This window comes from Rhyacophila brunnea, unplaced genomic scaffold (assembly GCF_057557595.1).
Source record: "Rhyacophila brunnea isolate RB1 unplaced genomic scaffold, BYU_Rbru_1.0 scaffold_1, whole genome shotgun sequence".
In the NCBI taxonomy this organism is placed as follows: domain Eukaryota; kingdom Metazoa; phylum Arthropoda; class Insecta; order Trichoptera; family Rhyacophilidae; genus Rhyacophila; species Rhyacophila brunnea.
In genome coordinates, this window is record NW_028232751.1 from 1,703,297 (window position 1) to 1,991,445 (window position 288,149).

The following is a 288,149-nucleotide window of genomic DNA, read 5'->3' on the forward strand; positions in this document are numbered from 1 at the left end:
AAAATTTTAATAAACCCTAGGAACTGAGTCAAAGTTATCCGTGTTCACTGTACTTATAAATAATTTATTTTTACATAATATTTATGTAGTAATATGTATGTAAGTGTGTACTGCCTTCATTCTTATATTTTCAGCACTTTCGTAAAAGTCAACATACACGAAATTACAAAACATACTTAGGTAGATATAATATAATATATTTCAATGTGAGATTTAGTTTGTGTAATTGAATTTAAAATGTATTTTTAATCATCATCATCAGCCGGGGTCAATCCATTGCTGGATGAATGTATCCATAGCTCTCTCCACTCTTCTCTGTGCCTAGTTCTTTGCTGCGACATACTATTACATCCACCGAACTTCATGAGCTCGTCTATCCAGCGGATTTCAGGACGTCCCTGTGTGTGTTTAGTGCCCATTCGATAATAATGTATGTCGGCATTTTTGTCCAGGGATTTTCCACTCGCCGAGCGATATGTCCACCCCATTGCCATTTCATCTGCTTAGCGACCTCTATCACATCGCGTATTCTTGTCTGCTTCCTTATCCATTGGTTTATTTTATGATTTTTACGGGCTGTGCTTAACGTGCAACTTTTATTACCATGTTGCGCTAGTCGTAATTTTAGTTAATAATACTGGTAATAATAGTTATTAAAAATATATTTTAAGATATTTGACAGGCTACTGAATCCTGTGTATCCACTAAACCCTCCTTGAGGCGAATTTGCATATTGATCATAATGGGAGAAAGTTAAATTTCTTAAGAAAATTATATGCACCTACTAGAATTTTTTTTACAACACTTCCAAGGTTAATATTGCCATCTAGTATTTTTTTATTATCACGCGTGTTTTATGGTTCGTATTTGCCAATAACACGACGCGTATCGCCAACATATATTGTGAAATTTTATGCGTAAAATAATAATAATATTGCTGTGTTTAGTTTGTATACACATAAAAAAGCATATATTATGTAGTAAAATATTTTTTAAATAATTACAAGATAAAAAGAACTTTTTATATACCACGTTTTAAAATTTTCTATTGAATCATGAGTTGACAATTCTATGTATTAATAATTTAGAACAAATAAGGCAATTGTCAACAAATCATGTTTTTGCTATTTTGCAACAAACAAACAAATATAGAATACTGAAATGTCATTTTGATTCCCATAGTAACGCACGTAGACCTATATTAATAATTTAGTTGCTAGGACCATCCCCTTAGCAATCAATAATAGTGGATTGGATTACGGATTTCTTCCGAAATAACTTTTCATACAAATCAGAATTAGTTGAAAATGAATTCAATTCTACTTAAAGATGGCTAAAAGTATTAAAAGAATGCATTGGCATCGTGTTCTGATATGTTCTAAAAGTTTCAAATGTCTAGCTAGTCGGGAATTTAGTTAAAAATCGATTGCAAGATTTGTACTGGATAAACAACCACCGGACAAACAAGAATACGAGCTAAGAAAAACGTGGTAAAAAATACAATTTTAGCGCCTGCTGTGAAGTTTGGCAGAATTTCCCCTCTAATGCCGTCGGTTTTTTCTATTTTTCGATAGCTTGTAAAAAACGCAACTAGCTTGTGGCGTTTTTACTGGCATTTTTTGATAGCTCCCAGCAGCTTAATATACTGAAGATACGCTAGATAATCAGTTTATATAAATCCAGGCATATCAATGTTCTGGCCATCAGATAGGTACCTATTTAATGAATGTAGGTCGGTACTTGAGAAATAAAACAACATAATATACATAGTAGATGTAAATTTAATTAAAATTCGTATATATTTTTATAGTACGGTATCTATTGAATGTATAGGTACAGATAATAAGATAGAATGGGATTTTTTTAAAATTATTAGATAAGTTTCTGGGTAAATATGGTGTGAATTTTTCTCGTAGATAGCCAATTATTTTTCACTTTTCTCGATAAGCGAAAAAAGATATTGATTTCGTTTTTGGTAGAAAAAAGATTTTCCTCCCAAATAGCTTGTTTTCGTACCCCGTCTGGCATGTATTTGTCAATGACTGTGTGTAAAACTGATCGGTATTGTACTTTAATATCCACTTCCATTTCGTCACAATGGCATGTGGCAGCAGGGATAGCAACACCAGCGACAGACAGAACATATAAGAGTAGAAAACCATAGCAACCAAAAATCAATAACCATATACAAGACCGATCGCAACAAACACGAAACGAAGTATCTCCTATATATTATTATCTCCTATATATTATTATCTTAAGAGATTTTGGAAAATACACCAACAGCTCATTTAAGCGACATTTTATTGTTATTTTTACATCTTCACTTCGAAATGTGCGCTACCGATTCATCTACCGATTGAATTGAACACATTTCAGAAATTTTCCATGATTTTACATGTACGTGACGTTTATATCCGATATTTTCTTACACACCGTATGCAATCGCCATATTTACTGTTTACACCTCGCAGAATGACGTCTACGTCGCTTAAGACCTTCTAATCCTTTATTTGACAAACAGATTCGATTATTTTTATTCAAATATCGTAATGTAGGCATTGGCGCACTTTTTTCCGGTGAAAAAACCATAATTTTGGTACAATTTACTACGTAAATAAAAATCTAACAGGCACGTCCGCCACTGGTGTTCCAAATTTGATTCTTTTTAAATAATATTTTACGGCTGTCACGTTTACAGGTTTGCAACAATGTAGTACTAATATACTTTTGAGTGCGATATTTATATTAAAATGCATTTTGACAGACAATTCCTAATCGGTCGAGTGATACACATACTTTATTTAATTTAATCATGTTTCCGAGAGATATTAAATGCGAATTATTTCACAATATCGACTCAAAAATTAACCTCTTGCGTCCTGAGGTACACGTATGTGGACGTTATTTAAATATTTTTTAGTAATGATTTGAATGGATACTTGAACCGCATTTGACTACAGTGGTATAAATAGTATATTTTTCTACCACTAGAGCAAAACACTAGCCTATGTAGTTTTAAAATAAATTGTTATTTTGACTTTGAAGTTATGGATATTTGCACAAGACAAAAATGGCGGCTAAAAAGTCAACTCTGACAAGTAAGTGCTTTTAATTAAATATTAATATTTATTTATATTAAAAACCAATGCTGTATTTAGTTTCACAATGAATCATAGTAATATTCCGTATACTTTAAATTATCTTTACACTTTTGTAAAATATTATAATCATAGTTTCAAAATTCGGTACACACATGAGTAACTCAGGTCTAGAGTGATATATTTTGACATTAGTATATCTGATTTATTGAGGTTATGTTTTTTGTTTACATTTAGACGAATCCTTGAATAGCCAGCATATTGGTGATATTTTGAATGATAATGATGTCGAAGTTGGTGGAGGATATAACCCTGACGACAGTAATGATGTTCACATTCATCTCCTGGGCCCAGATGATGACTTTATTCTGGAGAACCAGTGAACTTTATTCACTGCTAGAGGCTGAGATACATCCTTCAAAATCACAATCCAGGATCCTATCCTGGCTTATGAAACCATAAGGTATCAATGCTCATATTATATTACTTTATCATTTAGTCATAAATATCAAACTTATCATTTAATTAGGCAAGTGCATGCACTGCTAAAAAATCAATTAAGTACCAATTAAATTGATACAGTTTGTGATGAAAGGGCTTTGTGATCTCCATATTGAGGATTCGATGGACAGAATAATTAATATACTTAATATACCTAGTGATTAATACTATTGGCCATTAGTATTTATATTCCTGGTGTTGAATACTTAATAAATAGGAATAAATGTATCGATTAATTCATAGTAGGTATTGTATTTTCTATTGTTTCAGTACGCTGAGCCTAATAAGACGAATGATGCTGAGCTGAAGAGTTCAGTTCATGGCCATATATGGTTTATTGGGTGCTGGACTCCAATTGCTCTATAAATTATTCTCCATGTGGGGAAGTGAATCCTACCTATCTGATGAAGATACGATACAATCTCAATGCAACGCTGTGATGTTACTTTGGCTTCACAACAACTGCCCTTGTACGTCTACACATATGACTTTTTTACCAGCTTCAACCTCACCGATTCGTTATTTCAGGCCAATACGTGTTATGATTCAAAGAAGACGAAGAACGATATGCATCACTCAGTCAGCTGTTGTAAAATACTGATTACAAGTCGATGAGCCGCATTAATCTTCACAGTGGTGTGTTTGCCTTCACAGGACATCAAGCATGTAAACTGTGAGGATCTTTGACCACTGTGGACATGGACTTGTTGGACATGGACATGAAATTGTTTGCTCATTGTACATGCAAACTTATAGGAAAGAAAATATTCACTGTGATTGGAATACTTCATAGTCATGGAAAATCAGACTTGCAAACCCTACGATTTGGTATGAAAGTCACTTAGCCATCAGTATCATCATCGATACAAGGTCATCCAAGAAACTCTTCACCATTAGCTTCAATAACACACTGAGTAAACACAGATCTACTTCTACAGCAAAGAATGGTTGTCCCTAAACCTATTCCCTGAAGTGCGCTAATTAATGTGTAGAATTTTAGGGTTTTGACCGTTAATGTACTATATTTTTAATTTAAATAAATATAATTTTCCAATCACCATTATATTATTATGATTATTGTATTATTTTTCTAATAAAATTGTATCATTATATGGATATCACATTGTTTTTGTTTCATTTCATTGTTTGTACTGTATCCAATATTGTACTCTATTGTGACCTGAGATGCACTCACGTGCACGTAGTGGATTTTAGTTAATATATAGTAAAAAAATATTTTAATTTTTTTTTTGTGATCTTAATAATATTTATTGAACAGTAAAATGCACAAATATTTTTTCTCATGACTGGTTCTATCTCGGGTCTCAAGAGGTTAAATAAGTACCCATAACCTCAAAATAAATGTAACGTCATCATAATGTATACACACAATATAGTGTTCTTTTTTTGTTTTTTAGAGTATGGCTATAAATAATATTTTTTTGAACCAATGAAAATTATTTAAAGCCTGGATATAAATATAATTTAAAATTAAAATTCATTTTTGACAAACATCGGATCGACTGATACACATACTTTATTTGATTTAATCATGTTCCCGAGAGATATTAAATGCGAATTAATTCATAACATCGTCTCAAAAATTAAATAGGTACCCATAACCTCAAAATAAATGTAACGTCATCATAAAAATGTATACACACATAGTGTTCTTTTTTTTTAAGTATGGCTATAAATACTATTTTTTTTGAACCAATATACATAAATTCATATCGTCATCATCATCATCATCATCAACCAGGATCAATCCACTGCTGGATGAAGGGTTCCGCAACCTCTATTCTACTACTATCGGTTTAACGAATTTGTGATATTATACCTATTTCTATCGTCTTTATCATTATCGACCTGAACCAATCCACTGCTGGATAAAGGGCTCCCTAGCCTAAGAGGCCATCCATGGACTGAAACCGAATGCGGTTTAGATCCGTGTGCCATACTAAACTTATGATTTTTGTTCATGAAAATATATTTTCACTAAATTTGTAAGTGTAAGTGTATGGTATAAACGGATATGATCAGATGCTTATAATATAATTTGTGGAAATAAATTTCCAAGACCAGAAAAGATAAGCTTAGTATGGCAGACGGTTTGAAACCGCATTCGGCTTCAGTCCATGGATGGCCTATAATTCTACTCCTTTCCGTCATATGAATTGCTGTATTAATCAAAATCGCTGATATTATATTTATATACATATTCATATCGTCATCATCATCATCATCATCATCATCAACCAGGATCAATCCACTGTTGGATGAAGGGTTCCGCAACCTCTATTCTACTACTATCGGTTTAACGAATTTGTGATATTATACCTATGTCTACCGTCTTTATCATCATCGACCTGAACCAATCCACTGCTGGGTAAAGGCCTCCCTTGCCTAATTCTACTCCTTTCTGTCATTTGAATTGCTATATTTATCAAAATCGGTTATATTATATTTATCTACATATTCATATCGTCATCATCATCATCATCAACCAGGATCAATCCACTGCTGGATGAAGGGTTCCGCAACCTGATTCTACTACTATCGGTTTAACGAATTTCTGATATTATACCTATTTCTATCGTCCTTATCATCATCGACCTGAACCCATCCACTGCTGGATAAAGGCATCTTTAGCCTGATTCTACTCCTTTCTGTCATTTGAATGGCTGTATTTATCAAAATCGGTGATTTTATATTATATATATTTATAATGCCATTATCATCATGAGCCTGAATCAATCCACTGGTGGATGAAGGCCTCTCTAAGTTATTTGTATTTTTGTCGGTCATATGAATTGCTATATTTATCAAAATTGCTGATATTATATTTACCCATTCATAATATCGTCATTATCATCATCATCTGGATTAATCCACTGCTGGATGAAGGCCTCTAAGCTTATTCCATACCTTTGGGTCTTATAAATTACTATTCTAATCAGAATTGATTTATTCCTTTCAGATGTATACATTGCTTCATTATTTATCAACATTTCTTTCGATATGAATGTCCCGCACCAACATTTAAACAAAATAATGTTAAAATTAATTTTTTACATTGCTTATGTACCTTCTTTTATTCTAAATGGGCCCCGCGGGAGATTAATATTCACGTTATATTGGATCGCTATTTTCATGATAATCACATATTGCTTTGTATTCGAGCGGTTCAGATGTATAATTTATCATATTTAAATGCACGTGATTTAACGAAACATTCATATTACCTATACACATATTATATCAAAATGTCAGTGGTAGCAATCGGTGATTGCCAGCTGTTTTGCTAGACCTAGCAGCCTGAGGTGGTATCAGGCAACATTCTGAAGGACAGACTCCGGACTAAACAACGCGGATGACCTCAAATTTGTATTGGCAGTGACAATGGAAAACTATGGCGTCGTCTATGCATTCTTCACAATAATTGTATTCAAATCCAACACCATGTCATTAGGATGCCAAGCTGTCTGCAAGACCTAGCGAGACAGACTGGCGAGAGCCAGCTGGCTCAGCTAGTCTCCTATATATTATTACCCTAAGAGATTTTGGAAAATACGTCAACTTTTTTATTTAAATACCACTTTGTTGATTATTAAAGGAATTCACTTCAATTTTTAGAGTCCCGAATCTACTTCCATTTGAATCGGACACAATCTGATAAAACTCGACACAATCACAGATAAAATCATTTTTAAATCGCGTTTTATATCCGTCACCATACATTTTCGCATCTTGCCTTTCGTCTACCGCAAATCGATTATAATGTCGCTTAATTCTTTCTATATAATCAATATTGCAAAATATCTAAATTAATATTCCATAAAACTATTCAAATCTATAAGCGGCGCATTGGCGTACGAACAAGAAATAAATACATATTTCCTCACTAATTACTACGAAAATATAATCTAAAACCATGTCACTGCTATTTATCTGTCAAACTGAAATAATAGATGATTGATTTTCAATTGTTTTCTTTTGTAATATAAACAAGTTCATTTGACGTATCAGAATTCAAATTTAGAATTTGCAGAAATAATCGAAAAAATGTGACATTTCTATTAGCATATTAAATAATCAATTTCAATCAAGACATTTTTATTGTAAGATGAGTTTTCTATTAATTAATAATCATAGAGAATTTTATTGATTATATGGTATGATGATATGCAATTATTCCATAGATAACGTTATTGTATTCCAAATTTGTTTTTTTTTTAATACTTCTTTGTGGCTGTTTATGCACTCTTTTAAATTGAATAATTACGTAGGCTACTAATTTCCATAGATTGTAATATAGGCATATTAAGTAGCCATTGCAAACAATGAAATAAATTAATACGAATTGTTATAGTTAACAAAATTTGTGATATTGTATAATATCTACCTATTTTTATCATCCTTAGCATCATCAATCTGGACCTATCCATGGCTGGATGAAGGCCTCCTTAGCCTTATTCTACTCCTTACTTACACATGTATTATTATATTTATCAAAACCAGTAATATTATATTATCTACCTATCTATATTATTATAATGCCATTATTATCTCGAGCCTCGATAAATCCACTGCTGGATAATGGCTTCTCTACGTTGATTGTATTCTTGACAGTCTTGAATTTCATCATCATCATCAATCCACTGCTGGATGAAAGGTTCCGTAACGTGATTCTACTACTATCGGTTTAACGAATTTGTGATATTATACCTATTTCTATCATCCTTATCATCATCGACTTGAACCAATCCACTGCTGGATAAAGGCCTCCCATAGCCTGATTATACTCCTTTCTGTCATATGAATTGCTGTATTTATCAAAATCGGTGATATTATATTTATCGACATATTCATATCGTCACCATCATCAACCACAATCAATCCACTGCTGGATGAAGGGTTCCGCTACCTGATTCTACTACTATAGGTTTAACGAATTTGTGATATTATACATATTTCTATCGTCCTTATCATCATCGACCTGAACCAATCCACTGCTGGATAAAGGCCTCCCTAGCCTGATTCTACTCCTTTATGTCATTTGAATTGCCGTATGTATCAAAATTGGTGATATTATATATATTAATATTGCAATTAGCATCATGAGCCTGAATCAATCCACTGATGGATGAAGGCCTAGAACTAATTTGTTTGTATTTCTGTCGATCATATGAATTGCTATATTTATCAAAATTGCTGATATTATATTTACCCATTCATAATATCGTCATTATCATCATCAACCAAGATCAATCCACTGCTGGATGAAGGTTATCCCAACCTAATTCTACTCTTCTTAGTCACATAAACTGCCATATTTTTTTTAAATTTGTGATTTTACGAGTATATACCTACCTATTTATATCGTCATCAACCTGTATCAATCCACTGCTGAATGAAGGCCTCTTTAAGCTGATTCCACATTTTTAGGTTTTATAAATTCCTGTTTTTATCAGAATTGGTCTATTCCTCTCAGATATAATATGTATTGCTTTATTATTTATTAACATTTGTCTCAATATGAATGTCCCGCACCGGGAAACTATATTGGCTAAGGTTAATTTTGAATTCAAAATTTGATTTGTAAATATTATTCTATTTTTTATAGACAATGAAACAAAACAAAAATTTGTTTTTTATGCTGCTAATCTTTTTCTATTATGTAAATAGGACCCGAAAGAGATTAATATTTTGATATAATGTGTCGCTTTTTATGATAATCACATAATATTGCTGTATATTGGAATGAATGAGATGTATAATTATTTATCATATTTAAATGCACATACCTACACATATATTGTATTAAAATTAATATGTCATTGGTAGAAATCGGCGATTGTTAGCTGTTCTGCTAGGCCTAGCAGCCTGAAGTGGTGTCAGGTGATATTGTGAAGGCCTGACTCCAGAATAGACTACGCATATGACTCCAAATTTGTATTGGCAGTGACGAGATGCAAATCGTAAAACTGACAAATCAGCGAAATGTCAAAATATCTGACGTAAATGAAAATCCATCCCGAAGGGAAAACTATGGCGCCGTTTATGCATACTTCACAATTATATTAATATACAATACCGCCAAGCCGTCTGCAAGACCTAGCGAGACAGACTGGCGAGAGCCAGCTGGCTCAGCTAGTTTCTATTATTACTATTATTATAATATACAAACATTGAGCATTATAACGATTATTCTAAAGCAGTCTTTCTCAAAGTGGGCGATAACACCCCCATGTGGGCGCTGGAGGCTTTCAGGGGGGCAGTAGAAGGCTCAAAGAAAATTAGGAGGCATCTAGAGGGGCGACGGCAGACAAATTCTATCTATAAAGATCCGACGGAATCTAGACACGACACCGCTTGAGATGCGACTTACTACTCGAATGCTTAGCGTCCCGTATAGACAGTTAAATTAGAATCGCTTACGCATGTAATAATGTGGATGCAGCTTTATATTTCATGTACGTAGCCCATGGTTAAGTTAACTAAATACCACTAAATATGTACAATTTTGTAAATACTAAAATTTAACTAAATTGACTGTGATTTCCGATATTATTTTTTCATGAATCTGGCATCTCCGAAAGTTGACCAAAATGGCGTATTGGTTAAAGTTAACATTAAGGTTTTAGTTAAAAATTAGAAGATAAAAAGAACTTTTTATATACCTACAACGTTTTTAAATTCTGTTGGACCATATAAACTTGAGTTGACTAGCTTAAACGATCAAAAAATTTGTACTTGACATGTCATATTGATTTCCATAGTAACGCACGTAATGTATATTATTAATAATTTAGTTGCTAGGACCCCAGACCCAATAGCAACCAATAATAGTGTTTTACTTTTTACGAATTTTTTCCGAAATAGCTTTCCATACAAAACAGAATTAACTGAAAATGAATTCAATTCTACTTAAATATATCTAAAAGTATTAAAAAAATGCATTGGCATCGAGTTCTGATATGTTCTAAAAGTTTAAATGTCTAGCTAGTCGGGAAATTAGTTAAAAATTGATTGCAAGATTTGTTCCGGACAAATAAGAATACGAGCTAAGAAAAACGTTGTAAAATATGGGGGGCACTAGACTTTTTTTAAGTGGACGATGGTCGAAATAAGTTTAAGAACCTATGTTCTAAAGGCACAAGTCAATAAAATATTGGCATCCTTTGATGCGTGTTGAAATACCGACACTATGTCGACAGATGGAGCATTTTCTGGTAAACGCGAATATTGCCCTTCAAAATTCGACATTACACTTGCATCGTTATGTGGATCCAGGATTAGATGTGGAGCTCAAAATCTATATATAAGTATTTCCTTTTAATAATCCTTGATAATGTTGAAAAATTAACTAAGGTAGGTACATAATATACGGAGAATATATCAATATATTAATAATATGCCAAAATTACATGTGTTGGATAAAGTGCCAGCTAGTCGCTCATGCTTTACGACAAGTTTACCTGCGTAAACCGGTTTGTATCTGGAAGCCCGTGTGTATGGACGGGAAAACTGAAGCTCGCGCAAGCTGTAAAGCGCTGTAAAAGTCTATACCGCGCAGGCAAGTCGTTACCGTCTAGCTGGCGCATAAGAGTAGATAGAGCCTAAATGGTTTCTTTATTAAAATCAGTAATAGCTGTTTGATTACTAATTCTTACCCACTTTTCTCACGGTCTTCCATTTCAATACCATGGTTTGTTTGAATTCATCCATGGTGACCTAAATTCGGTACCACTTTTAAACTTATTTATTCAAAAATAATCGGTCATCAGTGTAGAGTCCCCGCGACCTTCATCCAACTCTGATTTGATCTCCGAGACCTTTAAGTTCTTTAAATAAATAATTACAAGATAAAAAGAACTTTTTATATACAACGTTTTTAAATTTTCTGTTGAATCATATAAACTTGACTTGACTAGCTTAAACGATCAAAAAAAATTGTACTTGACATGTCATATTGATTTCCATAGTAACGCACGTATATATTAATAATTTAGTTGCTAGGACCCCAGACCCCTAGCAACCAATAATAGTGTTTTACTTTTTACGGATTTCTTCCGAAATAACTTTTCATACAAAACAGAATTATCTGAAAATGAATGAGAATGAATAAATTCTTTTTAAAGATGGCTGAAAGTATTAAAAGAATGCATTGGTATCGTGTTCTGATATATTATAAAAGTTGCAAATGTCTAGCTAGTCAGGAAGTTAGTTAAAAATCGATTGCAAGATTTGTACTGGATAAACAACCAGCGGACAAACAAGAATACGAGCTAAGATAAACGTGGTAAAATATACAAGGGCACGGCACGAAAGAAAATGCGAAAGTGTACGATTCAGATGGCTGTCAAACTATGTATACGTCGGTTCCCGCTGAAATTTTGACAGAAGTCATTTGATTAATGAAACTTGTCAGCAGTAATTTTACTTCATGAATTGAAGCACCATATCATACAAATAACTATGTACGAGTATCTCAGTGGCAGAGGGTGGAGGTAGGCTGTTAAGATCAGCCATAAATAGTGCACACTAAACTTTGTCAGTCATATATATTTGTTTTCATTGAAATAAGACGTCAATTTACAGATGGTGTTGGTTAGTTTATAAATGCAATTAAACCCTGCGAAAACCAAGACATAATAGGTAATGGTCAAAAAATACTCATCCATCTATAAAATATCTAAAATTATGCAATTGAATCATACATAACTTTGGATATTTTATAGATAGAATAATATGTTTTATCTATTATAGTTTGGTTTAGGCAGGGCTTATGGATTTTTATGGAAAAATGAACCAATAATACGTGTAATATGTATTATTAATCCAACGAAAACAAATAATTATGAATGAAAAAGTATGCACAATTTTGTCGTATTGCCCGAAGTATACTAAAATTGTTATGGTTTGGTTTAGGCAGGTTTTAATTGAAATTTAAAAACTAACCAACAGCATCTGTAAATTGTAGTCTTAGTTCAATAAAAACATATACGCATGACTAACAAAGTTTAATGTGCACTATTTATTGCGGATCTTAACAGCCTACCTCCATCCTTCGCTACTGTCTGTATCTACATACTATTTAAAGAAGAAGAATAATTATATAGAAGGCATAATGTATTATAATATCATCATCATCAGCCGGGGTCAATCTACTGCTGGATGAAGGCCTCCCCAAGCTTATTCCAACTCTCTCGGTCTTATGTCGTTCGCTGCCACATATTTCCGTCAATCCAGCGGCTTTTAGGGTGACCCTGTGGCCGTTTCGTGCCTCTTGGGTACCATTGGATGACGGCATTTGCCCAGCGGCCGTCCTTTCGCAATGTACCCCGCCCATCTCCATTTCAGCTGTTTGGCAACGTTTATTTATTGTAATATAATCCACGGTATTCAATACGTGAGTCATGTAGGCATGTGGTGCATGGTTTGTGTACATAAATATAATATAGGTACTTACCGAAACTGACTTGCATAGGTATGACGACTATCTATGTCTCTTTGCTAATTCAATACTATTTTGAGTGATTCCTTTTGCAAAGAATGCGTACCAATGCGTTTAATATTTTTACAAGATATACGAAGCTACTACATATACGATTGTATCAGCTGTTGATAAGTTATTACTGTTATCAGTGACGTCCCTAGACAAAATGCCGCCCCTAGGCAGCGCCAAAATGACGCCCCATTTTTATACAGTATTTTTTATCATCATTTCATCATCATCATCAGCCGGGGTCAATCCACTGCTGGATGAAGGCCTCCCCAAGCTTTATTTAATGACTCCAATATCTAAAAAATGTGTTATATGGATACATTACTAACAATATATTATATAATATACCACTGAAAACAATAATCATGGACGAGAAGCGGTAGATGGGACGCTCTGCAAGAGGGAGGTGCATATTCAGTTTCGACAGGCAACGCAATTTCCGTGCGTACTGGTTAATAAATCAGACTGCAATTGTTCGTAAATCTGCACGTGTCGTTGCTGTTTACCAAGGACGTTGAAGGGCAACGGATGTAAACTAGACATCGCGAACACGACAAAATTAATACATTTTGTTTCCAACCAGTGATTTTTTTTAAATTAAAAGATATTTTAGTTATTACTAAATTTAGGTAGGTAAGTACCTATGTCTAAATATATCACATGATTCTCCTCGATTTGCCGCCCTTCGAGTATCTGCCGCCCCCAAGCGACGCTCAATCTGCCTACCCCCACGGGACGTCACTGACTGTTATTAGCCAATTCGACGATACTTCCGTTTATGAAATGGGTGCATGTACAGAGCGACCTTGACATGTCAGTTTATTGCACATTATACAGTGGCGTACAAAATCCGAAAACTAATAATAAATTAATTCACTACATATCGATTTTAATCAATCAAACAAAACCTTGATACTCGGAATTATATTCTACAATATGTTCTAGAGTTCGCCATCTCGAGTCTTGAAAATACTGGAATCCTGGGATTTAATGCTTTTTTTATGACATATTTTCATTAACCAAAGAAATATAACAAACAAACAGTGACAGTTTCTAAGTAAAAATACCATTAAAATCTACTAAAATTGTGATTTCAGTCCTATCCACTAGCGGAGGACGACTACCACCAGGATGATCTTCGCTAAAAATCACTAAAAATACACGGAATACCCTTTATTTTACTTAATTCCGCGAAATACTATTTGAGGAACACTACTGTAGAACATTATACTGCCCTTAATCTTAGTGATAGATTGAGGGGCCTTCCAAACATCGTGGTCTGGTGGCCCACTTCTGGATATGGGGGGCATGACAAGAAGTTATAACTATGGTGACGATGTTATCGTCGGTGTTTTGTAAAAAGGGGGAATTAACCAAAATTTTATTTTATAGGAGGAGGATTATTTACTTTTTTCATTTATTTATAAATGGCTTGTGGATGATTATAAATGTCTAACAAGTTTATAATAAAGCTTAGAAAGAATACTGACTTTATAATGGGTTTTATAATATAATATTTTAAAAGGCCAAATAATAATATTTCACATTCGCTTTTTATCCGTAACGCAGCGTCTTACGTGGGCGAAGTCAATGCGAATGCGACGCGACGTGGCGCGGCATGAAAATATCAAACAGTCAACGCCACCTGTAGTGGCCTACGTGCAGATAATACCCGGCGAGCGGTGCGAAGCGGTGCGGGGCTTCAGCGACGCGATCAAACGGTTTGATATTTTTGCGCGAAGTGAACGTCACCATGGTAACAATTATTTTATAATGAACATAGGAGGTAATTATTTACATACATCTAAATATTTCTAGGCGTTACCATGGTAATAAACAAATTGTACAAATGTGCGATGGTGACAGCTGGTGACTCAGCTACACACAGCTACACGTAGGACAACAGGACAACGATGTCGCTTCGCATCGTTTTGGATCGTATCGCTTCAAACGGCATCGCGACCGCGTTCGCATCGACTTCGCCGACGTAAGACGCCCAGTAATTTTACTTTGGAGATAAAAATTCGGCGTTTTTTACACAACAAAGCTATTGAGGAGGTACATATTGTTTTTTTCATTAAAATGCCATTTCGCCAAAATGGTTGATTCGCCCCTTTTTCAGCACACCGACATTATTCTCTCGTCAAAAATATATACTTGGTACGCCGCTGTACGTAATAGCGAATTACATGTTAACATTATTGATCCGTCAGTACCTATCATATTAATAATTATGGTTCTAAGCCCTTATTAGACTTTCATACATCATCATCATAACATTCACTCATTCTCTTCTATGTTGTATTTAAGGTCACCCACTAACACGACACCAAACTATGTCGGCTACTTCAATAGGTGTTATGAAAATTGTAGACTTAAAGATCCTACAGAAATTTGCGCAAGCATTTAAATAATTAATTAGAATTAGAAAATAATTATGCATTTGGCATTGGATCATTAATATTAAAATAAAAAATATTTTGAATAGAATAAGAAAATAATCTCTTTATAATCCTAGCCAATAATAAATAACACCTAACACAAACGGATCTATAATATGTTATATTTTCAGTTAATTATATTAACAATGATGCCCACGGTTGCCGCGTGGCTTAAGCGTTGGACTATAACGCCGTGGGTCCCAGGTTCGAATCCTGGGTCTGGAAAGTACACATATTGTTTTTCAATTTGTGTGTGTCAGGGTATGGACCTAATGGGTTGACCAAGTGGCTGACATCCATTTCTCGTAAAAAAACAAAATCTGTCAATACAAACCTCTACTCTGTGGAGGCCCATATGATCCTATTAGGATCGGACATGGTCGAAAGAATATTAACATTAATTCATACCCAATGATGTTTCAAGTTCTGAGTTTCGCCTGCTATGAAAATCTATTTGGATTCACATAATTTGGAATAACCCCAACATTCTCCCCACAAGGGGAGGCTGACAGGACTCTCTAGCCTGGGGGCCCAGCATGGCGGGTTGCCCCGATAAGTGAAATAAACACACATCACACATTTTCACCAATATTTTTTTTAAAAGTCGCCTGCGACGGTATTTCACTTTGAGAATATCAATATTTTATCGTAGGTGATTGTGCGATGCAATTTAATAATATATCAATATATTCATAATAAGTATATAAATATATCATAATTCAAACACATGTAGATATTCAAAAATACACTGAATACCTACCCTTAACATTACCTCGAACACCATTTTTGGAAAACGCTATTGTACAGCGTCTAGGTAAGGGGGTCCGCTTCAGGATGTGGGAGCCATAAACCTCAGACATATAATATGTACTATAGCAGGGGGGGGGGGCAAACTTTTTGGATGGAGGGCCAAATTCGAGAATTTAAAATGAGCGGCGGGCCGCAAGTAAAATACCATTTTTAGATATACACTATTTATAGCATACACATATAACATTACAAAAAAACTAATGAGAAGAATGAAACATTGTAGATTTTTTAACATTTTTTTTAAATTCAGGTGTTAATTTTCTAGTTGATATTCTCAAAATTGCTTATAAATGGGCATCGGAGATATTTGATCGTAAAGAATTTTTATTGAGGTTCATGATCGAAAATGTTTGTTCACATATATAGGTTGATCCAAAAATAACGAACATTTTTCTTGCATAATCTTTAAGTTGGTCGAATTTGTCTGAATTAAGGGCATTGTAAAATTTGGAGATTTCGTCACGACGATGCAATTCTCTTAAATCAGTGTCACACTGCAGATCAATAATCTAAAGTTGTAGCTCTGTCGGTACACTATCAATATCTATTGAAAATGGATCGCGTACTATTGCTAAACAAATTTTAATCTATTGTCAATATTTTTTTTAAAAATTATAAAAAAGTTATTCGTAATCAGTACAATTAATGATGGCGGGTCGCAGTTTGCCCCCCCTGTACTATAGGGTAGGTAATCAGAGAAAAAGTATACTAAATGGGAGTTGAACCCACATCCATCCCAATCCGAATGGTGAAGATCACTGATTAAGCTACCATTTTAATTGCTAAGCACTTAAAAAGTATATATACACACATTATTTTTATTAAACAAAGTATAACTACCTATATTATAAATATTTTTTTAACTAAAAAGATAAATTTACAATTTAAATGCTATAAGATGAGCGTTTTCTGGAAAAATTCAGTTTATTATTGCTAATTTTTATCATTTAAATCTAGTTTGACAAATTTTCTAGAAGTTGTAGAATGTAAAGAATAATTTTGAATATTAATTAATGTGTTTTTTATTTTATTTTAAAACATCAATTTTCCCTAAAAAATCATTGTTATTTTATGAGCTTCGGTGTTGTCACAATATCGAATTTTTAATGTGTGAATTTAAAATATATATTTAGATTAATTGAAACCCTTTTAGAGGCATAGCCAACTATTTATATATATATGCATTTATCATAATTTCATCGCAAGCACCATAGTCATAACAGGCACTTGATTAAGAACAATCATTCTTATTGGTGCTTATTTTACAGAATATTATACATTTTAGTGATGATTCATTCAGACCAATTAATATTGTTTGGAATGGAGAAACACCCTTTCGCTAAGAGTGTAACTACCTAGTTTGTAGAAAGAGAATATATCCTAAAATTCAGTTAAGGGTTAAGGTGAATACTCCGCCTGCCAGAGACATTTAGGGTTAAGTAAGTGAGAACATTAAAAATAAAAATGTTTTAATTTTAAAATCAAACATCAACTATCAATTAAAAAATGTAGCGCAATGGATTTTTGTGTTTTTAGCGCGTGTTCTTTATCCTTCTTCCCTCGACGTTTCGGCCTCGCTGCAGAGGCCATTCTCAAGAGATTTGAATTCGTTAAAGGATCCCATGTTATTATTACATAATATTTTATGGTCAAGTTTATTATTCAAATTTAGCTTATTAACGTTCCCTAATTTATTGAAAATAGTTTTGGCTAATTAATAGTTTTAATATTTTTATATTTTATTTAAAAAAATCGTATTTTGAAGCGCTAGCTTTATGTCTGTAGTATGACGTCATCATTTATGAATTATATTTTGACATAATAAAAAACGGTTACTCCATCAGTGGCATCAAACCTGTGGTATGTATACCCTTAAGGCCACGATATTTTTTTGTGAAAACATGTCCTTTATTTGATATATAATTACAGCGGGGTACCGCGCGAAAGTTAGCGTTTTGTGACAAATACGTTCAAAAAGATGACATTCAAATGTCGATTTCTATAAAAATTTACATATATGCCTTTTTTGGAATCCACCCGTCAATTTTGACAATACGTCATTTTTATGGGGTGATTGATGTAATAGAATATTTCTTTCAAAAACGCAATATTATCCCATGATTGGAATTTCTTACTATCGGTAATATCACACAAGTAATAAAATGCAAGCAGCACCCTGTTCCACCTAACATTGTTCTTAAAGTCAATAATAAGATGTCAGCTATCAATTGTCATTATTCATCGAATCCAAAGTTGTCCTGAATTGGAAAAAAATATTTCCCGCAAACAGTTAGTTGGCACCTGATGGCGCATACATGACGGGTACATTCATTTATTTATGACATATTAATTATCATATTAAATTTTCAATTAAAAAGTATTTGACCTTGAACTGAAATAATTTCGCATGCGGCGCTTTTTTATAGGTTCGTTTTGTTGTACAACGGTGAGATGAGTGAGATTTTTTTTTATTTTATAATTATTTATTCTTCACGTTATTTAAAACGTTTTCTATGCAAATATGAGGCGTTATGAGTTACATAATCGTAGTTATCATAAAGGGGATCGCGACGGATAAAACGTTGGATACCATTCTAGTCTAAGGGTACTAGCATTTTGTACATTTGGGAAACAATATTAGTATTTCATTAAATAATACAGTCACCTTTTTAAATCGTCAACAATTCACCTACTAATACAAAAAATAATTACAAGATAAAAAGAACTTTTTATATACTTACAACGTTTTTAAATTTTCTCTTGAATTATTATTCTCAATATGCTCAAACTTGTACTTGATATGAAGTAAATAAAAAAACAAAAAAATAAACAAAAATATAGTATACTGAAATGTCATTTTGACATTTCATTTTGATTTCCACAGTAACGCACACGTATTTATTAATAATTTAGTTGCTAGGACAATCCCCTTAGCAACCAATAATAGTATTTTACTTTTTACGGATTTTTCTGAAATAACTTTCCATACAAAACAGAATTAACTGAAAATGAATTCAATTCTGCTTAAAGATTGCTAAAAGTATTAAAATAATGCATTGGCATCGTGTTCTGATACATTCTAAAAGTTTAAAATGTCTAGCTAGTCGGGAAGTTAGTTAAAAATCGATTGCAAGATTTGTACCGGACAAAGAACCACCGGAAAAATAAGAATACGAGCTAAGAAAAACGTTGTAAAATACAATGAAATCTATTGTTAGCTAACTTTTTTGGTTTAAATCGTAATTTTTAAAATAAGATTTTTTACGACGATTTTTTATTTTAAATACGACCTAAGAAAAACGTTGTAAAATTGTACCCCGACTTACGGGAATTCGGCTAAAGCGATTTTCGCCGGACCTACATATCGCGTACAACCGCCGGACAAACAAGAATACGAGCTAATAAAAACGTTGTAATGAAAAAAATATTTAAAAATAAACAAGGTTTTACTACTTATACTTATTGTATTAATTTTTAAATTAATTTGTTTTTCATGCGACGAATGTGCTTGTTTATTAGCACAATCAATTTCAATAGAAGTCAATCCAAATTCATCATCATTCATTGACAAATGGATTCTATCATGGGCCCCACATCCTGATGCGAGCCCCGATGAGAAATATCTTTAAACTAGATATTTAAAATATTTATTATCCCAGAAACTAAGCAGCGACTTTTTTTTACTATTATTAAAATAATGTGAAAAGTGCATTAGCAACTTAACCACGAACTCAGTAAATAGATTTTTGATTGCTTTAATTAGGTATCTGGCGTAGAAATCATTTAAAAGTGGAGACAGGGCGAACATATTTTTTTTGTAATTTTGGTTTCCAAAGCTCCAATTTTTTATGAATGCCTTCACTTTGTCTTTTTATATCAGTGAATGCATTAGTGGTCCTTTCATTGATTTATCCACTCAGTTTTTTTTAATTTCAACCAAATAGACAAGTTTAACAACAAAATTATCATTCCTAAACAAATTTGTCTCAAATTTCAACATTATGATTATTGACCCTTTTATTTCATTTTTTCACGAGATAGCCAGCGTGCTCCGCAATAGTATAGAAGTGAGGTATTATAAAATTAGTTTCCATATTTTCAGACAAGTTTGCAAACAAACTTTTATAGGACTGTTTTTTGTGTAGTTTATAACCAGCGGCCGTTTTATAAACTATGCATTTGCAAACTGCAAACCTGTGGCAATATTAGTTGTGTTGAACTTTTCGCGCCTCCCTTTGCAACACTCCGCGCCCTCCAGTTTGGAAATCGCTGGTCTAGACCATAGTTTTTTAACCGGTGGTCCGCGAAGATTTTTGGGTGAGCCGAATAAAAATTCTGCAGTTCAAAAATAGTTAGTATCCAAGCTTATATTAAATTTCAAGTAATATAAATTTTCCAGAACTCGTGCACCTACAAGGCTTCACAATGAATTAACAAGTCATTTCCGGAATGAATGACACTATTGGGCGTGGTTTAGCTAGAAACCCAACATTTGAAGTGGGATTATATTATATTTCGACAATTGTTTCAAAAATAGTGTAAATATAAATATTTATTATTTTATTCCTATGTTGATGGTCCGCAAAACATTTTTTTTGATTTTTTGTGGTCCGCGGATGTAAAAAGGTTGAGAAACATTGGTCTAGACAATAGTATATATTTTTGTTTGCAAATTACAATGGATAACGTAATACTATGTACGAGGGTGGGTCAATAATTCCTTAGAAAAAAGCATTAAAACAGTTTTTATTTTTGTATTTTTTTTTTATTTCTCAACATAATCTCCTTGGAGCTCAATACACTTGGTTAGACGTTTCTCAATTTTTTTTAAACCGTCAGAAAAATAAGTTTTCGGAAGGTCCTCAAAATAAGCATATATATATATATAAGCACATATAATAGCAATAAACAGCTCTAAACTCAATTTTCTCCATTTTCCATTTTTCCATTTTCCACAAGCAAATTTTTTTTAAATGTACGAGAAACACACAACAACCCGACCAATCTGATTGAAACTTCGCAGCATACTGAATCGGTAGTGCCGCTGCATGAAAACAAACCGCTTACAGTACTAGTCGCGCCACCTGTCGGCTTTTCTAAGGACTTATTGACCCACCCTCGTATATAAGAATAACAAACAACACAATGATGTGCCCAATACCGTGAATCCTATCAAAAGATAATGTACTTGTAGATCTCAGGTTAGAATGGATTACTCAATATATTATGTGATACAGTTTGTTTCTGGGTTATATGAAATAATAGTTGCTATAAGTCTTAAATCACCATCATCAACAGGTAATGGAGGTATTTAATTAGTTATGTGATACTTAATTTTCGCATAATTTGTCTACAAGCTACTTCATACTTCCTCTGATTCGTTCGTTTCCTACGTGGAGTATCTTATGATTACTGCGCGCATTTCGGAAAATTTACCTGTGAAAATGTTCGCTTCGTAAACATAATAACTTAAAATTTATATAGTATTTTGCAGCTTTCTAGGACAACACAAACATAGGCCCACCAAACCAATTCGCTCCGCACCACACTCTTAATCAAGCGTATCACGAGGTCATACGTTTGGTTGTGGAGAATCTGCAGTTATTTACGCTTGATATTCTCTCAGCAGCAGTTACCCAAGACGGATGCCATCACGCACTCGAGTTACATTGACTTTAAAAAAAAGTCTCTTGGGAGAGAAAAAGAATAGAAACAAAATTAAAAATTGTACTCAGTAAAGGAGTAAGGAGAAAGGCATCGATGCAAGAGTCATTCAACTGATAGCTAACTATATTGGAATCAAACAGCAAATATGAAGATCGAAAACGAAATCAGTGGAGAGGTAAAAATTCGTCGCGGTGTAAGACAGGGGTGTATATTTGTCACATCTGTTATTTAATATGTACTCAGAAGCTATTTTCAAGGAAGCCTTACAAGATGAATCGGTGGGTATTTTGGTTAATGGGAAACATATCACCAAGATACGATATGCCGATGATACTGTGCTGATTGCTGATAGTTTAAAGAGTTTACACCGACTGGTAGAAAAGGTAAATAAGGCCAGTAAATCTTATTTTTTAAAAATGAATTGATATAAATTGATATAAATAAAGAGGATTTCAAGTTATACACATTTATATTTTTTATAAAAATCGATGCTTTTTAAAATAGTTATTAAAAATATTAAAACTATGAATTAGTCAAAAATCTAAACGGTGAAAATTTGAAAAGTTAATAAACTAAATTGTAATAATAAATATAACTATAAAATCGCTGCTAATGAAACAGAACTCACAGAGCTGCTACATCGGGTAGAAGAAGAGAGTCGCAAATACGGCCTCCTTATTAATAGAAATAAGACAAAGTTAATGGTTGTTGATCGGGCCAACCTTCTACCAACTCCATGTACACTCCAAAACCTCGAAACAGTCGACAAGTTTGTATATCTGGGATCGACCATCAGTGAAAAGGGCGGATGCGAAGCGGAAATAAGAAGGCGCACACATATTGCAAAAAATGCGATGACACGCCTTACCACTATATGGAAGGATCGGGGAATTTCGATTGCCACAAAAATGATGCTTGTGCAAACATAAGTGTTCTCGATATTTCTATACGGAGTCGAGTCGTGGACCCTGAAGGCAAGAGATCGGAAGGCAATTGATGCCTTTGAGATGTGGGGTTGGCGCCGAATGCTTCGAATTTCTTGGACGGACCACAGGACGGACCACTCAATCATCCAGAGACTGAAGATAAAGGAACGACTCTCGACGATATGTCTGAGAAGAATTCTGCAGTTTTTTGGACATATTGTCAGGCGCGGACCGGACAACCTGGAGAGACTGATAGTTTTGGGTAGCCTCCAGGGAAGGCGAAGCAGAGGAAAACCGTCTGCGCGATGGAGCGAGCACCATCCATTCTGCCCTGAGAGAAGCGGAAGGTCGAGAAGGATGGAAAGTCTTGGTCGCTCAAAGGATGGCGAAATTTAAATGTGGTCACGATCGTCAGCCATGAGTGCACAACCAAGAAGAAGAAGTACCATAAAAATAATGTAATAATAACGTAACCTATGTAACAAATATGTGACAAATTCACATTTTTTTTTACAATATTTGTAAGTTTATCTTTGACTTAAAAAAAAAATTTATGTTTTGAGATACATATTTATTGAAATGGTAAATTATCAAAAAAAGATCTCAAATTGCAAGCTTCGTATTTTTCCGCTAGGTTCTCTGTTGGCATATAGGATTCCCCTTGAGAGTTTTGTTCAACATCTTTTGTTCCAACGGGTTCTCAAAAATGAATATTGATTTAAAATGAATAGCTACGTTGTTGATATAATATATTAAACAAGAAATTAAATACTAGGATGGAAATTGTCTTTTATATGAATGTCGATTTACGATTACTACTGACGTAAAGCATTTAGCATTCGTCTCCATTCGCCTACAATAAATTTTTCACTTATAACGATTTATGTAAACACTTTGTTTTCCTTATGATTTTTCGACTGTCAGTAATTATTAGTCAAATGTAAATATATTGGAAAAAATGTGTTTTAATCGAGCATTATGGAATGTAGGACAACACACTATATACATACATTTAACTAAGTCCCTACCATCAAGGTTCTACATAATATTGTAATAAACTTCGTATAAATATAAATATATCATTACATTACCAGACCCGCTAGTATGCAAAAAAACAGTTAATATTATATTTTCTTATATGATTAAGTATTTAAATTATTAAAAGGTAGTGCTATATTATTGCGGATTCACTGGATCCATCAATGACAATATAATATGAGAGATTCCATTTTTCCGACTTACATTTAAAAATATTTTAATTAATAATTATTAATACCTACATATTGTCTAAAATATTAAAAACGAAAATAATATTTTTTTTAATTTAAAGATTAACTCACAACAATTTTGATTGTATCATAATATTATACTTATAGATATTTGTATCATTAAAATTTAGTTTAATATTTTTTTCTAGTTCATATGACATACGGACCCATGAATGATGGTGGGGAGTGGAGAATTAGGTACAACACGGGACTATACCGCTTATACCAAGATTCAAAACTATCCACCTTCATAAAACTCCAGAGGCTAAACTGGGCAAGCCATGTCCAGCGCACGCCTGAGTCACGGATACCGAAGAAGATCCTCGAAGGAAACTCAGGGGGGAAAGGCCAGTGGGAAAGTCACACACACGATGGGGTGATAACATTACAAAAGATGCCAACCAGCTGCTAAAAATCAGGGACTGGAAAAGACGTGCGGAGGACCGTTCCGGCTGGAGGACGGCGGTGGAGGAGGCCAGGGCTCGACTTGAGCTGTAGCGCCATCGAAGAAGAAGAAGTTCATATGAAAACTTTCATAGTTTTAATATATTTTATATTTAATTTAATAAACATTGATTTTTCTGAATATACATAATTTCGAAGTAATATAAGTAATAGAGAAAATCTTTTTTAAAAAAAATATGACACCCAGCAGGAATCGAACCTGACTCTCTCGGAATTTGCGCCTATGCCATCAGCTAAAATTTGTCGCCAATTTAATCCCGATAGACGCTGGGTGTCGTAAATTTTCAAAAAAAATCCATTAAGTTATAATAGTTACTCAGTGTTTTTCTCGTATGTTCAATAAAAAGAATATTACATTCTTAAATATTGAGAATTATTCGTTGAATAAAAATATAGTTAATCGATTTTTCTAATAGATAAAAATGTATGTAACCCTAAATCTTTTTTACTAATTTCGAATCGATTTTCGGTATTGTAACGGGCGATTCGATATAAATAAAAAAGATATCAAGTTGATTAAAAACTATCAATTAAGTACTCAAAATTTTTATATGAACTTAGAAAGAGTTAACGGAAATAAACTAAATAACAAAATACGAAGTGCTTATAGAAAACGGATTTTCAAGAAACGCACATTTTGTAAGGTTATTTAGTATCTTTTAATCCAAAATTATTTAATATGTTTTTACTGTTCTTATAATATATGTATTGATTATCTAAAGTAACTAGTAAATTATCAGAAAAATGTATTACATTTGACTATGGTTATAAAATTATTGACAATGATAGTAGTAATTTAATTCGCAGTGGAGGTGGGGTAGAACTAGGGATTGCAATACCGAATGAAAATGTCAATACCGGTTATTCGGTATTTCTTATTGAATACCGGTATTTCTCAAACATTAAAAAAACAGAAGTAGTTGCTTGTCAATAAATATAGCTATTCAAATCTTTTTAAAATATTATTTCATAGCAAAAACACACATACCCACATTTATTATGTTGACATTTAAAAATATGTATTGATCATAAATGTAGAACTAGTGATTTTTTTTAAATAATTTGCATATATTGATAATTTTAACTAAAACCCTCAAAAGTTCATCAATTGCAAATAAGTCCAGCTGCAGGAAAAGCTTCTTAAATTCAACGCTTGTACAGTCATCAATAATTATAGAATAATTGAACATTTTTGTCACGGGTGTTTTCTATTCCGAAATAATATTATGACAATTCATCGCGACAATTACTTATATATTATGTAAATAATATATTTGATGAAATTTGTTATATTATTTTTTCACCTCTATTGGATTCACTCAATATATTTGCATTTTAGCAGCACATAACTTATAATTCATTTTCAAAAACGTAAATGAGTGTGCTTTATTAATGCCGAAAATTCCGGTATTTTGGATTTTTATAACCGGTATTTCGAAATTGATAAATACTGAAATACTGAGTTTGAAATACCGGTATTGCAATCCTTAGGTGGAACGATTCCTTTAATGTCGTAGGTTGCGGATTTGAATCACGCGATCTGATTATAAATCCACACGTCGTTTTTTTCAATTTTTCAATAGGTCGAGATTGTGAAATTATGAAATGTGTTGATCGATTGGCCTACTTCGTGTGGAGACCTGCCATATTTCCTCCCAGAACTTTTGGATTTGGATGGTATTTGAGTGTAAAGGTCTTGAACTTTCTGGAGGGCGAGACTTGGTGTTCCTGTCAAATACAGGTCTGGGCAAACTTTTTGGATGCAGGGCCGCATTAGGAATATAAAATGAATGGCGGGTCGCAAGTAGACATACATTATTTTTTGTATCATGAAAAAGGAATTTCAACATAAAAACTAAATGATTCTTTAATAGCCAACAGTTTAATGAGAAGAATGAAACTGTTTTTAAATTTTCAACATCTTTTTATATCCAGGTGTTCATTTTGTAGTTGAGATTCTTAAAATTAGGTAGGGGAAGGGTGTACAAAATGGCATGGTATTTAGTTTATTGAGAAAAGGAATATCAAAACATGTAATTTATTATAAAAGTGGAGCATGACTGTAAAGCAACACTATTTTTTAATATATTGACATATTTTTAATAACAAAATATTACATAAGTGATAGTGTAGCTAAAAACCATTTTACCCTACCGGCTGTACAAAATGGCATACCACATAAATATTTAACAATAATAGAAAAAAAGTATAATTTCAAATAAAAATTGCATGTTTTATGAAGAACAAACTTCGCATAAAAATATTTTTGCTTTCTTATCTAAACCAGCACAATCAACATGAGCCCATTATCCACATTTCATGCATTTTAGCCAAATTTATCCAGGTTTAGATCTTGTGTAGGTACTTATATCTCAGTGCCCATCCACAATAAGTAAGATATTCTCATTCGGTAAGCCATTATCATATTTTTGAAAATTCTCCAGCCATTTGACGAATACTGGCCCGGTCATCTATACCCAGTACAATGACACACTATGCCGTTTTACCCTCCATAGTGTATGCCATTTTACCCCAATTAGTAGATTTTGGAAATTCATTTTTTAAAAAATGCCGTTTATACTTCGGTAAATGTAATAAATTTACATCGAACATGAACACTAATAACATCTTTTAATAATATAAAATATGTGTAATATTACCTTAGGGGGGAAAAGGCTAGTGGGAAAGCCACGCACACGATGGGGTGATAACATTACAAAAGATGCCAACCAGCTGCTAAAAATTATGAACTGGAAAATACGTGCGGAGGACCGTTCCGGCTGGAGGACGGCGGTGAAGGAGGTCAGGGCTCGACTTGAGCTGTAGCGCCATCGAAGAAGAAGTAATATTACCTTTTGACGACAAGCTGCAAAAATATTCGTATGGTTCAAAAATCTTTCCACTGCGTGACCTTGTACAGCTGTTTTGGGTGAACTAAATATAGCTGAATATTTAAAGGATGTGTCATGGATTGTTTCTGTTTAAATTGCATCATGTTCAACCGCACCATTTCGGCAGTAGATAAAAAGTTCGTTTTGCCCCACTATGTCATTTTGTACACCTTTCCCCTATTTGTAAAAGTTAATCGGTGATGCTTGATCGTAATTGATATTCATAATTTAAAATGTTTGTTCAGATATGTTGCTTGATCTAAAAACAACCAATTTTTTTCCAGCAGAATCTTTAAATTGTTTGAATTTGTCCGAATTAAGAAGTATTGTAAAATTTACAGATTTCATCTCGACGGTGCAATTCATGTATATTCAAATTTTATTTTAAAAGAAAAATAGCGTTAAAATGTAGAAAAAAAGTAAACTTCTTTAGAAATACGATTAGAGCTCGCAACCCCCACAGAAATACTTCGCGGACCACAGTTTGCCCAGGCCTGGTTTAATGTATAATATAATGTGATACGTTGATAACTGACGTTGCCTATATGACGTCATAACATGAAGGTAAAAATATGGTGCCACATTTTTTTTTCTTTTATTTTGCTAACTGTCAATTCATGGTGGAACTGTATTGTTGTTTTTATTTAATAAACCGCAATTTTTTGTTGTACTTATTCCACTTTTAATCAATAGATTAGGACTGGTTTCGTCCGCCTCAGAGGGCTATTTTCAACTGAATTTCAATGTCAGTTAAAAATGTCCCTCTGAAGCGGACGAAACCGGTCCTAATCTATTGATTAAAAGTGGAATAAGTACTACAAAAAAATGCGTTTTATTAAATAAAAACAACAATGTTGCCACAAGACCAGCATGTTTGTGAGAATATTAAATAAGTATATATTATTTAATGATTTTTTGGGTCTAAAGATTGTGTAATAACGGGGAGTGGGGTAGGTAGTCAAAAATACTTAAAATTGTGTGACGTCATTTATTTCCAACCCCTTAGTTGTTATAAGTTATAATGTATAAACAATAAGAAGGCATTAGTAATTTCATTATCCTTTACGTACGTAAATAAGCACCCACCTATGTATTCTAAACTTGTATACCTATACAATATAAAATTTGGCCCTAATATCTAGATGTGACTCTGTTAATTATGTTTATTGAGATTATTTAGAGTTAAATAAAAGGACTGTTTGATGATCTCAATGTCGCGTAAAGACAACATATTGTGGAGTATCAAAATTTGCATCGCGTGTTATGTATGAAAATGCATTATTCATGAGCAAGCTTTTTATTATGAGTAGGTATCGGACAACTGATGACTCCTTAGGGTCGAGACTAGGGAATCCAATCCCGAGCCAAAATTGTGATCCCGGGATTACAATTTGACGATCCCGGGATTGGCATTTTGTTCGATAGTTAATATTATTTTTTTATATATACAAATAACATTGATAAAATCGGTCAAAAGTAAGTCTAGTATAATTTATGCCAATGTTTTGCGGACCATCAACATTGGAATAAAATAATAGATATTTATGAAATTGATTTTTTATTCAAAACAATTAATTTTGCAACGCAGTTTGCTGATATTATAATATTATAATATTTATTATAAATAATATATATATATATATATATATATATATATATATATATAAGTACTAATATTAAAACAGACAGTAACAAAAAATATAATTTAAAAATTCTTATCTTGATCTTCCAGAATTTTAAAAAGCAATCTCTGGAATAATTTTTTTCGTTTTTTTTTTCTCGTAAAAAACAAAATCTGTTAATACAAACCTCTACTCTGTGGAGGCCCATATGGTCCTATTAGGATCGGACATAAATAAAACAGTTTTATTTATTTATGAAAAGATAATATACTTAATAAGATTATTTCTAATGTAATGTAATGGTCACCCATAAAAATATTAGTTCTTATATCATTAACGAATGGCTTGTGAACAATAATTATTATTGTTAAGACAATAAAATTGAAAAAAAAAAAACACATTCAAAAAGTTACGTTATGATGAGTGTTATGACGTTATGAGCGATTAATGTGGACTATATCGAATGACGCGGAAAGATATTTATTACTTGAAATTTAATATAGGCTTTTAAAAATCGTGGTTAATGGCGTTTCTGCTTTAAAAATCTAATTAATTAGTCAGCCAAATATTAAACTGTCGTAAAACGTATGAGATCTCAGATCATGGTGGAATCACTTTGTCAAAATTGCGAAGCATTGTTTTTTTCCAATCTTTCTCATTTTTAATAATTTAAGTGAAAAAATAAAATGAATTGGCAATAGGTACATGGATAATAAATCAAACTATTTACATTCAAACTCAGTTTATTTCTAATGTAAGTAGTTATAATATGTTATTAAAAGTATTTTGTTGTTATATCCCGGGATTGGAATCCCTAGTCGAGACAAACCAGCCGCAGAACTACGTCGATGCCGACCAGAAAAACACTACCACTGTTCACATACTAACTGTCATTGTCATACAATAATTATTCTCTCTTTACTAACATGAGGTCGTGCATTTGCTGGTCGGTATCGACCTCAGAGTAATGAATAATGATATTATATAGAGAGCTCCTATTTTTCGGCAAAATAAAGCCGTGTTTCTTGCGTATAACGCACAGTAGAACCTCGTTTTTATTATTATCAACTTAACTATGAAACATTATACCATCGTGCTGCTTCTCAGTACGGTTACCAAATTTAAACACAACATAGTTAACCATATTTTCTACTAAAATAATTAAAAATAATTACCACTAATGTTATTTAACACAAAAACAATAAATTTTTAGCAACACGTGCTCGCAGTTTTTAAATGAATGTAATCGGTCTAATCCATTATTACCGGCGACGTTTTAAAAAAATATTTAGTTCAGCCGTAGAAAGTCTATCTTACTCTAACGCATAGTGCGGAGATACAGGGGTACCAAATGCTTACTCACTCGCACTTAAGGTTCGTTTTTGTTCAGGCCTTGGTATCGACTGTATTTTATCCCGTGTGCCGCTGGCCTTGACCTAACTTTATGGTTGATTGATGCATTAATATATTTTTTGATAATCGTTACTAATTAGACGAAATATTTGCCAAATTTTCTTCCCTCACACGTTAGGTACAATTTAAACTTATAATATACATTATCATCATCATCAGCCTGAATCTATCCACTGCTGGATGAAGGCCTCTTCAAGCTGCTTCGCGTGCATTCCGTTGCCACGTACTTCCGCAGAACTTTATCATTTCATCGATCCAGCGGCCTCTAGGTCTACCTTGCGGACGTTTCGTACTTCTTGGATACCACTGGATGACTAGATTTGTCCAACGATTGTCTCTTCTTCGAGCTATGTGTCCACTTAAGGCTTTTAATAAACTCTATTACATCGCAAACCCTTGTATGTTTCCTTATCCATGCATTCCTCTTTTTGTCCTTTCGCGTTATGCCCAGCATGTACCTCTCTCCACGTTGTGCTACTCTAAGTTTCTGGATCTCTCTTTTACTTAGGGTCCATGTTTCACACGCATATGTGATCACGGGAAGCACACACTGGTTGAACACAGTGGCGCACCCAGGGGGGGGCCAAGGGGCCTTGCCCCCCCCCAAAAACATTGAAATTGAAAGCCTATAGATTAGACAAATAAAAACACGGCAAAAAAATGATTTGAAATTCTCCAGCACCCTCTAGAAAAATTTCTTAGATTTTAATTTCTAACACAAAAATTTCGAAACACTAATGTCGGGTTTTTTTAGAAACTCAATCTCTAATGGAAATGTCAAAAAATTCTCGGTGTCCACCCGAATTCCGGAGTGGTGTACACCGAGTGCAATAGACAAAAGTCCGATAAACGAGAAATTAGGCTGTGTTCTGTTGGGTAGGTTTGTGTACCTATAAGTTAATGCAATAATACTTTTTTTTCCATTTTCAATTAATATTTTGGAACTTCACTATTAAAAAACCCAAAATCGACGATAAAAATTCGGCGAAAAAAACGACTGCACCCACCACCATGGGCTGACAGGGCTACAGCCTGGGGGCCCGGGCTTAAGAGGGCCCGGCGTGGCGGCTCGTCTAATTGTGAGATAAACACACACCAGAAATTTGTTATATTATAAAAAAAAATCGCATGTGGTGCTATACTACTTGAAGTATGATGAAAATATGATATACGTAACTACATGATAATGACACCTGACACCCCCCAAACATGAAAATTATCAGAATGATTTTAACCATTGAAATTGAAAGCCAATAAACCTTTGGGCTTAGACAAATAAAAACACTGGCAAAAAAATGATTTGTAAATTCTCCAGCACCCTTTTTAGAACAATTTCTTAGATTTTAATTTCTAACAAAAAAATTTCGAAACACTAATGTCAGGTTATTTTAGAAACCCAATCCCTAATGGAACTGTCAAAAAATTCTCGGTGTCCACCCGAATTCCGGAGTGGTGTAGGTCATGGCTGGGGAGGGCTGATAGGGCTCTAGCCTGGGGGCCCGGGCTGTGGGAGGGCCGGCGTGTCGGGTTGACCAGATAAGTGAGATAAACACACATCATAAATTAGCTTTAATAGTAAAAAAGTCGCCTGCGGCGCTATTATGCTTCATGGCCATAAACATTTTCAATTATCTAATTGTGCAATATATTTTTTGATTATTATGTGTCGATACTCGACAGCTCCATTATTAAAGTGGATGTAGAAAATCGCCAATAATTCTTATGTATAAGTACCCTTAATTTGAACTAAAACACAATTTGAAAAACGTTAATGTAGTGTTTCACACTGCCTTTAATCTTAGCGGTAGGTAGGGGGGCCGCCAAATATCCTAGCATGAGGGCCCGTTTCAGGATGTGGGGACCATGGTGTAGATACACCGAGTGCAATAGACAACGAGAAATTAGGCTGTGAAGAAGAAAAAGAGCCTATGGGACTAATTTACGTTCTCCTCCTTGGGCCCCCCCCCCAATATCAAATCCTGGGTGTGCCACTGGTTGAACACTTTGCGCTTTAGGCACAGTGGAAGGTCACTTTTGAAGATATTATTCAGGCGGCCAAAAGCACTCCAGCCTAGCTTTACTCTGCGAACAATTTCATCAAATATACATCCATGTATAGACAGGCGTAAAATTTAAATATTTTCCAAAGTATCTATATGCATGCTTTTGAGATTGTGAGGTCTTCCATGTTATGTAATGTTCCAGGGAACACAGAATTATGTTCAATAACAATTAAAATGCTACATTCCTAAATCTTGTGTTTTATTAATTAATAAATAAAAAAAATAGTTAAAACAATATTGATTCTAGTTTGTGATAATAAAAATCGTCAATGCTCATTGGTCATTATTTTATGATGGTCTTATCGGTTTTTATCAACAAACTGGATTCGATTTATAATTTTATAAACGTTATAAATAAGGATTATTGGATTATTACGATGCAGAGGTCACATTAAATGTAAAATTCGTTCATATCCTATATATGGTAATGAATTGACTATGAGATTATCTGTGAATTATTTCATAACAATGTTGAATTTGGATACTCACTTGACATTAATCGTCCACTCGATGAAATATTGCGTGCTATCCACAGAACAGATAATAAATAGAATTCCGATAGGCTATATACCGATACAGTAATTTTTGACACAAGGTTTTGAATGTGTGAGTGTTCTACGAAAATGAACCACGCATTATTATACACGTGCAATAGTGTGTGTAATACACCAATATTAAATGAGCGTCGGTGCATAAACACTTACATACCATTTGTAAAAAAGGCGCTAAAGATGTTGGGCTTTGTCTTGCGTACTTCCCGGGTCTTTTCGGATGTTACGGTACTAAAAATTCTCTATAACTCCTTAGTTAGAAGCGGACTTGAGAGTGGGTCTATCTTTTGGGCCCCGCATCAGTTGAAGCACGGTCTTATGGTGGATAGAGTCCAAAAGAAAATTTTGAGAATCCTTTACTTTCGGCTGTATGGATATTATGCATGGCTCTATCCGACTGACTTTCTCTTAGGTATGCTTACATACTGTAGCTTAAAATTTAGAAGGGATCTTTATTTAGCTACATAATTGTTCAGACTTATACGCGGCGTAAATGTGAACTCTGTTCACCATTCTTGGTGGTGATATTGATTTCCATAGTAATGCATGTATATATTAATAATTTAGTTAGTCATATTATGAAATAAGTCTTTACACGTGTGGCGTGCAATATTAGAATACGCAAATGTTGTCAGCGCGGAAGGTGAAAAACAGGATTTACGACATGTTAGAAATGTACCACGAACTAACAAGTTTCATATTAAACTTTTAAAAATGTATAAAATAAGTGAATTTATAATAATTCATTATCCAAAACGCAATATGTGATTTTCCACCATACCGAGCGATAGTATTGGGGATCTCATGAACCGGAGCTGCGTTCCGGCGTGCTCCGATTCATTTTGAGCCCTGATTAATGTTAGTACTTGGCATGGCCCCCACATCTTGAAGCGGGCCCCCAGGACAGGCTGTTTGACGTGACGAGGTTAAGAGCAGTATGATGTTCTACAACATTAGTGTTTCCCAAATGGGAAAATTAAGGGTTTCCGTGTATTTTTAACGATTTTCATATTTTTAGATAAAATCACTTGAATTATTGAGTTGTGGGCACTCAGAATCATATTTTGAAGCACTGACCGCAACCCTTTTGTGGTAACAAAGCAACATGCGACTTTTCGATATATATTGGATCAATAGCCATTTTTATTTTTCGGGAAACACACTAAAATAATTAAGTATGAAATATTTTTTTACCCGTGAATTATCAGGTGTCAAGTCATCACTCCAAAAGTCAAATAGCGCAGGTGACTTTTTTTACTATTATAGTAAATTTGTAGTGTGTATTAATCCCACTTACCTGGTTCATCCACCACGCCGGACCCCCAGGCCATGGTACTTGGTGGTACTATTGCAATTATTATTGCGTACTTTTCAATTCACTGTAATACCAGCAATATGGTATTTTCGGACGCAGATACTGAAAGAAATAGTCGATATAATATATTTTCAAACAAATAAATTTGTCATCACATTTAATTATTGGATTATTGTTAATTTTGAAAAGGATTCCCAACATATTTCACCATGCGGCCTTTTGCCGGATGAGGCTGTTGCTACGGATATTTCCTAGTGGGGTGGGCAGACGAATCTCGCGTCGGTGCAGTGAATTCAATGGAAGCGACGCTAGACAAATGTATCATATGGGGGGGATACCAGACAAAATACTGAAGTGACTTGGTCAGGGGTATCCGGACACTATATAAAGCACACGGTATCGATGGACCAATATAACACTTTGAGTTTACTTCGCAAAGAAATATATAGTTTCGAAGCATCATCTAAGTGACTTTTTAATTCTTTTAAATCTCTTCGAAATCAAGTAAAATGATTGGAAAAGTTTTCGTAAGTTTTCTATTTTCTGAAATCACTCAGCATTTATTAGTGTATTTCGTCTAAGAATTTTCAAAACCTCCGATGTAAAAATATTGAAATTAAAAAAAAAAAAATTTCAATTTCAATTCTCTGGATAGCCTGCTTTATATAAAAATAACTATTAGTGGAAGGCCCCACCATTGTCGAGTTGTTGTAATATATCTGATGTATATATGAGGTATTATGATAATATCAAAATGTGATACATACATAGAAGATGTCTATGGTTAATTATATTTAAATTTTGGAGCCTAATAAAAACGAATAGGAAACATAAAAAAAAATAACAATATTGTCACACCAGAGGTTTTTGCTAAAAAATATCAATTATTGTATCACAATTTATTTAATGACAATAACTTTCCTGTATTGGCTGACAATCATTCCTCTGAAAATCTTATTTTTTTTTTAATAATAGAAAGATTTTTTTAATATATTAGTAAACAATTTATATTACCTAACAAAGCATTACAAAAATTTATCAATTGAACCTACATTTTGATTGTCTTCTACTTCGATATAAACACCATTATTTCAATCTCCAATCTAATAATCAATAGTATTCATAAATGTTATGGTAAACGTGTTTCATCAATAAATTATTTTGAAAGAATAAGTTGTCAATAAATAATTAATTAATAAATTAATCTACAATAGTGTTGTTATACATAAAAAAAAACTATCAATCGTGTTAAGAAACCGTGAATATGTTAACTTATTATTGTATTTTTTGTGCTAAAATGAATGGCGTGTCGTTGATATTCAATCCACAATTTATTATTATTCTTACCAAGATTCACTTTCTACTGGTAACGTTTAGTGTTTCATTAATTAAATATCCACGTGAGTACCTATATTGTTTACATTTTTTGATAAAAGTGTTTTAATTTTGTATGTTTTTAAAGATATCGTTCAAATTAATATTTACATAAAACAAGCATATGCACATTATTTTAAACCGTTCGCATAATGAAAACGTCTGGTAATTTGTATGATTTTGTATATTGGGCAAAGGCTTTTTCATTGTCATCAAAACTTTACCATTGTGATTCCATATTGACTTGATAAAAAAACAATAATTATATCAATGCCTTACAAACAATAACAGACTCTTGGTAACAGTGGTGGTTGTAAGTACGAACACGCTCGATACGTTGACAGGTTTGGAGACCCCGTTGCGAACATTTTGCATACGCTGTAAATCGCCATTAAGTGTTACAAATGCTTACAACTAATTATATCAGATTTTTTAAACTTTATAACGAAACAAGTGCCTTAACGGCATCATTAGAGTGTGTGAATAAATTAAATATATGAATTTTCTAAGCAGTAACCAGCGTTGCCAATTTAGCATTTGTCTTGCCAGATCTAACCTTTTTCGATATGCGTCTAGCTTGCAAAAAACGCTTCTGGCGTGTGGCGTTTTTACTAGCGTTTTTATACTTCCAACAGCTTTAAATGTGTCGATTGTTTATTTCGATAAGCGAAAGCAAAGGTATTGTCTTCGATCTTGGTAGAATAAGTAAATTTTAAGCAAATTTCACAAAATCGAGCGTTTTTTCCTGCCAAATAGCTTGTTTTCATACCCCTTGTCAACGACAGCAGTTGACAATACTGACAGTCATGGAGCCCAAATCCTAAAGCGGGCCCCCCTACCTATCGATAAATGGCATGTATGACGCTCAACAGAAGCGTTTTTTTAAATTGTGTTAGGTATAGGTAAAAGTAAGGGCTTCAGTGTATTTTTAGCGATTTTTTTTATATTTTTGATATTCTACTTGAATTATGGAGATGTCGAATATCAACGCAACAGTCAAAAATTGCACCGCACAACCTCATGTCGTGTAATAGGCGACTTTTTTATTAGAGAAAATTCGTGATGTGTGTTTATCTCACCTATTTGATCTACCTCCTACGACGGGTCCCCCTGAGCCCGGGACCCTAGGCTAGAGCCCTGACAACCCCCCCTTGTGGGGCCATGCTGGCAGTAACCCGTGTTTGTTTTACCGACCAATAAATAATGGTGTTGAAATCACAAAGAAATTGATTTAAAAAAATGTAACGCAATAATAATAATAATAAAAGTTTTCTGCGTTTGCTGTTTTAAAATTTCGTCAACTCTCTTATCTATTAAAGCATCGAAACTAGACCTCGGTCGGCTGCTTTGTAAAGCTTTTCTTCGGCTGGGGCAACCCAACACGTGACCTGCATGTAATGGATGTATTTTCATTGCGTACTATTATTTGATTTTTATAACACTCATACAACACTTACAACATCTCAACATGACTAATTTTGGAAATTATATAGTGTTTATATTATTGTATAATAACAACAATTTTATTATAACGCATGCCGTGCCGAATTTAATAAATATTACCATCCAAAATACATAAATTATTTGTCAGTGAAATATCTTTTTCAATGTCACTATTAACTGTTTTCAAATATATATTAATAATATTTTGAAACAGCAATATATTATTTAAATGCTTCCAATTTATTCGACATATATTGCAATTTATTTATATATTAAATATCAATAGGTGTTAATAACGTCGATAATTAATATTTAAAAAATAAATACTAACAAATGACATTTTTAAAAACTGAAAAATTTTAATAAATGTGTTTTTAACAGAAAACATTTTGATTCAAATTTAGACCAAATTATTAATGTTTACTAAATTGTATCATGTTTCGACATTTGGATGAATTTTCATTCATAATTTGCACCAGAGCTTTTGTCAGTCGTTGGCCTCCTGCAAAAGCTTGTTCCATCCTAAAGTCCTATACGATTCACCGCAGACGCTTTTCAGTCGCTTTGGCTGATCATCCATCCATAAGTTCCCCGTGGAGAGATCTAGCCCAATGACATTAATATGGACGAAGCATCTGGAAAAAAAAATACACTCACTTTTCTGTCTGTCAATCTTTTCAATCTGTTCTAACGCCATTACAATAAAGGTGATATTGCTATAAATTCCCGATGCGTGATATCGCATAATGGAAATTGCGAAATTTTGTCACGTGACGTCTACCTGTACATGTGCGAATGTCGCTGTACGCGAATTTACTTGCTAGCTACTGCACTGAGTGCGTTGTCCATTAATAATGTCATTGATCTAGCCATTCTCAGTCAGCATTGTCTTACCCTCATGGTATGCGTATATAACTTGCAATTCTATGCACGTGCACAATTTTCATATTCGACGTGATATTTTCGCCACCATAATGTATGTTGGTACAGCATAGCATTTAGATAATTGAACAAATTAATGTACGGTGCAAAATTTAAGTATATTAAATTTACTAAAAAAAATGTTTAATTATATTATTATCATTAATATTTTTTTCAATGAAATTTTTTATTTGAATAAAAGTAGTTGCGTGGCAGAATGGCAATCTAATGCTGTGATACGAATGACAATTAGATTTCAGTGAATCGAATAATAAATAATATTAATTAAAATTAAGTTACTACATCAGTCGACATGTCACGCGTATTGTAAATACCTACAAGTAATAATAAGAAGCCGACATTTAAATGTTAGAAAAATGTCACCTGCCATGTTTGGCGATCTTAATCACTTTTTTTTTGACATACAAGCAATCAATTATTATGTAGTTATTCCAAGCACGATGAACATAGACAGTTACCTAAGACAATAAAAATATAATGTTGATACCTATGGTGTCATAAGAAAGTTTTCTTTTGATGAAGTTTTAATTTTTTTTTGTTAACCCAATCGCCGGAAGCAGATAGCGATCGAGAGGATTTTAGTATGTACCCCAAGCATAACACAAATTGCATAATATTGAATACTTACCTCCTGAAACAGCTTCGGCTTTTTCAGCTTGTCATCCCAAAAAAATATCCGTCCATTTCAAAGTTGAGAGCTTTTTTACCACGTTTTTCTTAGCTCGTATTCTTGTTTGTCCGGTGGTTGTTTATCCAGTACAAATCTTGCAATCAATTTTTAACTAACTTCCCTACTAGTTAGACATTTGAAAATTTTAGAATATATCAGAACACGATGCAAATGCTTTCTTTTAATACGTTTAGCCACCTTTAAGTAGAATTGAATTCATTTTCAGTTAATTCTGTTTTGTATGGAAAGTTATTTCAGAAAAATCCGTAAAAAGTAAAATACTATTATTGGTTGCTAAGGGGGTTGTCCTAGCAACTAAATTATTAATAAATACGTGTGCGTTACTATGGAAATCAAAATGAAATGTCAAAATGACATTTCAGTATTCTATATTTGTTTGTTTTTTTGTTTTTTTTTATTTACTTCATATTTACTTCATATCAAGAGAAAATTTAAAAACGTTGTAAGGATATAAAAAGTTCTTTTTATCTTGTAATTATTTTTGTATTAGTAGGTAAATTGTTGACTATTTAAAAAGGTGACTGTATTATTTAATGAAATACTAATATTGTTTCCCAAATGTACAAAATGCTAGTACCCTTAGACTAGAATGGTATCCAACGTTTTATATATAAAAGGTTCTTTTTTATATATTAACGTAATTATTTAGCTTTCATTCCCAGAAAAAAAGTGGATTTTCTTACAAAAAGGAAATTTTCGTGCAAATTTACATGAGTGTTTTTTTAAGCATTTCTTCCGAACACTGTTTTTTGTACGGCGGCTTTTTAGTGCTTTTATAAAATTTTCGAAATCTACTTAGGTAGGTACTTACCCACTTTTACCAGGTGCTACGTAATTTCTGAGTTCCCTGGTTTCAAGTTACTCATTTAAAAAATCGAAACGGTGACCCATTAAATTCAAAATTCTAATGGCAATGATCATCCAAACAAAACGTTTGCCAGTCGACCAGTGCAAATAAACAGAAACATAGTTTGAGCTAACACCATTTAAAAAAAAATATCTATAATATTTTTTATTGATTTTTCTGTAGCCAGACTTCCACATCTGCCTACTACTTATAATTTTTCATTGCTTCAACCGCGGAATACCGCACTTTTTCCACATTCATAGCCCATACCCAGGCACTCCGCATAAGAGATAATCAACTGGCATGCCGGTATAACTAAGGGTATTCACCTACGAGTTATTGCGATCTGACGCATCCACAAGTGGTTATCGAATGCGCGTGGCATAATTATGAGTGTTCGTTTGTGTCATCCGCGCTCTCTTGTCTTTTAGACATGCCGCATAGGAATATTTAAGCAAACATTGGTTGCCCCAGAAACAGAGAAACAGAGAAACAGGATTTTCAGTGGCCACAAATATTGCGTGTCGTAGAATGCCGAGACGATTGGGACCAGCCCGTTCATAGGCTGTTCGTATCTTATTGTATAGTATAATTTTACACTTTCCAAAAAATGCAGCCTGAAATGCGCACTGGTAATCTGCGAAGATCCATTTTTAAAAACATTATTTTAAAGTCGTTGACAGGTGAACAAAACAATGGCGTTGCTGCCATTAAATAATGTACTAAAAATGGTTAAATACCTATTAATTAAATTATACCTACGCACATACTATATATTAATGGTGAATATTTTTCCATCTATGTAAAAGGTAATGGGAAGGTTTTAGAAGACATTCAGGTCATTTAGCTTCATTGATTATTAATTATGAAAATAATACTTTTACATCCATTCCTTGGCATTGATACAACTTTATAGGGGGACATGAGGCTATTTTTTATGTTCCATGTTTCGGGTTCCTAAATCATAAATGCTAGAATTAAGTTCATAATAATTAATAACAAAAATTTTCATACATCCTTAAATGAACTTTCTACATAAAAAAAATCGGTGTGTGTACTTATGTACGCGCGTTAGAAGTTAGGTATACTTCTTTGGCGTAACAAAACAAAAACAAAACTGGTGATAAACTAAATTCTTTGACTATCTCTTAATTATCATGTTAAATTACACACTCAAGAAAAAACACCGCTTATTGGAACGCCGTTGGTTTATTTCTATACACTTTAACTTATATTACTAAATTATATAATGGTTTCTCGTTGTTTTTATTTTTAAAATACCAATTGTCACTCTGACGTTTAATCGTTTGTTTACGTAAGGAATTGCAAATGGCCGACAATAACAAATTCGCTGCCTAGGCAACAGAACAATTCTAAACTGTAATATTATACTGTATAATCGTCACGATTGCAGTATCATACTGTGGCGTAAAGGTAGTGCGTTCGGCTGATAACCGAACATTCGGTGATTCGAATCCAATCGAGTGCGTTTTTTTTCGTGTGAAAAAATAAATTATGTGTTACATGTCAGACACCAAAAATACACTTTGATCTGATTTCCCAAACGCGCCAAAAGAAATAAAACTTCAAAAATAGTAATAATATAAAGATGACATACAGACACACCTTCTCTACGTGTGCGTCAGTCAGTTATATAATGCGTACATTGTGGTCATCCATATGTCTGGAGTGAATATGGTGGAAGAATTAATAATATGATGTTTGTTTTATCACTTCCAGTTTTTCCTGGCGGCGTTGATTGCTCTATCATCATCAGTCCCTGCACCTAAACCACACTTTGGACACAAACAGTGAGTACTTGCACAATATAATATTAATACAAATCACTGATGTTGAATTTTTCTATGGTATCACTATAAATATCACAGACAAGTTACAATTTGACGTGAGTCCCATTTTTGTATGGAAGAAAATACCAACAAGCTGTATAATTCTGAATATATGAGGCGTCTAATTCCAAAAAGTGATAATCTCACATTTGGTCAAAATCGAGAAAAAAATACATACGTATTCTTTGTATAATTTTACATAATGTTTATTCAATTCTATACTATCCTAATCGCCAATTTTTCGAAATACGTTTTTTTACATAAATCGATTCTCTATGAAATTTCCAACATTTCTGTATAAACCTAAATGCATAAGATTATATTGAATTTAAGAAACAATTATTTTCATGTCACTTCTTAAGTATCCTAAGTGACATTATTTGCCAATGTATTGAATTTTTCATAAATTTGAAATTGGAAAAAATTCCCAAAAATTTATTGTAATATGAAACAAAAAAAAATGATTTTTTAATATTTCGATATTGCAGAACTAAATCGAATTAAGTATAGGTTCATAATTTCTAAATTTCGCTTTCCTGCACATTTTATGATTTGGCGCTTAGGATAGTTTAGAATTGAATAGAAGATAATTTTATTTTGCCTATATTTATTACATTTAAGAGTTTATCGGCTGAAACAAATTGCCATTTGGTTCTAATTTCGACATAGAATAGGTACAACGGAAAAAATAATCTTACGTTAAAGCAAATAATTGAAGATTGAAACATAAAAACATCGTTTTCCGCAAATATCGAATTGTGGACCGGTCGCTTTTTGTAATTAGACGCCTCATATTATAAAAATTAGACGTCCCAGAGGATTCTATTTTGTCTCACTTGTAGACGTTTAGGCCAATCTCTGTCCAACACAGTTTTTTATCAACATCTATGATAAAATTAATATTTATTTTATCCATTTCAAATTTTATAAATTAAATTTGATATCATGGTTATACATGATCCACTTTCAAAGATGATCTAGGTATATGTCTACATTTAAAAAAAAAAACACCTGTCTGGCTACTGCATGTTTTTATGGCATGGAATGCATAGTGAGTGACATCTAGCAACTGGATTACAAACATACAATTAAATACAATTTAATGAAAAATTAATTTATGCGTTTATTAATTAATAAATTTACATGTACGTACATTACAGTAGAAATATATTTTTTAATTTAAAGATAAACTTTCAATCAACAACCTCTTTTTACTTTAGTTATAATACGCAAACTTTACAGCATTATACCTTCCATCATAGAAATGTTACTTCATTCATTGACATAGGTGTATTTTTGTGGCAATACTGATAACTCATTGATACTATGAATGTAAATTATCTTTTCAGACATTACGTGATCGGTGTCCCATACCATGTACACAATGTCCATCATCATCATGTGCAACACGTTCCGGTAGTTAGGCATGTTCCAGTGCCGGTAGTAAGACATGTGGGTGTTCCCGTGCCTGTGCCTGCACCAGTACCTGTACCCGTGCATGTGCCCGTACATGTCCCCGTACACGTTCCCGTACATGTCCCCGTACATGTCCCTGTACCCGCACCGGTGCCTGTCCCCGTACACGTGCCCGTACATGTCCCCGTGTACCCTATTATAGGATATAAGCATAAGGCATGGGGTGGATGGTAAAGAAAAAGTAAGTTATCAACTATGATTATAAACCAAAAAGAGGGCACATGTTGACATTATATCATTTGATAACAGTGGTGGACTGTCTGTTGCAGCAAGGTAAACAATTTGTATATGTGAAGAAAATTACACGTCAACAGTCAAGTTACACTCATTTGTTATAACTGCTAAAATAAAATTAATATGTTGCTATTGATGATTGATTGGTTAACTACATGCTACATAATATTATGACAAATGAAAATATTTATACCTATATGAAAGACAATAATATATACTTAAATAAATAAATATTTGTGACATAAACTCGAAATCATAATATGAAAAAAGCCCACATAACTAAGCCCACTGTGTGAGCGCCTACAACCTTTTTCTCTTATATCATAATATCATTATTATTTCAAAAATATTCACAATGATTATGACTCTTTAATTATTAAGTCGTGATAAATATTTAAAAATATATTAATCTATTCAATATTCTTAATTTTGTTTTGTGTAATATCTTCAAATTTTATTGGTTATTTTGCAATAATTGTAAGCCCATAAAATACCAAGATGGTGGCCAAAATCACATTGTTTTTTTTTCTGATTTAATTATTTTTTATACAATTATATCAAGTGCGTAAAAAGATTTTACACCTTATAAAACTTTTTACCAAAAAAAATCATTGTTTTAAATAAATTAGGAGCAGCATTTTTGGCTTGACTGCTTACCCTAAAAAAAATGTCTGACCATAATTGAAGTCAATAACAATAAAATTTAATTTCTTTAAACTGCGATCGTGGAGACGATTCAGTTTGGGCTCATCTCATTAGCTGACAAACGCTCCATACTAATAACCCAATACCTTATTGGCTGCATACTACCCAATACCAATAGACCATCCATTATACTGTCCTGATTGCTTTACGAACTGTCAAAATTTGTGTACACTTCAAACATAAGCGAATTTAGCTAAAATCTTTATGGTAAATCAATGGTCGATATAGTTTCAGCTATCCTCACCTTTCTTGTAGCTCTTCTAGCATTATTATTAAGCTATTCATTTACCAGATGTATTTCTGTAATACGGATTTCAAGTACATTGTATATAATACCTTTAATGCCATCAATTATTCCCATATTTAATGTACCATTTCATTTCATGTTCTTATTATTGCTTGCATTAAAGCGAATTTAAGTTTGTCATATTTTCAATATTTGCGCTAACATTGTTTTTTCTATTATTTTCAGGTTATCATAAAAAAAAAAAAACACCACATGACGATATCAACGCGTCAAAACTCAAAATGATGTTAATTTGAAAGCTAGGAATCTACCTAGATATGATTATTTTTAAAACGTTCTAGTTTTACTGTTATTAATTGCTTAATGAACTGTAAAAGAAATTGCTTGGGATATCATTGGTGAAAAAGTGTTTTGTTCATTGTATTGGGAAAGAATTTTGCCATTAAACTTTTTTTATTTATACCATGATTGTTTTATTTTTATAACTGTTTGCAAAAAAAAATTGCTGGTGATATGCGATCGAGGGTAATAAATAGCTTATAAAAACTGCAATTGATACAATAACTATGTTGAATTTATATATACTGCTGTATGTGAAATGCTATAAAAATATTGACCTAAAACGCCTTCCGGGATAATTAAATAAAACCGTTTACATGAACATTGCTTTTTAATTACTTTGTGAAGAGAGAACAAATATTTTCAGATTGGTTTAACTAATAAATTTTAATAAACAAACTTATCAATCCAGCACATACCACAAAATGGTTCTACAAATTTTTATATTGAAATAAATTATTTGGATTTGCAAATAAATATAAAACAATATAATAAAAGCAAACATCTAATATCCTAACACTTAATATGACTACTCTTATCTTTTTGGTTGTTGCCTCATGGCTGACAATCGTGACCACCATGAAATTTAGTCATCTTTATGAGCTACCAAGACTCTTCACCAAACTCCGCCCTCTGCTTCTCTCAGGGCAGAGTGAAGGCTGCAGTTTGAGTAATTCTTCACAATATTTAATAGTGAAAATCAGTTTAACCAAATTACCTGCTTATAAATTAAATTTAATGTAATCCGAGTTAAAATAACTAAAATCAAACACAATATTATGTAGTACTTATTCCACATAATATACTAATCATCAGGACCGGTTTCGTCACTTCGTCAGGACGTTCAGTGGGACATTGTCTACTACATTATACAAAATATACAAACTCACACTAATTTGAAGCTATTATAAGCAAAAGTACAAAAGTCTCATAGTACTACAATAGGACTTTGTTTCCAATAGTCTCAATAATAATAATTATTAAAAACGAAATTTTGATAACTTTGCTACTTAATCAATGGAAAAATATATTGCATTTCCAAAAAATTTATAAACTATTTAGAAGTTAATTAATTATACGATTATTGTAAAATAAGAACAATAATAATATAACTTTCTTAATGTGTAAGTCGGCTCTCACACCTAAACTCGTCTGGTCTGCAACGTGTCGAATACGTTGATGCGACATCATCGTTATTCACAAAACACATTTTGCCAAATGGAACTCCACACATTGGTGGAATGCGACTTTTGAGTTTGAAAAAAACATCTTTTGCTGCTAGCAACAAATCGCATGCGTCTCGGGCTGCGAGTCAAAGCCGCACGTACACATACTGCACACGCACACACTACGAATTGGTCATTCCTATACCGACTCGCGGGTCACCGCATCCCATACATACCCACGTTACGAGAGGTTACGCGCAACTGTCACTAGATGCCTATGTGCACGGTCTTCATATGCAACATCTGAGCGACTTTCCTAGAAAGTTTGATTTATGGCTGTGCGGCAGATAAAGCGAGTTTAGATATGAGAGCCAGCTAATATTGGTTATAAATTCGCATTCAACAATTCATTTGAGTAAAAAAAATTAATAGTATGTAGGTAATAAATAAACAAATTCTTCAAAAACATCACTTTTTATTTTTTTTTTAAATACAATGGCACTTTATAAATATGTAGGTAAATATAATATAATATATATAATATAAATATGAGTAGGTAAATATAATAGTTTTTTTCTTCTATAAACTAGCGATACTGGCAATCATAGATTATTCTAAATATATATTGGAATGTAACAAATAATAATGTTTAAATCACAATATCCAGAATAATTAGTTTTGAAAACCTTACACCTGACTAAAATGTAATTTTGGGTAGACATAATAATATATAATATCGTCACCGTTCAGGCAAAAGTCACCAACCCTAAAAACATAGTTTTGAGATATCGCAATTTGAAAGTTTGAAAATGCAGGAAAAATCAGATTTTAATGTTTTTAAGGTTTTATCTACATTAAATTATTTTCTCATGTCTTCTTAATAATTTCTTTAAGGTACTTTTACTTTTTGATGCTAATTAAAACATCTGGAAGGTTTTAAAGGAGGCAAGGTAGCTCAAATTATGGTTTGGTGACTTTTGCTTGTTAATAATCTGAACAATGTTAGCCAAAAGAAGCATCAGTAAAACTCACCATCCATAGTATAGTGACTTTTGCTTGTATATTTATAACGAAGGATTTTTTTTTTAAAGAGTCAATAATGTCTATTCACCTATAATGACTTTTGCTTGTTAAGATTTTATCGAAAGTCATTTAGTGAAAAACAAATAATTCGGATTTAAGCAAAATTTTACTAACTAATGTACCGAGGTGAGTTTTGCATCTTAAAGAACATAATTTTACGCTTCGGGTGACATACTCAACTCAAAACTGCCATTTTCAGGGTTGGTGACTTTTGCCTGAACGGTGACGATATGATAAATGCCGATACAGTGTCAATGAAAGGTTTCATTATTTTTTTATTATATTTTAATATTAATAAAATAAATCGAGTTTGCAAGTAATGAATACAAACCGATCAATTAATTACACAGCAATTACTTTAAATCTCTGCCCATCTGTTTTGCAAATTAAAAATAAAGATATCTAATGATGCCAATCGAACTATATCATGTATCAAATCATCAAGTAACATTTCCAAAAAATTTATGAAAAAACTAGTAAAACTTTCAACTCAAATAAGGGAAATATAAGTCGCCAAAAATATTGATACGTTATCCATTAAATACTCTTCCACTGATTGCATACCAGTAGCGCATGGTAGCTTTTGCTTGTAGGGATGCTGTTACCTAATATTAACCAGTTCTATGGCTTCAGTGAGTTATCTCCAATGACATTAATATGGACGAATCATCTGGGAATAAAAATGACACTCACTTTTTTGTCGGGTCTGCCGAATGGCATAATCTGTTCTAACGCCACTGCAATAAAGGTGATACTTCTATAAACTCCCGATGCTTTAAGTCGGGTCTGCCGAACGGTTCGGTTCGAACGAGTTCGCTCGAATGCACATTGGCACTAGAAACACTATTCTAACGCCACTACAATAAAGGTGATATTGCTATAAATTCCCGATGCGTGATATCACTGATATCGCATAATGGAAATTGCGTGACGTCTACCTATACATGCGAATGCGCAAATTTACTTGCTAGCTACTGTATTGAGTGCGTCGTCCATTAAAAATGTCATTGGTTATCTCACTCTATGAGGCCGTGATCGACGGCCGCATGTACAAATTTCACGAGTTATCTCGTCTGATTTTAACCTCAAATTACTAGTCACTGTCATTTGATTTGCATAATCTAAAAAATTAAACACACAGTATCTGTCTGAATAATTATGAAATACTAAGTCACAAATTATCGGTATTACAGCAATTGTAGTAAGAGCTTCGCTCTACATTCAACGTCTGTCGTTAAAAATCTGCGGCCTGTGAGATACTGCCATAGTAATATTGTGAGGCATAGAAAAGGTTAATAATATAGAATCTTTAGAAGAAATAAAATTAAGTAGAATTATTTACCATTCGATTGTCATTAGATAATACTTTATCGATTATTTCTGGGGATGCTCCGCATCTACAGCATCTATGGACCGCACACTACTATTACATACATATTTAAAAAAAAAAAAAAAGGCTGCACTTTAAAGAGAAGTATCTTTATTTAGCAAAAAAATTGCTTGTTCTATAAATGCATAATACTGTCCTTTTTTTCTTCCGATATATTTTATATGTAATATTATAATAGCTCTTTGGTTTAACAAATTAATTATGAAAAAATATTTAAATTACCCGGTTGAATTGATAGCGCCATAGAATTTCAATTATCTATTGAATTCCAAGGGACCAAAAAATATAAATATAGTCTTTAGGAAAATATAATTTTACATACTACAGCCTGTTCTCTCAGCTAAAATTAAGCTTATTTATAATATAAGTCCATTTTATTGGTGGTATCATGATTACATACGTAATTTAAGTTAATTACATTATGGCTGTACATTTCTTTAAATGATATGTCTTCGGTAGTTATTGTTCAAATACACGACTTGTCTTAAAGTATTGAAATGCTCAAATTCAAATAATATTCGTTTAATGACCATTACAAATAATATATAAATATATGACTTAATAATAAATAATTGTTGTAAAACACTATCATTTTGAAAATTTGTTTGCAAAAAAACTTGAGTTACCGCCTTTTGGCAAAAATATTAGAAACAGATAATATTATGTAAATAGTGACTATACAATAATATGTAAAAATACAATTTTTTTAAATGTACATAAATAATATTAATAATACCAAAAATTCTCATGTACAAAATGATCAAAATAAAATGTAAAGAAAACCTAACAATATTAACAATAATAAATTATTACTTTTATATTGTTGTAATGTTAATAGATGTTGTATACAACAAACAATATTTAATTTAAAAGGTATTACACACCTGCAGGTCTATTCTTAATGGTTATCACTTTAGCATGTTTCCGTTATTTTCATTCTTCCAAATTAGCACGGAAGGTACTCTTTACACTAAACGGTTAGCGGTGGCCATCTCTAATTCATAATACGGCGAAAATTTAAGTTGGAAGACATGTTGGTCAAATTCGGGTATGTTCGTGCTGCCGAACCCAAGAAGATAAGACCGAACACAAGCGGATAAAGCCGAACCAGCGGCATCTAGTCGGTGATTAGCCAAACACAAGAATTTGTATTGACACATCAGACATATCAACATAACCTACAATTTTATTAGTCATGTCATTGTGATTGCAGCAAAACAGTCGTATCTTGCGTCTGAATTCTCAATATGTAAAATTGACATTCTGTCTCGTTCTCAAAGTTAACATGGCGAAAAGAGGGGCTGTTAAAAGATATCACTTTTTGACAGTTCAGACGGTTAACTTTTTTACTTAATAATAATAATAATACGTAAAGTGATATATTTATCACAATTGGCTCATGTTTGATGATAAGTGATATGTTAGAATAGGCCTACTGCGGTAATATTAGTATACCTATATTTTAGTTAGAGAGGATACAACTCTTATTGACCACTTATTAAATAATAAAAAAAACTATGATAAATATGATAAAAATATTTATTGTAAAATAAATATCAAATTATATAAAAAAATCATATTGCTTTAAAAATAATATATTTCTCTATACACATTTTAATTGGCAAGAATAATGAAGAAATGCATAAAATATCATATACTTAAATAATTCTTGTAATTACATATTAATAATATATTGTATATTCAATGGCTTTTTCATTCTCAACTTCTGTACATTCTATCAATACATTTAATTTATTGCTCGTCATCTAAGCCCTAGATGCATAGAATGCCAAGTTACGTGAAATTTAAATAGTGTCAATATAACATGCATAGACCAAAATACAATGACAGTAATGTTGCCAAACTCCTAATTGGTGATTTCGATTTTCATTATTGTAGTAATTTTTAAAATTTTGAATTACTGATAATTTTAAAATTGTCAATAATGACAAAAATATGCAAAAGTCATAATATCAAGTTGCTCATATTTAAACTTTAAAAAATTAAATGTTTGCACTATCAGTGGCTAGTAAGATAGTTTTACTGGATCAATATTTTTTTATTAATATTACAATATAATTGTCGAGTGCAGCTCCACTGGACTGTTTCAGGTAGCAGATGATAAGGCTAAGATCGCCCTGATTGTGGCCGACCTCCGCTAGGGGATGGCACGATAAATAATTTTCGCATTGTACATTTTCAAAATGGCTTCAATGTTTATGTTTTAGATGTCAGTAATAATAATATGAGATATTTTTAATACCTACTGCTAGTGTGCCGTATTTGCAAATTGAATCGATATGTACTCAATATAATTTTCTTTTTTCGGAAACTATTGTCATTCAAAACTGTTTATTTAATATCTGGTTAAAAAATGACAGATGTCAGATTTTTCAGTTTGTCAGATGGATGCAAATGTTTCTAATCTAATGCGCAATTAATAATTTGTTGACTATATTTTTCCCATTTATTAAGTAACCACTCCATGTATCGGGCTTTAAAATGATAAATACTGTCTCTTTACTTTGTGTACATACCGATTTAAATATCTATATCTGTGTAAGTATATAAATGTAAACATGCAATACTAAATATAACAAAAGTTAATTTAAAAACAAATATTGTGTGTAAATGGGTGTTTCTAGCTATTAAAATAGTGGATTTTTTTTATATATGAGATCTACTTTTTACAATGGATTGGCAATTACACGGAAACATCTTATAACTCATATTAAATGCAGAAACAAATGTCTGTCATTTTTTACAGAGAGAAGTTACATACATTTTTAATCAATTATATGTGGTTTCAGATTTACTATTCATTATAACTTGGATAGTACCTACTACATAAACATAGTTGAAATCTAGTTGAGCTAGAAGATTGACAATTCCATTTATGAAATACGGTACCATGGGTTCGGATTTAGTTTGATGGAAAAGTCATGGACTCTCAACATGTAAATTATTTTATACCTTTTGTCAATTAACTGACTTTTTCAGCACTTAACTTTTACTATAGGAATTACGCAAGTTAAGTTAAATTGCCAAATTGGATTAAAATCTAGATAACTCGGAATTAACATTATGTGAAATGGTGTCCACTTATCCAATAGGCAATTTATGTTTTTAAGCTATTCTTGTTTTACTTGTGCGTGAAACGTAAACGGCGGCTCCTTTGCTAGGCACTGCTGTGAATATGGGACTTATTGGCTTGCCATCTGCAGAGGTATATGAAGGCCTCTTTGAATAGTAGCATTGTGTTAGCATGTCTTTTAACTCCTCGACTTTCGCATGAGGACATAAAGCCACAACACAACCACCCCATCTGTAATAATTAAATTAAAATAAATAAATAAACAGTTAGATTCTTCCTCTTTTGATGCCGTCTAGTATTGAAGGTTGACAACCAAACTGTAAAGAGACTGCATAGCTAAGAGAATTGTGTATGCCTGTGCTGCCGTATAATTTTCCCTGCATCATGACAACACAACAGATTAATAAATAAAATTCTGATAGGCTATATCCCAATAAACTACATTTTGATGCAGAGTTTTGAATGTATGAGTGTCCTACGAAAATGAACCACACATTATAGACGTTGAATAGTGTGTGTTGCAACCTTCAAATACACCAATATTGAATGAGCGTCATTGCATAAACTGAGAGCAGTTTTCAGAATGAAGGACAAGCTTAGAATTACGTATTCTTGGCACATGTTTAAGTTTATCCCATATTCTTCCACACCCATTAGGTATTTCAGTTCCCATTATTTCTGAGTTCTCTGTATGACACAGACATTAATATTGAAACTAATATTATTTAACATGTGTTTCAGTTTATCCTATATTTCTCTATACTTAAGAAAAATATTATTATAGCCACATCCAAAAGGAAGCCCACTTCCCTTATTTTTGGGACAATGTAATGGTAGTTGTTTATATTTGCTCATGGAATAATATTAGAAATATGTTTTACAAAGATGAAATTAAACGAAAGAAGTAATCAGTTATAAACTTACCCTGCTCCAGTGACTCTGGCACCGGCTCCGAACAGCTGGCACAGCTTCACAAGAATGTCCACTTCAGCATGTGAGCAATTATAGTCAGTCTTCAAACTCTCGTGACTGTTGTTCATCAGAGTGCTCAAGGCGACAAATTTATCAGCATCATTGGTATTTTTATCTTCACATATCCTGATGAATTCTTCTAATCTAATAGCCTCTATAATACAAATATAAATAATATTTGTAACAGTTACATAAATGAGAAACATTTAAGGCCATTTAATTTACGCATGAAAAGGCTTATAAACTGGTCGAGATTGACAGGAATGCATGGATGTGAGAGACAATAGATGGCTGAAATTTGGCAGAAATGTAACCCTCCATCTACTTTTTGACCTAAAGGCCTTCTATGCGGCGGTTCATTATTTTAGAATATATTAGATGTTCAATAAATCTGGTCTGGCTTGACTTATAATCAATGTTCCCTGTAAGGTGTACACGTGTGTGTACGCACACCTACCAAAATGTCTCCACACACATGTTTTCATCCCCCGCACAGTCCTCACACAAAAATTTAAGTTTAAATAAAAGAAAGTTTCCTTTACCAAATTTTAGTTTTGCTCGAATGCACAATTATTCTTAGACTCATTTCTCGGAAGGCGGAGGTCAAGTGCGACTAACGCGAGCACGCAAGTGAAATTTTACGTCGAGCGGGATCACTATATCCATCCCATTCTTTCGCGTGCCAAAGTATATGAGAAGAAGATACGCGTGTTTATAAATGACCACCTATGTGCCAGGTCCTCTACATTTCTTAGTCTTTGATATGTTTCAACTTGTCATCACAGTTCTTACAATATTTCTTTAACGGTAAAAGTGTTCATACCAAAAAGCTTGCAAAAAATTGTATGTGTGTTTGCGGGGGGGGGGGTGTAAATTTACCGCACCGGGTGACGGCCCATCACCGGACGGCACACCATTTCATGACATGCTCATATTTTTGAACTATTGAGAATAAACTTTACAATATATAGTTATAGCTCAATTACTAAGCAATATAGTGAAATAATTTGTAGCCATGATACGTATACAGTCGAACTTGGTTGTTACGAGTAGGATGGGACCGACTGAATTTGCTCGTTATAAGCGTTACTCGTTATTTCAGAGAATATGTATTTTTAAGTGATCGGTCACATAACACAAAAAGTCGAAAATAAAAAATCTGAAAACCATCGTAAAAATCCCCGAAATAAGCATGGAATTCATAAACTACAAAATAAGTTGTTTATTGTAATGAACGCTGGTAGGTACCTACCAGTGGCGAAGACTCCATACTAGGCGATTATTTAAAGCCTACCTTCTTAACCCATAGCTTACGGGCCGCACAAAATTGTGTTTTTGCTAATTACTTTTCAAATGCAAATTAACACGTTAATTACAAAATTAATTAAAAGGGCCCATAAGCATTGTGTTAAGAAAAATATTTTTTATTTTCATGTTGACGTATTTATATAATCACAAATAATAATATATTCAATATGCCCAAAGACATCTAACGTATAATTGTCATAATTTTACGATCTTTTCCCATATTTCAATAAGCACCATCTATAGCATCTCTCGAAATAGAACACACCGCGTTTCGCTTCACATATAGTATAGGATTCTTTTCGCGTGAATCGACGGATTTTTCAATATGAATTTTTTTTCTCATTATTTCAAAATGTCTGGCGTCCCGCATACAAATGTACAAGCTGTTTCGTTGGCGCTTACGTCGCGAGAAAACATTTATTCAAAATAATTAATAAGAAGATAATTTCTATGGGATTCAATCACATAAATATGTATTGATTGTTAAAAATATAAAATAATTTATCTCGTGATTTTTATTTATCAGTTAGAGTTAGTTCATTCATAGACTAAGATAATTTATTCAGACAATGTACCTAGGTACCTAAGTCTCTGTTTTAAATATAGAAGTATTTTAAAATGTCTAGTTTTACGGGTTAAATTATAAATTGTTATGGAACATAATATATATACAACAACGGATATTTTCATAGATGATAGGTAATATATTTTGAGCGTATGTTACGTTTATAAATGTTTAGGAAAATACATAAGTAATTCAAACTAATTGCTTATTTTTATGAACTAATTATAACAAACCAATTAGACTTTTGAAATTTCTTCGTTTTAGCGCACCTATTCATCAGTAGTAATATTGGGTTATCTTCTTATTTCCCGCAAATATATCTGACAAGCATGGTTACTCCCACAGCCTACCTCTTTCAAAAAGTCACCCTTCGCCACTGGTACCTACTGACTTCACAAACCTTGGATTTTTTACTTATTTCAACCATATGCGTGGATACTTTTTCAATATTGTCTTCAGTATAGGACACTTAACTAGTGTTATAAACGTAATGCGATCCCGGCAGCATCCTGTCCGGTCGGATTTTATTGCTTAGGGTCCAAATGTTTTTAAACCATCGACACATTAACAGTTTTATGAAAAAATTTTACGATATTTTAGCTCGGTATATCCGATAAGGAGCTTGTTATAAAAGTGAATAAATGTATGGAGAAAATCATAGTCTAAAATGTCTACGAATGTTTCCTCATTACATCTGAGATCTCGCTATATCCGTGATCGTAATAACCGAGTTCGACTGTATATATATCAGTGGCGAAGGGTGGAGGTAGGCTGTTAAGATCCCCCATAAATAGTGCACATTAAACTTTTTCAGACATATATATTTGTTTTCATTGAAATAAGATTACAATTTACAGAAAGTGTTGGTTAGTTTTTAAAATTCAATTAAACCCTGAGAAACTAAGCCATAATAGATAATAAGTCAAAAAATACATGTATATCTATAAAATATCCAAAATTATGCAGTTAAATCATACATAACTTTGAATATTTTATAGATAGAATATTATTTTTTATTTAATATAGTTTGGTTTAGGCAGGGCTTAATGAAATAAAAAAATTAACCAATAATATGTGTAATATGTATTCTTAATCCAACGAAAACAAATAACTATAAATGAAAAAGTGTGCACAATTTTGTCGTATCGCCCAAATTAGACCAAAACTATTATGGTTTCGTTTAGGCAGGGTTTAATTGATTTTTAAAAACTAACTAACACCATCTGTATATTGTAGTTTTAGTTCAATAAAAACAAATACATATGACTAACAAAGTTTAGTGTGCACTATTTATAGCGAATCTTAACAGCCTACCTCCACCCTTCGCCACTGATATATATATATATATAATGATATTAATTACCAGAATAGACATGTGTTGCCCTCTTTCTCGGTCCATCAGAATTTTTGTACAAGGGTAATTTTTTTACTTTCTCCAACATTTGTTGCAGATCGCATTTCAACATCTTTGCAACTGATGCGAGAGTAAGCCCTTGAATTTGCGTCTTCATTGTCAATTTTCCATGATCATGAAGTAACATCTATAAAAACATATGGAAATTTAGTTAGTTGTGCATTGATAAGAGAATTATTATTTTATCATGATTTCATTTTACAGAAAATTTTTCATGCAACGCCATTAATTATTATTAATATGAGGGGAGTTCCATAAGTTTGCGGCGATGGTGACGAATGGTGGTAAAAGTAGCAAGTATAGGTGTTCAAATTATTTTTTTATTGTTAGGTAATCCTTTTTAGGTATAATTGTGCAATTTCAAGTTGATTGTTCCATTAAATCGCTTCCAATATTCAAAAGAACAAATGAAAGTCTATGATAATTTAAAAAATGTCAAATATTTAGCTCCATCATTGCAGACTCAAGTAGAAAGCCGATACATTCACAACGACCATGTTTATTTAAACAAGGTAGAGTGCCATTAGAAGATGATGACCGTTATGGAAGGCAAAGTGATATCACTGTATATGAAATGGTACTAAAAATCGAAGATGCCTCTATGGAAAACAGTTGGCTAAAACTAATCAAAATCGCAGAAAGGTTCAATCTATCCAAAATAATAATTTCCAGAATTATACATGAAAATCTTGGGATGTCAAAAGTAATCGCAAGATGGATGCCACGAATGCTTATGCCACATCAAAAAAGTTACTGTGTGGAATGTTCGAAGCAGTTTTTAAAGCTGTCAAGCAATCAAGAGGAAATTATCAATAAAATTCTTACGGGAGATGAAATGTGGGTACATCATTATGACCCTGAGTCAAAACCGGAGTGGCATAAAAAGGGTGGTTCAGCCCCCAAGAAGTTTAAGGCCGTACCATCGGCTGGGAAGGTGATGGCAACAGTGTTTTGGGATTCACAAGGGATCTTGTTAATACATTCTAAATCAAAAGGCACCGACATCACAGGACAGTACAATGTTAATATTTTAAGCAGTAGCGGCTCGTGGATAAGATATTTGGGGGTGCTGCGGTTGATCAAAAATAAAAATAAATGTTTATTTGGATTATATTTTACTATTAACATCAAAATTCAATACAAATAATTAATCATATTAATAATGAAAATAAAGAACTTTGCATAAATTGCTTGCAGAAATAAATTTTAACAATGTTAATAAATCATTATCTATATTTCTTTCCTTGCTGTAACGCGATGCAGAAACGGAGAAATACTGAAATCGGACTGTCTGACCCGCAGTACCGATTAGGCTTCCATTTGCGAGCACCGCTGCCAGCGCCCTCCTCCGCCCACTCGAGAATATTCTATTGAAATCGGTACTGTGCAAAACCTACCGTAGTATATGATAATATTGTTGGACATTGGATGTATCGATACGCAGGCGAGCTGATGACACGCTTAATAATATTGATATTTTCATATAATATACGTAAATTGAAGTATATTATAATATTACATTTGTCTCAATTTGCTTGGGGGTGCTGCAGTACCGCAGTGCATATGGACGAGCCACCACTGATTTTAAGTCATTTAAAAAAAATCTACTAACGGCCCACATGCCCAACGTAAGTAAAAATGGAGATTTTATGGTATTTTCAAAGCATTAGCCTGAACATTCCTTAAACATTGTAGATAATCTATTTATATAATTTTGAAGCCTTATTATCCTTTATATTTATTTTAAACATTTGATGACTCCATAAAGTATTTTTATTACATAAAATAGTATTCTTTTAAACCTCTCGCTCTAATGTTTTAGAATACATTCATATTTCAGTACATCCACCTGCAGTGGTGTTAAGATTTTTTAGGTTTATTAATTTTTAAAAGTATTTATAAAACCATTAGTAAAATTTATGTTGACATTATTATAGTGAAATATTTACGATAAAAAATTATATTTATAATCTCTGTGTTCCCTAATTTGACAAGAATTAGGCATTTTATTATTCAAAAATGGGCATGATTAACACAGTTGAAGATAATTCCACAGATACTGATTATAAACTATGTCTTTGACCATTAAAATGTGATAAACATCTTACGAATAATGATTGTTTTATAATAATTATTGACCTAAGATTAAGGTAGAATTTTTTTGAAATACGCCATTTCTATTGGCATTTCCCAGTGGTTAAGCTACAACATACGGCCGTAGCCATAAATTGAGAAACGATAAATGAAGTAGGGAGTAAGATCATGTTAACGCGCGTGTTTGGACATGTACTGTTTAAAAAAAAAAATTCGGTTAGGTGTTCTTCACGTTATTAAAAATGCCTTTTATTGCAAATGTGACGTGGTTTCCAATGTTACTTGGCTATTGTAAAAAGTGATTGTCACTCGAATTACCTTAGAAACCTGTGATCTAGAATAGTGATTCCCAACCAGAATTTAATAAAACCCTAGATAGAGTTCTGCAACCTCATGTCCAGGGTTCAACAAGGATTTACAAAACTTTATGAAAAGGAACAATTTACCGCCTTGTTTATTAAGAAAATTTTATATGGTATTCAAGTGATACAATGTAGCATTTTGTAAATTTAGCTTGGTTAGATACGCGTGATGATTATTATTGGACCATTTTATTAAAAAAACCACTTAAATTAACGCAAAAGCAATAGATAATAATATATACACAATGTTTGCTGGCAACAGTGACGATCAAGAAAACCTTCTCTCTTTAGACGGAGTCTAAATCCGTGTGTGTCGTGAATATGTTGATAAGTCTAAAAACATCAATTTTCAAGGCAGCTATTTGTATGTTTGGCCTTCTGTGGTAAATCAGCAATGTTTTAAAATCCTAGTTTGTTGAGAATTTACAAACATTTTACTAAAATTTAAAAACATTCATAAACATACAACCTGGTTTACTACAGAAAGCCAAGCGTACAAACAGCTGCCCTGAGAATTTATATTTTTCGACTTATCAACATATTCACGCCATACACGGAAATATAGGAAAGTGAAGCTGAAAAGAAAGTTAGTAAAACTAATTTATCTATTAATCATTTCGCATTGCAGATTCATTTATAGCAAACTTAACACAGTTATCGCCCCCCGCATTCGTCAAACTATGGAAACATTTTAACACTTTCAGTTAATTCCATTAATTTACATAGGTATTTGCAAGTATCGCCAAAATAAACTAGAAATCGTATTGTAAAACAATATTACTCAGATGCAAATCGCAAAAAAATATTTTTTTATTTAGAATATTTAGATGTAAAATCAAAAATTCGCATGCATATAATACTAACATGTTTAAACATCTGTCAAAAATCATGGCTATGAATAATACTGTCAATGTGCCAATATATATAATATTAATTTATCTGTGACTACCAATTATTCAACCCCACTAAAATGTTGCAGGATTTCCATTGTGTTGTAATACTAAAAAGTTTATAATACTCCATCTTGTTATAGACTAACCTAAGAAATTTAACCAAAATAAAGGGTTTGGTTTTTCCCATAACAGATTAAAAGGCATTAAAAGTTGTATAATTACATTACATTACAAACTTCAAATTAAGAAAGTTTGAGACAGACAGAAGCAGGATCACGTCACTTGTTTTGCAATAATATTAGATACAATCATTAATTACCATTGCTGCCGTGCGACACTCTTGGACCCGCATATTAAAATCATTAGTGTTGGCCTTCTCTGCTTGCACCAGAGAATGACAAATCACAAATACTCCAACGTTGTCTGGGAAACGGACACTTCGAACTCCTACTGGATTGAAGGTTATGTGTGACAGAAATCCTGAAATTTTTTAAAATCACATTGAACGATGATTGAATTACCTTACTCCAGTCTTTCTCAAAATCTGGTACGCATACTCTGAGAGACTTATAAAGCTACGCTTTAAAATTTTGGATGGGAGACCAAAAAACCAAAGAGAAAATATTCTCAGAGCATAAACAAATGAAGTATAATTATTTGTCATCAAAAGTATGGTATGCTGGTAACAACTACATCTCTAAAGTGGTAGTGACATGTCGTAAATTTGTAAAATACAGTCATACTCTATTGATGTCAAATATCCATAAACAAAATGCGAGTAGGTTAAGAGCATACTGCAATCATTGTTGCCAATTTATGAAAATATCGACTGTTTAATCTGCAAACCAGCCAACTGCACTTTTGACCAAAAATGGGATTTTGATGGCAATTTGTTATAAAGCATGATTTCTATGGTCACGCAAAATTTCAAACTCCTAAACCTATGAATATTTGCGTTCACACAAAACAGCCAACTGCAGGTGCCAAATTTCAAATATTGTAAATGGAACAACTCCACTCTTTATATAAATTTTCTTTATATATATAAGGGAAGCTAAAATAGTATATTAAATCACGGCACAGCTTATTTGTAAAAAAAATAATTTTCCAAGTGTATTTTTGGAATTGTTAAATTCCGCTTGATAGTTAAATTACTGTTTTTTCTCCTTCCTGAACAATTTGCCCAAATGGAGTTAACCGATTTGCAGATTAAGTAGTCGATATGCATGATTAATTAGAAATATGCAAGATTTTCGCAAGATAAAAAATTTACGACCAATCAGCATTTTAAAACAATACGCAAGTCATAATTATTTTCACAAGACAGAAGATTGTAAAAAAATATTGTGTCAGCGCTACCAAAAATAATTACAAGATAAAAAGAACTTTTTATATACCACGTTTTTAAATTTTCTGTTGAATCATATAAACGTGACAATTCTATGTATTAATAATTTAGGACAAATAAGCCAATTGTCAACAAATCATTTTTTTGCTATTTCGCAACAAACAAACAAAGAATACTGAAATGTCATTATGATTTCCATAGTAACGCACGTATATATTAATAATTTAGTTGCTAGGACCACCCCCTTAGCAACCAATAATAGTGGATTGGATTACGGATTTCTTCCGAAATAACTTTTCATACAAAACAGAATTAACGGAAAATGAATTCAATTCTACTTAAAGATGGCATCGTGTTCTGATATATTCTAAAAGTGTCAAATGTCTAGCTAGTTGGGAAGTTAGTTAAAAATCGATTGCAAGATTTGTACTAGATAAATAACCACCGGACAAACAAGAATACGAGCTAAGAAAAACGTGGTAAAATCACATATGAATTTTGATCATCACTTAAACATTGTATGTTACATTTTATTTATTGGTAAGATATTATGTATGTACAAAAAGCCAGCATGTTGATTTTCAAGAATACTCTAGGTTTTTCTAGAAATTTGAAGCTGTATACTGTAACTGTAAACACAAGATTCAATGCAATATGCGTATTTTTCAAGTTAGACGCATGCTCAAAAATGCTAGATCTGGCAAGAAAAACGCTATTAGCAATGCTGATTACAATGCGTAGTACTTTTAAATAGCCATTATATAAAAAAAAAAATAGAATGTTTCTGTATTATGTACCTTCTTGGGCAGTAAAGGCAATGGCCTGATCCATCCCGCCACCAGCAGTACCAATGAGTCTCTCACTTTTTGCGCACAATTCGGCCATTTCTAATTTAGTTGGACGAACCTATAAAATAAACAAATGAAACTGATTAAGATCATAAAAGGGTTTCATTTTCTTCATTTCTATAAAACAATGTGAATTTATATAAGGGAATCACCTTCAGAATCATAAAATATATATGAGTAGGTATAGTAAATTTTATAGGATTAACACTATTTATATTTAAGGCAAATACCACACAATATGTGTCTGCATTTTTGTTACGTATGCGTAGGCTTAGGATTCTTAGGTATTTAATTTTTTTTTATGAGCGGCCCCACAACCAAATATCAAAAATATCTATCTGTTTCAGACAATTTTGAAACATTTAAGCCCGGTTTTAAGCCATTTTTTCGGCCATTTAAGGTGTTAGCACCTATTTTTAAATATTTTTGGATAATTACATATTTTTACATAAACACAAAATTTCAATGTTCCTGGACCAATTAAATAGTGTTTTAAATAAAAAATACTGGACTTCAAACGCTGCAGAATATGAAAGCTGTTTTGGAAAATCCATCAGATTCCTCAGATGTTTCAATTTTTTCTACTTCAGAAATAGATTCATTTACATACGCAATAATAGCATCATTCTGTAGAAGTGGAAAGAAGATTTTCCGTGTATAAAAATTTGCTAAGATCAAATCGTCATAGATTCACTTTCGAAAATTTGAAGCAAGTATTGTAATAAAGCGTTTTCTGTTTGTGAATAAATAATAAATTAAATTTGAAATATATATGATTTTTGTAATAGGTACTTATTTAAATTTTTAGCACCTATTTTTGTTTTTTTAGCACATATTTATGAAATTTTAATAACATATTTTCCAATTACATCTACATATTTTCTTCTTTCGACCATGTCCGATCCTAATAGGACAATCTGTGAAAATGGAATATGGATATTACCAGTTTAATCTAAAATTGTGTAATGTATATGATTAACTGTATACTGTGAAGCTTCTTTCGACTATGTCCGATCCTAAAAGGATCATATGGGCCTCCACAGAGTAGAGGTTTGTATTAACAGATTTTGTTTTTACGAGAAATGGATGTCAGCCACTTGCTCAACCTATTAGGTCCATACCCTGACAGACACAAATTAAAAAACAATATGTATACTTGCCAGACCCATGATTCGAACCTGGGACCCACGGCGTGATAGTCCAACGCTTAAGCCGCGCGGCCACCGTGGGTATTTATTTTAGGTACCTAATATTCATTTTTTAGCACCTAAAAATCCTAAGCCTACGTATGCGTATACACGCAATCAATTGTTAAATCTAAAAAAAATCTTAACAATAATTCTGTAAATTGCTTCATTTAATAGAGATTCGATGAAGCCTATTAAAAACACATACCTACTTAAAAAGATTACAAAATATATTACTTAGGATTTATGTCAACTGCTCTTGTTAAATATACTTAACTAGATAAGATAATACAGTAAGAATTGAAGAAAAGAGTAAATAAATACTACTTTATCGAAATTTTACTATATGCAGATCAGAATATTATGTGAGATCAAAATAAGCGTAAATTTTTAATCTAGATAGATAATAATATTTACCATGATACTTATTCAAAGAATTTATATTTAATATAGGAAATATAAAAAATCTAAATACCGTTTAATGACACTTTGCACTTAAGATAGGAAAGATTATGTTATACAAAAATAATTACAAGATAAAAAGAACTTTTTATATACCATGTTTTTAAATTTTCTGTTGAATCATATAAACTTGACAATTCTATGTATTATTAAAAACTTTTTATTGTACTTGATAGAAATACTGAATAAATATTATAGAATACAGAAATGTCATTTTGACATTTCATATTGATTTCCATAGTAACGCACGTATATATTAATAATTTAGTTGCTAGGACCCACTTAGCAACCAATAATAGTGAGTAGTAAATATTACTTTTAACAAATTTTTTTCGAAACATACAAAACAGAATTAACTGAAAATTAATTCAATTCTGCTTAAAGATGGCCAAAAGTATTAAAAGAATGCATTGTCGTCGTGTTCTGACATATTCTAAAAGTTTCAAATGTCTAGTTAGTCGGGAAGTTAGTTAAAAATTTTGGACAAACAAGAAAAAATCTGTACCGGACAAACAAGAATACGAGCTAATAAAAAGGTGCTATTAAACTTTGGCTGATTATAGACGTATTCCAAAATGTCTTTACCAACAAAAACATAGCTAGGAAGAAATGACTATCTTTAAAATTTCATATAGGTACATACACGATACTTGTAATAATAAATAGAATGAATTCAGAATATTTTTAATAAATGATTGATATCATGTCCCGAAGTGGCAGTAACGAGTCGTCTATAAATAATGTCACAGGATTTTCATTTTTTTTAACTCATTATCACACTTATACTCGAACAACATCTTCTTGTCTATGTGTTAAAACTGTGAACTAGCAAGTTCCTCCCATTTAGTCGCCAACAGCGCCTTCCGGCTTTTGCCTAAATCTTCTTGTTGGAGAGTAGTCGCAATTTTTTAAAGCTCCTATTGTTTAATTTTTTTAACCACAGCCACCTAATACATTTCCCTCAGAAAAATGTCAATTGGTTTATATTTTGTTGATTTTTTCTACAACTGCCGTAACACAAAACATCACATAATGTCAGATCTTTTCCCCTCCCCCCCTTAGGGTGTGATGTCATATATGGATGATCTCTAAACAAAAAGATAATTAACAAGTAGCACTTATTTTAACCTGTTTAATCCAATACTCCAAAGAGGAAAAACTTTAGTTTTTTATAGTCGAGGTGAAGTATCACATATTGTGAATAATGAAAAAAAAAGTTCCTTACATTATTGTTATGGGCGATGGCAAGGGCAGCAGCGCAGACGAGGGCACTGGAGCTGGACAAACCAGCCGCTAAGGGGATGGTGCCCAAAACACATGCATTCACACCTTTTATTGCGTGCATATCGGGTGTGACTTCATTCAATACTGCAGTAGCAACTGTGGAATGAGAAATATTTTTCATAATAGAAAGAGTGGATTACTTCTTTCAACAGTCGATATATCTAGCATAATAAAAAAAAAACCTTGTGTACTTATGTACGTGCGTTAGAAGTTATACTTCTTTGGCGTAACAAAACAAAAACAAAACTGGTGATAAACTAGATTCTTTGATTACATACTCAAGAAAAAGGACCGCTTATTGGAACGCTGTTGGTTTATTTCTATTCACTTTAACTTATATTACTAAATTATACAACGTTTAATCGTTTGTTTACGTAAGGAATTGCAATTGGCTGACAATAATAAATTCGCTGCCGAGGCAACGGAACAATTCTAAACCATAATATTATACTGTATAACCGTCACGATTGCAGTATCATACTGTGGCGTAAAGGTAGTGTGTTCGGCTGATAACCGAACAAGCCGTGGTTCGAATCCAATCGAGTACGTTTATTTTTGTGTGAAAAAATAAATTATATGTTACATGTCACACGCCAAAAATACACTCTTTTATTTTGATTTTCCAAACGCGCCTAAAGAAGTATAACTTCAAAAAATTTTAATGTAAAAAGAATATTTCTTTGAATTTTTCAATACCTCCCCCTACTGACATTTTCCCGATATTTACATTGGTTTTGAGTCCCTTCAAAAATGTTGACACCATTCAAATGTACAATAATATCTACAACAATCTATTTTTTAATGAGCAAATAAAGATGTAAACCTTTTTATATAAATTATGATAGTAAATTATTGACCATGCCTGCTAAATATTATGTATTTCAGTGTGGAAAAATATGTTATTATGTACAGTCGAACTTGGTTATTACGATCACGGAAATAGCGAGATTCCGGATGTAATGAGGAAACATTCGTGACATTTTAGTTTATAATTTTCTCCATATATTTATTCACTTTTATAACGAGCTATTTCTCAGGTATACTGAGCAAAACAACAATATTTTCGAACTTAAGCAATAAAATCCGGAGTTAACTAGACCGATGCCGCCGGGATTGGATTACGTTTATGACACTAGTGAAGTGTCTAAGCACCTAATTGGTGTTTTTGCCGACAACATTGAAAAAGTATCCACGCATATGGTTAAAAATGCATGTAATAAATCGAAGCTTCGTGAAGTCAGTAAGTACCTACCAGCGCCGGCGGCTCAGCACTTCATTATGATAAACAACTTCTTTTGTAGTTTATGAATGCCATGCTTGTTTCGGGGATTTTTACGATGGTTTTCAGATTTGTTATGTTCTATGCTTAAATAGAACATGGCGTGAAAAATGTTATATAACGAGTAATGCTTATAACGAGGCAAAAGTGTTAATATATATTATATGTATACAAATGTTAAATAAATAAAAAGTAAGTAGTTTTCAAACCAGTTTTTTGACAACATTGAAAAAGTATCCATGCACATGGTTGAAATTGCATGTAATAAATCCAGCTTTGTGAAGTCAGTCGGTGCCTACCATCGCTGGTGGATCAGCACTTCATTACAATAAACAAGTTCTTTTGTAGTTTGTGAATGCCATGCTGGTTTTGGGGATTTTTACCATGGTTTTAAGATTTTTTATGCTCTATGCTTAAAGAGAAAGTGGCGCGAAAAATGTTATATAATGATATAACGAGTAATGCTTATAACGAGAAAATTCAGTCGGTCCCATCTTCCGTGTAATAATCAAGTTCGACTGTAATTGAATATAATTTTATTTAATTACTTATTTTTTTTTATTGTGTCAACTTTACTGTCAATTTATGGAGGAAATGCATTGTATTATTAATTTAAATAAATTACAAATTTTATCGTACTGGACCAGTTTCGTTCGCCTCTGCGGGACATTTAAAAATTTTATTGTGATCACTAGTTTTAACACTTCAAAGGGACATTGTCAACTGGTATAGATATAATATAATAATACAGATATGTTTATACTATTTTTAAAGGCAAAAATATTTTTTGAAGATAATATGAAAAGCAATTACTTACATAAAATTCTATGAAATTATCTGAAAAATAAATCAATTATAATTACCCAGCTTTTTAGAGATTATTATATTATCATTATTATAACTGAGGCATCGAACCGCGACTGAACCGAAAACCGGAAAAACCGTAATTTTTGTCAGAACGAAAACCAGAACTGACCGGGAAAAAAAATATCGGCTTTTTTGGTTCGGTACATGTTTAAACATACTACCCAGTTATGCTGCACTGCGACATAACAATTGCACTGCTAGTCGACGGTAGTCATTGAAGGAAACGCCAATTCGACAAACATAATACATATCATCACTGTACAGGCCAATTGGTGTAACTCACAATTATCAAATTGTTCAGGAAGTGAAAAATGCTGTGGGCATTGGATTTACTTATTATTTTACAAGTTACAAATGGCTTAAAAAATAGTTGGGATTAGTTTTGGGATTTATGATACTTGGCCAATTCGTGTAAGAGTATGCAATAAGTCCATTGCCATCAAAATGTCACTTTGGTGAAAAGTGAGGGTTACGCCAATTGACCTGTACAGTGACGACTGCTGTTGATTTTTATTTGAAATATGTATGTGAAAGTCAAGGCGCAAAGAAATCATTTACGATCTTGTGACTCATTTCAATATAATTCTCATAATTTATAATGCGGTTGGCATTTATAAGCATAACCATTGGTTTCGGAGCGTGGCGCCGGGCTATCATACAAGTACCATAAATGATCTAAATTATGGTGGTAAATAACTTTTTAATACAAATAAAAACATTTAAAAATTAATCACTCGGAGCTGAACCGATCCAATATAGGTTTCTTTACTTGAACCGGAACGAAAACCGAAATGAAAAAAACAACGGTTTGAAGCCCTGATTGTAACTTGATTTAACTGCATAAATATTTCAATAATGAATAGCTATAAAGAATTCAATAAATCATCACGAATTGTAAAGCAAAAGAAAGCATAATAGCGCCTGTACACATGCATGGAATTACTGTTGGCAATAGTGCTTATTTTAAACTATCATGACAATAACTTTTCACACGTAAAAGTGCTGACTGTCTCTCCAATCTCATTTGTCAAGAGTGAGCGAGACGCGATGTTGTCATTTTATACTGCTATTTGACAGGACATATTGAAAATCGGTTAACCTTAAATGAGTAGTTCGTTTTTTCACCGGCAGGTTCGCCGTTATCGTTCTACTGCGCAGGCGCAGATCTTACTTGAGCCTGATAAATCAGCACAATTCGGAAGCTTCCAAACTTGTTTGATTCATGCACGCAATCATGCCAACTGTAGGATAATACATATTTCCCCATACATTTTCTTACTGTGCACAGTAAATCTATGCACGTGTAAACGGGTTATTATATGTAAGAGATATTGAAAGTAAATCCATTCAAATTGGGTGTAGCGAATACAATATAAATACAATATGAGTATAATATAATCTATAATGAGTGGGTTTTATGTTATCTTTTTTTCGCTTTTATCTTTAGTTAATATTTTTAAATGAGCTCAAATGCTTAACATAAGCAAAAAAACAGCATTTTATTCCTACATAGATAAGGTTCTCAATTTGATTTATAATTAATGATAGGGAAATCTAACATTCATTGTCAATTATCATTATTTGACTATATTTACAATAAGCCGAAGCAATCTTTAATATATATTTAGAATTACCACTAATCGTTATGCTCACCCATCAGCCGTGTCATACGGGTTAGTGGTCGTGTTTTTTACAGAGCAATAAAATAACAGAAGACACGAAAATTGTTTGAAATGCCATAAAATCATAATAAACATAATAAAAAATGTTTTTACCGTTTTCAGGGTTGCATCCTTCATTTTCAAATGAATGACAATTTTCTGGAGAATCTGACGTAATGACATTAAGAATTTCAGCACGAGTCTTTTCACCGGCAACACTGTCGAATGCCTTCTTGGGTTCGATACGAGCTCGAGCCTGAGCATTGCCACATGCTACAGCCCCCCCGATGGCCCCACAATGCATGTATTCATGCCATGCTACTGGAGTATCTATGTTTTGATTTCGTCTGGAAACAATATATCATAAATTATTAGTAAAAATTGTAATTTACGTAATATTTATCAATATTAGAAATTCTTGGATTGGAAAAATTCGACAGCATTATTCAAGAAAATATATTCAAAAATAGGCTAATTGGCATGGCATCATGTGAGGTACAATACAAAATAATATTGATAGACAATTAAAATCGGCTTAAAACTTTTTAGCTGTCTTGCTGTTACATATCTTTAAATTAATGGCGAATGAAAAAGCTGAGAAATTAACAAAAATATTTGAATATTTTTTGTGACAAAACTCAAAGGAAAATATCATTTTGATTAAGCAAGTAGTTTCGATATAATTATCAAAATATTCAATAAATTGTTACAATATAAAACACCACTAAGCAAAAGTTAAATGTTTTTGAAGAAGAATATAATATTCATGTCCCACACAAGGGGGAGGGGGGCTGACAGGGCTCTACCCAGGGGGTCCCAGGGTGGTGAAAATAAAAATGAAGCAATTTCACCAGTAGAAATTATATTTTATAATTATTTTTAGTGTTTCCTGACTTATAAAAATGACAATTTAGCCAACATGGCGAAGGGTTGCATGTTACTTGGCTTTCACAAAAAGGGGTTGCGAACAGTGCTTCACAATAATATGATGCCGAGAGCTGACAATTCAAGTGGATTTATTTAAAAATACATAGAATACCCTTTATTTTACACTGACTCCTTGAGTTTCACAGAATACCATTTGTGGAAAACTACTGTGGACCATTACACTACCCTTAACCTTAGTGATAGGTTGGGGGGCCCTCAAAACATCATGGCGTAGGGAACGCTTCAGGATTTAGAGGCCATGCGCCCCATACTCGGTGGCCTCGCGTGTATTCTACAATCGGGCCTCAGATTTGCTTGGACTGGTCCTGCATATGGCCACTCATAAAAAATTGAAATAAATACAGTGACAATTCACTGATAGGTAGAGTATACGTTTTATAACTTTGCACTTTTTACGACACTGATACGCCTCTTTACTGATTACCTCGCATAAAATTAGATTAATGTCATGTCGTGAACGCTTTGAATTTATAATTTGTTATGTTCATTATATGTAAAATAAATAAATTTGATTTGATTTGATCAAATGATATTCAATTGTATTAATAAATATCTAGTAATAAATAAATAAATAGATAATACTAGCTGAAATACCCGGCTTCGCACAGGGTCGCTTCGTGGTTATATTTATCTTAGATATTTGAAAAATAATAAGAGGTAATTATTTTTTTAATATTAAAATATCTGTGTAATACAATATGGCAATATGAAAATAATTCTAATAGGAGTAAAGGTCAAACATAAGAACACTAAATTAAAATCGAATCCAAAATATGAAAATGTTATTAATGTTATTAATATGTAGTAAAAAAAAAATCAAAATTGGATGGAACAAACAAACAACAAACTTTGTATTTTATATAATAATAATTTAGAAACCTTCGAAGGTGTGCGCACAACAACTGACAAAAGTTTCATCGCAATCGGATGAATGGTATAGGAACGCATACGAATAATAGAAGAAGATGATTTTCTAAATCAGAAATCTTCGTGGGCATGCGCATGACAACTCACCAAAGTTTCATTGCAATCGGATTAATGGTATAGGAACGCATACGAATAGAAGAAGAAGAAGATGGTTGTACTAATTCAAAAACCTTTGCGGGCGTGCGCACAACAACTGGTCAAAATTTCATCACAATCGGATGAATGGCATAAGAACGCATACAAATAGAAGAAGAAAAAGATGATTGTACTAATTCAGAAACCTTTGCGGGCAAGGGCACAACACTTGATCAAAATGTCATTGCAATCGGATGAATGGTATAGGAACGCATAAGAATAGAAGTAGAAGATGATCTTCTAATTCAGAAAAATTGTTGGCATGCGCACGACAACTCACCAAAGTTTCATTGCAATCGGATGAATGGTGTAGGTACGCATTCGAATAGAAGAAGAAGATGATGGTTTTACTAATTCAGAAACCTTTGCAGGCGTGCGCACGACAACTCACCAAAGTTTCATTGCAATCGGATGAATGGTATAGGAACGCATACGAATAGAAGAAGATGGTTGTACTAATTCAGAAACCTTCGCGGGCTTGCGCACAACAACTGGTCAAATTTTCATCGCAATTGGATGAATGGTATAGGAACGCATACGAATAGAAGAAGATAGAATGAAGAAGAAGAAGAAGAGATGATTTTTCTAATTCAGAAACCTTCATGGATGTGCATACAACCACTTACCAAAATTTCATTGCAATCGGATGAATGGTATAGGAACCAAGGAAGAAGAAGAAGATACTTGTACTAATTCAAAAACCATTGCGGGTGTTACCACAATAACTGACGAAGGTTTCATCGCAATCGGATGAATGGTATAGGGACCATACGAATAAAAGAAGATAGAATGAAGAAGAAGAAGAAGAAGATGGTTGTACTAATTCAGAAACCTTCGCGGGTGTTGGCACAATTATTGGCGAAAATTTTATTGCAATCGGATGAATGGAATAGGAACGCATACGAATAGAAGAATATAGAATAGAAGAAAAAGAAGAAGAAGAAGATGGTTGTACTAATTCAAAAACCATTGCGGGTGTTACCACAACAACTGACGAAGGTTTTATTGCAATCGGATGAATGGTATAGGGACCATACGAATAAAAGAAGATAAAATGAAGAAGAAGAAGAAGAAGAAGAAGATGGTTGTACTATTTCAGAAACCTTTGCGGGTGTTAACACAACAACTGACGAAGGTTTCATTGCAATCGGATGAAGGGTATAGGAACCATACGAATAAAAGAAGATAGAATGAAGAGAAGAAAAAGATGATGATTTTTCTAATTCAGAAACCTTCATGGATGTGCATACAACCACTTACCAAAATTTCATTGCAATCGGATGAATGGTATAGGAACCAAGGAAGAAGAAGAAGATACTTGTACTAATTCAAAAACCATTGCGGGTGTTACCACAATAACTGACGAAGGTTTCATCGCAATCGGATGAATGATATAGGGACCATACGAATAAAAGAAGATAGAATGAAGAAGAAGAAGAAGATGGTTGTACTAATTCAGAAACCTTTGCGGGTGTTGGCACAATTATTGACGAAAATTTTATTGCAATCGGATGAACGGTATAGGAACCATACGAATAAAAGAAGATAGAATGAAGAAGGAGAAGATGATGATTTTTCTAATTTAGAAACCTTCATGGCTGTGCATACAACCACTTACCAAAATTTCATTGCAATCGGATGAATGGTATAGGAACGCATACGGGACAGACACACAGACAGACAGACATACAGACATTCATTTTTATATATTAGTATAGCCTATACTCTTCCTGCAAGTGCAAGCAATAAGTTTATAAAGTTTTATCGCAATCGGATGAACGGTATGGCTGCGCATTAAATACGAACAAACAAACAAATATTAATTTTTATATATTAGATATGTAAACCAAATATTTTTAGAATAATATTACATCATTTTTATCCTAGCGCCGGAGTGCAAAGTTGTGAAGCATATACTCCAATGTCAACTAATGTGAAAATTGAAGGGTCAAGAATAACAGAAAAAATTTTAACAATCACGGTTAACATGGTCACAAAAATCCAGATACACTGCTAAGACCAGTCCTCACTTTAGGATCATAATGTTGGGTCATCAGCAGCAATTCTGAAAGGGGTCGTATGATTTTCGAATGAAAGATTCTGAGAGCGAAGAATGAAGATGGAGTATGGTGCATACGCCGCAACCACAGTCTACAAAGAATTCGCGCAACCTAACTTAATCCAAATCATTAAAATTTATCGACTAAAATCAGCAGACGAGTGCTGGGAGACCTAAATTGTCATGGTTAGATGGCGTGGATTAGGATGCACGAGCGATTAGAATCCCGTATTGGAGGAGTATTGACAACTTGATGAGTCCAGGGACTACCCAGGGCTCTTGCACGACAAATGATAATGATGATAGTGTTCGTTATACTTACGAAAAAGTTATAATGTCGCCCGACTGGTCAGGAAACTTCAGAGAATCCATATTACTGACGTTTAACAAGGAGTTATTGGAATCACCAACAGCCAAGGTAATATTGTTTGGTATAGCCATAGGCAATACCCCATAGCCATTGTAGTCGAGATGTTCTCCGATTATGTTAACTCTGAAACACAAGCCATTCTAATTAATAGCAGTGACAAAAACGGTTAAATAATTTAAAATATAGCCATGTATTCATCAGTCCTATTTTTTAATCAAGCTATAAGAGTGATGACGTTTACACGAACGATAGATTTGTTTGGTATAACCAACAAAATATTACCTATTTTAGATTCAGGATGACAGAATGATTGTTTTATGACTGAAACTTCGGATGTGCATTGCCTTTACGTACACCCACCCACCCCACACGCTAATTTAAACGTAATATATTAATTTTATAAGACAAGTATATGACTAACTACCTTCCTGGAACTTTGACGAAAAAGTCAACTTGGTTATGAAACTTATTTTCATAATATTCACGAATATGTTCAGCATTATCCAAATAGGTATCATCCAAAGTAGGAACTATGATACCGGCTTCAAGACATTTAAAATCGTCCATATTTATGAAAGTTCCGCTCTCGACTGACCTAACTAAGAATTGATTATATTTTATAATATTATTGTTATCTATGTTATTGATAAAAACGTCAACGCGGCACTCAAAACCAATGTTGACAATGTTGACATATGAAACTTTAATAGGCCAAGTCAAAATTTAAAATATCATTATTTTGGAAAATGCAACATAATATCCTATTGAGACAAGTGATAGAACCAGTCATGAGAAAAAATATTTGTGCATTTTTTTGTTCAATGAATATTATTAAGATCACAAAAAAATTAAATATTTTTTTACTTAAAAATCCACTACGTGCACGTGAGTGCATCTCAAGCAGTGATGCCAACCGTACTATAATTATAGTACAATACTATAATTTTGATTTCGCGAAAAATGTAAAATACTATAATTTTACGCAAAATATACCAAAATACTATAATTTTAAAGGTTTCTAGACGAAAAATGTTCCTGTACTATATATTTTTTAGAAATACTATAATTTTTACGCCTTTGTATTATAATCAGCATAGAAAAATATGGCAACACTGATCTCAAGTCACAATAGAGTTCAATATTGGATATAGTACAAACAATGAAATGAAAGAAAAACAATGTGATATCCATAAATGATACAATATTATTAGAAAAATAATACAATAATCATAATAATATAATGGTGATTGGAAAATTATATTTATTTAGATTAAAACTATAGTACATTAATGGTCAAAACCATAAAATAATACAATTAATTAGCGCACTTTAGGGAATAGGTTTAGGAACAACCTTTCTTTGCTTTAGAAGTAGCTCTGTGTTTACTCGGTGTGTTGTTGAAGCTAAAATGGCAAAGAGTTTCTTGGATGACCTTGTATCGATGATGATAATGATGGCTAAGTGACTTTCATACCAAATCGTAGGGTTTGCAAGTCTGATTTTCCATGACTATGAAGTATTCCAATCACAGTGAATATTTTCTGGCCTATAAGTTTGCATGTACAATGAGCAAACAATTTCACGTCCATGTCCAAAAAGTCCATGTCCACAGTGATCAAAGATCCTCACAGTTTACATGCTTGATGTCCTGTGAAGGCAGTGTTACCATCTTTTCAAAGTGGAATTATAGTACAGAGCCTCCAAAATTATAGTATTTGGGAAAAAGAATAGTACGCGTTGTCATCTCTGTTGAAAATGTATAGGTTTTTTGTTTTTCAGAAAAAAATAACGGATAATTTGAGAAACTCTGAGACCCTTTTTATGTAGGTACCTCTTCCGACCAAAAATGCTCACCGAAGAATTCAAGAAATTTCATTTTCACAAAGTCAAGGGATTTTTTTACGTTTTTCGAGCATTTTTTTTCCAAATTCTCCAAATCTTCTTATATTGCGAAATTATAGTACTTTGCACCAATTTATCGAAACTTTAGTACTTTTAAAATATTTTTTCCGATATTCAAAATTATGGTATTTTGGGCGTACTATACCTGTTTTATATCGTACATAGTACGCGGACCAAAATTATAGTACAAATACTATAATTATAGTACGGTTGGCAATACTGAAAGGCCACAACGGGCGGGCGGCGTCTTGAGAAACTGAAACTTATAACCGTGTGTGATAAGCCCCAAAAATGACACTGTCTACGATCATTTCACACACGGTTATATGATTGAGTTGTGCAAGACGCCGCCGCCCGCCTACGTTCTACGTCACTACGTTCTTGCACTGAGTGATGCAATGATGCATATCGTTCTTCATAATCATAACTATGTAGGTATGTATTCTCAGAGATTATTTGGCTTTTATTTATATTTTAATGATTTCGTACAGAACCACAAACTTATCTGGAGAATGAGATGGGAGAGCCACTGTTGAAAACTACCCAACCACGACTTGTAACTGGCAAAATCTGACATTTGAATGAAGTTTTTCAATATGGCGTTCTATGGTAGTTCGTAGTTCCATTTTTGGCCATTCTCCAGATAACTTTGTAGGTCCGTAATACAATTTCAGCTATGGCAATACTACAAATAATTAGTTACGTTTGAGAACGACGCATGTCTATAGTTGTGTTATGTCGTCGACGGAACGATTCCTGAGGCGGGTTTTATTGAATTATAATTAGATGTCAGATTTCTACGATCTCGATTCTCTTATCTGTAACATAATATTCAACTGCCCAAACGCCTAATCATATAGTTTTTTTCGATTATATTTTATATTACATACTAGTAGTATTATTGTTCAAGTTCTTGAAATGGCGGACCAGGATCTTTACGACGACGAGTTCAATACTGTTTTGTCATTGGTTCAAGAATGTGGAAAGGTATTTTCATTTAAATTTCTTCGTGGCGTAAATAAATTGCCGCATATGTAATCAGAGACATCAATTCATTACCCAACTTTAAATTATCTATAACCCTCGAATACAAAAGGCTTCAAGTCGAAATATTATTTACGTATTACCCATAATATAATACATTATTTAGGCGTACATATTATATACATTTATATTATAATAAAAAATCAATAATTGTCATTTGAGACCTAATCATATACCTTATCTGATTCACCCAAATAACATGGTGTTTAAAAAAGATGATAACGTACCTATCTAAGGTGACCATGTTTGACGTTTTTTACTGTACATAACTTAATGTTGGGTCTTGTGACTAGTTCTCCGCCCTCGAGCGCTGCAAACTGTCATCTGTCGGTGAACGCAGTGTTGCCAACCGAACTATAATTATAGTACATTTTGGTCCGCGTACTATTAAACAAGTATAGTACATCCAAAATACCACAATTTTGAATATCGGTAAAATTTATCGGAAACTAAAATTTCGATATTTCCTACTATTAATTGGTGTAAAAAGCTCGAAAGAGGTAAAAAAAGTCCTTGACTTGATTTAAAATGGAATTAATTGAATTCGCCAGATAGCATTTTTGGGTCGTAAGAGGTGTTTAAATAATGAAGGGCATCGGAATTTCTCGAATTCTCCGTTATGTCTATGTGAGAAACAAAAAAACTTATCATTTTTAACACGTCATGACAACGCGTTCTATAATTTTTGCCGAAATACTATAATTTATTGAACCACATACTATAATTCGATGACAAAAAGATAGCAACACTGTGATAGAATTCAGAAATGGCGTCTGACAGCTGACAAGGGCGGAGAACTAGTCACAACCGCCTTAATTTTTTCATTTGTATATGCCAGACTGCTTAAAACTTGTTACGCTTTCTTGGAGAGTACGGTCTCACACATTCTAACGTGTCCTGATATTGTCCAGTTTCATGCAGTCTGGGCTAAGGCTTCAACTTCCAGACTGCTCGCACATAAGTTTTATCCAGGGATTATTGTCATTGTGTATATTGTTCACAATTTCTGTCATAGAGGATTATCAATTAAGAGTTTCTTCTCGGGTCAGTGGAAACAGTATGGATTCCAAAATATGAGATAAAACCAAGAGTTTCAAATAAAAATAAATTTAAGGCTTCGGCCACATAGACAAGTGCTTCGCTAGGTTCTATGCTTGTCTACTAAAAACATTACTGCCACATTGCATGCTACGTGCTCAGGTACAAATTCATTTGAGATCGGGGAGCACTCAAGTCAACAACGATATGTCTCTCTCAAAACTAACCAGAAAGCTACTTCTCGGAGAGAATTTAAGTTTAAAATTTCGAAAGTCTCAAATTCGAACTTGTTGGATGCATTTATCCCATGCGTCATTATACTCGATGCATGGCAGAGTTCTGTCACGAATATCATCTGTAAGGGATCTTGGCATTACGTTTGAGAGTTAACTGACATTTATTAGCCATATAGTTACTATTTGTAACAAAGCGCTTAAAATGTTGGGCTTCGTCATGCGTACTTCCCGGGTCTTTTCAGATGTAACGGTATTAAAACTTTTATTTAATTCTTTAGTTCGAAGCAGACTTGAGAGTGGGTCTATTGTTTGGGCACCGCACCAGTTGAAGTATGGCCTTATGGTGGAGAGGGTACAGAAGAAATTCTTGAGACTCCTTTACTTGAGGTTGTATGGATACTATCCGTGGCTTTATCCAACTGACTTTCTCTTACGCATGCTTACATACTGCAGTCTGCAATTTAGAAGAAATCTTTATTTAGCTACGTATTTTTTTCGACTTATACAAGGTATAAATGAGAACTCTGCCATTCTGGGCAGTGTTGACCTGTGTGTCCCTGATAACTATCTTAGAAATAGAGACCACCAGTTGTTTATTCTCCCAAGGTGCAGAACCAACCTGCCACTGGTAATGCCAATTGGGAGAGTGATAACTATGTTCAACGAAATTGCTTCGGGTGTTGATATATTCCACCTACGTGAGAATGAGTTTAGGTGGATGTTGTTTTATAAATTCTTAAAATAGGGTCTGCTTAACTCATCCGGTGTACTTCCTTGTACCTATCTAATTCATCTACTGATATATCTCTTTTTTTTATGTAATACTGTTATATTTATATATCTTTGTTTCTAAATGTGATGTTGTGAACGTCTTAAACTTATAATTTGTAATGTCCACAATATGTTAAAAAAATAAATGAATTGAATTGAAAATGAATTGAATTATTCATAACCTCAAAATATACGGTGTTTGACGTTTATCATACTGAAGAAACATCAGCCATCTTGCAAAATCACTAGGTGACACAATAAAAATCACTTTTGTTCGCCGGGAGACTCACGAGGTGACTCATAATCACGTAGCGAGGCGCGAAGCGTGCAGTGTGGCCATTGCAATAGAATAGTGTGCGTTCTTTCACTTGGATATGTCACCTAGAACGTAGCCACCAAGCAAGGCACCTGCCTACGTGGCCGTAGCCAAAGACAATTAAGCAATAAGCTTGTTTAAATAGTTCAATGTGCAACAACAATAAAATTGTAACACAGTTCTCATACATACCTATTTATTGTTTTCAGTTAATTTTAAATGCAATCTACAACAACAAAGCTGTGGAAACAAAATCATGTGATGTTGATCTGGTTACTTTCACTGATAAGCAGATAGAAGGAAACCTCATGGCGGGCTTGAGTCAACGTTTTCCCCATCACAGGTACCTAGAAATTTTTGAATGCTCTATCCAATTTAAAATTTTATCTGAATATGAGCACACATTAAGTAAGTGCTGAAGGTATCTTCATATCGTAAATGCCATTACAGCACCATCTGGTTAAGACGTGTATAAACGGAAGCAAGTGTCCCGAGCATTGCCGATGTTTTTAAATAATGTCAACACAATAAATAATTGAGGTGCACAGAACTGAACGGATACAAGTACACTGCTAATCAAATTGAGTAAATCTACTTCAAATTTAAATATGTTTGCGATTGTAAATTCTACATAGTTAACTGTTTTCAAATTCTGTAAATGAGGTCTTGTTCTCAAATGATCCATAGGCTCTATCTAGCCTGGGAGTCCAGCGTGACTGGTTGACCAGATAAGTGAGATACACACATCACAAATTTGCTCTAATAGTAAAAATAGTTGCCTGCTGTTTCAATTTGTGAATATTAACGTTTTAAAATATGTGGTTGTGCAATGCAATTTTCGATTTTATTTGTCTAACTATTCTATAATTGAAATAGATGTATTAAAAAATACAAACATATAAAACATTATTACTATTCCATGAAGAAAACTTGAGATTTCCTGTGTTTATTAAGATTTTTAGTCTTTGAAGCGAGATTGGTATGGCCAAAACATTCAAATTATAATATATGTTGCTATAAAAATATAAGCATAATATGGTGATAAATTATTTTGTTACAAAACAAAACGACATTAGAAAAAAATCACAGAACTAGTCATATAACAAGTCACAGTAGAACCATGCAACAGCTTGCCTCCGGTTTGGCCTGGCATATGGCTGAAATTTATCCAGGAAGGCGTACATATATCATGACTCCACGATGTGCTCCATGATCTGAATCTCACCACACTCGCAAAAGTGGAGAGTCTTTCAAGTCCAACTTATACATCATATAAGCACATTTGGAATGCGTACACCAGATTCGGTTCAGACACATTCTATATTTGCGTGGACACCTTAAGCCAGTATGCGCATCTATAGTATCGGTAAAAATAACGCAATATGAATAAAATCTTTATAACATTTCATTCAAACCACTCGCATCTTTGAATCCTGCTTCACTCATTAATCCTTTGGATGCGCGCTACTTATTTTATAATTTATTAATTAACTGCGGCAAAATATGCTTTTAACTAATTTCGGGCATGTTTACATGCTTAGCGCAGTGTACGGATTAATAGCATGTAGCAGTGGCGAAGGATGGAGGTAGGCTGTTAAGATTCGCTATAAATAGTGCACACTAAACTTTTTTTAGTCATATGTATTTGTTTTTATTGAACTAAGACTACAATTTACAGATGGTGTTAGTTAGTTTTTAAAAATCAATTAAACCCTTCCTTAATGAAACCATAATAGTTTTGGTCTAATTTGGGCAATACGACAAAATTGTGCACACTTTTTCATTCATAGTTATTTGTTTTCGTTGGATTAAAAATACATATTGCACATATTGTTAGTTATTTTTTTTTTAATTCAATAAGCCCTGCCTCAACCAAACTATAATAAATAAAAAATATTATTCTATTTATAAAATATTCTAAGTTATGTATGATTTAATTGCATAATTTTAAATATTTTATAGATATACATGTATTTTTTGACTATTATCTATTATAGCTTGGTTTCTCAGGGTTTAATTGAATTTTAAAAACTAACCAACACTATCTGTAAATTGTAGTCTTATTTCAACAAAAACAAATATCTATGTCTGAAAAAGTTTAATGTGCACTGTTTATGGCGGATCTTAACAGCCTAACTCCACCCTTCGCCACTGGCATGTAGTGATATGAAAACTGCTACTATAGCCTTCGTGTCCGGAAACTTATACGTATGCAGTTCGCCGTATCACACTTCACTGTGAAATATTATATCGGAAATATATGGCTGTATATTAAAGACCGTCCAACCTCTTAGGGTCGTATAGTACTGACATAAAATTCACTTCTAAATAAAACACGGTTCTTGTCGGTTTACACATTACAGGAAGCCGGCAGCAAACAAATTTTGAAAATAGCCGATATACTGGATTATTTGTTAGGTTAGGTTAGGTTTTTATTCTTCAATTCATGAATTTCGCCAAAATCAGCTATGAAAATTGAATTAATGTTCATATTGAATGTAATAGAATTGGGGACCGTATAGTATACAGTCATCTTTTTCCGTTAAGAAAGCTCACGGCGAACTGTGCCCTGTAACCTATAGCCTTACCATTATATCTTGGCTACAGATATTTTAGTGGAGATTGCCGAAACTATACCCTTTCATGTATACTGATTATAGATGTTTTAATTATATCTCACTTGTAGTAAGTTGTTTAATCCTCAGTAACTCAAATTGTTATATATTGAGTTATTGATTATGTTCATTATCATTAACGATGTGAACTTGTTTGTCAACTGTATGACGTCATTATCTTACATTTTAATGTAACAAGTACATTATTCACTTTTCAGTTTTATTGGTGAAGAATCTGGCAAGGAGACATTAGAATTAACCGATAATCCTACATGGATAATAGATCCCATTGATGGTACCATGAATTTTGTTCACGGTTTTCCTCATTGCTGTATATCAATCGCTTTGTTTGTAAATAAGGTGAGTTATGTTTTCTGTTTACTATTATTATACAATATTTACTTTTGGTCTATTTTAGGAGATATTATCGATTAAAATACTGAACCTGTGTTTTGTCAATTTTTTTAGATTCCTCAAATCGGTATTATTTACAATCCAGCTATGGATCAAATGTTTTCTGCTCGTAAAGGTTTAGGAGCCTATTATAACAGTAAGCGGGTACACGTTTCAACCGAGACGAAATTATCTAAAGCTCTAATTATGGCAGAAGCAGGAACCAGCAGAGAACCGGAAAAAATGTTGACAGTGCTCGCAAATTATAACAAACTGATTCCACTGATACACGGGTTTGTATATTAAAAATAATCATTAGTTTAAGTCAAAGTCTATACCTACATAAATTTTGAATTGACATGGTTTTATTCTACCTGTAATATCTATGTCTACATATATAATATTATGATCACTTCACTTTTTATTACAACGTTTTTCTTAGCTCGTATTCTTATTTGTCCGGTACAAATCTTGCAATCGATTTTTAACTAACTTTCCGACTAGCTAGACTTTTGAATCTTTTAGAATATATCAGAACACGATGTCAATGCATTTTTTTAAAACTGTTAGCCATCTTTAAGTAGAATTGAATTCATTTTCAGTTAATTCTGTTTTGTATGAAAAGTTATTTCGACACCATTATTGGTTGCTAGGGGTCTGAGGTCCCAGCAACTAAATTATTAATATATACGTGCGTTACTATGGAAATCAATATGACATGTCAAGTTTAAATTTTTTTTGATCATTTAAGCTAGTCAAGTCAAGTTTATATGGTTCAACAGAATTTAAAAACGTTGTATATAAAAAGTTCTTTTTATCTTGTAATTATTAATTCTGGTTTCAACACAGTAGCTTTCCGCATACTTTACGTTGAATGCACTGTGTCAGCTGTCTACACTTGTAGGTCAAATAGTTTTAAATTTTTCACAGGTACCGGTATTGTCATCTTTTTATAAAGCTGATTTTAATACAAAGCATGAGCCTAATACTACAAGATTCTAAGTGTTACTTTTAACACTTAGAACCTTGTAGTTCTGCACTCGCGAAAGATTACTGTGATCTATTTCAATTAAATATTGTTCACAGTGATTCTTGCACTATAATTAAATAATATGTAATTGCCACATTTTTTTTTACCATGTCCGACCCTAATAAAATTATATGGGCCTCCACAGAGCTGAGCATAAACAGATTTTTTTTTTACGGGCAATGGATGTTGGGCAGTTGCTCAACCTGTTAGGTCCAAATACACACATTGAAAAACAACATGGGATTTTTTTGTCAGACCCGGGATTCTAAACCGGGACCCATGACATTATAGGACATGTTACCCGCGCAACCATAATAGGCGGCCATATACGTACAGTTTTCGTAAGAGGTTGAACATGCCAGTTAATACGTAATGGCGGCCATACAGTTATCTTTGGTAGATAATCTGCTGCGCCCATAGACGGACACTTTTCGACCTGTCAGATGTGTGCCATGTTCAAACTGCCAGCGACCCCCCACTCCCATGTTTTTGTAAAACTGTTGGAATTTCAACTAGCTGAAAGTTTTCGGGTGACGTTAGATGTTGGTAACGTAAAGTAGAATATACCGCGCGATACAATTGCGGCTGGTGTTGCTTGTTATAAAATACAAATTCATTTATTATTAAAAATGTAATAATATTATGTACGCGGAGATCGCAAATATTATATTTTATTTATTTTTACGAGAGTAAAACAAAGTAGGTAATAGTTATTTATGTAAACATATTATTTTATACAATATAATATAAATGTTAAAATTTTAGAGAGCATTATAAATATTAAGTTATTGTGAAAATATAGACTAATAACTCAGTACTCAAATTTTATTTATTGTATGTAGTGAATATTAAAAATTATTAATTTAAGACGTTCACAGCATAAATTAATATGGCTAATTGTGAATGACAATGTCGCTAAATCTAAATAAAATTTAAGTATATATTTTAATAATATCATAGTAATTAATTATTATACTGATGATTGATGTAAACTTACTTAATTAATACTGTCCATTAAAGGGAATAATTTATTCAAAAGAAAAGATTATATTTTATATTTTATATTTACACGAATGTGTATAATATTGTTTCGGTGAATCGATAAAATACACAATCCACTAGCGAAATCATGATTTATTTTACCAACGTCATAGGTGTGTATTTTATGTCAATTTGTTTCTAATAAAAACAATTATAACCATAATAAATTCAAAGTAAAATAAATTATTCGTGCATCAATATTGTTCAAGTATACTCTACCTAAAACTAATTGAAACAATATACCCCTGTGTAATATCTCCGCGAACCTGACCTCCATAGTTTTTGACACTTGCTCTGCCACAGACAATAACTGTACGTATATGGGCACGTCTGTTGACAGTTCGACAGATTTAAATGGGGTACTTAAACTGATCTGAGGTGTGGCCACTAACGTACAGTTATTGAACAGTTATTGTCTGTGCCATGTTCAACCTGTTACGAAAACTGTACGTATATGGCCACCTAATGCACCACACAATGTCATTGTTACCGGGTTTATAAGACGGCATGGTAAGAATACAAATATATTAATTGGTGAGAATAATAGTTGCTTGCTATCCGGTTGACCGCAATTTCTAGTCAGGTAACTGCGGTGATTGCGGGGGATATGTGCTGGACATGGTCGCAATAAGCGAAATTTTGCAATGAACATGGGATTTAAAAAAAGTTCGGTACTGTTCGGTTATACGGAATACAGCGGAAAACACATTTTGAAAATAGCCGATAAACTGGATTATTTGTTAGGTTAACCTAACCAAACCTAACCTAACCTAACTTAAACTAACCCAAACTAACAAATAATCCAGTTTATCGGCTATTTTCAAAATGCGTTTTCCGCTGTATTCCGTATAACCGAACAGTACCAAAAGTTCTTTATTATTAAACTAAATAACAAAATAAATGTTATACATAAAATAAAAGTAATATAACTTTGGAATAAACTGAATAAATAGCATTAATTGCTGCTAAGTGTTGCAAAAAAATATAGTTTATCCTGCTTGGCTTGTCTGTGACATACATTTCTGCTTACTTTTGTTTTATTCGTACTCGTAAGTAAAAGTAAGATAATATATTATCATACATACGTGATTCCACTGTTATGACTATTCCTGGCATATGTCAAAATAAATATTACGTATATACGGGACAAAATAAATATTAAAAATCGATTGCAATATAACGACCAATGAACGATTGCTATCTGTATATACCTGTCTTTCACTGATACGGTGGGTTCACAATTTTATGCCTCGTTTTATAGTTTGTTTACATAGTTTATTCTATAAATTAATGCGATGGCATGATTGCTTTTGTAGAGTTCGCACACTGGGCTCTGCTGCATTGAATATGGCCATGGTGGCTCTAGGCGGAGCTGATGCCAATTATGAGTTTGGGATCCACATATGGGACATTGCCGCCGGTCAAATTTTGGTGGAGGAAGCTGGGGGTGTATGCATAGATCCAAGTGGTAATAATTTTACTTATAATAAATAATTAAGCATTGAATTCAGATACCAACTTTGACCAAATTTAATTTAGTTTTTAGATACCTAGGTCCTAAGATAAATAGATCTTGATGAGTAACTATAAGTTTCCTGCTTAACTCCCTTACTGTTAAAACCATAGAGGTATTAAATAAAAAGAGGGGTAAGGAATCGGCTTTCTCATTCAACTGAATGAAGCAGGTCAACAATAGCCGACAACTAATGAGAAATAGCGATGCGATAAAAAAATGCTGGGCATCACGGAGGATTTACTTTGGCTTTTTGACCGTCATTATAACGTACCCATATAATATAATTATGTTAACGTGGAAGTTTTTCCGCAACTTGATTACCAGCCTGCCACACCATACTTTTATAGGAACATGCCTGCTTCACCATACTTTCATATAACCTGCCGCCCCTAGCTTAGAACTATTAAGTTCTAAAAGATTTTTGAAGTATGGGATTTTTAGACCAAATCTGAAAATAACCGTGATCGTTTGCCTGTATATCGCACCATCGCAACTAAACTGCCACAATCCAAAAAACGTCAAACAGAGAAAATCAGCTTTGAAGTTTTTACCTTTCGCATTTTTGTACTGTGTTTTTGAAATATGTTTAGATATTGAATGAAATTTTGACTTGAATTTGATGACTTAGAGATATGAAATTTTCGGTATATCGTCGTCGCGCTTGCAAAATCCGCTATGTAATAAAACACAACTTTTCAGGAGAAGGAAAAAACTGATTTACTCAACAATGCCTCACGTTTTTTACAAAGCAAATAAACTGAAAATTAGATAATTACTTCGGATTCAGTATAAATGATATTTTATAATACAATATTTAACACTTTAGTCGTAATAATTTTTTTTTGTGGGTAAAAGGCACATAGCTTGTTTTATTTGGGTCTTTAAATCCGTTTTGTGGTTGAGGCAGCACATAGCGGATTTAAATTAACGCGTATTTTAGACAAAGCGGATTTTGCCACGGGTAAAAAATGATAATTGCATAATTTAATGATATTAATTCTATGCGTAAAACATCTTTAACCAAGCCAATAGTCTGTATTGAACAAACCTTTATCTTCCCAGCCAAATTTTGACACATAAATAAGTAATAATTATCGAGTGAAGGGGAAATAAAAATATCCAGAGTAGGATGGATAAATAATTAAACAATTTTATTATAGCACATCAAGAAAGTTACATTAGATTATAATAAACAGTTGTATAACCTACCTACTTACCGGGCTTTTAAAATTAACACTCTTCTTTAAGTAAACACAAATGATTGTGCAATGTAATGTGATTTTACACTTTTTTATTCCTTAAATATTATTTGTAGACAAACTTAAATAATCCGCTATGTGCACTAGCGCTGATAGTAAAAGGCGCATTCTGAAGCAAAAGTCAGTGCAAAATCCGTCATGTGTCATTAACAGGCGCAATTAATAGTAACTTTTTTTTACTTTAAAATGCGATATGTGACCGGAATATTCATAGCGTATTTTGCAAGCCATTTTTAAGTGATAATACATAGCTTATTTAGCATTTTTCTAAACTAGCGTTGATATTAGAAAACGGGTTTTACAGGTCCGTCCGTCGCGTCTCATTCTATCACATAGCGTAAAAATGCAAAAAAAATGTTTGTCGGATTTTGCAGGCGCAACGACGATATATACTATGAACGATAGACAATGAAGCGTAGTAATTAACTCAAAACACGTAAATTTGGACTTATGGTGGTTTGGTTGCGAGGGTGCGATATGTGTTTGGAAAAGTTCTATAAGTTTAAAAAACCTTAAAAAAGTTTCGTCTATATCTAAATAAAGTGACTAATATATTTCATCAGTTTATTTTGATCATATTTGGAATATATATGTTTTATCCAAGACAACAAGGAACATAAAACACAATTTGATTATAGGCTATTTTGTTTATTGAAATTCATTCAATTTTCAGGAGGTTCATTCGACATTATGTCCAGAAGAGTATTATGCGCCGGTAGTCATGAATTGGCCCAAGAACTTGCATCACAGCTGATTCAATACTATCCACCAAGAGATGATGCTCCTGTTGAAAAGGAGTAAAAGGTGTTACATTATAAGTATTACATTTTCAAGTCATTTAATCATTGTACAACCTGTGTTAATGCAATTCAAACCCAATGCTCCATATCCTTAGACTGTTCTTATTTTGCTATTGAAGATGTGATTTATTGCATAAGTAATTTTAATTTGTACTTAGTAATATATAAAACTGGATATATTTTGCTGATACTCATATATACTATAATATTATTGTTAATTTAGATATTAATATATACAAAGTTGTTTTTGCAATATTGGTGTACCTATGTTTTTCATAATACATTATTTTTTTAAAGGATTCAGCGTTTATCAGTGGTAATTCATGATAATTTTGTATCACTTGGTATTCACCACATCGAAATACATGTCACAAAAATAAATGATCTCATTTGTCATAAACCCCAAGTGATCATTGACGGCTCTTGTGAAGCTGCAGAGTGCAGTATACTAAAACGTGAATTACCAATGTGTATTATCAAAAACATATGCCAATTGAACAATAATTTTATTTTTGTGTGTCATCCACAATTTACATTTACAGAACGCGCGTAAATTCTGATCCTTCCCCCTTACCCGGTGTTAACTCCGTCTCGGTTAGTCTACTTGTTATTACTTATGAATATAATATAGTGTAAATTAATTTTTGACTCCATAATCCTCTTTTTATTTGTATATATTGGTACTTTTATATTAAGGTTTCCAAACTTTTTTGTTTTGACTACCTACGGCTCTTTTGTAAGCTCCATAAAATCGGTCAATAATAAATTTCTATGTTATTTTTAATGCAATGCTTTTTGTAAAAGCAGAATGGCTCACCACTTAAAACACAAAAAATTACTGTTGAAAAAACCATTTAAATGTGATGTTTGCTTTCTATGTGCATTCCAAATCATATAAAATGATTTATACCGATGAAGGTGTGGGGTTATCAATTTGTATTCTTTGTCACTTTTGTCTCTTGCTCATGATTATGCATATAAAGAATATATTATAGTCTCAAATATATATTTAATATTATTTTATAAAAAAAGCTGATTTTACAGTTGAATTAATTTAAGTTCAATGGTAAATTTTTGTTTCAAAATGAATTTATATAGATGTTGTGATAAGATTATTTAAATAAGAATAAAAAACTGAAGATATTTCAAATTAAATCTGCCTTATGTATGGTAAAATCATTCAGACATTTCACCCTATGTATTGGATGTATCAATTTATATTGTTTGCCGTTTGAGGTGCTAGTGTTCCTTTATCTTCCATTGCTTCCTTACCATCTACTTGCCTTCCAGCGCCCCGCCACCTCAGGGGAAAATGTGTCCTTCTTTGTGAATCATTGCTTTATATGGGCGTAGGTGCTTTAAATTGACATATTTAAAAGTTATTCTCTTTTGAATATTCAGTAATTTATATGTGGAATTCTTTTTTTCTATGTATTACCTATATATTTCTAGATATGATATTTTACCTAATAATAGTAGGTACAGTTAACTCCCGATTATCCGTGGATGAATTTAATTTTTAAACCAATCGCTCACATATTAGAAAAATTCCTGCAAACAAAACCAAAATCACAGATTTTCTTAAATAATAAGTACATATTAAACATTTTAAAATAATTGTCTGTTTTAGAAATGTATAACAATATAATACGAGTAGTATGTTAAAAAGAAAAAACCATAGTTCGGATTATCCTTGTTTTCCGTTTATCTGTGCCGCCTCTCCTCACCATTAGCCCGAATAATCGGGAGTCTACTGTACTAAGTTAACACAATATGTAGTGTCAAATTCCTTGTTTTACGAGTCTTTCATTTGAAACAGTCTTTAAATATTTTGCGTGTTTGAATCTATATTTTTAATATAATTTTTGCCAATGACATATTAAATGGACAACTCACTTCATATCGGCGCGCACGAGAAATTGTGCATGGTAGACATAGTGCATAGGTAGACGTCACGTGACCATATGACGTATCCATTTCCATAATGCGATACAAGCTTCGAGAATTTATAGTAATATAACCTTTATTGTAATGGCGTATTAGTGTCATTACGTTAGAAACAGATTATCAGTTACTTACGACTTATCAGAGATTAGACGCAAGTGAGCCCAGCGCATCACAGGCGTCTGTCCAATGATTTCTGTCATGCAATTGCATTGAATAAACATTCATCAATATCTTAAAATGGCATTTTATCAATAATAAATAATACTTACACATGAAAAGTGATATCCCATCTTTCTTGGAGTGTTTAGTAGATTTTTTTTTCAATTTTAACTAGGCACATTGGCATTTTGTAACACAATAATAACGGCGGAGTCGAAACCTGAAGGTCAGAAATTTTGTATGGGCAGACCCAGCGGTGTCGCCAGACTGCTTGCAAGCAGAATGTTCATTTGAGCGTAGGATACCGATATTAAAATATGAATTTCGCCATCCGGCAAACCCGACACAAAGTGAGTGTCATTTTATTTTCCAGATGCTTCGTCCATATTAATGTCATTGATTTTTGCTAATTCAATAGTTATTAGGTACAGCATCAAAATTATACAGACCTGAATAAGTCCAAAGTGGATATTTTTGAGAACATTCTTAAAAAGATTTTTCAGAAGTCATTTCTTGAGACACAGATAAATATACCCATGCTAATTATTGTACTTCAAATGTTACATCTTTCTTCAGAAGCCATCATCCTAGAATTGATTTAACATACGTTGACAATAATAGGTAGGTATAGTTTTTTACGGTTACAAAAACAGTACAATTTCTGAATATGTGTCACGAATCCATTTATGTGAGACAAAAGATAGATGATGTCACTTTGCCTTTTTCAGAAGCGGAGTTGATATTTCACAGTTATTCAAAATAGATTTTACAAGTTTCTGCTTTGTTTATTTTCACAATAAAATTACTTATTACGTTTTTCTTAGATCGTATTCTTGGTTGTCCGGTGGTTGTTTATCCAGTACAAATCTTGAAATCGATTTTTAACTAATTTCCCGACTAGCTAGACATTTGAAACTTTTAGAATATCGATATTAATATGTGGGTATTTCAAGAATTAAAGAATGAACTTCTTATATTAATTTTCTCTTGTCTTTTCTGTATTTTTTCCAAATTTCACCGGCAACCACTATAAATGACACCTCAATATTAAAAATAAGACACTATTTGTTACGGTATTTCATAGTTTTAACAGACAACATGGTAACCTTTTTAGTCCGATGTTTTATTATGTTTATGTTATTAAAAATATGGTGTCGTCACACCATTGAGGTCACTTATAATAATATGTTAAGTGCAATTCAATTTAGGAGATTCACACAGGGTTTACACTGCCACATTTCACGAGTTTAGTTGGGATGTCGTCCATGCCAGGGATTATTTTAAGTTCATCGATGGTGTAGGCATTTCTACCGGTGAAGGCGGTGTACTTTCTTCTATGTCTTCTGTATATATTTGTGGGTCAGGAGTTGATCTCATTCTATTACGGGAGTCGCTGTTTATATGAGGCATCTATTTCCAAATAGATAAGTTCACATAATGTGGTTAAATCTTACAAAATATATGTACATATTCTTTTTTACCCAATAAGTAAAGATCTATAACTTCGAAAACTGGCCAGAAGCACACATAAAGAAAACGTCATAAACGTGTAAAAATTACTTGGAAAAACTGCATATTTAAAATGACAGAAATAAATTTTGATATAAGTATCTAATTTTATTTTGCTTACTAAAGTGTTTATCGGGTAATAAAAATGGTTCAGTTTTAATTTTAAAATAAAATATGATCGATTAGTGACATTAGAATCCACCATTTAAGCCTGAAATAATAAATGCATTGTTTACCACAAATATATAATTATTGACTTATCAGCATTTGATAATAGACACCTTATAATAATATGTCCTATTGTTTTTATTTGTATGTATAATAATTTTAACTTATGTGGCTCAATTTTAACTAATATTCCTTTGTTTTATTATTTATTTCCATAACACCATAAGTTCCTAATTTGCTGACTTCAAAGTAGGTATGTCACTATTATTCAAAGTAGAAGTAAAAACGGATTTTTAAGAATAAAAAAAAATCTGTATTTTTCTCTCGATCGTGCAGATCTTAAAGTGATCCGAAATAGTATTTCTGATTCTCAAAATGTATCAATATTCTTATCTCAAATACCAAAGATAACGTAACGTACCTTACAAAAGTCTACACATTGTAATATTCGCATTTAAGATAAGCTTCTTGTCACTTGAAGCTTTTTTCTATGGGATTATGTAAAATTTACCAATAAATTTTCATAGTGAATTTTATTATTTTAAATATATTTGTATACTCTTTATGGATGTTGCTTAGGAAATTTGTTTGTATCCAAAATAATTGACCAAAAAATAAAATCTAACATTGTAATTAGGGATTGCAATACCGAACGAAAATACTAATACATCATTGAACTGTCTACAATTTTCAAATAGTTTTCGTTAGTTTTTAAAATTCAATGAAACCCTACGTAAATCAAGACATAATAGATAATAGGCACAAATATTCGTCTATCTATAAAATATCTAAAATTATGCCATTAAATCATACATCATTTTAGAAGAATATTTTTTTTCTATTGTGGTTTGATTTAGGTAGGGCTTAATGATTAAAAAAAAGCTAACTAACACCAACTGTAATAATATGTATTTTCAATTCAACGAAAACAAATAAATATGACTGAAATAGTGTGAAATATTTTCTGGGATCGCCCATAGCATACCTAAAGAATAATTATAGTTTAGTTTAGGCAGTGTTAAATTTTAAAAATTAACCAGCACCATCTACAAATTGTATTCTTAGTTCAGTGAAAACGAATAAGTATGATTGACAATGTTTAGTGTGCACTATTTATGTCGGATCTTAACAGCCTACCTTCACCCTTCGCCACTGTAATATGGTAGAGATGCTGATGTTTACCAATACCTAGTAGTTGAACCATTGGCACTTTCTTCTTCAAATGATCTTTTAATAAACTTATATTATAAAGTGTTCTTCACTGTTAATTCCATATTTTTTATTAGTTTTTGGACTTTTACACTTAGAAATTTCTTTACTTTTATCGTATAAGAAGTGACATCAAATACAATATTGCTTTTTTTTGAAAAAACAAACGAACAGTATTTAACCGCGATTTCAGATTCATCTAAAAATACACCTGACACGTGTAACACTTGTGAGTGACTGAGGGATATAATAGTTGGAAAAATTTTAAATTAGGGAAGTAGGTACCTACCTATAATGCGAAATTCTATTTCAAAATCTGCATGTGTCTTTGCTGGTCAAGGATGTCAAAAGGCAACCGATATAAGCCAGACTGCGTAACCCGACAAAAAATTACAGTCCTGTAAAACTTTTCATGTCAATTAATACATATTGTTACCAATTTCAACACTGAATATATCGGTATTGTCTAATTTTTAAAACCAGTATTTCGGTATCGAAAAATACTGGGATATTGGTTTTGAAATACCGGTATTGCAATCCCTTTGCCTTTGCCTTCACAATGGGCCAAGTCAGGCAAATCTTAGTGGTCATCATTGCAAATGTTTGCGTCTATCGACACAGTGTTGGTGTTTAAACACATAAAAGGGTGCTGACGTTTGCAGATAATGTACAGCAGTATTTTGCAGGAATGTGATAGTTTTTCAAAATGAAACTTGTGATGGTCATACTATACAAAAACTCTTTTTTACTATCCCAACAGGTTTTTAAAACAAAAATTGTACTATTATTATGTTGAATTTTGTTTTTTATTCTTACAAGAAATAAAATAAAAATAATTATTTGTGGCTTATATTATTATCTGTCCATTATTACAGCATTTATTTATTTATCATTCTACAGTGGCGCCATGTTTACGGTAAATGCGATTTACAACTGTAATGCTTTGCTAGCATTAAAACAAGCATTGCAGTAAATAATGCCTATACACCTATATGAATCGCCTATGGTGCCACTGTAGAATGAATTACCTCTGCCAATGGCTATCGGATAATTGAAATTACTCCAATTGATGACTCCCTCTAATACCAATTGCAATTTTAAACAATTTTTCCAATATACAAGGTTTAACATCTAAAGCAGCGCCCGGCAACCTAATAAACAAATTACCTAAAAAACTGCCTAACCTAAATTAAATTAAAAAAACAAAAGCAACCACTAGTTTATTAACAACATAGGCTTTGTCTCTCTTGGCCATCCACAATATAAACCTAGGCACTTACTAGGTGTATCATTTTCTCCATTATCGCTAAACTATCTCGAAAATTGCCACTTCAACTAAAATCTAATTATTAATCTCACTACATACATTCCTCGTTAGCAGACACTTCCAAAGTATCTCTAAATTATCTTCAACTTTCTATAATATCTCCATCAGCAAAATATAGAATATAATATACTTATAGCAAAATATAATATATTTTTTTTATCAAATTCCATACCTGACGTCAATAAATTCACTCCGCATAAAATAATATTTTACACTAAAACAAAAAGTAGTTCCATTCCGACCGCGACATAATAATCTCACTGCATAGGTACATTCCTCGTTAGCAGACACTCAAATAATATTGTGTTATATTAGACTACGGTTTGCAATGTAATAGAGTTCATTAAAAGCCTCAAATGGAGATGGGCTGGACACGTAGCTCGAAGAAGAGACCATCGTTGGACAAATTTAGTCATCCAGTGATATCCAAGAGATAAAAAACGTCCGCAAGGTAGACCTAGAGGCCGCTGGATCGATGAAATGATAAAGTTCTGCGGAAGTACGTGGCAACGCAAAGCACAGGACCGAGAGAAGTGGAAGCAGCTCGAAGAGGCCTTCATCAAGCAGTGGGTAGATTCAGGCTGATGATGATATTCACTCCGTATAAAATTACTGTACACTACCTACAGTAAAGTAATCTTAAAATTCAAACCTATACAAATATAAGCCACACGCCTATTTTTCTATAATCTAAGCACACACCGCAAAAAAAATTTAAATACTATTCATACTACCTAGGTACCTACCAAGATAGTTTTCAAACACCGCCTGGAATATTTCCTACATACCCCTCACACCTCCACCCGCTGACAAAAGAGTACCTAAGCTACCCTTGCGGCCGCTGGGGCAAATATCTAACATCTGGGATATTCCATTCTCACACCGCAGCATGACCATCTTTTAGATTAATAAAGCCTGAGCATAACTTTTTGCACAGGCAACGAGTGGTCCACTCTTCAGCTGTCAAAATCAGATCCCAGAATGCTTGACATATTGGTTCGCCCTTTATCGTTTCAAATTGAATTAAATTTGCAATGAAATATAATATTAACTATCAGTGTTATTTATAAATAATATACATTTTTGTTATTCATCAGCTCTCAACGTCAGACTAGTCCTTCACACAAAAACCGATGGTGATATTGATTTCCAAAAATTATGTAATATTTATGTATGCATTACATTTGTAGAAGGTGTATTAATGCTAGTGTATTATTTATCATTTAACTCATCTATCCAAATCAAACTATTCCCTGTGTCAAGACAGCTGGAAATATCGATTTGTATACGATACCGTAAAGTGGGGTGACTTTGATCGATTTTGATTTTATATTTACGATATTTTGAAAACCGACTATAGGAATAGACTGAAAAAATAATGTAAATATTGCATTATAAATACCAACCGAATAATAATATTAAATTGAAATTTTAACAAATACGTATTGAAATAAAAAATAAAATGTACCCTATCAAAGTCACACCATGGGGTGGGGCTACTTTGATACCTATTTTTTTTATGCTTTCTTTAGTTTATATGTGGGACTTCAAACCCATCCCTATATTTCATTTTTTTTTCAGGAGTTACTATCTAAAAAATAGATATCTAGTTATCTAAAAAATAAACAAAAAAATGTACAGATTTGCATTATAGCATTTATTCATCATGTTATTAAAAAAGTACAGGGTAAACAACAAAGATCTAGGAACATTTTTATACGAGACCAAAATTACAATACAAAATAACCAATAAAACTTAAAATTATATAATTTGAACTTAGTTTTCTTTTGTACTGTCGCACCATCTTATTCTGAAATTAAAAACATGGAAATTAAAAAAAATCACAAGAATATTCCTAAAATTTAGCAACTACACCATCTTCAGTATAGGTATTAGGTGTGGGGGCGACTTTGATACCCCGTATCAATGACGCCCCATACTCTAAATCAGTATGTTACACAAAAGTGTACTTCACCTCAATAAATTTGAATTTAAAATATGAAAAAGAAATAGTGATATCACTATAGTATTTAAATAATCATTGGATTACTACGATGATAATAAAAGGGTACTCACATTTTATAGCTCTTCAAATAAGACACCAAATTCACCTTGATGTTTACGGATTCCGATATACAACAAATCGGACACTTAATTACCGTATTTGTAGTTCGACAGGTAGACCACAGATATATCTTTTAAAATAGACCGGTAACTTATAATTATACCGTTCCGGTGGGTACTGTGTTGCCAATTTCAAAATCATTTTCAAAGTATCAAAGTAGCCCCTCGATTTCAATGTCGCCCCATTTGACGGTACCACTAAATTAGATGAACTCCAAGATATGTTAAAATAATCTGAAACTAAGAATACTCTAACAAATGAACACGACAGACGCGTCAGTATGAGCACTATAGATTCTATAGAACAATGACAGGTCATCCATAGACAACGGGAGGAGAGGAAAGGTAGGGCCAGTCGTGAATGTATCGGCTTTCTCTTCAGTCGGCAATGCCCTCAGCCAACCTAGGTACCGAAACACTGCTTCCTGACACAAATATTTTACTTAATAATATTTCGAAAAACCGCGCCAAATCTCTTAGACTCAAACAAAAATAATTACAAGATAAAAAGAACTTTTTATACAGGTTTAAAATTTTCTGTTGAACCCTATAAACTTGACAATTCTATGTACTTATTAATAAATATAGAATGGTACCTACTGAAATGTCATTTTGACATTTCATATTGATTTCCATAGTAACGCACGTATATATTACCTAATAATTTAGTTGCTAGGACACCCTTAGCAACCAATAATTAATAGTGTTGTCTTTTTACGATTTTTTTTCCGAAATAACTTTCCATACAAAACAGAATTAACTTGCTAAAAATATTAAAAGAATGCATTGTCGTCGTGTTCTGATATATTCTAAAAGTTTCAAATGTCTAGCTAGTCGGGAAGTTAGTTAAAAATCTTCAATTGTCCAATACAAATCTTGGTCAAACAAGAAAAAAATTGTACTAGACAAACAAGAATACGAGCTAATAAAAACGTAGTAAAAAATCTTTACTCATCACGCGATACTGTAGAAAACAGTATTTTAATCCTTAAGTCAATCTCAATAACCACATCTTTATTAAATTACAATTCACAAAAAAGTAATACTTAACCCAATTACTTGTAGCTATAATAATCATAATACAACTCGTCGGAACATTCTGTTCTCACATAATATAGGTACCTACCTCCTCTCAAAAATAATTCTACGAAAAATAAAAATGGCAAACATTTACACTCAATAATATTAATAATTTACATTCAACAATATTATTAAAACCACCCTGATTATAACCTACCTACCTCACGCAAAGCTGAAAGTAGCAGCCTTAAAGTGGGACTACACCAGAAACTTTTGTCGCTAACCTCATAAAATTTAACGATAATTATCATATTTTATTGGACCATAAACTACATTAATCGTTTGTTGAACTAAGTTGACAAATGTTGGAGTTGACAACAACGTCCTCACTGAAATAAACAAGTGGTGACATCTCAAAATGAGGTCACTCATCATAAAAATAATCGCTCGAGTTCCCGAGTTTTAATTACTTTTATCGTTTTAGGAATCGTATTTCACTTACATGTTGATGTCGACGCTTGTTTCAAGGAGCGTCGGTATGTTGTCAAAGAGCGAGCAACACACTTAATGGTTCATTAATAATAAAATTATTGTTAATAAAATTCACATACCAGTTGATTTTAATACGAAGTGCTACGTAGGTAGATACTGGAATTTAGTGATATCGACTATGTGTTTTTTACTCTTTATTCCCCCGTGTAGGTAGCCATTGCCCATCAATGGGAGCATAGCAATTGAGGCGCCGAGTCGCTAAACTGGCTCCTGGCGATTTTTCGATAAAATGAGTTTTGAATGTACTTAGATGCTCTATCGATAGATCTATCGACTTTTCCAGTTGAGAGTTTCAAATTCCTCCCAATTTCATCAAAAAATCAAAATGAATATTGACGTGAGTCGCCAAGCGCGCTCTTTGAAAAAATATGGAGTCGCTAAATTGTCTCTTCTTAACCGACCAATCAGACGCCGCCATTCAAATACTGATTTCAAACGTACGGTAAAATCTCTATACAACCGCGTAAAACCGTTCGCGTCTGTGCAGTGAGAAAGCCTTGATTTTGCTTCGTATATTTGATTGTTTTTACTAATTAATAATGGATGTTTCATTAGTAAGTGTAACGGAATCTCTACCAGGAGAATCAAGGAAGCGTTTAAGAAATCCAGCTGGCTGGAAATGTAACGTGTTAAGCCAAGAAAGGTATTTAAAAATTGACATTCCTAACATTAATTTTTGCTATAGATGTTTCAATAATCCAGTGGTGTTTCATAATATTATTTTTTGTTTCGTACGTTTTTTTTAAATTATGCCGTAGATACATAATATTGTAAATTTAGCGTGATGTAATTATTATGAGATCTCTAAGTACAGATTTTTAACATATTTTGCTTGTGTCAAAAAATAATATTATTGGGACCTTTAATAATTGGAAATTATTTTTTAATCACTTGATGAATTATAATAAATTGATTTATGATAACCGCCATAAATCTCATTATATATATTTACATAATATCTAAGTATAGTCATTATTTTATACTTTTGTATATATATTTTATTAACCTCTATCTTTACTTTTTATTTTCAAAGTTATTAATTATTGTATTTTTCATAATTTGTTGCAGATATTCTTCTAAAAAATTTCCCGAGTATCCTCAGTGTAATCATGACACTAAGAACTTCAAGTGCAGTTCATTAAATGGAACTGATATTAGACATTTCCATACTGCATTTTATGAAAAGGCAGTGAAACTTGCTCAAGATACATTTATAGTGAAGTATTGTAAAGGAGTTTCAGTGATGTCACACAGTGGGGCTGAAAGAAAAAAATCTTTTTAATTTTATAGTGACCTACCTACTTTTAATTCCTCTCTCCACCTTGGAACAACTAGATCATCAATGATTATGCTTTCTATGTATGTGTTATTGGGACCATCATTTATTCACATATTTGGTATACTTGTGTAATTTCTTGCTCGCTTCTTATTAATAAACACGATTCTTTATTCTGAAAAAATGCTTTTTTTCTATGTACATACATACATACCTACCGCTATAGATGCTAAAAAGATGCAATGTAAAAAAGGATTTACCGTGTAGTAGGTAAGTATGGTGAGAAAATATTTGTTTGGCAAAATAAATTCTAAAATATCTATATTAATTGAAATAAATACGGCCCGCTAATGAACAGTCATTTTCGGCCGACCTTATTCCATAAGTGCCAAACTCGACTCTATTGACATGTAACGTCAAAGTGTGAGTCACAAATTTGGCTCCTTGCGACAGCGAGTGATGCAAGTGTGCTCTCCGGACAATTAAAATGCATTTATTTGGAATATTGGCGCATATAAATTGAATTTGACGTTTTAATTTACTATTCCATATAAACCGGAAACTAGAAAATAACTTAAATTACACTTAAAGTTATCACACTGCCCATAACAGTTTTTCGTGATTTACTCAAAACTCAAAAAACCCCCAGGAGCCAGTTTAGCGACTCGGCGCCTCAATTATTTTGATAACTTATTTATTACGTATTTTGTTACATTGTTTACAGAATCAAAATAATAGTATTTTACTATAATCATAAATAATACGCGACGCAGTAATAAGTCGCACATGGAAAAGCATGCCTGATATTTTTATAATTGTTAAAAAACTAGAAATCTCGTTATTGACCATTTTTTCCACGTACTTGTGTGAAAGTATTTTTTCTATATTGCATCACGTACATTCAAAGACTAGACATGACATTTTTATCAGCTTGATATAAAAAGTCTCGAAAATAACATGAAACAAAAATAAGTGTGAACATACGTAATTTTGAAAACGTTTAAGAAAAATTGTAAGTATAATAACCAATAGAAAAAATAATATTGAAAAAAGTAAGACACCCCGCAGGATAGAACCTGCATCGCTCGGGTATCGCGCCCACCGCGCATAGGTAGTGGTCGGAAAAAAAATTCTATTGGTTAAATACATTTTTTCAGAAGCGTTTTCAAAATTATGTATCTTCAATACTTAGAATATTACATTCTTAAACCTTGTGAATTATTCGTTGAATAAAAAAAATGGGTACTGTTCGGTTAAAGCGGATACAGCGGAAAACGCATTTTGAAATTAGCCGATAAACTGGATTATTTGTTAGGTTAACCTAACCAAACCTAACCTAACCTAACCTAACCCAACCTAAACTAACCCAAACTAACAAATAATCCAGTTTATCGGCTATTTTCAAAATGCGTTTTCCGCTGTATCCACTTTAACCGAACAGTACCAAAAAATGTTTATTAAAGATTAAATGTTTTTATATTTCCTTATTTTCTTTCATTTTTGCGTATAATTTTTTATATATTCAACAAACGGTATAGTTACCAATTTACCTAATTGTTTTTTTTTTATATTCAGTAAATACGATTTAGAATATTTAGATTATTTATCATGTGTACATCTAAAAACGTGGCACGCGCCACGAATTTAAAAAAAATCGGCTTATTTTGGCGCGATCCTTTTTAAATATGTAGAAATTTGTTTTAAATGAACATGCATTTATTATGCAGTTATTCTGTACAATATTTGTTCTTTAATTGAAGGGGTACATTTTTAATTGAGAGGCCTACTGCATACTGTACCTACTGAGTTACCCACTTACCCACTTGTGCATATCCAACTATTACGTAGGTAGGTGGTAACTTTTTATATATTTTTAAAATTTTATAATTTGATAATTATTTTTGTACTGATAATTATTAGTATGCCCTTTATCCGTATGAGTTAGAATAGGTACCTAGCTAGATAATGTTATTATCTAGCATATTAATAGTATTATCTAGATAGCTAGATTAGTTAGTGGTATATAACTGTAACTTCTTTCTATTGTAACTTTGGGCTTGTTCAGATGGCGCGATTTGACTCGCGCGTAAAAACTCGTGCGCATTCCAGGTACAAGTGAATTGAGTCGTTTGCATGTCGATGGCTGGAACTAGGAATTACTAGTTTTGAGTAATGGCTGATCACAGTTTTGACTCCCCTAAAAGTGACAAAAACATGGACCCTTCGATGACATTTTGTAATTTTTTTGAGTTGTAATTTTGTGGAACAGAAGAGGAGCGATAAACCACTATAATGGCCAACATATCCCAAAACTTGAAATTTTTTACTTTTCTATGGAACTGAGCCATCGATGTTATCACCGTGTGTCACTTTTCGTGCGCGGTCGAGGTACAGGTGACTCATTGATTGATTTTTGAAACCGGTATTTTGGTATCGATAAATAATTGAATACCGGTTTTGAAATATGTACCGGTATTGAAATCCCTAATTGCATCATTATTATAACACGCGAGCAATAAAAAAATATAACCATAATTCTCTGATAGGTAAGAATGATTACCTACTTGTAAGTGTTTACAATGTACCTACCTACATCTACATCGAGGTTTGATTTAAAATAATATGCCATAGATGAAGACAATGATATTGATTATTATCGTCTTGGTATGGTTTATCTTTTTATTAAGAATTTATAGTAAAGTAAATTAATAATTTTGGTGCCTTTTTTCTCGAAGTTTGATATCGACCAAATTGAAGTAGGTACCTACTTACCTATGTCTACTAATATATAAATAAGTACCTATAATATTTTCCACTGTAATAGGTACCTACATTAAAGAGTGCATGAGTCCCAGTCGCAAATATCGAGCGCATTTTGATAGGTAGGTATAGCGTGTCCCGACTCGCGACAAATACGAATAAATAATAATAATCAGGCGAACGTTCCGTGGCTTACAAGAAAAAATGACGTTGCCGCAGCACGTTGCCTCTCTGTGTGGACAAATGAGCAACGTCAACAAGTAGCAACACCTTTCATTTTATTACCCTATTCCGAGACATAGTTGTTAAATTTTATGAGGTTGGCGACAAAAGTTTCTGGTGTAGTCCCACTTTTAGACTATAGGTAGCAACATTCACTCTACATAATCGGCCCAAAATTCGGCGCACGCACAATCTGCTGAAAATACAAACCTCCAGCATATTATGCCGGGTCCACACTGGCAACATGTCGCGCGACAACCTCGTTAAATTTTACGATAATTATCATACTTATCGTAAAATTTAACGAGGTTGTCGCGCGACATATTGCCAGTGTGGACCCGGCATTATAGAACACCCGTCGCAGTCAGTGATTCTCTCCCCTTGCGTCTCCCTGTACCTAGAATCAAGCCTTCACTCAATAATCATCCGTATGACTAACAAATCAAAATCACTTCCAGCAAACAGCTAAAAATATTCCCGTGCACCACCCGATAGCCGGCCGGCAATATGCACCGAACGTAGCTTCAATCAGTGTTGCCAACCGTACTATAATTATAGAATTTGTACTATAATTTTGGTCCGCATACTATGTACGATATAAAACAAGACGTATAGTACGCCCAAAATACTATAATTTTGAATATCGGAAAAATACACAAAAAGTAGTAAAATTTCGATATTTCCATCGTATAAATTTATGAAAAGTACTATAATTTCGTCAAATAAGAAAATTTGGAGACCCTGGATTTTTTTTTTTCGAAAAACGTAAAAAAGCCTCTGACTTTGGTTTTAAATAAAATATCTTGAATTATTCGGTAAGCGTTTTTGGTAGGAAAAAGTTTCTAAATAAAAACGTGTCTCGGAATTTTTCAAATTCTACTTTATTTTTTTTGGTGAGAAGCAAAAAACCTATACATTTCCAACATATGACAATACGTACTATATTTTTTCCCAAAATACTATAATTTCTTGGACCGCGTACTATAATTTTTCGACAAAAAGATGGCAACACTGGCTTCAATCAGTGTTGCCAACCGTACTATAATTATTGTATTTGTATAATATCGGAAAAAAACATGTAAAAAGTATCAAAATTTCGATATTTTCGTTCGATAGATTGGTGAAAAGTACTATAATTTCGTAATATAAGAAGATTTGGAGAACTTGGAAAAAAAAAACGTAAAAAATCCTTGACTTTGGTTTAAAATGAAATTTTTTGAATTCTTCGGTAAGCATTTTTGGTCAGAAAAGGTACCTACCTAAATAAAAAGGGGTCTCGGAGTTTCTCAAATTCTCCGTTATTTTTTTAGACACAAAAAACTTATACATTTTCAAGACATAACAATGCGTACTATATTTTTTCCCCAAATACTATAATTTTGGAGGCTCTCTCAGTGTTGCCAACCGTACTATAATTATAGTATTTGTACTATAATTTTGGTCCGCGTACTATGTACGATATAAAATAGGTATAGTACGCCCAAAATACTATAATTTTGAATATCGTACTATAATTTAATATAAAAGTACTCGCATTTGTCATTTCGCAATCGAGTCGTCATCGAAAATTTGGAAATCTGCGGCGACAAAAATGAGGTGACCATGAAAAATCGGCCCGCGGTGAAATATTTACACATTCTACGTTTTTTTTTTTCTGAGACACAAAAAACCTATTCATTTTCAACACTGATGACAACGCGTACAATATTTTATCCCCAAATACTATAATTTTGGAAGCTCTGTACTATAATTCCACTTTCAAAATATGGCAACACTGGGCTCTCTACTATAATTCCATTTTGAAAAGATGGCAACACTGACTGGCTGCAATATTATTATATTTTCATTCATCATTTCATTTGGTGTTTGGGGCTCACTTAGCGTAGTGGGGTTTTGATGAGTATTGTAATTTATAATAAATAGTATATTATTTTATTTGTTTACTTTACAGTAATCCGGTTTCAAAACAGTATTATATGCATACAAGATTTTGTTTTTCAAGTTAGTTTTCTCTACTATTCTTGAAATCGTATATAGGCGGATTTCTCATTCGTAGACAAGCCAAACTGCACTCCATACCTACGGATAGTTTTTTCAAATCGTTTTATAGTTATTTTAACATTGTTTCTACCATAATTTGCTCACAAAATTCTCACTACGTTAAGCGAGCCCCTTCGTGTTAAAGAAAGCATATTATCGTGATACCGAAATTGGGAAGTAGAATCATTAAAACAAGGTATGTACCTACTTACTTACATTTCATTATTTGGTATATTTACGTTATGTACTTATTTATAATATCATATACTTATGCACATTATGCAAGTAGCTGTGCGTACACAGAATCTGAGAAATCGATAATGCATCCTTTTGGAGCATGCGTCATGCTTCGTATTAATCTGTATTTGTATTGATGAACGTAATATGTATTGACATAGGTACCGCGTCGAAGTAGCTATACCTATCTGAAAATGTTCAGTGCATTCAAAATGACAAAACAAAAATTAACGCAGTTTGCTTTGTTATCCGGTTTACTACAGAAATTTAGTTTCGTTGTCTTCGAGAGATCAGTCATGGCATATACGCGATTTTATCGAAGAATTAGTAAATGTATCGGCTTTTCCGCGGTTCTCTCGCATATAATTCTCTTGAAGCTATATGACTTCATACATTTGGTATTTGAAAATTATATTGATTGGCGGTATGTGTTTAAATCTAATTTACAGTATGTTATCTTAAGCGTTGGGCTTTAACGCCGTAGGCCCCAGGTTCGAATCCTGGGTCTGGCAAGTACACATAATATCTATCGTCTCTTCAATTCTAAACTATCGTAAATCCCATTTTTTCGAAATACGTTTTTCGATTCTCTAGAAAATTTACAACATTTCTGTATAAACCTAAATGCATAAGATTATATTGAATTTAAGAAACAATTATTTTCATGCCACTTCTTAAGTATCCTAAGTGACATTATTTGCCAATGCATTGAATTTTTCATAAATTTGAAATTGTTTCAAAATTCCCCAAAATTTATTGTAATTTGAAACACAAAAAATGATTTTTTAATATTTCGATAGTACAGAACTATATCGAATTAAGTATAGGTTCATAATTTCTAAATTTCGCTCTCATGCACATTTTATGATTTGGCCTTTAGGATAGTTTAGAATTGAATAGACGATATATTGTTTTTCAATTTGTGTCTGCAGGGTTTGGACCTAATAGATTGAGCAAGTGGCTGACATCCATTTCTCGTAAAAAACAAAATCTGTTAATACAAACCTCTACTCTGGAGGCCCATATGATCCTATTAGGATCGGACATGGTCGGAAGAAAAAAATTCATTCATAACATTATATCATATGATATGTAATCATTTTCTTCTGATAACAAACACATCAAAGCAGCAAATATTTAAATACTTCTAATTACTGTCATAACGAAAGTCTTAGTACCCGGAAGGGCGGGGGGGGGGGCTTTGGTTATATTCTATAAATAAAATTAAACAAATCTTTATGCTTGACTTGTTGCTAAAGTTCATCATTCGGACATTGCATAAGTTTCCACAAAAACTCCATGCTTACGTGCTTGAATGCGTTGTTTTCCGGCCACACAATTTGCATATTGTAGCACAATATTTTTAATTATATGTTAACATTGAAATGTTAAATAATTTTTCTTGTCAAGATTCTTTATGGGCCGAATGTAATTTTTCTTCTTCGCAGTACAACTTATGATCTTCCTACAGTCACTTTTCAAAACTTTTTGCTTTATCATAGCAACACACCTAAATGATTTTAAACAAATAAGAAACGTCAAATCTAACTTTGAAGAGAATCGTTTGAAATACTACTTAAGTAAATTCGTCACTTTATATATGTACTATCCATAGTTCGTCAAATGTACTATGTATACTAGTGGAGAAGGGTAGAGGTAGGCTGTTAAGATTCGATATAAATAGTACACACTAAACTGTCAGTCATACTTATTTGTTTTCATTGAACTAAGGGTACAATTTGCAGATGATGCTGGTTAGTTTTTATTTATAATTTACTTTAAAATTCAATTACAGCCTGCCTAAACCAAACCATAATAGTTTAGGTAGGTATGCTATGGGCGATCCGACATAAATAGTGCAGACCTTTTCAGTCTTGCTTTTTTGTTTACGTTGAATTAAGCACGTATTAAGTCGGTAATGGGTACGGAATCCAATCCCGAGCCAAAATTTTGACCCCGGTATAAGTATTTTTTGTCGGTAGTTAAGGACCCACATACCCAACGTAGATCAAAATGGAGATTTTATGGTATTTTCAGTGGATATGCCTGGGCATTCCTTAAACGTTGTCGATAATCTATTTATATAATTTTGTAGCCTTACTACCCTTTATATTTATTTTAAACATTTTTTGACCGCATAAAGTATTTTTATTACATAAAATAGTATTTTTTTAAACCTCTCAATCTTATGTTTTAGAATATAGTCATATTTCAGTACATCCATGTGCAGTGGTGTTAAGATTTTTTAGATTATTAATGTTTAAACACATTAACAGAACAAATAGTAAAATTAATGTTAACATTATATAGTGAAATATGTATGATTACAAATATTATAATCTCTGTGATCCCAAATTTGACAAGAATTAGGCATTTTATTATTTAAAAAATGGGCACGATTAACACATTTGAAGAGAATTCTAAAGACACTGTTTATAAGCTATGTCTTTGACCATTCAAATGTGATTAAAAATTCTACGAATAATGATTGTTATATAATAATTATTGACCTAAGAATAAGGTAGTAGTTTTTTGAAATACGCCATTTCTATTGGCATTTCCCAGTGGTTAAGTTACAAGATATGGCCGTAGCCATAAAAAAAACGATTGTTTACCAATCCCGGGATTCATAGGTATTGAAAACAGTTCCGGATCCCGGAATTGGAATCCCTAGTTATGGGCCAGGCGGGAACCGCGCTAATTGTCATAGCCGATTTTGGCAGATTCAAGAATGAAAACATAACCTAATCTAAACTAACCCAACCTAACAAATAATCCAGTAAGTATATCGGCTATTTTCAAAATGTGTTTGCCGCTGGCGTTTACACCGCTAAAGACGCGTCAGGCGCGTGGTCATTAGATAGTGCTTTCAATGCTGACTAGTTAATTATCACATTTAATTACGTTAATTGCTTCACGTCAGGCGTGTCTTTAGCAGTGACCGAGTTGTGGTAATTAACTAGTCAGCAATGAATGAGTTAAGGCTTGCGTACCCAAACCATAATCAATAAAAAATATTCTTCTATCTATAAAATATCTAAAATGATGTAAGTATGGTTTAATGGCATGATTTTACATATTTTATAGACTATTTGACTATTATCTACTATGGCTTGGATTTGGCATGGTTTAATAGTTTAATTGAATTTTAAAAATTAACAAACACTATTTACACATTAGTCTTTGTTCAACGAAAACAAATACGTGTGACTGAAAAAGTTTAATGTGCACTATTTATGTCAGATCTTAACAGCCTACCTTCACCCTTCGCCACTTTGACACATACAGAGCTCAAAATGGACCAGAATGCACCGGAGCACAGCTCCTGTTTGTGAAATTCCTGAGATTATCGTTCCTACTCGTGGAAAAATGAAATATTGCATTTCGGTTCGTGAATTATTAAAAGTCATAATATTAATTTACTTTATACAGATATTTAAAAAAATGATATGATATGATATCAAAGTAAAAATATATATTTATGACGAGAGGAAAACTTTGATTTTCGTCTGTAACACCAACAACATTATGCTCTTATCTTGCATGCCACAAGTTGAAAGACAGTTACATACCACATTGAACCGTCTGAGCATGGCAGTTATATTTTTATATAATACAAGTACAATTATTACATAAGTACTTATGTAAATATTTTCGGAAAATTATCGAGCGGTCCGGTTCGTAAAATTTTCCATTTCGAGCACTGGACACATACCTAATTCAAAGAAAAATATTGTTTTATCATTTGAGAATAGCGGTAATGAAAAATATATACTAAATATACAACTTTATAATTCCATATTTATCCTGGAAGCGTTTAGTAATCATTGAATAAGATTCAAACTTTTCCAAACCATAATATGTTTTAATATTATTTTCAGCGTTGTTGGAGATGAATATAATTATTACTAACTGATAAACTGGACTTGGATTACATCCTATTTATAGAACTAAACATATTATTTAGTTATGTGTTCTAACTTGCTGTTAGTCGTAAAAAACTATTTGTCTATAATGTGAGTTATTATTTTTAATTGTTATTTCTACTGTTGTATAACTTTAAACACTATTGAACATTGGTAATAATTAATATATTAATTGAACAGACGTTTAAAGGATTGAGCTTCATTATAATTGTTTACTATTCCTTATCTCCTTCCCTTTTTGTCTATCTACTTTATTAAGTCCTATGATAAAGACTAAACTGGGAATAAATATTTGCTGTTTATATATTATCTTTTGATGATAAAGGAGGTTAAGGATTCAGTGCCTGCTACAATGGCCAAATTTGACCTTGCTGGTCTACCGATTTCATGTGCCGAACATCTCCCTGGCATGCTGCAGGTGGAGTCTGTACGGGGGTAATGGGATCAAGTTGCAACATCTCTAATAGCCTGACACGGCAATCGACATCAATAACTCAAAAATTATAGAAATAACAAAACCTTGATTGAATTTTTAGATGTAATAATATAAGTATTTGTTTTTTCTAGATTAGTGTTTATAATCCTATTATGGATCAATAATTATATCCTGACCGTTCCGGTGTTTTAATCGATTGGTACAATAGAAGACTTCCGAGTTGTAACCGATAAATTTTATATGTCTTATCAATGATGCAAGTGACTGATAGCTGCTGCGTTGGCACCACCATAGTGAATTCAGAAAGACTGTGACACAGATCAAACTAACAGATGAAATCGATTGTGTGTGGGTTTGTATATTTTCAATTATCTAAAGCACAGGTTCTGAAACTTATTTCGACCACCGCCCACTTTGAGATTTAAAAAAAATCCAGTGCCCCCTATATTTTTTAACTTATCTTTTTACATTACCATCTGCTGCCAATCTTAAAAACAGTTATTGCAAATATAATTTTTAAACATACATTATATGGACAGGATAGAACCCATATCCTATTTCATATAACGATCAAAGAATGTTTCAAAGATAGGGAATAAAACTCATAACTTAATCATACATTATTACATGCGTAAGCGACTCTAATTTAACTGTCTATACGGGACTCCAAGCATTCGAGTAGTAAATCGCATCTCAAGTGGTATCGTGTCGTCACCCCTCTCGATTTCCTTAATGCCCCCTAATTTTCTTTGAGCCTTCTACTGCCCCCCTGAAAGCCTCCAGCACCCACAAGGGGGCGCTATCGCCCACTTTGAGAAAGACTGATCTAAAGCAAACTAAAAATGACAATATAATTATTATATATTGCGGTGTTTTCATAATACAACATGGAATTCATATTGCATAATGCGTGACTTTTTTTTTGCGTAAAAACTTACAAAAGGGTTAACTGTTTATGATCAGTATAGTCTGGCAAATGATTATGAATGGAGAGAAAATTTCAATTATGATAAATTTATGGTATGTGCTTGTTGATTTTTCGAATATAAAGATTGTGCATTATTATGTAATAAATATAGTATTTTTTACCACGTTTTTCTTAGCTCGTATTCTTGTTTGTCCGGTGGTTGTTTATCCACTACAAATCTTGCAATCGATTTTTAACTAACTTCCTGACTAACACGATGCCAATGCATTCTTTTAATACTTTTAGCCATCTTTAAACAGAATTGAATTCATTTTCAGTTAATTCTGTTTTGTATGAAAAGTTATTTCGGAAGAAATCCGTAATCCAATCCACTATTATTGGTTGCTAAGTGGGTGGTCCTAGCAACTAAATTATTAATATATACGTGCGTTACTATGGAAATCAAAATGACATTTCAGTATTCTATATTTGTTTGTTTGTTGCAAAATAGCAAAAATATGATTTGTTGACAATTGCCTTATTTGTCCTAAATTATTAATACATAGAATTGTCAAGTTTATATGATTCAACAGAAAATTTAAAAACATGGTATATAAAAAGTTCTTTTTATCTTGTAATTATATATATTTACTCTGTTGTTTTTTGTTTAAGCATTTGTGTTTCTGTTACTTATTTGCATTGTTTTTTTTCATTTTCTTTATATAATATTTTTTTGTCAATTTCAGGATTTTCAAAATTTTTGCGACTTTTTGGGTTTATAGCTGTTTTATAGAAGTATCTGCCAACGCCCTAAACTTAAAACCAGAATTGACTTGAATTATTTATGTATTGAATTATCATTGCCCATTATGTTAAGTTGCCTCGTGCGCATTTAGTGATTGAATAGATAAAACATAGTTCAATAATTATTTATTTTATTAATCGTAATAGGGAAATTTAAATTGGTATCTAATAGGTCACGGCAATAATTATCAAATGTTTCGAAGTATGGCTTTAGAACCAAATATTGAATTTGTTGAATTGTTGCATTGTATAGGTATCTACTATTGGAAATACATAATTTGAAAACATCTCATGCATATACACACTAGAAAAAATCATTTTGTAGAAAAAAATATGACATCCGACGAGACTACTGGTTAAATTATACTTTTCCAATTAATCTACAGGCATCTTATTAAATTACGACGATTTAAACCAGTGGTTGTTGTAGTGAAATGCTTATCTAATTGGAAAAGCATACTGGCGCGAACCCAGCAGATACAGGTTCAAGTACCGTCAGGTGTCTTTTCTAGTATGTATATGCATGAGATTTTTTCAAATTATTTTATTTAATATAATATAGAATATTACATTCTCAAAACTCGTGTCTTATTCGTTGAATAAATAGAAATAGTTTATTAAAAAGAAGTATCTATTGCTGGAGTGTGGGGAGGTTATATCTGCATATATTTTTTATGTATATATATTTGAGTAAGGTGCATTGGGGTAATTCCGACAGGAATTTCTATGAGATGACTAGAGGTCTATATTTCGGTTAATTATTCAAAGTAGTTTTATATTTACGGCCATTATTGTTTTACCTCTGTTTACTTAATGAAAAGATTTATGATAAATATATATTAGATTCTTAAATGTATAGTATATATTTCACTACATAATGATTTGTGTAGTAATCAAGTGTATTAGTAAGTACACACGCACGTTCTTGCTCGATGGTTTTACGCTGATTCCAACATGTCTCAACTTGTGTACCAACTGGCTTGATGGTTTTTTGTTCGACATCGAACAAATTGCGCTATGCGAAAAAGATTGATGGTCGGTAATTCTTGCACGATGTTATTTGAGTGAGGGAGTGAGGACGCACCGGCAAGGCTAGTGTGGCCTCACAACGTCTTGTGTCGAGTTGCTCGACTGTGTGCATACGTGGGTACTAGGCTTAAGATAAGGACAAATTTATGTTTTGTCAAAGTTTGTCAATTTATGGCTACGACCGTATGTTGTAGCTTAGCCACTGCGAAATGCCAATAGAAATGACGTATTTCAAAAAAATACTACCTCATTCTTAAGTCAATAATTATTATAAAGCAAACATGATTCGTAGAATGTTTATCACATTTGAAGGTTCAAAGACATAGTTTATAATAATCAGTATCTTTAGAATTATTTTGAAATGTGGAAATGTGCCCATTTTTTGAATAATAAAATGCCTAATTCTTGTCAAATTTGGGATCACAGAGATTATCAATATAATTTTTTATCGTAAATATTTCACTATAATAATGTTGACATAAATTTTACTAATGGTTTTATAAATGCTTTTAAAAATTAATAAATATAAAAAATCTTAACACCACTTCACATGGACATACTGAAATATGACCATATTTTAAACCATTAGAGCGAGAGGTTTAAAAGAATACTATTTTATGTAATAAAAATACTTTATGCAGTCATCAAATGTTTAAAATAAATATAAAGGATAATAAGGCTTCAAAATTATATAAATAGATTATCTACAACGTTTAAGGAATATCCAGGGTCATGCTTTGAAAATGCAATAAAAGCTCCATTTTGACCCACACTGAGCATGTCTGCCCTTAATAATTACTTTTTTTTAAATATACTTGTCGTTTATTCTACTTTCAGAAGATCTATTTGGTCAATACAAAATTGATATAGGTTATGGTTTGTTGGCAGCAGCTACAATGTTTGGCCTAAGAACTCATTTTTCAATGGATTCAGCACTACAGAGATGGATGATCTTACTATTTGGAACTATCACGAAGTGAATATGCTTTTGTATTTAAAACATAAAGCGCGAAGAGAGGCTTGGTATTATTTCTGTTTTTTAAACTGAACATAGTTGAACTATTATATCGCCATATTATTATCATAGTATAAATGATTAATGCAATAAGTTTTTCAATATTCTGTGAAGGAAAATTAATTAATTCACGATAAATTGCTCAAGGGATAATAAGTTGAAATTTTATAATTTGATAAATTCAATCAGGTTTTAGTTTATTTTTTTCTATTATAGTTTTTGAATAGTGTCTGAGCTGTATAATATTTAATATGTATTAAGCTTTTCTCTAATTTAGGAATTATTTAGGAATCTTCATTCTCCTGACAGTTTTTGTATTTACATTTAAGAAAATTCAATGTTATCATAGTTATTTTAGGATTACTATTTAATTTTAAGACATGAAACTGAATATTATTTAAACCTACTTAACCATGCCAGGTTTCATTTATATTATTCTCTCGATTAATTTATATATTCTATGATTGTGGAGGAATTTTATTGGTTGAGTCGGAAAGGTGCCTGCATGTGTCATTATGTAGATCTGAAAAAATGCCATTCAATTTTCTCATAGATGGGGTCGAAATCTCCACAAGAGTACTTATACATATCGTCATTGCACCTTAAAAATCGGCTGTGTGTATTTTTCATAACTTTCCTACAACATCGAAATATTTTTTAAAGCAATTCCAGAATACCTTTTATCATATTCATTAGATTTTTTCTTTGGTATAGAAGGAATTATAAATTTTTTGGTGCAAAAACCCTATTTTGTGAAATTTATGCATATTTTGATTGCGCAACAACGATATAATAAATTTAATATTTATTTGCTATAGCAATCCCAAATTTTAAACTGTGTATTCACGTCGAACAGACTTGTGTTCAGAAATTCAGCAGAAAATATTTTTTCAAATCATATTTTTGTAAGATCAAAACATGATTGACCACAAAAAGCTTCAAGGCAAATTGTTTAGTTCTGCCTGAGACTGAAAGTAGGGTCACACTGAATGCGTTTATTATATTTTGAATTACTTCTAAATAAATCTAATACTAGTAGTTTTTCCTCACATTCTCACTATTTTAGATTAAGTTATTACTGGTCAGTTATGTAGGTTTGATGTTTCAGTATTTGTGTTATTATTGGTAAGTTAATAAAAACAGATGGGCCCTATGCCGATTGACGTTAGAAACTTCTGTCATATTGACTAGTTCGTGACAGAGGTCTAGATAATAGGTTGTAATGTGTTAGTGAATATAAAATTGATTATTTTTGTTAATTATGTTTTGAATTATAAAGTTATAGATAAATGCAGTAATTTTTGTCTTTGGTACATTTATAATTTACAAAATAAAGATAATTTTGAAAAATAATAACATTTCTATTAAGTAGTACATCTGCTATTTTCAATCAGTAAAATATTATTTACTTATTTTAATGTTGAATAATTGTAATAATAAAATCGTCAAATTTTCAAAATAATAAATTTCATATTTTATTTTCAATGTATGTTCAATACGTATTATTATTGTGTATTTTTATTCAGCTCTATGATGAATCGAGGCTGAGACCATTGGCTAGCAACTGATACTTGTTAAAAAAGTATTTTAAAATACCTCCACTGTAAAAAACATTTCATTGATCACCTCAATTTATCACAGAAATAAGCATCTTTGATTCAATTTCATCTTATTTAATAAAATTTAGATTATTGTTTTTTTTACTATGATTTTATTAAAGCTTAAGTTGTACATTTAAATAATCCAGAGATAAATCAAGATTAGGTTAAGTTATATTCAATATATTGCATATTCTATGTATATTCTCATGCTTAGTCTGTAATAGATTGTCTAATTTATAAAAAATATTGTGTTCCCTACCTGTTTATATGTATTGATATTTATAGCTCAGACATATTTTGAATTACTATAATAGAAATGTAGTCAAACATTATTATACACAGTTGGATAAATGCTTTCAAATAATATTCAATAGGGCGAATCTTTGATTTATTAAATTCCATATTATTCATTTGACCATGTTCTATGACATATGATATAACAATATTACAACGTTGAGGATGGAGTATTCCAAAGATAAATATAAGATTAATGTATCTGCTTTTTCTTCGTGTGTGATTATCTATTACCTTTACAGTATTATATTCTCCCTTTGCCTTTTTTAAAAATTATTGTCAATTATAATAAATGACATGAAAATGAATGATTTCGTATTGTATTTTTGATAATTTCGTCAATGTTGTGAAAAAATAAATGTATCAAATATCTAAATGTATCATGTGTGTAATACCCGAAAACTATCCATTTATTTTTTTTTGTTTCTTTTGTATTTTCATGAAATTTAAAAAGATTAAAATATTAATATTACTAATGGAGTTATAACAATATGAAAACACTAGGTAATTCTATTATTAAAAAAGTGAAACCCTGATTTTATGTTTTTAAAGGGACTATAAATAGTGGGAAATTAAAAATTAAAATATATAATATTTTTTTGCGCATATTTATGATTTGTTTGTAATTGATTTGTCTTGTACGTCATCAATGCTAGTAAAATAGTCTAAGCCCTCTATGTACCTCATAGCACTTCCTTTTGTTGGGCCCACTACCCCTAATTGGCTAAATTAAAAGTATAACTATAACGTATAACTTTGGCCGTGAACGCTGTACATAATATATAAATATATGGAGGTTATAATAATTTTTTTTAGAAATTGTACCTATAAGAAAGAAGTAAGACATTTTTAATGACTCACCAACATAATATTGTGAATACAACATACTGCCGTTTTTGTTTCCAGAGCCCTCAATATATTATTATAATTATTTTAAAATATTTGAGACGTATATTGTGAGAAATAAAAATATATAATGTATACCAGGTATTAAATGTCCTAAAATGAAATAGGAATACAGAGATTACACACAAATAACGGGACAACGTGAATTCCAGCTAGGCATGTAAAATCAGGATTTCACTGTATCAATATTCTAATAGTTTTTTTGTTTTTGTCTTAAATATTAATATTTTTTTTTCTATGTTTCTGTCCATTGTTGAGAACAAAATAAATTGTGTGTTGTCCATATTATATTCATTACACAGGTTATTTTGAAATAATAACAGTTTTTTCATTGTAATAATACTTACATTGCATTTTTAATTATTTTATTAATTATTGGCATGTTATTTTATTGTTGGTGATTTTTCAAATTTTATTTTTATTAGCTTCCCATCAGTGTTGTGAACAATATAATATTGATAATGTATGTTTAATTATCTTAATTGATATTATGTAACATGTGTGTAATACCCAAATTCTGTCCCATATGTAATTATTTTTTCAGTACCAATATTTGAATTACAACTGAGTTTTAATCTTTGTTTACAACTCGTCATTAAGAAGTCGTCATATGAAAAAAAGACAGCTCTGTGGTTTACCATTGTACACTAAATTGTCCACACTAAACACAGCCAGTTTCATTTATTTAAGTACACAAATTCTGATTTAACTGTGCTCGACAAAGATTGATCTTTGTGAATAGAGAGAGAAAAACAAACTGACGATCATGATGATGCCGACAAAAGTCATAATGTCACATTTAGGGTTTTTGAAAGTGTACTTCTCTTTGATGTAGGTATACCGATGTTAGCTTTATGGGATTAATCGGTTAAAATTCGCAGAACTAAAAATTTTAGGGATGTTAAGAGCTTTATTATATTTAATAGTTCTTCTTAAGGAGTTTTTTTGTTACCAATATTTTGACGGTTCCCAAAAAAGTCAGCACCTTATTACTATTTTACACTTAAATATACATGAACCTAACATTATTCAGGTATTGAAATTGTTTTTTTTATTCTTTTTATTTTATAAAAAAATATTTCATATAACTTAATTATTTACCTGCCAGAAATGAATTTCTTCGATTACCTAATACTTGATATTATATGATTATAAAATATTATTTCAATTGGGATCTGTCAATTATTTTATACCTACAATGATAATGTAAAACTATGCTTTATTGTTAACTTAGTCCTATGTAAATTTTATTTTCTCCCTACAAAATAAAATAAAAAATCTTACTTATCTATATTTGGCTTTTAATATCAAAATTATTATATTAAATCCATAATGTCTCAAGCTGCGTTTGTGGTTCTTCTGATTTCTTTAGTTTGATTATTATCATTAACGGTGTTACAGACAAGAGTAGGGCCTGAAGCTGCCTTTAATACTGACAATTTGAGTCATAGTTTCCTAGCACATCGTCATCAGTCGGAATATGTCAATGTTGGACATTTCAATGATGATGATGCATCATTTATTCTTTCTACGTACCTTGCTTGTCACGGTTTTAATTTTTATGAGCTTCACAACACCCACGGTGGCCACTCGGCTTAGGCGTTGGACTATAACGCCGTGGGTCCCAGGTTTGTATCCTGGGTCTGGTAAGTACACATATTGTTTTTCAATTTGTGTGTGAGTCAGGGTATGGACCTACTAGGTTGAGCAAGTGGCTGACATTCATTTCTCATAAAAAACAAAAATCTGTTAATACAAACCTCTACTCTGTGGAGGCCCATATGATCCTATTAGGATCGGACATAGTCGAAAGAAGCTTCACAATATACAGTTAATCAAATACATTATACAATTTTAGATTAAACTGGTAATATCCATATTACATTTTCACAGATTGTCCATGTATGGAGGCTTTCTACAGCTGTATCTTTGTTTTCTTAGACAGACTTAGACTTATTTGTTTTAGGAGACCACGGTAGCACCTATTAATGAAAATTACACCGTGTTTGATTTCAACGCACACTATTTCTGACATACTAATGATATTTGCTTAGTATACAGATTCGTTCACCTCTTCACGACAGCAATCATCACATGTCAGGGTTGTTAATGTGGTTTTACAGGAACACTCGAGGGTTTGGTTTTTTCAACATTAACTCAGTACGCATTTGGCATGGTTACACGTAAAACATTTCACCGTAGCACAGTTCGCTGTGAGCTTTCTTATCGGAAAGAGATGACCGTATACCATATGGTCTCCAATTTTGTTAGATTCAATAGTAAGATTAATTCAATTTTCATAGCTGATTTTAGCAAAATTCAAGAATGAAAACCTAAGCTAACTAACTTAACGCTGTCCAAGGGACTGGGTGAACGGTGAAATCATCACACTTTATAAAAAAGGTGACCCTCTGAGCTGCGACAATTACCGAGGCATTACGCTACTCAGTGTTCCGGGAAAGATTTTGGCAAACATCCTCTGGATGAGAATAAAGGACCCGATATTCCACGTCCTCAGGAAAAACCAGGCCGAGTTTCTACCTGATCGAGCGCGTGCAGACCAAATCCACAACCTTCGATGTTTCTCCAGCAGAGCCATGAGCTGAACAGTCCGATGGCTTGCTGCTTTGTGGATTATGTGAAGGCTTTCGACAGTCCGCACCGCCCCTCCCTCTGGATGATACTGGGAGCAAACGGGATCCCTCCCAAGATCATTGCCATAATCAAAAGTCTGCACGAGAATAGCGAATGCTGTGTCAGAATTGGAGACACTGTCACGGAATGGTTCGGGGTCACGACCGGAGTCGGACAGGGTTGTGTCCTTGCACCGTTTCTCTTTGACCACCCGACCGAGGCATACCTGTTACCCCCACAGTGAAGCTGTGCGACCTGGAATACGCTGTCTTATTCGACAACTCAACCGAGGGCATTCAAGAGACAATCGACAGGTTGCATAACAACTCCTCTCGCGTTGGTTTGAAAATCAACGCGAAGAAAACCAACGTCTTGTGTAATAGCACCTGTCCTGATGTTGCTAATGCAACAGAGGTAAATAACTATGACCTGAATAGGAAAGACAAATATGCCTTGATCATATAAAATAATGTGGTATAAAACTGTAATTATTGATCCTCAAGAAATCGAAAGAATGCTAAGCCGTTCGATGTACAACCACTCACATATTCTGATATGTTAGACTTATCTGGATTATCCAAAAATATTATTAAAAATCGGAATAAAGATGAGAACGGTCAAACAGTCAAATGGCTGAAAATTAATGTCAATTACTATGATGCGGGAGTGAATAAGTATGCACAGTTAGTTACTTTTTAGTACAATTACTAACAAGCAAAAGTTGGCAGGTAGAATTAGTATCAAGTAAGAGTTGGTAAGTACAACCAAATTTTTATTTCTTGTTGAAATGTATGGTAAAAAGGTGATATAGGTATATACTTTTTATAAATAAATACATTTAAGGAATAAAACGAAGATTTTTTTTTAATATTTCACTCGTCGTGTTCTTTTATTGATTGATTTGGGATGAACTTCAAACTTTCAAATCGCAATATCTCACAAACGGCGAAATGTTAGTTACCGATTTCTGCCAGCAACCCGATGATGTGGCCGAAGAAGAAAGATGCGTGTGTTTGTGTAATTGTTTGACTCTCAGCTTAGCTGTTGCTAATGCAAAAGAGGTAAATAACTATGACCTGAATAGTGAAAGACAAATATGCCTTGATCATATAAAATAATGTGGTATAAAATAGTCGATAATAAAAGTCTACACGAAAATTTCTTCTGCCGAGCTCTATGGGTTAATAAATTGTAAAAGTATGTTTATGTGTGTTTGTAGACAATACATAATATGGATACTCATAAATAAAACAATATATTTGATCATAATGATTTTTAATACTTTTGGTAAGTTTCAACAAAAAATTATCATAAATCGACAATTAACAAAATGTTTCAAATAAACACTCGGTAAACCCATATCCGTAGAGGTATTCATATAATGCAGCACAAGTGCAAATTTCATTGTCTTTAATTGACTCAACGACCGTCTTAAATATAAGACAAAATAATTGCTTCAATGTGAAGCCATTTCTTTATTATTTATCGCAACTCAGACTAGCGACACAAACTAGATATGTTTTATAATTATTAGGAGTGAGATAGCAGCCCGTAGGTCTTACTAATCGGTTATATGTACATAGTAATGATTAAATACTAATACGCATCAATATTTCTAGTGATTTGATTTTACGAAGCTCAAAAACAGTCGCATTGACACGTCAAGAAATAGCAGAATACTGCTATTTCTCTAAATCTATCAGTTCAATTTATTTTGTTCATAATTATATTTTTTTACTAAGTTACTAAATCACAGTCATCAAACGTGAGTATTATTATTATTTAATATTAAATAACACAACAAGAGAAAAGAACGTTAAATGTTACTCTTCTAAATGAACATTACTTTGGTATAGATTAAATAAGAATAACTGAATATAAATAAATTTAATAATATATCTTGGAAATGGAAGTACGTTTATTTACTGGCTACCTAATACAATGTACTTATATTAATTTTTTCATTGATACATTATCAGTCCTTCGTTCTCTATCGAGATCTATAATAATTACATTATGGCACTTCATTGGAAAAAGAGTTGTATAGTATAGTATGCAAAATGCATTAATTAATAGAACAAGATCAACATTCTTAAACTCACCACGTAGGTATGTATATTGATTGAATTCCTATTTTTTACTTCAAAACACATTAGTACACCGTTCAGAAACAAAAAATCTCCGAGCAGAAATACCTATAGCTATAGCATAGTGACTATAGTTTCTACAAATATTGATAATTTCAACACCATGTTTGGAAATCCAATAATAACAATAACAAATTCATTATAATATTGAGCAAAGATTCTTGTATACAATACAACATAATATAATAAATTATAAATTAGAATGGAATTCATCAGAAATCAATAGAATATCGGGAGATCGTGTAAGCCGTGTTGCGGCCTAATATTAAGTAGTATTTATAAAAATCGTGGGGGTAATATTATTTAAATTTTCTACAATTTCAGAATTCAGTTAGAAATGCCCGAAAGTTGCCTGAAATCCTTAAATATTTCATATTTTACCAAGTTCCTAAATCACAGCCGTACAGTCTTATTTGTGCTTTTAATTTCTTTTCACCCCTATATCATATAAACTTTGGTTATAATAATTATTAAATAACTGTAAATAAATAATCTCGAAAAATGTAAATATAATATGAATTTGAATCTTTTTATGTAAGTACTTAAACAATACTTTGTTAGCTGGTATAGCTTGAATAAGACAAAAAGCTGCACTGTCGACCGAAATCGAAGCAGACATATTTGCTAATTTGTGAATTTACATATCAGTCATTTTCTTACGAGACCTACAACTACATAATAAATAGAACAAATTCCCATTTTCTTAATATTCTGAAACAAATTAGAAATACCGTTCAAAGACAAAAAATCTTCCGGCAGAAAACATAGTGACTGCAGTTTCAGTAAGGAACAAACGCTCCGGGAATATTAAATATAACAACACATTGCCAACTTAACACTGGAATAATAAAAACAAACATCTTAAAATCAGTAATAGGAAATTAATCATAAATCACTGGAATTGTTAAAGATCATGTGAGCCGATTTCATTCTGAAGTGTGCGATGGGTCTAATCGAAGTGGTGGTCGTCGCGGGATATTTTCAATTTGTCAAATTCTATTCCGTACTTTCTCAAAAGGTCTGTATCTCGCTGCCTCGCAGGTGTGGACTGATCATCATCTCGGGTGAGATTCGAGGCCTCTCTGCTGGGCTGCAAACCGAAGAGTATGAAGTGTTAAGACATTTCTATAGATCTGGCAAAAATAATATTCTAGATGAAGTGTTGCAGTGCAAAATTTTGAAGCGGAATATCTTTTAATTGACATTAGGGCAATTGCAAATTTCAGAAAACATGCTTTTCTATATTCAAATTAAAACATAAATCGGTGGGTGGACTTTTCAGTATGCGAAGTCACCTGCATCAGTAGACCAGAGGTCCAATTTTTGCTTCAATTTCATACATTTAGGCTCCATCTCTATAGAAGAATGTTTGTTTTCAACATTTTCGATTATGACTAAAATTAATAGATAATATATTATAATATTTACCATTGGCACGCGTTGGGGAGAAAGCCGCAGAGGCGAAGACCCACATGACAATCCAAGACTTGAGTTAGGAGAATTCTGTGTGAAAATTGTGGCAAAATCCAGTGAGTGTGTCAAGGAGTCCGAAGATGCTCCCTGAACATCCAGCGATTGGGTGACATCTGGATTGGATGACGTTCCGGGAAAGTCAAGCATCTGGAAGGTATTCAAGGCATCGAAATCGACATTCTCAGAGAGGCGAGAAGATGGTCTGCAAAGAAAGATATAAATTTATCTCTGTGAATTGATGTTAATCTGTTGTATTTTTATAAATTAGCCCGCAACATCCGTAATTATTGCTATCACCCATTTTTCACTAGTTTCCCGCTTGTCAGACGTTAAAGTGAAGAGGTCAGTAGGTGTAATTAGATGTATATATGACTCGAAATAGTTTTATTGGAAAACATTCCTGTTCTCTCAGTGGGGTGGGGTTATCTCAAGGATATTGCCCGTGTCTGCTGTAAAGTGTATTGATCACAATCAACTACCTGGATGTCGACCTCTTCATGATCAGTGTGGATCTTGGCATTTTGCGATATTGATTTAACATCGATTTTACATTGATATTATGATTGCATATTTGATTGTAAAGTGTGATATCAATTACCTGGTTGTATTCTTCTTCATTCTTAATTTGGATTGGATGGCTTGCATGACCTCACGACCGCCTTGGCGAACCTATAAAAAGAAATTCATTTAAACATTAAATAACAAACAATCGCAGTAGAATTATTAGTTTCAGCGTGCACCGGACTCGCAGACTGAATCTATCAGATTAGAATCACATTAGCCACGCATAGTTAATCATCGAATATTGAAAGTCTCTGTGGAAAGTGATGCATTAATGTACTGAACACGTGCGGATTAACTTATAAAAAGCATTGGCATTTGCAAACTTACCGATTCTACCGCTGTGTCTACGGCCGCTGATAGTCGTTTGCCACCGGACAAGTTCTGTGCGGACTCCCAAATGGCGTATTCATATTCGAATTCATCGGAGTGAGTGTTGCCATCGACGATACGGGCCAGACGCTCATCGATAAACTGAAAATCAAAATACAGAATGTGTGAACACAAGTGGAACGGCCCTAATTTTTAGTATACAAAAAACAATGGACCAATTCCAGACAGAAGTAAAATATATATTTATTATAATAATACCTGTTGGAATTTTTGCGTCATTAACAGTTGTTTTCTGAAATTGCGGGTAGAATTCTTGGAACCGCGGACGAAAAGATCTCCGTCGAAGATTAAATTTCCTTCATTATACCTGAAAAACAATGGAAAAGGTATACAACTTCAGACTGAATAAGAAACGGAAGATGTGTTATGCAATATTTGGAGGCATCGCAAGAGTATCTTTGACGACAATTGGCCGTTCGCTCAAACTCTCGGGAAAATATCATAATAGCACACTGAATCGACAGATTTATGCATAAAATTTCCTATTCAGATAGAGATTTAACTATGTAAAGAACTGATAATGACATTTAAAAAAAAAATCATATTCACTTGATGGAAGCTTTGTATCCTCCGATGATTTGCACAATAGTCTTCAGAAAAGCTCTCGAGACTGTATCTTCTCCAGGCTCCGGAAGCTTGATGCTGCGGTGCAATGAAAATTGCTAGAAACCAAACCATAATATATTTAAACATAAAAATAGGAAATCATATAATGCTATCATGAAGTACAAGACGAGCTCCTGAAGCAATCTGATGAAATTGGTCTCAAGATTCAAGAATGGGCAGCATGTGAATAAAATTCATCCATATAGGCAAGTAGGGCTCTACGAGAAAGTGTTGATACTACAATAAATCGATTGCCACGAAATTTAATTCCAAAGATGATGAAAAGTAGAATAACTATTGGTATTTCATCAGGTCGGAGAGGGCGAGTTTCCTCCTGATGCAACAGATTAAATGAGAATACCACACGTTTTCCATCGGATTGCGTTTGTACGCCACATTGAGGAGAACTCACCATATCAACTGGCAGCAAAGACAGATCATCGAACGGTGTTATAAAGATACTCCTATCAGCATCCAGCAAGACAACTTCGCCAATTTCAAGCGGCGACAACCACTGGAAAGTATACAGTAAAAATGGTATAGAAAACATTTTATAAAGTAATTTTATCTATTACGAATATTAACCGCAAAAAAATAAATGCCTTTCTGAATGAATTCTAACGAGATAAAGACAGTAAAAGATATTATAAAATGTTTTCCGAACATACTACCGATTAATAAATTAATTATTTAGCTACGTACAGAGTGAGGTTACACGTTATTCAAATAAGATAAACCTAATGTAATTAATTAATAAACGCTTTGGACAGATGTATACACGAGTAATTAAATTACATACGTACCGAGTACATGGCTTCCGAAACGCCAATGAGGAACGGCATGGGGGCCGAAAGATAATCGACCAAAGACTCGGGCAGGATAGGAATAAAAATGTGCTGCCAAACAAGGGGATATAGAAGATCATTCGCTGCCTGAACGCAAGCCGAGAGGCGAGTTGGATTCTTCGACTTCACAATGATACGTCGCTCGTGGAGAAGAGCTCCCAGCATCCCGACCATGGCTCGCGAATCCACCGCATCGAAGTAGTCTGTCAGGTTTCGCTGTTAAGAATTAAAGGAATTTCCGAAGGTACAGTGAATGTTAATAACATCCAAGGGAATCGTATAATAACATAAATACAACTCGCATCGTTAATCGTAATGCAATAAAATAATCAAACGGTCATGATAAACATGAACAAGCGCTCATATTCAATTATTTCTCATATATTTTTTGCGAAAATTTATGATATTTGATATAATCAACAATCATAAACCATACAGGAGCCAATACAGTAATAATTTAATTCACGAGTCCATGTCAATATAATCGCTAACGCTATATTTAGAGACAAGAACATTAATGATGAAATATCGCAGATGCAATTTCGCCAAGATAAATATTAATTAACCAGTAATCACAGTCAGTGACATCATAATATGGTAATAATTAACGTTCTCACATTTCCCGGAATGCGAGGGAGTTCATGTGGTATATAATTATCAACGGCTGTGGCCCGGATGTCCCTCAGGTAGTGATTGAGCTGAAATGTTTCTCCTTCGTATTCCCTGCTAGGTGTAGCCAAATCGGCGGGGTCCGAGCCATTCCTCGAAGCAATCACATCCAAATACCTGAAAAGAATAATACAAATAATGCAAATATTTCAATAGGTAAATCATTAATAAATTCAACAGTAACAAAACATTCATATATCAAAGTAGGACACAGAAGTTGAGATTTATAACGGCTTCTGAAATAATCATGGTGTGAAGTGAACTTACTTGTAAAACTCATCATGATTTTCGATATACGAGAGGAATACTGTGGCATTGTCGACGTGCGGATCGTGCCTGCAATATCCATATGTAAATTTGGCATCCGCGTCCGTTAGAACGAAGGAGAAATGCTGTATGAGATTCCTGAAAATTTGTAATTAAAATATTGATACACACAAATCATAAACCTTCATATTATGTGGCCTATGCAGAAGCAAGGAAAACCCAATGCAATACAAAACACATGAACAGGTACATACATGAAACTCATCCCAAAGTATTTAAAAAAAACAAACCAAAAAGTGAGGTTATGTTCAATGACGGAATTCAAAAACAACATTATGCATGAAAGAAACACAGCAATCATACATATTATAGTGATAAAGTACAGTATTTTTTCAATCGTTATGCATGTTTACCTTTAATAAAATACAATATGTACCGACATGACTCTGATCAACGCTAAATTGGCCATTTAAATCTTCGAGATTGACATCCCGGTATGTATTTGAAATTAATAGAATAACGATATAATAATATTATACTTTCAAACATTCGATTGCAGAAAACACCGATTCAAGATCGTATCGAATAAGATAATCCACGATAAAAGTATTTATTTACCTTTCAAATTCGAAAGGGAAGACAAACTTAACCGCACTTTTCACGAGATCATCATTTTCGCTGGAGGTTGGAAATTTATACACAATTGTGGGCTCCGAAGTCTGAGATGACGGCGGAGCAATCTCGCAATAATATTCGAAGTACCTGTGGACGACTTCTCTGAAAATTAAAGGAAATAAATGATTATGAAGTATGCGGTCTAGCGGCAGATATTATCGTTCACGTTACGCACTTTTATTGGATAAATAATCACCTTTTACGCGAACCCATACTGAAGATATGTGGCTCACAATACAATGTTCACAATTTTCTCAGCAATTATCACCAAACCAATGTAAAATAATGTAATAAAACGGTCGACTACAATGTTATTTCACAATAACGTCAAATTTCCTAACCTATTCCTAATATCAAGTGTCAAGCGTCACCCCACCACCGACGAATTTACAATGGCCGCCACACGGATGCCAACGTAGAAAGTGAAATCACTGGCTGAAGTAAAATATTCAAGTAATAATGTAAATTCGTCGGTGGTGGGGTGACGCTTGACACTTCATATTAGGAATAGGTTAGGAAATTCGACGTTATTGTGAAATAACATTGTAGTCGACCGTTTTATTACATTATTTTACATTGGTTTGGTGATAATTGCTGAGAAAATTGTGAACATTGTATTGTGAGCCACATATCTTCAGTATGGGTTCGCGTAAAAGGTGATTATTTATCCAATAAAAGTGCGTAACGTGATCGATAATATCTGCCGCTAGACCGCATACTTCATAATCAAATATTTCCTTTAATTTTCAGAGAAATCGTCCATAGGTACTTCGAATATTATTGCGAGATTGCTCCGCCGTCATCTCAGACTTCGGAGCCCACAATTGTGTATAAATTTCCAACCTCCAGCGAAAATGATGATCTCGTGAAAAGTGCGGTTAAGTTTGTCTTCCCTTTCGAATTTGAAAGGTAAATAAATACTTTTATCGTGGATTATCTTATTCGATACGATCGTGAATCGGTGTTTTCTGCAATCGAATGTTTGAAAGTATAATATTATTATATCGTTATTCTATTAATTTCAAATACATACCGGGATGTCAATCTCGAAGATTTAAATGGCCAATTTAGCGTTGATCAGAGTCATGTCGGTACATATTGTATTTTATTAAAGGTAAACATGCATAACGATTGAAAAAATACTGTACTTTATCACTATAATATGTATGATTGCTGTGTTTCTTTCATGCATAATGTTGTTTTTGAATTCCGTCATTGAACATAACCTCACTTTTTGGTTTGTTTTTTTTAAATACTTTGGGATGAGTTTCATGTATGTACCTGTTCATGTGTTTTGTATTGCATTGGGTTTTCCTTGCTTCTGCATAGGCCACATAATATGAAGGTTTATGATTTGTGTGTATCAATATTTTAATTACAAATTTTCAGGAATCTCATACAGCATTTCTCCTTCGTTCTAACGGACGCGGATGCCAAATTTACATATGGATATTGCAGGCACGATCCGCACGTCGACAATGCCACAGTATTCCTCTCGTATATCGAAAATCATGATGAGTTTTACAAGTAAGTTCACTTCACACCATGATTATTTCAGAAGCCGTTATAAATCTCAACTTCTGTGTCCTACTTTGATATATGAATGTTTTGTTACTGTTGAATTTATTAATGATTTACCTATTGAAATATTTGCATTATTTGTATTATTCTTTTCAGGTATTTGGATGTGATTGCTTCGAGGAATGGCTCGGACCCCGCCGATTTGGCTACACCTAGCAGGGAATACGAAGGAGAAACATTTCAGCTCAATCACTACCTGAGGGACATCCGGGCCACAGCCGTTGATAATTATATACCACATGAACTCCCTCGCATTCCGGGAAATGTGAGAACGTTAATTATTACCATATTATGATGTCACTGACTGTGATTACTGGTTAATTAATATTTATCTTGGCGAAATTGCATCTGCGATATTTCATCATTAATGTTCTTGTCTCTAAATATAGCGTTAGCGATTATATTGACATGGACTCGTGAATTAAATTATTACTGTATTGGCTCCTGTATGGTTTATGATTGTTGATTATATCAAATATCATAAATTTTCGCAAAAAATATATGAGAAATAATTGAATATGAGCGCTTGTTCATGTTTATCATGACCGTTTGATTATTTTATTGCATTACGATTAACGATGCGAGTTGTATTTATGTTATTATACGATTCCCTTGGATGTTATTAACATTCACTGTACCTTCGGAAATTCCTTTAATTCTTAACAGCGAAACCTGACAGACTACTTCGATGCGGTGGATTCGCGAGCCATGGTCGGGATGCTGGGAGCTCTTCTCCACGAGCGACGTATCATTGTGAAGTCGAAGAATCCAACTCGCCTCTCGGCTTGCGTTCAGGCAGCGAATGATCTTCTATATCCCCTTGTTTGGCAGCACATTTTTATTCCTATCCTGCCCGAGTCTTTGGTCGATTATCTTTCGGCCCCCATGCCGTTCCTCATTGGCGTTTCGGAAGCCATGTACTCGGTACGTATGTAATTTAATTACTCGTGTATACATCTGTCCAAAGCGTTTATTAATTAATTACATTAGGTTTATCTTATTTGAATAACGTGTAACCTCACTCTGTACGTAGCTAAATAATTAATTTATTAATCGGTAGTATGTTCGGAAAACATTTTATAATATCTTTTACTGTCTTTATCTCGTTAGAATTCATTCAGAAAGGCATTTATTTTTTTGCGGTTAATATTCGTAATAGATAAAATTACTTTATAAAATGTTTTCTATACCATTTTTACTGTATACTTTCCAGTGGTTGTCGCCGCTTGAAATTGGCGAAGTTGTCTTGCTGGATGCTGATAGGAGTATCTTTATAACACCGTTCGATGATCTGTCTTTGCTGCCAGTTGATATGGTGAGTTCTCCTCAATGTGGCGTACAAACGCAATCCGATGGAAAACGTGTGGTATTCTCATTTAATCTGTCGCATCAGGAGGAAACTCGCCCTCTCCGACCTGATGAAATACCAATAGTTATTCTACTTTTCATCATCTTTGGAATTAAATTTTGTGGCAATCGATTTATTGTAGTATCAACACTTTCTCGTAGAGCCCTACTTGCCTATATGGATGAATTTTATTCACATGCTGCCCATTCTTGAATCTTGAGACCAATTTCATCAGATTGCTTCAGGAGCTCGTCTTGTACTTCATGATAGCATTATATGATTTCCTATTTTTATGTTTAAATATATTATGGTTTGGTTTCTAGCAATTTTCATTGCACCGCAGCATCAAGCTTCCGGAGCCTGGAGAAGATACAGTCTCGAGAGCTTTTCTGAAGACTATTGTGCAAATCATCGGAGGATACAAAGCTTCCATCAAGTGAATATGATTTTTTTTTTAAATGTCATTATCAGTTCTTTACATAGTTAAATCTCTATCTGAATAGGAAATTTTATGCATAAATCTGTCGATTCAGTGTGCTATTATGATATTTTCCCGAGAGTTTGAGCGAACGGCCGATTGTCGTCAAAGATACTCTTGCGATGCCTCCAAATATTGCATAACACATCTTCCGTTTCTTATTCAGTCTGAAGTTGTATACCTTTTCCATTGTTTTTCAGGTATAATGAAGGAAATTTAATCTTCGACGGAGATCTTTTCGTCCGCGGTTCCAAGAATTCTACCCGCAATTTCAGAAAACAACTGTTAATGACGCAAAAATTCCAACAGGTATTATTATAATAAATATATATTTTACTTCTGTCTGGAATTGGTCCATTGTTTTTTGTATACTAAAAATTAGGGCCGTTCCACTTGTGTTCACACATTCTGTATTTTGATTTTCAGTTTATCGATGAGCGTCTAGCCCGTATCGTCGATGGCAACACTCACTCCGATGAATTCGAATATGAATACGCCATTTGGGAGTCCGCACAGAACTTGTCCGGTGGCAAACGACTATCAGCGGCCGTAGACACAGCGGTAGAATCGGTAAGTTTGCAAATGCCAATGCTTTTTATAAGTTAATCCGCACGTGTTCAGTACATTAATGCATCACTTTCCACAGAGACTTTCAATACTCGATGATTAACTATGCGTGGCTAATGTGATTCTAATCTGATAGATTCAGTCTGCGAGTCCGGTGCACGCTGAAACTAATAATTCTACTGCGATTGTTTGTTATTTAATGTTTAAATGAATTTCTTTTTATAGGTTCGCCAAGGCGGTCGTGAGGTCATGCAAGCCATCCAATCCAAATTAAGAATGAAGAAGAATACAACCAGGTAATTGATATCACACTTTACAATCAAATATGCAATCATAATATCAATGTAAAATCGATGTTAAATCAATATCGCAAAATGCCAAGATCCACACTGATCATGAAGAGGTCGACATCCAGGTAGTTGATTGTGATCAATACACTTTACAGCAGACACGGGCAATATCCTTGAGATAACCCCACCCCACTGAGAGAACAGGAATGTTTTCCAATAAAACTATTTCGAGTCATATATACATCTAATTACACCTACTGACCTCTTCACTTTAACGTCTGACAAGCGGGAAACTAGTGAAAAATGGGTGATAGCAATAATTACGGATGTTGCGGGCTAATTTATAAAAATACAACAGATTAACATCAATTCACAGAGATAAATTTATATCTTTCTTTGCAGACCATCTTCTCGCCTCTCTGAGAATGTCGATTTCGATGCCTTGAATACCTTCCAGATGCTTGACTTTCCCGGAACGTCATCCAATCCAGATGTCACCCAATCGCTGGATGTTCAGGGAGCATCTTCGGACTCCTTGACACACTCACTGGATTTTGCCACAATTTTCACACAGAATTCTCCTAACTCAAGTCTTGGATTGTCATGTGGGTCTTCGCCTCTGCGGCTTTCTCCCCAACCCGTGCCAATGGTAAATATTATAATATATTATCTATTAATTTTAGTCATAATCGAAAATGTTGAAAACAAACATTCTTCTATAGAGATGGAGCCTAAATGTATGAAATTGAAGCAAAAATTGGACCTCTGGTCTACTGATGCAGGTGACTTCGCATACTGAAAAGTCCACCCACCGATTTATGTTTTAATTTGAATATAGAAAAGCATGTTTTCTGAAATTTGCAATTGCCCTAATGTCAATTAAAAGATATTCCGCTTCAAAATTTTGCACTGCAACACTTCATCTAGAATATTATTTTTGCCAGATCTATAGAAATGTCTTAACACTTCATACTCTTCGGTTTGCAGCCCAGCAGAGAGGCCTCGAATCTCACCCGAGATGATGATCAGTCCACACCTGCGAGGCAGCGAGATACAGACCTTTTGAGAAAGTACGGAATAGAATTTGACAAATTGAAAATATCCCGCGACGACCACCACTTCGATTAGACCCATCGCACACTTCAGAATGAAATCGGCTCACATGATCTTTAACAATTCCAGTGATTTATGATTAATTTCCTATTACTGATTTTAAGATGTTTGTTTTTATTATTCCAGTGTTAAGTTGGCAATGTGTTGTTATATTTAATATTCCCGGAGCGTTTGTTCCTTACTGAAACTGCAGTCACTATGTTTTCTGCCGGAAGATTTTTTGTCTTTGAAGGGTATTTCTAATTTGTTTCAGAATATTAAAAAAATGGGAATTTGTTCTATTTATTATGTAGTTGTAGGTCTCGTAAGAAAATGACTGATATGTAAATTCACAAATTAGCAAATATGTCTGCTTCGATTTCGGTCGACAGTGCAGCTTTTTGTCTTATTCAAGCTATACCAGCTAACAAAGTATTGTTTAAGTACTTACATAAAAAGATTCAAATTCATATTATATTTACATTTTTCGAGATTATTTATTTACAGTTATTTAATAATTATTATAACCAAAGTTTATATGATATAGGGGTGAAAAGAAATTAAAAGCACAAATAAGACTGTACGGCTGTGATTTAGGAACTTGGTAAAATATGAAATATTTAAGGATTTCAGGCAACTTTCGGGCATTTCTAACTGAATTCTGAAATTGTAGAAAATTTAAATAATATTACCCCCACGATTTTTATAAATACTACTTAATATTAGGCCGCAACACGGCTTACACGATCTCCCGATATTCTATTGATTTCTGATGAATTCCATTCTAATTTATAATTTATTATATTATGTTGTATTGTATACAAGAATCTTTGCTCAATATTATAATGAATTTGTTATTGTTATTATTGGATTTCCAAACATGGTGTTGAAATTATCAATATTTGTAGAAACTATAGTCACTATGCTATAGCTATAGGTATTTCTGCTCGGAGATTTTTTGTTTCTGAACGGTGTACTAATGTGTTTTGAAGTAAAAAATAGGAATTCAATCAATATACATACCTACGTGGTGAGTTTAAGAATGTTGATCTTGTTCTATTAATTAATGCATTTTGCATACTATACTATACAACTCTTTTTCCAATGAAGTGCCATAATGTAATTATTATAGATCTCGATAGAGAACGAAGGACTGATAATGTATCAATGAAAAAATTAATATAAGTACATTGTATTAGGTAGCCAGTAAATAAACGTACTTCCATTTCCAAGATATATTATTAAATTTATTTATATTCAGTTATTCTTATTTAATCTATACCAAAGTAATGTTCATTTAGAAGAGTAACATTTAACGTTCTTTTCTCTTGTTGTGTTATTTAATATTAAATAATAATAATACTCACGTTTGATGACTGTGATTTAGTAACTTAGTAAAAAAATATAATTATGAACAAAATAAATTGAACTGATAGATTTAGAGAAATAGCAGTATTCTGCTATTTCTTGACGTGTCAATGCGACTGTTTTTGAGCTTCGTAAAATCAAATCACTAGAAATATTGATGCATATTAGTATTTAATCATTACTATGTACATATAACCGATTAGTAAGACCTACGGGCTGCTATCTCACTCCTAATAATTATAAAACATATCTAGTTTGTGTCGCTAGTCTGAGTTGCGATAAATAATAAAGAAATGGCTTCACATTGAAGCAATTATTTTGTCTTATATTTAAGACGGTCGTTGAGTCAATTAAAGACAATGAAATTTGCACTTGTGCTGCATTATATGAATACCTCTACGGATATGGGTTTACCGAGTGTTTATTTGAAACATTTTGTTAATTGTCGATTTATGATAATTTTATTTTTTGTTGATACTTACCAAAAGTATTAAAAATCATTATGATCAAATATATTGTTTTATTTACGAGTATCCATATTATGTATTGTCTACAAACACACATAAACATACTTTTACAATTTATTAACCCATAGAGCTCGGCAGAAGAAATTTTCGTGTAGACTTTTATTATCGACTATTTTATACCACATTATTTTATATGATCAAGGCATATTTGTCTTTCCTATTCTGCGGGGCTATTCTAACGTATCCAAACGGATGTGTTAAAAGGTTAAAACGGCTAATTATGATAAAATTATCAAAATTAACACATTTGCTATTCTCGCGGTCATTTGCGTAAGAAAGTTAACCCATATCCCTGTCAAAGTTAGCGGCACCTCGATGTGCCGTGCTACTGCGAGAACGAGAGAAAATATGTCAATTTTACATATTGAAAATTGAGATGCAAGATAATATGCAAAGTTTCAAACCACAATTTGTGGTTCGGTTCTACGGATTCTATGGTTAGAATCATAGATGTTCGTTTCGCCGATGTCAAATAACTGTTCGTAATATTTTTTATCTTTTTTCTACATTCTACCGCAATGGCATTTATTCTTGCGATTCATTTGCACGCCGAGGAAGTAAGAAGACAGCGTGTACAAGAGATACGCGCGCTGAATATAGAGCGAAGGAGGATACGCGATAGTCAGAATCCTTTTGATGTAACGGACACGTTCTTTCGACAATTATACAGACTCTCGAAAGAAATGGTGATCGAGATAGTGACCAAATTGGACTCCGTGTTGATGAGAGGCATACCCAAAGGAATTCCTGTCCAAATTCAGGTAATTAAAGTCACAAATTACTTCGACATTTAGTAGCTATACTTAACCCTACTTTATGACAGCGGAAGATAGGTAACATCATGGGTAAGATACATTTACTCAGTTTGACAACAGCACATGTAAATACCTACCTACTTCATCTTTAAGCATTCACCACGACAGATTAACAAGATTTGAATATTATGTTATTGAAAAAACTTGTTTCCTTTACTTGAATTTTAGGTTTTGGCTACTTTGCGTTTTTACGCAGAGGGAGGTTACCAAAAAGGGGTTGGCCAAGACTTCTTCTGCACAATGAGCCAGCCATCAGTGAGCAGATGCATTGGAAATGTATCCGATGCTATAATATCAGTGCTTGGCAGTACTTACCTGAAGTTTCCGAACAGTGCTGACTCTCGTGACAGAATTCAAAGGAGGTAGGTACTTACCAACCAATGCATTATTTTTAGTGTCGTGTTGATACCCTCTGACTAATTTATACAATTTTACATATAACTAGAGTACCAACAACATGAGTAAAAAAGCAAATAATGATTGAACTGCAATATTATGTGTCGGTAAAACTTTGTTTTTATTTCGGATTCCAAGAAAAGGCTCATTTCCCAGGCATCATCGGATGCATTGACTGCACTCATGTGCGCATTTTCCCGCCACACTTGGAGACAGAATCATTTAAAAATTACCGTGGAAATTTTACTGTAAATGTGCAATTGGTAACAAATCATTAATTTTACTATGTTTAATACTTTCGGTACTGTTCGGTTAAAGCGGAAAACGCATTTTGAAAATAGCCGATAAACTGGATTATTTGTTAGTTTAGGTTGGATTCGGTTAGGTTAGGTTAACCTAACAAATAATCCAGTTTATCGGCTATTTTCAAAATGCGTTTTCCGCTGTATCCGCTTTAACCGAACAGTACCATACTTTCATTACGAATAACTCAAACAAACAATTCATTAACACGACATTTATTTTTATGCAGGTATGTGATATGGACATGAACATTCTGGCAGTGAGTGCAAGATTCCCAGGCAGTGTTCATGACCAATTTATATTTAATCAATCGATGGTCAAAGTGGAAATGGAACGATTGCACAACGAAAGAGTTGGAAATTTTGTTCTCTTGGGTATGTCGAACTTTACTAGTGTGCACTATTTATGGCGGATCTTAACAAACATTTCAAATTTATTTAAATCCTGATTTCAGTCGAAAACATATTAAAATTAACAGATTGTCATTGTTCATTGTCCTTCTTCATTTCCTCTTGTTATTGATTGATCCAAAAAACATTTCAGGTGATTCAGGGTATGCGGTAGAAAAATATATGCTCATTCCGATTCTACGTGCCGAGGTAGATTCACCTGAAGCTCGCTATACGGCTGCCCACTGCTCAACAAGGAATGTCATAGAGAGACTGAACGGTGTGTTGAAAGCAAAATTTAGATGCCTTCGAGGGGATAGAGCCCTCCATTATAAACCTGAGAAGGCAACCAAGATAATATATGCGTGTTGTATTCTGCATAACATGATGCAACATTATAGGTAATTATTGAAGTTTCAAGTAAATGAAAACATTACTTAAATAGATGTGACATTGGACTGAGTCTGTCATGTGCTAACACATATCTTTTTCTTTCTTTTTCAGGATACCGAATCTAGAACCTGTTGATGAGCCTGTCCTATCGGAATTCGTGTATAATGAGACGCGGAATCAAAATAGATTAAGGGAGGCATATGCTACTCGTCAACGAATTGTTGACATCTATTTTGGTGACGATTAACACAATCACTATACCAGTATCTAATGGACAGGCTCGTTTTCAGCGCTCAATAACTCATTCCACACCGTTCCACATGTATGTGCCAAATAATTTAGCCTGTATTCAAATGTATATATGATATACGAAGGAGATGCAGCTAATGTTGGACAACAAGAAGACCAGGATCATCCCTCGTCATTTGCAGCTCGCCATCCGCAACGAGGAGCTGAACAAGCTGCTCTCCGGCGTCACCATCGCCCAGGGTGGAGTGCTGCCCAATATCCAGACGGTGCTCTTGCCCAAGAAGACTGAGAAGACGTGAAAAAAAATCGTATCGTCTATGATTACATGCAATAATCCATCTATCGTCGTACAAAAGGCCCTTTTCAGGGCCCCCATTTTTATTCAAATTCGAATGGTAGCGAACGTGTCGAGGTCGTTATTGTTGCTTATGAGATGACATTTATTATTTAACGAATCACTGGTCAAATTGAAAATGGAACGATTGCATAACGAAAGAGTTTTAACTTAAAGTTTAGTGTGCACTATTTATGGCGGATCTTAACAGCCTACCCCCACCCTTCGCCACTGGCATTGACAGTAACAAACATTTTCGTTTGGTTTAACATTAACCCGTATTTCGTATACATTAAAGGAGGATAGGAGGAGGGAGCAGGATAATAAATGAAACAACAGTACTTACATATTTATTCAATTCATCAAATTTATTTAAATCCTGATTTCAGTTGAAAACATATTCAAATTAATAACACAATCACTGCTGACCTGTAAATTAATATTTAAATATCATGTTAATTATATCTAATGGCCAGTCGCGGTGTCAGCACTGAATGAGCAGATTGTCATTGTCCTTCATCATTCTCTGTTTCCTCTTGGTATTGATTGATCTAATAAACATTTCAGGTGATTATGTGATTACATAATTCTACTGTACGAAAGGAGTATTCCCCTGTATACATTTCCATATGGCAATACATACAGTTTTTGCCGGTAACGCTTCTTGACATTTCTAATTGATCCGATTGATCGCTTCAAGCTATCATAATAATTAAAATATTGAATCCATCAATCCAGCAACAAATGTCTGCTGCATATTGCTGTACGGAATCCATTATTGAAGTGACAGATGTAGCAGCCATTTTGAATGACGTGAGACGTCAGATTGCTTACGTCACAAACAGTGCTATACGCTATGTGGTGGTTTTGTTAGCTTTATGGTTATTTTACATATAACTAGCGAGTACCCGGCATGCATTGCAATGCCACTCAAAGAAAGAAAGTGTTTGTGTCACTTCATTCCAATAAACTTAGTACTTATATAAATATTTGTATAATTTAATATATTCTTGATTTTGATTATAAATATACAAATTTCTCAATAAAAACTGTTTTTATGAAACACCTGTTTGAATTTTTACCATATTTTCTATGTATGCACTATAATGCGCTGATTTCACTGATTGGACATTTGTCTGGTTTTTGGGGTGGCTAGATTATATAGATTATATTGTATTATTTTAACAATAACAAATTGTTAGTAATGCTTTTATACTTGTTTTTTTTGACAAACACTTACCACATACATTGGGGAATTCCGCGTCAGTGACTTCTCAATGCCCTATAAAAATAAATCGGCATATTAATAAAGTTTTCTTGAAATTGAGTGAGGACACCTCTATAAAAAATCAAAATCATAGTCTGTATAACAATCAGTCGAGTTCTTTTGTTTTGGCTAAATATTTTCTTCAACATCCTTCGTTGGGATATATTTGGTGAAGTTTGAAAACAGAAAAGGTAATATAATATACATATTGATATTATGCATACCGTCAAAGCGGACACCAATGCCGTCGTCGTGGTTGCCGATGCCGCCATCATGGTTGCCGCAGTAGTTGACAGTGACTATAAAAACAATTATAAAACATATTATGAATCTTGTTGGACTGCTTTTTAACCCTTTCGCTGCGAGCCATTTTCGCTGGAATTTATTTTCAGTCAAGTGATCTGTTAAAACGGTCACTACAGCTAAAACAGATCGATTCCAAAATTAAAAAATAGATTACTAGATGAACTATATATCAGTTATTCCAAATGCACCAAGAAATAAATTATATTCGTTACATTCTCACTAAAATAAATCGAAGAAAGTGAAGATGCTAAAAAATATCCAAGCTTTGACCGCGCGTTCAAAATGGCGGCTGTCCAGTCTTCACATACACAGTTTCAACACATACTACCGAGCAATTCGCCGCGTTTGTATTCGTTATACACAGGGCTGTGTTGAGTACATGCTGCCGTAGTTGATTACGGTCTATGACAGATATATTACTAAATCACTTGTGGAATAATCAGTGGGTTATCGCTTATCGCATTTAGTAAGTCGTAAACTCAAATTTTATTACCATTTCAAATTCTGAACCTATATTTATTTTCGTTGCCATAAAATAATGTCATCCACTTATTCATTAGGATGTTTTGGAGAATAAAACACTAAAAATAATTACCGCACTGCTAAAATACTATTATGATATAATTTATGAGGCGCCGTCGGCTTTTTCATTGTACAAAGGGCCTGTCGAATAATCGCCAGGCATAATATGAGCATGTGAACAGAGCTAACACAGTTTCGTGGCACATAAAAATAAAAATTATTACCCATTATAATAATGTAAATATCAAATATGGAACAATGAACAAAGCCAAACAAGTTTACTGGAGAGCTGTGCATCGATAAAATATTTTCCAGCATTATTTTTTCGATAATATTATGTGGTAGTGACATTTTGGCGGGTGAAATAATTATTTCACATATATTTATAATGACAAAAAATACTAAAAACAAATCTTCAAAATGTTTCTATCGAGATCACAGATCACTAAGAAAAAATACATAACACTAACGTAATCATAATAATTAATTAAAAGGTAAATAAAAATATTATCGATGCACACGTCTTTTCGATGCATGACCAATGTTTTGTTTTGATAACCCTGGTGACGCATCTAGTACACCCATCTTCGCAATGGCGCGCGATTCAAACGACTGAATAACGAGTGTTCTTTTCAAAAATATATTTCCTTGTGTTTTACTTGACATTTTTATGATCTGTTGCCTGATATGTCTACCTAAAGGTTTGAACTAATTTTTAAAGCATATTATCCAGAAGTGTCTCTTCTAGTTTGGTCAAAAATACGAGATAAAGTCTATGGCATGTTTACATGCCATACGCAGGGATAGGGTTAACAAATATACTGCATAGTTTTCTTCCGATATACTTTCATTTGATATCGCAGTGATGCCATCTTCGACTTTCAAATATACTATTATTGTTTGTTTACATACCGTCATTGCTGTAGCCATTGACGTCATTGCTGTAGCCATTGACGTCATTGCCCCCTCCATGGACTATAAACATATAATATAATATTAGTATAAAGCGAGTATGTATGCAGTCAAACGTTCACGATGCCTACGTGAAAGGTATTTTGATACCACAGTTAAAATATATACATATTATATAATGAATGTATGATAATAGTACCTTCATCATCCGGTTACCCTCCGATATAAGTTTGTGAGTATCGGCCAAACCGAGCGGCATCGATGCTGGCCTAAATCTCGCTGCTGTAATAAAAATTTTCACATTTCATTTTATATGTGCCAAAATACAAAAAAAAACCCTAAACCGAAGATGTTCTGACTGTTTTTTTAAGTGGAACCTAACTGACGAATTTTGAATGATTTTTGTTTTATGTCAAATGTCTTACCTCTAGTGGGCCGTAAAGGCGTCTCTGTCGCCTGCCGGGTCAGACTTTCACCGGCCGAGTGATTATCATAGACTGCAATACAAATAGACGGATAATGTTTAATATTGCTGGCTGGAAATAAATTCTAATATATATTACTATACACAAACAATATTTAACTATTACCTCTAGGTGTGCCCTCAAAGCTAGGCACCACCGAGTGACGTGTGAGAACCTCCTCACGTGTTGGTGTGTTACGGGCTGCAATAGAAATAAATCATTGACATTGTGTAACTGTAATCAAAATGAATCGATGACATAATAAAATAATTGTCAACATACTGCACTATTTATTATACCAAAACAAAATATTGCTATGTTACCTCTAGGTGGTGGCGTAGGGACGTCCTCGGCTAACCGAAAGTAGTCCGGCAGTGGACATCCATTTGTAACTGTAATAAAAATAATTCGACGACATTACATAAAACAGTAATTGCAAACATACTACACAATTTATTATAACAAAACAAAATGTCGCTATATTACCTATAGACAATATTTATTTAACTATTACCTCTGGGTATGCCCTCAAAGCTTGGCACCGAGTGACATGCGATAACCACAGGACGTGTTGGTGTTTTACGGGCTGCAATACAAATAAATCAATGACATTTCATAGTATACCTAATAATTGCAAACATACCACACTATTTATTATACCAAAACAATAGGTCGCTATGTTACCTCTAGGTGGTCGCGAAGGGGTGACCTCAGCCGAAGACAATGTATCCGCCATTCGTTCGTCATCGACGAACTCCAATGGCGGACATACATATGTGTCTGTGGCTGTAATAAAAATAAATCAATACATTTAAATACATATAAATAAAAAATAATTTTCAATTAATATTTGCACCTTTATTGTTATTCATTACTTGACAAACAAAGCTCGTGGTTGGACCACCCCGCTGAGGAACTGTTTCCGATTATGGATAATATTTTGATTGAATTATCATCCAGTTCCACAGCGTGGTGGCAGTTCCCCGTTGAACTTAAAGCGCGGACCCGGTCACCATTCTTCTTCCGCGCTTTTTGCTTCATCTCCTTCCAGACCTGGGAAATCACAATAAAACGTGTCAAGATTAACATTACCCAGTAAACATTGATAAGTGCTAAGACATTAAACTTTAGCTTACTATTATTAAGTATTTATAATTACAGTTTTCCACTGGTCAATTGATTTCGATGGGCCTATAGAATCTAATTGCCGGGATACACGTTTCCAGTCTCGCGCCATGCTTTCACCCCCGAGTGGACCATAAAATCTCCCGAGAGCTAAGTTTTGGTTCTCGTACATTAACTGCACGAGAAGGTCTTTTTGTGCGGTCGTAATCCGCGGCCCGCGAGTTACTACAACACTGAAATACATAAAAGATACCATTATAAGTTATTTATTGGCACATTCACTGTAATAAACAAATATTTAAATTATATATTCTTACCGTGGTATCACCGCTGTTCCCGAATTAGACATGACAATTATAATATGTTTGGTTACGATTGATTATTGACGGTTATATGAAGTATTATTAAGTCGCGTTTGACGTTTGACATTGAATAAACGAAGCTCGCGGCGTTCGGGTATTAATACCAGAGACAACGCTGCACGAACATGGCCGATTTTAACCGAAGTCAGAAAATCATAGATAATATACCAGCAAATAACGTACGTACTTCACGCCGGAGTTAGCCGTTTAAACCGGATATGAAAGTTAGCTGCCGCTAAAGTGATAATATCTAACAGTGTGCGAGAATAACAAATGTGTTAACTTGGACCAATGGTAACATCGTAAATGTGCTAAAGTGATAATTGTTAAGAATAGGCCTACTGCAAGGTTTTTTTACAAAATTATTTCAATGGGAAGGATGTATTTGTTTCTTCTTTTTCTTCATTACAGTTTTAGCATCAACTTCAACTTTAGTTACTTTTAATCGCAGTGAGTTTGATATATCCAATTTATTTCGGTATTTAGTTTTAATGTTAACCATAGCCGAAAATCCGACCTCACATAGATATGAGGTAGTAAAGGGGAGGAGGACTTTCATAGCTTCATCGAACAGGCAAGGATAATTATCAGCAACTGAGAGCCAGAATTTCGTTAACTGTTTACGAGTGAAACTATTTTTCAGTGACATATCTTTTGATAAATCAATGAGTTCTTCACTTGCTTTTGTTGACATACTAGTTGGTAAGTCGTCTTGAAATGGGTTACAAATCCAACGCAATGAATCAAACTTTTTCATCTCTTCCCCAAAATAGTCATCAAAGTTATTTATTAACAGTGATAAATGACTGGAAATTTCAGACAGTACGTTCATCTTAGGCTGCACTTGATTTTCAATAATAAAACTTTCAAGTGTTTCAAAACAATCATACTTGCCATTCTCAATACAACTTTTCCACAACATAAGCTTTTCATGAACGCTCGAATTTTTTCGTGAACTGCAAAAATGTCTGATCCGTTTGATCAATTTCAATTTTTAGGAATTATAAATAGCTGAATGAAATATCAAATTTATCACTTCCTATTTTTTTTAATTCACGTATACAGTGGCTAGGGCCCACTCAATATTCGCTCGCGACCCATTGGTGGGTCGCGAAAAATAATTTGGGGAACCATGCTCTAGAGCCTAGTACCCACGTACGTTCTTGCTGGACGATTTTGCTCGATCGAGCATGTTGACTTGTAAGCATGCTCGTCGTTGTGTCCACACAGTCGGGCAACTCGACACAAGACGCTGTGAGGCCACCGTCGCACCGCCACGACTTCGACCACGAGTGAGAACGAGGCCACACTAGCCTTGCCGGTCCTGTGCGTCCTCACTCCCTCACTCAAATTACATCGAGCAAGAATTACGGACCTTCAATCTTTTTCACATAGCGCAATTTGTTCGATGTCGAACAAAAAACCATCGTGCCAGATGGCAAACCATTGAGCAAGCGTGTGTACTTACTATAGGAGTGGGCTTATTCGTAATTTATTGCATCCTTCTTGTTTTACCTTGTTGAATGTAGTTTAAGTCAGGTTATTGATCTGCTCCCAATAATTGCTCATACTTGTCTCGATGCTGTGGATGTAGGCGATATTCAGTTATAGCTGACATTGCAGCCAGACATTAAGGGGGGACATGCACAGCGTAGGTCAAAATGGAACTTTTATTGCATTTTCAAACCATGATCCTGGACATTCCTTAAACGTTGTAGATAATCTATTTATATAATTTTGAAGCCTTATTATCCTTTATATTTATTTTAAACATTTGATGACTGCAAAAAGTATTTTTATTACATAAAATAGTGTTCTTTTAAATCTCTCGCTCTAATTTTTTACAATATAGTCATATTTCAGTACATGAATGTGCAGCGGTGTTAAAATTTTTTACGTTTATTAATTTTTAAACGCATTTATAAAACCATTAGTATAATTTATGACGAGATAATTTTTGTAAAATATTTACGATAAAAAATTATATTGATAATCTCTGTGATCCCAAATTTGACAAGAATTAGGCATTTTATTATTCAAAAAATGGGCAAGATTAACACATTTGAAGATAATTCTAAAGATAATAATTATAAGCTATGTTTTTGACCATTTAAGTGTAATAAACATTCTGCGAATAATGATTGCTTTATAATAATTATTGACCTAAGCATAAGGTAGTGTTTTTTTGAAATACGCCATTTCTTTTGTCATTCCTCAGTGGTTAAGCTACAACATACGGCCGTATCCATAAATTGACAAACTAAAATTGAAGTAGGGAGTAAGATCATGTTGACACGCGTGTTTGAACGAGAGAACTAAAGAGATCTTATACAATATACTATTTCACAATATTTGTGAAGATGACATTTTTTATTGAACGTAAATAATTTTAAAGAACCTTCGAAACACACCAGTTGGATTAATATTGCACCGGACAGGACATGAAGCTGTATTTTGGCCAAGCTGCGGAGGCCAATGACCAATATTAGTGAATCTTGTAAAATGCTTCAGATGAATTTTGGATAGTTAATTATTACACCCTAATTAGATAGGTGACTAAATTGGTAAAGCACATAAGCCGGAATCCAGTGTATACGGGTTCTAATCCTGTCTGGCGTCATATTTTTTCAAGCACCAATGTCTCCGAGGTGTTTTCAAATAATGTAAGTAGGTATGTTATGGTGAGTATTGTCATGTCCTGTCACGCATTTTCTTATCATAGGTATAAATAAAATATTGTTTTACACTGGCTGGCTCGCAATACTTTTATTATTAGAATTTAAATACAATAAAAAAACAGAATACATCTTGCAGTTTTTAAGTTCATCAGCTGAATGCAGAACTACATCAAGTCTTATGTCGGTGTTATCATATCGTAATATTCTCTCAGTTCAGACGGTGTCCTACCTAGTTATCTTCGTGGAGCGCATGTGGCACAGGTCCTGGTAGTTTATGGTACATCCATCGACATAACTAGGGTAATGACGTTATCGTGACATTAGTATCATACAGTTGCCTAGGTGCTGGGAAAATTCAAGGAAGGGCAATTATCCACTTTAGTTGCTTCAACAGGGATATGGCACTAATAAATAAATTTGTATTAAATAGGTAGGATATCTAGTTCCACTTTTGACTACAAAACAAAATCGAAATATTTTTATTATTTTTGGCTGTGACAGCTGACAGATGATTTTGACGTTAGCTAGTATTTACATAGACAAAGACAACAGGCATTCATAGACTATATTATATTGCCAGCCGAAAACAATATTAATAAATTAATTTTATTTATACGCTGTCACGATAAAATGAATTATAAGTACTAATAATTTTGTTTATCGTCTGTCTTGATATTGAACGTAGTAAAATTGAGATTTTTAAAGTTTAACTAGCGGAACATCAGCTTGCTCGTCATAAATTAATGTACAAACGAAACATTTATGCACGCAGGAGATCTAACGATACACTGAAAGCCATCAATTTTTCAAATAAACAATATAAATGTTATACTATGTGACATTGGAGTGGTGAGAATTGTTTTTCGACACAGTTTTGACTATTGTGAAAAGCTTCGCAATGGATATTTTGACGACACATTTATAAAAATACATACAGGTGCTCGCCAAATTGAAGCGCGAATATTTCAGATTGGTAAACGTATGGAGAAGAGGTAGGAAGGAAGCATTACAGTCAGGTTGTCTGTGTTACGAGACTCTTTTGACAGAACCATCCATACTGATGCGGTGAGATTCGTGATATTTTGACTGAGTACTTAGTGAAAATACAAAATTTCGAATTTTTCGCGTAATTTTAATGGAAAAACAATAAAAAATACATGAAAAAACATGCAATAAAATTACTCAAAGGTATGCATTTAAAAAATGTGGAAAAAAAATATTTGGTGTTAAAACTTGACGGCCACTCAAACTCAAATTTCTAGCTTAATTTAAGAAATAAAAATTTTAAAAGACATTTAAAAAATTTAAATAAATGGACATTATCGTATGCACTTAACAAAAAAAATTTAAGGCAAATTTATTGGTTTAAGTATCAAGTCACTAAATTTAAAAAAAATAATATCTCTCACGATATAATCTCCAAAACAATAAAAGCACGTGTACAAAAGTAAGCCAATAATAGAAAAATTGATGACCTAATAAAAAGTTTAAAAAGTTTGTTGGGTGGTTCTAGTTAACGTTTATCAAATATTTCATATCAAATATCTCACGCACTATACCTACGAGAAAAAAATTAAAAAGTATACAGAATTACCCACTAGTTATGCGACAAGAGAATTCACTAATTTTTTTTTTTAAACCCACGCAGTCAGGTTTTGCAAACGAACTTCAAAATCAAATAGTGCGCTCAATATACGTGAAAAGGCAAAAAATAATCGTGCACTAACGCACTAGAGTTTACAATTTAAGTTTTTAAAATAATCTAAGTTTAGTGACACAAGTATCCAGCATTTAGCTGGGTCACCCAAATTGAAATGCGAATAACCCCCTTAATATGCGTTCAAAAACGAAATAAACGTATGCAAAAACGTGTACTAACGATGCACAAAAGAATGCACTCAAAAAAGTTGAAATTTCAACATTGGGTGACCCAACGTTTAGCTTGAACACCCAATTGAAATTGGAATTTTTCGGTTATTATAGGTGCACAAACGAAAAAAAATCGTGCACAAGCGTGCACTAACGATGCACAAACAAATGCACCCAAAAAAGTTGGAGTTTTAACATTGGGTGATCCAGGTAAATGGACCTGAAGAAATTATGATTTTTGTGATGATAAAAGTCACTTTTTACATGATTTTTTAAAAGACACGTCTTGTGAGATTATGTCAATATGCACGCTTTCACCAAACACAATCGTTGAATTTCATACATTTTTGTCAATCTACTGATATTATAAAGAAAAAATCAAAAAATCTAGTGAATTTTGAAAATTTTAGTTGGCACCACTGTAATGATAATGTATATACTGGCAGCATTGATAAAAGGTTTACTTAACTCCCGCGCGTTTAGATGTCATTGTGATTGTTTTGTTTTATTAGGTTATCCTTCATTCCGTCAGAATAATCTTTTGAGTGAATAATTATAGTTGTCGATATGTCAGCTGAAAGTGGGACCGCCTCTCCGAACGCGAAGAAGATGGGACGAGCCCGATTACCGTTTCAAGTCATCGGGACTGATTCTACGAAGAAGCGGAAATTGTCTGTGCAAAATGATGTCACTGAACCGATTATCGTGAGTGACGACGAAGAGAAAACATCCACCCATGAAGAAAGTCCTGCGGACGATACCCTATCCTCAGTTAACGATCCACTGTCAGAAGACATGGTTAGCAAAAGTGTCACTGAACCGATTATCGTGAGTGACGACGAAGAGAAAACATCCACCCATGAAGAAAGTCCTGCGGACGATACCCTATCCTCAGTTAACGATCCACTGTCAGAAGACATGGTTAGCAAAAGTGCGTGTCCCCAACCCGAACAAACTCGAGTCTCGGACGCATTAAATGATTCATCTCAGTCAGATAAACTGGCGGAATGCGTCCGTTCACCGATGAGAAATGTCATACAGAACGAGGAGGAGTTCACGACGCCCGAAAGTGAGAATTCGGAAGAAAATGCTTGCCCCGATGCCACTTCGAATCAGGTATATTTTACTCCTCTTTGTGAAATTAATGTCTTGTCTTACGCCATCTAACTAATTTCTTCAGACATGCAAAGCAGCTTTAGCGAAATAGTTATTTGATAATATGATAAATAATATTGATTTCCGTATTGTTGAGTACTATTTGACAGGTGGTGAAAATTGGTTAATCTCAAAATGACTGCGCGGTGCAGTTTGTTTTTTTTCCAGCAGGTTCGCCGCTATCGTTCTACTGCGCAGGCGCAGATATCGCACAATCCAATTGTCGCGTGACAAAATTCACAAGTTTCTGAACTTTTTTAATCCATGCATGCAATCTTGCAATGTTACATCGTATTCACAAATGTTGATTTTGGATACCACATGGTACTGCAGTAAATTCTATCGGCTACTGTGCGAGAGAAATGGAACACCGTGTTTATACCACCTGCACGTTATCATAATTCAGACTGGAAATTTCTCATAAAAAAAAGTTGCACCTGTACCAATGTACCTATGCTTTGAATTCGACTGAGATATTGATTCTGAAAACTCATAAGCCATACATAGAATGAAGAAAAGTCTAAATATCTGTTGCATCTAAGATTCATTATAGAAATTATTGTCACATCGTCTTTTTAATAGCACCTGTTTTGGTGGCCACCGTCAAATCTGAAACTATCGGTGTATTTGGAAAAATACTCTTCCAATGTTATCTATTATGGAACGTGCTGTGAAACACTAGTGTCTGGTTCGACTGCCAGTTGCGGCAGCGGGTTTTGTGAATGTGGGACCTTGTAAAATGCTCCAAAATGTTAAGGGTAATGAATGATAAAGAAATTTATTGGTCCCCTAATTGCATTCATGGGCATGAGCACCAAATCTCACCATGTTATGAAAACTATCATTTTTCAAAGCAATCCACTTGAGTAACACTAATATGAAGACCAATTAATATTTTCTTTGAACAGTGGCATGCTTGACTAAAAAACTTTTTATCTTTATAAAATCATACTGAAAAATATTCTAAATACAGTAAAACCTTGGTATTTCGAACGCCGTAAAATTGAAATTCGCTCTAAAATGAATATTTTCCCGATTTTTACCACCCAAAATTGTTTTCTCTTACAAAAAGTTCGTTATAAATCGAAGTATTCGTTATTTCGTAATTCGAAATGAATTTTGGTCCGCACAAGCAATTATTATTCCTATAAATCGAAGTTTATTTTTGTTTACTCAAAATATTTTGAAATGCATACATATTCCCGCCAGCTGTGGGCGAGTCAGTGGTTAGTTATTATTATTATCTACCGTTATAACGATGATGCATCGGCGTCGGGTAGGGACAGGCACGCACACTGCACAGCTGAGTAGGTTTCATTCGTTATCAACCCACGGCTGCGCTCCACGTGCAGTACATATTATCATACAAAATTATCGATGCAATAGAAAACAAATAAACGCGTGTATTCGTAATATCCGTGTATTCGTAATACCCGTGTATTTATATTAGTAGTTAGTCTCGTTGTTTTTATATGTGGCTACAGACATTTTTTTATATTGTATACCTGTACCTGTGTTTATCGATAGTGTTTCGGACTGGCGGTTTACTCGTATTTTGCTTATTTACGACATTTATTTATCAATAGTGTTTCGGACTGGCGTTTTTTTGACTTGTGTTTTTCTTGTATGTTGCTCATTTACGACATTTGTTTATCGATAGTGTTTCAGACTGGTGTTTTCTCATATTTTGTTTATTTACGACATTAATTTAGTGTTATTAACTCAAGACAGACTTTATTATTTTATATTTGTAACAGTGGCTGATGTAGTTAAAAAAACATAATTATAAGGCTCTTACGATCGCCGAAAAAATAAATTTGTTTCATGATGTCGACAATAAAGTTGACAGCAACGGAAAGCTGGGAATTAAATACAGCATACTGATACCAGATGAAGGTCTCCCTCAGGAGACCACCTCAAAGGGCGGACCGAACTATCAACTTTCCCAAAAACACCACAGCCTACGTCCACTCTTCGCACCCTCACTCAAATTTCCGACTTTTTCGTCTGCGCCCCCGCCAAAATTCAAACAGACTGACACAAACTACCGAAAACGGCTGCTCGAAACAGCGCCGCCATGTGACAAAGAAATCTGTCGGAAAAACAGGTTCGCGACCGATAGAACAACAGCGCCATGACGCCGCAGATCCCAGACTTTTGATGCGTGCGGAAGACATCTTCTCGCCTCGGACGTCGAACAGTCAGCATCTCCAACCGAAAAAAAGCCACGTCAGCAGCCCGCCAAGCGCAAGATTCTCGCCTCGGACCTCAAACAGCCAGCATCTCCAACCGAAAAAAAGCCAACACACAAGCATGTCCAGCCAAAAAAAACCACGTCGGCAGCCCGCCAAGCCGCAAGCATCTTTAGCCAGAAAAACCGCGTCGGCTGCCCGCCAAGCGCAAGCTCTTCTTGCCTCGGACGCCGTACAGCCAGCAATTTTGAGTTCAAGTTTTGATGACACTTGATCCATAATTATTTTGAACCACCCAAATATAGGGTGAATGATATCGATCCCATTATTTATGCTGCGATTTTTGACATGAACGTTTTAGTTGATATATTTGCCTGAGTTTGATGGTTGGGTCGCATTTAGGCTGGTAGTATGTAGGCATTTGGTAGAGGGTGAAAGTTTACATCGTATCACCATCTTACATAGTAATAACAGTGCTTTGATATTCAGTCGAGTTGTTGCCGGGTAAAAAGCTTTTCATCAGAACACACAAAAATACAAAACTTAACCATAAAAATAATAATTCAGTCTCACTCATCATCAGTTGGAGTCATTATTTAAGTTAATTTAATTTGTGAATTGATAAAACTTTTTTTATTGTTTCAGAAGAAATAGAGAAGCCTGCTGATCTGAATCAACGCGTTATTTTGAAACCTCATATGAAGATTGTGTCTGATGCTGATGAGCCAGTAGAACGAAAACAAGTAAAACAGCACTAAAAGCAAAACCGGTGCTCTCTTTTCAAGATGAAGATAATGATGTTGAATAATTATAGCTCAGGTGGGAATGATAAAAAGTTTATTCCTAGTAATATCTTTGTTGATTTATTTTGTTCATCGCGCATTGCTTTAATATTAATTATATAAATGTTTCACTCATAATCAGCGATCATCGTTTTAGATGAATGTGGATAAGTCAATTATTATAGTTTGGTTTACGCAACATTACGTTTCAGTAATTTGATTGATTATTGTGTTTCAACTGTCTGCATAGGTAATAAAATAGTACAAAACCTTTAAAGATAGTAAAGCATTCAATTTCATATTGTCATGTTGGTAAAAGTTGTATTTGCGTAAGTGATATCATTGTAATGGCTATCATGGAATTCTGTCAAAAAAATTATAAGAAAAGAAGTCTTATCACTTATTAATATGTAATTATGGTATTTTTTTGTTATTTCTGCTTATATATTGCGCTGTCTTTTTTTGTTACTGTGGGATGATTTGATTAATAAAAACTGTTAATGTTAAATTATCTGAAATAGCACTATTATGTGTCTCTGTAAACCTAATTTCAAAATATGTATGTACCTACTTAATATGTTTTTGCCTGTTGCGAATAATATGCATTGTCACATATTCTGGTTGCTTAAACATTCTCCCAATGTCGATAATCTTGGCACATAAAGATTAGAAATGGATAATTTGTATGTAGGTATAGCAGAAGATTTACACTTTTTTTGTGACTTTTCAAAATATACTATGCTAGCGAATGATTAAAAATCGATCTCTGAAACTGATACATACAATATATACAATATATTGTACGCACACTGCCATCTCTGAAGTCATTGTGAAATATTTAACCTAAAAAGAAGTTTGTATGATACTCTTAATACATTTCCAGAAAAGATATGTTTATAAAATTTAATTTTTTCATATAAATTCGGTGCCCTCTGGGTACCTCCATGTTAATACCTCCTGGCATTTAATCTAATACTATTATTATCCTACGGCTTTTTCCATTTTGGCGAACGATTGTGTGCCCTATTTCCATTTGTCCATTTTCATTTTTTTTTTTTTTGAACTAATGAAACTTATCTAAAGTTAACTAGCTCATAATATAACCCAAAAATATTTAAAAGCAATTCAACAATAATTGGTGGTATAATATACGTGGTATTTCAATCATTATCATAACCGGTCTGGATCAATTTACTCTTCCCGGTCCTATGTATTGTTATATTTATCAGAATTAGTGATATCATTTTTTTATTTATTTCACCAACCTGGATCAATCCACTGCTGGATGAAGGTTATCCCAACACGATTCTAAAAGCTTAATATGTATTAATTATTACGATAATATGTATGTTTTTATTATTTTTAGTCTAATATACTTTTTTTTCCTCACACGATTGGTTGTTTTGAGTTCTTAAATTTTTACAGGTTATCTATTACCTGACTAAATAATTATTGTTTATTCCAAACCTGCAGAACGTATCAATCCATATATAGGCGATATTTCCTTTTGAATAGTTTATCAAAGTCACAAATGGATTTTGGTCTTGTGTATTTCTCATAAAATAATGATACAGAGAGAATGGCATTATTAGGTTACCAGTGGTCAGAATCACCATTAGTGTCGCAATGGGACAGTATTGCTCACATTGTCTTATTCTTGAATAATTAATGATCGTCATATATTTGCCTTGATACGGTATTTTTTATTTTATGTTCCATATAATCCATACATAATAAATAATCTTTTGAAACCAAAGTTTATGAATTTTAATATTCCCTGTCACCATGTCATATTTATTTCGAGGAAACGAGATGAGAGGGAATGCGAACTCTAATCACTGTATCTGCAGTGTAGTATTGTCAACCGTACTGTAATAATATTATAGTGCAATGTTATAACTTTAATTCTGCAAAAAATGTAAAATACTATAATTTTGAAGATGAAAAATGTTCCCGTACCATAGTTTTTCAGAAATACTATATTTTTTACACCTTTGTACTATAATTAGCATAGAAAAAGGTGGTAACACTGGCAGTGTGGCATGTATATATTTTTAAATTGGTTCTACATGTGCTCCTATGTAGATCTGGGCCTGGGATTTTTGTTTTCATGAGAAATGGACATTAGTCTTGCTCAACCTATTGGGTAATGTAATTTTAAAAGGTCACAGACATCTCACATCTTATGTACAAATGTATGGCAATATTTGTAATTATTTCAAATGACATATTATGTCTTTCCTACAGACTTTCCCTTACTTTTCAAACATTACTTTGCAATAGAAACTACACACTATTTAGGTGGGAATGTCTGAATACAGTAGTTATCCCGGTTATCTGACATAATTTAATTTAATTAGGCACCTTTACAGTCTACATACAGTGTGAAAATATTATATTTCTATTTGGCGTTAACATAATATTTACAAAAGGTATAATTAGTATATTTTGGATTCGTATTTACGGGACAAATCGTATTTATTTAGCCAGGCAGTACCTACTATAATAAATTCTAACATAGTCAGGTGCACCATAATAATTTCCAAAAGGTAATCTTTATATCAGAGTCAGACAAATGAATTCAGAATTCAAAACTCACCAACTTCGTCCAACCGGGTTGACAATATCCAGTGTATACTGGAAAAACAAGAGTAGATCTAACAAAAATATTCCTCGTTGGGAACCCATGAAGGAGGTCAATGATTCTATCTCTACCCGGCCGCCTTCCATACTATAATCGGACACCCCAGAATACATAAAATGTAAAGTATCAAAACTCCCGCAAAACTTTCTGGGAAAATGTAAGAATGACATTAGAAAAAAACTATAATAAATAAACAGGGTTTAGCTAGATAAATCTAATATAATTGGTAATTTTCAAAATAATGAAAAACATTTTTTAAATACAAATAAACAACAATAATTACACATTCTTTTGTGTACTGAAAATGGCAATATCAAATAATAATAAGTTTAAGTTATGTGTCAGTCAACCCTTCCGTCCGGTGATAATCAAAATTCTGCATCGACATTCCATCAATATTGATGACTACCCATTCTGATGTGCTGCTAGAATTAACTCTCAACAGATAATGGGGAACCTGGATACGACGGGCTTCTTATATGGTGACCGCGGTCTGAAATGAAAAAAAATCATCAATTAAGTAGTACGTAGTACCCACTCGACACACTTAAAGCAGTGTTTACATTCATACGCCTCACAGTTACAGTACACTCAAATACATTATTTTATCATTACTTACTACTACTACTTCACCATGTTCGATCCTTAGAGGATCATAATATGGGCCTCCACGGAGTGGAGTTTGTATTAACCCGGCCGCCGCGTCAGTTTCAATATGAAAGAAGCCCGCTCTGCGGTAAGGTTTTTGTAAATGCTGTGCTTCGCTGTATTATGATAAATACGGCAATTAAAAATAGCTGGTATAACTGTTATCATGCCTAGATACATAAGGTTCGAAGTGCCACACTAAAAAATAGAATCGATTGTTGAATTTAGCTGTGTATACTTCAATAAAATCATTGATAGTCCCTTGTATTGAAAAATCACGGAGCCATGTTTGATGACGTAGACACGCTTGTGCGCCCATAAAAATTAATAAATCACTCACTATAATATTTTACTCATGTTAGAAACACTTAAAAATGCCATTAAAAATAATAGCTTTTATGTGTGTGTCGCATATTATTACATGTTTTATGGTTCGCGTAAAGTTGAGTCCACACTGGTTGAAATATTATAATAATTTCTTTTGTTATTTTTTGAGTGAAATTTGGATTTTTACTAGATTAAACTTTTCAGTTTTATTGAGCATTGTGTTATGTTAGTGATTGTTGTTTTATGTTTTATAAAAAAAAACAATATTTATTTTGTAAAATCTGCGTAATTTTTTCTAAGTGCTATAAAAACATTAAATTGCATGCAAAGATAATATGTAATATAGTTGAAAAGTCAATATTCCATGATTTATATTTTATATTATGTTGTATACCCGTGTGTTTTTTTTATACTTACGTTTATTTATACGTTTTATATATTCCTTCATAGTAATTCGTAATTTATTGGTAAAACTCGCAATCGTCCTAACTAAATAATATATTATATTTTTTCATTCCGTGTGGACGCATCTTTACAAATATTTACGACTTTCAATAATGAGCTCGATTTATGACTTTCAAACAATTGGGGTGACACAAGATGACATGACCATGAGTAATAAAAATAAATGACATAATCCAGAACACAAGTTCAAGTACATATTTAGAAATATTTCGACACACATTATTTATTGTTTTCGGTTCAGTTGTTTGCGCTTTTCCTATAGATTGGAGAGAAATTTGTTGAATTGATTAACGACGGGACGCTAAAACTGAACTTCGCCGATGTTACATTGGCTATTTTCTGGATTTCGATTAATAAAGAAAATCCCTGGATTTCTGACAAGTCTCCAAGAAAAGTGAGATTAGCTTACTGATACAATATTATGAGATTGCAAATTTTCTCCTGTAAGTAACTGTTAACACAATTTTAGGCTAAACTCACAAAAATACCACAAAGTCTTCATTTTCGATCTTCATAAAATTATACCTTGACACTTACAATTTCCATTATTGGCAACCATTATTGACATTGAAAATATGTGATATAAATATGAAATTGTAAATATGATAATCTTGTGTATATTGAGCATTTGAAACAACTTCAATACCTAATTTATATAATTGAAATTAATTGATGCTGAAATTAAATTACAAGAAAATCTCATAGACTGCAAAATGAAACGAAAGCTCATGATGTCCAAAACAAAAATAATTTTTGGATAAACAGCGAAATAGCGTGTTCATCTTTGTACCGCTCTAGAGCAGTGGTTCCCAAAGTTGACTGGGCTCCGACCCATCTAACAAAAATTTCCAATCTTGGGACCCACCTCTTAGCTGTCGTAGAGAAAAGAGGACATAAATATTGGTAATGCTCAGATTCCCTAGTGGCGAGTCGTGAAACTACTTAATGCTGTCTTATTTGTTCTAATTGAACTAAAAAAAATATTTTTTATAAGTGTTACCAATATGAATGAAAGACTGTTGAAATAAGAAGCACAACTTAAATAAAAAAAACTTATTACTTAAATACATACACCTGCGGGGCTATTCTAACGTATCCAAACGGATGTGTTAAAAGGTTAAAACGGCTAATTATGATAAAATTATCAAAATTAACACATTTGCTATTCTCGCGGTCATTTGCGTAAGAAAGTTAACCCATATCCCTGTCAAAGTTAGCGGCACCTCGATGTGCCGTGCTACTGCGAGAACGAGAGAAAATATGTCAATTTTACATATTGAAAATTGAGATGCAAGATAATATGCAAAGTTTCAAACCACAATTTGTGGTTCGGTTCTACGGATTCTATGGTTAGAATCATAGATGTTCGTTTCGCCGATGTCAAATAACTGTTCGTAATATTTTTTATCTTTTTTCTACATTCTACCGCAATGGCATTTATTCTTGCGATTCATTTGCACGCCGAGGAAGTAAGAAGACAGCGTGTACAAGAGATACGCGCGCTGAATATAGAGCGAAGGAGGATACGCGATAGTCAGAATCCTTTTGATGTAACGGACACGTTCTTTCGACAATTATACAGACTCTCGAAAGAAATGGTGATCGAGATAGTGACCAAATTGGACTCCGTGTTGATGAGAGGCATACCCAAAGGAATTCCTGTCCAAATTCAGGTAATTAAAGTCACAAATTACTTCGACATTTAGTAGCTATACTTAACCCTACTTTATGACAGCGGAAGATAGGTAACATCATGGGTAAGATACATTTACTCAGTTTGACAACAGCACATGTAAATACCTACCTACTTCATCTTTAAGCATTCACCACGACAGATTAACAAGATTTGAATATTATGTTATTGAAAAAACTTGTTTCCTTTACTTGAATTTTAGGTTTTGGCTACTTTGCGTTTTTACGCAGAGGGAGGTTACCAAAAAGGGGTTGGCCAAGACTTCTTCTGCACAATGAGCCAGCCATCAGTGAGCAGATGCATTGGAAATGTATCCGATGCTATAATATCAGTGCTTGGCAGTACTTACCTGAAGTTTCCGAACAGTGCTGACTCTCGTGACAGAATTCAAAGGAGGTAGGTACTTACCAACCAATGCATTATTTTTAGTGTCGTGTTGATACCCTCTGACTAATTTATACAATTTTACATATAACTAGAGTACCAACAACATGAGTAAAAAAGCAAATAATGATTGAACTGCAATATTATGTGTCGGTAAAACTTTGTTTTTATTTCAGATTCCAAGAAAAGGCTCATTTCCCAGGCATCATCGGATGCATTGACTGCACTCATGTGCGCATTTTCCCGCCACACTTGGAGACAGAATCATTTAAAAATTACCGTGGAAATTTTACTGTAAATGTGCAATTGGTAACAAATCATTAATTTTACTATGTTTAATACTTTCGGTACTGTTCGGTTAAAGCGGAAAACGCATTTTGAAAATAGCCGATAAACTGGATTATTTGTTAGTTTAGGTTGGATTCGGTTAGGTTAGGTTAACCTAACAAATAATCCAGTTTATCGGCTATTTTCAAAATGCGTTTTCCGCTGTATCCGCTTTAACCGAACAGTACCATACTTTCATTACGAATAACTCAAACAAACAATTCATTAACACGACATTTATTTTTATGCAGGTATGTGATATGGACATGAACATTCTGGCAGTGAGTGCAAGATTCCCAGGCAGTGTTCATGACCAATTTATATTTAATCAATCGATGGTCAAAGTGGAAATGGAACGATTGCACAACGAAAGAGTTGGAAATTTTGTTCTCTTGGGTATGTCGAACTTTACTAGTGTGCACTATTTATGGCGGATCTTAACAAACATTTCAAATTTATTTAAATCCTGATTTCAGTCGAAAACATATTAAAATTAACAGATGTTTTCTTGAAATTGAGTGAGGACACCTCTATAAAAAATCAAAATCATAGTCTGTATAACAATCAGTCGAGTTCTTTTGTTTTGGCTAAATATTTTCTTCAACATCCTTCGTTGGGATATATTTGGTGAAGTTTGAAAACAGAAAAGGTAATATAATATACATATTGATATTATGCATACCGTCAAAGCGGACACCAATGCCGTCGTCGTGGTTGCCGATGCCGCCATCATGGTTGCCGCAGTAGTTGACAGTGACTATAAAAACAATTATAAAACATATTATGAATCTTGTTGGACTGCTTTTTAACAAATATACTGCATAGTTTTCTTCCGATATACTTTCATTTGATATCGCAGTGATGCCATCTTCGACTTTCAAATATACTATTATTGTTTGTTTACATACCGTCATTGCTGTAGCCATTGACGTCATTGCTGTAGCCATTGACGTCATTGCCCCCTCCATGGACTATAAACATATAATATAATATTAGTATAAAGCGAGTATGTATGCAGTCAAACGTTCACGATGCCTACGTGAAAGGTATTTTGATACCACAGTTAAAATATATACATATTATATAATGAATGTATGATAATAGTACCTTCATCATCCGGTTACCCTCCGATATAAGTTTGTGAGTATCGGCCAAACCGAGCGGCATCGATGCTGGCCTAAATCTCGCTGCTGTAATAAAAATTTTCACATTTCATTTTATATGTGCCAAAATACAAAAAAAAACCCTAAACCGAAGATGTTCTGACTGTTTTTTTAAGTGGAACCTAACTGACGAATTTTGAATGATTTTTGTTTTATGTCAAATGTCTTACCTCTAGTGGGCCGTAAAGGCGTCTCTGTCGCCTGCCGGGTCAGACTTTCACCGGCCGAGTGATTATCATAGACTGCAATACAAATAGACGGATAATGTTTAATATTGCTGGCTGGAAATAAATTCTAATATATATTACTATACACAAACAATATTTAACTATTACCTCTAGGTGTGCCCTCAAAGCTAGGCACCACCGAGTGACGTGTGAGAACCTCCTCACGTGTTGGTGTGTTACGGGCTGCAATAGAAATAAATCATTGACATTGTGTAACTGTAATCAAAATGAATCGATGACATAATAAAATAATTGTCAACATACTGCACTATTTATTATACCAAAACAAAATATTGCTATGTTACCTCTAGGTGGTGGCGTAGGGACGTCCTCGGCTAACCGAAAGTAGTCCGGCAGTGGACATCCATTTGTAACTGTAATAAAAATAATTCGACGACATTACATAAAACAGTAATTGCAAACATACTACACAATTTATTATAACAAAACAAAATGTCGCTATATTACCTATAGACAATATTTATTTAACTATTACCTCTGGGTATGCCCTCAAAGCTTGGCACCGAGTGACATGCGATAACCACAGGACGTGTTGGTGTTTTACGGGCTGCAATACAAATAAATCAATGACATTTCATAGTATACCTAATAATTGCAAACATACCACACTATTTATTATACCAAAACAATAGGTCGCTATGTTACCTCTAGGTGGTCGCGAAGGGGTGACCTCAGCCGAAGACAATGTATCCGCCATTCGTTCGTCATCGACGAACTCCAATGGCGGACATACATATGTGTCTGTGGCTGTAATAAAAATAAATCAATACATTTAAATACATATAAATAAAAAATAATTTTCAATTAATATTTGCACCTTTATTGTTATTCATTACTTGACAAACAAAGCTCGTGGTTGGACCACCCCGCTGAGGAACTGTTTCCGATTATGGATAATATTTTGATTGAATTATCATCCAGTTCCACAGCGTGGTGGCAGTTCCCCGTTGAACTTAAAGCGCGGACCCGGTCACCATTCTTCTTCCGCGCTTTTTGCTTCATCTCCTTCCAGACCTGGGAAATCACAATAAAACGTGTCAAGATTAACATTACCCAGTAAACATTGATAAGTGCTAAGACATTAAACTTTAGCTTACTATTATTAAGTATTTATAATTACAGTTTTCCACTGGTCAATTGATTTCGATGGGCCTATAGAATCTAATTGCCGGGATACACGTTTCCAGTCTCGCGCCATGCTTTCACCCCCGAGTGGACCATAAAATCTCCCGAGAGCTAAGTTTTGGTTCTCGTACATTAACTGCACGAGAAGGTCTTTTTGTGCGGTCGTAATCCGCGGCCCGCGAGTTACTACAACACTGAAATACATAAAAGATACCATTATAAGTTATTTATTGGCACATTCACTGTAATAAACAAATATTTAAATTATATATTCTTACCGTGGTATCACCGCTGTTCCCGAATTAGACATGACAATTATAATATGTTTGGTTACGATTGATTATTGACGGTTATATGAAGTATTATTAAGTCGCGTTTGACGTTTGACATTGAATAAACGAAGCTCGCGGCGTTCGGGTATTAATACCAGAGACAACGCTGCACGAACATGGCCGATTTTAACCGAAGTCAGAAAATCATAGATAATATACCAGCAAATAACGTACGTACTTCACGCCGGAGTTAGCCGTTTAAACCGGATATGAAAGTTAGCTGCCGCTAAAGTGATAATATCTAACAGTGTGCGAGAATAACAAATGTGTTAACTTGGACCAATGGTAACATCGTAAATGTGCTAAAGTGATAATTGTTAAGAATAGGCCTACAGGTCATAGTTATTTACCTCTTTTGCATTAGCAACAGCTAAGCTGAGAGTCAAACAATTACACAAACACACGCATCTTTCTTCTTCGGCCACATCATCGGGTTGCTGGCAGAAATCGGTAACTAACATTTCGCCGTTTGTGAGATATTGCGATTTGAAAGTTTGAAGTTCATCCCAAATCAATCAATAAAAGAACACGACGAGTGAAATATTAAAAAAAAAATCTTCGTTTTATTCCTTAAATGTATTTATTTATAAAAAGTATATACCTATATCACCTTTTTACCATACATTTCAACAAGAAATAAAAATTTGGTTGTACTTACCAACTCTTACTTGATACTAATTCTACCTGCCAACTTTTGCTTGTTAGTAATTGTACTAAAAAGTAACTAACTGTGCATACTTATTCACTCCCGCATCATAGTAATTGACATTAATTTTCAGCCATTTGACTGTTTGACCGTTCTCATCTTTATTCCGATTTTTAATAATATTTTTGGATAATCCAGATAAGTCTAACATATCAGAATATGTGAGTGGTTGTACATCGAACGGCTTAGCATTCTTTCGATTTCTTGAGGATCAATAATTACAGTTTTATACCACATTATTTTATATGATCAAGGCATATTTGTCTTTCCTATTCAGGTCATAGTTATTTACCTCTGTTGCATTAGCAACATCAGGACAGATGCTATTACACAAGACGTTGGTTTTCTTCGCGTTGATTTTCAAACCAACGCGAGAGGAGTTGTTATGCAACCTGTCGATTGTCTCTTGAATGCCCTCTGTTGAGTTGTCGAATAAGACAGCGTATTCCAGGTCGCACAGCTTCACTGTGGGGGTAACAGGTATGCCTCGGTCGGGTGGTATTGACTTCCGTAGTATGAAGTCAAAGAGAAACGGTGCAAGGACACAACCCTGTCCGACTCCGGTCGTGACCCCGAACCATTCCGTGACAGTGTCTCCAATTCTGACACAGCATTCGCTATTCTCGTGCAGACTTTTGATTATGGCAATGATCTTGGGAGGGATCCCGTTTGCTCCCAGTATCATCCAGAGGGAGGGGCGGTGCGGACTGTCGAAAGCCTTCACATAATCCACAAAGCAGCAAGCCATCGGACTGTTCAGCTCATGGCTCTGCTGGAGAAACATCGAAGGTTGTGGATTTGGTCTGCACGCGCTCGATCAGGTAGAAACTCGGCCTGGTTTTTCCTGAGGACGTGGAATATCGGGTCCCTTATTCTTATCCAGAGGATGTTTGCCAAAATCTTTCCCGGAACACTGAGTAGCGTAATGCCTCGGTAATTGTCGCAGCTCAGAGGGTCACCTTTTTTATGAAGTGTGATGATTTCACCGTTCACCCAGTCCCTTGGACAGCGTTAAGTTAGTTAGCTTAGGTTTTCATTCTTGAATTTTGCTAAAATCAGCTATGAAAATTGAATTAATCTTACTATTGAATCTAATAAAATTGGAGACCATATGGTATACGGTCATCTCTTTCCGATAAGAAAGCTCACAGCGAACTGTATTGGATTGCAAATAATATTCAATAAATTAAAATATGCGATTACATTAAGTGAAAAATAATATTATCATTTATACTTGAACATTTTCATGATCAAAATGTTCGTGTAATATTGATAATATATTTTTTATTATAATATTGTAATCAATTCGATGTAATATTTAAAATCGTGTGTTTTAAATATATTCCACATTGGATTTTTAATTTAAATTATAACCTATACGATTTTATTTATTACAGCGAAATTATAAAAATATAATATTATTATCATTAAAATAAACATTTGAGTTGACTTTTTTGTTCAAAATGTTTATAATCAACGTATTTACGTTATCAATAATCAGTGTTTTTTTATGTTGGAAAAAATCAATACTAATTCATTAAAATATATAAGTCATAATTGTATTTGCTTTGAGGTCCTAAGCGGCCTAAGCTGATACAATACTGAGGGCCCAAAAAACAACTAATATTATTTTTTGATCCAAAATAACTTAATTCATGAAAATCCATTTTAGATTCTATTGGCATTCAATATATTTAGTCATTGCCGACTCAGATGGCGGTGATTTAGTACAACCTACCGAAAGAGATTGGACGGACTTCAATCTCTTTGGACCACAAAACAACCCCCCCCCCCCCCCCGCACCACAATAATAATTATTATTGTCCAATTATTGGTCTTAAACAAAGAGATTGGACACCTTGGTCTCAAACATACCATGAGGCCCTACGTTACAGAATGTATCAGGAGTAGTTACCCAAGACCGAGGTCACCACACCCACAAATATACTTTGGCTGAAGCAGAGAGAACTGACAAAAATATTTTTTTTAAATAATAAATAAAAATAATACAAAACAAAGCCAATCAAAACTGACATACTTACTATCACACTATTCACATCCATAGTAAAATGACAATTTTTTTTTAATGCAATATAATTGGCCTTTGTGGCGACCAGGCCTATGGGTCCAAACAACTGGTTGTATTGATTTGATCATCTCTTCCATTTCTGTACGCATTTCAGGACATTCCCAGAGGATGTGGTTTGCATCCTGTATTACTTTTCCACATGGATAATGTTGGTCGGGTAACAGGTCCAAGCCCATAGATAGAGCTTATCAGTGAATCCACCGAGTCCTGTCATAAATTGACTGGTGTTACAGTAGTGGTCAAGAGTCAAGTGTGGTTATCTTCAATCACATTAGATAAAAACAAATATGTGTGCCTGCCATTGTTTGATGCATTCCACTTTTGTTGTCGGGTTTTTGACACCGTACCCACTGTCATTAGGTATATTGTCAGCTTCCTCAAGAATAGTTTGAAAGTGAACAAGGTGACAGCTATCTGACAGTTCTGAAGTAATTATTCTGCGAATTTTATAGATGGATTACTGTTAATATAATATACGAGGATGGGTCAATAAGTCCTTAGAAAAGCCGACAGGTGGCGCGACTAGTACTGTAAGCGGTTTGTTTTCATGCAGCGGCACTACCGATTCAGTATGCTGCGAAGTTTCAATCAGATTGGTCGGGTTGTTGTGTGTTTCTCGTACATTTAAAAAAAAAATTTGCTTGTGGAAAATGGAAAATGGAGAAAATTGAGTTTAGAGCTGTTATTAAACATTTTAATATAAAAGGGTTAACAGCAAAGGAAATAAAAAATGAGTTGGATTTAGTTCACGGCATATCTGCTCCTTCACTTGCAACTATTTATAACTGGTTAAATGAATTTAAACGTGGTCGTACATCAACAAAGGATGAACCACGCTCAGGACGTCCTGTAGAGGTGACTACACCAGAAATGATCAATAAAATCCACGATATGGTGTTAAGTGACCGAAGATTAAAGTTGAGTGAGATAATTGAGGTTACAGGGATCTCAAAAGGTAGCGTCATTTCTATTTTACATGACAAATTGGGCATGAAAAATATTTCTGCAAGATGGGTGCCGCGTTTGCTCACAGTCGACAATAAACGCAATAGGGTGGTGGCCTCTATAGCCCTGTTGTCGCTCATGCAACGCAATCCGGATAAATTTTTTCGTCGGTTTGCGACTGTAGATGAAACATGGATACACCACTATACTCCCGAGACGAAAGAACAGTCAAAGCAGTGGATTGCGAAGGCAAACCATGTCCAAAGAAGGCGAAAACCGTAAAATCAGCTGGTAAGGTTATGGCTACTGTATTTTGGGATGCACGTGAAATTATTTTCGTTGACTATTTGGAAAAAGGAAAAACAATAACAGGGGATTATTATGCATCTTTATTGGACCAGCTAAAAAACAAAATTGAAGAAAAACGGCCTCATTTAAACAGGAAAAAAATCCTCTTTCATCAGGACAATGCCCGTGTTCACACATGTTTACGATCAATGGCTAAAATTGAAGAATTGAAGTTCGAATTGGTCGACCACCCACCGTATTCGCCAGATTTAGCCCCCAGTGACTTTTTCCTTTTCCCAAACTTAAAAAAATGGCTAAGTGGACAACGTTTTTTTTCAAATGAAGAAGTCATCGATCGGACAAATGCTTATTTTGAGGACCTTCCGAAAACTTATTTTTCTGACGGTTTAAAAAAAATTGAGAAACGTCTAACCAAGTGTATTGAGCTCCAAGGAGATTATGTTGAGAAATAAAAAAAAAAATACAAAAATAAAAACTGTTTTAATGCTTTTTTCTAAGGAATTATTGACCCACCCTCGTATCTTCTTTATTTTTAATTTTACCAATTTTGTTACTATACATAGCTGTAATTTTGTATTTCTTGATATCAGTTGACAATGTCCGTCCATGGACGGAACCGGTCTTGATCGCTAAAAATTAAAGCGGAAAAATGTATGATATATTGTGTTTTCCATCCAATTTTTTTTTTTTAAATTTTAACAAATAAAGCTTACCGCTACCTCTCATAATATGAGTAATTTAATTCATTACCTTCATATACTCCGCTTTAAGAACTTCATAGATGGCTTTGCACGTTTCTGGTACCAGTATACGATGAGATGGAACCGATATTACTGAACTTCAAATGTGACCAAAAATCAAAGTGTAACTGTACGACGTTCTTCCGCACTGATGCTTTTTCTCATAAGAGTATCTTGTTTTGTAATTTTGATTTTCACTTTATCTAGTAATAAATCAAATGATGAACTGTGCATTCTTAAATAATTTTTAAAATCGCGATAATTTTGATGTAATTCACGAATTAATGGTAGGTGAAAACACCATCGACAGTCTTTAACCCAGACTTAAACTTATACTTGCGCCTGCAAAAGCTACTGCTAGTATAATATTTCTCCTTTTTATACCCATTATAATGTACAAATCAAGCGTGTACATGCCTTATTATATAGCAAGTAATGCTTATAACAAGCAAATTCAGTCGGTCCCATCTTCCTCATAATAACCAAGTTCGACTGTATATTATAAATTACATGACTTTTTTTGTGAATTAGGATATTTTTGTCATCACTGTTTTATGTCAATAAATATGATGAGAAAATAAAAAAGTGACCTTTCACTACTACCACGTAGTACTATTTATAAATTATAAGCGTGGGTGTCTCGAAAAGTATACGGGATATTTTAAAATAACATGGTAACAGTACAATAATTTTGATGTGCGCGACTATAATAGGTTCGCCTGATAGCGGGGGCGAGCGATAGTGGGGCACCCGGACGGCACTGTATGCGATATCCGATGAGTGAAAGAGAAAGTATTCAAAGGCCCCGCGCTATAAATTATATTGACGTAGTATGAAGTGAATTTTTTTTGTGAACAGTTTTTATAATTCTCTCTTAAGTAGAAAGGTCGCCAGAGCGGGTTTTGTCATTCGAAGAAATGAGTTTTGTTCAGTTTGTGAAAAACATTGATCAATCTACAAATACATAACTTGGTAAAATACATTAGCACATTATAGCTAAACAACTTAAAAACGGATCTGCGCAGAAACACACTTACTTTTGTGCGCATATAGTAGGTATGTAAACGCTGCGTCTGTGTGTGAAAATTCTGTTTTACACGATACAATAGTATATTTACAGTTTTACAATGAATACCCTATCTCGATCAGGACATTACAAAGCAAGCACGAGAAATTATTGTTTATAATGTGATCAAATATGTAAGTGATGAAAAAACAGTACAATTTTATAATGATACAGTCAAACTCGGTTATTACAATCACGGATATAGCGAGATCTCGGATGTAACAAGGAAACATTCGTTCACATTTTAGTTTATGATTTTCTCGATACATTTATTCACTTTTATAAGGAGCTCCTTATCGGATATACTGAGCTAAAATATTGTCAAAAATTTTCTTTAAACTGTTAATGTGTCGATTGTTTAAAAACATTTCAACCCTAAGCAATAAAATCCGACTCGACAGGATGCCGCCGGGTTCGAATTACGTTTATGACACCAGTTAATGTCTAAGTACCTACCTAATTGGTTGTTTCGCCGACAATATTGAAAAAGTATCCACGCATATGGTTGAAATTCCATGTAAAAAATCCAAGGTTCGGTAAGTACCTACCAGCGTTCATTACAATAAACGGTAACCGGACAAAACAGAAGTCAGGGGAAAAATGAAACATTAATTTTTGTGGAATCTATTTAGGTTAGGTTATGTTAGGTCATTATTTCGTTGTACCTAGTCACCCAATCATTTTGAACATATTGTATTGATTAAGATGAGATATCCTAAGCTTGCCGGCAAAGTCCCGTTTATTTGAGGCTTTCCAGCGATTAGGAATGCGTAAATTAGGTATGTATATAATTTGATTTATTATGGCGTATTGAAAATCTTTGCTATTAAAAATCTGTAAACATAATAGAGATACGACAATTTCAATATTAAATGTATATTTTTCCTGAAATGTCATAGTTATATTATTTGTTGTTCTGTTTCTGTGACCGCTCATTTAAAAATACCTATTCTCTGATATAACGAGTAACGCTTATAATGAGCAAATTCAGTCGGTCCCATCTTCCTCCAGATAACCAAGTTCGACTGTAGTTAGATATATATTTTTATAGAAAAAATGATTTTCACAGCATGCGTTTTTATAACTTTAATAAAAATACCAATTAAAAGACATTATTTGAAAATAATAAAAATGTGATTGGGTTATCTATATTTAATATGTACAGTACAACCCATTAATACGAATTCCACGGGACAAAAATCAATGACTGGTTCATGAAATAGTGTACTTTATTACGATTTATTGGATATTTTTATATGCCAGTGAAATCATTTCGAATTACGAAATTCTAATTAAAGGTATGCTTTTATATGAAAATAATGTTCAAGGGACTTTCTTTCGCGAAAATTTCGAATTACGGCGAATTTCGAATTATCAGTGTTCTTACTAACGAGGTTTTACTGTATACTGTTCACTTCTACTTATTAAGTCATAATTTGTGTCCTCCTAATTATTTAATTAATAAATACCTACAGCAATATATGTAATCAGTGGGTTTAATGATTTATTTCCTTCCAAACTCAATAATTACCCGGTATTAATTAATTTTTCTATTGTTAATTTTCGAAAAATAATTATTGAGCTTCCAAGTGAATTACTGAGAATAGAATTATTGTTATAAATTAAAAACCTAGACATTACAATTAGACAACACAAAAAATCTTATACATGCGACCTTCTGTTATCGCCGAGATCTGGTTGTGGACAGTAGTTTAATAATTTATTCATATTGAAAGTAACTTTGACAATTTTCTGTGTAATACGACTTGTTTCCTTCTTAGCGCTTGTGTACTGGCTGAAAACAGCCGAACATCAAAAGGTTCACTTTTATGTTGTCGGACTATAATATTGTAGAGAGAGTAAATGAAAACACCAAATATTTGGTGATAAAACAATGTACCTAGGTATCTTCAACTGCTCACAATTAATACAGTAAGGAACACTCAAAACATTTGCAAAAACTAAAATAAAAATGAATAACTTATAATGATGATACTTTTCAGAGATCAAAACAAAGGGGTAATCAATGTAAGATATATTTATTATCATTAAAATTTATCCAACAATAGCACAACGACAGTAGCACAATAAAACAGAAAAAAAATAGGAAATTGACACACATAAAAAAAATTATATATTATTGGGTTTATTTAACTTAGAATAATTTATTGTTGGATACCTGTGCCAACAGTATGGTTAACATGGAATTATTTTGTCCATAATAAAAAAACAGTTTTCAACAGTCGTTAAAATTTACTTAAGATAAAATAAGACGCTTAATCTACAAAGGGCTCAAGATTGAGTAGAAGTACATCACTGACGAGACATTCTGCAGGCTGTAAATAAAAGAAATTAGGAATAATATTGAATACTTGGTAAAAATTAATGATAGAGAAATTATTAATCATATGTGAAAACATGGACTGTAGTGTTATAAAAACACTAGTGGCTTGTGGGGATAATATCCCCCATGTAAGTGTACAATTTTGGTCTTGCTCGTTATCGTCTTGGCCATTTATTACTTTTGTACTCATATTGGGATTCAAACACCGAAATAGGTTCAGTGGTTTTCGCAAAATTTAAGGTACAGAATTATATACATATTATCATGGCCCCCACATCCTAAAGCGGGCCCCCCGGCCAGGATCTTCGGCGGACCCTCCTAGCTAACACTAAGTTTAATGGTATGACGTGAGGCGGCTCTCGTGGTGCAGTGGGTAAGGCGCTCGCCTTCCACCCGAGAGTTCCTGGGTTCGATTCCCGGTCATGACAAAAACATTTATGTGTTTTTCTCAAAGCCTGGGTGTTTGTGATTGTTCAAAATTACTAACAACCACCTTGTACGAAAAAGCAAGGACATGGTTATTAATAATTCTAAAAAAAAAAAAAAAACGGTATGATGTGTGACACTCAACAGAAGCGTTTTCAAAATTGTCTTAGAGGTAAAAGTAAGGGCCTTCAGTGTATTGTACCTCTACTTGAATTATGGAGAGTCAATAAAAACAGTCAAAAATTGCACCGCACAATCTCATGTCATGTAATATTTAATAGTAATTTTATTATTAGAGCAAATTCGTGATGTGTTTATATCACATATCTCATCTATCCACCACGCCGGGCCCCCGAGACCAGGCCCCTAGGCTAGAGCCCTGTCAGCCCCCCATACAGATAGATTATAGATAATATTAAGCAATATAATAATATTAACACTAGCCATGAAATGATCCAAAATCTACCGGCAACCGAAACGTATTATACCTGTCAAATGCACTATATTATTATTATTTATTTTCTTAAATCACAATTGTTCTGTCGGTATTATATTTTTATGTTATTGCCATATTTTTTGTAATTGTAGCATTACAACAATCAAATGTGTGAATAAATTTGATGCAGATTGACGTCCGGCGTCTCTGTTCCATCACGCGTCTGCCAAAAATGAGAAGAGCCATGCGATTTAATACCCAAGAGTCTCAGAATATTGCAAAAATGTATGTATTATCAGATAACTTCCAAAGTGATTTAAGAAACAAAATAGTATTTATATTAATATAGTATTTATATTATTATGATATAATAAAGAGAATTTTCACTTTTATATCCTCAATACTTTGATTATTTATAAAATAATCTTTGAAGATTTGATAAATGATTATTAATATTTAAAAAAATAAATAAAAAATTAACAGTAATAACCATCTTTTCAAAGAATAATGTTTTGTTTTATTCAATGAAAATCAGTGTCTCGAAACCCTGTGATTCTCTACAAGAATGTGTTTACCTCGGGGCTAATTCCTACTAGGGAATCTGCGTGTCCATAGAATTCTTCCTTTAGAGATATAACAATAGTTTGAAGGTTTTCAGTCTTCTGTCGAATATAGGAGGCCACTTTGCCAATATTTGTGTTATCCAAGGCAGCATCAATCTCATCCAAGAGGAAAAATGGCGCAGGGTGATAGCTGAAGGAAAACAAAAGACAATAATAAAGAGAGATGCCGTGTACTCTTACTCATCTAATAATTGAGAAAAAATGCACAAGAATAATTATTCCTCCTTCCCGAAACGTACCTATGAATGGCGAATAATAGAGCCAGAGCAGCGACAGTTTTTTCTCCTCCTGATAAATTAGACATAGGTTGAAAGCGTTTGCCGGGAGCGACGCAATTGTAGTTAATTCCGTCCAAGTACGGCTCTTCAGGATTTTCCGGACCAAGGAAAGCTTGCGCGGATTGATTCATCGCCAAAGACTAAAAGAAACCAAAATATATATATTGCAATGATAATCAAAGATATTAGATTAGACAAAAAAAAGTGCATTTTTGAAGTTATACTTCTTTAGGCACGTTTGGAAAATCAGATCAGAGTGTATTTTTGACGTGTGACATGTAACACATAATTTATTTTTTCACACAAAAATAAACGCACTCGATTGGATTCGAACCACCGATTGTTCGGTTATCACAGGATGATACTGCAATCGTAACGATTATACAGTATAATATTAAAGTTTAGAATTGTTCCGTTGCCTAGGCAGCGAATTTATTATACAGTATAATATTATAGTTTAGAATTGTTCCGTTGCCTAGGCAGCAAATTTATTATTGTCGGCCATTTGCAATTCCTTAAGTTAACAAACTATTAAACGTCATAGTGGTAATTGTTATTTTAAAAATAAAAATAACGATAAATAATTATATAATTTAGTAATATAAGTTAAAGTGTATAGAAATAAACCAACGGCGTTCCAATAAGCGGTCCTTTTTCTTGAGTGTGTAATTTAACAAGATAATTAAGAGCTAGTCGAAGAATCTAGGTTATCACAAGTTTTGTTTTTGTTTTGTTACGGCAAAGTATAACTTCTAACGCTCGTACGTAAGTACACACACCGATTTTTTTGTTTTTAAATGGAATAAACGTCACTATTGTATGTAATTAGTTATGAAATTATACAGAATTGATAAAATTACAATTAATTACTTTTTTTATTCCACGAATAATTCATAAGATTTGAAAACACAAAATATATTATAACCAATAGAAAAAATCTTTTTGAAAAAAAGTAATTAATTAAAAATTATTAGCAAGTTCAACGAAGCTACAACACTAAAATATCTTGGGAGTGATCCGTGACGTTGGTTAGTAATTAAAGTAATACCTACTTTGATTTAAAATACAAAAGCCGATAGCTAATAGTAGCTCAATTTGGAAAGCGCTTCAGAGTATTATAAGAGCCATTAATTACCTTTTAATTACCACATTTAAATAACATGTTAATTATATCTAATCCTCCAAACGCGCCAGTTGCACTAAATGAGTTAAAATTTGACGTAATTAAGTATGGTACCTTTAGCATAGTTGCCTATGTGCGTGGGCGCGAAACCCGAGAGATGCAGGTTCGATTGGTTATAATAGATTTTCTCAGACGTGTTATCAAAATTATGTACGTTCGATAAAATTATACTTCAAAATGCCTTAAAATATGATAATAAAAATGCTCAAACAAACATCACAAAACTGCATAATTATTACTATAATTAAATTTAAACATATGAATCATTTGCTTTGTTTGATGTCTTTTATTATTTATTAAATACCTTGTAAATGGCATCAATTTCGTTGGCCACATGATCGAAGCACTCGTTGAATTTATCATGTCTATCTTTTTTAACCCGTTCGAATGCCAATTTTGCTTTGCGTGCTTTTCTTCGTGCTGTTTCAAATGCTTTGTTTGTTACTGTCACCTTCTCACGCACCTCGTTCAGTTTTTGCATCGCCTGCAAATAATATATAGTTTTGACTACATTGAAGAACAAGAAAAAATGAAATAATAAATAAAAAAGTAAGCATATGATTATTACAAGAAGTGCAATTATAAGGCTGAACCCTGAAATGATTCAAAATCCCCGCAACAGCGATGCACAACTACCACAGTGTACTCAATTGAAAGTTATTGTAGTTTAATATAGTTATTTTGGTGCTGGGCCAAATTGTATACAGAGGAATGTTACTTTTTCATGTACAAGCATAATTTATAGACATGAAAATGTGTGATGCAGAGTTAGTGTCATGCCGCTATGTTAGGTGTAGCCCAGTCTGACCGACTTCTCGCAGAGTATTTTTTTTTATTATAAATAGTCCCGGCAAATTGCAATGATTTATATTTTAGCAAAAAATAGTTAAATGTTATTATGCAATAGTAAATGTAAAAAAAACATGACTACAGCTTTTTCTCTCTCAATATTTTGATATTTCGTTCGACACGGGCTTAAAAAAACTAGAGTATGGGGATACTTATCTTATCTGTTTATAAATTACAAGACTCCATATGACACAAACTGGTGAATATGGTTAAATTAAGTATGTCAAAGGTTGGAGTCAAGAGTGTGGGTTAAAAATAGGCTATCGTCACTGCTACTGATAACAAATAGTTTTAGCTTAGACAGGGGATGCACCGGTATGTACATGAATGACCTCTGTTTAACGTAGTCCTCGTAAAGGTTGTCCACGACAAAATAATTGGTCGGATCAATCTCACCGCAAGAGATCCTATTTTGGTCTCCAAAAGATTCCGAAGAACAACGCTTTCTCAAAGAAAGATAAAATCACTTTCTATAATACTCTCATCCACCAGTGTCAACGGAAGGAATAGAATACTGGGCACTCAGCAAACTGATAAGAGAGAAGGATAGATATCTTTAGAGAGGAGAGTCTGACAAGAAATTTTGGGATAGAAGATGGCATTTGGAGGTTGAAGTATATTGAGGACTTGTACTCTTTATGGGGACGAAAACTGTGCTGGATCGGCCACATGCATAGAATGCCGAACAAGGTATTAGTAAGGGGTCGGCTATGTATGCATCCCCTACAAGAGACCTGGACGGCCAAAACTGAGAAGGCGCCACAAGAAATTTAAGAATGTTTTGCCAAATAAACTGGAAAGCGTCGGATGCTGGATCGTCGTCCAGGATGGAAAAAGTTTTTAGGAGAGACCAAAACCCATCGATAGATAATATTGTGAGGATTTTTTTTCTTTGATTTTGCATTTGCTATGCAAATAAGTGACTCGAAATGGGTTTCACTGAAGTTGTTTACACTGAATAAAAAAAAGAACATTGGCAAAGTTGTAATAATTCTGAACAAATAAATAAATATGTACATACTCTCATATTAGGTGCCTGGATTTTTTCAACTGTCTGTTGTAAGTTGTATATGGATTTGTTCAGCTTATCAGCCATCTTTTTGATTTCATCAGACTCATCCAATTCTCGTAAATTTTCTGACAACGAACTGTAGTCGACACGGATTCTGCAAGGTACGTTGTAATATGATTTAAAAACAATATAATATGCGTAGTCTGTACTGCACGTCAAAGAATAACGAATGAATGGTTTACTAATTTGTTAATTAATTAAAATGTAATAGTTCGAAATCAAGGCATACGATTAACTCACTATGTACAACAAATCATTAAATTTTATTGACATACCGTGCTTCTTTCTCAATCATGGTGGACGTATTCATCGATGAAGAATCATTTTCTGTTGATGCGCTTTCCATAGTAAATATGTCTGCCATATTGCCATGCATCATGGGAATTAAAATATCTTCAATCTATACATGAAAAAATCATTTCATAATAATTAATGGTCCTGGCAATACAAAAATATTCAATAAATCGTAATAAAATACGATATTTAATGGGTAAGTCATTGAAAATTGTGACAGACTTTTTTTAAAACATCAAAACTTGCTTATTTTATGAAGGTAATAAAAATAATCCTGACCCATTACTTAATTGTGTTGACAAATTGGAAAAATAAAAAATATTTTGTATTTTCTACCTCAACTCTAGCTCAACACATGGTGGTAATGGTAAATACCTACATTACATGGTAACTTCAATTAATGGATTAGTGCAAATACCGTGATTTGCAAAGATTTAAATTTGAAAGAATTGTATCGGAAATTTGGAACACACATCTATGATCGTAAACGAAATAAATGAAAATCAAATTCAGATTTTTGGTCCCGTGGAATTCGTATTAACGAGGTTTTACTGTACATACCATGGTAAACTCAAATAATTTGTTTACCATAAATATTTATAAACTACAAATAATTCAACTGAGCATTTGAATTAGAGGTGGGAAAACTGGTCGATTTTGAAGACTAAGTATACTTACTACCAGTATTAAAAAATACTTAGTATTGAAACTTGTTCCAAAATACTTACTAGTATTTGAAATATCGGCTATAATAGAATCGTTAAAAATACATCCGCTTTTCAAGTCCCATTTTCGAGACAGGTACAGCTGGAACTATGGCACTAGTCACTCCTGTTTCAGTAGAAAATACTGAAGCATTAAAAGCACTGGTTTCATTTATCTGTAAAGCATTTTCATTTAGAGGTGGAGCTATATTTTGCCTGGCAAATTCAATATGAATAGTTGGGTGCTTGCGCTGTAAAAGTTTCTTCAAATTTGACATTGACTTGTATGAATTTTTTATTTTACAAACATTACAGATGGCATAATTTGTAACTATTTCTTTGGAACGATTCCACACGAAACTTAACCTTTTAGTAGCCATTTTTACAATAATTGTTTATTAAGTACTATCCATTTATACAATCACGCATACAATTTGAATTCAGTTTATGTTTATAAGTTCCAATTATAACACTAAAAATCGAGAAACTCGACGTGACAAAACCAGATAAACGCGTAGTCAGTTCAGTTATTCATTTTCAGTTATCAGAACTCCGCTATTCCGGCTTGCGACTGACGTCAACTCGATGTAAATGTCTTACTCAACTGAAACTAAAACTAAAACCCGTCGCATACTAAACATACGCGAGTCGCGACGCCGAGGCGATGATTTCATACGTAGCAAGACTACGAACTAGCCAGCGGACGGCGAGATCTCATACCATGCGTCGAACTCCTGTACTCGATAAAGTTTCATACTCAACTGAAACCAAAACTCTTAAACTAAAACCCTAAGGCGAACTCAAAAGTATACTATAAAACGAACATGACGTGACCATTTCTGTCCTTCACTATACCAACTTTACAACAGAGGAGAAAGGGAGAACAATGACAGTTGAGTATAATATCACGGCTAGACATACGTGTATCATGATATCTCGCTCGCGCGCATTTAATATCAATAGCGTTGAAAGTCAACCAGCATCACGGAATAGCGAGTCACGGCGATGATATTATTATCGAATGCGTTCGAATTCGAACATCTAATACGTTTCAAGTTTCTTGAAACAAGTTTATTGGGCAACAAATACTTAGTATGGGTAGTTTCATCCGAAACTTAAGTACACAAACTGGTGACAGTATTTCCAACTCACCTCTAATTTGAATCTAATTGTATTTAGTGGTTGAATGGGTTTACTTATTTACCTTGCACTGCTTCAAGATATTATGGCGATCACTTTTTTTACTTTCAATTTTGGATTCAAATGAGGATACTTGTTTCTGAACAGCCATTATGTCTTTGGCGATGTTGCCAACTTCCCGCCGAGCCTTAAAAAAAAACAAATAAAAATTGATAAAAATTAATTTTAATTGAATTTTGAATATTTTAGATATGTTGCGGGAAATAAAAATCGGTTATTAAATGTACTAAAATGAAACAGGACTGCAGATACTACACACTAATAACAGTAAAACGTGAATACATTCCGGGCACGTAAAATGGGGGTTCAACTGTGAAAATATTAGAATACAAAATTACTTTGCCCATTTCTTCGTCCATCTGTTCCGTTTGATGCCTTTTAACTTGGCGTTCTCCTTTGAGATCCTCGGCACGCTTCAGTTCCCGGTCGATGTCGCTTCTCTGCTTGTTCTCCGCTTGACGGGAAGCTTCCAATTCGTCTTCCCCGTCTTGCACTGTTCGTTCCCAGCGCAATACATTTTCTAAAAACAGACGATGATTCAGTTAATGACTAAACCTAAAACTATTTTTTCTCGCAACAAAAAAACAAATAAGTCTTACTCTGTGTATCGCGTGACCTCTCAAATTCCAAGTTACTCGTAATTCTATCGATTTGTTTATCGAAATCCATTCTCTTCTTCGCTCTTTCTTGCTGTGCTCTTAACTCTCTCTCTTCATATTGCCTGTCAAATTTGTTGAAATTAAATATAAAATACACATTTTTTTAAATCTATCTTCAAAATTAGACACTTAAAAAAAAAGAAAATACCTTATGTTGGCGACTCCGATGTCACGACAAAATTTCTTAAATACAACATCTTCAACATTATTCATATTTTCTTTGATCTCTTGAATTTTCAAATCCCTTTGAAGTAGAGTGCGTTCAATTTCAGCAATCAGTGGCTACAAAAAATCCCACAATTGAATTTACTGACAAATTTTTCAAACAGGATAACGTATTATATGGATGTACAATGATTGAGAACTTACCCCGCACATATCTGTTTTACGTTCCAAGCCTGCCATCTCAGACTCCAAAGTTTTGATTTGCTTCATCTGAAATGTGAAAGGATTTTTTTCTTAAAAACTAATTCTACCCGACAAAAATTTGGAATATCTGAGGTAAAAAAAAAATCTTACAGTAGTATCTTTATCAGTTTTCGAGTATTTCAATCTCGTCTCCAGTCCCCTGATTTGAGAATCAACAGTGGTGAGTTCAGATTCCTTTCTTGATTTTTTCATGGACTCCCTTAATTCTTCAGTTAATTTTTCCTAAAATAAACAGAATACTATGAATAGTAGCTATGAGAAATGAGTCACTGATTGCAAATAGTGGGACAAAAACTCTTATGTCATGTTGTGTTGAAAATAAGATTTTAAGTCTTAAGTGTGTACAAAATGCCACTATTTTTGGTGTATCGATTTTATCAAAAGCTAGTACGATTACGATTCGGTCATTCGCGACAATGCATCAACATTTTCTTAAGTGGTAAATGTACCTACTCGGTGTGTCTAAAAAGTCACGCTAAAAAGATATATGTTAATTGCATATATTCATAATACTTTGTCATACCTTTTTTGCCTTTAGCTGTGACATATGTTTTTCATCCCACCGCTTGGCTTTCCTTGCTAAATCGAGACTTCCTCCAGAGATAATACCAGATTTTTGATAGAATGTACCATCAAGAGCGAGAGCCTTCGAAGAATAGAAATGATACACGTAAGTATGAATAATAATGAATCACCAACAGTAAAAACATTATAAACAATTAAAATATTAGCCACTGTAATTAGACTTACGTCAAATCTGCTATTGTGCTGCTTACTACGATCCAAATCATATGCGACCCGGGAAGCATCCTCAGGAGTTTCACAGACCAATGCGTTATTTGTAACAAACAACACAGCTCTGTGGATGGCTGGAGGTTCAAAGCGCAACACGTCAAACAGAAGTTTCACATTTTTTGGTTCCTTGATATCTCTATAATATAATAATTTTTTTTAAAACAGTAGATTTCAGGGGAACACAAATAATTATTATACAATAGATTTTTGACCTAATATTTTAGAAGGTTGAAGGGACCAGATGAACCAAATGATAAATGCGGTACATATAAGGGAAAACAATTGAAATTATAATTTCATATTTTTTGGTGTGTAAACGGAGATTATAGTGGACGCCGTCAAGACTCCATACGAGCACGAAATATCAATCAATATAATGTTTATAACACGAACGTCTGGGGACGACTGTTGACAAAATTTTCTGAGGGGTGGGGAGATAGAACCGGTTTATTTATTTTGTATCACAATGTCTACATAAATTCATCCCGCACAAAAAGAATCAAATCAGCATTTTTCAGGACCCGACCGAATGAATGATACATGTGGGAAAACAATAGATGGCGGAACGACGGATCAGGATTCCACTGTATAGATTTTTTTTATAGGAAATATAATCAAAATGATATAAACACCTGAGTCTCTCCTTTAAAGGTTTCGCTTGAATGTAGTCGAGAGGTAAAAATGTTTCAGGTTCAAGCATGCGTTCCTTCAATATTTGAATGCATTTCCTGGCAGTTTTCTCAGTGTCTACAACTATGGCTTCCATGTATTTTCCCAAAACTTTTGTGATGGCCACATTGTATCGCTTGTGGGTGGGCTGACACATGTTGATCATACGATCATACTGAAAGAAGTCAAATTTATTTTTGAGATAAAGATATAACCGTGCCTGGGTTCGATACAGATAAAACAAATATTGATCCACTACACTTACCACCCCAGGTATTTCACGTTTGAAGCTTTCCACAATTTCTTGCTTCTTGCGCCGTCTCGCGTCTTCGTGCTTGTCGACTCGTGCATCGCCGAGTTGCTCTCCCACGGATTCCAACGCCAGCTGCAGTTCTTGGGCGCGCCCTCTGCCTGCACCCACATCTTTATTCAATTCATCGCGAAGTCTTTGCTGTTCCTCCAGAGCTTGCTCGGAAGTCCTGGAAAATGTCAAAGTTCACCCACACAATAAGTATCGAACATCCCTCACCGAACAAGAGCAATAATTGTGTATTGAAAACAGTGTTTCATTTAATAACAAATATTTAAATATTTCTTCACATAGTATATTGTTGTGTAAATATGTAATTACTTAATATGCTCGGTGAGCTTTTCAATTCTTTTAATCGCTTCAGCTTTTTCGTGACCCTTTTGACGAGTGTTATTGTCAATGTCATTCTTCTTACGAATTTCATTATCGAGTCGATCCTGGTCCGCTTTCTGCTCTCTGTTTACTGAATCCAGTTCTTGGAGATACCGCGCGGACTGCATTGAAGCTTCCTTTTTCAATTGCTCATATTCTTTTACCTACAATGGAAAAAAGAATAAAAAAATTTAATAAGTTTGATAAGTTCAATGATACCGGATTGACGTTGATAATGTGATGAAATTTAACCTGAACTTCTTCCAAGTGAACGTCCCGTCCTTGGCTTTGACTTTGGCCCGCGACAGATGCCTCCCAATCCGCTTTGGAGTTTTCATTTTGTCGAAGTTCTTCTTCTAGTTTCCGGATGTCCGCTTGGTGAGCGTCGTTGGCTTTGCGGGCTTGCTCCAAAGTTTTTTGAGCGCTCTCCAACTTTTTCTGGTTGTGGGTGACACGCTCCTTGGCTTTAATGAAGGTCGGACGCTTCTTGGAAATTTCCACTTCCTAATGGAAAATTGATAAGGTTCCAATGACTATAAATTCCAAAAACTCACTCTGATCTGCTCAAATTAAATATTTTCATAATTTAAACAAATTTATTAATATGTATTTGTTTTCATCATTTTGCATCATTATGTATTTTCAGGCATAACTTATAGAAGACAAGGTTTACTCGGTACTCTCCAGGACATTGTATAAGGACACCCATTGTGGAGGTACATTAATAGCAGTGGCAAAGGGTGGAGGTCACAGAACAGATAATAAATAGAATACCGATGCGCTATATTCAATACACCGCATGGTGAAGCAGGCTTTTGAATGTGTGAGTGTCCTACGAAAATGAAGCACGCATTATGCACGTGCAATAGTGTGTGTAATACACCAACATTAAAAGAGCGTAAATGCATAAACCGAGAGCAGTTTTCAATATTCAACGTAAAACGTATTTTAACACGTGTGTAAGTTTAACCCGGATTCTTCCTTACTCGAGTCGGTTACTTGCTAACGCCTTACCCGTTGTGTATTTCAGTTCCCATTATTTCTGAATTCCCTGGTGGAGGTAGACTATAATAATTTTTGAGACTTTCAGTTGTTTGTAATAGTTATAACTGTGTATAGCAGTGGCGAAGGCTCCATACTAGGCGATTATTTAAAGCCTACCTTCTGAGAAAACTATATCTTCAAGTATTCAAATTAACGTTGTGGATCAGATACATAACGACGGGTTTTTTCAAAGATGACATATATTATTAAGAGCGAATGTTGCGTGTATGAATGTTTAGGCAAGTACATAATTTAAACTCACCGTTCAATTTTATATCATCAGTGTGCGATTGAAATTTCATCGATTTAGTGTGTCGTTGTCATTAGTGTGTACCTATTCATCAGTAGTAATATCGGATTATCTTCTTATTGCCCATAAGTATACCTGACAAGTGTATTTTTTTCTCGTATCTCCACAGCCTACCTCTTTCCAAAAGTCACCCTTCGCCATCGGTGTATAGTGTAGTATAACCGTGTACTTCTTGGAGAACTTCCGTGAGGAAAAAAGGAAGTGCACACGGTAAAAACCCAGAAATCTATAAATACGATGGAGGTAGGCTGTCAACATCCGACATAGAGAGTACACACTCTGTCACTCATACTTGTATGCTATCATTGAACTAAATATACAATTTTACAATTTGCAGATGGTGCTGGTTAGTTTTTAAAATTCAATTAAACCTTGTCAAAATCAAACTATAATAGTTTAGGTATGCTATGGGCGATCCAACAAAAATAGTGTACATTTTTTCAGCCATACTTACATATTTGTTTTCGTTGAATTAAGAATACATAATTATTACAGATGGTGTCAGTTAGTTTTTTTAAAATTCAATAACAGGTTTGCTGCCGCCCTATATAATATAGAATTGACCCCCTGTGCCATTTATGTCAGTATAATATAATGGCACCGCTCGGAGCCGGCCGGCACCATGAACTTGAACTGTGTTTGTTATATATAAGTTATGTTATAAATTCGTAAATTATAAAAATTTTCACAGTACCTACACATTGAAAACATTCAAGTGGGTTTTGAATGTCGGCCTTGTAAAATGCTCCAAAATATTATGTTACGATAACGAAATTTATTGGTTCCCTAATTGCTTTTATGGTATTTGGTGCTCACCATGTTATGAAAACTATCAAATTTCAAAGCAATCCACTTTGACTTGAGTAACACTAATATATGAAGACCAATTAATATTTTCTTTGAACAGTGGTGTGCTTGACTAAAAAACTTTTTATCTTATAAAATCCTACTGAAAAATATTCTAAATAACCTAATGTTGCCACTGCTGAACATGTGATAAGTGATAATGATAAGTGTTAGGTAGGTAGGACCTTATAAATTATGGGTGCCGAAAAATGTCTATAAAAAATCTAATTATGATGCAAAATAAAAACCAACTACCGAAAAATATCGGTAACGTAGTCAACTATGATGCCAGCTAAGAAATAAACCACTCAATGGTAGTGCCAGTGAAAGAATGACATCTTCGTGATCACTATACAGGCGGCTCCGATCGGATACGGCGGCACCGAATATGAGTGGCCACGGGGCTCCAATCGGAGCCGCCGGCAGCGAACCTGTTAAACCCTGCCTATACTATACCATTATCAATAAAAAATATTCTTCTATCTATAAAATATCTAAAATTATGTATGGTTTAATGGCATAATTTTTGATATTTTATAGATAAACGAATATTTTTAGACTATTATTTCTACTATGGCTTGAATTAGACAGGGTTCAATTGAATTTTAAAACTAACAAACACAATCTACACTCAGTGTAGTCTTAAGCGTCAATTACATTGAGCTTCTTTACGAGCTGTTTGTTGGCAAATTTAAAAGCGGGCGATTCAGCTACTGCGATTTGATGATTACACACAAAACTTTCCATTCGCTGAGAACCCAACAAGCTAGCGACTATTTTGACAGAACGTAGTTCATTTTTTACCGGGAGGTCGCTACGCTCTACTGCACAGACGCAGATTATAGACAATAGCATAGAATAAACAAGTTAGCGAGTTGATATCGTAATATGTCAATATTATTGTGTTGTTTAATTTTCTCGGGCTCTAGCGCTAAAAAATGAAGTGGAACGTAAATAATATTGTGGAATTTCTTAACGTCTACCAGCAGTAACCTGTGCTATGGAATATAAAAGACAAAAACTATTGCAATACAAAATTAAAAGATGAAATTTTCAAACTTCTTTTTAGTGACCTTAATGAAAAGTAGTGAATTGGGGGTCAAAAATTAAATCTATTAAAGATGTATATAGACTTGAATTAAACAAAATTGAAAAAAGTAAAAAGAGTGGCAGTGGCACCAAGGAAATGTATTCGCCTAAGCTGGCATGGTTTAACGATGGAAATTATTTGAATGAGGTTTTAGCTACAAGAAAAAGCAAATCAAATTTGATGAGTAAAATATTATTTATTTTAATGTCTATTTATTTACAGATCATTATAAATACATTATTAATCAGAGTCCAACTTTCTCCCATTGCCAAGGCAGGGGATGGTCTTCTGTGAAGTATGTAGCATATGTTCGTCTGACTTCCTCAACAGCACATCTGTAATTATTGCTGCCTAGATTATTAATAGGCTGCAGAATATTGGCACTTTCCCTCCAGAGCCCAGGTGTTATATTCCCAGTGTTTAAATCCTCTCTATCCACTGCTTGTTGTGGAAAGTAGTTGCCTGGAGCAATCTTTCGTAGCCAGTTATGAAGACTGCAAGTAGCCCAAATGACTTTATCGATAGTTTCGGGTTTCAACTCAATTGGTCTTGAAAATACTCTAAATCGCCATGCAATCCCAAAAGCATTCTCTACAACTCGTCTGGCACGGGAAAGACGATAATTGAATATTTTTTCAACATCACTGAGACCAGTTTTACTGTACGGTTTCAGAAGATTTTCTCTTAAAGGGAAAGCATCATCTCCAATAATAAAGGGTAACTGGAGCATATGGACACCACGCGGCGCCTCCAAGAATCCCTGTCGCTCGCCAGTCTTCTTGCTTCGTTCCAGGTCAAACCAGCATCCTGTAGCTCCGCCGTATACACTCTGTAGATTGTATTTAGCGGCCTTCCAGGACGCCGGAATTCGGTCGGCTTGAACAACAGGCAAGCCAGGTTGAAGTTCTCTTCTGGCATCCGCAGCACGTGGCCGAGCCAGTCCAACGTCGCCTCTTCACTTTCAGCGTGATGAGAGGCTGCTTGGTGCGTTCTCTTATCTCCTCGTTGCTCCTAAAGTCATACCGCACACCCAGTATTCGTCGCAAACATCTGTTTTCGAAGCTCAGTATACGGTTGCTCTGAGCCTTCGTAAGGTGCCATGATTCACTACCGTAAAGCAGCACCGTCAGAATGCAAGCGTCGAATAGGCGGCATTTGGTTTTGACCGAGTACAATCGTGAGTCCCAGACATTCCGCATCGAGTTGAATGTTGCTCCAGCCATTCCCATTCGGATAGCGAGCTCTTTCTGCAAAATGCCATCTCCCGTGATGTGTACCCCCAGGTACTTGAAGCTGTGACGCTCTCGATGTTTTGTCCGTCGCTAATCAGAGGGAAATCTGGATCAGGACAGGTGCTATTACACAAGACATTGGTTTTCTTCGCGTTCATTTTCAAACCAACGCGAGAGGAGTTGTTATGCAACCTGTCGATTGTCTCTTGAATGCCCTCGATTGAGTTGTCGAATAGGACTGCGTCATCGGCGTATTCTAGGTCGCATAGCTTCACCGTGGGGGTAACAGGTATGCCTCGGTCGGGTGGTATTGACTTCCGTAAAATGATGATGATGTAAAATGATGAAACGAGAATGATGAAGAGAAAAGGTGCAAGGACACAACCCTGTCTGACTCCGGTCGTAACCCCCGAACCATTCCGTGAGTGTCTCCAATTCTGACACAGCATTCGCTATTCTCGTGCAGGCTTTTGATTATGGCAATGATCTTGGGAGGGATCCCGTATGCTCCCAATATCGTCCAGAGGGAGGGGCGGTGCGGACTGTCGAAAGCCTTCTCATAATCCACAAAGCAGCAGGCCATCAGACTGTTCAGCTCATGGCTCTGCTGGAGAAGACATCGAAGGTTGTGGATTTGGTCTGCACAGGCTCGACCAGGTAGAAACCCGGCTTGGTTTTTCCTGAGGACGTGCATTATTGGGTCCCTTATTCTCATCAAGAGGATGTTTGCCAAAATCTTTCCCGGAACACTGAGTGGCGTAATGCCTCGGTAATTGTCGCAGCTTAGAGGGTCACCTTGTGAGAGAATCACCAGTTGCTAAATAACGTAGTGTAACTTCCAGTTTTGTGACTACTGGGATTACCATCCTCATTTTCGTATCTTGTTTTTTGAGCATTCCATCTACCATTTGCAGTAAATCATTAAAATGAGTACAGTTTAATCTCAAAATATTTCGATAAGCCACATGATCTTCGTCTTTCAACTCTTTCTATCCATGATTTTACCCACAATCTTCTGTTCCTCAATTTCTGCTTTTCTTTCCTTTCTAATTCCTTTTTGATAGCATGAGCTAAAATAACGACTCCCGCGCGAATTACTTCCGTCGACATTTTGAAAAGGGTCTACTGATTGTATATAATACTGTATGTAATGTATTGTATTCAACTGCTTGTAGTTATTTAAAACTTGTTTAGCAAAAATGCTTGCCGAACAATGTTTCCATTAAACGTCAAAACGGTAAATTTCAAGATGAGTAGTTCGTTTTTCCCGCCACCATCGCTCTACTGCGCAGACGCAGTAGGCCCACACGCCGGCGTGTAGAGTTAACCGGCTTTCAACTTTTCTCGGTACAGTGTTTACAACCTGCTTGTTAGCTTGTTCGATGATTACACTGGGCGACTTTACAGGCAGATTGTAAATTCGCCAGCAGCTCGTAAAGAAGCTCAATGTAGTAATTGACGCTTTAGATCAATGAAAACAAATACGTTTGACTGACAAAGTTTAGTGTAGACTATTTATGTCGGATCTTAACAGCCTACCTACCGCCCTTCAACAAAGATTCATGGACTATTTTAGGAGGATTTGCTATACACCTTTACTCAATCCATTGCGACTTTGCCCTGCATTGAACAACGTATTGAGTAAAAAAACCAACACATTTATTTGACCCAGTTGTGGGATTCGAACCTGCCACCCACTGATAAAGAAACAGTGCAGCAACAGTATTTGCAATTCGTCAAAGCATTTAAATTTGAACAAGGAATAATTTACAATTTATCAAGCAGTTTTTGGTGTTGTGGAAATATAAAAAATGTGTAGTTTTATATACAAACCACTTCTCTGATATCTTGATCGATTTTCGCCATTTCTCTCTGAAATGCACCCGCTTCCTTTTTCTTTTCTTTCAAAACGTCTTCGGCTTTGGATTTCTTCTTTTCGACCTTTGCCAACTCCTGTTGCTTATGCTGTAGATCGTCCTGCCATTGTTTTATGTCATTCTCGTTATGATACAGTTTAAACAGCTGTTGCTCCACTTGTTTATCCGCCTGAAAAGTCGTCAAATATTGAACGTTTTTAAAAAAATTGTTGGTCAAATGGTAAATGACCAACAACTACACCTAATACTCTGACGTCCGAATGCTCCACTGAAGAGCAAAAAAAGATCATTTACTTCAATAAATTATTTTACATCTCTTTTAAACTTTTCCATCATCATTTGTGATACTAAGCTGACTGGTGAAAATAGTATTCATATGAGTGAAATGATTATCTATGCAGGGCAATTCTAAATAGTTAACACGGCAACACGTTTCCGATTTTTTATTGCTTCAAAATAACATAGATCCCTCGGAGTGATTCCATAAACAAGGTTATCTACAATAATTGTTAGCACAGTTAACACGTCTTACTTGATTCCAAAAGCATCCCATTAGAATCAAGTAAGACGTGTTAACTGTGTTACTCAATGACATTTGATAACTCGCGGTTAACGCAGTCATAGGCGGCTGTGTTAAAAAATATCACACCTGACAGTTACTTCTCGTGACAATTAACAGCCTGAATACGACCCTATAATCAGATCACTTTTTTTATTGATTTTGGGGTTAAGTGATATGCTAGAATAACCCTGTATAATGTATCGATCGCATTATAGACCCACGGGAATAGTCATAAAAATGTAAAGAGCATGTACATTCAGTTGTAATATAATACGATTTCATTGAGCTTTTGAAGTGTTTTGTTTCCTTAACCAGTTTACATGAAAGTCATTTTCAAATTAACCATGAGGAAGCCCGTGTGACCTCACCGTGTCACTTGATTTGTATAACATCACTCCATAGCCTACCACAGCAGTTTGAGAAAGAGAAAATATGCATAACCACGCTTTTAACTGAGGCGTAATCTCTCTGTCTCTATTCTATTCTGGGGAATAGTTAGACAATGAGTGCTCAAAAGACGAAAACATATAATTTTCATGACGAATGGGAAGTTGAGTATTTTTTTGTGATGGTGAAAGACCAGTGTTGTTTAAGTTGAAGAATGACATTGATAACGGGAGAATGCAGTAGATCACTGTCAGTTTTGATACTGGATAGTGCAGAGATCACAACCTACTTGAAGTCAGACATGGCTGATGTATGCTATGCAAAATAAATGACTAACGAAAGACCAGTGTTGTTTAAGTTGAAGAATGACATTGATAACGGGAGAATGCAGTAGATCACTGTCAGTTTTGATACTGGATAGTGCAGAGATCACAACCTACTTGAAGTCAGACATGGCTGATGTATGCTATGCAAAATAAATGACTAACCAATTCCAATTTCAGCTGAGTATACTTCTCAGCCTCCTCTTTCTCTAATTTGGCTTCCTTACGTTCGGCAGCAATGCCCTTCTTTTTCTGGTAAGAGAATTGAGTTTCTTCATCGGCTCTATTCATATCCAGCCGACATCTTTCATACTCTTCTTTAAGAGAACCAGATCTAGAACATAACTCAAAATATAATTACATCTATACCATGTTATTACCATATGTTGTGCACTGTTGTGAATACAATAAGATCTTACCCACTGATTTCTTCAAACAGCAATGTCCGTTCTTTAGGATTTTTCATTGCAATGCTTTCAACAGCACCTTGAAAGACTAAGAAATTCTTTGCCTTCACATTGATTCCAAGTTTTTCCAGCTCAACTAAATATTGTTGACTGGGGATCGACTGAAAAAGAAAAAAACCAAATGAGTTTAATGGCCCGAATACATTATCATCATGTCACGGCCTTTCACGCTGAGATAGAGATAGAAACGTTATGATAGAGATAGTGATTCAACATCGTGACAGCATATGACGTGATAGTAATGTGTTTGGGCCATGTGAAGCATTTTAAATTCAGCTGTTGTAAGCAAAACTATTACTAACATAATAGAGTCCTTTCACGCGCATAGATTTATTGCTGCTAATACCTTTGTCGCAAGAAATATGCATATATAAACACTTACTGTTGCGAGAATTTTATTATGCATGAGTAATATGCACAAAGTTAGAATCTACATGCGGAGATCTATTGTCGACAACAATGTGCAAATTATACTTTCACAACAAAAACTGTTTATACACGAAACGATGATTGTCTCACCAATCCCATTTTTCAAGTGCCAGCGGGAGACGTTGATTATCTTTGTGCACTATTTAGGCACATACATTTACATATTTTGCGAGTTGTGAAAATGTTGAGAGAATTTCGAATGACAGAAGAATGTTTTGATTTACTTGTATTACATGTAAAATAATACATTGAGAAGATTAAACACCCAAATCAAGGATGGTTTATCTACGAAACATCAATTTACAAGCAACTTTGATACCTTAAGACAGCGGTTTCCAACCTGGGAGGCGCGATCTATTGCCAGGGGAGGCGCCAAAATTTTTTAATAAATTAATTTGTATACCATAATATCTACAAATAAAATATTTGGAGCGGAGAAATTTAAAAATGGCGCTTTTGCAAACGCTCTGTTTCGGTAATGCACAAAACGACCGCTGGTTGCATGAAAACAATAACCTCAAATTTAAATGTCACTCGTAGCTAAAGTGTCAACTGAAGCGTGTAGGCAGGGTGTTTTTGACGTGATTTCTTTAATATAATATAACAATAATACATGTCTTCACTTTTAAATGATTTCTACGCCAGATATATTGAAGCAAACAAAAATCTATTTCCTGAGTTCTTGGTTAGTTTGCTAATGCATTTTTCATATTATTTTATTAATAGTAAAAAAGTCGCCTGCGGCGCTGCTTTGTTTCAGAGCTATTAAATATTTTAAATATATGGGTAAAAGATCCTGGCCTGTGGGCCCTATTCAGTATGTGGAGCCCATGATAGAATCCATTAATTTTTGTCAATGAACGATGATGAATTTGGTTGACTTCTATTAAAATTGATTGTGGTAATAAACAAGCTCATTCGTCGCATGAAAAAAAAAATTATTAAAAAATGAATTTAATATAAGTAAGTAGTAAAAACTTGTGTGTTAAAAAAGTGTCTGTATTATTTAATGAAATAAAGGGGGGGAGGCGCCAAGATTAGATTTTTTTAAAAGGGAGGCGTAGTAACATAAAGGTTGGAGACCACTGCCTTAAGAACAATGTTAAATAATCCCGCATTAACCGTTCCCCGATTTATCGTTTTCCTCGATCTATCGTCTAAATATTATGGTCACGTCACAAATATTATCCCGATTGACCATTTTTTTTGTAAATTTTTTTTCATTTCGCTTTCGTAGAATTGTTTATGATACATACAGACCTTTCAGTCGCGTCTGCGCTCTTTGCTACGCTGTTTGCACAGGTCGGTCGGCGCTCAGGCTTGCTTCGCATCTCGTATCACAAATTTTTATAAGTCGCAACTAAAAGCCCCCCATTAAGAAAACCAGAACTCTAGCTAAAAAACTGAAAATAATTCAAGACGTCGAAAAAAATCCAGGAGAAAAACGAGTTTTTTTTATATATCCCGCATTTATCGTTTTCTTTTTAGGGTCCCTTGAAAACTGTAGAATCGGGGTTTGACTGTATGAAAATTTCGACCAGATGTTTGTCAATTTATTTACAATGAATCGACAGATTATATTAAATTAAGTAGGTAACAAATTATTCATATTATTTATTGCTTAAATTGAATTTATCACATTGTGTCGTTTTCAAAAGAGTGATTCCGAACAATTGATGGAATATAATGATAAAGAGATGTGCCTTTTCTATTATTCAATATTCTAGAAAGTTATTAGGGACTCCAAAATTGAATCTAATGGCACCATCTTCCATGATACATGCCAAATCATGGCATATGAGTTACACCTAGTTATAATAGGCTGATCGAAAACGAATAAGAATGCCTTAGAAAAGGTTAACCTTCAAATTAACTACATACATACATGATATTATTGGTAATACCATTACACATTTCGGCTCTATATTACGACCGTACACCCTGGATAAACGTCAGATTTCTTTAGTCAATACTTGAAAGCATCTAAGCAAGATTTTTTGAGCATAGACAATCATGGAAAAAACCGCTATTATATGGCGAAAACGCTATTATAAGCGTAGACAATAAGTACAAATATAAAAATCATTTACAATGTAAGTATAAAATTCAAACATTTTAAATTAATAAAATTCGCCGTTTTCAAAAATCAGTATAGCATAATAGAGTTCGCCAATGCATTTCATAAAATTTAAATAATTATAAAGTAACCTAAGACTTTCGTGCACACACCAAAGCGAATTATTCGCCAATCAAGCTCGTATTGGCTTACGGGAAAGAGCACGCGACGTTCAGATTTCGGAAGGGAATTAAGTTATTTTCTTACAAAGTTCAATATGGAGCGCTGCGATTGTTTGACGTTTCGGTATCGAACATTCAAATAATATATCAATAATTTTATATTATCATTGGTACAATTTGTCTCCGACACTGCCATCCATTCGCATTTACCCCGTCAAAATAAGCCGAAAAAAGCACCCGCATCGATATGGAAGGTCCGGTCAAAAGAGTCTCAAAAAATAGCCAAATATATGACAAATTGATGGCTTTCATTGTATCTTTTGGTCCCCTGCGTGAATTTGTTCATTAACAACAGGTAAGTAAGTAGGGAGCATTACAGCGGCATTGGCTTTTTTTGAGACTCTTTTGACCGGACCTTCTGTACCGATGGCGGGTGCTTTTTTCGGGATATTTTGACAGGGTACTTGGTGAATATTCGCATTGGTTTGTGCGAGCCTTAAACCTTCGTATAAAAACGCTCTAAATAGGTAGGTAGGTATGCGAAAATAAGGAACATTTTTCAAAATAACGTTATAGATAACCATATTTTATATATAAAATTGAGCCGTGTTAACTAAACGACATTGTTATAATTTCAGATAATTCCGACTCAAATTTGATCAATAAAATAAGAAATACGAGTGAAAATGGCTTGGATGGCTTTTATTTACTCTTTGATTAGTGATTGTTCTTATAAGATTGTAATATATATCAATAGTCAGTATTCCGTATTAACGCATAACCGAGAAAATTAAGATTTAAAAAAATACGAGGTTAGTTTGGTATAATATTTAATATGAAAGATAACACGCTTCATGAATATTTATGATAGGTATATTATGCCGAAAGGTAAGTTTTAAGTAGGAAAAGTGGCATTTTAATGAAAACCAGTGACGTTTAATTTCAATCAGTGTGAGCCGTTTTATCGAGGCTATTTGACCAGGCCATTTGTTTGTGGAAGCGAAATGTTAAATATCATAAACTGGAGCCTGTTTTATTTATTATACATTTAATTAAATGAATACAAAATAAATACGGAATACTGACTATGGATAAATATTATTATCTTATAAAAATCAAAATCACTAATCAAAGAGTAAATAAAAGCCATTCAAGCCATTTTCACTCGTATTTCTTATTTTATTGATCAAATTTGAGTCGGAATTATCTGAAATTATAACAATATCACGGCTAAATTTTATATAAAAAATATTGTTATCTATAACATTATTTTGAAAAATGATCCTTATTTTCGAATACTTACCTACCTATTTAGAGCGTTTTTATACGAAGGTTTAAGCACGAGTGTCTGTGTCAAAAGTTACTTTACAATTATTTAAATTTTTATGAAATGCATTGGCGAACTCTAATATGCTATACTGATTTTTGAAAACGGCGAATTTTATTAGGTAATTGAAAATGTTTGAATTTTATTCATTGTAAAAGATTTTTATATTTGTACTTAATGTCTAAGCTTATAATAGCGATTAAGCCATATAATAGCAATTTTTCAATGATTGTCTATGCTCAAAAAGTGGCGCTTAGATGCTTTCAAGTATTGACTAGAAAAATCTGACGTTTCTCTGCGGTGTACTCTCAGTAAATTGAGCCCACATTTCTTTACTTTCCCCAACGTAATCTTGTCTTGAATTTATAATTTGTGAAGCTCAGAATGAAGGTCCCTAACTTTTTGATACAAGTATGCATGCAACGTTGTAATTTGCACAACAATATGTGTTTACATTAATAACGCCTGTACATGTCTGTGAATTTACTTGCACCAAGTGTTTAGACGCAATAGTGCTGACTGTCTCACCAATTGCATTCTTCAAACGTAAGCGAGACGAGTTGTCATTATTTCCGGCAGGTTCGCCACTATTGTTCTGCTGCGCAAACGCATTCGTCATCCAAGTTCCAACTATAGCGTGAAAATTCAGAAGCCGATGAACTCTTTTGGTCCATGAATGCAATCTTGCGACTTGCACGATAATATGTGTTTACATGTCCATTTTCTTATTATGGCCGTGATAATACATTCTATCAGCAGTGAATCCATGAACGTGTAAACAGGGTATAAATTTTCCATCGATTATTGCGACAGTACTTATTGCCAGAAAAAAATCCATGCAAGTGTAAAGGCCCTAAGTACTATAGACAAATTAATATCAAATTTCATGTTTTGTTATTAGTTTTCATTAAAAATATCTTCTGTTTAGTTAAAACTGACAACAAATTTATTTTTTGTGCCTGCTTAATGTGACATCAATAACTTGCAGAGATCACATCTGATAAAGACGCAGTACCTATTATTAATTCAAAATCAAATAGCTGGATAAAATATAAGAAAATTTATTACCTGTCCATCAATTTTATGATCTGAAGAAGGGCCCAACACCGTACGTTGGAATAACTTTTCTGTTCCACCTTCGAGTTCAAATATAGCTGTTACTGATGCACTGTAAAGCAACAAAATAAAACAATGGTATGGATAACGAAAACGCTTTAATGAAACAAGGCATAAGCAAGTGAAAAAATGATAAATAATGTATTCTATACTAGCTGAAGTACCCGGCTTCGCACAGGGTCGCTTCGTGGTTATATTTATCTTAGATATTTGAAAAATAATAAGAGGTAATTATTTTTTTAATATTAAAATATCTGTGTAATACAATATGGCAATATGAAAATAATTCTAATAGGAGTAAAGGTCAAACATAAGAACACTAAATTAAAATCGAATCCAAAATATGAAAACGTTATTAATGTTATTAATATGTATTAAAAAAAAATCAAAATTGGATGGAACAAACAAACAACACACTTTGTATTTTATATAATAATAATTTAGAAACATTCGCAGGTGTGCGCACAACAACTGACAATAGTTTCATCGCAATCGGATGAATGGTATAGGAACGCATACGAATAGAAGAAGAATAAGATGGTTGTACTAATTCAGAAACCTTCGCGGGCGTGCGCACAACAACTGGTCAAAATTTCATCACAATCGGATGAATGGCATAAGAACGCATTCAAATAGAAGAAGAAAAAGATGATTGTACTGATTCAGAAACCTTTGCGGGCAAGGGCACAACGCTTGATCAAAATGTCATTGCAATCGGATGAATGGTATAGGAACGCATACGAATAGAAGAAGAAGAAGATGGTTGTACTAATTTAGAACCCTTCGCGGGCGTGCTCACAACAACTGGTCAAAATTTCATCGCAATCAGATGAATGGTATAAGAACGCATACAAATAGAAGAAGATAGAATAGAAGAAAATAGAATAGAAGAAAAAGAAGAAGAAAATGGTTGTATCAATTCAGAAACCTTTGCGGGCGTGAACACAACACTTGATCAAATTTTCATTGCAATCGGATGAATGGTATAGGAACGCATACGAATAGAAGAAGAAGAAGATGGTTGTACTAATTCAGAACCCTTCGCGGGCGTGCTCACAACAACTGGTCAAAATTTCATCGCAATCGGATGAATGGTATAAGAACGCATACAAATAGAAGAAGATAGAATAGAAGAAAAAGAAAATAGTTGTATCAATTCAGAAACCTTTGCGGCGTGAGCACTACATTTGATCAAAATTTCATTCCAATCGGATGAATGGTATAGGAATGCATACGAATAGAAGAAGATAGAATAGAAGAAGAAGATGGTTGTACTAATTCAGAAACCTTCGCGGGTGTTAACACAACAACTGACGAAGGTTTCATCGCAATCGGATGAATGGTATAGGAACCATACGAATAAAAGAAGATAGAATGAAGAAGAAGAAAATGATGATGATTTTTCTAATTTAGAAACCTTCATGGGTGTGCATACAACCGCTTACCAAAATTTCATTGCAATCGGATGAATGGTATAGGAACCATACAAATAAAAGAAAATAGAATGAAGAGAAGAAAAAGATGATAATTTTTCTAATTCAGAAACCTTCATGGGTGTGCATACAACCACTTACCAAAATTTCATCGCAATTGGATGAATGGTATAGGAACACACACGGGACAGACACACAGACAGATAGACATACAGACAGACAGACATTTATTTTTATATATTAGTATAGCCTATACTCTTCGCGCAAGTGCAAGCAATAAGTTTACAAAGTTTTATCGCAATCGGATGAACGGTATGGCTGCGCATTCAATACGAACAAACAAACACACAAATATTAATTTTTATATATTAGATTATTAGAATTACCTTCGAGAAGCTGGCCGTTGTATAGATGCGCCATGAATTAGATCTGCGAGCCTCTTTACTCGCAGACTAGAAGTCTTCTCGCCCATGACAAAACTGACAGCATCCATGAAATTCGATTTCCCTGTAATAACAACAATGAATAGTAACTAATGGAAATACAAATATGTATACGCAAAAGTCTCATACTATTTATGTAGACCTCCTTGGAATTGGAAAATATGTAGTAGGTATTAATGTAACGCAAAATCGTTAATGAGAAAATTGTTTACCTGATCCATTTGGGCCTATTACTGCAGTAAACGACTTGAGAGGTCCTATTCTTGTTTTCCCTCGATAAGACTTGAAATTATCAACTTCAATAAACTTCAAAAAAGCAGGCATTATGCCTGATTTATGAAAAATACGCCCAGTCAGTTAGGATAATTATTCGGGCTCGGCGAAAGAAAGAAGTGACAAACAGCGGGAAATGAATGTTTTTGTCTGGTCTACATCACAATGATACAAAATGGCGTCCGGGAATTGCGGGAATTTTTATGGTTAGTAAGTGTATTTTTTCATGGCCCGTTCTTATTTATTTTTAATACTCTATCAATCAAAACATCCAAGCCACAATTTTACAAACTGAGAAAAACGCATTTGAAATTTTGAATTAACAACATTTAGTATGATTTTTATCTTTTTTAGATTGAATTTGTAATTTAAATACTTACATGGAATTAGAGTGCATGTTAATTGATTATTAGATTTTTGAAAAACATACTAATTTAAAAGTTATTGAGTGTTTTGAGGGTTGGATGTTTTCTGCAAATTAAAACTGATTGTTTTGTGTTTGTATTTTCCTAAATATTGTACTGATCTTAGCATATAACACCTTGGGACAATCATCTTTATTTGAATATTTCTTTATAAATAAAACACTATATAAGTACATTTATTTTACACATATTTATTGGAAATTTGTTTAGAACTTAAAATAGGTAAGGGCACTGTGGTCAAAATAAATTTATATGTAAGTACTTAATGTTATATTGGAATTTCAGGTTCAAAATCTAATATTTGAGAATTGTAGCCATATACATCCTCGGTAATATTTGATGAACCCGTAAGATTTTCAATAGTGTATTTTTGCATCACTTGGAATTAAATGCATGATGATTTTCAAATCATCTAATTTTGGAAGAGCAATTGCTTTTCCTTCTGGCCATAGTGCAGTAAATAGACTTAATAAATTGTCAGTCGACACACCTCTACGCTGTATATTTACTGCCACGAAATCCTTTTCAAAACTATTGCTCTTGATATAAATTAAATATGGGTTTTTCTTTATCAGCTTTATCGCTCTTATTTTGAGCCAATTTATTTTTTGGCCATTGGTATCGACTTTTCTATTCACAATATGTTTTTCAAGATCTTTACTACCCTTGAAATCAACGCTTTTCATTTACGTAACAATCAAAGGATTTTTACATAATTGCGGCAATTTTTCATTATGTTTATATATTCGAATGGAGTGTATATTCGTTGCTGGTGTTTGAGACTGCATTCAATATCACCAAAATCTTTGTCGTTGGGCAGATAGCTATGTCCACTACACAAAAATTTTAGTGTTACTGTATTGAGGGACGGCTTTGATCCAAGTAATGCCTTAAGCATGAGAGTAATCTTGGTTCTGCCCCCCACATGAGTCTGACCATAAAATTAAATCTTTAACTGCTGAAGATATGTGACTTGAATGCTTTAATATGCTTGACCCAACCTCTTGAGAACCTCTTCCTGCAATGCCTTCTAACCACACATAGCAGAAACTTTTCTGTTGTTTTCCACTATGGATGTCTAAATTATAAAGCCATAGTTGGCGTTTATAAAATATGATATTAGTGGAAATTCTCGGTAAGGGAAGGGTCTTTTGCATATCAAATGTAGACATTCTATGTCGTCTCTGTTTTTTGCAGTAAGCAAATTTAATTTTAGCAAATCTTGCGCATTTTTTGCTAAAGCCTGGTGTTTCTCTTTTTCTGTGATAAGTTGTGCTTTTTCCGAACCATCTCTTACGTTACCGATGTTCACCTTAAATGTATCGCAAACGTTACACGTATCTTTTTTTAGCGTTTTTGTTTTTAGGTTGAATTAAGCATAAAATATCTGTTTATAGATAGCAAAGGTTACAGGATTATTAACTTCCGTTTTGAACATAGCATACATTTTTGCCAATGTCATGTCAGGTGGTAGAAAATTGCTTTCCGTGTCTCCACGGCAGTAATGTGAGGTATATTTTGGAAGCATATTAATTTGTTTAATGACAGCATTCACTTTTTCTTACCCCTTTGATCCAATAGTTCCTTACGGCCTGAAATTTTCTGAAGAGCAGTGTTAATTTATTCTGGTAGGAGTTATATTGATTGTTTTGCAAAACATCACTCGGTATACTTACTTTTTTTTTTGTTGAGAGTATAAACCCTGGAGAATTGTCTTTTTGTAGAATTTCTACCATAACACCGTTTTTTGGATGTTTCAGTCACAAGGGTAGTGATGAATGTTGTTTGTAAATTATAAGAACCTAATTCTCAAAAACGTTTGAATTCGAATTTACATTCTTCTTCGGTAATTTGTTCATTGCATTTCATTATACAATGACAATAGGTAAAAATAAATAAATTCTTTGCCTGATTTGAGTACACCTTTATAGTCACAATACGGCTTATTAGCATTTCTGTTCAACTTCGATGTCGTCTTTGATTGCCAAATTAATATTTTGGCTTCGGACCTCTTTTGGGACGACTGCTAAATATTTGTGACGAATTTTCAAGAGATGAGGAATTGACATCATTTGTATCCATGGAAACGGTCTGCATTATCTAGGCTTGGAGAAATAACTCTCTATTATAAAATCGTATCGTATCATATCTCTATCGAAAAATAATCTATTAATTTTAAAACTCCTAACACGTCCAAGTAACATGGATTACATACATGCGAAGATTTGTAAGACTCCTAACAAGTCCAACCCACATGGACGTATTCTGACAATATTAAAATTATAGTTTTGTCTAATTGCAATAAAAAATCAGGATACGTCCAAACCACATGAACGTTTTCTCGATATTATTTTTCGTAAATTGTTAGTATGTGGGTTAGAAAAAACGTCGATAACTTTTCTGGGTGTATATTTCCGGTTGGACGTTTTCGCCATATTAAAATATTGATGTTTTTGAAGGATTATACGTAATAAAATGAAAATTCTCAATTTGTGGGTTGAATGTTTTCTGCTTAACTACATCCAATTATTATTACCAATTTTATAGAATAAAAGTTACCGACCTCCAACTCCAATATCTCTTACATCTTATTATAATATTGTAATCAATTCGATGTAATATTTAAAATCGTGTGTTTTAAATATATTCCACATTGGATTTTTAATTTAAATTATAACCTATACGATTTTATTTATTACAGCGAAATTATAAAAATATAATATTATTATCATTAATACTTGAATTTTTTACGTTCAGCCAGTGATTTCACTTTCTACGTTGGCATCCGTGTGGCGGCCATTGTAAATTCGTCGGTGGTGGGGTGACGCTTGACACTTCATATTAGGAATAGGTTAGGAAATTTGACGTTATTGTGAAATAACATTGTAGTCGACCGTTTTATTACATTATTTTACATTGGTTTGGTGATAATTGCTGAGAAAATTGTGAACATTGTATTGTGAGCCACATATCTTCAGTATGGGTTCGCGTAAAAGGTGATTATTTATCCAATAAAAGTGCGTAACGTGAACGATAATATCTGCCGCTAGACCGCATACTTCATAATCAAATATTTCCTTTAATTTTCAGAGAAATCGTCCATAGGTACTTCGAATATTATTGCGAGATTGCTCCGCCGTCATCTCAGACTTCGGAGCCCACAATTGTGTATAAATTTCCAACCTCCAGCGAAAATGATGATCTCGTGAAAAGTGCGGTTAAGTTTGTCTTCCCTTTCGAATTTGAAAGGTAAATAAATACTTTTATCGTGGATTATCTTATTCGATACGATCGTGAATCGGTGTTTTCTGCAATCGAATGTTTGAAAGTATTATATTATTATATCGTTATTCTATTAATTTCAAATACATACCGGGATGTCAATCTCGAAGATTTAAATGGCCAATTTAGCGTTGATCAGAGTCATGTCGGTACATATTGTATTTTATTAAAGGTAAACATGCATAACGATTGAAAAAATACTGTACTTTATCACTATAATATGTATGATTGCTGTGTTTCTTTCATGCATAATGTTGTTTTTGAATTCCGTCATTGAACATAACCTCACTTTTTGGTTTGTTTTTTTTAAATACTTTGGGATGAGTTTCATGTATGTACCTGTTCATGTGTTTTGTATTGCATTGGGTTTTCCTTGCTTCTGCATAGGCCACATAATATGAAGGTTTATGATTTGTGTGTATCAATATTTTAATTACAAATTTTCAGGAATCTCATACAGCATTTCTCCTTCGTTCTAACGGACGCGGATGCCAAATTTACATATGGATATTGCAGGCACGATCCGCACGTCGACAATGCCACAGTATTCCTCTCGTATATCGAAAATCATGATGAGTTTTACAAGTAAGTTCACTTCACACCATGATTATTTCAGAAGCCGTTATAAATCTCAACTTCTGTGTCCTACTTTGATATATGAATGTTTTGTTACTGTTGAATTTATTAATGATTTACCTATTGAAATATTTGCATTATTTGTATTATTCTTTTCAGGTATTTGGATGTGATTGCTTCGAGGAATGGCTCGGACCCCGCCGATTTGGCTACACCTAGCAGGGAATACGAAGGAGAAACATTTCAGCTCAATCACTACCTGAGGGACATCCGGGCCACAGCCGTTGATAATTATATACCACATGAACTCCCTCGCATTCCGGGAAATGTGAGAACGTTAATTATTACCATATTATGATGTCACTGACTGTGATTACTGGTTAATTAATATTTATCTTGGCGAAATTGCATCTGCGATATTTCATCATTAATGTTCTTGTCTCTAAATATAGCGTTAGCGATTATATTGACATGGACTCGTGAATTAAATTATTACTGTATTGGCTCCTGTATGGTTTATGATTGTTGATTATATCAAATATCATAAATTTTCGCAAAAAATATATGAGAAATAATTGAATATGAGCGCTTGTTCATGTTTATCATGACCGTTTGATTATTTTATTGCATTACGATTAACGATGCGAGTTGTATTTATGTTATTATACGATTCCCTTGGATGTTATTAACATTCACTGTACCTTCGGAAATTCCTTTAATTCTTAACAGCGAAACCTGACAGACTACTTCGATGCGGTGGATTCGCGAGCCATGGTCGGGATGCTGGGAGCTCTTCTCCACGAGCGACGTATCATTGTGAAGTCGAAGAATCCAACTCGCCTCTCGGCTTGCGTTCAGGCAGCGAATGATCTTCTATATCCCCTTGTTTGGCAGCACATTTTTATTCCTATCCTGCCCGAGTCTTTGGTCGATTATCTTTCGGCCCCCATGCCGTTCCTCATTGGCGTTTCGGAAGCCATGTACTCGGTACGTATGTAATTTAATTACTCGTGTATACATCTGTCCAAAGCGTTTATTAATTAATTACATTAGGCTTATCTTATTTGAATAACGTGTAACCTCACTCTGTACGTAGCTAAATAATTAATTTATTAATCGGTAGTATGTTCGGAAAACATTTTATAATATCTTTTACTGTCTTTATCTCGTTAGAATTCATTCAGAAAGGCATTTATTTTTTTGCGGTTAATATTCGTAATAGATAAAATTACTTTATAAAATGTTTTCTATACCATTTTTACTGTATACTTTCCAGTGGTTGTCGCCGCTTGAAATTGGCGAAGTTGTCTTGCTGGATGCTGATAGGAGTATCTTTATAACACCGTTCGATGATCTGTCTTTGCTGCCAGTTGATATGGTGAGTTCTCCTCAATGTGGCGTACAAACGCAATCCGATGGAAAACGTGTGGTATTCTCATTTAATCTGTCGCATCAGGAGGAAACTCGCCCTCTCCGACCTGATGAAATACCAATAGTTATTCTACTTTTCATCATCTTTGGAATTAAATTTCGTGGCAATCGATTTATTGTAGTATCAACACTTTCTCGTAGAGCCCTACTTGCCTATATGGATGAATTTTATTCACATGCTGCCCATTCTTGAATCTTGAGACCAATTTCATCAGATTGCTTCAGGAGCTCGTCTTGTACTTCATGATAGCATTATATGATTTCCTATTTTTATGTTTAAATATATTATGGTTTGGTTTCTAGCAATTTTCATTGCACCGCAGCATCAAGCTTCCGGAGCCTGGAGAAGATACAGTCTCGAGAGCTTTTCTGAAGACTATTGTGCAAATCATCGGAGGATACAAAGCTTCCATCAAGTGAATATGATTTTTTTTTTAAATGTCATTATCAGTTCTTTACATAGTTAAATCTCTATCTGAATAGGAAATTTTATGCATAAATCTGTCGATTCAGTGTGCTATTATGATATTTTCCCGAGAGTTTGAGCGAACGGCCGATTGTCGTCAAAGATACTCTTGCGATGCCTCCAAATATTGCATAACACATCTTCCGTTTCTTATTCAGTCTGAAGTTGTATACCTTTTCCATTGTTTTTCAGGTATAATGAAGGAAATTTAATCTTCGACGGAGATCTTTTCGTCCGCGGTTCCAAGAATTCTACCCGCAATTTCAGAAAACAACTGTTAATGACGCAAAAATTCCAACAGGTATTATTATAATAAATATATATTTTACTTCTGTCTGGAATTGGTCCATTGTTTTTTGTATACTAAAAATTAGGGCCGTTCCACTTGTGTTCACACATTCTGTATTTTGATTTTCAGTTTATCGATGAGCGTCTGGCCCGTATCGTCGATGGCAACACTCACTCCGATGAATTCGAATATGAATACGCCATTTGGGAGTCCGCACAGAACTTGTCCGGTGGCAAACGACTATCAGCGGCCGTAGACACAGCGGTAGAATCGGTAAGTTTGCAAATGCCAATGCTTTTTATAAGTTAATCCGCACGTGTTCAGTACATTAATGCATCACTTTCCACAGAGACTTTCAATACTCGATGATTAACTATGCGTGGCTAATGTGATTCTAATCTGATAGATTCAGTCTGCGAGTCCGGTGCACGCTGAAACTAATAATTCTACTGCGATTGTTTGTTATTTAATGTTTAAATGAATTTCTTTTTATAGGTTCGCCAAGGCGGTCGTGAGGTCATGCAAGCCATCCAATCCAAATTAAGAATGAAGAAGAATACAACCAGGTAATTGATATCACACTTTACAATCAAATATGCAATCATAATATCAATGTAAAATCGATGTTAAATCAATATCGCAAAATGCCAAGATCCACACTGATCATGAAGAGGTCGACATCCAGGTAGTTGATTGTGATCAATACACTTTACAGCAGACACGGGCAATATCCTTGAGATAACCCCACCCCACTGAGAGAACAGGAATGTTTTCCAATAAAACTATTTCGAGTCATATATACATCTAATTACACCTACTGACCTCTTCACTTTAACGTCTGACAAGCGGGAAACTAGTGAAAAATGGGTGATAGCAATAATTACGGATGTTGCGGGCTAATTTATAAAAATACAACAGATTAACATCAATTCACAGAGATAAATTTATATCTTTCTTTGCAGACCATCTTCTCGCCTCTCTGAGAATGTCGATTTCGATGCCTTGAATACCTTCCAGATGCTTGACTTTCCCGGAACGTCATCCAATCCAGATGTCACCCAATCGCTGGATGTTCAGGGAGCATCTTCGGACTCCTTGACACACTCACTGGATTTTGCCACAATTTTCACACAGAATTCTCCTAACTCAAGTCTTGGATTGTCATGTGGGTCTTCGCCTCTGCGGCTTTCTCCCCAACCCGTGCCAATGGTAAATATTATAATATATTATCTATTAATTTTAGTCATAATCGAAAATGTTGAAAACAAACATTCTTCTATAGAGATGGAGCCTAAATGTATGAAATTGAAGCAAAAATTGGACCTCTGGTCTACTGATGCAGGTGACTTCGCATACTGAAAAGTCCACCCACCGATTTATGTTTTAATTTGAATATAGAAAAGCATGTTTTCTGAAATTTGCAATTGCCCTAATGTCAATTAAAAGATATTCCGCTTCAAAATTTTGCACTGCAACACTTCATCTAGAATATTATTTTTGCCAGATCTATAGAAATGTCTTAACACTTCATACTCTTCGGTTTGCAGCCCAGCAGAGAGGCCTCGAATCTCACCCGAGATGATGATCAGTCCACACCTGCGAGGCAGCGAGATACAGACCTTTTGAGAAAGTACGGAATAGAATTTGACAAATTGAAAATATCCCGCGACGACCACCACTTCGATTAGACCCATCGCACACTTCAGAATGAAATCGGCTCACATGATCTTTAACAATTCCAGTGATTTATGATTAATTTCCTATTACTGATTTTAAGATGTTTGTTTTTATTATTCCAGTGTTAAGTTGGCAATGTGTTGTTATATTTAATATTCCCGGAGCGTTTGTTCCTTACTGAAACTGCAGTCACTATGTTTTCTGCCGGAAGATTTTTTGTCTTTGAAGGGTATTTCTAATTTGTTTCAGAATATTAAAAAAATGGGAATTTGTTCTATTTATTATGTAGTTGTAGGTCTCGTAAGAAAATGACTGATATGTAAATTCACAAATTAGCAAATATGTCTGCTTCGATTTCGGTCGACAGTGCAGCTTTTTGTCTTATTCAAGCTATACCAGCTAACAAAGTATTGTTTAAGTACTTACATAAAAAGATTCAAATTCATATTATATTTACATTTTTCGAGATTATTTATTTACAGTTATTTAATAATTATTATAACCAAAGTTTATATGATATAGGGGTGAAAAGAAATTAAAAGCACAAATAAGACTGTACGGCTGTGATTTAGGAACTTGGTAAAATATGAAATATTTAAGGATTTCAGGCAACTTTCGGGCATTTCTAACTGAATTCTGAAATTGTAGAAAATTTAAATAATATTACCCCCACGATTTTTATAAATACTACTTAATATTAGGCCGCAACACGGCTTACACGATCTCCCGATATTCTATTGATTTCTGATGAATTCCATTCTAATTTATAATTTATTATATTATGTTGTATTGTATACAAGAATCTTTGCTCAATATTATAATGAATTTGTTATTGTTATTATTGGATTTCCAAACATGGTGTTGAAATTATCAATATTTGTAGAAACTATAGTCACTATGCTATAGCTATAGGTATTTCTGCTCGGAGATTTTTTGTTTCTGAACGGTGTACTAATGTGTTTTGAAGTAAAAAATAGGAATTCAATCAATATACATACCTACGTGGTGAGTTTAAGAATGTTGATCTTGTTCTATTAATTAATGCATTTTGCATACTATACTATACAACTCTTTTTCCAATGAAGTGCCATAATGTAATTATTATAGATCTCGATAGAGAACGAAGGACTGATAATGTATCAATGAAAAAATTAATATAAGTACATTGTATTAGGTAGCCAGTAAATAAACGTACTTCCATTTCCAAGATATATTATTAAATTTATTTATATTCAGTTATTCTTATTTAATCTATACCAAAGTAATGTTCATTTAGAAGAGTAACATTTAACGTTCTTTTCTCTTGTTGTGTTATTTAATATTAAATAATAATAATACTCACGTTTGATGACTGTGATTTAGTAACTTAGTAAAAAAATATAATTATGAACAAAATAAATTGAACTGATAGATTTAGAGAAATAGCAGTATTCTGCTATTTCTTGACGTGTCAATGCGACTGTTTTTGAGCTTCGTAAAATCAAATCACTAGAAATATTGATGCATATTAGTATTTAATCATTACTATGTACATATAACCGATTAGTAAGACCTACGGGCTGCTATCTCACTCCTAATAATTATAAAACATATCTAGTTTGTGTCGCTAGTCTGAGTTGCGATAAATAATAAAGAAATGGCTTCACATTGAAGCAATTATTTTGTCTTATATTTAAGACGGTCGTTGAGTCAATTAAAGACAATGAAATTTGCACTTGTGCTGCATTATATGAATACCTCTACGGATATGGGTTTACCGAGTGTTTATTTGAAACATTTTGTTAATTGTCGATTTATGATAATTTTATTTTTTGTTGATACTTACCAAAAGTATTAAAAATCATTATGATCAAATATATTGTTTTATTTACGAGTATCCATATTATGTATTGTCTACAAACACACATAAACATACTTTTACAATTTATTAACCCATAGAGCTCGGCAGAAGAAATTTTCGTGTAGACTTTTATTATCGACTATTTTATACCACATTATTTTATATGATCAAGGCATATTTGTCTTTCCTATTCTGCGGGGCTATTCTAACGTATCCAAACGGATGTGTTAAAAGGTTAAAACGGCTAATTATGATAAAATTATCAAAATTAACACATTTGCTATTCTCGCGGTCATTTGCGTAAGAAAGTTAACCCATATCCCTGTCAAAGTTAGCGGCACCTCGATGTGCCGTGCTACTGCGAGAACGAGAGAAAATATGTCAATTTTACATATTGAAAATTGAGATGCAAGATAATATGCAAAGTTTCAAACCACAATTTGTGGTTCGGTTCTACGGATTCTATGGTTAGAATCATAGATGTTCGTTTCGCCGATGTCAAATAACTGTTCGTAATATTTTTTATCTTTTTTCTACATTCTACCGCAATGGCATTTATTCTTGCGATTCATTTGCACGCCGAGGAAGTAAGAAGACAGCGTGTACAAGAGATACGCGCGCTGAATATAGAGCGAAGGAGGATACGCGATAGTCAGAATCCTTTTGATGTAACGGACACGTTCTTTCGACAATTATACAGACTCTCGAAAGAAATGGTGATCGAGATAGTGACCAAATTGGACTCCGTGTTGATGAGAGGCATACCCAAAGGAATTCCTGTCCAAATTCAGGTAATTAAAGTCACAAATTACTTCGACATTTAGTAGCTATACTTAACCCTACTTTATGACAGCGGAAGATAGGTAACATCATGGGTAAGATACATTTACTCAGTTTGACAACAGCACATGTAAATACCTACCTACTTCATCTTTAAGCATTCACCACGACAGATTAACAAGATTTGAATATTATGTTATTGAAAAAACTTGTTTCCTTTACTTGAATTTTAGGTTTTGGCTACTTTGCGTTTTTACGCAGAGGGAGGTTACCAAAAAGGGGTTGGCCAAGACTTCTTCTGCACAATGAGCCAGCCATCAGTGAGCAGATGCATTGGAAATGTATCCGATGCTATAATATCAGTGCTTGGCAGTACTTACCTGAAGTTTCCGAACAGTGCTGACTCTCGTGACAGAATTCAAAGGAGGTAGGTACTTACCAACCAATGCATTATTTTTAGTGTCGTGTTGATACCCTCTGACTAATTTATACAATTTTACATATAACTAGAGTACCAACAACATGAGTAAAAAAGCAAATAATGATTGAACTGCAATATTATGTGTCGGTAAAACTTTGTTTTTATTTCGGATTCCAAGAAAAGGCTCATTTCCCAGGCATCATCGGATGCATTGACTGCACTCATGTGCGCATTTTCCCGCCACACTTGGAGACAGAATCATTTAAAAATTACCGTGGAAATTTTACTGTAAATGTGCAATTGGTAACAAATCATTAATTTTACTATGTTTAATACTTTCGGTACTGTTCGGTTAAAGCGGAAAACGCATTTTGAAAATAGCCGATAAACTGGATTATTTGTTAGTTTAGGTTGGATTCGGTTAGGTTAGGTTAACCTAACAAATAATCCAGTTTATCGGCTATTTTCAAAATGCGTTTTCCGCTGTATCCGCTTTAACCGAACAGTACCATACTTTCATTACGAATAACTCAAACAAACAATTCATTAACACGACATTTATTTTTATGCAGGTATGTGATATGGACATGAACATTCTGGCAGTGAGTGCAAGATTCCCAGGCAGTGTTCATGACCAATTTATATTTAATCAATCGATGGTCAAAGTGGAAATGGAACGATTGCACAACGAAAGAGTTGGAAATTTTGTTCTCTTGGGTATGTCGAACTTTACTAGTGTGCACTATTTATGGCGGATCTTAACAAACATTTCAAATTTATTTAAATCCTGATTTCAGTCGAAAACATATTAAAATTAACAGATTGTCATTGTTCATTGTCCTTCTTCATTTCCTCTTGTTATTGATTGATCCAAAAAACATTTCAGGTGATTCAGGGTATGCGGTAGAAAAATATATGCTCATTCCGATTCTACGTGCCGAGGTAGATTCACCTGAAGCTCGCTATACGGCTGCCCACTGCTCAACAAGGAATGTCATAGAGAGACTGAACGGTGTGTTGAAAGCAAAATTTAGATGCCTTCGAGGGGATAGAGCCCTCCATTATAAACCTGAGAAGGCAACCAAGATAATATATGCGTGTTGTATTCTGCATAACATGATGCAACATTATAGGTAATTATTGAAGTTTCAAGTAAATGAAAACATTACTTAAATAGATGTGACATTGGACTGAGTCTGTCATGTGCTAACACATATCTTTTTCTTTCTTTTTCAGGATACCGAATCTAGAACCTGTTGATGAGCCTGTCCTATCGGAATTCGTGTATAATGAGACGCGGAATCAAAATAGATTAAGGGAGGCATATGCTACTCGTCAACGAATTGTTGACATCTATTTTGGTGACGATTAACACAATCACTATACCAGTATCTAATGGACAGGCTCGTTTTCAGCGCTCAATAACTCATTCCACACCGTTCCACATGTATGTGCCAAATAATTTAGCCTGTATTCAAATGTATATATGATATACGAAGGAGATGCAGCTAATGTTGGACAACAAGAAGACCAGGATCATCCCTCGTCATTTGCAGCTCGCCATCCGCAACGAGGAGCTGAACAAGCTGCTCTCCGGCGTCACCATCGCCCAGGGTGGAGTGCTGCCCAATATCCAGACGGTGCTCTTGCCCAAGAAGACTGAGAAGACGTGAAAAAAAATCGTATCGTCTATGATTACATGCAATAATCCATCTATCGTCGTACAAAAGGCCCTTTTCAGGGCCCCCATTTTTATTCAAATTCGAATGGTAGCGAACGTGTCGAGGTCGTTATTGTTGCTTATGAGATGACATTTATTATTTAACGAATCACTGGTCAAATTGAAAATGGAACGATTGCATAACGAAAGAGTTTTAACTTAAAGTTTAGTGTGCACTATTTATGGCGGATCTTAACAGCCTACCCCCACCCTTCGCCACTGGCATTGACAGTAACAAACATTTTCGTTTGGTTTAACATTAACCCGTATTTCGTATACATTAAAGGAGGATAGGAGGAGGGAGCAGGATAATAAATGAAACAACAGTACTTACATATTTATTCAATTCATCAAATTTATTTAAATCCTGATTTCAGTTGAAAACATATTCAAATTAATAACACAATCACTGCTGACCTGTAAATTAATATTTAAATATCATGTTAATTATATCTAATGGCCAGTCGCGGTGTCAGCACTGAATGAGCAGATTGTCATTGTCCTTCATCATTCTCTGTTTCCTCTTGGTATTGATTGATCTAATAAACATTTCAGGTGATTATGTGATTACATAATTCTACTGTACGAAAGGAGTATTCCCCTGTATACATTTCCATATGGCAATACATACAGTTTTTGCCGGTAACGCTTCTTGACATTTCTAATTGATCCGATTGATCGCTTCAAGCTATCATAATAATTAAAATATTGAATCCATCAATCCAGCAACAAATGTCTGCTGCATATTGCTGTACGGAATCCATTATTGAAGTGACAGATGTAGCAGCCATTTTGAATGACGTGAGACGTCAGATTGCTTACGTCACAAACAGTGCTATACGCTATGTGGTGGTTTTGTTAGCTTTATGGTTATTTTACATATAACTAGCGAGTACCCGGCATGCATTGCAATGCCACTCAAAGAAAGAAAGTGTTTGTGTCACTTCATTCCAATAAACTTAGTACTTATATAAATATTTGTATAATTTAATATATTCTTGATTTTGATTATAAATATACAAATTTCTCAATAAAAACTGTTTTTATGAAACACCTGTTTGAATTTTTACCATATTTTCTATGTATGCACTATAATGCGCTGATTTCACTGATTGGACATTTGTCTGGTTTTTGGGGTGGCTAGATTATATAGATTATATTGTATTATTTTAACAATAACAAATTGTTAGTAATGCTTTTATACTTGTTTTTTTTGACAAACACTTACCACATACATTGGGGAATTCCGCGTCAGTGACTTCTCAATGCCCTATAAAAATAAATCGGCATATTAATAAAGTTTTCTTGAAATTGAGTGAGGACACCTCTATAAAAAATCAAAATCATAGTCTGTATAACAATCAGTCGAGTTCTTTTGTTTTGGCTAAATATTTTCTTCAACATCCTTCGTTGGGATATATTTGGTGAAGTTTGAAAACAGAAAAGGTAATATAATATACATATTGATATTATGCATACCGTCAAAGCGGACACCAATGCCGTCGTCGTGGTTGCCGATGCCGCCATCATGGTTGCCGCAGTAGTTGACAGTGACTATAAAAACAATTATAAAACATATTATGAATCTTGTTGGACTGCTTTTTAACAAATATACTGCATAGTTTTCTTCCGATATACTTTCATTTGATATCGCAGTGATGCCATCTTCGACTTTCAAATATACTATTATTGTTTGTTTACATACCGTCATTGCTGTAGCCATTGACGTCATTGCTGTAGCCATTGACGTCATTGCCCCCTCCATGGACTATAAACATATAATATAATATTAGTATAAAGCGAGTATGTATGCAGTCAAACGTTCACGATGCCTACGTGAAAGGTATTTTGATACCACAGTTAAAATATATACATATTATATAATGAATGTATGATAATAGTACCTTCATCATCCGGTTACCCTCCGATATAAGTTTGTGAGTATCGGCCAAACCGAGCGGCATCGATGCTGGCCTAAATCTCGCTGCTGTAATAAAAATTTTCACATTTCATTTTATATGTGCCAAAATACAAAAAAAAACCCTAAACCGAAGATGTTCTGACTGTTTTTTTAAGTGGAACCTAACTGACGAATTTTGAATGATTTTTGTTTTATGTCAAATGTCTTACCTCTAGTGGGCCGTAAAGGCGTCTCTGTCGCCTGCCGGGTCAGACTTTCACCGGCCGAGTGATTATCATAGACTGCAATACAAATAGACGGATAATGTTTAATATTGCTGGCTGGAAATAAATTCTAATATATATTACTATACACAAACAATATTTAACTATTACCTCTAGGTGTGCCCTCAAAGCTAGGCACCACCGAGTGACGTGTGAGAACCTCCTCACGTGTTGGTGTGTTACGGGCTGCAATAGAAATAAATCATTGACATTGTGTAACTGTAATCAAAATGAATCGATGACATAATAAAATAATTGTCAACATACTGCACTATTTATTATACCAAAACAAAATATTGCTATGTTACCTCTAGGTGGTGGCGTAGGGACGTCCTCGGCTAACCGAAAGTAGTCCGGCAGTGGACATCCATTTGTAACTGTAATAAAAATAATTCGACGACATTACATAAAACAGTAATTGCAAACATACTACACAATTTATTATAACAAAACAAAATGTCGCTATATTACCTATAGACAATATTTATTTAACTATTACCTCTGGGTATGCCCTCAAAGCTTGGCACCGAGTGACATGCGATAACCACAGGACGTGTTGGTGTTTTACGGGCTGCAATACAAATAAATCAATGACATTTCATAGTATACCTAATAATTGCAAACATACCACACTATTTATTATACCAAAACAATAGGTCGCTATGTTACCTCTAGGTGGTCGCGAAGGGGTGACCTCAGCCGAAGACAATGTATCCGCCATTCGTTCGTCATCGACGAACTCCAATGGCGGACATACATATGTGTCTGTGGCTGTAATAAAAATAAATCAATACATTTAAATACATATAAATAAAAAATAATTTTCAATTAATATTTGCACCTTTATTGTTATTCATTACTTGACAAACAAAGCTCGTGGTTGGACCACCCCGCTGAGGAACTGTTTCCGATTATGGATAATATTTTGATTGAATTATCATCCAGTTCCACAGCGTGGTGGCAGTTCCCCGTTGAACTTAAAGCGCGGACCCGGTCACCATTCTTCTTCCGCGCTTTTTGCTTCATCTCCTTCCAGACCTGGGAAATCACAATAAAACGTGTCAAGATTAACATTACCCAGTAAACATTGATAAGTGCTAAGACATTAAACTTTAGCTTACTATTATTAAGTATTTATAATTACAGTTTTCCACTGGTCAATTGATTTCGATGGGCCTATAGAATCTAATTGCCGGGATACACGTTTCCAGTCTCGCGCCATGCTTTCACCCCCGAGTGGACCATAAAATCTCCCGAGAGCTAAGTTTTGGTTCTCGTACATTAACTGCACGAGAAGGTCTTTTTGTGCGGTCGTAATCCGCGGCCCGCGAGTTACTACAACACTGAAATACATAAAAGATACCATTATAAGTTATTTATTGGCACATTCACTGTAATAAACAAATATTTAAATTATATATTCTTACCGTGGTATCACCGCTGTTCCCGAATTAGACATGACAATTATAATATGTTTGGTTACGATTGATTATTGACGGTTATATGAAGTATTATTAAGTCGCGTTTGACGTTTGACATTGAATAAACTAAGCTCGCGGCGTTCGGGTATTAATACCAGAGACAACGCTGCACGAACATGGCCGATTTTAACCGAAGTCAGAAAATCATAGATAATATACCAGCAAATAACATACGTACTTCACGCCGGAGTTAGCCGTTTAAACCGGATATGAAAGTTAGCTGCCGCTAAAGTGATAATATCTAACAGTGTGCGAGAATAACAAATGTGTTAACTTGGACCAATGGTAACATCGTAAATGTGCTAAAGTGATAATTGTTAAGAATAGGCCTACTGCAAGGTTTTTTTACAAAATTATTTCAATGGGAAGGATGTATTTGTTTCTTCTTTTTCTTCATTACAGTTTTAGCATCAACTTCAACTTTAGTTACTTTTAATCGCAGTGAGTTTGATATATCCAATTTATTTCGGTATTTAGTTTTAATGTTAACCATAGCCGAAAATCCGACCTCACATAGATATGAGGTAGTAAAGGGGAGGAGGACTTTCATAGCTTCATCGAACAGGCAAGGATAATTATCAGCAACTGAGAGCCAGAATTTCGTTAACTGTTTACGAGTGAAACTATTTTTCAGTGACATATCTTTTGATAAATCAATGAGTTCTTCACTTGCTTTTGTTGACATACTAGTTGGTAAGTCGTCTTGAAATGGGTTACAAATCCAACGCAATGAATCAAACTTTTTCATCTCTTCCCCAAAATAGTCATCAAAGTTATTTATTAACAGTGATAAATGACTGGAAATTTCAGACAGTACGTTCATCTTAGGCTGCACTTGATTTTCAATAATAAAACTTTCAAGTGTTTCAAAACAATCATACTTGCCATTCTCAATACAACTTTTCCACAACATAAGCTTTTCATGAACGCTCGAATTTTTTCGTGAACTGCAAAAATGTCTGATCCGTTTGATCAATTTCAATTTTTAGGAATTATAAATAGCTGAATGAAATATCAAATTTATCACTTCCTATTTTTTTTAATTCACGTATACAGTGGCTAGGGCCCACTCAATATTCGCTCGCGACCCATTGGTGGGTCGCGAAAAATAATTTGGGGAACCATGCTCTAGAGCCTAGTACCCACGTACGTTCTTGCTGGACGATTTTGCTCGATCGAGCATGTTGACTTGTAAGCATGCTCGTCGTTGTGTCCACACAGTCGGGCAACTCGACACAAGACGCTGTGAGGCCACCGTCGCACCGCCACGACTTCGACCACGAGTGAGAACGAGGCCACACTAGCCTTGCCGGTCCTGTGCGTCCTCACTCCCTCACTCAAATTACATCGAGCAAGAATTACGGACCTTCAATCTTTTTCACATAGCGCAATTTGTTCGATGTCGAACAAAAAACCATCGTGCCAGATGGCAAACCATTGAGCAAGCGTGTGTACTTACTATAGGAGTGGGCTTATTCGTAATTTATTGCATCCTTCTTGTTTTACCTTGTTGAATGTAGTTTAAGTCAGGTTATTGATCTGCTCCCAATAATTGCTCATACTTGTCTCGATGCTGTGGATGTAGGCGATATTCAGTTATAGCTGACATTGCAGCCAGACATTAAGGGGGGACATGCACAGCGTAGGTCAAAATGGAACTTTTATTGCATTTTCAAACCATGATCCTGGACATTCCTTAAACGTTGTAGATAATCTATTTATATAATTTTGAAGCCTTATTATCCTTTATATTTATTTTAAACATTTGATGACTGCAAAAAGTATTTTTATTACATAAAATAGTGTTCTTTTAAATCTCTCGCTCTAATTTTTTACAATATAGTCATATTTCAGTACATGAATGTGCAGCGGTGTTAAAATTTTTTACGTTTATTAATTTTTAAACGCATTTATAAAACCATTAGTATAATTTATGACGAGATAATTTTTGTAAAATATTTACGATAAAAAATTATATTGATAATCTCTGTGATCCCAAATTTGACAAGAATTAGGCATTTTATTATTCAAAAAATGGGCAAGATTAACACATTTGAAGATAATTCTAAAGATAATAATTATAAGCTATGTTTTTGACCATTTAAGTGTAATAAACATTCTGCGAATAATGATTGCTTTATAATAATTATTGACCTAAGCATAAGGTAGTGTTTTTTTGAAATACGCCATTTCTTTTGTCATTCCTCAGTGGTTAAGCTACAACATACGGCCGTATCCATAAATTGACAAACTAAAATTGAAGTAGGGAGTAAGATCATGTTGACACGCGTGTTTGAACGAGAGAACTAAAGAGATCTTATACAATATACTATTTCACAATATTTGTGAAGATGACATTTTTTATTGAACGTAAATAATTTTAAAGAACCTTCGAAACACACCAGTTGGATTAATATTGCACCGGACAGGACATGAAGCTGTATTTTGGCCAAGCTGCGGAGGCCAATGACCAATATTAGTGAATCTTGTAAAATGCTTCAGATGAATTTTGGATAGTTAATTATTACACCCTAATTAGATAGGTGACTAAATTGGTAAAGCACATAAGCCGGAATCCAGTGTATACGGGTTCTAATCCTGTCTGGCGTCATATTTTTTCAAGCACCAATGTCTCCGAGGTGTTTTCAAATAATGTAAGTAGGTATGTTATGGTGAGTATTGTCATGTCCTGTCACGCATTTTCTTATCATAGGTATAAATAAAATATTGTTTTACACTGGCTGGCTCGCAATACTTTTATTATTAGAATTTAAATACAATAAAAAAACAGAATACATCTTGCAGTTTTTAAGTTCATCAGCTGAATGCAGAACTACATCAAGTCTTATGTCGGTGTTATCATATCGTAATATTCTCTCAGTTCAGACGGTGTCCTACCTAGTTATCTTCGTGGAGCGCATGTGGCACAGGTCCTGGTAGTTTATGGTACATCCATCGACATAACTAGGGTAATGACGTTATCGTGACATTAGTATCATACAGTTGCCTAGGTGCTGGGAAAATTCAAGGAAGGGCAATTATCCACTTTAGTTGCTTCAACAGGGCTATGGCACTAATAAATAAATTTGTATTAAATAGGTAGGATATCTAGTTCCACTTTTGACTACAAAACAAAATCGAAATATTTTTATTATTTTTGGCTGTGACAGCTGACAGATGATTTTGACGTTAGCTAGTATTTACATAGACAAAGACAACAGGCATTCATAGACTATATTATATTGCCAGCCGAAAACAATATTAATAAATTAATTTTATTTATACGCTGTCACGATAAAATGAATTATAAGTACTAATAATTTTGTTTATCGTCTGTCTTGATATTGAACGTAGTAAAATTGAGATTTTTAAAGTTTAACTAGCGGAACATCAGCTTGCTCGTCATAAATTAATGTACAAACGAAACATTTATGCACGCAGGAGATCTAACGATACACTGAAAGCCATCAATTTTTCAAATAAACAATATAAATGTTAAACTATGTGACATTGGAGTGGTGAGAATTGTTTTTCGACACAGTTTTGACTATTGTGAAAAGCTTCGCAATGGATATTTTGACGACACATTTATAAAAATACATACAGGTGCTCGCCAAATTGAAGCGCGAATATTTCAGATTGGTAAACGTATGGAGAAGAGGTAGGAAGGAAGCATTACAGTCAGGTTGTCTGTGTTACGAGACTCTTTTGACAGAACCATCCATACTGATGCGGTGAGATTCGTGATATTTTGACTGAGTACTTAGTGAAAATACAAAATTTCGAATTTTTCGCGTAATTTTAATGGAAAAACAATAAAAAATACATGAAAAAACATGCAATAAAATTACTCAAAGGTATGCATTTAAAAAATGTGGAAAAAAAATATTTGGTGTTAAAACTTGACGGCCACTCAAACTCAAATTTCTAGCTTAATTTAAGAAATAAAAATTTTAAAAGACATTTAAAAAATTTAAATAAATGGACATTATCGTATGCACTTAACAAAAAAAATTTAAGGCAAATTTATTGGTTTAAGTATCAAGTCACTAAATTTAAAAAAAATAATATCTCTCACGATATAATCTCCAAAACAATAAAAGCACGTGTACAAAAGTAAGCCAATAATAGAAAAATTGATGACCTAATAAAAAGTTTAAAAAGTTTGTTGGGTGGTTCTAGTTAACGTTTATCAAATATTTCATATCAAATATCTCACGCACTATACCTACGAGAAAAAAATTAAAAAGTATACAGAATTACCCACTAGTTATGCGACAAGAGAATTCACTAATTTTTTTTTTTAAACCCACGCAGTCAGGTTTTGCAAACGAACTTCAAAATCAAATAGTGCGCTCAATATACGTGAAAAGGCAAAAAATAATCGTGCACTAACGCACTAGAGTTTACAATTTAAGTTTTTAAAATAATCTAAGTTTAGTGACACAAGTATCCAGCATTTAGCTGGGTCACCCAAATTGAAATGCGAATAACCCCCTTAATATGCGTTCAAAAACGAAATAAACGTATGCAAAAACGTGTACTAACGATGCACAAAAGAATGCACTCAAAAAAGTTGAAATTTCAACATTGGGTGACCCAACGTTTAGCTTGAACACCCAATTGAAATTGGAATTTTTCGGTTATTATAGGTGCACAAACGAAAAAAAATCGTGCACAAGCGTGCACTAACGATGCACAAACAAATGCACCCAAAAAAGTTGGAGTTTTAACATTGGGTGATCCAGGTAAATGGACCTGAAGAAATTATGATTTTTGTGATGATAAAAGTCACTTTTTACATGATTTTTTAAAAGACACGTCTTGTGAGATTATGTCAATATGCACGCTTTCACCAAACACAATCGTTGAATTTCATACATTTTTGTCAATCTACTGATATTATAAAGAAAAAATCAAAAAATCTAGTGAATTTTGAAAATTTTAGTTGGCACCACTGTAATGATAATGTATATACTGGCAGCATTGATAAAAGGTTTACTTAACTCCCGCGCGTTTAGATGTCATTGTGATTGTTTTGTTTTATTAGGTTATCCTTCATTCCGTCAGAATAATCTTTTGAGTGAATAATTATAGTTGTCGATATGTCAGCTGAAAGTGGGACCGCCTCTCCGAACGCGAAGAAGATGGGACGAGCCCGATTACCGTTTCAAGTCATCGGGACTGATTCTACGAAGAAGCGGAAATTGTCTGTGCAAAATGATGTCACTGAACCGATTATCGTGAGTGACGACGAAGAGAAAACATCCACCCATGAAGAAAGTCCTGCGGACGATACCCTATCCTCAGTTAACGATCCACTGTCAGAAGACATGGTTAGCAAAAGTGTCACTGAACCGATTATCGTGAGTGACGACGAAGAGAAAACATCCACCCATGAAGAAAGTCCTGCGGACGATACCCTATCCTCAGTTAACGATCCACTGTCAGAAGACATGGTTAGCAAAAGTGCGTGTCCCCAACCCGAACAAACTCGAGTCTCGGACGCATTAAATGATTCATCTCAGTCAGATAAACTGGCGGAATGCGTCCGTTCACCGATGAGAAATGTCATACAGAACGAGGAGGAGTTCACGACGCCCGAAAGTGAGAATTCGGAAGAAAATGCTTGCCCCGATGCCACTTCGAATCAGGTATATTTTACTCCTCTTTGTGAAATTAATGTCTTGTCTTACGCCATCTAACTAATTTCTTCAGACATGCAAAGCAGCTTTAGCGAAATAGTTATTTGATAATATGATAAATAATATTGATTTCCGTATTGTTGAGTACTATTTGACAGGTGGTGAAAATTGGTTAATCTCAAAATGACTGCGCGGTGCAGTTTGTTTTTTTTCCAGCAGGTTCGCCGCTATCGTTCTACTGCGCAGGCGCAGATATCGCACAATCCAATTGTCGCGTGACAAAATTCACAAGTATCTGAACTTTTTTAATCCATGCATGCAATCTTGCAATGTTACATCGTATTCACAAATGTTGATTTTGGATACCACATGGTACTGCAGTAAATTCTATCGGCTACTGTGCGAGAGAAATGGAACACCGTGTTTATACCACCTGCACGTTATCATAATTCAGACTGGAAATTTCTCATAAAAAAAAGTTGCACCTGTACCAATGTACCTATGCTTTGAATTCGACTGAGATATTGATTCTGAAAACTCATAAGCCATACATAGAATGAAGAAAAGTCTAAATATCTGTTGCATCTAAGATTCATTATAGAAATTATTGTCACATCGTCTTTTTAATAGCACCTGTTTTGGTGGCCACCGTCAAATCTGAAACTATCGGTGTATTTGGAAAAATACTCTTCCAATGTTATCTATTATGGAACGTGCTGTGAAACACTAGTGTCTGGTTCGACTGCCAGTTGCGGCAGCGGGTTTTGTGAATGTGGGACCTTGTAAAATGCTCCAAAATGTTAAGGGTAATGAATGATAAAGAAATTTATTGGTCCCCTAATTGCATTCATGGGCATGAGCACCAAATCTCACCATGTTATGAAAACTATCATTTTTCAAAGCAATCCACTTGAGTAACACTAATATGAAGACCAATTAATATTTTCTTTGAACAGTGGCATGCTTGACTAAAAAACTTTTTATCTTTATAAAATCATACTGAAAAATATTCTAAATACAGTAAAACCTTGGTATTTCGAACGCCGTAAAATTGAAATTCGCTCTAAAATGAATATTTTCCCGATTTTTACCACCCAAAATTGTTTTCTCTTACAAAAAGTTCGTTATAAATCGAAGTATTCGTTATTTCGTAATTCGAAATGAATTTTGGTCCGCACAAGCAATTATTATTCCTATAAATCGAAGTTTATTTTTGTTTACTCAAAATATTTTGAAATGCATACATATTCCCGCCAGCTGTGGGCGAGTCAGTGGTTAGTTATTATTATTATCTACCGTTATAACGATGATGCATCGGCGTCGGGTAGGGACAGGCACGCACACTGCACAGCTGAGTAGGTTTCATTCGTTATCAACCCACGGCTGCGCTCCACGTGCAGTACATATTATCATACAAAATTATCGATGCAATAGAAAACAAATAAACGCGTGTATTCGTAATATCCGTGTATTCGTAATACCCGTGTATTTATATTAGTAGTTAGTCTCGTTGTTTTTATATGTGGCTACAGACATTTTTTTATATTGTATACCTGTACCTGTGTTTATCGATAGTGTTTCGGACTGGCGGTTTACTCGTATTTTGCTTATTTACGACATTTATTTATCAATAGTGTTTCGGACTGGCGTTTTTTTGACTTGTGTTTTTCTTGTATGTTGCTCATTTACGACATTTGTTTATCGATAGTGTTTCAGACTGGTGTTTTCTCATATTTTGTTTATTTACGACATTAATTTAGTGTTATTAACTCAAGACAGACTTTATTATTTTATATTTGTAACAGTGGCTGATGTAGTTAAAAAAACATAATTATAAGGCTCTTACGATCGCCGAAAAAATAAATTTGTTTCATGATGTCGACAATAAAGTTGACAGCAACGGAAAGCTGGGAATTAAATACAGCATACTGATACCAGATGAAGGTCTCCCTCAGGAGACCACCTCAAAGGGCGGACCGAACTATCAACTTTCCCAAAAACACCACAGCCTACGTCCACTCTTCGCACCCTCACTCAAATTTCCGACTTTTTCGTCTGCGCCCCCGCCAAAATTCAAACAGACTGACACAAACTACCGAAAACGGCTGCTCGAAACAGCGCCGCCATGTGACAAAGAAATCTGTCGGAAAAACAGGTTCGCGACCGATAGAACAACAGCGCCATGACGCCGCAGATCCCAGACTTTTGATGCGTGCGGAAGACATCTTCTCGCCTCGGACGTCGAACAGTCAGCATCTCCAACCGAAAAAAAGCCACGTCAGCAGCCCGCCAAGCGCAAGATTCTCGCCTCGGACCTCAAACAGCCAGCATCTCCAACCGAAAAAAAGCCAACACACAAGCATGTCCAGCCAAAAAAAACCACGTCGGCAGCCCGCCAAGCCGCAAGCATCTTTAGCCAGAAAAACCGCGTCGGCTGCCCGCCAAGCGCAAGCTCTTCTTGCCTCGGACGCCGTACAGCCAGCAATTTTGAGTTCAAGTTTTGATGACACTTGATCCATAATTATTTTGAACCACCCAAATATAGGGTGAATGATATCGATCCCATTATTTATGCTGCGATTTTTGACATGAACGTTTTAGTTGATATATTTGCCTGAGTTTGATGGTTGGGTCGCATTTAGGCTGGTAGTATGTAGGCATTTGGTAGAGGGTGAAAGTTTACATCGTATCACCATCTTACATAGTAATAACAGTGCTTTGATATTCAGTCGAGTTGTTGCCGGGTAAAAAGCTTTTCATCAGAACACACAAAAATACAAAACTTAACCATAAAAATAATAATTCAGTCTCACTCATCATCAGTTGGAGTCATTATTTAAGTTAATTTAATTTGTGAATTGATAAAACTTTTTTTATTGTTTCAGAAGAAATAGAGAAGCCTGCTGATCTGAATCAACGCGTTATTTTGAAACCTCATATGAAGATTGTGTCTGATGCTGATGAGCCAGTAGAACGAAAACAAGTAAAACAGCACTAAAAGCAAAACCGGTGCTCTCTTTTCAAGATGAAGATAATGATGTTGAATAATTATAGCTCAGGTGGGAATGATAAAAAGTTTATTCCTAGTAATATCTTTGTTGATTTATTTTGTTCATCGCGCATTGCTTTAATATTAATTATATAAATGTTTCACTCATAATCAGCGATCATCGTTTTAGATGAATGTGGATAAGTCAATTATTATAGTTTGGTTTACGCAACATTACGTTTCAGTAATTTGATTGATTATTGTGTTTCAACTGTCTGCATAGGTAATAAAATAGTACAAAACCTTTAAAGATAGTAAAGCATTCAATTTCATATTGTCATGTTGGTAAAAGTTGTATTTGCGTAAGTGATATCATTGTAATGGCTATCATGGAATTCTGTCAAAAAAATTATAAGAAAAGAAGTCTTATCACTTATTAATATGTAATTATGGTATTTTTTTGTTATTTCTGCTTATATATTGCGCTGTCTTTTTTTGTTACTGTGGGATGATTTGATTAATAAAAACTGTTAATGTTAAATTATCTGAAATAGCACTATTATGTGTCTCTGTAAACCTAATTTCAAAATATGTATGTACCTACTTAATATGTTTTTGCCTGTTGCGAATAATATGCATTGTCACATATTCTGGTTGCTTAAACATTCTCCCAATGTCGATAATCTTGGCACATAAAGATTAGAAATGGATAATTTGTATGTAGGTATAGCAGAAGATTTACACTTTTTTTGTGACTTTTCAAAATATACTATGCTAGCGAATGATTAAAAATCGATCTCTGAAACTGATACATACAATATATACAATATATTGTACGCACACTGCCATCTCTGAAGTCATTGTGAAATATTTAACCTAAAAAGAAGTTTGTATGATACTCTTAATACATTTCCAGAAAAGATATGTTTATAAAATTTAATTTTTTCATATAAATTCGGTGCCCTCTGGGTACCTCCATGTTAATACCTCCTGGCATTTAATCTAATACTATTATTATCCTACGGCTTTTTCCATTTTGGCGAACGATTGTGTGCCCTATTTCCATTTGTCCATTTTCATTTTTTTTTTTTTTGAACTAATGAAACTTATCTAAAGTTAACTAGCTCATAATATAACCCAAAAATATTTAAAAGCAATTCAACAATAATTGGTGGTATAATATACGTGGTATTTCAATCATTATCATAACCGGTCTGGATCAATTTACTCTTCCCGGTCCTATGTATTGTTATATTTATCAGAATTAGTGATATCATTTTTTTATTTATTTCACCAACCTGGATCAATCCACTGCTGGATGAAGGTTATCCCAACACGATTCTAAAAGCTTAATATGTATTAATTATTACGATAATATGTATGTTTTTATTATTTTTAGTCTAATATACTTTTTTTTCCTCACACGATTGGTTGTTTTGAGTTCTTAAATTTTTACAGGTTATCTATTACCTGACTAAATAATTATTGTTTATTCCAAACCTGCAGAACGTATCAATCCATATATAGGCGATATTTCCTTTTGAATAGTTTATCAAAGTCACAAATGGATTTTGGTCTTGTGTATTTCTCATAAAATAATGATACAGAGAGAATGGCATTATTAGGTTATCAGTGGTCAGAATCACCATTAGTGTCGCAATGGGACAGTATTGCTCACATTGTCTTATTCTTGAATAATTAATGATCGTCATATATTTGCCTTGATACGGTATTTTTTATTTTATGTTCCATATAATCCATACATAATAAATAATCTTTTGAAACCAAAGTTTATGAATTTTAATATTCCCTGTCACCATGTCATATTTATTTCGAGGAAACGAGATGAGAGGGAATGCGAACTCTAATCACTGTATCTGCAGTGTAGTATTGTCAACCGTACTGTAATAATATTATAGTGCAATGTTATAACTTTAATTCTGCAAAAAATGTAAAATACTATAATTTTGAAGATGAAAAATGTTCCCGTACCATAGTTTTTCAGAAATACTATATTTTTTACACCTTTGTACTATAATTAGCATAGAAAAAGGTGGTAACACTGGCAGTGTGGCATGTATATATTTTTAAATTGGTTCTACATGTGCTCCTATGTAGATCTGGGCCTGGGATTTTTGTTTTCATGAGAAATGGACATTAGTCTTGCTCAACCTATTGGGTAATGTAATTTTAAAAGGTCACAGACATCTCACATCTTATGTACAAATGTATGGCAATATTTGTAATTATTTCAAATGACATATTATGTCTTTCCTACAGACTTTCCCTTACTTTTCAAACATTACTTTGCAATAGAAACTACACACTATTTAGGTGGGAATGTCTGAATACAGTAGTTATCCCGGTTATCTGACATAATTTAATTTAATTAGGCACCTTTACAGTCTACATACAGTGTGAAAATATTATATTTCTATTTGGCGTTAACATAATATTTACAAAAGGTATAATTAGTATATTTTGGATTCGTATTTACGGGACAAATCGTATTTATTTAGCCAGGCAGTACCTACTATAATAAATTCTAACATAGTCAGGTGCACCATAATAATTTCCAAAAGGTAATCTTTATATCAGAGTCAGACAAATGAATTCAGAATTCAAAACTCACCAACTTCGTCCAACCGGGTTGACAATATCCAGTGTATACTGGAAAAACAAGAGTAGATCTAACAAAAATATTCCTCGTTGGGAACCCATGAAGGAGGTCAATGATTCTATCTCTACCCGGCCGCCTTCCATACTATAATCGGACACCCCAGAATACATAAAATGTAAAGTATCAAAACTCCCGCAAAACTTTCTGGGAAAATGTAAGAATGACATTAGAAAAAAACTATAATAAATAAACAGGGTTTAGCTAGATAAATCTAATATAATTGGTAATTTTCAAAATAATGAAAAACATTTTTTAAATACAAATAAACAACAATAATTACACATTCTTTTGTGTACTGAAAATGGCAATATCAAATAATAATAAGTTTAAGTTATGTGTCAGTCAACCCTTCCGTCCGGTGATAATCAAAATTCTGCATCGACATTCCATCAATATTGATGACTACCCATTCTGATGTGCTGCTAGAATTAACTCTCAACAGATAATGGGGAACCTGGATACGACGGGCTTCTTATATGGTGACCGCGGTCTGAAATGAAAAAAAATCATCAATTAAGTAGTACGTAGTACCCACTCGACACACTTAAAGCAGTGTTTACATTCATACGCCTCACAGTTACAGTACACTCAAATACATTATTTTATCATTACTTACTACTACTACTTCACCATGTTCGATCCTTAGAGGATCATAATATGGGCCTCCACGGAGTGGAGTTTGTATTAACCCGGCCGCCGCGTCAGTTTCAATATGAAAGAAGCCCGCTCTGCGGTAAGGTTTTTGTAAATGCTGTGCTTCGCTGTATTATGATAAATACGGCAATTAAAAATAGCTGGTATAACTGTTATCATGCCTAGATACATAAGGTTCGAAGTGCCACACTAAAAAATAGAATCGATTGTTGAATTTAGCTGTGTATACTTCAATAAAATCATTGATAGTCCCTTGTATTGAAAAATCACGGAGCCATGTTTGATGACGTAGACACGCTTGTGCGCCCATAAAAATTAATAAATCACTCACTATAATATTTTACTCATGTTAGAAACACTTAAAAATGCCATTAAAAATAATAGCTTTTATGTGTGTGTCGCATATTATTACATGTTTTATGGTTCGCGTAAAGTTGAGTCCACACTGGTTGAAATATTATAATAATTTCTTTTGTTATTTTTTGAGTGAAATTTGGATTTTTACTAGATTAAACTTTTCAGTTTTATTGAGCATTGTGTTATGTTAGTGATTGTTGTTTTATGTTTTATAAAAAAAAACAATATTTATTTTGTAAAATCTGCGTAATTTTTTCTAAGTGCTATAAAAACATTAAATTGCATGCAAAGATAATATGTAATATAGTTGAAAAGTCAATATTCCATGATTTATATTTTATATTATGTTGTATACCCGTGTGTTTTTTTTATACTTACGTTTATTTATACGTTTTATATATTCCTTCATAGTAATTCGTAATTTATTGGTAAAACTCGCAATCGTCCTAACTAAATAATATATTATATTTTTTCATTCCGTGTGGACGCATCTTTACAAATATTTACGACTTTCAATAATGAGCTCGATTTATGACTTTCAAACAATTGGGGTGACACAAGATGACATGACCATGAGTAATAAAAATAAATGACATAATCCAGAACACAAGTTCAAGTACATATTTAGAAATATTTCGACACACATTATTTATTGTTTTCGGTTCAGTTGTTTGCGCTTTTCCTATAGATTGGAGAGAAATTTGTTGAATTGATTAACGACGGGACGCTAAAACTGAACTTCGCCGATGTTACATTGGCTATTTTCTGGATTTCGATTAATAAAGAAAATCCCTGGATTTCTGACAAGTCTCCAAGAAAAGTGAGATTAGCTTACTGATACAATATTATGAGATTGCAAATTTTCTCCTGTAAGTAACTGTTAACACAATTTTAGGCTAAACTCACAAAAATACCACAAAGTCTTCATTTTCGATCTTCATAAAATTATACCTTGACACTTACAATTTCCATTATTGGCAACCATTATTGACATTGAAAATATGTGATATAAATATGAAATTGTAAATATGATAATCTTGTGTATATTGAGCATTTGAAACAACTTCAATACCTAATTTATATAATTGAAATTAATTGATGCTGAAATTAAATTACAAGAAAATCTCATAGACTGCAAAATGAAACGAAAGCTCATGATGTCCAAAACAAAAATAATTTTTGGATAAACAGCGAAATAGCGTGTTCATCTTTGTACCGCTCTAGAGCAGTGGTTCCCAAAGTTGACTGGGCTCCGACCCATCTAACAAAAATTTCCAATCTTGGGACCCACCTCTTAGCTGTCGTAGAGAAAAGAGGACATAAATATTGGTAATGCTCAGATTCCCTAGTGGCGAGTCGTGAAACTACTTAATGCTGTCTTATTTGTTCTAATTGAACTAAAAAAAATATTTTTTCTAAGTGTTACCAATATGAATGAAAGACTGTTGAAATAAGAAGCACAACTTAAATAAAAAAAACTTATTACTTAAATACATACACCTGCGGGGCTATTCTAACGTATCCAAACGGATGTGTTAAAAGGTTAAAACGGCTAATTATGATAAAATTATCAAAATTAACACATTTGCTATTCTCGCGGTCATTTGCGTAAGAAAGTTAACCCATATCCCTGTCAAAGTTAGCGGCACCTCGATGTGCCGTGCTACTGCGAGAACGAGAGAAAATATGTCAATTTTACATATTGAAAATTGAGATGCAAGATAATATGCAAAGTTTCAAACCACAATTTGTGGTTCGGTTCTACGGATTCTATGGTTAGAATCATAGATGTTCGTTTCGCCGATGTCAAATAACTGTTCGTAATATTTTTTATCTTTTTTCTACATTCTACCGCAATGGCATTTATTCTTGCGATTCATTTGCACGCCGAGGAAGTAAGAAGACAGCGTGTACAAGAGATACGCGCGCTGAATATAGAGCGAAGGAGGATACGCGATAGTCAGAATCCTTTTGATGTAACGGACACGTTCTTTCGACAATTATACAGACTCTCGAAAGAAATGGTGATCGAGATAGTGACCAAATTGGACTCCGTGTTGATGAGAGGCATACCCAAAGGAATTCCTGTCCAAATTCAGGTAATTAAAGTCACAAATTACTTCGACATTTAGTAGCTATACTTAACCCTACTTTATGACAGCGGAAGATAGGTAACATCATGGGTAAGATACATTTACTCAGTTTGACAACAGCACATGTAAATACCTACCTACTTCATCTTTAAGCATTCACCACGACAGATTAACAAGATTTGAATATTATGTTATTGAAAAAACTTGTTTCCTTTACTTGAATTTTAGGTTTTGGCTACTTTGCGTTTTTACGCAGAGGGAGGTTACCAAAAAGGGGTTGGCCAAGACTTCTTCTGCACAATGAGCCAGCCATCAGTGAGCAGATGCATTGGAAATGTATCCGATGCTATAATATCAGTGCTTGGCAGTACTTACCTGAAGTTTCCGAACAGTGCTGACTCTCGTGACAGAATTCAAAGGAGGTAGGTACTTACCAACCAATGCATTATTTTTAGTGTCGTGTTGATACCCTCTGACTAATTTATACAATTTTACATATAACTAGAGTACCAACAACATGAGTAAAAAAGCAAATAATGATTGAACTGCAATATTATGTGTCGGTAAAACTTTGTTTTTATTTCGGATTCCAAGAAAAGGCTCATTTCCCAGGCATCATCGGATGCATTGACTGCACTCATGTGCGCATTTTCCCGCCACACTTGGAGACAGAATCATTTAAAAATTACCGTGGAAATTTTACTGTAAATGTGCAATTGGTAACAAATCATTAATTTTACTATGTTTAATACTTTCGGTACTGTTCGGTTAAAGCGGAAAACGCATTTTGAAAATAGCCGATAAACTGGATTATTTGTTAGTTTAGGTTGGATTCGGTTAGGTTAGGTTAACCTAACAAATAATCCAGTTTATCGGCTATTTTCAAAATGCGTTTTCCGCTGTATCCGCTTTAACCGAACAGTACCATACTTTCATTACGAATAACTCAAACAAACAATTCATTAACACGACATTTATTTTTATGCAGGTATGTGATATGGACATGAACATTCTGGCAGTGAGTGCAAGATTCCCAGGCAGTGTTCATGACCAATTTATATTTAATCAATCGATGGTCAAAGTGGAAATGGAACGATTGCACAACGAAAGAGTTGGAAATTTTGTTCTCTTGGGTATGTCGAACTTTACTAGTGTGCACTATTTATGGCGGATCTTAACAAACATTTCAAATTTATTTAAATCCTGATTTCAGTCGAAAACATATTAAAATTAACAGATGTTTTCTTGAAATTGAGTGAGGACACCTCTATAAAAAATCAAAATCATAGTCTGTATAACAATCAGTCGAGTTCTTTTGTTTTGGCTAAATATTTTCTTCAACATCCTTCGTTGGGATATATTTGGTGAAGTTTGAAAACAGAAAAGGTAATATAATATACATATTGATATTATGCATACCGTCAAAGCGGACACCAATGCCGTCGTCGTGGTTGCCGATGCCGCCATCATGGTTGCCGCAGTAGTTGACAGTGACTATAAAAACAATTATAAAACATATTATGAATCTTGTTGGACTGCTTTTTAACAAATATACTGCATAGTTTTCTTCCGATATACTTTCATTTGATATCGCAGTGATGCCATCTTCGACTTTCAAATATACTATTATTGTTTGTTTACATACCGTCATTGCTGTAGCCATTGACGTCATTGCTGTAGCCATTGACGTCATTGCCCCCTCCATGGACTATAAACATATAATATAATATTAGTATAAAGCGAGTATGTATGCAGTCAAACGTTCACGATGCCTACGTGAAAGGTATTTTGATACCACAGTTAAAATATATACATATTATATAATGAATGTATGATAATAGTACCTTCATCATCCGGTTACCCTCCGATATAAGTTTGTGAGTATCGGCCAAACCGAGCGGCATCGATGCTGGCCTAAATCTCGCTGCTGTAATAAAAATTTTCACATTTCATTTTATATGTGCCAAAATACAAAAAAAAACCCTAAACCGAAGATGTTCTGACTGTTTTTTTAAGTGGAACCTAACTGACGAATTTTGAATGATTTTTGTTTTATGTCAAATGTCTTACCTCTAGTGGGCCGTAAAGGCGTCTCTGTCGCCTGCCGGGTCAGACTTTCACCGGCCGAGTGATTATCATAGACTGCAATACAAATAGACGGATAATGTTTAATATTGCTGGCTGGAAATAAATTCTAATATATATTACTATACACAAACAATATTTAACTATTACCTCTAGGTGTGCCCTCAAAGCTAGGCACCACCGAGTGACGTGTGAGAACCTCCTCACGTGTTGGTGTGTTACGGGCTGCAATAGAAATAAATCATTGACATTGTGTAACTGTAATCAAAATGAATCGATGACATAATAAAATAATTGTCAACATACTGCACTATTTATTATACCAAAACAAAATATTGCTATGTTACCTCTAGGTGGTGGCGTAGGGACGTCCTCGGCTAACCGAAAGTAGTCCGGCAGTGGACATCCATTTGTAACTGTAATAAAAATAATTCGACGACATTACATAAAACAGTAATTGCAAACATACTACACAATTTATTATAACAAAACAAAATGTCGCTATATTACCTATAGACAATATTTATTTAACTATTACCTCTGGGTATGCCCTCAAAGCTTGGCACCGAGTGACATGCGATAACCACAGGACGTGTTGGTGTTTTACGGGCTGCAATACAAATAAATCAATGACATTTCATAGTATACCTAATAATTGCAAACATACCACACTATTTATTATACCAAAACAATAGGTCGCTATGTTACCTCTAGGTGGTCGCGAAGGGGTGACCTCAGCCGAAGACAATGTATCCGCCATTCGTTCGTCATCGACGAACTCCAATGGCGGACATACATATGTGTCTGTGGCTGTAATAAAAATAAATCAATACATTTAAATACATATAAATAAAAAATAATTTTCAATTAATATTTGCACCTTTATTGTTATTCATTACTTGACAAACAAAGCTCGTGGTTGGACCACCCCGCTGAGGAACTGTTTCCGATTATGGATAATATTTTGATTGAATTATCATCCAGTTCCACAGCGTGGTGGCAGTTCCCCGTTGAACTTAAAGCGCGGACCCGGTCACCATTCTTCTTCCGCGCTTTTTGCTTCATCTCCTTCCAGACCTGGGAAATCACAATAAAACGTGTCAAGATTAACATTACCCAGTAAACATTGATAAGTGCTAAGACATTAAACTTTAGCTTACTATTATTAAGTATTTATAATTACAGTTTTCCACTGGTCAATTGATTTCGATGGGCCTATAGAATCTAATTGCCGGGATACACGTTTCCAGTCTCGCGCCATGCTTTCACCCCCGAGTGGACCATAAAATCTCCCGAGAGCTAAGTTTTGGTTCTCGTACATTAACTGCACGAGAAGGTCTTTTTGTGCGGTCGTAATCCGCGGCCCGCGAGTTACTACAACACTGAAATACATAAAAGATACCATTATAAGTTATTTATTGGCACATTCACTGTAATAAACAAATATTTAAATTATATATTCTTACCGTGGTATCACCGCTGTTCCCGAATTAGACATGACAATTATAATATGTTTGGTTACGATTGATTATTGACGGTTATATGAAGTATTATTAAGTCGCGTTTGACGTTTGACATTGAATAAACGAAGCTCGCGGCGTTCGGGTATTAATACCAGAGACAACGCTGCACGAACATGGCCGATTTTAACCGAAGTCAGAAAATCATAGATAATATACCAGCAAATAACGTACGTACTTCACGCCGGAGTTAGCCGTTTAAACCGGATATGAAAGTTAGCTGCCGCTAAAGTGATAATATCTAACAGTGTGCGAGAATAACAAATGTGTTAACTTGGACCAATGGTAACATCGTAAATGTGCTAAAGTGATAATTGTTAAGAATAGGCCTACAGGTCATAGTTATTTACCTCTTTTGCATTAGCAACAGCTAAGCTGAGAGTCAAACAATTACACAAACACACGCATCTTTCTTCTTCGGCCACATCATCGGGTTGCTGGCAGAAATCGGTAACTAACATTTCGCCGTTTGTGAGATATTGCGATTTGAAAGTTTGAAGTTCATCCCAAATCAATCAATAAAAGAACACGACGAGTGAAATATTAAAAAAAAAATCTTCGTTTTATTCCTTAAATGTATTTATTTATAAAAAGTATATACCTATATCACCTTTTTACCATACATTTCAACAAGAAATAAAAATTTGGTTGTACTTACCAACTCTTACTTGATACTAATTCTACCTGCCAACTTTTGCTTGTTAGTAATTGTACTAAAAAGTAACTAACTGTGCATACTTATTCACTCCCGCATCATAGTAATTGACATTAATTTTCAGCCATTTGACTGTTTGACCGTTCTCATCTTTATTCCGATTTTTAATAATATTTTTGGATAATCCAGATAAGTCTAACATATCAGAATATGTGAGTGGTTGTACATCGAACGGCTTAGCATTCTTTCGATTTCTTGAGGATCAATAATTACAGTTTTATACCACATTATTTTATATGATCAAGGCATATTTGTCTTTCCTATTCAGGTCATAGTTATTTACCTCTGTTGCATTAGCAACATCAGGACAGGTGCTATTACACAAGACGTTGGTTTTCTTCGCGTTGATTTTCAAACCAACGCGAGAGGAGTTGTTATGCAACCTGTCGATTGTCTCTTGAATGCCCTCTGTTGAGTTGTCGAATAAGACAGCGTATTCCAGGTCGCACAGCTTCACTGTGGGGGTAACAGGTATGCCTCGGTCGGGTGGTATTGACTTCCGTAGTATGAAGTCAAAGAGAAACGGTGCAAGGACACAACCCTGTCCGACTCCGGTCGTGACCCCGAACCATTCCGTGACAGTGTCTCCAATTCTGACACAGCATTCGCTATTCTCGTGCAGACTTTTGATTATGGCAATGATCTTGGGAGGGATCCCGTTTGCTCCCAGTATCATCCAGAGGGAGGGGCGGTGCGGACTGTCGAAAGCCTTCACATAATCCACAAAGCAGCAAGCCATCGGACTGTTCAGCTCATGGCTCTGCTGGAGAAACATCGAAGGTTGTGGATTTGGTCTGCACGCGCTCGATCAGGTAGAAACTCGGCCTGGTTTTTCCTGAGGACGTGGAATATCGGGTCCCTTATTCTTATCCAGAGGATGTTTGCCAAAATCTTTCCCGGAACACTGAGTAGCGTAATGCCTCGGTAATTGTCGCAGCTCAGAGGGTCACCTTTTTTATGAAGTGTGATGATTTCACCGTTCACCCAGTCCCTTGGACAGCGTTAAGTTAGTTAGCTTAGGTTTTCATTCTTGAATTTTGCTAAAATCAGCTATGAAAATTGAATTAATCTTACTATTGAATCTAATAAAATTGGAGACCATATGGTATACGGTCATCTCTTTCCGATAAGAAAGCTCACAGCGAACTGTATTGGATTGCAAATAATATTCAATAAATTAAAATATGCGATTACATTAAGTGAAAAATAATATTATCATTTATACTTGAACATTTTCATGATCAAAATGTTCGTGTAATATTGATAATATATTTTTTATTATAATATTGTAATCAATTCGATGTAATATTTAAAATCGTGTGTTTTAAATATATTCCACATTGGATTTTTAATTTAAATTATAACCTATACGATTTTATTTATTACAGCGAAATTATAAAAATATAATATTATTATCATTAAAATAAACATTTGAGTTGACTTTTTTGTTCAAAATGTTTATAATCAACGTATTTACGTTATCAATAATCAGTGTTTTTTTATGTTGGAAAAAATCAATACTAATTCATTAAAATATATAAGTCATAATTGTATTTGCTTTGAGGTCCTAAGCGGCCTAAGCTGATACAATACTGAGGGCCCAAAAAACAACTAATATTATTTTTTGATCCAAAATAACTTAATTCATGAAAATCCATTTTAGATTCTATTGGCATTCAATATATTTAGTCATTGCCGACTCAGATGGCGGTGATTTAGTACAACCTACCGAAAGAGATTGGACGGACTTCAATCTCTTTGGACCACAAAACAACCCCCCCCCCCCCCCCGCACCACAATAATAATTATTATTGTCCAATTATTGGTCTTAAACAAAGAGATTGGACACCTTGGTCTCAAACATACCATGAGGCCCTACGTTACAGAATGTATCAGGAGTAGTTACCCAAGACCGAGGTCACCACACCCACAAATATACTTTGGCTGAAGCAGAGAGAACTGACAAAAATATTTTTTTTAAATAATAAATAAAAATAATACAAAACAAAGCCAATCAAAACTGACATACTTACTATCACACTATTCACATCCATAGTAAAATGACAATTTTTTTTTAATGCAATATAATTGGCCTTTGTGGCGACCAGGCCTATGGGTCCAAACAACTGGTTGTATTGATTTGATCATCTCTTCCATTTCTGTACGCATTTCAGGACATTCCCAGAGGATGTGGTTTGCATCCTGTATTACTTTTCCACATGGATAATGTTGGTCGGGTAACAGGTCCAAGCCCATAGATAGAGCTTATCAGTGAATCCACCGAGTCCTGTCATAAATTGACTGGTGTTACAGTAGTGGTCAAGAGTCAAGTGTGGTTATCTTCAATCACATTAGATAAAAACAAATATGTGTGCCTGCCATTGTTTGATGCATTCCACTTTTGTTGTCGGGTTTTTGACACCGTACCCACTGTCATTAGGTATATTGTCAGCTTCCTCAAGAATAGTTTGAAAGTGAACAAGGTGACAGCTATCTGACAGTTCTGAAGTAATTATTCTGCGAATTTTATAGATGGATTACTGTTAATATAATATACGAGGATGGGTCAATAAGTCCTTAGAAAAGCCGACAGGTGGCGCGACTAGTACTGTAAGCGGTTTGTTTTCATGCAGCGGCACTACCGATTCAGTATGCTGCGAAGTTTCAATCAGATTGGTCGGGTTGTTGTGTGTTTCTCGTACATTTAAAAAAAAAATTTGCTTGTGGAAAATGGAAAATGGAGAAAATTGAGTTTAGAGCTGTTATTAAACATTTTAATATAAAAGGGTTAACAGCAAAGGAAATAAAAAATGAGTTGGATTTAGTTCACGGCATATCTGCTCCTTCACTTGCAACTATTTATAACTGGTTAAATGAATTTAAACGTGGTCGTACATCAACAAAGGATGAACCACGCTCAGGACGTCCTGTAGAGGTGACTACACCAGAAATGATCAATAAAATCCACGATATGGTGTTAAGTGACCGAAGATTAAAGTTGAGTGAGATAATTGAGGTTACAGGGATCTCAAAAGGTAGCGTCATTTCTATTTTACATGACAAATTGGGCATGAAAAATATTTCTGCAAGATGGGTGCCGCGTTTGCTCACAGTCGACAATAAACGCAATAGGGTGGTGGCCTCTATAGCCCTGTTGTCGCTCATGCAACGCAATCCGGATAAATTTTTTCGTCGGTTTGCGACTGTAGATGAAACATGGATACACCACTATACTCCCGAGACGAAAGAACAGTCAAAGCAGTGGATTGCGAAGGCAAACCATGTCCAAAGAAGGCGAAAACCGTAAAATCAGCTGGTAAGGTTATGGCTACTGTATTTTGGGATGCACGTGAAATTATTTTCGTTGACTATTTGGAAAAAGGAAAAACAATAACAGGGGATTATTATGCATCTTTATTGGACCAGCTAAAAAACAAAATTGAAGAAAAACGGCCTCATTTAAACAGGAAAAAAATCCTCTTTCATCAGGACAATGCCCGTGTTCACACATGTTTACGATCAATGGCTAAAATTGAAGAATTGAAGTTCGAATTGGTCGACCACCCACCGTATTCGCCAGATTTAGCCCCCAGTGACTTTTTCCTTTTCCCAAACTTAAAAAAATGGCTAAGTGGACAACGTTTTTTTTCAAATGAAGAAGTCATCGATCGGACAAATGCTTATTTTGAGGACCTTCCGAAAACTTATTTTTCTGACGGTTTAAAAAAAATTGAGAAACGTCTAACCAAGTGTATTGAGCTCCAAGGAGATTATGTTGAGAAATAAAAAAAAAAATACAAAAATAAAAACTGTTTTAATGCTTTTTTCTAAGGAATTATTGACCCACCCTCGTATCTTCTTTATTTTTAATTTTACCAATTTTGTTACTATACATAGCTGTAATTTTGTATTTCTTGATATCAGTTGACAATGTCCGTCCATGGACGGAACCGGTCTTGATCGCTAAAAATTAAAGCGGAAAAATGTATGATATATTGTGTTTTCCATCCAATTTTTTTTTTTAAATTTTAACAAATAAAGCTTACCGCTACCTCTCATAATATGAGTAATTTAATTCATTACCTTCATATACTCCGCTTTAAGAACTTCATAGATGGCTTTGCACGTTTCTGGTACCAGTATACGATGAGATGGAACCGATATTACTGAACTTCAAATGTGACCAAAAATCAAAGTGTAACTGTACGACGTTCTTCCGCACTGATGCTTTTTCTCATAAGAGTATCTTGTTTTGTAATTTTGATTTTCACTTTATCTAGTAATAAATCAAATGATGAACTGTGCATTCTTAAATAATTTTTAAAATCGCGATAATTTTGATGTAATTCACGAATTAATGGTAGGTGAAAACACCATCGACAGTCTTTAACCCAGACTTAAACTTATACTTGCGCCTGCAAAAGCTACTGCTAGTATAATATTTCTCCTTTTTATACCCATTATAATGTACAAATCAAGCGTGTACATGCCTTATTATATAGCAAGTAATGCTTATAACAAGCAAATTCAGTCGGTCCCATCTTCCTCATAATAACCAAGTTCGACTGTATATTATAAATTACATGACTTTTTTTGTGAATTAGGATATTTTTGTCATCACTGTTTTATGTCAATAAATATGATGAGAAAATAAAAAAGTGACCTTTCACTACTACCACGTAGTACTATTTATAAATTATAAGCGTGGGTGTCTCGAAAAGTATACGGGATATTTTAAAATAACATGGTAACAGTACAATAATTTTGATGTGCGCGACTATAATAGGTTCGCCTGATAGCGGGGGCGAGCGATAGTGGGGCACCCGGACGGCACTGTATGCGATATCCGATGAGTGAAAGAGAAAGTATTCAAAGGCCCCGCGCTATAAATTATATTGACGTAGTATGAAGTGAATTTTTTTTGTGAACAGTTTTTATAATTCTCTCTTAAGTAGAAAGGTCGCCAGAGCGGGTTTTGTCATTCGAAGAAATGAGTTTTGTTCAGTTTGTGAAAAACATTGATCAATCTACAAATACATAACTTGGTAAAATACATTAGCACATTATAGCTAAACAACTTAAAAACGGATCTGCGCAGAAACACACTTACTTTTGTGCGCATATAGTAGGTATGTAAACGCTGCGTCTGTGTGTGAAAATTCTGTTTTACACGATACAATAGTATATTTACAGTTTTACAATGAATACCCTATCTCGATCAGGACATTACAAAGCAAGCACGAGAAATTATTGTTTATAATGTGATCAAATATGTAAGTGATGAAAAAACAGTACAATTTTATAATGATACAGTCAAACTCGGTTATTACAATCACGGATATAGCGAGATCTCGGATGTAACAAGGAAACATTCGTTCACATTTTAGTTTATGATTTTCTCGATACATTTATTCACTTTTATAAGGAGCTCCTTATCGGATATACTGAGCTAAAATATTGTCAAAAATTTTCTTTAAACTGTTAATGTGTCGATTGTTTAAAAACATTTCAACCCTAAGCAATAAAATCCGACTCGACAGGATGCCGCCGGGTTCGAATTACGTTTATGACACCAGTTAATGTCTAAGTACCTACCTAATTGGTTGTTTCGCCGACAATATTGAAAAAGTATCCACGCATATGGTTGAAATTCCATGTAAAAAATCCAAGGTTCGGTAAGTACCTACCAGCGTTCATTACAATAAACGGTAACCGGACAAAACAGAAGTCAGGGGAAAAATGAAACATTAATTTTTGTGGAATCTATTTAGGTTAGGTTATGTTAGGTCATTATTTCGTTGTACCTAGTCACCCAATCATTTTGAACATATTGTATTGATTAAGATGAGATATCCTAAGCTTGCCGGCAAAGTCCCGTTTATTTGAGGCTTTCCAGCGATTAGGAATGCGTAAATTAGGTATGTATATAATTTGATTTATTATGGCGTATTGAAAATCTTTGCTATTAAAAATCTGTAAACATAATAGAGATACGACAATTTCAATATTAAATGTATATTTTTCCTGAAATGTCATAGTTATATTATTTGTTGTTCTGTTTCTGTGACCGCTCATTTAAAAATACCTATTCTCTGATATAACGAGTAACGCTTATAATGAGCAAATTCAGTCGGTCCCATCTTCCTCCAGATAACCAAGTTCGACTGTAGTTAGATATATATTTTTATAGAAAAAATGATTTTCACAGCATGCGTTTTTATAACTTTAATAAAAATACCAATTAAAAGACATTATTTGAAAATAATAAAAATGTGATTGGGTTATCTATATTTAATATGTACAGTACAACCCATTAATACGAATTCCACGGGACAAAAATCAATGACTGGTTCATGAAATAGTGTACTTTATTACGATTTATTGGATATTTTTATATGCCAGTGAAATCATTTCGAATTACGAAATTCTAATTAAAGGTATGCTTTTATATGAAAATAATGTTCAAGGGACTTTCTTTCGCGAAAATTTCGAATTACGGCGAATTTCGAATTATCAGTGTTCTTACTAACGAGGTTTTACTGTATACTGTTCACTTCTACTTATTAAGTCATAATTTGTGTCCTCCTAATTATTTAATTAATAAATACCTACAGCAATATATGTAATCAGTGGGTTTAATGATTTATTTCCTTCCAAACTCAATAATTACCCGGTATTAATTAATTTTTCTATTGTTAATTTTCGAAAAATAATTATTGAGCTTCCAAGTGAATTACTGAGAATAGAATTATTGTTATAAATTAAAAACCTAGACATTATAATTAGACAACACAAAAAATCTTATACATGCGACCTTCTGTTATCGCCGAGATCTGGTTGTGGACAGTAGTTTAATAATTTATTCATATTGAAAGTAACTTTGACAATTTTCTGTGTAATACGACTTGTTTCCTTCTTAGCGCTTGTGTACTGGCTGAAAACAGCCGAACATCAAAAGGTTCACTTTTATGTTGTCGGACTATAATATTGTAGAGAGAGTAAATGAAAACACCAAATATTTGGTGATAAAACAATGTACCTAGGTATCTTCAACTGCTCACAATTAATACAGTAAGGAACACTCAAAACATTTGCAAAAACTAAAATAAAAATGAATAACTTATAATGATGATACTTTTCAGAGATCAAAACAAAGGGGTAATCAATGTAAGATATATTTATTATCATTAAAATTTATCCAACAATAGCACAACGACAGTAGCACAATAAAACAGAAAAAAAATAGGAAATTGACACACATAAAAAAAATTATATATTATTGGGTTTATTTAACTTAGAATAATTTATTGTTGGATACCTGTGCCAACAGTATGGTTAACATGGAATTATTTTGTCCATAATAAAAAAACAGTTTTCAACAGTCGTTAAAATTTACTTAAGATAAAATAAGACGCTTAATCTACAAAGGGCTCAAGATTGAGTAGAAGTACATCACTGACGAGACATTCTGCAGGCTGTAAATAAAAGAAATTAGGAATAATATTGAATACTTGGTAAAAATTAATGATAGAGAAATTATTAATCATATGTGAAAACATGGACTGTAGTGTTATAAAAACACTAGTGGCTTGTGGGGATAATATCCCCCATGTAAGTGTACAATTTTGGTCTTGCTCGTTATCGTCTTGGCCATTTATTACTTTTGTACTCATATTGGGATTCAAACACCGAAATAGGTTCAGTGGTTTTCGCAAAATTTAAGGTACAGAATTATATACATATTATCATGGCCCCCACATCCTAAAGCGGGCCCCCCGGCCAGGATCTTCGGCGGACCCTCCTAGCTAACACTAAGTTTAATGGTATGACGTGAGGCGGCTCTCGTGGTGCAGTGGGTAAGGCGCTCGCCTTCCACCCGAGAGTTCCTGGGTTCGATTCCCGGTCATGACAAAAACATTTATGTGTTTTTCTCAAAGCCTGGGTGTTTGTGATTGTTCAAAATTACTAACAACCACCTTGTACGAAAAAGCAAGGACATGGTTATTAATAATTCTAAAAAAAAAAAAAAAACGGTATGATGTGTGACACTCAACAGAAGCGTTTTCAAAATTGTCTTAGAGGTAAAAGTAAGGGCCTTCAGTGTATTGTACCTCTACTTGAATTATGGAGAGTCAATAAAAACAGTCAAAAATTGCACCGCACAATCTCATGTCATGTAATATTTAATAGTAATTTTATTATTAGAGCAAATTCGTGATGTGTTTATATCACATATCTCATCTATCCACCACGCCGGGCCCCCGAGACCAGGCCCCTAGGCTAGAGCCCTGTCAGCCCCCCATACAGATAGATTATAGATAATATTAAGCAATATAATAATATTAACACTAGCCATGAAATGATCCAAAATCTACCGGCAACCGAAACGTATTATACCTGTCAAATGCACTATATTATTATTATTTATTTTCTTAAATCACAATTGTTCTGTCGGTATTATATTTTTATGTTATTGCCATATTTTTTGTAATTGTAGCATTACAACAATCAAATGTGTGAATAAATTTGATGCAGATTGACGTCCGGCGTCTCTGTTCCATCACGCGTCTGCCAAAAATGAGAAGAGCCATGCGATTTAATACCCAAGAGTCTCAGAATATTGCAAAAATGTATGTATTATCAGATAACTTCCAAAGTGATTTAAGAAACAAAATAGTATTTATATTAATATAGTATTTATATTATTATGATATAATAAAGAGAATTTTCACTTTTATATCCTCAATACTTTGATTATTTATAAAATAATCTTTGAAGATTTGATAAATGATTATTAATATTTAAAAAAATAAATAAAAAATTAACAGTAATAACCATCTTTTCAAAGAATAATGTTTTGTTTTATTCAATGAAAATCAGTGTCTCGAAACCCTGTGATTCTCTACAAGAATGTGTTTACCTCGGGGCTAATTCCTACTAGGGAATCTGCGTGTCCATAGAATTCTTCCTTTAGAGATATAACAATAGTTTGAAGGTTTTCAGTCTTCTGTCGAATATAGGAGGCCACTTTGCCAATATTTGTGTTATCCAAGGCAGCATCAATCTCATCCAAGAGGAAAAATGGCGCAGGGTGATAGCTGAAGGAAAACAAAAGACAATAATAAAGAGAGATGCCGTGTACTCTTACTCATCTAATAATTGAGAAAAAATGCACAAGAATAATTATTCCTCCTTCCCGAAACGTACCTATGAATGGCGAATAATAGAGCCAGAGCAGCGACAGTTTTTTCTCCTCCTGATAAATTAGACATAGGTTGAAAGCGTTTGCCGGGAGCGACGCAATTGTAGTTAATTCCGTCCAAGTACGGCTCTTCAGGATTTTCCGGACCAAGGAAAGCTTGCGCGGATTGATTCATCGCCAAAGACTAAAAGAAACCAAAATATATATATTGCAATGATAATCAAAGATATTAGATTAGACAAAAAAAAGTGCATTTTTGAAGTTATACTTCTTTAGGCACGTTTGGAAAATCAGATCAGAGTGTATTTTTGACGTGTGACATGTAACACATAATTTATTTTTTCACACAAAAATAAACGCACTCGATTGGATTCGAACCACCGATTGTTCGGTTATCACAGGATGATACTGCAATCGTAACGATTATACAGTATAATATTAAAGTTTAGAATTGTTCCGTTGCCTAGGCAGCGAATTTATTATACAGTATAATATTATAGTTTAGAATTGTTCCGTTGCCTAGGCAGCAAATTTATTATTGTCGGCCATTTGCAATTCCTTAAGTTAACAAACTATTAAACGTCATAGTGGTAATTGTTATTTTAAAAATAAAAATAACGATAAATAATTATATAATTTAGTAATATAAGTTAAAGTGTATAGAAATAAACCAACGGCGTTCCAATAAGCGGTCCTTTTTCTTGAGTGTGTAATTTAACAAGATAATTAAGAGCTAGTCGAAGAATCTAGGTTATCACAAGTTTTGTTTTTGTTTTGTTACGGCAAAGTATAACTTCTAACGCTCGTACGTAAGTACACACACCGATTTTTTTGTTTTTAAATGGAATAAACGTCACTATTGTATGTAATTAGTTATGAAATTATACAGAATTGATAAAATTACAATTAATTACTTTTTTTATTCCACGAATAATTCATAAGATTTGAAAACACAAAATATATTATAACCAATAGAAAAAATCTTTTTGAAAAAAAGTAATTAATTAAAAATTATTAGCAAGTTCAACGAAGCTACAACACTAAAATATCTTGGGAGTGATCCGTGACGTTGGTTAGTAATTAAAGTAATACCTACTTTGATTTAAAATACAAAAGCCGATAGCTAATAGTAGCTCAATTTGGAAAGCGCTTCAGAGTATTATAAGAGCCATTAATTACCTTTTAATTACCACATTTAAATAACATGTTAATTATATCTAATCCTCCAAACGCGCCAGTTGCACTAAATGAGTTAAAATTTGACGTAATTAAGTATGGTACCTTTAGCATAGTTGCCTATGTGCGTGGGCGCGAAACCCGAGAGATGCAGGTTCGATTGGTTATAATAGATTTTCTCAGACGTGTTATCAAAATTATGTACGTTCGATAAAATTATACTTCAAAATGCCTTAAAATATGATAATAAAAATGCTCAAACAAACATCACAAAACTGCATAATTATTACTATAATTAAATTTAAACATATGAATCATTTGCTTTGTTTGATGTCTTTTATTATTTATTAAATACCTTGTAAATGGCATCAATTTCGTTGGCCACATGATCGAAGCACTCGTTGAATTTATCATGTCTATCTTTTTTAACCCGTTCGAATGCCAATTTTGCTTTGCGTGCTTTTCTTCGTGCTGTTTCAAATGCTTTGTTTGTTACTGTCACCTTCTCACGCACCTCGTTCAGTTTTTGCATCGCCTGCAAATAATATATAGTTTTGACTACATTGAAGAACAAGAAAAAATGAAATAATAAATAAAAAAGTAAGCATATGATTATTACAAGAAGTGCAATTATAAGGCTGAACCCTGAAATGATTCAAAATCCCCGCAACAGCGATGCACAACTACCACAGTGTACTCAATTGAAAGTTATTGTAGTTTAATATAGTTATTTTGGTGCTGGGCCAAATTGTATACAGAGGAATGTTACTTTTTCATGTACAAGCATAATTTATAGACATGAAAATGTGTGATGCAGAGTTAGTGTCATGCCGCTATGTTAGGTGTAGCCCAGTCTGACCGACTTCTCGCAGAGTATTTTTTTTTATTATAAATAGTCCCGGCAAATTGCAATGATTTATATTTTAGCAAAAAATAGTTAAATGTTATTATGCAATAGTAAATGTAAAAAAAACATGACTACAGCTTTTTCTCTCTCAATATTTTGATATTTCGTTCGACACGGGCTTAAAAAAACTAGAGTATGGGGATACTTATCTTATCTGTTTATAAATTACAAGACTCCATATGACACAAACTGGTGAATATGGTTAAATTAAGTATGTCAAAGGTTGGAGTCAAGAGTGTGGGTTAAAAATAGGCTATCGTCACTGCTACTGATAACAAATAGTTTTAGCTTAGACAGGGGATGCACCGGTATGTACATGAATGACCTCTGTTTAACGTAGTCCTCGTAAAGGTTGTCCACGACAAAATAATTGGTCGGATCAATCTCACCGCAAGAGATCCTATTTTGGTCTCCAAAAGATTCCGAAGAACAACGCTTTCTCAAAGAAAGATAAAATCACTTTCTATAATACTCTCATCCACCAGTGTCAACGGAAGGAATAGAATACTGGGCACTCAGCAAACTGATAAGAGAGAAGGATAGATATCTTTAGAGAGGAGAGTCTGACAAGAAATTTTGGGATAGAAGATGGCATTTGGAGGTTGAAGTATATTGAGGACTTGTACTCTTTATGGGGACGAAAACTGTGCTGGATCGGCCACATGCATAGAATGCCGAACAAGGTATTAGTAAGGGGTCGGCTATGTATGCATCCCCTACAAGAGACCTGGACGGCCAAAACTGAGAAGGCGCCACAAGAAATTTAAGAATGTTTTGCCAAATAAACTGGAAAGCGTCGGATGCTGGATCGTCGTCCAGGATGGAAAAAGTTTTTAGGAGAGACCAAAACCCATCGATAGATAATATTGTGAGGATTTTTTTTCTTTGATTTTGCATTTGCTATGCAAATAAGTGACTCGAAATGGGTTTCACTGAAGTTGTTTACACTGAATAAAAAAAAGAACATTGGCAAAGTTGTAATAATTCTGAACAAATAAATAAATATGTACATACTCTCATATTAGGTGCCTGGATTTTTTCAACTGTCTGTTGTAAGTTGTATATGGATTTGTTCAGCTTATCAGCCATCTTTTTGATTTCATCAGACTCATCCAATTCTCGTAAATTTTCTGACAACGAACTGTAGTCGACACGGATTCTGCAAGGTACGTTGTAATATGATTTAAAAACAATATAATATGCGTAGTCTGTACTGCACGTCAAAGAATAACGAATGAATGGTTTACTAATTTGTTAATTAATTAAAATGTAATAGTTCGAAATCAAGGCATACGATTAACTCACTATGTACAACAAATCATTAAATTTTATTGACATACCGTGCTTCTTTCTCAATCATGGTGGACGTATTCATCGATGAAGAATCATTTTCTGTTGATGCGCTTTCCATAGTAAATATGTCTGCCATATTGCCATGCATCATGGGAATTAAAATATCTTCAATCTATACATGAAAAAATCATTTCATAATAATTAATGGTCCTGGCAATACAAAAATATTCAATAAATCGTAATAAAATACGATATTTAATGGGTAAGTCATTGAAAATTGTGACAGACTTTTTTTAAAACATCAAAACTTGCTTATTTTATGAAGGTAATAAAAATAATCCTGACCCATTACTTAATTGTGTTGACAAATTGGAAAAATAAAAAATATTTTGTATTTTCTACCTCAACTCTAGCTCAACACATGGTGGTAATGGTAAATACCTACATTACATGGTAACTTCAATTAATGGATTAGTGCAAATACCGTGATTTGCAAAGATTTAAATTTGAAAGAATTGTATCGGAAATTTGGAACACACATCTATGATCGTAAACGAAATAAATGAAAATCAAATTCAGATTTTTGGTCCCGTGGAATTCGTATTAACGAGGTTTTACTGTACATACCATGGTAAACTCAAATAATTTGTTTACCATAAATATTTATAAACTACAAATAATTCAACTGAGCATTTGAATTAGAGGTGGGAAAACTGGTCGATTTTGAAGACTAAGTATACTTACTACCAGTATTAAAAAATACTTAGTATTGAAACTTGTTCCAAAATACTTACTAGTATTTGAAATATCGGCTATAATAGAATCGTTAAAAATACATCCGCTTTTCAAGTCCCATTTTCGAGACAGGTACAGCTGGAACTATGGCACTAGTCACTCCTGTTTCAGTAGAAAATACTGAAGCATTAAAAGCACTGGTTTCATTTATCTGTAAAGCATTTTCATTTAGAGGTGGAGCTATATTTTGCCTGGCAAATTCAATATGAATAGTTGGGTGCTTGCGCTGTAAAAGTTTCTTCAAATTTGACATTGACTTGTATGAATTTTTTATTTTACAAACATTACAGATGGCATAATTTGTAACTATTTCTTTGGAACGATTCCACACGAAACTTAACCTTTTAGTAGCCATTTTTACAATAATTGTTTATTAAGTACTATCCATTTATACAATCACGCATACAATTTGAATTCAGTTTATGTTTATAAGTTCCAATTATAACACTAAAAATCGAGAAACTCGACGTGACAAAACCAGATAAACGCGTAGTCAGTTCAGTTATTCATTTTCAGTTATCAGAACTCCGCTATTCCGGCTTGCGACTGACGTCAACTCGATGTAAATGTCTTACTCAACTGAAACTAAAACTAAAACCCGTCGCATACTAAACATACGCGAGTCGCGACGCCGAGGCGATGATTTCATACGTAGCAAGACTACGAACTAGCCAGCGGACGGCGAGATCTCATACCATGCGTCGAACTCCTGTACTCGATAAAGTTTCATACTCAACTGAAACCAAAACTCTTAAACTAAAACCCTAAGGCGAACTCAAAAGTATACTATAAAACGAACATGACGTGACCATTTCTGTCCTTCACTATACCAACTTTACAACAGAGGAGAAAGGGAGAACAATGACAGTTGAGTATAATATCACGGCTAGACATACGTGTATCATGATATCTCGCTCGCGCGCATTTAATATCAATAGCGTTGAAAGTCAACCAGCATCACGGAATAGCGAGTCACGGCGATGATATTATTATCGAATGCGTTCGAATTCGAACATCTAATACGTTTCAAGTTTCTTGAAACAAGTTTATTGGGCAACAAATACTTAGTATGGGTAGTTTCATCCGAAACTTAAGTACACAAACTGGTGACAGTATTTCCAACTCACCTCTAATTTGAATCTAATTGTATTTAGTGGTTGAATGGGTTTACTTATTTACCTTGCACTGCTTCAAGATATTATGGCGATCACTTTTTTTACTTTCAATTTTGGATTCAAATGAGGATACTTGTTTCTGAACAGCCATTATGTCTTTGGCGATGTTGCCAACTTCCCGCCGAGCCTTAAAAAAAAACAAATAAAAATTGATAAAAATTAATTTTAATTGAATTTTGAATATTTTAGATATGTTGCGGGAAATAAAAATCGGTTATTAAATGTACTAAAATGAAACAGGACTGCAGATACTACACACTAATAACAGTAAAACGTGAATACATTCCGGGCACGTAAAATGGGGGTTCAACTGTGAAAATATTAGAATACAAAATTACTTTGCCCATTTCTTCGTCCATCTGTTCCGTTTGATGCCTTTTAACTTGGCGTTCTCCTTTGAGATCCTCGGCACGCTTCAGTTCCCGGTCGATGTCGCTTCTCTGCTTGTTCTCCGCTTGACGGGAAGCTTCCAATTCGTCTTCCCCGTCTTGCACTGTTCGTTCCCAGCGCAATACATTTTCTAAAAACAGACGATGATTCAGTTAATGACTAAACCTAAAACTATTTTTTCTCGCAACAAAAAAACAAATAAGTCTTACTCTGTGTATCGCGTGACCTCTCAAATTCCAAGTTACTCGTAATTCTATCGATTTGTTTATCGAAATCCATTCTCTTCTTCGCTCTTTCTTGCTGTGCTCTTAACTCTCTCTCTTCATATTGCCTGTCAAATTTGTTGAAATTAAATATAAAATACACATTTTTTTAAATCTATCTTCAAAATTAGACACTTAAAAAAAAAGAAAATACCTTATGTTGGCGACTCCGATGTCACGACAAAATTTCTTAAATACAACATCTTCAACATTATTCATATTTTCTTTGATCTCTTGAATTTTCAAATCCCTTTGAAGTAGAGTGCGTTCAATTTCAGCAATCAGTGGCTACAAAAAATCCCACAATTGAATTTACTGACAAATTTTTCAAACAGGATAACGTATTATATGGATGTACAATGATTGAGAACTTACCCCGCACATATCTGTTTTACGTTCCAAGCCTGCCATCTCAGACTCCAAAGTTTTGATTTGCTTCATCTGAAATGTGAAAGGATTTTTTTCTTAAAAACTAATTCTACCCGACAAAAATTTGGAATATCTGAGGTAAAAAAAAAATCTTACAGTAGTATCTTTATCAGTTTTCGAGTATTTCAATCTCGTCTCCAGTCCCCTGATTTGAGAATCAACAGTGGTGAGTTCAGATTCCTTTCTTGATTTTTTCATGGACTCCCTTAATTCTTCAGTTAATTTTTCCTAAAATAAACAGAATACTATGAATAGTAGCTATGAGAAATGAGTCACTGATTGCAAATAGTGGGACAAAAACTCTTATGTCATGTTGTGTTGAAAATAAGATTTTAAGTCTTAAGTGTGTACAAAATGCCACTATTTTTGGTGTATCGATTTTATCAAAAGCTAGTACGATTACGATTCGGTCATTCGCGACAATGCATCAACATTTTCTTAAGTGGTAAATGTACCTACTCGGTGTGTCTAAAAAGTCACGCTAAAAAGATATATGTTAATTGCATATATTCATAATACTTTGTCATACCTTTTTTGCCTTTAGCTGTGACATATGTTTTTCATCCCACCGCTTGGCTTTCCTTGCTAAATCGAGACTTCCTCCAGAGATAATACCAGATTTTTGATAGAATGTACCATCAAGAGCGAGAGCCTTCGAAGAATAGAAATGATACACGTAAGTATGAATAATAATGAATCACCAACAGTAAAAACATTATAAACAATTAAAATATTAGCCACTGTAATTAGACTTACGTCAAATCTGCTATTGTGCTGCTTACTACGATCCAAATCATATGCGACCCGGGAAGCATCCTCAGGAGTTTCACAGACCAATGCGTTATTTGTAACAAACAACACAGCTCTGTGGATGGCTGGAGGTTCAAAGCGCAACACGTCAAACAGAAGTTTCACATTTTTTGGTTCCTTGATATCTCTATAATATAATAATTTTTTTTAAAACAGTAGATTTCAGGGGAACACAAATAATTATTATACAATAGATTTTTGACCTAATATTTTAGAAGGTTGAAGGGACCAGATGAACCAAATGATAAATGCGGTACATATAAGGGAAAACAATTGAAATTATAATTTCATATTTTTTGGTGTGTAAACGGAGATTATAGTGGACGCCGTCAAGACTCCATACGAGCACGAAATATCAATCAATATAATGTTTATAACACGAACGTCTGGGGACGACTGTTGACAAAATTTTCTGAGGGGTGGGGAGATAGAACCGGTTTATTTATTTTGTATCACAATGTCTACATAAATTCATCCCGCACAAAAAGAATCAAATCAGCATTTTTCAGGACCCGACCGAATGAATGATACATGTGGGAAAACAATAGATGGCGGAACGACGGATCAGGATTCCACTGTATAGATTTTTTTTATAGGAAATATAATCAAAATGATATAAACACCTGAGTCTCTCCTTTAAAGGTTTCGCTTGAATGTAGTCGAGAGGTAAAAATGTTTCAGGTTCAAGCATGCGTTCCTTCAATATTTGAATGCATTTCCTGGCAGTTTTCTCAGTGTCTACAACTATGGCTTCCATGTATTTTCCCAAAACTTTTGTGATGGCCACATTGTATCGCTTGTGGGTGGGCTGACACATGTTGATCATACGATCATACTGAAAGAAGTCAAATTTATTTTTGAGATAAAGATATAACCGTGCCTGGGTTCGATACAGATAAAACAAATATTGATCCACTACACTTACCACCCCAGGTATTTCACGTTTGAAGCTTTCCACAATTTCTTGCTTCTTGCGCCGTCTCGCGTCTTCGTGCTTGTCGACTCGTGCATCGCCGAGTTGCTCTCCCACGGATTCCAACGCCAGCTGCAGTTCTTGGGCGCGCCCTCTGCCTGCACCCACATCTTTATTCAATTCATCGCGAAGTCTTTGCTGTTCCTCCAGAGCTTGCTCGGAAGTCCTGGAAAATGTCAAAGTTCACCCACACAATAAGTATCGAACATCCCTCACCGAACAAGAGCAATAATTGTGTATTGAAAACAGTGTTTCATTTAATAACAAATATTTAAATATTTCTTCACATAGTATATTGTTGTGTAAATATGTAATTACTTAATATGCTCGGTGAGCTTTTCAATTCTTTTAATCGCTTCAGCTTTTTCGTGACCCTTTTGACGAGTGTTATTGTCAATGTCATTCTTCTTACGAATTTCATTATCGAGTCGATCCTGGTCCGCTTTCTGCTCTCTGTTTACTGAATCCAGTTCTTGGAGATACCGCGCGGACTGCATTGAAGCTTCCTTTTTCAATTGCTCATATTCTTTTACCTACAATGGAAAAAAGAATAAAAAAATTTAATAAGTTTGATAAGTTCAATGATACCGGATTGACGTTGATAATGTGATGAAATTTAACCTGAACTTCTTCCAAGTGAACGTCCCGTCCTTGGCTTTGACTTTGGCCCGCGACAGATGCCTCCCAATCCGCTTTGGAGTTTTCATTTTGTCGAAGTTCTTCTTCTAGTTTCCGGATGTCCGCTTGGTGAGCGTCGTTGGCTTTGCGGGCTTGCTCCAAAGTTTTTTGAGCGCTCTCCAACTTTTTCTGGTTGTGGGTGACACGCTCCTTGGCTTTAATGAAGGTCGGACGCTTCTTGGAAATTTCCACTTCCTAATGGAAAATTGATAAGGTTCCAATGACTATAAATTCCAAAAACTCACTCTGATCTGCTCAAATTAAATATTTTCATAATTTAAACAAATTTATTAATATGTATTTGTTTTCATCATTTTGCATCATTATGTATTTTCAGGCATAACTTATAGAAGACAAGGTTTACTCGGTACTCTCCAGGACATTGTATAAGGACACCCATTGTGGAGGTACATTAATAGCAGTGGCAAAGGGTGGAGGTCACAGAACAGATAATAAATAGAATACCGATGCGCTATATTCAATACACCGCATGGTGAAGCAGGCTTTTGAATGTGTGAGTGTCCTACGAAAATGAAGCACGCATTATGCACGTGCAATAGTGTGTGTAATACACCAACATTAAAAGAGCGTAAATGCATAAACCGAGAGCAGTTTTCAATATTCAACGTAAAACGTATTTTAACACGTGTGTAAGTTTAACCCGGATTCTTCCTTACTCGAGTCGGTTACTTGCTAACGCCTTACCCGTTGTGTATTTCAGTTCCCATTATTTCTGAATTCCCTGGTGGAGGTAGACTATAATAATTTTTGAGACTTTCAGTTGTTTGTAATAGTTATAACTGTGTATAGCAGTGGCGAAGGCTCCATACTAGGCGATTATTTAAAGCCTACCTTCTGAGAAAACTATATCTTCAAGTATTCAAATTAACGTTGTGGATCAGATACATAACGACGGGTTTTTTCAAAGATGACATATATTATTAAGAGCGAATGTTGCGTGTATGAATGTTTAGGCAAGTACATAATTTAAACTCACCGTTCAATTTTATATCATCAGTGTGCGATTGAAATTTCATCGATTTAGTGTGTCGTTGTCATTAGTGTGTACCTATTCATCAGTAGTAATATCGGATTATCTTCTTATTGCCCATAAGTATACCTGACAAGTGTATTTTTTTCTCGTATCTCCACAGCCTACCTCTTTCCAAAAGTCACCCTTCGCCATCGGTGTATAGTGTAGTATAACCGTGTACTTCTTGGAGAACTTCCGTGAGGAAAAAAGGAAGTGCACACGGTAAAAACCCAGAAATCTATAAATACGATGGAGGTAGGCTGTCAACATCCGACATAGAGAGTACACACTCTGTCACTCATACTTGTATGCTATCATTGAACTAAATATACAATTTTACAATTTGCAGATGGTGCTGGTTAGTTTTTAAAATTCAATTAAACCTTGTCAAAATCAAACTATAATAGTTTAGGTATGCTATGGGCGATCCAACAAAAATAGTGTACATTTTTTCAGCCATACTTACATATTTGTTTTCGTTGAATTAAGAATACATAATTATTACAGATGGTGTCAGTTAGTTTTTTTAAAATTCAATAACAGGTTTGCTGCCGCCCTATATAATATAGAATTGACCCCCTGTGCCATTTATGTCAGTATAATATAATGGCACCGCTCGGAGCCGGCCGGCACCATGAACTTGAACTGTGTTTGTTATATATAAGTTATGTTATAAATTCGTAAATTATAAAAATTTTCACAGTACCTACACATTGAAAACATTCAAGTGGGTTTTGAATGTCGGCCTTGTAAAATGCTCCAAAATATTATGTTACGATAACGAAATTTATTGGTTCCCTAATTGCTTTTATGGTATTTGGTGCTCACCATGTTATGAAAACTATCAAATTTCAAAGCAATCCACTTTGACTTGAGTAACACTAATATATGAAGACCAATTAATATTTTCTTTGAACAGTGGTGTGCTTGACTAAAAAACTTTTTATCTTATAAAATCCTACTGAAAAATATTCTAAATAACCTAATGTTGCCACTGCTGAACATGTGATAAGTGATAATGATAAGTGTTAGGTAGGTAGGACCTTATAAATTATGGGTGCCGAAAAATGTCTATAAAAAATCTAATTATGATGCAAAATAAAAACCAACTACCGAAAAATATCGGTAACGTAGTCAACTATGATGCCAGCTAAGAAATAAACCACTCAATGGTAGTGCCAGTGAAAGAATGACATCTTCGTGATCACTATACAGGCGGCTCCGATCGGATACGGCGGCACCGAATATGAGTGGCCACGGGGCTCCAATCGGAGCCGCCGGCAGCGAACCTGTTAAACCCTGCCTATACTATACCATTATCAATAAAAAATATTCTTCTATCTATAAAATATCTAAAATTATGTATGGTTTAATGGCATAATTTTTGATATTTTATAGATAAACGAATATTTTTAGACTATTATTTCTACTATGGCTTGAATTAGACAGGGTTCAATTGAATTTTAAAACTAACAAACACAATCTACACTCAGTGTAGTCTTAAGCGTCAATTACATTGAGCTTCTTTACGAGCTGTTTGTTGGCAAATTTAAAAGCGGGCGATTCAGCTACTGCGATTTGATGATTACACACAAAACTTTCCATTCGCTGAGAACCCAACAAGCTAGCGACTATTTTGACAGAACGTAGTTCATTTTTTACCGGGAGGTCGCTACGCTCTACTGCACAGACGCAGATTATAGACAATAGCATAGAATAAACAAGTTAGCGAGTTGATATCGTAATATGTCAATATTATTGTGTTGTTTAATTTTCTCGGGCTCTAGCGCTAAAAAATGAAGTGGAACGTAAATAATATTGTGGAATTTCTTAACGTCTACCAGCAGTAACCTGTGCTATGGAATATAAAAGACAAAAACTATTGCAATACAAAATTAAAAGATGAAATTTTCAAACTTCTTTTTAGTGACCTTAATGAAAAGTAGTGAATTGGGGGTCAAAAATTAAATCTATTAAAGATGTATATAGACTTGAATTAAACAAAATTGAAAAAAGTAAAAAGAGTGGCAGTGGCACCAAGGAAATGTATTCGCCTAAGCTGGCATGGTTTAACGATGGAAATTATTTGAATGAGGTTTTAGCTACAAGAAAAAGCAAATCAAATTTGATGAGTAAAATATTATTTATTTTAATGTCTATTTATTTACAGATCATTATAAATACATTATTAATCAGAGTCCAACTTTCTCCCATTGCCAAGGCAGGGGATGGTCTTCTGTGAAGTATGTAGCATATGTTCGTCTGACTTCCTCAACAGCACATCTGTAATTATTGCTGCCTAGATTATTAATAGGCTGCAGAATATTGGCACTTTCCCTCCAGAGCCCAGGTGTTATATTCCCAGTGTTTAAATCCTCTCTATCCACTGCTTGTTGTGGAAAGTAGTTGCCTGGAGCAATCTTTCGTAGCCAGTTATGAAGACTGCAAGTAGCCCAAATGACTTTATCGATAGTTTCGGGTTTCAACTCAATTGGTCTTGAAAATACTCTAAATCGCCATGCAATCCCAAAAGCATTCTCTACAACTCGTCTGGCACGGGAAAGACGATAATTGAATATTTTTTCAACATCACTGAGACCAGTTTTACTGTACGGTTTCAGAAGATTTTCTCTTAAAGGGAAAGCATCATCTCCAATAATAAAGGGTAACTGGAGCATATGGACACCACGCGGCGCCTCCAAGAATCCCTGTCGCTCGCCAGTCTTCTTGCTTCGTTCCAGGTCAAACCAGCATCCTGTAGCTCCGCCGTATACACTCTGTAGATTGTATTTAGCGGCCTTCCAGGACGCCGGAATTCGGTCGGCTTGAACAACAGGCAAGCCAGGTTGAAGTTCTCTTCTGGCATCCGCAGCACGTGGCCGAGCCAGTCCAACGTCGCCTCTTCACTTTCAGCGTGATGAGAGGCTGCTTGGTGCGTTCTCTTATCTCCTCGTTGCTCCTAAAGTCATACCGCACACCCAGTATTCGTCGCAAACATCTGTTTTCGAAGCTCAGTATACGGTTGCTCTGAGCCTTCGTAAGGTGCCATGATTCACTACCGTAAAGCAGCACCGTCAGAATGCAAGCGTCGAATAGGCGGCATTTGGTTTTGACCGAGTACAATCGTGAGTCCCAGACATTCCGCATCGAGTTGAATGTTGCTCCAGCCATTCCCATTCGGATAGCGAGCTCTTTCTGCAAAATGCCATCTCCCGTGATGTGTACCCCCAGGTACTTGAAGCTGTGACGCTCTCGATGTTTTGTCCGTCGCTAATCAGAGGGAAATCTGGATCAGGACAGGTGCTATTACACAAGACATTGGTTTTCTTCGCGTTCATTTTCAAACCAACGCGAGAGGAGTTGTTATGCAACCTGTCGATTGTCTCTTGAATGCCCTCGATTGAGTTGTCGAATAGGACTGCGTCATCGGCGTATTCTAGGTCGCATAGCTTCACCGTGGGGGTAACAGGTATGCCTCGGTCGGGTGGTATTGACTTCCGTAAAATGATGATGATGTAAAATGATGAAACGAGAATGATGAAGAGAAAAGGTGCAAGGACACAACCCTGTCTGACTCCGGTCGTAACCCCCGAACCATTCCGTGAGTGTCTCCAATTCTGACACAGCATTCGCTATTCTCGTGCAGGCTTTTGATTATGGCAATGATCTTGGGAGGGATCCCGTATGCTCCCAATATCGTCCAGAGGGAGGGGCGGTGCGGACTGTCGAAAGCCTTCTCATAATCCACAAAGCAGCAGGCCATCAGACTGTTCAGCTCATGGCTCTGCTGGAGAAGACATCGAAGGTTGTGGATTTGGTCTGCACAGGCTCGACCAGGTAGAAACCCGGCTTGGTTTTTCCTGAGGACGTGCATTATTGGGTCCCTTATTCTCATCAAGAGGATGTTTGCCAAAATCTTTCCCGGAACACTGAGTGGCGTAATGCCTCGGTAATTGTCGCAGCTTAGAGGGTCACCTTGTGAGAGAATCACCAGTTGCTAAATAACGTAGTGTAACTTCCAGTTTTGTGACTACTGGGATTACCATCCTCATTTTCGTATCTTGTTTTTTGAGCATTCCATCTACCATTTGCAGTAAATCATTAAAATGAGTACAGTTTAATCTCAAAATATTTCGATAAGCCACATGATCTTCGTCTTTCAACTCTTTCTATCCATGATTTTACCCACAATCTTCTGTTCCTCAATTTCTGCTTTTCTTTCCTTTCTAATTCCTTTTTGATAGCATGAGCTAAAATAACGACTCCCGCGCGAATTACTTCCGTCGACATTTTGAAAAGGGTCTACTGATTGTATATAATACTGTATGTAATGTATTGTATTCAACTGCTTGTAGTTATTTAAAACTTGTTTAGCAAAAATGCTTGCCGAACAATGTTTCCATTAAACGTCAAAACGGTAAATTTCAAGATGAGTAGTTCGTTTTTCCCGCCACCATCGCTCTACTGCGCAGACGCAGTAGGCCCACACGCCGGCGTGTAGAGTTAACCGGCTTTCAACTTTTCTCGGTACAGTGTTTACAACCTGCTTGTTAGCTTGTTCGATGATTACACTGGGCGACTTTACAGGCAGATTGTAAATTCGCCAGCAGCTCGTAAAGAAGCTCAATGTAGTAATTGACGCTTTAGATCAATGAAAACAAATACGTTTGACTGACAAAGTTTAGTGTAGACTATTTATGTCGGATCTTAACAGCCTACCTACCGCCCTTCAACAAAGATTCATGGACTATTTTAGGAGGATTTGCTATACACCTTTACTCAATCCATTGCGACTTTGCCCTGCATTGAACAACGTATTGAGTAAAAAAACCAACACATTTATTTGACCCAGTTGTGGGATTCGAACCTGCCACCCACTGATAAAGAAACAGTGCAGCAACTTACTAAGTATTTGCAATTCGTCAAAGCATTTAAATTTGAACAAGGAATAATTTACAATTTATCAAGCAGTTTTTGGTGTTGTGGAAATATAAAAAATGTGTAGTTTTATATACAAACCACTTCTCTGATATCTTGATCGATTTTCGCCATTTCTCTCTGAAATGCACCCGCTTCCTTTTTCTTTTCTTTCAAAACGTCTTCGGCTTTGGATTTCTTCTTTTCGACCTTTGCCAACTCCTGTTGCTTATGCTGTAGATCGTCCTGCCATTGTTTTATGTCATTCTCGTTATGATACAGTTTAAACAGCTGTTGCTCCACTTGTTTATCCGCCTGAAAAGTCGTCAAATATTGAACGTTTTTAAAAAAATTGTTGGTCAAATGGTAAATGACCAACAACTACACCTAATACTCTGACGTCCGAATGCTCCACTGAAGAGCAAAAAAAGATCATTTACTTCAATAAATTATTTTACATCTCTTTTAAACTTTTCCATCATCATTTGTGATACTAAGCTGACTGGTGAAAATAGTATTCATATGAGTGAAATGATTATCTATGCAGGGCAATTCTAAATAGTTAACACGGCAACACGTTTCCGATTTTTTATTGCTTCAAAATAACATAGATCCCTCGGAGTGATTCCATAAACAAGGTTATCTACAATAATTGTTAGCACAGTTAACACGTCTTACTTGATTCCAAAAGCATCCCATTAGAATCAAGTAAGACGTGTTAACTGTGTTACTCAATGACATTTGATAACTCGCGGTTAACGCAGTCATAGGCGGCTGTGTTAAAAAATATCACACCTGACAGTTACTTCTCGTGACAATTAACAGCCTGAATACGACCCTATAATCAGATCACTTTTTTTATTGATTTTGGGGTTAAGTGATATGCTAGAATAACCCTGTATAATGTATCGATCGCATTATAGACCCACGGGAATAGTCATAAAAATGTAAAGAGCATGTACATTCAGTTGTAATATAATACGATTTCATTGAGCTTTTGAAGTGTTTTGTTTCCTTAACCAGTTTACATGAAAGTCATTTTCAAATTAACCATGAGGAAGCCCGTGTGACCTCACCGTGTCACTTGATTTGTATAACATCACTCCATAGCCTACCACAGCAGTTTGAGAAAGAGAAAATATGCATAACCACGCTTTTAACTGAGGCGTAATCTCTCTGTCTCTATTCTATTCTGGGGAATAGTTAGACAATGAGTGCTCAAAAGACGAAAACATATAATTTTCATGACGAATGGGAAGTTGAGTATTTTTTTGTGATGGTGAAAGACCAGTGTTGTTTAAGTTGAAGAATGACATTGATAACGGGAGAATGCAGTAGATCACTGTCAGTTTTGATACTGGATAGTGCAGAGATCACAACCTACTTGAAGTCAGACATGGCTGATGTATGCTATGCAAAATAAATGACTAACGAAAGACCAGTGTTGTTTAAGTTGAAGAATGACATTGATAACGGGAGAATGCAGTAGATCACTGTCAGTTTTGATACTGGATAGTGCAGAGATCACAACCTACTTGAAGTCAGACATGGCTGATGTATGCTATGCAAAATAAATGACTAACCAATTCCAATTTCAGCTGAGTATACTTCTCAGCCTCCTCTTTCTCTAATTTGGCTTCCTTACGTTCGGCAGCAATGCCCTTCTTTTTCTGGTAAGAGAATTGAGTTTCTTCATCGGCTCTATTCATATCCAGCCGACATCTTTCATACTCTTCTTTAAGAGAACCAGATCTAGAACATAACTCAAAATATAATTACATCTATACCATGTTATTACCATATGTTGTGCACTGTTGTGAATACAATAAGATCTTACCCACTGATTTCTTCAAACAGCAATGTCCGTTCTTTAGGATTTTTCATTGCAATGCTTTCAACAGCACCTTGAAAGACTAAGAAATTCTTTGCCTTCACATTGATTCCAAGTTTTTCCAGCTCAACTAAATATTGTTGACTGGGGATCGACTGAAAAAGAAAAAAACCAAATGAGTTTAATGGCCCGAATACATTATCATCATGTCACGGCCTTTCACGCTGAGATAGAGATAGAAACGTTATGATAGAGATAGTGATTCAACATCGTGACAGCATATGACGTGATAGTAATGTGTTTGGGCCATGTGAAGCATTTTAAATTCAGCTGTTGTAAGCAAAACTATTACTAACATAATAGAGTCCTTTCACGCGCATAGATTTATTGCTGCTAATACCTTTGTCGCAAGAAATATGCATATATAAACACTTACTGTTGCGAGAATTTTATTATGCATGAGTAATATGCACAAAGTTAGAATCTACATGCGGAGATCTATTGTCGACAACAATGTGCAAATTATACTTTCACAACAAAAACTGTTTATACACGAAACGATGATTGTCTCACCAATCCCATTTTTCAAGTGCCAGCGGGAGACGTTGATTATCTTTGTGCACTATTTAGGCACATACATTTACATATTTTGCGAGTTGTGAAAATGTTGAGAGAATTTCGAATGACAGAAGAATGTTTTGATTTACTTGTATTACATGTAAAATAATACATTGAGAAGATTAAACACCCAAATCAAGGATGGTTTATCTACGAAACATCAATTTACAAGCAACTTTGATACCTTAAGACAGCGGTTTCCAACCTGGGAGGCGCGATCTATTGCCAGGGGAGGCGCCAAAATTTTTTAATAAATTAATTTGTATACCATAATATCTACAAATAAAATATTTGGAGCGGAGAAATTTAAAAATGGCGCTTTTGCAAACGCTCTGTTTCGGTAATGCACAAAACGACCGCTGGTTGCATGAAAACAATAACCTCAAATTTAAATGTCACTCGTAGCTAAAGTGTCAACTGAAGCGTGTAGGCAGGGTGTTTTTGACGTGATTTCTTTAATATAATATAACAATAATACATGTCTTCACTTTTAAATGATTTCTACGCCAGATATATTGAAGCAAACAAAAATCTATTTCCTGAGTTCTTGGTTAGTTTGCTAATGCATTTTTCATATTATTTTATTAATAGTAAAAAAGTCGCCTGCGGCGCTGCTTTGTTTCAGAGCTATTAAATATTTTAAATATATGGGTAAAAGATCCTGGCCTGTGGGCCCTATTCAGTATGTGGAGCCCATGATAGAATCCATTAATTTTTGTCAATGAACGATGATGAATTTGGTTGACTTCTATTAAAATTGATTGTGGTAATAAACAAGCTCATTCGTCGCATGAAAAAAAAAATTATTAAAAAATGAATTTAATATAAGTAAGTAGTAAAAACTTGTGTGTTAAAAAAGTGTCTGTATTATTTAATGAAATAAAGGGGGGGAGGCGCCAAGATTAGATTTTTTTAAAAGGGAGGCGTAGTAACATAAAGGTTGGAGACCACTGCCTTAAGAACAATGTTAAATAATCCCGCATTAACCGTTCCCCGATTTATCGTTTTCCTCGATCTATCGTCTAAATATTATGGTCACGTCACAAATATTATCCCGATTGACCATTTTTTTTGTAAATTTTTTTTCATTTCGCTTTCGTAGAATTGTTTATGATACATACAGACCTTTCAGTCGCGTCTGCGCTCTTTGCTACGCTGTTTGCACAGGTCGGTCGGCGCTCAGGCTTGCTTCGCATCTCGTATCACAAATTTTTATAAGTCGCAACTAAAAGCCCCCCATTAAGAAAACCAGAACTCTAGCTAAAAAACTGAAAATAATTCAAGACGTCGAAAAAAATCCAGGAGAAAAACGAGTTTTTTTTATATATCCCGCATTTATCGTTTTCTTTTTAGGGTCCCTTGAAAACTGTAGAATCGGGGTTTGACTGTATGAAAATTTCGACCAGATGTTTGTCAATTTATTTACAATGAATCGACAGATTATATTAAATTAAGTAGGTAACAAATTATTCATATTATTTATTGCTTAAATTGAATTTATCACATTGTGTCGTTTTCAAAAGAGTGATTCCGAACAATTGATGGAATATAATGATAAAGAGATGTGCCTTTTCTATTATTCAATATTCTAGAAAGTTATTAGGGACTCCAAAATTGAATCTAATGGCACCATCTTCCATGATACATGCCAAATCATGGCATATGAGTTACACCTAGTTATAATAGGCTGATCGAAAACGAATAAGAATGCCTTAGAAAAGGTTAACCTTCAAATTAACTACATACATACATGATATTATTGGTAATACCATTACACATTTCGGCTCTATATTACGACCGTACACCCTGGATAAACGTCAGATTTCTTTAGTCAATACTTGAAAGCATCTAAGCAAGATTTTTTGAGCATAGACAATCATGGAAAAAACCGCTATTATATGGCGAAAACGCTATTATAAGCGTAGACAATAAGTACAAATATAAAAATCATTTACAATGTAAGTATAAAATTCAAACATTTTAAATTAATAAAATTCGCCGTTTTCAAAAATCAGTATAGCATAATAGAGTTCGCCAATGCATTTCATAAAATTTAAATAATTATAAAGTAACCTAAGACTTTCGTGCACACACCAAAGCGAATTATTCGCCAATCAAGCTCGTATTGGCTTACGGGAAAGAGCACGCGACGTTCAGATTTCGGAAGGGAATTAAGTTATTTTCTTACAAAGTTCAATATGGAGCGCTGCGATTGTTTGACGTTTCGGTATCGAACATTCAAATAATATATCAATAATTTTATATTATCATTGGTACAATTTGTCTCCGACACTGCCATCCATTCGCATTTACCCCGTCAAAATAAGCCGAAAAAAGCACCCGCATCGATATGGAAGGTCCGGTCAAAAGAGTCTCAAAAAATAGCCAAATATATGACAAATTGATGGCTTTCATTGTATCTTTTGGTCCCCTGCGTGAATTTGTTCATTAACAACAGGTAAGTAAGTAGGGAGCATTACAGCGGCATTGGCTTTTTTTGAGACTCTTTTGACCGGACCTTCTGTACCGATGGCGGGTGCTTTTTTCGGGATATTTTGACAGGGTACTTGGTGAATATTCGCATTGGTTTGTGCGAGCCTTAAACCTTCGTATAAAAACGCTCTAAATAGGTAGGTAGGTATGCGAAAATAAGGAACATTTTTCAAAATAACGTTATAGATAACCATATTTTATATATAAAATTGAGCCGTGTTAACTAAACGACATTGTTATAATTTCAGATAATTCCGACTCAAATTTGATCAATAAAATAAGAAATACGAGTGAAAATGGCTTGGATGGCTTTTATTTACTCTTTGATTAGTGATTGTTCTTATAAGATTGTAATATATATCAATAGTCAGTATTCCGTATTAACGCATAACCGAGAAAATTAAGATTTAAAAAAATACGAGGTTAGTTTGGTATAATATTTAATATGAAAGATAACACGCTTCATGAATATTTATGATAGGTATATTATGCCGAAAGGTAAGTTTTAAGTAGGAAAAGTGGCATTTTAATGAAAACCAGTGACGTTTAATTTCAATCAGTGTGAGCCGTTTTATCGAGGCTATTTGACCAGGCCATTTGTTTGTGGAAGCGAAATGTTAAATATCATAAACTGGAGCCTGTTTTATTTATTATACATTTAATTAAATGAATACAAAATAAATACGGAATACTGACTATGGATAAATATTATTATCTTATAAAAATCAAAATCACTAATCAAAGAGTAAATAAAAGCCATTCAAGCCATTTTCACTCGTATTTCTTATTTTATTGATCAAATTTGAGTCGGAATTATCTGAAATTATAACAATATCACGGCTAAATTTTATATAAAAAATATTGTTATCTATAACATTATTTTGAAAAATGATCCTTATTTTCGAATACTTACCTACCTATTTAGAGCGTTTTTATACGAAGGTTTAAGCACGAGTGTCTGTGTCAAAAGTTACTTTACAATTATTTAAATTTTTATGAAATGCATTGGCGAACTCTAATATGCTATACTGATTTTTGAAAACGGCGAATTTTATTAGGTAATTGAAAATGTTTGAATTTTATTCATTGTAAAAGATTTTTATATTTGTACTTAATGTCTAAGCTTATAATAGCGATTAAGCCATATAATAGCAATTTTTCAATGATTGTCTATGCTCAAAAAGTGGCGCTTAGATGCTTTCAAGTATTGACTAGAAAAATCTGACGTTTCTCTGCGGTGTACTCTCAGTAAATTGAGCCCACATTTCTTTACTTTCCCCAACGTAATCTTGTCTTGAATTTATAATTTGTGAAGCTCAGAATGAAGGTCCCTAACTTTTTGATACAAGTATGCATGCAACGTTGTAATTTGCACAACAATATGTGTTTACATTAATAACGCCTGTACATGTCTGTGAATTTACTTGCACCAAGTGTTTAGACGCAATAGTGCTGACTGTCTCACCAATTGCATTCTTCAAACGTAAGCGAGACGAGTTGTCATTATTTCCGGCAGGTTCGCCACTATTGTTCTGCTGCGCAAACGCATTCGTCATCCAAGTTCCAACTATAGCGTGAAAATTCAGAAGCCGATGAACTCTTTTGGTCCATGAATGCAATCTTGCGACTTGCACGATAATATGTGTTTACATGTCCATTTTCTTATTATGGCCGTGATAATACATTCTATCAGCAGTGAATCCATGAACGTGTAAACAGGGTATAAATTTTCCATCGATTATTGCGACAGTACTTATTGCCAGAAAAAAATCCATGCAAGTGTAAAGGCCCTAAGTACTATAGACAAATTAATATCAAATTTCATGTTTTGTTATTAGTTTTCATTAAAAATATCTTCTGTTTAGTTAAAACTGACAACAAATTTATTTTTTGTGCCTGCTTAATGTGACATCAATAACTTGCAGAGATCACATCTGATAAAGACGCAGTACCTATTATTAATTCAAAATCAAATAGCTGGATAAAATATAAGAAAATTTATTACCTGTCCATCAATTTTATGATCTGAAGAAGGGCCCAACACCGTACGTTGGAATAACTTTTCTGTTCCACCTTCGAGTTCAAATATAGCTGTTACTGATGCACTGTAAAGCAACAAAATAAAACAATGGTATGGATAACGAAAACGCTTTAATGAAACAAGGCATAAGCAAGTGAAAAAATGATAAATAATGTATTCTATACTAGCTGAAGTACCCGGCTTCGCACAGGGTCGCTTCGTGGTTATATTTATCTTAGATATTTGAAAAATAATAAGAGGTAATTATTTTTTTAATATTAAAATATCTGTGTAATACAATATGGCAATATGAAAATAATTCTAATAGGAGTAAAGGTCAAACATAAGAACACTAAATTAAAATCGAATCCAAAATATGAAAACGTTATTAATGTTATTAATATGTATTAAAAAAAAATCAAAATTGGATGGAACAAACAAACAACACACTTTGTATTTTATATAATAATAATTTAGAAACATTCGCAGGTGTGCGCACAACAACTGACAATAGTTTCATCGCAATCGGATGAATGGTATAGGAACGCATACGAATAGAAGAAGAATAAGATGGTTGTACTAATTCAGAAACCTTCGCGGGCGTGCGCACAACAACTGGTCAAAATTTCATCACAATCGGATGAATGGCATAAGAACGCATTCAAATAGAAGAAGAAAAAGATGATTGTACTGATTCAGAAACCTTTGCGGGCAAGGGCACAACGCTTGATCAAAATGTCATTGCAATCGGATGAATGGTATAGGAACGCATACGAATAGAAGAAGAAGAAGATGGTTGTACTAATTTAGAACCCTTCGCGGGCGTGCTCACAACAACTGGTCAAAATTTCATCGCAATCAGATGAATGGTATAAGAACGCATACAAATAGAAGAAGATAGAATAGAAGAAAATAGAATAGAAGAAAAAGAAGAAGAAAATGGTTGTATCAATTCAGAAACCTTTGCGGGCGTGAACACAACACTTGATCAAATTTTCATTGCAATCGGATGAATGGTATAGGAACGCATACGAATAGAAGAAGAAGAAGATGGTTGTACTAATTCAGAACCCTTCGCGGGCGTGCTCACAACAACTGGTCAAAATTTCATCGCAATCGGATGAATGGTATAAGAACGCATACAAATAGAAGAAGATAGAATAGAAGAAAAAGAAAATAGTTGTATCAATTCAGAAACCTTTGCGGCGTGAGCACTACATTTGATCAAAATTTCATTCCAATCGGATGAATGGTATAGGAATGCATACGAATAGAAGAAGATAGAATAGAAGAAGAAGATGGTTGTACTAATTCAGAAACCTTCGCGGGTGTTAACACAACAACTGACGAAGGTTTCATCGCAATCGGATGAATGGTATAGGAACCATACGAATAAAAGAAGATAGAATGAAGAAGAAGAAAATGATGATGATTTTTCTAATTTAGAAACCTTCATGGGTGTGCATACAACCGCTTACCAAAATTTCATTGCAATCGGATGAATGGTATAGGAACCATACAAATAAAAGAAAATAGAATGAAGAGAAGAAAAAGATGATAATTTTTCTAATTCAGAAACCTTCATGGGTGTGCATACAACCACTTACCAAAATTTCATCGCAATTGGATGAATGGTATAGGAACACACACGGGACAGACACACAGACAGATAGACATACAGACAGACAGACATTTATTTTTATATATTAGTATAGCCTATACTCTTCGCGCAAGTGCAAGCAATAAGTTTACAAAGTTTTATCGCAATCGGATGAACGGTATGGCTGCGCATTCAATACGAACAAACAAACACACAAATATTAATTTTTATATATTAGATTATTAGAATTACCTTCGAGAAGCTGGCCGTTGTATAGATGCGCCATGAATTAGATCTGCGAGCCTCTTTACTCGCAGACTAGAAGTCTTCTCGCCCATGACAAAACTGACAGCATCCATGAAATTCGATTTCCCTGTAATAACAACAATGAATAGTAACTAATGGAAATACAAATATGTATACGCAAAAGTCTCATACTATTTATGTAGACCTCCTTGGAATTGGAAAATATGTAGTAGGTATTAATGTAACGCAAAATCGTTAATGAGAAAATTGTTTACCTGATCCATTTGGGCCTATTACTGCAGTAAACGACTTGAGAGGTCCTATTCTTGTTTTCCCTCGATAAGACTTGAAATTATCAACTTCAATAAACTTCAAAAAAGCAGGCATTATGCCTGATTTATGAAAAATACGCCCAGTCAGTTAGGATAATTATTCGGGCTCGGCGAAAGAAAGAAGTGACAAACAGCGGGAAATGAATGTTTTTGTCTGGTCTACATCACAATGATACAAAATGGCGTCCGGGAATTGCGGGAATTTTTATGGTTAGTAAGTGTATTTTTTCATGGCCCGTTCTTATTTATTTTTAATACTCTATCAATCAAAACATCCAAGCCACAATTTTACAAACTGAGAAAAACGCATTTGAAATTTTGAATTAACAACATTTAGTATGATTTTTATCTTTTTTAGATTGAATTTGTAATTTAAATACTTACATGGAATTAGAGTGCATGTTAATTGATTATTAGATTTTTGAAAAACATACTAATTTAAAAGTTATTGAGTGTTTTGAGGGTTGGATGTTTTCTGCAAATTAAAACTGATTGTTTTGTGTTTGTATTTTCCTAAATATTGTACTGATCTTAGCATATAACACCTTGGGACAATCATCTTTATTTGAATATTTCTTTATAAATAAAACACTATATAAGTACATTTATTTTACACATATTTATTGGAAATTTGTTTAGAACTTAAAATAGGTAAGGGCACTGTGGTCAAAATAAATTTATATGTAAGTACTTAATGTTATATTGGAATTTCAGGTTCAAAATCTAATATTTGAGAATTGTAGCCATATACATCCTCGGTAATATTTGATGAACCCGTAAGATTTTCAATAGTGTATTTTTGCATCACTTGGAATTAAATGCATGATGATTTTCAAATCATCTAATTTTGGAAGAGCAATTGCTTTTCCTTCTGGCCATAGTGCAGTAAATAGACTTAATAAATTGTCAGTCGACACACCTCTACGCTGTATATTTACTGCCACGAAATCCTTTTCAAAACTATTGCTCTTGATATAAATTAAATATGGGTTTTTCTTTATCAGCTTTATCGCTCTTATTTTGAGCCAATTTATTTTTTGGCCATTGGTATCGACTTTTCTATTCACAATATGTTTTTCAAGATCTTTACTACCCTTGAAATCAACGCTTTTCATTTACGTAACAATCAAAGGATTTTTACATAATTGCGGCAATTTTTCATTATGTTTATATATTCGAATGGAGTGTATATTCGTTGCTGGTGTTTGAGACTGCATTCAATATCACCAAAATCTTTGTCGTTGGGCAGATAGCTATGTCCACTACACAAAAATTTTAGTGTTACTGTATTGAGGGACGGCTTTGATCCAAGTAATGCCTTAAGCATGAGAGTAATCTTGGTTCTGCCCCCCACATGAGTCTGACCATAAAATTAAATCTTTAACTGCTGAAGATATGTGACTTGAATGCTTTAATATGCTTGACCCAACCTCTTGAGAACCTCTTCCTGCAATGCCTTCTAACCACACATAGCAGAAACTTTTCTGTTGTTTTCCACTATGGATGTCTAAATTATAAAGCCATAGTTGGCGTTTATAAAATATGATATTAGTGGAAATTCTCGGTAAGGGAAGGGTCTTTTGCATATCAAATGTAGACATTCTATGTCGTCTCTGTTTTTTGCAGTAAGCAAATTTAATTTTAGCAAATCTTGCGCATTTTTTGCTAAAGCCTGGTGTTTCTCTTTTTCTGTGATAAGTTGTGCTTTTTCCGAACCATCTCTTACGTTACCGATGTTCACCTTAAATGTATCGCAAACGTTACACGTATCTTTTTTTAGCGTTTTTGTTTTTAGGTTGAATTAAGCATAAAATATCTGTTTATAGATAGCAAAGGTTACAGGATTATTAACTTCCGTTTTGAACATAGCATACATTTTTGCCAATGTCATGTCAGGTGGTAGAAAATTGCTTTCCGTGTCTCCACGGCAGTAATGTGAGGTATATTTTGGAAGCATATTAATTTGTTTAATGACAGCATTCACTTTTTCTTACCCCTTTGATCCAATAGTTCCTTACGGCCTGAAATTTTCTGAAGAGCAGTGTTAATTTATTCTGGTAGGAGTTATATTGATTGTTTTGCAAAACATCACTCGGTATACTTACTTTTTTTTTTGTTGAGAGTATAAACCCTGGAGAATTGTCTTTTTGTAGAATTTCTACCATAACACCGTTTTTTGGATGTTTCAGTCACAAGGGTAGTGATGAATGTTGTTTGTAAATTATAAGAACCTAATTCTCAAAAACGTTTGAATTCGAATTTACATTCTTCTTCGGTAATTTGTTCATTGCATTTCATTATACAATGACAATAGGTAAAAATAAATAAATTCTTTGCCTGATTTGAGTACACCTTTATAGTCACAATACGGCTTATTAGCATTTCTGTTCAACTTCGATGTCGTCTTTGATTGCCAAATTAATATTTTGGCTTCGGACCTCTTTTGGGACGACTGCTAAATATTTGTGACGAATTTTCAAGAGATGAGGAATTGACATCATTTGTATCCATGGAAACGGTCTGCATTATCTAGGCTTGGAGAAATAACTCTCTATTATAAAATCGTATCGTATCATATCTCTATCGAAAAATAATCTATTAATTTTAAAACTCCTAACACGTCCAAGTAACATGGATTACATACATGCGAAGATTTGTAAGACTCCTAACAAGTCCAACCCACATGGACGTATTCTGACAATATTAAAATTATAGTTTTGTCTAATTGCAATAAAAAATCAGGATACGTCCAAACCACATGAACGTTTTCTCGATATTATTTTTCGTAAATTGTTAGTATGTGGGTTAGAAAAAACGTCGATAACTTTTCTGGGTGTATATTTCCGGTTGGACGTTTTCGCCATATTAAAATATTGATGTTTTTGAAGGATTATACGTAATAAAATGAAAATTCTCAATTTGTGGGTTGAATGTTTTCTGCTTAACTACATCCAATTATTATTACCAATTTTATAGAATAAAAGTTACCGACCTCCAACTCCAATATCTCTTACATCTTATTATAATATTGTAATCAATTCGATGTAATATTTAAAATCGTGTGTTTTAAATATATTCCACATTGGATTTTTAATTTAAATTATAACCTATACGATTTTATTTATTACAGCGAAATTATAAAAATATAATATTATTATCATTAATACTTGAATTTTTTACGTTCAGCCAGTGATTTCACTTTCTACGTTGGCATCCGTGTGGCGGCCATTGTAAATTCGTCGGTGGTGGGGTGACGCTTGACACTTCATATTAGGAATAGGTTAGGAAATTTGACGTTATTGTGAAATAACATTGTAGTCGACCGTTTTATTACATTATTTTACATTGGTTTGGTGATAATTGCTGAGAAAATTGTGAACATTGTATTGTGAGCCACATATCTTCAGTATGGGTTCGCGTAAAAGGTGATTATTTATCCAATAAAAGTGCGTAACGTGAACGATAATATCTGCCGCTAGACCGCATACTTCATAATCAAATATTTCCTTTAATTTTCAGAGAAATCGTCCATAGGTACTTCGAATATTATTGCGAGATTGCTCCGCCGTCATCTCAGACTTCGGAGCCCACAATTGTGTATAAATTTCCAACCTCCAGCGAAAATGATGATCTCGTGAAAAGTGCGGTTAAGTTTGTCTTCCCTTTCGAATTTGAAAGGTAAATAAATACTTTTATCGTGGATTATCTTATTCGATACGATCGTGAATCGGTGTTTTCTGCAATCGAATGTTTGAAAGTATTATATTATTATATCGTTATTCTATTAATTTCAAATACATACCGGGATGTCAATCTCGAAGATTTAAATGGCCAATTTAGCGTTGATCAGAGTCATGTCGGTACATATTGTATTTTATTAAAGGTAAACATGCATAACGATTGAAAAAATACTGTACTTTATCACTATAATATGTATGATTGCTGTGTTTCTTTCATGCATAATGTTGTTTTTGAATTCCGTCATTGAACATAACCTCACTTTTTGGTTTGTTTTTTTTAAATACTTTGGGATGAGTTTCATGTATGTACCTGTTCATGTGTTTTGTATTGCATTGGGTTTTCCTTGCTTCTGCATAGGCCACATAATATGAAGGTTTATGATTTGTGTGTATCAATATTTTAATTACAAATTTTCAGGAATCTCATACAGCATTTCTCCTTCGTTCTAACGGACGCGGATGCCAAATTTACATATGGATATTGCAGGCACGATCCGCACGTCGACAATGCCACAGTATTCCTCTCGTATATCGAAAATCATGATGAGTTTTACAAGTAAGTTCACTTCACACCATGATTATTTCAGAAGCCGTTATAAATCTCAACTTCTGTGTCCTACTTTGATATATGAATGTTTTGTTACTGTTGAATTTATTAATGATTTACCTATTGAAATATTTGCATTATTTGTATTATTCTTTTCAGGTATTTGGATGTGATTGCTTCGAGGAATGGCTCGGACCCCGCCGATTTGGCTACACCTAGCAGGGAATACGAAGGAGAAACATTTCAGCTCAATCACTACCTGAGGGACATCCGGGCCACAGCCGTTGATAATTATATACCACATGAACTCCCTCGCATTCCGGGAAATGTGAGAACGTTAATTATTACCATATTATGATGTCACTGACTGTGATTACTGGTTAATTAATATTTATCTTGGCGAAATTGCATCTGCGATATTTCATCATTAATGTTCTTGTCTCTAAATATAGCGTTAGCGATTATATTGACATGGACTCGTGAATTAAATTATTACTGTATTGGCTCCTGTATGGTTTATGATTGTTGATTATATCAAATATCATAAATTTTCGCAAAAAATATATGAGAAATAATTGAATATGAGCGCTTGTTCATGTTTATCATGACCGTTTGATTATTTTATTGCATTACGATTAACGATGCGAGTTGTATTTATGTTATTATACGATTCCCTTGGATGTTATTAACATTCACTGTACCTTCGGAAATTCCTTTAATTCTTAACAGCGAAACCTGACAGACTACTTCGATGCGGTGGATTCGCGAGCCATGGTCGGGATGCTGGGAGCTCTTCTCCACGAGCGACGTATCATTGTGAAGTCGAAGAATCCAACTCGCCTCTCGGCTTGCGTTCAGGCAGCGAATGATCTTCTATATCCCCTTGTTTGGCAGCACATTTTTATTCCTATCCTGCCCGAGTCTTTGGTCGATTATCTTTCGGCCCCCATGCCGTTCCTCATTGGCGTTTCGGAAGCCATGTACTCGGTACGTATGTAATTTAATTACTCGTGTATACATCTGTCCAAAGCGTTTATTAATTAATTACATTAGGCTTATCTTATTTGAATAACGTGTAACCTCACTCTGTACGTAGCTAAATAATTAATTTATTAATCGGTAGTATGTTCGGAAAACATTTTATAATATCTTTTACTGTCTTTATCTCGTTAGAATTCATTCAGAAAGGCATTTATTTTTTTGCGGTTAATATTCGTAATAGATAAAATTACTTTATAAAATGTTTTCTATACCATTTTTACTGTATACTTTCCAGTGGTTGTCGCCGCTTGAAATTGGCGAAGTTGTCTTGCTGGATGCTGATAGGAGTATCTTTATAACACCGTTCGATGATCTGTCTTTGCTGCCAGTTGATATGGTGAGTTCTCCTCAATGTGGCGTACAAACGCAATCCGATGGAAAACGTGTGGTATTCTCATTTAATCTGTCGCATCAGGAGGAAACTCGCCCTCTCCGACCTGATGAAATACCAATAGTTATTCTACTTTTCATCATCTTTGGAATTAAATTTCGTGGCAATCGATTTATTGTAGTATCAACACTTTCTCGTAGAGCCCTACTTGCCTATATGGATGAATTTTATTCACATGCTGCCCATTCTTGAATCTTGAGACCAATTTCATCAGATTGCTTCAGGAGCTCGTCTTGTACTTCATGATAGCATTATATGATTTCCTATTTTTATGTTTAAATATATTATGGTTTGGTTTCTAGCAATTTTCATTGCACCGCAGCATCAAGCTTCCGGAGCCTGGAGAAGATACAGTCTCGAGAGCTTTTCTGAAGACTATTGTGCAAATCATCGGAGGATACAAAGCTTCCATCAAGTGAATATGATTTTTTTTTTAAATGTCATTATCAGTTCTTTACATAGTTAAATCTCTATCTGAATAGGAAATTTTATGCATAAATCTGTCGATTCAGTGTGCTATTATGATATTTTCCCGAGAGTTTGAGCGAACGGCCGATTGTCGTCAAAGATACTCTTGCGATGCCTCCAAATATTGCATAACACATCTTCCGTTTCTTATTCAGTCTGAAGTTGTATACCTTTTCCATTGTTTTTCAGGTATAATGAAGGAAATTTAATCTTCGACGGAGATCTTTTCGTCCGCGGTTCCAAGAATTCTACCCGCAATTTCAGAAAACAACTGTTAATGACGCAAAAATTCCAACAGGTATTATTATAATAAATATATATTTTACTTCTGTCTGGAATTGGTCCATTGTTTTTTGTATACTAAAAATTAGGGCCGTTCCACTTGTGTTCACACATTCTGTATTTTGATTTTCAGTTTATCGATGAGCGTCTGGCCCGTATCGTCGATGGCAACACTCACTCCGATGAATTCGAATATGAATACGCCATTTGGGAGTCCGCACAGAACTTGTCCGGTGGCAAACGACTATCAGCGGCCGTAGACACAGCGGTAGAATCGGTAAGTTTGCAAATGCCAATGCTTTTTATAAGTTAATCCGCACGTGTTCAGTACATTAATGCATCACTTTCCACAGAGACTTTCAATACTCGATGATTAACTATGCGTGGCTAATGTGATTCTAATCTAATAACCTAATGTCAATTAAAAGATATTCCGCTTCAAAATTTTGCACTGCAACACTTCATCTAGAATATTATTTTTGCCAGATCTATAGAAATGTCTTAACACTTCATACTCTTCGGTTTGCAGCCCAGCAGAGAGGCCTCGAATCTCACCCGAGATGATGATCAGTCCACACCTGCGAGGCAGCGAGATACAGACCTTTTGAGAAAGTACGGAATAGAATTTGACAAATTGAAAATATCCCGCGACGACCACCACTTCGATTAGACCCATCGCACACTTCAGAATGAAATCGGCTCACATGATCTTTAACAATTCCAGTGATTTATGATTAATTTCCTATTACTGATTTTAAGATGTTTGTTTTTATTATTCCAGTGTTAAGTTGCCAATGTGTTGTTATATTTAATATTCCCGGAGCGTTTGTTCCTTACTGAAACTGCAGTCACTATGTTTTCTGCCGGAAGATTTTTTGTCTTTGAACGGTATTTCTAATTTGTTTCAGAATATTAAGAAAATGGGAATTTGTTCTATTTATTATGTAGTTGTAGGTCTCGTAAGAAAATGACTGATATGTAAATTCACAAATTAGCAAATATGTCTGCTTCGATTTCGGTCGACAGTGCAGCTTTTTGTCTTATTCAAGCTATACCAGCTAACAAAGTATTGTTTAAGTACTTACATAAAAAGATTCAAATTCATATTATATTTACATTTTTCGAGATTATTTATTTACAGTTATTTAATAATTATTATAACCAAAGTTTATATGATATAGGGGTGAAAAGAAATTAAAAGCACAAATAAGACTGTACGGCTGTGATTTAGGAACTTGGTAAAATATGAAATATTTAAGGATTTCAGGCAACTTTCGGGCATTTCTAACTGAATTCTGAAATTGTAGAAAATTTAAATAATATTACTCCCACGATTTTTATAAATACTACTTAATATTAGGCCGCAACACGGCTTACACGATCTCCCGATATTCTATTGATTTCTGATGAATTCCATTCTAATTTATAATTTATTATATTATTATGTTGTATTGTATACAAGAATCTTTGCTCAATATTATAATGAATTTGTTATTGTTATTATTGGATTTCCAAACATGGTGTTGAAATTATCAATATTTGTAGAAACTATAGTCACTATGCTATAGCTATAGGTATTTCTGCTCGGAGATTTTTTGTTTCTGAACGGTGTACTAATTTGTTTTGAAGTAAAAAATAGGAATTCAATCAATATACATACCTACGTGGTGAGTTTAAGAATGTTGATCTTGTTCTATTAATTAATGCATTTTGCATACTATACTATACAACTCTTTTTCCAATGAAGTGCCATAATGTAATTATTATAGATCTCGATAGAGAACGAAGGACTGATAATGTATCAATGAAAAAATTAATATAAGTACATTGTATTAGGTAGCCAGTAAATAAACGTACTTCCATTTCCAAGATATATTATTAAATTTATTTATATTCAGTTATTCTTATTTAATCTATACCAAAGTAATGTTCATTTAGAAGAGTAACATTTAACGTTCTTTTCTCTTGTTGTGTTATTTAATATTAAATAATAATAATACTCACGTTTGATGACTGTGATTTAGTAACTTAGTAAAAAAATATAATTATGAACAAAACAATAAATTGAACTGATAGATTTAGAGAAATAGCAGTATTCTGCTATTTCTTGACGTGTCAATGCGACTGTTTTTGAGCTTCGTAAAATCAAATCACTAGAAATATTGATGCGTATTAGTATTTAATCATTACTATGTACATATAACCGATTAGTAAGACCTACGGGCTGCTATCTCACTCCTAATAATTATAAAACATATCTAGTTTGTGTCGCTAGTCTGAGTTGCGATAAATAATAAAGAAATGGCTTCACATTGGAGCAATTATTTTGTCTTATATTTAAGACGGTCGTTGAGTCAATTAAAGACAATGAAATTTGCACTTGTGCTGCATTATATGAATGCCTCTACGGATATGGGTTTACCGAGTGTTTATTTGAAACATTTTGTTAATTGTCGATTTATGATAATTTTTTGTTGAAACTTACCAAAAGTATTAAAAATCATTATGATCAAATATATTGTTTTATTTACGAGTATCCATATTATGTATTGTCTACAAACACACATAAACATACTTTTACAATTTATTAACCCATAGAGCTCGGCAGAAGAAATTTTCGTGTAGACTTTTATTATCGACTATTTTATACCACATTATTTTATATGATCAAGGCATATTTGTCTTTACTATTCAGGTCATAGTTATTTACCTCTTTTGCATTAGCAACAGCTAAGCTGAGAGTCAAACAATTACACAAACACACGCATCTTTCTTCTTCGGCCACATCATCGGGTTGCTGGCAGAAATCGGTAACTAACATTTCGCCGTTTGTGAGATATTGCGATTTGAAAATTTGAAGTTCATCCCAAATCAATCAATAAAAGAACACGACGAGTGAAATATTAAAAAAAAAATCTTCATTTTATTCCTTAAATGTATTTATTTATAAAAAGTATATATATCACCTTTTTACCATACATTTCAACAAGAAATAAAAATTTGGTTGTACTTACCAACTCTTACTTGATACTAATTCTACCTGCCAACTTTTGCTTGTTAGTAATTGTACTAAAAAGTAACTAACTGTGCATACTTATTCACTCCCGCATCATAGTAATTGACATTAATTTTCAGCCATTTGACTGTTTGACCGTTCTCATCTTTATTCCGATTTTTAATAATATTTTTGGATAATCCAGATAAGTCTAACATATCAGAATATGTGAGTGGTTGTACATCGAACGGCTTAGCATTCTTTCGATTTCTTGAGGATCAATAATTACAGTTTTATACCACATTATTTTATATGATCAAGGCATATTTGTCTTTCCTATTCAGGTCATAGTTATTTACCTCTGTTGCATTAGCAACATCAGGACAGGTGCTATTACACAAGACGTTGGTTTTCTTCGCGTTGATTTTCAAACCAACGCGAGAGGAGTTGTTATGCAACCTGTCGATTGTCTCTTGAATGCCCTCGGTTGAGTTGTCGAATAAGACAGCGTATTCCAGGTCGCACAGCTTCACTGTGGGGGTAACAGGTATGCCTCGGTCGGGTGGTATTGACTTCCGTAGTATGAAGTCAAAGAGAAACGGTGCAAGGACACAACCCTGTCCGACTCCGGTCGTGACCCCGAGCCATTCCGTGACAGTGTCTCCAATTCTGACACAGCATTCGCTATTCTCGTGCAGACTTTTGATTATGGCAATGATCTTGGGAGGGATCCCGTTTGCTCCCAGTAACATCCAGAGGGAGGGGCGGTGCGGACTGTCGAAAGCCTTCACATAATCCACAAAGCAGCAAGCCATCGGACTGTTCAGCTCATGGCTCTGCTGGAGAAACATCGAAGGTTGTGGATTTGGTCTGCACGCGCTCGATCAGGTAGAAACTCGGCCTGGTTTTTCCTGAGGACGTGGAATATCGGGTCCCTTATTCTTATCCAGAGGATGTTTGCCAAAATCTTTCCCGGAACACTGAGTAGCGTAATGCCTCGGTAATTGTCGCAGCTCAGAGGGTCACCTTTTTTATGAAGTGTGATGATTTCACCGTTCACCCAGTCCCTTGGACAGCGTTAAGTTAGTTAGCTTAGGTTTTCATTCTTGAATTTTGCTAAAATCAGCTATGAAAATTGAATTAATCTTACTATTGAATCTAATAAAATTGGAGACCATATGGTATACGGTCATCTCTTTCCGATAAGAAAGCTCACAGCGAACTGTATTGGATTGCAAATAATATTCAATAAATTAAAATATGCGATTACATTAAGTGAAAAATAATATTATCATTTATACTTGAACATTTTCATGATCAAAATGTTCGTGTAATATTGATAATATATTTTTTATTATAATATTGTAATCAATTCGATGTAATATTTAAAATCGTGTGTTCTAAATATATTCCACATTGGATTTAATTTAAATTATAACCTATACGATTTTATTTATTACAGCGAAATTATAAAAATATAATAATATTATTATCATTAATACTTGAATTTTTTACGTTCAGCCAGTGATTTCACTTTCTACGTTGGCATCCGTGTGGCGGCCATTGTAAATTCGTCGGTGGTGGGGTGACGCTTGACACTTGATATTAGGAATAGGTTAGGAAATTTGACGTTATTGTGAAATAACATTGTAGTCGACCGTTTTATTACATTATTTTACATTGGTTTGGTGATAATTGCTGAGAAAATTGTGAACATTGTATTGTGAGCCACATATCTTCAGTATGGGTTCGCGTAAAAGGTGATTATTTATCCAATAAAAGTGCGTAACGTGAACGATAATATCTGCCGCTAGACCGCATACTTCATAATCATTTATTTCCTTTAATTTTCAGAGAAGTCGTCCACAGGTACTTCGAATATTATTGCGAGATTGCTCCGCCGTCATCTCAGACTTCGGAGCCCACAATTGTGTATAAATTTCCAACCTCCAGCGAAAATGATGATCTCGTGAAAAGTGCGGTTAAGTTTGTCTTCCCTTTCGAATTTGAAAGGTAAATAAATACTTTTATCGTGGATTATCTTATTCGATACGATCGTGAATCGGTGTTTTCTGCAATCGAATGTTTGAAAGTATTATATTATTATATCGTTATTCTATTAATTTCAAATACATACCGGGATGTCAATCTCGAAGATTTAAATGGCCAATTTAGCGTTGATCAGAGTCATGTCGGTACATATTGTATTTTATTAAAGGTAAACATGCATAACGATTGAAAAAATACTGTACTTTATCACTATAATATGTATGATTGCTGTGTTTCTTTCATGCATAATGTTGTTTTTGAATTCCGTCATTGAACATAACCTCACTTTTTGGTTTGTTTTTTTTAAATACTTTGGGATGAGTATCATGTATGTACCTGTTCATGTGTTTTGTATTGCATTGGGTTTTCCTTGCTTCTGCATAGGCCACATAATATGAAGGTTTATGATTTGTGTGTATCAATATTTTAATTACAAATTTTCAGGAATCTCATACAGCATTTCTCCTTCGTTCTAACGGACGCGGATGCCAAATTTACATATGGATATTGCAGGCACGATCCGCACGTCGACAATGCCACAGTATTCCTCTCGTATATCGAAAATCATGATGAGTTTTACAAGTAAGTTCACTTCACACCATGATTATTTCAGAAGCCGTTATAAATCTCAACTTCTGTGTCCTACTTTGATATATGAATGTTTTGTTACTGTTGAATTTATTAATGATTTACCTATTGAAATATTTGCATTATTTGTATTATTCTTTTCAGGTATTTGGATGTGATTGCTTCGAGGAATGGCTCGGACCCCGCCGATTTGGCTACACCTAGCAGGGAATACGAAGGAGAAACATTTCAGCTCAATCACTACCTGAGGGACATCCGGGCCACAGCCGTTGATAATTATATACCACATGAACTCCCTCGCATTCCGGGAAATGTGAGAACGTTAATTATTACCATATTATGATGTCACCGACTGTGATTACTGGTTAATTAATATTTATCTTGGCGAAATTGCATCTGCGATATTTCATCATTAATGTTCTTGTCTCTAAATATAGCGTTAGCGATTATATTGACATGGACTCGTGAATTAAATTATTACTGTATTGGCTTTGGTATTGGTTTATGATTGTTGATTATATCAAATATCATAAATTTTCGCAAAAAATATATGAGAAATAATTGAATATGAGCGCTTGTTCATGTTTATCATGACCGTTTGATTATTTTATTGCATTACGATTAACGATGCGAGTTGTATTTATGTTATTATACGATTCCCTTGGATGTTATTAACATTCACTGTACCTTCGGAAATTCCTTTAATTCTTAACAGCGAAACCTGACAGACTACTTCGATGCGGTGGATTCGCGAGCCATGGTCGGGATGCTGGGAGCTCTTCTCCACGAGCGACGTATCATTGTGAAGTCGAAGAATCCAACTCGCCTCTCGGCTTGCGTTCAGGCAGCGAATGATCTTCTATATCCCCTTGTTTGGCAGCACATTTTTATTCCTATCCTGCCCGAGTCTTTGGTCGATTATCTTTCGGCCCCCATGCCGTTCCTCATTGGCGTTTCGGAAGCCATGTACTCGGTACGTATGTAATTTAATTACTCGTGTATACATCTGTCCAAAGCGTTTATTAATTAATTACATTAGGTTTATCTTATTTGAATAACGTGTAACCTCACTCTGTACGTAGCTAAATAATTAATTTATTAATCGGTAGTATGTTCGGAAAACATTTTATAATATCTTTTACTGTCTTTATCTCGTTAGAATTCATTCAGAAAGGCATTTATTTTTTTGCGGTTAATATTCGTAATAGATAAAATTACTTTATAAAATGTTTTCTATACCATTTTTACTGTATACTTTCCAGTGGTTGTCGCCGCTTGAAATTGGCGAAGTTGTCTTGCTGGATGCTGATAGGAGTATCTTTATAACACCGTTCGATGATCTGTCTTTGCTGCCAGTTGATATGGTGAGTTCTCCTCAATGTGGCGTACAAACGCAATCCGATGGAAAACGTGTGGTATTCTCATTTAATCTGTCGCATCAGGAGGAAACTCGCCCTCTCCGACCTGATGAAATACCAATAGTTATTCTACTTTTCATCATCTTTGGAATTAAATTTTGTGGCAATCGATTTATTGTAGTATCAACACTTTCTCGTAGAGCCCTACTTGCCTATATGGATGAATTTTATTCACATGCTGCCCATTCTTGAATCTTGAGACCAATTTCATCAGATTGCTTCAGGAGCTCGTCTTGTACTTCATGATAGCATTATATGATTTCCTATTTTTATGTTTAAATATATTATGGTTTGGTTTCTAGCAATTTTCATTGCACCGCAGCATCAAGCTTCCGGAGCCTGGAGAAGATACAGTCTCGAGAGCTTTTCTGAAGACTATTGTGCAAATCATCGGAGGATACAAAGCTTCCATCAAGTGAATATGATTTTTTTTTTAAATGTCATTATCAGTTCTTTACATAGTTAAATCTCTATCTGAATAGGAAATTTTATGCATAAATCTGTCGATTCAGTGTGCTATTATGATATTTTCCCGAGAGTTTGAGCGAACGGCCGATTGTCGTCAAAGATACTCTTGCGATGCCTCCAAATATTGCATAACACATCTTCCGTTTCTTATTCAGTCTGAAGTTGTATACCTTTTCCATTGTTTTTCAGGTATAATGAAGGAAATTTAATCTTCGACGGAGATCTTTTCGTCCGCGGTTCCAAGAATTCTACCCGCAATTTCAGAAAACAACTGTTAATGACGCAAAAATTCCAACAGGTATTATTATAATAAATATATATTTTACTTCTGTCTGGAATTGGTCCATTGTTTTTTGTATACTAAAAATTAGGGCCGTTCCACTTGTGTTCACACATTCTGTATTTTGATTTTCAGTTTATCGATGAGCGTCTGGCCCGTATCGTCGATGGCAACACTCACTCCGATGAATTCGAATATGAATACGCCATTTGGGAGTCCGCACAGAACTTGTCCGGTGGCAAACGACTATCAGCGGCCGTAGACACAGCGGTAGAATCGGTAAGTTTGCAAATGCCAATGCTTTTTATAAGTTAATCCGCACGTGTTCAGTACATTAATGCATCACTTTCCACAGAGACTTTCAATACTCGATGATTAACTATGCGTGGCTAATGTGATTCTAATCTGATAGATTCAGTCTGCGAGTCCGGTGCACGCTGAAACTAATAATTCTACTGCGATTGTTTGTTATTTAATGTTTAAATGAATTTCTTTTTATAGGTTCGCCAAGGCGGTCGTGAGGTCATGCAAGCCATCCAATCCAAATTAAGAATGAAGAAGAATACAACCAGGTAATTGATATCACACTTTACAATCAAATATGCAATCATAATATCAATGTAAAATCGATGTTAAATCAATATCGCAAAATGCCAAGATCCACACTGATCATGAAGAGGTCGACATCCAGGTAGTTGATTGTGATCAATACACTTTACAGCAGACACGGGCAATATCCTTGAGATAACCCCACCCCACTGAGAGAACAGGAATGTTTTCCAATAAAACTATTTCGAGTCATATATACATCTAATTACACCTACTAACCTCTTCACTTTAACGTCTGACAAGCGGGAAACTAGTGAAAAATGGGTGATAGCAATAATTACGGATGTTGCGGGCTAATTTATAAAAATACAACAGATTAACATCAATTCACAGAGATAAATTTATATCTTTCTTTGCAGACCATCTTCTCGCCTCTCTGAGAATGTCGATTTCGATGCCTTGAATACCTTCCAGATGCTTGACTTTCCCGGAACGTCATCCAATCCAGATGTCACCCAATCGCTGGATGTTCAGGGAGCATCTTCGGACTCCTTGACACACTCACTGGATTTTGCCACAATTTTCACACAGAATTCTCCTAACTCAAGTCTTGGATTGTCATGTGGGTCTTCGCCTCTGCGGCTTTCTCCCCAACCCGTGCCAATGGTAAATATTATAATATATTATCTATTAATTTTAGTCATAATCGAAAATGTTGAAAACAAACATTCTTCTATAGAGATGGAGCCTAAATGTATGAAATTGAAGCAAAAATTGGACCTCTGGTCTACTGATGCAGGTGACTTCGCATACTGAAAAGTCCACCCACCGATTTATGTTTTAATTTGAATATAGAAAAGCATGTTTTCTGAAATTTGCAATTGCCCTAATGTCAATTAAAAGATATTCCGCTTCAAAATTTTGCACTGCAACACTTCATCTAGAATATTATTTTTGCCAGATCTATAGAAATGTCTTAACACTTCATACTCTTCGGTTTGCAGCCCAGCAGAGAGGCCTCGAATCTCACCCGAGATGATGATCAGTCCACACCTGCGAGGCAGCGAGATACAGACCTTTTGAGAAAGTACGGAATAGAATTTGACAAATTGAAAATATCCCGCGACGACCACCACTTCGATTAGACCCATCGCACACTTCAGAATGAAATCGGCTCACATGATCTTTAACAATTCCAGTGATTTATGATTAATTTCCTATTACTGATTTTAAGATGTTTGTTTTTATTATTCCAGTGTTAAGTTGGCAATGTGTTGTTATATTTAATATTCCCGGAGCGTTTGTTCCTTACTGAAACTGCAGTCACTATGTTTTCTGCCGGAAGATTTTTTGTCTTTGAAGGGTATTTCTAATTTGTTTCAGAATATTAAAAAAATGGGAATTTGTTCTATTTATTATGTAGTTGTAGGTCTCGTAAGAAAATGACTGATATGTAAATTCACAAATTAGCAAATATGTCTGCTTCGATTTCGGTCGACAGTGCAGCTTTTTGTCTTATTCAAGCTATACCAGCTAACAAAGTATTGTTTAAGTACTTACATAAAAAGATTCAAATTCATATTATATTTACATTTTTCGAGATTATTTATTTACAGTTATTTAATAATTATTATAACCAAAGTTTATATGATATAGGGGTGAAAAGAAATTAAAAGCACAAATAAGACTGTACGGCTGTGATTTAGGAACTTGGTAAAATATGAAATATTTAAGGATTTCAGGCAACTTTCGGGCATTTCTAACTGAATTCTGAAATTGTAGAAAATTTAAATAATATTACCCCCACGATTTTTATAAATACTACTTAATATTAGGCCGCAACACGGCTTACACGATCTCCCGATATTCTATTGATTTCTGATGAATTCCATTCTAATTTATAATTTATTATATTATGTTGTATTGTATACAAGAATCTTTGCTCAATATTATAATGAATTTGTTATTGTTATTATTGGATTTCCAAACATGGTGTTGAAATTATCAATATTTGTAGAAACTATAGTCACTATGCTATAGCTATAGGTATTTCTGCTCGGAAATTTTTTGTTTCTGAACGGTGTACTAATTTGTTTTGAAGTAAAAAATAGGAATTCAATCAATATACATACCTACGTGGTGAGTTTAAGAATGTTGATCTTGTTCTATTAATTAATGCATTTTGCATACTATACTATACAACTCTTTTTCCAATGAAGTGCCATAATGTAATTATTATAGATCTCGATAGAGAACGAAGGACTGATAATGTATCAATGAAAAAATTAATATAAGTACATTGTATTAGGTAGCCAGTAAATAAACGTACTTCCATTTCCAAGATATATTATTAAATTTATTTATATTCAGTTATTCTTATTTAATCTATACCAAAGTAATGTTCATTTAGAAGAGTAACATTTAACGTTCTTTTCTCTTGTTGTGTTATTTAATATTAAATAATAATAATACTCACGTTTGATGACTGTGATTTAGTAACTTAGTAAAAAAATATAATTATGAACAAAACAATAAATTGAACTGATAGATTTAGCGAAATAGCAGTATTCTGCTATTTCTTGACGTGTCAATGCGACTGTTTTTGAGCTTCGTAAAATCAAATCACTAGAAATATTGATGCGTATTAGTATTTAATCATTACTATGTACATATAACCGATTAGTAAGACCTACGGGCTGCTATCTCACTCCTAATAATTATAAAACATATCTAGTTTGTGTCGCTAGTCTGAGTTGCGATAAATAATAAAGAAATGGCTTCACATTGAAGCAATTATTTTGTCTTATATTTAAGACGGTCGTTGAGTCAATTAAAGACAATGAAATTTGCACTTGTGCTGCATTATATGAATACCTCTACGGATATGGGTTTACCGAGTGTTTATTTGAAACATTTTGTTAATTGTCGATTTATGATAATTTTTTGTTGAAACTTACCAAAAGTATTAAAAATCATTATGATCAAATATATTGTTTTATTTACGAGTATCCATATTATGTATTGTCTACAAACACACATAAACATACTTTTACAATTTATTAACCCATAGAGCTCGGCAGAAGAAATTTTCGTGTAGACTTTTATTATCGACTATTTTATACCACATTATTTTATATGATCAAGGCATATTTGTCTTTCCTATTCAGGTCATAGTTATTTACCTCTTTTGCATTAGCAACAGCTAAGCTGAGAGTCAAACAATTACACAAACACACGCATCTTTCTTCTTCGGCCACATCATCGGGTTGCTGGCAGAAATCGGTAACTAACATTTCGCCGTTTGTGAGATATTGCGATTTGAAAGTTTGAAGTTCATCCCAAATCAATCAATAAAAGAACACGACGAGTGAAATATTAAAAAAAAATCTTCGTTTTATTCCTTAAATGTATTTATTTATAAAAAGTATATACCTATATCACCTTTTTACCATACATTTCAACAAGAAATAAAAATTTGGTTGTACTTACCAACTCTTACTTGATACTAATTCTACCTGCCAACTTTTGCTTGTTAGTAATTGTACTAAAAAGTAACTAACTGTGCATACTTATTCACTCCCGCATCATAGTAATTGACATTAATTTTCAGCCATACTTGAACATTTTCATGATCAAAATGTAGGTCCATTTACCTGGATCACCCAATGTTAAAACTCCAACTTTTTTTGTGTGGACCTCATTATTCGGCATTTATAATATCGTGAGGTGTTCATATTAATATGTTAGACATTTACACACTATGTATATTATAGATTAATAATCAATACCTATTATTCATAAGTAACCATACGCGAACAAGAAGCCGCTTTTGGTCTTATTATCTCAAAATCCAACCATAGATATTATGTTCTATCCAAAGAGTTCGATTTAACCCTTTCAATACCGGCAAAAAAAATAGAAAACCCTCCCACACCGGCGAGATTTCAGAAAAATCTTTCATTTCATAGTGTTGTACTAAAATGCTTACAAAAGATATATTTATGGGGACATTGGAATAAAACTCAGATTTTTTTACAATGCAATCAATATTTATTTATTGTGTGGTATTTTTGCCAGCAAAATCATTTGTGAAGAGGCACATAGCACTCTTGACAAAGGTATCTGGTCTCTCCTCGCCTCTTATGCGCAGCACATACTTGCAGCATAGGTACATCACATACACAGACTCGCGATGGATACTGTTTTTTTGCAATCGGTGGATGCAACCTTCAGAGTATGTCTGGATATTATTCCAGACAATCCATTATTGCCGGTGAATTCATTTAATTCGGGATTCGGAGAATCCGAACTGTCACTCTCGCCAACTGTCTCCAACCCTCGCCAATTGTCTAAAACTATCTCCAACTGTCTTCAACTGTCTCCAGCTGTCTTCAACTGTCTCCAACTCTCGTCAACTGTCTCCAACTGTCCCCAACTCTCGCCAACTGTCTCCAAATGTTTCCAACTGTCTTCAAGTGTCTCCAACTCTCGTCAACTGTCTCCAATATCTCCGATTCTCCGATTCGGAATACTCTGAATTCTTTAAAAAACATAGGATATTATTGCTAGAAATGATATGGAAAAACAATAAACTCTTAGATACTTATAAGTATTAGAAATAGAATGTAATAAACATAAACGTCAAAACTGTATACAGATGTTGAGGTTAGAAATATGACAGATGAAAAAAACTAGAAAATGAACGTTCCAGGTAGTATTTAATTTTTACAAAAACTTAGGAAAATATTTCTAGAAATGATTTAAACATATAAGCTTACCTTTTTGTTATCCTTCTTTTTGAATAGTGACAAATTCTGTTGCGAAAGGCATAAAATATTTTAGCTGTCACTTGAATGAACACGTAAGCACGAATGGTGAAATCGCGACATCACCCGAAAAAAACGATGTTTTGTAAACAATATTTTCCAGTCGATAATAGTAGTATCTACTAACAAATGATGCAGAAGTGTGGATTGAACCTTTGCTTACTTGACTGCATCAAAAGTTTTTCGAAAAAGTTAATAGATGGCTGAAAATATTAAATTAATTACGGCCCGGAAAAAAAACCGGAAATTTCCGGGTCCGGTACTAAACGGAATAAACATTAATCACGGAAATTTCCGGAATTTTCATTTTATTTATATTTTGTAACGGAGATTCTAAACTACAAACTGTGTTAAATCAACCCGGAATGATCTTTATATTACCTACCTAACGAATTTTATTAATTTAATATGTTCGATTGTCGTCTAACTGCCGTATTCATATACATTTGAACCGCGTTCAACGTAGTAAGCCGTTTATCGGCCGATTAAGGAAACTATAAAAAATGCATACGTCACGAGATGCGCACAGGAATGCGCACCAAACTTAAAATGGCGGCGATCTGCGCGAGCTGTCAGTGTCACTTTAATACACAATGACTTCATCACAACAAGCGTTTAGTAGGAGGCTTGAAACCTTCGTAGGTTTTATAAATTATTGCGAAAATGTGTGTGAAACAGAAAGGAGGAGACGCTTGCGACTGCAAAAAAGATACATCAGAGATATGGACATTTGTTATTCCTTGGCTTCGCCTATTGAATTCGACTGTTATCCTAGCCCAGGCGGCACGTTTTCGCGCGTTACTGAACGCATTTGTTATCCGCGAATTTATTATCAATGTTTCCCTATCGGCACAGCTAACTAATAGTTCCTTTTCATCTTGCGTGAAGTTAACTGCCCGTCGTCGTTGTGCCACAATAGGATTCATGATGATGCTAAAAAATGAAAATGATGCTAAGCTTGTAAAAATGCTCGAGATCGTGGGTCAATGGAGGTGTTTGTAAATATTGACAATGATCCGTGAAGCTGTATTGCCATATTATGGAAATATTTACTGGGTATACTTTGATCATTTCGTGCATTATGAAGTATAAAATAAATATGATTTTATAACAAATAAATTATTTAAAGTTCATGATAATTATTTATTTATAATTATTAAATTTATATGGTACCGTTTGCACATTTTTACACCGATTCACAATTTCAAAATTTTAAATTAATTTTCGGGAAATTTTAATTTAAAATTAGGTAACATTACCCATGGCATGACGCGTATTACGTCGGCGACGTGACGTCACTATTCATCAGATACATTAGGTTTATGCATGCAAATTTGCAGTCAATAGCTTGAATATGCATACGCCTGTTAAGTCACAAAATCATAATGTCGACATGAACAAGTGGTCAATTATTATAAAAAGCTCTTATCAAAAGTAATTTTTAAAAACTTGTCATACCTATAAATCTTATAAATTAACTAAATGGCTACCTATTCACGAAGCATTCTTTATATTTTGTACATTTAAAATGAATGAATACGAATTTGTATTATTGTAGACAACGATAGGAGGTTAGAATTTCATAACAAGTTGACGTTTCAATAAATATGTTTCTGTTTTAGAGACTAATATGTTATGAATTAATTTTAAGTACTGGCAACACTAATTAGTCGTCAAAAAGCGTTTCCGTGGACATTTACCAAACGGTCCCAAACCAAACGGTTCCATTTCGTTTGTTTGATTCAGGTTGAACGATACAGACTTGTCATTCTAAGCTTGTCCTTCGTTCTGACAACTACTCTCGTTTTATGCACTGACGCTCATTCAATATTGAAGTATTTGAAGGTTGCAATACACTATTGCAGGTCTATAATGTGTTTCATTTTGTTAGCACACACACATTCACAACCCTGCTTCAAAATGTAGCCTGTCTGAATTCTATTTATTAATCTGTGCTAAATTTGTGATTAAAATTAATTTCCTTATCAGCATCAAACAATTGACAATAGTTATTTGTGAAATGTTTGAAATTTCACATTTGTTTTTTGTATCTTTATTTACTAAGATTTTATATAAGTACCTATTTAAATTGTTAATACAAAAAAACAAATTAATGAATATATATTAGTACCTATGTCATATTGTAGTGTGTTTATGTAATGAATAAATTTATTTGTAAAAAATGGTACCTATTCTTTCTTAACACATTGTGACCAAACACGAGAAATTCTCGTGTTAGAAGAGGTACTGTCCAACCAAAACTTCTTGTCCAGGTGTTAAAACTGTGAACTAACCATCCCCTCCAGTGGAGTGATATGAGACTTCCGTTGACAAATGAGATTTTTTCTCATTTCATTTTACCCTCCCGTGGTTTACGAATATATTAATTTACCTAATTTGAAGCTTTATATAACAAAAATATGTCTAAAACGATCAGGAGTGATGTTACGATCATTATTACTTACTAAACTTTTGGTTTATTACAACGAAGAAATTGAGTTGCATCTAGAAGGAAAGCCGATACAATATTCAAACACTCCTCTAGCAACAACAAAAACATTGTAGTGACAGCCGATTCAACAATACGGTACGTCATGGCCCCCACAAGGGGGGGGCTGCCAGGGCTCTAGCCTAGGGGCCCGGGCTCAGGAAGGGCCCGGCGTGACGAGTCGACCGATAAATGAGATAAACACAGACCACAAATTTGCTCTAATAGTAAAAAAAGTCGTCTGCGGCGCTATTGTAGTTCAATAATTATTGATACTTAGATTATGTATACTTATAACAATATTTTTTCTACGACCAACAGTTTTTGAGATATAAGCGAAAAATCAAAAAAAAATAATCCCAAAATTTTGCGGTTTTCTGCCCGCCAAAAGTTGTGCCGAAGTCATCCGAATTGGCAAACTCGTTTTTTTCTTACTCATTATCATTATATCGTCACTGTTCTAGCAGAAGACACTAATTCGAAAAAATGACATATATAATTAGATAAGATACCAAAATGTTCTTTATTTCAAACTTTACCTTCTGGAAACCTTCTTAATAAATGAACAGTCTTTATTTTAAAGTCATCCTTTTTACGATTAGTAGGTACCTACTTAATAAACTCACGTTATAGACCGACCATTTCATACATTTGAAATTTTAACAACTTCAAAGTCAAATTACCTTTAGAGTTAGAGTTCATTAAAACCTCAAATAGAGATGGGCTGACACATAGCTCGAAGAAGAGACAATCGTTGGACAAATTTAGTCATCCAGTGGTATCCAAGAGGTAAAAAACGTCCGCATGGTAGACCTAGAGGCCGCTGGATCGATTAAATGATAAAGTTCTGCGGAAGTACGTGGCAACGCAACGAACAGGACCGAGAGAAGTGGATGCAGGTCGAAGAGGCCTTCGTCCAGCAGTGGATAGATTCATGCTGATGATGCTGATATCCACACCGTCAATATTCACTCCGTATAAAATTACTAATTACCTTAGAGTAAAGCAATCTTAAAATTCAAACCTAGGCAAATATAAGCCACAAGCTGCAAAAAAATAAAAAAATATTCATACTAGGTTGTACCTACCAAGATAATTTTCAAATATCAAATTTACAGTCGCTAGCCTGCAGCCGCCTGCAATATTTCCTAGATACCCCTCACACCTCCACCCGCTGACAAAAGAGAAACCTACCCCGCCGGCCCTTCGTCAGCAGGCAACATGGGGTGCAAATATCTAACATCTGGAATAGTCAGGAATATTCCATTCTCACCCCCCACACTGCATCCCGCCAGCTCACCAACTTTGAACCTAGGTACCGAAACACTGCTTCGCGAGCTTAGATTATAGAAAAAATATTCCCGAACTTAGATTATAGAATCCCGAAGCAAAGAAAGCCTTTTAAATATTTAATAGGTAGGTACTATAATCTACGACTTAATAATTATTTTTTTTATAATCTAATATAAATATGACTACTATAATACTTCTTATTGTGCCATCCCCTAGCGGAGGTCAGCCACCATCTTATCTTTGTCGTCTGCTTCCCGGAACAGTTTAGTGGAGCTGCACTCGTACCAATCACGGAGGTTCTTAAGCCACGAAATGCGGCGCCGTCCTCTGCTAGGTACGCTTCCCATTGATCTTCCCTTGAATGTCAAGTTGAGGAATGCTGTATTTTTGTCCTCTCCTAATGTGGCCGAGGTACTGTAGTTTCCTGGTTTTGATACTATGTAGAACTTTTCGGTCCTTCCCCATTCGATTGAGAACTTCAACATTTGTCACCCGGTCAGTCCAAGGAATTTTGAGGATGCGCCTATACAGCGACATCTCGAAAGCTTCAAGTCTCCGTGACATCTCTATAATAGGTACTATAAATTAATAAACCTAAAAAATCTTAACACCACTGCACATGGATGTACCTACTGAAATATGACTATACCTATTCTAAAACATTAGATCGAGAGGTTTAAAAGAATACTTTTTAAAAATACTTTATGCAGTCATCAAATGTTTAAAATAAATATAAAGGATGGGGGAGAGGCACGCCAGCAGAGAGCCTAGCGGAAAATTTCGAAGCTTGCAATTTGAGATTTTTTTTTGATAATTTACAATTTCAACTGAATAAATTAATTAACATGTATCTGAAAACATTAAAAAGATTTTTATTTTTAATTTAAAGATAAATGTAAAAAAATTTAATAAAATTTGAATTCGTTGCAGGTTATTTTTAAAGTTTAGTTTATTTAATTTTTTTATATATTTTAGGTATGGTCCCAATATTGAAGCTCGATTTGATATAAGTAAATAAAAAAAATTTCAAGTTATACCTACACATTTATATTTTTATAAAAAACGATATTTTTTAAAATAAATAAGTATAAAAAATATTAAAACGATGAATTAGTCAAAAATCTAAACGACAAAAAATTGAAAACTTAACGGCCCACATGCTCGTCGTAGGTCAAAATTGAGTTTTTGTTGTATTTTCAAACCATGATCCTGGACACTCCTTAAACGTTGTAGATAATCTATTTATATAATTTTAAAGCCTTATTATCCCTCATATTTATTTTAAACATTTGATGACTGCATAAAGTATTTTTGTTACATAAAATAGTATTCTTTTAAATCTCTCGCTCTAATGTTTTAGAATATAGTCAAATTTCGGTACATAACTGTGCAGTGGTGTTAAGATTTTTTACATTTATTAATTTTTAAACGCATTTATAAAACCATTAGTATAATTAATAACGAGATAATTTTTGTAAAATATCCACGATAAAAATATATATTGATAATCTCTGTGGTCCCAAATTTGACAAGAATTAGGCATTTTATTATTCAAAAAATCGGCAACTTGTTATAACTTGTTAGACATTTATAATCATCCACAGATACCTACCTAATTAATAGATAAATATCAAAAGTTAAAAATCCTCCTGTAAAATAACATTTTGGTTAATTCGGCCTTTTTACAAAAAGCTGTCGATAATATAGGTACCTCCAGCGCTCGAAATGGAATATTTTACGAACCGGAGCGGTCAATATTTAATGAAAATGTTTAACATACTAATTGCTTGTGTATTTTATAAAAATAAGTGTGTTATGCCGTGTCCACATTGGAAACAAGTTGCTGGCAACCTCATTAAATTTCAAATAAAATAATTTTTGGTCAAACAAATTTTGATAATTATCGTGAAATTGAATGAGGTTACCAGTGTGGACAAACTTTTGGATTTTTACGTTAAATGGAAAATCTAGCTCACTGTCAAATTAATATGTCCACGAGACGGAGCGATAATTTTGCTGATTTTACGAACCGGAACGGCGCTTCGGTGCGTTCCGGTCCATTTCGAGCCCTGACTCAACCAAACTGACTATACCCTGAAACCACAGAATTCATTTTTACCACGTTTTTCTTAGCTCGTATTCTTGTTTGTCCGGTGGTTGTTTATCCAGTACAAATCTTGCAATCGATTTTTAACTAACTTCCCGACTAGCTAGATATTTGAAACTTTTAGAATATATCAGAACACGATGCCAATGCATTCTTTTAATACTTTTAGCCATCTTTAAGTCGAATTGAATTCATTTTCAGTTAATTCTGTTTTGTATGAAAAGCTATTTCGGAAGAAATCCGTAATCCAATCCACTCTTATTGGTTGCTAAGGAGGTGGTCCTAGCAACTAAATTATTAATATATACGTGCGTTACTATGGAAATCAAAAGGATATTTCAGTATTTTATATTTCTTTGTTGCAAAATAACAAAAAAATAATTTGTTGACAATTGCCTTATTTGTCCTAAATTATTAATACATAGAATTGTCAACTTTATATGATTCAACAGAAAATTTAAAAACGCGGTATATAAAAAGTTCTTTTTATCTTGTAATTATTTGAAAATTAAGTTATCAACCTGGAAGCAATAATTGAATATTTATTTTAAAATAATAGTAGACTAGCTGCCCGGAACAACTCACTACGGAAGCAAATGCCGTGTGGTGTGAGATTTGCTATTTGTTAATGAATAATAAAATTAGTACATATCGCACCCCCAGTAAGATACTGTCGTAAGTCTGCAATGGGCGTTTTCGAGTTATGGATGTGGTTGGATTCGTATTTTTTTTTTGCTATATTAATAAAATACTGTCGTATCTCAAACTCAAATAGTGTCAGAGAGAAAGCAATTAATACAGTACATTACTTTTCGAAAACTGTTAAATCGATAATAAAATAGTGTTGTAACTAAGTTACGACAGTATTTTACAAGAAGCTTTGTAAAAAACTAAAACAATACTTTTCAAAAAATACTGTTGTAACTCTGTTACTACAGGAATATCTTGAGATACAGCGTAATTTTCTCACTAGTTGCATGGATATTATTGTTCCAAAGTATTCAAATAAAAAAAACTGGAAGCAGCAGAGGCAACAATTTTTGTTATCAACTTCAGTTAAATGGAAGTAAAATACAGGAAGTATACAAAAAATACTTTATCAACACATTTGGGGTGAGTGAAAGGTACGGCTCCACTGCGTTGGAAAACAAGAGATCTCCTTTCCGGAACGCCAATTCCAGAACAAAGTGATCACCATGGTAATAACAAAAAAAATGATGATGATTTATATCGTTCCCAGTGATCGAGTAACATTATTTGCGTGCACAGACGTCTAGATTGTATTTAGATGGTTAATTAACAATTGCTGAAATGTATCAGTTATACAAAAAAACAACAAGCTGACAGCAATATGCCATTTGGAAAAGAACACTATTATACGCATCCATATTTAATGACGAATTTAATATTGGCTTCTTTACGCCTAAAAAAAGATTTGTGCGTTGAATGCGACCTATACAATAATTCTTCACAGAAGAAAAACAACAACTCCAAGAAAAGTATGAGATACATCAACCTGGAAAAAAGAGACAAGGGATAAAAAGACCAAAGAAGTAGCAGAGTCCCGAACTAATGGCCAAAATAGCGTCATTAATGTAGCTGTATATGATTTGCAGGCTGTTTTACCGCTGCCTTGCGGAAATGTGTCAACTTTATATTATAAACGAAAGTTGGCAATGTACAATCTTACAGTCTATAATATCACTAAAAATATTGCAAACTGCTACATGTGGGATGAGAGTTTGCATGAGGATCCAATGAAATTGGTAGTTGTGTACTCGATTACATTACATGTGAAAAATATCACCACATTTAGCATTATATTTTTTACAGAGACAATTGTGCCAGGTAGAACAAAAATAAATACATTCCTGCAATGTATTTATATGCCATCGGGAATTCACAAAAAAATAAAACGATCTCTTATACGTTTTTGGTCACCGGGTATACCCAAAATGAAGGCGATATTGTCCATTCTACAATTGAGCAGCAGAAGAATAGGGCTCTAAAAAGTGGACCAATATTTGTGCCCAGCCAAATGATTACCATTGTACAAACGAGTAAGAAAACAGGACAACCATACATTGTCAAACCCATGACGACAAATAATTTTCACACCATGAAAAAACTAGCAGATGAAATCGGTAAAAATTACAACACGGATGAAAATGCAGAAAAATTTTTGTGGCAGAAGATTAAAGTTATAAAAGTAGACAGAGACTATCTATACATTATTTTTTTTTAAACCCGTTATCATGAGGAATGTAGGAAATTGAATGTTCGTCAACGGCAAATAGGTAAACCGTTACCAATGGATGGTCTCAATTTATCCAAAGCATATCAAGAGCGTCCAAAAATATCGACAATTAAAAAGAAGGATTTGCTTTGCTAAACATCGTGAATTTTATTATGATTTTTTGCTTCTCTTCCAAGTGATGTTTAAAAATTAAAAATCGTACCTAAAATTTTTATTTGCCCATTAAATAAAATAACTAAGTATTTTTTTGTTGTTTTGAACTAATAATTGTATTTTCTTGTTTTTTTTCAATAAATCTTTAAAGATTGTACCATAACTTAATATTTTGAAAACCTTCCTTCACAGTGCCCAACAAATTAGTTGAAATTATTAGAGTGATGGTAGGGAAATGTACATAGAAAGTATTGAGTTGATTCAAATTTTACCATGAAATTTTCAAATATCCTAATAAAATACTGTCGTAACTCAGAAATATTCAAATATCTCCATTTGTCATATACACGAGAAAAAGAGAAAAGAGAAAAATGATGAATACATTTGAAAATAGATCATGTTTTTCCATAAAAATAAGTAATAATTTTTGCATTCAGACTTTTCCTGTATTTATAAAGAATATTTGAAACTTCAAATGGCTCTCCTGCAAAATGACAATTTTTGGATTACTACAGTATCTTACTGGGGGTGCGATATAGTGAAATATTTCTGCGTTCAGCTTACCAACATCACACTCATTTTTGTTAGATACTG

At 33.9% G+C, this 288,149-nt stretch overlaps 15 protein-coding genes and 1 long non-coding RNA gene across 21 annotated transcripts; 9 read left to right on the top strand and 7 right to left on the bottom strand.

The window, feature by feature from the left end:
• Positions 1-34,974: 34,974 nt before the first annotated feature.
• Positions 34,975-44,690, top strand: LOC147079346 (uncharacterized). The gene is made up of 4 exons (XM_085944731.1): positions 34,975-35,072; positions 41,583-41,653; positions 43,042-43,349; positions 44,580-44,690. Exons 1-3 carry the CDS (start codon positions 35,055-35,057, stop codon positions 43,340-43,342), a joined length of 390 nt encoding a protein of 129 aa, XP_085800857.1. The 5' UTR covers positions 34,975-35,054; the 3' UTR covers positions 43,343-43,349; positions 44,580-44,690.
• A 1,662-nt stretch (positions 44,691-46,352) lies between these two features.
• Positions 46,353-73,096, bottom strand: LOC147079347 (N-acetylgalactosamine kinase-like). Of its 2 annotated transcripts, none has more exons than XM_085940272.1 (9): positions 72,692-73,096; positions 72,362-72,532; positions 68,085-68,317; positions 64,105-64,259; positions 61,180-61,288; positions 59,354-59,514; positions 55,635-55,812; positions 52,351-52,552; positions 46,353-51,657 (listed from the first exon to the last, which is right to left on the bottom strand). In XM_085940272.1, the coding sequence occupies exons 2-9, from the start codon at positions 72,478-72,480 to the stop codon at positions 51,459-51,461; spliced, it is 1,356 nt and encodes a 451-aa protein (XP_085796398.1). In that variant the 5' UTR covers positions 72,481-72,532; positions 72,692-73,096; the 3' UTR covers positions 46,353-51,458. The 2 variants fall into 2 exon arrangements, with proteins under 2 accessions (XP_085796398.1, XP_085796394.1); XM_085940268.1 differs by having other exon boundaries at positions 72,834-73,090.
• A 1,953-nt stretch (positions 73,097-75,049) lies between these two features.
• LOC147079348 (inositol monophosphatase 1-like) lies at positions 75,050-92,820 on the top strand. The gene is made up of 6 exons (XM_085940338.1): positions 75,050-75,298; positions 77,926-78,059; positions 80,550-80,691; positions 80,800-81,017; positions 84,112-84,263; positions 86,244-92,820. The coding sequence occupies exons 1-6, from the start codon at positions 75,230-75,232 to the stop codon at positions 86,369-86,371; spliced, it is 843 nt and encodes a 280-aa protein (XP_085796464.1). The 5' UTR covers positions 75,050-75,229; the 3' UTR covers positions 86,372-92,820.
• A 9,683-nt stretch (positions 92,821-102,503) lies between these two features.
• Positions 102,504-114,190, top strand: LOC147079349 (uncharacterized). Its single transcript, XR_015069382.1, has 4 exons — positions 102,504-102,880; positions 106,803-106,937; positions 107,415-107,635; positions 110,861-114,190. It is a non-coding gene; the product is annotated as an uncharacterized LOC147079349 (long non-coding RNA).
• A 5,234-nt stretch (positions 114,191-119,424) lies between these two features.
• LOC147079350 (DENN domain-containing protein 1B-like) lies at positions 119,425-124,503 on the bottom strand. The gene is made up of 12 exons (XM_085945775.1): positions 124,306-124,503; positions 124,053-124,211; positions 123,435-123,572; positions 123,116-123,284; positions 122,457-122,714; positions 122,066-122,167; positions 121,597-121,709; positions 121,246-121,354; positions 120,985-121,128; positions 120,692-120,762; positions 120,049-120,295; positions 119,425-119,710 (listed from the first exon to the last, which is right to left on the bottom strand). The coding sequence occupies exons 1-12, from the start codon at positions 124,320-124,322 to the stop codon at positions 119,570-119,572; spliced, it is 1,668 nt and encodes a 555-aa protein (XP_085801901.1). The 5' UTR covers positions 124,323-124,503; the 3' UTR covers positions 119,425-119,569.
• A 36-nt stretch (positions 124,504-124,539) lies between these two features.
• Positions 124,540-131,335, top strand: LOC147079351 (DENN domain-containing protein 1B-like). Its single transcript, XM_085940121.1, has 12 exons — positions 124,540-124,765; positions 124,860-125,018; positions 125,499-125,636; positions 125,787-125,955; positions 126,357-126,614; positions 126,904-127,005; positions 127,362-127,474; positions 127,717-127,825; positions 127,943-128,086; positions 128,309-128,379; positions 128,776-129,022; positions 129,361-131,335. Exons 1-12 carry the CDS (start codon positions 124,749-124,751, stop codon positions 129,499-129,501), a joined length of 1,668 nt encoding a protein of 555 aa, XP_085796247.1. The 5' UTR covers positions 124,540-124,748; the 3' UTR covers positions 129,502-131,335.
• Positions 131,336-134,581: 3,246 nt separating this feature from the next.
• Positions 134,582-142,410, bottom strand: LOC147079352 (uncharacterized). The gene is made up of 13 exons (XM_085940332.1): positions 139,153-142,410; positions 138,870-139,068; positions 138,586-138,763; positions 138,395-138,496; positions 138,225-138,296; positions 138,034-138,102; positions 137,837-137,911; positions 137,672-137,743; positions 137,446-137,528; positions 137,247-137,309; positions 135,731-135,805; positions 135,480-135,521; positions 134,582-134,790 (listed from the first exon to the last, which is right to left on the bottom strand). The coding sequence occupies exons 1-13, from the start codon at positions 139,182-139,184 to the stop codon at positions 134,746-134,748; spliced, it is 1,107 nt and encodes a 368-aa protein (XP_085796458.1). The 5' UTR covers positions 139,185-142,410; the 3' UTR covers positions 134,582-134,745.
• Positions 142,411-144,191: 1,781 nt separating this feature from the next.
• Positions 144,192-150,969, top strand: LOC147079353 (uncharacterized). The gene is made up of 2 exons (XM_085940378.1): positions 144,192-144,860; positions 147,737-150,969. Exons 1-2 carry the CDS (start codon positions 144,312-144,314, stop codon positions 147,743-147,745), a joined length of 558 nt encoding a protein of 185 aa, XP_085796504.1. The 5' UTR covers positions 144,192-144,311; the 3' UTR covers positions 147,746-150,969.
• Positions 150,873-158,218, bottom strand: LOC147079354 (uncharacterized). Of its 2 annotated transcripts, XM_085940324.1 has the most exons (12): positions 157,176-158,214; positions 156,893-157,091; positions 156,609-156,786; positions 156,418-156,519; positions 156,248-156,319; positions 156,057-156,125; positions 155,860-155,934; positions 155,695-155,766; positions 155,469-155,551; positions 155,270-155,332; positions 155,044-155,118; positions 150,873-151,010 (listed from the first exon to the last, which is right to left on the bottom strand). In XM_085940324.1, the coding sequence occupies exons 1-12, from the start codon at positions 157,205-157,207 to the stop codon at positions 150,993-150,995; spliced, it is 1,038 nt and encodes a 345-aa protein (XP_085796450.1). In that variant the 5' UTR covers positions 157,208-158,214; the 3' UTR covers positions 150,873-150,992. The 2 variants fall into 2 exon arrangements, with proteins under 2 accessions (XP_085796450.1, XP_085796443.1); XM_085940317.1 differs by lacking the exon at positions 150,873-151,010 and having other exon boundaries at positions 154,855-155,118; positions 157,176-158,218.
• A 6,886-nt stretch (positions 158,219-165,104) lies between these two features.
• Positions 165,105-191,296, bottom strand: LOC147079355 (structural maintenance of chromosomes protein 1A-like). Its single transcript, XM_085940225.1, has 24 exons — positions 191,064-191,296; positions 190,795-190,915; positions 188,928-189,027; positions 183,818-183,966; positions 183,564-183,732; positions 182,083-182,295; positions 175,980-176,231; positions 175,677-175,891; positions 175,311-175,524; positions 175,009-175,220; positions 174,332-174,512; positions 174,105-174,227; positions 173,672-173,803; positions 173,522-173,587; positions 173,301-173,434; positions 173,093-173,214; positions 172,832-173,013; positions 172,498-172,620; positions 170,571-170,695; positions 170,245-170,389; positions 168,679-168,858; positions 167,153-167,331; positions 166,866-167,043; positions 165,105-165,420 (listed from the first exon to the last, which is right to left on the bottom strand). Exons 1-24 carry the CDS (start codon positions 191,173-191,175, stop codon positions 165,361-165,363), a joined length of 3,687 nt encoding a protein of 1,228 aa, XP_085796351.1. The 5' UTR covers positions 191,176-191,296; the 3' UTR covers positions 165,105-165,360.
• Positions 191,297-194,347: 3,051 nt separating this feature from the next.
• LOC147079356 (DENN domain-containing protein 1B-like) lies at positions 194,348-201,125 on the top strand. The gene is made up of 12 exons (XM_085940229.1): positions 194,348-194,545; positions 194,640-194,798; positions 195,279-195,416; positions 195,567-195,735; positions 196,137-196,394; positions 196,684-196,785; positions 197,142-197,254; positions 197,497-197,605; positions 197,723-197,866; positions 198,089-198,159; positions 198,556-198,802; positions 199,141-201,125. The coding sequence occupies exons 1-12, from the start codon at positions 194,529-194,531 to the stop codon at positions 199,279-199,281; spliced, it is 1,668 nt and encodes a 555-aa protein (XP_085796355.1). The 5' UTR covers positions 194,348-194,528; the 3' UTR covers positions 199,282-201,125.
• Positions 201,126-204,361: 3,236 nt separating this feature from the next.
• LOC147079357 (uncharacterized) lies at positions 204,362-227,669 on the bottom strand. Of its 4 annotated transcripts, XM_085940299.1 has the most exons (14): positions 225,666-227,653; positions 225,383-225,581; positions 225,099-225,276; positions 224,908-225,009; positions 224,738-224,809; positions 224,547-224,615; positions 206,524-206,592; positions 206,327-206,401; positions 206,162-206,233; positions 205,936-206,018; positions 205,737-205,799; positions 205,511-205,585; positions 205,260-205,301; positions 204,362-204,570 (listed from the first exon to the last, which is right to left on the bottom strand). In XM_085940299.1, exons 1-14 carry the CDS (start codon positions 225,695-225,697, stop codon positions 204,526-204,528), a joined length of 1,176 nt encoding a protein of 391 aa, XP_085796425.1. In that variant the 5' UTR covers positions 225,698-227,653; the 3' UTR covers positions 204,362-204,525. The 4 variants fall into 4 exon arrangements, with proteins under 4 accessions (XP_085796425.1, XP_085796409.1, XP_085796432.1 ...); XM_085940306.1 differs by lacking the exons at positions 204,362-204,570; positions 205,260-205,301; positions 205,511-205,585; ... (3 more) ...; positions 206,327-206,401; positions 206,524-206,592 and adding exons at positions 219,211-219,500; positions 223,534-223,608; positions 223,760-223,822; ... (1 more) ...; positions 224,185-224,256; positions 224,350-224,424 and having other exon boundaries at positions 225,666-227,624; XM_085940283.1 differs by lacking the exons at positions 224,547-224,615; positions 224,738-224,809; positions 224,908-225,009; ... (1 more) ...; positions 225,383-225,581; positions 225,666-227,653 and adding exons at positions 206,715-206,786; positions 206,885-206,986; positions 207,076-207,253; positions 207,360-207,558; positions 207,643-210,858 and having other exon boundaries at positions 204,362-205,585.
• On the top strand, positions 212,682-218,116 carry LOC147079358 (uncharacterized). Its single transcript, XM_085946867.1, has 2 exons — positions 212,682-213,350; positions 216,227-218,116. Exons 1-2 carry the CDS (start codon positions 212,802-212,804, stop codon positions 216,233-216,235), a joined length of 558 nt encoding a protein of 185 aa, XP_085802993.1. The 5' UTR covers positions 212,682-212,801; the 3' UTR covers positions 216,236-218,116.
• A 5,924-nt stretch (positions 227,670-233,593) lies between the features above and the next one.
• On the bottom strand, positions 233,594-259,791 carry LOC147079359 (structural maintenance of chromosomes protein 1A-like). Its single transcript, XM_085940224.1, has 24 exons — positions 259,559-259,791; positions 259,290-259,410; positions 257,423-257,522; positions 252,313-252,461; positions 252,059-252,227; positions 250,578-250,790; positions 244,469-244,720; positions 244,166-244,380; positions 243,800-244,013; positions 243,498-243,709; positions 242,821-243,001; positions 242,594-242,716; positions 242,161-242,292; positions 242,011-242,076; positions 241,790-241,923; positions 241,582-241,703; positions 241,321-241,502; positions 240,987-241,109; positions 239,060-239,184; positions 238,734-238,878; positions 237,168-237,347; positions 235,642-235,820; positions 235,355-235,532; positions 233,594-233,909 (listed from the first exon to the last, which is right to left on the bottom strand). Exons 1-24 carry the CDS (start codon positions 259,668-259,670, stop codon positions 233,850-233,852), a joined length of 3,687 nt encoding a protein of 1,228 aa, XP_085796350.1. The 5' UTR covers positions 259,671-259,791; the 3' UTR covers positions 233,594-233,849.
• Positions 259,792-262,842: 3,051 nt separating this feature from the next.
• On the top strand, positions 262,843-266,891 carry LOC147079360 (DENN domain-containing protein 1B-like). The gene is made up of 10 exons (XM_085947983.1): positions 262,843-263,040; positions 263,135-263,293; positions 263,774-263,911; positions 264,062-264,230; positions 264,632-264,889; positions 265,179-265,280; positions 265,637-265,749; positions 265,992-266,100; positions 266,218-266,361; positions 266,614-266,891. The coding sequence occupies exons 1-10, from the start codon at positions 263,024-263,026 to the stop codon at positions 266,752-266,754; spliced, it is 1,350 nt and encodes a 449-aa protein (XP_085804109.1). The 5' UTR covers positions 262,843-263,023; the 3' UTR covers positions 266,755-266,891.
• Positions 266,892-270,641: 3,750 nt separating this feature from the next.
• LOC147079361 (DENN domain-containing protein 1B-like) lies at positions 270,642-275,710 on the top strand. The gene is made up of 12 exons (XM_085949039.1): positions 270,642-270,839; positions 270,934-271,092; positions 271,573-271,710; positions 271,861-272,029; positions 272,432-272,689; positions 272,979-273,080; positions 273,437-273,549; positions 273,792-273,900; positions 274,018-274,161; positions 274,384-274,454; positions 274,851-275,097; positions 275,436-275,710. Exons 1-12 carry the CDS (start codon positions 270,823-270,825, stop codon positions 275,574-275,576), a joined length of 1,668 nt encoding a protein of 555 aa, XP_085805165.1. The 5' UTR covers positions 270,642-270,822; the 3' UTR covers positions 275,577-275,710.
• Positions 275,711-288,149: the final 12,439 nt, after the last annotated feature.

What these genes read in the sequence shown, in the direction of transcription:
- LOC147079346 (XM_085944731.1), top strand. An exon ending in CCACACTTTGGACACAAACA is followed by an intron (nt 41,654 to 43,041) that starts GTGAGTACTTGC and finishes TTATCTTTTCAG; the next exon opens with ACATTACGTGATCGGTGTCC.
- LOC147079347 (XM_085940268.1), bottom strand. Translation starts at nt 72,976, where the DNA reads ATGGACGATTTTAAATGTCTTGAAGCCGGTATCATAGTTCCTACTTTG. An exon ending in TTCGTCAAAGTTCCAGGAAG is followed by an intron (nt 72,533 to 72,833) that starts GTAGTTAGTCAT and finishes CTTGTGTTTCAG; the next exon opens with AGTTAACATAATCGGAGAAC. An exon ending in AGGATGCAACCCTGAAAACG is followed by an intron (nt 64,260 to 68,084) that starts GTAAAAACATTT and finishes CTCATTCCACAG; the next exon opens with TTGCTACTGCAGTATTGAAT.
- LOC147079348 (XM_085940338.1), top strand. Translation starts at nt 75,230, where the DNA reads ATGGCGGACCAGGATCTTTACGACGACGAGTTCAATACTGTTTTGTCA. An exon ending in CAACGTTTTCCCCATCACAG is followed by an intron (nt 78,060 to 80,549) that starts GTACCTAGAAAT and finishes TTCACTTTTCAG; the next exon opens with TTTTATTGGTGAAGAATCTG. An exon ending in CTGATTCCACTGATACACGG is followed by an intron (nt 81,018 to 84,111) that starts GTTTGTATATTA and finishes TTGCTTTTGTAG; the next exon opens with AGTTCGCACACTGGGCTCTG.
- LOC147079350 (XM_085945775.1), bottom strand. An exon ending in TGACGCAAAAATTCCAACAG is followed by an intron (nt 121,129 to 121,245) that starts GTATTATTATAA and finishes TTTGATTTTCAG; the next exon opens with TTTATCGATGAGCGTCTGGC. An exon ending in TAGACACAGCGGTAGAATCG is followed by an intron (nt 120,763 to 120,984) that starts GTAAGTTTGCAA and finishes TTCTTTTTATAG; the next exon opens with GTTCGCCAAGGCGGTCGTGA.
- LOC147079351 (XM_085940121.1), top strand. An exon ending in TTCCCTTTCGAATTTGAAAG is followed by an intron (nt 125,019 to 125,498) that starts GTAAATAAATAC and finishes ACAAATTTTCAG; the next exon opens with GAATCTCATACAGCATTTCT. An exon ending in TAGACACAGCGGTAGAATCG is followed by an intron (nt 128,087 to 128,308) that starts GTAAGTTTGCAA and finishes TTCTTTTTATAG; the next exon opens with GTTCGCCAAGGCGGTCGTGA.
- LOC147079352 (XM_085940332.1), bottom strand. Translation starts at nt 139,184, where the DNA reads ATGTCTAATTCGGGAACAGCGGTGATACCACG. An exon ending in CCACGAGCTTTGTTTGTCAA is followed by an intron (nt 138,497 to 138,585) that starts GTAATGAATAAC and finishes TTTTTATTACAG; the next exon opens with CCACAGACACATATGTATGT. An exon ending in GGAATTCCCCAATGTATGTG is followed by an intron (nt 134,791 to 135,479) that starts GTAAGTGTTTGT and finishes AATGTTTATTAG; the next exon opens with ATCAATCAATACCAAGAGGA.
- LOC147079353 (XM_085940378.1), top strand. Translation starts at nt 144,312, where the DNA reads ATGTCAGCTGAAAGTGGGACCGCCTCTCCGAACGCGAAGAAGATGGGA.
- LOC147079354 (XM_085940317.1), bottom strand. Translation starts at nt 157,207, where the DNA reads ATGTCTAATTCGGGAACAGCGGTGATACCACG. An exon ending in CCCTTCGCGACCACCTAGAG is followed by an intron (nt 156,320 to 156,417) that starts GTAACATAGCGA and finishes TTTGTATTGCAG; the next exon opens with CCCGTAAAACACCAACACGT. An exon ending in CTTTGAGGGCATACCCAGAG is followed by an intron (nt 156,126 to 156,247) that starts GTAATAGTTAAA and finishes TTTTTATTACAG; the next exon opens with TTACAAATGGATGTCCACTG.
- LOC147079355 (XM_085940225.1), bottom strand. Translation starts at nt 191,175, where the DNA reads ATGCCTGCTTTTTTGAAGTTTATTGAAGTTGATAATTTCAAGTCTTAT. An exon ending in ATCATAAAATTGATGGACAG is followed by an intron (nt 183,967 to 188,927) that starts GTAATAAATTTT and finishes TTTCTTTTTCAG; the next exon opens with TCGATCCCCAGTCAACAATA. An exon ending in TGGACGAAGAAATGGGCAAA is followed by an intron (nt 172,621 to 172,831) that starts GTAATTTTGTAT and finishes TTTTTTTTTAAG; the next exon opens with GCTCGGCGGGAAGTTGGCAA.
- LOC147079356 (XM_085940229.1), top strand. An exon ending in TTCCCTTTCGAATTTGAAAG is followed by an intron (nt 194,799 to 195,278) that starts GTAAATAAATAC and finishes ACAAATTTTCAG; the next exon opens with GAATCTCATACAGCATTTCT. An exon ending in GGATACAAAGCTTCCATCAA is followed by an intron (nt 197,255 to 197,496) that starts GTGAATATGATT and finishes ATTGTTTTTCAG; the next exon opens with GTATAATGAAGGAAATTTAA.
- LOC147079357 (XM_085940283.1), bottom strand. Translation starts at nt 207,674, where the DNA reads ATGTCTAATTCGGGAACAGCGGTGATACCACG. An exon ending in CAATTGACCAGTGGAAAACT is followed by an intron (nt 207,254 to 207,359) that starts GTAATTATAAAT and finishes GTGATTTCCCAG; the next exon opens with GTCTGGAAGGAGATGAAGCA. An exon ending in CCCTACGCCACCACCTAGAG is followed by an intron (nt 206,402 to 206,523) that starts GTAACATAGCAA and finishes TTTCTATTGCAG; the next exon opens with CCCGTAACACACCAACACGT.
- LOC147079358 (XM_085946867.1), top strand. Translation starts at nt 212,802, where the DNA reads ATGTCAGCTGAAAGTGGGACCGCCTCTCCGAACGCGAAGAAGATGGGA.
- LOC147079359 (XM_085940224.1), bottom strand. Translation starts at nt 259,670, where the DNA reads ATGCCTGCTTTTTTGAAGTTTATTGAAGTTGATAATTTCAAGTCTTAT. An exon ending in CAACGGCCAGCTTCTCGAAG is followed by an intron (nt 257,523 to 259,289) that starts GTAATTCTAATA and finishes GTTGCTTTACAG; the next exon opens with TGCATCAGTAACAGCTATAT. An exon ending in CTATTATTCGCCATTCATAG is followed by an intron (nt 235,533 to 235,641) that starts GTACGTTTCGGG and finishes GTTTTCCTTCAG; the next exon opens with CTATCACCCTGCGCCATTTT.
- LOC147079360 (XM_085947983.1), top strand. An exon ending in TCCCTCGCATTCCGGGAAAT is followed by an intron (nt 264,231 to 264,631) that starts GTGAGAACGTTA and finishes AATTCTTAACAG; the next exon opens with CGAAACCTGACAGACTACTT. An exon ending in TTTCGGAAGCCATGTACTCG is followed by an intron (nt 264,890 to 265,178) that starts GTACGTATGTAA and finishes TATACTTTCCAG; the next exon opens with TGGTTGTCGCCGCTTGAAAT.
- LOC147079361 (XM_085949039.1), top strand. An exon ending in TTTCGGAAGCCATGTACTCG is followed by an intron (nt 272,690 to 272,978) that starts GTACGTATGTAA and finishes TATACTTTCCAG; the next exon opens with TGGTTGTCGCCGCTTGAAAT. An exon ending in CTTTGCTGCCAGTTGATATG is followed by an intron (nt 273,081 to 273,436) that starts GTGAGTTCTCCT and finishes TTTGGTTTCTAG; the next exon opens with CAATTTTCATTGCACCGCAG.